Here is a 259,328-nt window from a genome sequence, read left to right as displayed (position 1 = left end):
CGACCCTAAGCGTCAAAAAAAAAAAAAAAAAGTTTGCACTCCATTAGGTCACAGCTGGCGAGTTCAACATTAACTATACAGCGAGGCAGCGGGTTAAAATGCAAGTTCGATATCTTCGTAGCAGAGGCATAAAGTTTGGGTACTCGAAATGTTTTCCGGCTGATGATACGCTGAACTATAACAAAGAGTACGTTTGCGTACCACAACCAACCGTCCCATACTTAAAATAAGTTTGGTTGTTGTTGTTTAAATAGGACGGAAGAGCGACACCAACACTCGTTCCAACATTAAGAAAAAAAAAAATTAAAACACGCGCACTCGCATATAACCGCCTAAATAAGACAGATTGTTCAAAGAAAAAAAAAATAGGAGCAGAATAATATCGCTCAAGCTCACTCGAAATCGACCCTAAGCGTCAAAAAAAAAAAAAAAGTTTGCACTCCATTAGGTCACAGCTGGCGAGTTCAACATTAACTATACAGCGAGGCAGCGGGTTAAAATGCAAGTTCGATATCTTCGTAGCAGAGGCATAAAGTTTGGGTACTCGAAATGTTTTCCGGCTGATGATACGCTGAACTATAACAAAGAGTACGTTTGCGTACCACAACCAACCGTCCCATACTTAAAATAAGTTTGGTTGTTGTTGTTTAAATAGGACGGAAGAGCGACACCAACACTCGTTCCAACATTAAGAAAAAAAAAAATTAAAACACGCGCACTCGCATATAACCGCCTAAATAAGACAGATTGTTCAAAGAAAAAAAAATAGGAGCAGAATAATATCGCTCAAGCTCACTCTAAATCGACCCTAAGCGTCAAAAAAAAAAAAAAAAAAGTTTACACTCCATTGGGTCACAGCTGGCGAGTTCAGCAATAACTATACAGCGAGGCAGCGGGTTAAAATGCAAGTTCGATATCTTCGTAGCAGAGGAATAAAGTTTGGGTACTCGAAAAGTTTTCCGGCTGATGATACGCTGAACTATAACAAAGAGTATGTGTGCGTACCACAACCAACCGTCCCATACTTAAAATAAGTTTTGTTGTTGTTGTTTAAATAGGACGGAAGAGCGACACCAACACTCGTTCCAACATTAAGGAAAAAAAATTAAAACACGCGCACTCGCATATAACCGCCTAAATAAGACAGATTGTTCGAAGAAAAAAAAAAATAGGAGCAGAAGAATATCGCTCAAGCTCACTCGAAATCGACCCTAAGCGTCAAAAAAAAAAAAAAAAAAGTTTACACTCCATTGGGTCACAGCTGGCGAGTTCAGCAATAACTATACAGCGAGGCAGCGGGTTAAAATGCAAGTTCGATATCTTCGTAGCAGAGGCATAAAGTTTGGGTACTCGAAAAGTTTTCCGGCTGATGATACGCTGAACTATAACAAAGAGTACGTTTGCGTACCACAACCAACCGTCCCATTCTTAAAATAAGTTTTGTTGTTGTTGTTTAAATAGGACGGAAGAGCGACACCAACACTCGTTCCAACATTAAGAAAAAAAAATTAAAACACGCGCACTCGCATATAACCGCCTAAATAAGACAGATTGTTCGAAGAAAAAAAAAAATAGGAGCAGAAGAATATCGCTCAAGCTCACTCTAAATCGACCCTAAGCGTCAAAAAAAAAAAAAAAAAGTTTACACTCCATTGGGTCACAGCTGGCGAGTTCAGCAATAACTATACAGCGAGGCAGCGGGTTAAAATGCAAGTTCGATATCTTCGTAGCAGAGGCATAAAGTTTGGGTACTCGAAAAGTTTTCCGGCTGATGATACGCTGAACTATAACAAAGAGTATGTGTGCGTACCACAACCAACCGTCCCATACTTAAAATAAGTTTTGTTGTTGTTGTTTAAATAGGACGGAAGAGCGACACCAACACTCGTTCCAACATTAAGGAAAAAAAATTAAAACACGCGCACTCGCATATAACCGCCTAAATAAGACAGATTGTTCGAAGAAAAAAAAAAATAGGAGCAGAAGAATATCGCTCAAGCTCACTCTAAATCGACCCTAAGCGTCAAAAAAAAAAAAAAAAAAGTTTACACTCCATTGGGTCACAGCTGGCGAGTTCAGCAATAACTATACAGCGAGGCAGCGGGTTAAAATGCAAGTTCGATATCTTCGTAGCAGAGGCATAAAGTTTGGGTACTCGAAAAGTTTTCCGGCTGATGATACGCTGAACTATAACAAAGAGTACGTTTGCGTACCACAACCAACCGTCCCATTCTTAAAATAAGTTTTGTTGTTGTTGTTTAAATAGGACGGAAGAGCGACACCAACACTCGTTCCAACATTAAGAAAAAAAAATTAAAACACGCGCACTCGCATATAACCGCCTAAATAAGACAGATTGTTCGAAGAAAAAAAAAAATAGGAGCAGAAGAATATCGCTCAAGCTCACTCTAAATCGACCCTAAGCGTCAAAAAAAAAAAAAAAAAGTTTACACTCCATTGGGTCACAGCTGGCGAGTTCAGCAATAACTATACAGCGAGGCAGCGGGTTAAAATGCAAGTTCGATATCTTCGTAGCAGAGGAATAAAGTTTGGGTACTCGAAAAGTTTTCCGGCTGATGATACGCTGAACTATAACAAAGAGTACGTTTGCGTACCACAACCAACCGTCCCATACTTAAAATAAGTTTTGTTGTTGTTGTTTAAATAGGACGGAAGAGCGACACCAACACTCGTTCCAACATTAAGAAAAAAAAATTAAAACACGCGCACTCGCATATAACCGCCTAAATAAGACAGATTGTTCGAAGAAAAAAAAAAATAGGAGCAGAAGAATATCGCTCAAGCTCACTCTAAATCGACCCTAAGCGTCAAAAAAAAAAAAAAAAAAGTTTACACTCCATTGGGTCACAGCTGGCGAGTTCAACATTAACTATACAGCGAGGCAGCGGGTTAAAATGCAAGTTCGATATCTTCGTAGCAGAGGCATAAAGTTTGGGTACTCGAAAAGTTTTCCGGCTGATGATACGCTGAACTATAACAAAGAGTACGTTTGCGTACCACAACCAACCGTCCCATACTTAAAATAAGTTTTGTTGTTGTTGTTTAAATAGGACGGAAGAGCGACACCAACACTCGTTCCAACATTAAGAAAAAAAAATTAAAACACGCGCACTCGCATATAACCGCCTAAATAAGACAGATTGTTCGAAGAAAAAAAAAAATAGGAGCAGAAGAATATCGCTCAAGCTCACTCTAAATCGACCCTAAGCGTCAAAAAAAAAAAAAAAAAGTTTACACTCCATTGGGTCACAGCTGGCGAGTTCAACATTAACTATACAGCGAGGCAGCGGGTTAAAATGCAAGTTCGATATCTTCGTAGCAGAGGCATAAAGTTTGGGTACTCGAAAAGTTTTCCGGCTGATGATACGCTGAACTATAACAAAGAGTACGTTTGCGTACCACAACCAACCGTCCCATACTTAAAATAAGTTTTGTTGTTGTTGTTTAAATAGGACGGAAGAGCGACACCAACACTCGTTCCAACATTAAGAAAAAAAAATTAAAACACGCGCACTCGCATATAACCGCCTAAATAAGACAGATTGTTCGAAGAAAAAAAAAATAGGAGCAGAAGAATATCGCTCAAGCTCACTCTAAATCGACCCTAAGCGTCAAAAAAAAAAAAAAAAAGTTTACACTCCATTGGGTCACAGCTGGCGAGTTCAACATTAACTATACAGCGAGGCAGCGGGTTAAAATGCAAGTTCGATATCTTCGTAGCAGAGGCATAAAGTTTGGGTACTCGAAAAGTTTTCCGGCTGATGATACGCTGAACTATAACAAAGAGTATGTGTGCGTACCACAACCAACCGTCCCATACTTAAAATAAGTTTTGTTGTTGTTGTTTAAATAGGACGGAAGAGCGACACCAACACTCGTTCCAACATTAAGGAAAAAAAAATTATAACACGCGCACTTATATATTACCGCCTAAATAAGACAGATCGTTCGAAGAAAAAAAAAATAGGAGCAGAATAATATCGCTCAAGCTCACTCAACGTCGACGCCAAGCGCAAAAAAAAAAAAAAAGAAAAAAAAGGCAAACGTGTTTGTGTTAAACAGCGGTACCGTGTTCTCAAAGTTTCAACACCAACTCGCCCAATTATCACCAACACTCGTTCCAACATTAAGAAAAAAAAATTAAAACACGCGCACTTGCATATAACCGCCTAAATAAGACAGATTGTTCAAAGAAAAAAAAATAGGAGCAGAATAATATCGCTCAAGCTCACTCAACGTCGACGCTAAGTGTAAAAAAAAAAAAAAAAAAGGGGGGGGGGGGGGGGCAAACGTGTTTGTGTCAAACAGCGGTACCGTGTTCTCAAAGTTTCAACACCAACTCGCCCAACTATCAGCATGATAAACTACGTCTGCATTAAACGATACTAACAAAAAAAAAAAACGTTCTACGCGATTTTTTTTAATTGTTTGTTTATACGCTTTCCAGCGCTCAACACCCAGGCGGAAAATGCCGACTCACTAAGCTGCGACCCGTACGCGGCGTCTTGATATTTCGCAGACGAGAGTTGGCAGACGAGAGTTCGCAGACGAGAGCTGTTTCGACTCCGACGTTGCGGAGTTCAAAACCGGACAGTGCACGTAGCATACGAGAATCCGAACATCGAACAAACTTGCACGGCACGCGACAAAGACGGGAAACGCTTACCCAAAAACCGCTGGCGCGCCAAAAAGCACGTATAAAGTTAAGACTTCACTCACCTCCGGAAGTCACTGACAGCAGGTCATCAGCACGGAGGAACTGAGAAAAAAGAGCGCGATTCTGGAGAATTCCTTTTATAGTCCGGCGTTCGACCAATAGGAGTCATCACCTCGGGTGACGTGATAACCCTTTCTTATTAGCCTTTGACACTGAAACCGCGCCCCTGGTGGGCTATTGTTTTCGCTTCGGTTAGAGCGACCAGCGTTAATTAGTCTAAGTGGCTTCGGAATTTCCCAAATGCTCCACTTTTGTCCCTATTGCATCGTCCAAGTTAAGGCGCACTTACGAATGTAGCCCTCGTACTAATAATTAAATCATTCTGGGATATCATAAATGTAATCAGGAATACGAAGGTCACTAGTTCAAAGTGCTAAAAGTGCTATTTTAAACTGTGATTCGATTTCAAGTTCGGTCTTGGCGGGGACATCATGTCCCTAGGTCCACCTTGGCGAGTCTTTGCATCAACATCGAGTGACCACTACAGACATCGGTATTTTGTCGCAGCGGTATTTTGGTTATCCTTATAGTTATGATGCGACAGGCTAGAGGATCATGTCGGAAATGGACGTGGTGGCGTATACATGACCTCGTGAACGTTTTCGGAAGCGTCCCCCGTAAAGTTGTCTTCACCCGCGCCGAATGTCGGTTAGCCATTTGATCGTCTGCTAACAAAACGATGCGCACAGGGCGTTCTTTTGAGCGTTTCGCTCGCCTCCCGCTGGTCTGTTTCGAACAACAGATGTACAAAATCTTTGTCAAATATCATCAGCAAGCTCGCCACCTTCGCTGGTTCTTAAGGCTAGGTAAAAAGGCCAGCTGATATCATGAAAAGGTTGTCCCTAGGCGTGCGTACTCCGGCAACAAGAGCAGTGAGAGCACCCAAACAACCTAAACGCACGGACCTCGGTGCACCACGATCTCGATGTATTGGCAAGCACCAAGCAAATCATCAACAAGCTCGCCACCTTCGCTGGTTCTTAAGGCCAGGTAAAGAGGCCAGCTGATATCATGAAAAGGTTGTCCCTAGGCGCGCGTACTCCGGCAACAAGAGCAGTGGGAGCACCCAAACAAGCTACACGCACGGACCTCGGTGCACCACGATCTCGATGTAGTGGCAAGCACCAAGCAACTGAATCGGCCTGAATGGAAGCTAGCGTTTAGGGGATATACTTTTCAGGTACGATGGCAAGTCCCAAGTATAGAGTCGAATGTTGCACTCTTTTTTTTTTTTTAGTTCTGCACACCTGTCAACCCCCCCCCCCCCCCCCTACCCTTTTCTCGGAGGGCAATTTGACATGGGTCCGAAATAAAACCGACTACCGGCCTGCCAGGTGGTAGAAGGCCAGCTGCCCAAGGACGAGGGTTCAAAATAGGATAGGTCGCACCGTCGCACCCTAGCAGGCACACTTGTACTCTGAACTTGAAGGACCACTCCGTCGCTTCAACCGAGACTGAAGTCCGCGGCGGCGGTTTCAAAGCACGGCTTGGAGCCAATAAGTCAGCGCAGCGGCGCACATAAAGGGGCCGTCGGCGCAGTGTGGTTCTGCGGCGGCTAAAAAAAACACGCAACCGGAATCTTACAATCTAATGTAAGATTGCGGAAACGCAATCTTACATTAAATTTTCCCGCACCCCCCCCCCCTCAAAAAAAAAAAAAACAAAAAAAAAAAACGGAACTCTGGATCCGCCCCTGGCGGGGGCAGACTACTCTTTCCGATAAAAGGTTGCCAATTGGGACGAAATCGGGAAGAAAATTGCTCTTTACGTCAAGAAATATTTGATTCTCATCAAAGATCGCTTTAGAATGTTCCATTTCGCCAAAAATGCTGTCCCTAGAAAAAAAAGTGAAGAATGCAGGAGTCAGGCACGTAGCCAGGAGGGGGGGAGAGGCGCGGTACCCGGCCCCCCCCCCCCCCCCCCCCCGAAATCTTTCTTTTGTTGGGACCTCCTCTCCCCCCTCCCCCGCATACAGCGTTTTGTCATGGGCGCCATAGGCGTAGAATACGGGATGGGGGTGGGGGGGGGAGGGGGGGGGCCATCGGGGCTCGTGCCCCCCTTGTGGGATCCGGGGGTGGGGGCGGGCCATGATCCTTACCGAAACGCTGTTTACATGCCATGTAACGAGTTTCTAGTAGTAGCATGTAAACAAAATAATGCACAGGTTGCTTTTATTGACCAAATACATGGAAAATGGAATCCCAGCGTATTTCCATGGGGGGAAGGGGAGTTTTTCAGCGAACCCCCCCCGGAGAACTTCTCAGTTTGCCCCCCTGGAAAAAGGGAAAGTCTACGCCGCTAATGGACGCCCCCTGGCAGGAGTGGCAGTCGTCCCGGGAAAGCGTGTTCTTGTGAAGGAGCGGAAAACGTCTTTGGGCAAAGAAAACCCAGAAACGTACAAGCCTCAAGACAGTAGAAAAAGCCTGCAAGTGGCTTGTTCTCCCTCGTGTGAATACTCCTTATAGGGGTATTCACACGAGGGAGAAATCCCGAGGATTCCTCCCCGCTCATCACGAGACAAAAACGCGAGGCTTTTGCACATCGCAAAGGCTGACGTTTTTGTCGCGGGATGCGCGAGCTGCGAAGAAATCCCCGGGATTTCTCCCTCGTGTGAATACCCCTTATGTTTTACGTGTCAAAAAGGCTTCTACTATTTTTTTTTTTTTCTGGCTTGTGCGTTTTCGGCTTTCTTTGCCAAAGAAAGTCATCCTCCCTTTCCCTGCTGAACAAGAACGCGCTTTCACAGGACGATTGATGTCGCACCCTTCCCCCCCCCCCCAACCCACCCCCTTTCACAAACACACATACATTTTTCACTTTTTCTAGGGACACCATTTTTGACGAAATAAAATGCTTTGTCGAGAATCAGGTCTTTCTTGGCGTATAGGGAACAATTTTATCCTCGCAATCTCTAACACAATCATTTTCTCCCGCAAAACATTCAATGACGCCCTTCATAGTACCTTATCTATATTCACTGAACACTCTGAGCTCGCACACGTTTGTTGGCCACTTCAGAAAAATATAGATACGGACCCGCGGATATCAAATCCGCAATCCGCCAAATCTGGTGCAGTTATATTTGTATCCGGCAGTTGACTGCGGATATGCCCCCCCCCCCCGCCCCCCAATTCTGAGAGTGGGGAGGCAATGCATGTGTTTTGCCCCCCCCCCCCCCCCACATACACACACACACACCCACACACCTGAAACAGACGCCACTGGGCAGGGCAAACTGGCCGGCGGCGCCTAAGGGATACCAAGGGCACCACCCCCCGGCTCTGGAAGGGGGGGGGGGGTCTGGTTTGCCCCCCCCCCCCCCGACTCAAAAACAAGGTCGTACGCTACTCGGCAGGGCTCTCTCTACTCGTATTCCCAAGAATTATTAAATAATGTTGATCAAAAGAAACGTCCTGGTGCTGATTCCATTCACAATGAGTTTTTGGAACGTTACGCAGAGTGGATTTCGAACAATCTATTCATAATATTTAAGGTGTCTTTGTGTTACGGGCTACTCCTAAATCGATGGAAATTTGAAAAAAAAAATATTCCTATTTACAAATCAGGAGATAGAAACAACCCATCAAGCTATAGGCCTGCATCTTCAACTAGTACGCGTCGCAAACTTCTTGAACACATAATGTTTTCACAAATGATTCAATATCTCCATGATCATAATATTCTTACTCCATTCCAGCACGATTTTAGAAGATCCTTATCAACGGGTACTCAGTTGATCGAACTAATTCACGAGCTTTTAAATTTCATAAATGATTGGAGTCAGACAGACCTCCCTTTTCCTGACCTTTCAAAGGCGTTCGATCACGTATCGCATCCTAAACTTCTCCTGAAGCGTTCTGCTATCTTTAAAAATGATAAATTAGTTACTTGGGTGGTGGCCTATTATCTGCAATAGAACGAAACATGTATATCTTAATGACAAGACTTCCTCACAACTTCCAGTAACATCGGGGATACCACGGGGTTCAGTGCTGGGGCCAATTTTATTTTTAATTTACATCACTGATATCGTTAAGAACATTTATGTTTCCGTCACATTATTCGCATATGACTGTGTTATTTACTTTCATATAAAATCACCCCAAGATAAGGTAATAAATAAGGAGGCATTAACGAAAATTAAGAAATGGCCAGACAAATGACAAATGAAAAAAAAAAAAAAAAAAAACTGCGATGAAACCGCTGCAATGTCAGTAACCCGGAAAAAGAATTCTTTGAAATATAGCTATTCAACTAAGGCGAACCCCATCAAATTTGTTGACCACTGCAAGGAAATACCTTGGAGTGACAATAACTAGTAAACTACTTTGGAGACAGCATATAGATGACATAGCTAATAAGGCCAGGGCAAAATTGTATACACTTAGACGCAACTTAAAATTCGCGGATAGCGAAACAAGAAAGGCTGCATCACTCGAACGACCTATATACTGGAATACGCTCACACAGTTTGGTACCCGCACACACCTGATGGGATTAAGAAACTTAAACGCGTGCAGAAACTGGCTGGGAGATTTATATTTAATAACTTCAGATATAGCTGTGTCTGCGTCAAGTTTACTGGAACAAGTCAACATCCAGCCATTGGAGGTTAGAGCGAAAATAAACAGATTGAGAAATCTCTATTCTTTTATGAATGGAATCTTTCATGTCTGTGCTAGATACATTGAATTTTCAACAAGAGGTTCGGCTAGACTAAATCATATTAGGACTATTAAACAGTATAAAACTAAGCACGATATTTTCAAATAACATTTTTCCCTCGGGCAATTAACGAATGGAATTCTTACGTACTCCTTACTTTTTTTTTTATAGTGTAACGGGCGTACTTACGTAACTTATTTCAAGTAATGTGTAACATAGTTACGTCACTACTACTTCCAAAATACTTAACAAAACTTAGTCTTCAATGTTTTCGTGTTTTTAGGCACCAAGCCATGTAAATGTTTGGTCGAGGGTTTCTGTGCATTTTTTTTTTCTCGTATTTAGGTGAAACCGTAAAGAAGAAAAAGTAATTATGTTCAGTTTCTGCATGAACATAATGTTGCTTGAAAATTGGCGCTTATGCATACTTGTTGCGTCAAAACAATGACACCCGTTAGATCATAATTAAAAAAAAAAATAGTAACGCAATGCAACGTGTTACTTTTTATCGTTAACGGTACCGCGTTCCTTTTATTTTGAGGTAACGTAGGTCAGTAATGAGTTTCTTTTATTTGCAAGTAACGAGTAACGTACTTCGTTCCTTTTTTGCGGTAACGCCTTCAACACTGCCTTCCGTCACTTGACATTCCGGTCTAGGCAGTCGCTTCTGCCACTAGAAAGTGCTCGTAAACACATCACAACAAATTACTTAAAATCCTTACTTAAAATTTCTGAAATGTCTGGTTGACTACAAAATTTCTGAAATGTCTAGCTGTTCGGAGCAAGTGAAAAGGTCTCATCGCTTTAAATTTCACAAATGACAAAATAAGCGTATACTGCATATGAGAACGAACTCAAGGTCGTTCATTGCTATATATCATTTAGATGCTGGCTGTTTTTCTATTTTACAGGTCTGTTGGAGACCGCTTTGGACTCTCCAAGTCTACAGTGTGCAGGGTAGTGCACCGACTTGGTCTAGCTGTTTTGACCCATAGCCCAAACTTCGGGTCATGGCCGACGGAGGAAAAGGCACTGCATATTCTATCCGGCTTCAAGGTGAAAGCACACTCTTTAAAAAAAGGAGTCCAAAGGGAGTCACTGCTTCTATGACTCTCTTTGACACTTCACGACTCTCTTAGAGAGTCACTGATTCATGTGACACTGATTCATGTGACTCTGTTTTGACTCTTCCCCTTCTCAACGGGAGTCACAGGTCAGCAGCATTTGCCCTACCGAAAAAAAAACAGTATGAATGCTGCTTCGCGGCGTCCAGCCGGCAACCCAAGCCCCGCCGTTTCCCTATCCACCTCTAGAAAGGGAGTCCGATAACATTTAGTTCAAAGCTTTGTCGACAACATTTTTTTTTCCAATAATAATTGTGAAAAAAAAAATTAAAAAGGAAAGGAAAAAAATGTGCACAAAGTTTCGTCGACATTCATTTTTCTAAAAAATAATTGTAAAAAAAAAAAAAAAAATGTATGTTTATTTTTTGCATCGAACCTTGGTTCGCTCCGTATAAAGCGGGCGTCTTTCCACATAGCTACACCTGCGAGTGCTCGTTTTGAGAATTCGTTTTATGCAAGATTCAACAAGTTTCGCGTCGTGCATATTATTCGAAAACGAATCCTGCGTCTGCATTTTACATATTTCTAGAACAGTCGTGGGGTGCGTCTCTGGGAGTGAGTGAAGGTGCAGCAGCTTATTCAAGACTATACTCCGTTTCATACGTAGCATGCAACGCAGTCAAAGCTATAGCGCACCGGTTTGCATCGCCGACTCTGTCTGTTCACCCCATAAAATAGTGCGTCCCCTGCAGAAACACTTATAAAAAAAGTCGAAAAATGTGCTTCCTTGGAGCTAGTAACTGATAGTGGTGTTATGATTTCGACGGAGCACAATTCTTTTTTTTTTTTTTTTTTTTAATAAAAAGGAAAAGATAATGTAAACTACTTTAAATTGTTTTTGTTTTCGTCCGTGCGGCAACCGCTGCGGGTTTCCGGGTTGTGTGGCACTGCCTGGTTTTGAGTAGATGGCGCCTTACGCAACAAGCTCAAGTACCTCTCCTTCTCGAATATTTTTGAAGATTCGTTGTGCGCAGACCTTGAAAGAGTGCAAGCAGGTGATCGCCAACGTGTACGCGAGTACAAGAACGCGTTTCCCGGAGAAGTCGGTCGTGAAATCCCGTACTGTCGCGAAGTACAAGGCGCAATGTCTATCTGGCAAGGTGGCGTCCCCGAAGTGAAGACCTCGCCATGTAGAAGTTTCGAGCACGGGGACTGTCAAGCATGCCGAATTCACACACAATGCAATTCGCCTGAAGGTGCATCGCAAGTACCCCGAGAGGGGGATTCCTACCCTTGACAGCTATTTCAAAATAAACTGTTCAGGCCACAACTATTGTCAATTAACGTCCTATTATAAATTTTGGGGCAAGGCTGCTATTAGTAAGATTCCTCATTCCACGCTGCACGAAAGAAAAATATAACTCGGTGCTGGAGGCAAATAACACTTGCAAAGAGGCAGAGCAGATGGTAGAAATGTGGCCTCTCGGCGACTTATAAATAAAAAGCAAGAAGAAAGGAGGAATTGAAATATGCAGTTCGGGAATGCGCACAATCTTGCACAAAAAATATGTCTAAAAAAGAAGAATTAAAAACAAAAAAAACTGTGCGTCTAGTGGGTTCGAACCATTATAATAACTCTATGGTTCGAACCACTGCCGCCGAGACGTCGGCATCGCCAGAGCAGCCCTACCACTCGTCCACGAAACGCGCGCAGGAACACATTTTTTTTCTGTATTTTCATGAGCACCACTTCAGTACCTTTGACAGCTTTGCACGCTATGTATGAAAATGAGTATAATTGCCCATTTTGAGAACCACAGCATTACACTGCGAGTTGAAGCAACGCCGAAGGATCACGTCTCGCAGCGCCGCCTGTTGAATAACCATTCGAAGAGTTTGCACACTGTGAAGGTAAGAGCGTTCACACCGAAGAGCTCTCTTTACAACGCCTACACACAGACAGAGCTCACAATTGAAGGGGAGCAATCGACGGAAGTCACATCGTTTGCAGGGGGCTTCAGGGCAAGGCTGCCCAGTCGTATACATCAACCGACATGGGTTGCCATCGGTGCTCCTTCAAGCTATCTGCGACCACGAGGCGAGGTTCCTTCACTGCAGCGCAGGAGATGCCGGGTCCGTGCACGACGCACGCATGTACAGGCGGTCCGAGCCAGCGACGATCTTGACTGCGGACAAGTTCCCCTTCGACAGTCACCTGCTCAGAGATGGCGCGTACCCGCTGCGGCAAAGTCTCCTTGTCCCATACAGGAACAACGGCTGACTGACTGAGCAGCACAGAGAGTATAACACAAACCACTCAACAACGCGAGTGGCCATAGAGCGGGCCTTTGGGATTCTCAAGGGGCGGTTCCGACGTCTCAAGTACGTTGAAGTCCGCCGCCCAGAACGCATCGTCACGGCGACTGTGGCAGCCTGCGTCATGCACAACGCGTGCATGCATGGAGTGGCGGGACGTCTACGACGGTCCCCTACATGCCGAGGACGACGGACCCGCAGGTGATGGAACGGGCAGCGACTCCAGCGAGTCGCGAAAAGGCCAGGGGCAAGGCAAAGACTTTATCATGCACAGCCTGTGAAGCCCCGGTATACGTGTACATAGTTCATGTTTATTCACAAGAATAGGAGACCAGCCTATTTTTTTATTCCTTGCATATTCATCAATTTATTGCTAATAATTAAAAACTAGTTGGAACTTTCACATTTCTTTGTGATCCCGTGGTAACGCGAACATGTTAACCATTGTGACCTATACTTCACACACTCACACAAAATAAATAACATTGTATACACGTTTGCAAGTCCGGTCTCAGGGCGCCGCCATCTTCCTCAGTGGGGTGCGCTCTCGGGAGCGGCCATAATCCGATTACGACGCCTTAGCAAGGCTTCGTAATCGAATTATGACTGGTCCAAGCGCACCCCAGACAGGCAAGATGGCAGCGCCCTGAAGCCGGACTTGCAAACGTGTATAGGTGCACTCATCTGCAGTTAAATTCAAGATTACGAAGTTTCAAACATCATGGCTCTTCTTCCGCTTTGGCTTTCTCTGCTTTCTTGAGTTCTAGAAAATCTTTAAAAAACAATTAAAGTCCTCGAGTACCTTGACTTTCCTTTCTTCTAAGGCCTATTTTTTGGAAAGCAATTCTTGTGCCTCCGAGAGTTTGGACTTTTTCTTGCATCCTCGGCTGCACTCCGCCTTCGGCTCCTCTCCGGTTTCCCTGACGCTCAGACCAGCTGAGGTGCTTGCAACAGCCAGAGGGATTACCTCCGGCCTTCGCCCGAAGATTTCATCCATTTCCTCGAGGAATGGCCAATCCTTCATGCGAGATTAATGCAGTGCTGCAAGATTTCATCAAAATCTATTTTAAGAAATATAAAAATGCAGACTTGAAATACGTACCTGTCGTTGCCGCTCTTGGCGTTGTGGCCCTTAACACCTTTATACGTTCTTTTCAAAATTTTCAATTTATTGTAATACTGGTCCTCAGTGACAGGGTACCCCATTTCATTGAGGGTATCGGCCACCCTGAAATAAATCACCACAAATATTTTAGTGTATTTAGTTTCTTGTGACCAGATTGTCGAAATGAACGCTCCCCGAAATAGTACTCAAAATCGATATTCTGCATTTTAATATTGAAAGCAAGCCCACCAAACCGGCGAGTTCCCTATGAGTGGCAAACATTTGGACTTTTGTGAACATCTCTCATCTTCGGACATGCTCGTGTGAAACGTTACGCGCTGTAGGTGTCTAGTCCCAGGTAAGCAAAGACATACCTCCCTTCTCTTCGTTAAAAACATAAATAAAATAAAAAAGCGTGCTACAAAAAAATAAAAAGAGGAAGTTGCCATTACAGAGTTGTGGCACAAGCATGAATTTCCTTCATTTCACAGCGATAATACAGAATAGCTGAAAATGTATCGTATTACCCTCTCCAGAACGTCCTGGAGACAGGGTTACTTTTTTATTTTTTTCTTCATCTTGGCACAGCGTTCGATTAAGGCCAGTACGGCTGGTCGTGTCCAATACACGCAATACACGTACACCTCCTTGCTTGGCGTCAATGTTTTTGGAGATGGCTCCACCGGCTCCACTTGGTCAGCTTCCTTTTGAACTGCATATTGAGTTCAATATGTTCTAAATAAAAAAAAAAATAAAAAAATCTCATTTCAGTTAGACATCCAACATTTGGTATTATTAGTTAGCGCGATCGCTGTAATTATACTCCAGGTGCCTCATACATATTACATATACGTTCCCCGCATCATAATTTGCATCGATTACGATTTGCGGAAATTTAAAATCTCCTTTCACACAGTGTAGCGGTACTCAGTGAAATATGTAGCTTAATTACCTTAGTTTTGGCGCTGAAAAACTAAAATATATCACAAAGAGAACTTAAAACTGAACGGCATTTTTTTAGGGTGGGAAAGGAGGGGGGAGGTGGGGCATGTTGACTGATCATTTACATGAAATAAAATACTCCCCCCTGACCTTGGGGAGTCACAAAACTGCCAGTTTCCACGCCTAGGGAAAGAACGTGCCTGCTGCTCATTGATAATTTAATCAATCGTGCTGGAGAAAAAAAATGTTGAACGAACAAAAGAAAGGTAGGAAATGGAATTTAAACAAAAACTGGAAGACACCGAAACGGCATAGACATGCCAAACGGCCGACGAAAATGTTGATCATTTAAATTTGAGAAAACCACCCGATGAAACGGACCAGGCTTTTGCCATGCGGGAGCCTGTGACGAAGCCTTGTATAATACACGACTTAAAATTGAGTATTTTGAAAATGGATGCACTGACAAAGCCCAGTCATCAACACAGTAGTGTACGGCGTCCTTGCCGGTAGCAAAAATGTCTTGGTCAGACGATGCCTCCGAGTACCGCTTGTCGTGCTTCCGGGCAATTAGGTCGTCCTCATCCACTGGTTCGCCGTTATCCAGGGGGTAACGGTGACCTGGAAAGAAAGGCACACCTGAGTAAAATAAACACGCGGTCCATAAATGCCGACGACGACAACAACAACATTTATGCGTTCCCCCATTATACACGGATATTTAACTGTGTAACCTAACCTAACCTAATTTAATCAACCAAGGAAGCTTTGATGACGCCGCGAGACCGGCAAAACTTGCTTTCGACGAGTTCTGCCTTTTTTCTGTGGCACTGCGCTTTCGTAAAAACCTCCACGTATTCTCAACGGCAACACTCAACGCTTACACAGGGTCTTAAAAAAATTTCTTCGGCGAATGACGACGAACGAGTAGAAAACTTGTTTTCAGCACGCTGCGGCCAGCCTCTGCAACGTTATGGAAACCGCAACTTGACTATTAGCAAGGTGGCAGTCCCGCTAGACGGCGCAAGCCGCCGCCTGATTCGATTAATTTATCTTTGGCAACATCTACGGAGCATCTACGGTCATTCAACATAAAAAACGATCGAATCCAATCCAAAGCTGCAGCCAGCTGCAGCCTCCAGTAAGCAGCGCATTTTCGCATTCGCGGGAGCGCGTGTGGCGCGTGCAGCTGGGATGACTGAAACGCTGAAATCGCAGTGCTCATCACTTGACTGGCCTCCACCGTCGACGCTACCATCCGCTGCCGTGATCGTTGCTCAAGACTCCGTTGGTTATCGCGTTCTAAAAAAGACGAGCGCACGCGCAGTACTTTTTTTTCGCGCATATTTACACTCTCTACGAGGATAAGCTGTAGGACAATCAAGGACGTCTGGTTTCACGTACGACGCGGCGGAAACTCTCGTCGACGGACCAACGCACGTTCGAGAACACCTCCCCGGCAGCACACAATGTGACCGCAAGCGGAACCTTCTTTTTTCTTCGGCGAGAGCGGAAACTGTTCCGCTCGTGACCGCCACACTAAAGGCATGTTGACGGTCGCCGCCTATTCGCTCCGACGACACCAGCGTCGACGCTGTCGCGAGGGCAGTGAAAACCAAACACGTGCGTGTTGCAGCCAACTCTGCCAGTCTTCCAGCCCCAGAATGAGGCTAGCGAAGGACTGCGTTGTTTCTACTTAGAAAGAAACGCTAGAACAGAGAAATCGAGTCGACGACTGTGATCATGTTGTTTATGCTGGGGAAACCGGTGTGCTGTATCGCTGGACGCGGTATGGCACTGCCCAGCTTGAAGTGGTGCAGCGCCACGGACATGGGGATGTCCGCTTGCAGACTGTTCGTCGTGTGTTCAGTGGGCGACAGGGTCAGCGAGAGATGGTCGGCAAAGACGTCGAATCACAGCTGCGTCGGCAGGTTCAAGTCGTCTTCCACGCGAAGGGATGCAGCGTACGGCGCGCGCAGCAACGCAGTCTCCCACCGCCGGACTTTGCCGGAGAGGTTGGTGCACTTGGCACCGACCACCTTGCAGCCTTACCTGCGGCTCATGCGGGCAGACAAACCCATCGGTGAGTACGATGCGCGTGGTGAATGGTTAAAAAGACGGAGTAAAAAAAGTGTGTGTTGTCCAGCATCACACCACGACCCGATTTATTTATTTATTTATTTAATTTCGTTATACTATCAGTCCCCCAATGGGGACTGTGATAAGAGTGAGTACAAAAAAAACTATACGACACCTAATACTCATAACAAATAGCCCTAAAGTACAACAAAAATAATGACATGAGGTCTATTGGTTACTTGGGAGACACTTAATTTACAAAATCCAAAACTGGTTTAGATTTAGCAACACTTTCAGGCAGTTTATTCCACTCCGTTATCGTCCAAAGGAAATACGAATTCTTGAAACATTCTTTTATTGAATCCGTACTCTGCGATTGTCCTATTATGCTCATTACATGTGATTGCAGATAGATCGGGTTTGACTAATCTGTGTTCATCAATCTGCAGTGTTCCATCTAAAATCACAAAAAGCATTTTTAAATGCCTATATTTTTCCCCTCTCTTCTAATAAGATGATACTTGCCTTAGAATACAGAATACAGCTCCGTCAATGAATCCTGTCTCCTGCACTTCGAAAAAATGAAACCTAGTGCCATTCTTTGAATTTTTTTAAATTTCAGTATTAAATCTTTTGTGTGCGAATCCCAAACTTCACTAGCATACTCCAATCTAGGCCTTATTAGCATTTTATAAGCAAGTGTCTAGTTTCAGTGGTTGCCATTTTTAATTATCTTATTGACCAGTGCATAGCTGTGGCTTTCTTGATTATATTATTGACATGTTTGTTCCAACCTAAATCACTGGTTATTGTTGCTCCTAAATACCTCAATTCATCTATCCTAGACAGTGGTTCACCCTTCAAGTAGTAGTTATACACTGAAGGACCTTTCCTACGTGAAATTTACATGCAAGCTGTTTTTGCAGTATTTGAAGACATTTGCCGGATCTCACACCTTTTGCTAAATTTCCGCAAACATTTCTTTAGTTCAACATGGTCGGAATCATTGTTTAAATAGGTGTACAATATACAGTCATCAGCAAAAAGTCGTACCTTTACTTAATATTGCAAAGATTGTCGTTGGTAAAAACCCAAAAACAACAGGGGCCCAAGTAAAGAACTCTGAGGGACTCCCAAGGCATGGAAATGTGTCCACCCATACTCACAAATCGCCTTCTACAAAACAAAAACATTTCTATTGATTGCGGAGGTTTTGAATTTTTTAGTAAATGCCTAAGCTTTAAAAGTAATTTATTATGGTTTACCTTATCAAAAGCTTTTTGAAAGTCTGAGAAAATTACATCAATTTGTTCTCTTTTGTCAAGAGTCAAAGAAAAATTGTGAATTTATTAATTGGGTTGTGGTAGACGGGCCTTTTCGAAATCCATGCTGTTTTTCATCAAGTAAAGAGTAGGTATCTAAAAACATCCTTATATGCTTCGAAACAACATGCTCAAGTATTTTACAAGTATATATTAATGATATGAATCTATAATTAGTGACCTTACTAGCATTTCCAGTCTTAAGAATAGGTATTATTTTGGCCAGTCTCCAGTCATTGGGAATGAACCCATCTGGAAGCGATTTAATAAAAATGACAGTAACATATTTTGAACACCACCCACTATAATGCCTCAAGAATTGATTATGAATCATATGTCATCTGGTCCGGCGGCTTTCTTTGGATCAATAAAAAATAGCTGTGAAAAACTTTCCTCCTCTGAGACCTTCACGTCTTCGATTGGGGGCACATTCTCAAACAGACAAAATGTTGGTAAAATGTTATTATCAGCGGAAAAAACACGGAAAAAATATTGGTTAAAACGATTTGCAATTTCAGTCTTGTCCTCAACCACCTCTTTTACTATCACTTTGGTAACTACTTTTTTACTTGGTTTCAATTGTCGCTAAAACCTCTGCCAAAACCCCTGCTGAAACTCATGCCTTTTGCGGGCTCCTGCTCTACAATAGTGGTTCTCAAATGGGGGTCCGCGGAGCCTTTCGGATTCGCGAAGGCATTCTAGGGGTCTGCAAAGCCCTGCCTCATCAGTCAAGCCCGGCAATAAAAGTTGTCTTCTTTCAAGTCGAGAAGAAATGTTTCAGTTTTAAAGCTAGTCGCGTGTATGTCAGTAAGAGGGGTCTACTTCACACTAGCCCTTAGTTATATCTATTTATTAAATCATTATTATATTTAACCCATACCTTTCCTCTGCTCTCGCCACAAATGGGGTACCCTCCATCATTTCCACCGATCCACAGGGGGTCCGCAAAACATTGATGAGTGAGAACCACTGCTCTACACCTTGATAATCGTCTTTTGTGGTGGATTATGTCTCTTATAATCCAACGACTGTTCAAGTTTTTCTTCCTTATTTCCACTAGGACAAACTTCTGAGTGCATTTAAGTGCCATTCCCTTAAAATATAGGCATAGGTCATCCACTTCTATCGACGGGTTGCCAGCTGGGTGCTCGAAGTTGTCATAGCTCAGGCTAAATTGATCAATAACTGACTGGTCATTGGCTCTTCAAAGTTTTTATACAAAGTAATTTCAGTTCTCCTGAGCTTAGCCTTTAAAGACAACGCAAAATGTACTGTGCTGTTGTCCTAAATTCCCAGTTCAGTCTTGCAATCATATGCCCAGTTTATAAGGTTCTCATTTATAAATATTAAATCCAAAAGAGTTTCTGATTGCCCTTGTTTTCTGATATGTCCCTTAACAATTTGAGTTAAATTATGTGGGAAGGCTATAGCTAAAAGTTCCTCAGCAGATGATACTTCGTGGTCCCCAGATCCAAACGTTACCCAGTCAATTTCACCGAGACTGAAATCACCCATTAAAACAACCTTCTTGGAACTTACTTTCAGTTTAAAGGGGAACTCACTTAGTTCTTGCAAATATCCACGAGGCATTTGCGGGGGGCGATACAGTACTCCTACAACTAACTCACTTTTTTCTATTTTGATGCTACACCATACATTTTCTATGCCTGGGGCTCTTTCGATTTAGGAAGAATTTAAGCAAGATTTGACTACTAGAGCAACCACCTCCTCCTCTACTTTCCCTGCCCTTTCGAAAGAGCACGTAATCGGGAGGTACTATTGTATCATCTGTCACAGACAAGTCTAACCAGGTTGGGGTCATGCTCTATTAAAATATGTTCTAGCTCGAGTGTTTTATTTGCAATATTTCTCACATTAAGGTTAATAAATAGGACATTTTTTGCCTCTGGTAAACCAGGTGCCCATCAATAACCATGCTCGTGTGAAGGTATTTCACTGGCTGAGTAAAGTTCAACTCCATTAATCTTCAGTTTATCATACGATAAGTATACCTTCTCTCCCCTTTTCCTGTTTTCTTTCGCACTCTCCCACAGCATCTTTCTTATCATTCTGGAATTTTTCGAAAAGTCCTCGTTAATAAATATGCGTGTTCCTTTTAATTTTTTAGCATTTCTAAGAACATTTTGTTTTTCATTGTAGTTTCTAAAGTGCAAGATTATTGGTCTCGGTTTACCCCTAACCACCCTTCCGAAACGGTGAATTCTTTTGACAGATTTAACTTCAACACTCATTTTACAGCGAAACTGTTAAGGGCCAGTTTCCCCAGGATCGTGTCCGCCCTCAAATGGCCTGATGACACAGAACTCTGAACAGCTACCGCCGTCCATGAGTGACGGCAGCAACCAGACAACCGGCTTGCCGGTTGTCTGCTTTTCGTTGTTGCTCATAGTTGGCGGCACATAGTACAGCTCCGCTGCTCTTCCTTCTTCACCAGAGTAAAAAGGCTGAAAGTTTTTTAATCAGGTGGTTGGTTACATAGCAGAGCAAGTGTTTTGCCTCCTCCACATTCTGGCTCGCAGTTTATCGCTTCCGCATGAAAGATGGATTGCTCTAATTTAACACGCAATTACGTACATGGGCTGTTTTAACAGCTGCGAAGGCAGCTGCAGGGTAAAAATGGTGTAAGGTTTCAGCCTTCCCCAGCTCATTGCGCAGATCGTACAGGTCTCTGTGGGAGAGTTTCGCACTCTCCCTCATAGACCTGAATATTATCTTAATCTGGGAAATTTCCCTCGAGTTGGCAGCCCTGCTTCCACCACTTTTTCCACAAAGTGTTGCTCCGTTTCTGTGTCAGATTCAGCTTTACTATGGTTGCTTCCAAATGCACTCGTTTTCCTTGTGTGTCATTTCCTTACTGAGATCTTTTATCTTAGAAGTAGCCACTTCAATAGCCTCTCATTTTTTTTCAAAGCTTTTTTGATGGATGGATGGATGGATGGTAATGGCTATACCCTTCGTAACGGGTGGCAGCTTGCGCCACCTAGCCCAACATTTCGTTACCCCTTATTTTTTTTTTATTTGTATAAATTGTTTTTCTTAACACAACCCTCCCTTTTTTTTAAAGTGTTTCCATTGCTTATTTTTATCTGTATTTTTACCCCTCCCCAGATCTTTTCACTAATATTCCAGTTTCCTCTTAGTTACCGCAACTCTTTCCATATCCATTTGTCCATCCATGTCTGCAAATCCCAGTGCCTCCTCTAAATCCATAGTCATCTACCCCAAGAGGGTGGGATGAAGCCCTGTGCACCTTAAAATTACATGCATATGTCGCATAGGGTGACTATTTACTGGAATTTAGCCCTATACGTTTTCGTTCTTAGCACCCCCGTTCTAGCTTCAAACAGCAATGAGCTCCCTGATGAATTATCATACGAACGTTCCTTCTTTATTCCTTGTTTTTGTGCCCTGTATATTGTTAAAGCTGATTTCCCCTGCATTCTCTCTTCTCACAATTTCCTCCCAGTTTCCTTTACTCCCTTTTCTACTGAAATGCTCTGATCAGCCCCATCTTGTTGAATGTATTTAGATCTCAGCTTGCAGGTTCGGTTTGTCCACTTAGTGTTTAGACTTTTCATATATAGATACTTGTACACTATCCCTGCCCACTGTGTATCCTCAATTTCAGCTAGTCTTTGTTCAAATTTTACTTTACTGATCGCTTCTCTACTCTCGAAAGATGCCCTACCCATATCCCCCTGACTGGCAACAGAAAGAATAAAACAAACACCGGACAAGGGACGACAAACATTTCTTCCCTCGTCCCTTGTCTTGTCCAGGGTTTGTTTCATTCTTTCTGTTGCCAGTCATTGTTACCAACACGCTCTTCAGTTAGTGTGAACATATCCCCCTGTACTCCTTCATTTGGTGTATTCCCATGTGCCCCCAATGCCAACCTACCCACACTCCTTTGCTGTATCTCTAAACCTGCCTTGATTTCTGATCTCATACACAGTACTGCATTCTCAGATGACAGTCCTGGCACCATGACTCCCTTCCATACACCCCTAACGACTTCATATCTATTATAGCTTAAGGGTGGCCTGTGTTTCATAATAGCTGAATCTCATTTTCCCTCCTTTATTACAATATCTACATGTACTATTAGATACTTTTTTCCCTCACCTAACCATACTCCCAGATATTTGTCCTTTTCTATATGTTCTATCACTGTGACATGTATCCCCGAGGGTTCCCCCTTCTCGTCGTTGAAAACTATTATACCTGACTTGTCCCTACTGAAGTGTAGGCCTAAACTGTCCCCTTCCCTGCTGCAAATTCTAATCAGTTCCTGTATTGTCTCACGACCTTCTGATACAAGTACTATGATCTCTGCATACATTAACCCTGGCAATACTTGATTTACTTTATGTCCTTCCTCCATGTAAGTCAGGTCAAAACCTAGGTTGCACTGCCCTAATCTTTTCTACATCTCACTGAGGTATATCATAAAGAGCAGGGGAAACAATGGGCAACCCTGTCTAAGTCCTGTACCAATGTCGGTATGTTAGCCGCCATCTCTTTCTGGCTTTCCAGTATTTCCCGCATTGTATCTGTACCTGGGCCAGAATTTTCTTCAACATGTCCTCCCCTTAAAAGCACGAATGCTCTCCTGACAATCACCAATTGCAACAAAGAGCAGTTTCACACACCTTGGGCAAGGCAACAGCAATAGACAGCGTTCATCTGAGCAGTACGAGTAATCATTGAATTTGCCACATACCTGCGTACAAGGAAACAAACATTTATGCGACATGTCAGGTTTGCTGTTGCCTTGCCATCTGATCGGTGATCTGTGCAGCTGCACTTTTATATCCCCAAAAACCGACGCGGAAGTGCCTCCCAGGATTTTGATTTGCCAATCAAACACGTGACTGCAGTCCTTGTCATTCTGCACATAGTGACGAGGTGATGCCTTAATCTAGGTGACGAGCACTTCAGTTGCCGGATAGTCCTGTTGGCTGATGGTCCCTACTTGATCGTGTCCGCACGTGTCCTCCGTTGCCGATAAACTGTGGTGCAACAGCAGTAGCAGCAGCCAAAACTGCGTACAAGGGAAAAACCATTCATGCGACATGTCCGGTTTGCTGTCGCCTTGCCCACTCATTGGGATGAACATGCAATTGAGTCGTAGATGCCAGCTGTTAAATTTGAAAATGCATCACTCACTGACTTTTTTAGCTGGCTTCTAGCATCCTGTGCGGTACATCGTAAGGAGATAAAGAGTATGATCTGTATTGATCAATGCGTGATGAGTGGTTAAGAGTGCGGAGTAAAATAGCGCATGTTATCCAGCATCAGACGACGACCCACTTGGATGATCGTGCAGTTGAGCCGTACTTGCCAGCTGCTGGATTCGAAAACGGCACTCACTGTCTTTCCCAGCACCAGCTATAGTGCACCCTACGTGTTTCCAGTATGAGTGCGTACTGGAAAGTTCCCTACGCTTCCAGTACGCACTCGTTGCCATTTGTCGTGCTCTCTGCATGTACGCTCGAAGCTCGCGAGACACCCAAGTTCTTTTGAAGGTAGGGCGAAGCTCAATCTCGAGCTTTTGAAGGCAGGACGAGAACGGCATCCCAGTCGTCCTCATCTTGTCAGTGGCGGCCTCTTAGGGTTCCCTCCGTGACGACACGACGGGGACTTAGCCTTACCATGACGTTGCAGATTGTGATCCTGGCTACTTCTCATCATTTACGAACAACAGGTTTGATGGTGTGCCTGAAAAGCACGGTGGAAGCTTGATGTCAGCGCATGCCCGAACCAGCAGCGCCAAAGTTGGCCGTGTGGCATTGCTCTTGTTTCCGTCGACGAAAACAGAATTACTTGCTACTAAAAACGTCGTAGTGAGTGTTTGCGACCACAGCGACGCTTTTGGTCACGCATGTCGCCCGTGGCCGTTGGCTTCGCTTTTGGTGCAGGAACATGGCTGCTGATGTGGCCTGGGGCTTGGAGCATCAGCCTGGCATCCCAAGCTGGTTGCCTTCCTGACCTGAAGCTCTTGGCGTTGTTTGGTGCCGGCGCCTTCCTCATGAGGGGTGCAGGCTGCACCATCAACGACATGTGGGATCGAAACATTGACAGCAAGGTCTGTTGACGCTTGGCATCAAGCGAAATGTCGAAAGCATACATGCTTATCTTTTTCATCACAATGCAGTTGGGGTCGATGTGACTATGTTTTCATTCACTGCGCCTATGGTCACCGTGGCATGCAGTTGCCAGTCAACTCAAACAAACGGGAGTTTTGACTAACGGCCTCAACGTGGGAGGCATGCAAAGTCGGCTATTTCTGTGCCACATATATGTTGACCTGACGTTTAGTCTCCTGTCGATCGTTCTTCTTTTAGCTAGGTGCTCTGGTACATCGACTCGAACAGGTGCAGTCAACTGGTACGGTGAGCTGTATGGGTTTGCATGTAAAGGAGGAGTTGTGTGCTGCGATAAATTAACTGCAAACTTGCTTTGGCATAATTGCGTCCATTAAGGCATGACAGTGGTGGCATACATTTCCAAGACAAATCCAAAAAGGGTAAGTGAATTTAATCGAGCTTAGAAAACATGCACAAGCAAGTAATGCTAAGTGCCCATTGAAAATGATAACTGTTACAAAGGTGGGGTTGTTCCTAGGTTTACATGTACTCGGTCTACCCTGGCAGATTTTGAGATTTTGAAAAAAAAAACTGAAGTTGGGCACCTGCATAACTGTGGGCACATGCTCATTATTTCATGATAGGTCTGGGGAGACAGTTTCTATGAGATTATTTCTTCCCGTCACGTGGAAGAACTCTAGTCTCACATACGCGATTCATTGGTCAAAAACGGAATCGGACTGAGGGGATGCCTAGGTGCTGGCACACAAGCAAAAAACACTTAAGGGGACACACCCCCTACGAGGGTCAACTTTTGAACCCTTAACATTAATCAAATTTGCAAGGTAGGCTGGTGGTCATGCTAGAGGGTTCATAACAAAATTTCATGTTTGTCGGTTAAGTGGGAAGGAAATTAGGGCAGCTTTTATCATCAACATGCCTACGTTGTTTAGTTAATCTATCGTCGGAAAACTATCACGATATTCAAGATTTTTATTCGCTAGATATGTAGCAGAATGCCTAGGAGGTGCGGCTATGGAAAGCTTTTTGTAAAAAGTCATTTATTTCTATCAATTTTCTTTTCTGCAAAATTGGTCAACTTTTTGGTCTGCCGTTTCTTTGACAAAACGTCAACATTTTTTATAAAAGACATCTGTAAAGTGACAAAAACGTTCCATAGCTGCATTCCTTATTAAATTTCAGTCAGGAAAAGTGAAGAATGAGCCTTCCCTGTATTATCATTATCAAACGATAGATTGACTAAAATGGAATTTATACCGAAAATTGAAACGGAGAAAAATGTGTTCTAAGGGCTCCAAACCCTACCTTTTCTTTAGCTTCGGTGGACAGAAAATAATTTATAAAAAATTGACTATGCAGTGTAAACTAGTGAAAATTTCTTAAAATACTCTCTAGATGTTGGTGGATGTAAATGTGTAATTCAAAATCGAAGTTTTTTGCAGAAATTTTTTTTCTGGGTTGTGTTCCCCCTTAAGGCTAGGCAAAAGATTCTAGTTTTGCCTCATGGAGAAAAAAAATCTTGAGCCCTGGCGAAGACAAGACGCGGTGAAATATATAAGTAAGTGCGGTAATGTTGCAGGTGGAGCGAACTAAGTACCGACCCTTGGCTGCTGACCAGCTGTCCATGTTTGATGCCCTGGTGTTCACCGGTGGTCAGCTTGGTCTGTCGACACTGATCCTACTCCAGCTCAACTGGTACAGGTGCGTGACATTTGCTGCTACCTGTGCGAGATATTCGGCACACGAAAGTGATGGTTCTCTTCATTTTTAATTGGTGGCCTTTGTGGCTGTAGGAGGGAACTTCCAAATGTCCAGAAAAACTTGAGGAGAAATTTGGAAACTTGTTTATGCTTGGAAGGCATCTTCTCTGCCTTTCAGAGATCAGAAAGTTGGCCATACTCATGTCAGTGGGGTGTCATAGTATGTGCATTAGGCAACCAGCCGTTAATCATGATTGTTTTAAATTAAGTTGCTTTCCAAAAGCCATTAGAGAATGGAACAAGCTTTTTAATAAAAGCATCGTTTTAACAAATGTTTGTGATTTTGGGAAAAATATAAAGTGCATAGCGCTTGACAAGCCATGAATTTATTATTTCTTATATTTGTATGTATTGATCCCTTTCAATTCTGTGCATAAATGTTTTCCTTTTTATAGTATATTACCACTCCTGTAATAGCCCTGCAAGGGCTGACAGTATCAATAAATAATATGTATAATAAGTTAGTACAGTAGACTTTCATTAATTCAAACTCCAGGAAGTCACAGATTTTAGTTTGAATTATCAGAAATTCATCTAAATACTATGATATTAGACAACATTATGATTTGTTACATGGATAGCTACACATACAAAGCAGATTTTTGCCAGTTTCCTCTACATAGGCCCAATTATAAGCAAATACAGGCGTAACACATTGGTGAAAGAACTGTGACGTTAAGTTTATTCATCCGGCAAGAAAGTTCTGGATTGTGGACTGTTTAGTCAGCACATGAGATCTCAAAACAAAATTTTCAATACCAGCCAACGCAAGTAGCTTTTTACGGGACTCTTCCTTTGCAGACAGAAACTTCTGAGCGATGTGCTTAAACGCCTCTGCGGCTGTGACAGTTGGTTGTGGGTCATCCCTTCCTTCATCGTCCGTCATCTTCACTCTCACTGCTGCACTGTGCTGCCATTACTTCCTGTACTATGTCCTCTAATGAGTCATCACGACAAACACACACATCGTCGTTAAGACTAGCGTATTCCGCCAGCTCGGCGTTCATATTATGTGCTTCAGGGCCAGAAAGCATGATGCCAGTGAGCTGCTCCTCATCCTCGATGTCGTCTTCGTCATCATTGCTAGTCTTTAAGCACATAATGTGAACACAGTTTGCCGCTGATGTGCGCCGGCTTGAGCCCCGTTGAGTGCGCTTCTTTCCGAGCATCGGTGCACTGCAGAGAAGCAGCACTCGCGAAAGCAAGCTCCGCGGGTATTGCTTCTCTGCGGTGCACCGGTGCTCGGAAAGAAGCGCACTCAACGGGGCCGCGAGAACAAAAGAGTATGAATTACGCGAAAACGCCGTTCGAATTAAGCGGCTTATAAATACATTAAAAACATAGCGGGACAACCAAAATTTTCAAATCTGTTTGAATTAACCGGAAGTACGAAATATCGGAGTTTGAATTATCGCGAGCCTACTGTAGTCGGGAGACTTGCGTTTGGGTGGTACATTGACTTTTGTCATTATTTGTTCGGACTTGTACATACTTTCAAGACTACAGTTTTGGTAACTGCGTTTTTCTTCCTGCGTGGCAGCAGCTAGAGATTTTTAAACCTGGTGTGAATCCGACGGCATATCGTCGTCATTGAAAGCCATGGCCGCTTCCATGGCCGCTTCCGCTTCCTTGGAAACAGCTGCCTGCTCACAAGCGTGGCAGTTGTCGCGAATCCTCCATCGGTTTTTCGGACTCGGATAGCAGCAGTGGGTCTGATGATGACGCCTCAGTTCCGATGACCTGTGCTTCACCACGTTGAGAAACTGCTTAGCCCAATGGGGTGGCAGCCATGAGGTTCAGCCATCTAATACCAAGAGCAAATCGGGTGAAAATATGGAGTGGGTTAACTTTCAATCTACAGTCGAGAAAAGTTGTAAAAATGCTATTTTTAGGTCATATGTCGCTTCCAAGGTTGTTGTCGTGGTGAGGGTCCTGAGCAAAGATGACTGTACTTCCCAGTTAGAAATGTTTGCTTATATCCTGCCATAGCTAACTAGCCGCATTTACACTGAGTCCATCGTTGATACAAACACTACCTTTACTAGGAGTGGGCTATCTTTTTTGTGTTTAAAAAGATATGGCAAATCAAGCCAAAAATAGAGGTGGGCTATCTTTCACGGGTGGGGAATCTCTCAGGATTTTACGGTATGTTTGCGAAGCTTAGATGGACGCTCTTGACGTGTGTCTTCCATCAGCCTCTAAAGAGAGTTTACCAACTACCGTACTTTCCGGGCTATTGTCCGCACCCAGTGTAAAGTCCGCAGGGGCAAATTTAAGGTAAAAAGTAAAACTTTTGCTTAGATAGTCTGCATTCGCTGCATTGTTTGCCTACCGTGCACTGTCCGCACCTGGTGCTTAATCGACTCGAAAATCTTCTCATACCTTGACAAATGTCTGCTTTCTGAGCTCACAAGGACGCTTGTATTACACACAGACCATCATTAACATACTCTTTCATTCATAAAATCTGTCACGTGTCCTCATAATGAACGATCTTAAAAAACAAAATCCTTGTATAGTCCGCACGCGTAGATAGTACGCAGAGCCGCAGTTTTCAACTTTTAAACATGTTAAGTCTGCGGATTATGGCCCGTAAAATACGGTATGTATCTGAGTAAACCTCTGCAGTGTATATACCATAGCTAAAGCTCTTTCTTTTTAATGCTATCAGCTGGTCAGCAGCCAGGGGTTGCTACTTGGTGCACTCCACCTGCAACATTACCGCAGCTACTTGAGCGTGTCTTGTCTTCGTAAGAGCTCAAGATTTTTTTTTTTTTTTCGATGTTTTATTGCAGAAATAAACTATGCATCGCCGAACGCTCAGTCTCCGCTCAGATGCAGCCGCTAGTGGTCTGAACCAGATGCTAAAGTTTCATAGATTGCCGTCATCCGATTCAAAAGCGTAATCGATTTTCGGTAAATTTTCAGTGGGAAAATTATGCGCTTGTTTTTTTCCTGGTTGACGTGCCAGAGGAAGTGCTTGTTCCGGAATCATTCTTCACTCGAAGCGAGCCTGAAAACGTAAATATTGTGATAAAACAAAATTCCAAGGAACTTTATTTTGTGTTGTACTACACGTCCTATCCAGTCTCTTACGAGTGCCGCGTTTCTTTCCCGTATGTCAAACACAAAGTCCACGCAGAAAAGGTGTAGCGCGCTTTATGAAGTATTTTTATTTATCGAAGACGCGCTGATCTATGGGCTCGAAGATAATCGATGTCTGCATGCTTCCGACCTAGGATATGTTTCTCAAATTATACTTTTCGAGACACAGTGCCCTGCAAAGCGGCACCTCGGCCTGAAACCCTGGGTTCGCTCTTTTCGAGTGGCCTTAACCAACATTTTTTTATTTGGAACAAACTTTTTAACATTTAGTTTGTTAATGAAGTTAGTTAATCGCTAATTTCTAGATGTCAGTTTTCGCCGTAAAGCACAAGGCTGAACGACACAGGTTCGCCTCTCTGGAACAATAAAAGCGCAAACCGAGACATACGTCCCCTGACCAAAACTTTCCGTGTGCCGCAACAGGCATTATTACGAGACAAAACATTGCTCTACACGTGAAAATGAAATCGACAGCCCAGTTAGGAGAGGGAGGGAGCAAATCAAAACCGAAACCTGTATGGGAGTGTGCCTGAGTACACTTGGGCGTGGCACTCTGAGGGTTAACAAAGAAAAGCTTTTTTGGGGATTTGTATGTTTGTGTAAAGGAAAATAAATGTTTCCAAGAATTCTGAGATTCCGACTGCTTTCCTCCCACCTTCTAGTATTGTCCTGGGAGCCAGCTCAGTGATTCTAGTCACCCTGTATCCAGCCATGAAGCGGATCACCTACTGGCCGCAGCTTACACTCGGTAAGAATGTGCTGGTCCTGTTTTTTTTGTTTTGTTTTCTGTGGGAAGTAATACCTTGATTTACTTGAACAAACTTCAGATTAACAAATTTTTGCAAAATTCCCCAGCAAAACCCCATCGTGTCCCATCCGTTCAATTGAGTGAACCATACGCCAGGGGAAAACTTTTTAAAAATTATTTGCAATAACTGAATGAAATTTTTACAGTTAATGGTGCTTGATCTCCGTTTCGTAAGTCAGGTGTTGGTTTTGATATATACCTTGTTCTTTTATGACCTGGATGCAGTGTACATGCCAAAAAAAAAGTTCTTGCATACATGTGGGGCATGTAACACCCTTAATAGAGCCAAGTAAAATAGGCTGATTTGCTCCTTTTAAATCACTGAGTGCAATAAATAACAAAAATAATGTGTATGAGAGCTCTTTTATTTTAATACAACTGAAAATTGAAAAAAAAAAACACCATTTTCAAAGGGCTAACAAAAATTTCTTAATGTTTTTATAAATATAAAAAAAAAAAAAAATTGACATTCTAATTATACCTAGATAGTTACACTCTATATATCCTAAAGCTTATGCATGCCAAATTTGATTGTGATAGGACAATATTAAGCTCAAAAATCTTTTTGTGCACAAACTGTGAGAATGTATTGAGTTACAAGAAGTGAAAAGCGTGTTCGAATTTAATCATGGATCTGTAGCGGCAATCCTTTGTGGTGCGAAAAATAATTTCTTGTTATCATTTTTTCTGAGATATTGAAGCTACAAGAAATTCCAATGGAAAGAAGATGGCTAGGCCTACTTTTCAAGATAATCGCAATGACAGGCGACATCACGATTCGAAGAACCGCGCACATAAATATGCCTCATATTCATGCCTTTCTGGGTCACCGGGAGGTCTTCAAATGCATATCTGACTAATTTCGCAACCATTTTTTTTATACATAAAAGATGAAGATTTAAAATCTGATACCACCTGCAAGTGTCGACTTTTAAACCAGTTGCTCAATATTGATTAAATTTAAGGGGGACTATTCATTTCCTTGACCAAAATGCACTATATGACGTTTCATCTCCGTAGGACAATTTTCCGTTAAACTACAGGGGGAGGATACAGCTATTGATGTAAGTCGCCTCACTTAGCAAGGAAATCTATCGTATAAAATTTCTGCCAAATGTTGAGCATTTCTAAGCTTCATACTTAACTAGAACATATGGGGGGTGCGGCTATTTATTTTCTTCCCTGTAACCTGTGCTTTTTCTGTGCAAAAATATCAATTTGAGAAGCATTCCACGTAATGCAGAATTTTCTCCTCATCAAAGCCCTACTTTTTGGCAATAAAAACTTAATTTAAATAAAGATAATTAATATCTAGCTGCATTCCTCATTAAATTTCGGTTCAGAACATCCACAGCGAAGAATAAATTCGGCGATTCATTGAAATGATAGATTTCCTAAAACAAAAGTTGCTGCAAAAAATTGAAACTGAGAAAAACCCATTTGAAATTTCCACACCACTACATTTGTTTTTACTGGTGGTGGTAGCAACTAAAAGGCACAAAGAGCATAATTGGTGGTTCCTTCTGCTTACAACCGATTTCCTGCATAGCTCTCCTGAGCGAGTCTAAGCTTCTAACGCTCTCTTTGAGTGTCATTTTGTTGTCGGCATGTGGACTTTGATTGTGAAACGAGCAAGGAATTGGACATGCTTGCGGACACTTGAACCAGCATCAAAAATTGTGGGAGGGGCAGGTATCGTCGAAAAACAAAGCAGACGAACCCACATGACTTTCTATAAGTGAATGTCGGTTTTAGGTTCAGTTTTCTGTTCAGTCATGGCGGGCTTTCCGATTCTTGTCCATGTGCATGGCCTCTTTTTATGTGAAAGCTGCACTTCTATGGTGTTCTTGCCCAAATAGTGTTTACTCTCGAACAAAGATGTTTAATGTACTGAAACTGTGAAGAAATTGTCTTTCCATTGAGAGTATGATCATCATTCTAGGCGTACCGGTGCAGAGCTACAGCAGTTATAAAACAGAAAATGTTTTAAGTTTCCCATCTGCAAAAAGTATGCTTCTGCATCGTCTGTTCACCGAAAAATGTTTAATTTCTCTCTATTTATTTAAGATAGTCCAATAAAACTTTGCAGGGGTGTGCAGTATTGAACTACAATACATAAAAATTAAAAAAAGATTTTTTTTTTCTAAAAAATTGCAATTTGGCAAAACACACTAAACCCCGAAATCACTTTTTTTTTTTCAAAGAATTTATGTTTTTCGACTTGCAATTCCCCTTAGGCAAAACTTGTTTTGAGATGCCTTGAAGTTTGTTCAAAGGATACATCACTCTAGAGCCCCCCCTCCCCTCCCCTCCGCTCTGTGCCACACCACATGTTTCTCAACCCGTAGCAAACAAGCTTTGTGCATTGCAATTGCTTTTCATGTTTGTGCAATTAATTGCCATATGACACGACGCGACACACCTGTGCGTGTACAGAGATAATGTGCTCGCATGAAACTGTCACGTCTACCATGACACTTCAAATGCTTGAAATCCAGCTTAGATAGAATTCTTAAAATCAAGCCTTTTCTGGGATTCACCGCTTGCTCGGCTGATTTCACGGATTGCAATGATTGGTTGTTTGCATGCTCTGCTGAAAACCTGCCAGCATAGTTCGTAAACAGAGCGACGCCAATTAGCGTGCATACAGTACGGGCTGTGTACTAAACTGCCTGTGAACTGACGCCAGCATTCCTCGTTTTTATATTGCACAGTTAATTATTTTCCCTCTTAAATTAGTTTGCTGGGCTTTGTGGATCTGTTCAAGGGGCATGCAAGTGCTCTAGACATTTCTCGCGAGTCCCTACTTTCTTGAGGTCTCACAAAATCATCCATGTTGCGCAGGACTCACCATAAACTGGGGAGCCCTGTTGGGCTGGGCGGCTGTCCACGGCGCGTGTGATTGGTCCGTCGTGCTTCCACTGTACGCTGCGTCTCTCTGCTGGACGCTCATCTACGACACCATCTACGCGCATCAGGCAAGTGCGAATCCGAAATCTGCTCGCACGTTTGCAATAGAAGTACCTAATAGCCTGCATTTAGAATACCGGCAACCTGTCCGTTTTCTTCAGGGCGCCGCCATTTTGATGCTTAATGCAAAGCTGGCGGAATGGGCGATCGCCACAATTTGGAAGTGGGACTTTCTAAGCTCTAGGTGCAGTGCCCAGATACTCGGGCGATATTGTTTTGCTCCGCCGAAGCCTTTCCTAATATTTCTGAAGGATGGAAAACCTTTTACTGCAATTTCAGATAAAGCTTTGGACGACCGACAACAATGATGTATAGCTCCAAGATGGCCGTAGTGGCGTTACTTTCAAGTGTAGCTAAGTCAGTGACTCTAGGTTGCGAAAGCCTTTGAGATTATCTTTTAGCCTTCGGCGTCTTTCAGTTGTAAATGTCAGGCTGATTTTAATTTCATACTTCAAGTGGTGAGGCCTCCAGGTTCGAGCTCTTTTGCATTTGCTGAGCTGCTGCGTAAATTACTTAATTCGAGTATTCCGGCTAGCAGATTAGTTGTCAGAGCAACAAAATATATTGGTTAAACGGATAGTGCTCAATCCATTTATCGTCTCTTCTTTACCCGGGTGAAACTTGACGCTCCTGCAAAAAATTCCCAGACTTTTAGACGCCATACTCGAACGTCTCCGTAGTAAATTCGGCTTTTTAAGAAAGCAATTTTACACGACGTCAGTATCTTCGTATTTGTGCCCGAAATACCGGAATATCTATACCAGTATTACTAGAGCCATACCTCAACTTTGTTTTTGCTTTATTCTTAGCTTTACTATACAAGTGGCACACGTCGGCACCTTGTGGCTCGCTATCGTGCACCGGCCCTTATATGTCAAAGTTGTGTCGGACCAAATGTTCATTATCGGTAATTCTCGTAGGGTGTAGCAGTTTTACAGACGAGTTTAGTATTCCCTTTACTTTATATACTCCATTCCACTCAAAGTCCGACCGCAGTCGACGATCCGATGGTGCCAATCGAGTAGCTCCAAAAGTGCGTAGTCATGGCACTTGTTGTCTTTGTGCCTTTGCTACGCACAGAGAGTGCCCCACAATCCTGTACTTTTTTCTGCGCGCAATCGGTCTAGCCTGTGTTAGCCAACGCGCAGAAAAGGCTGGTGCCTCAACGACGCACTTCTGGCGCCGCTTGATTGGCCATTTCGGACCTAATGCAAGATGGAGTATAGTACATCTTTGGCACTGACAAGAGCGCTTTTATTTTTGCTCGATTGGTGCCTGCACAGGCTCGTTACCTCGAAACATTCGAACGTTAGCGAAAGTCGTTTCTTTTCTTTGCTCTCTGTCTCAGGACAAGGTAGACGACGCCGTGATTGGGATGAAGTCGACCGCTCTCAAGTTTGGTCCTCGGACCAAGCGCTTCCTGAGCCTCTTTTCGACCGGTATGGTCGGCAATCTGGCGCTCTGCGGACTCGCCTCTGGTCAGTGCTGGCCGTACTACGCCGCCGTCGTAGCCACGGGGGCGCACCTCGCTAATCAGGTGGGCAGACTGGCCTCAGATTTGCGCTAACCCATTCGCTTCTGCCAGCCGTGTCATCTCTTTTTATCACTTGGTAGTTTGTGCCGCGCTTGAAGAATCCGATTACCGTAGTCGCCGGCAGGTTGAGAACAGCAGGAAGGAGCTTCGACTGTCCCGGCTTCAGCTTCTTACCTTTGAGAATGCTTTGGCGTCTCCAGAGCCCATGCGCAAGAGCCTAGGCGTTCGTAAGAGACGCCGTGCCGTTCTAACAATGTCAGCGACTACAATCGTGTCTCCCTCGCTTTGCATTGGCATATTTATATATGTGGAAAATAGATATCTTTGCTGCACCGTTCAAAAGAGCAAATGCCCAAACCTATAGAGTGTGGAAACCAACTAAGCGAATAGATGGAGAATAGTGGCAGCACCGTTTGTAATAGGCGGTAGCCCACGACACATAGCCTACGAGGGCAAAACCGGCCCGCAGCAATGCCGCGCCTATCGACACTGTCCGAAAACAATGGTTTTCCAGCAAGGCTGACAAATTGCCGGCGAGCGGGTTTGGAGGATGATCCTCGACTAGAAGGGCGTTCGGAAAGGGGTGCCCAAGGTGAGACCCCCGATGTACGATAGACCATGTCCGGCAGCACAATAAATCCAGACACGGTTAAAGGGACACTGACATCCCCCAAAATTTGTTTTAATGTTTTGCCAGGCGATCCATTATAGTGTCCGAAGACTGCCCAATTAATATTTTGCTACAGCGTCACATATATTTTTAATAAAGTCAAAATACGGAACTTTTTGAAACCGAAACTGGACTGGTGAGGAAGACGAAGTATAGAGGAGGAGAAAGTTACAAAAGTCACGTGGATGTGCAACTTTTCTTTTTCTTTCTTAATCAACATATTTGCAGCTTTTTAGGAGCCACAAAAAGTGGGTACAATATTTTTTGTCTATTTTTAGTATTGAGTGTATGCTTTCGATGACCCATGACTTTGATTATCTTTGGTAATTGTGTCTAAACCAAAGAAAACGGCACGAGACCACGAAGAAGAGAGCAAGTGCGACTCAAACCAGCCAGTTCTCGGGTGGAAAGAAAACAAACAAATTTTGAGCCATAAACTGTGTCCTGGGTAGTTGGGCTGTCATATGTCATGCACAAATAAAAACCTTCGCCACCGTACATACCCCGTCAGTGTCCCTTTAAAGTGCTTGATCCTCGAGATACCGAAGCGCAATCGTGGGGGATGTTAGGATAAATTGTCTACTTCTGGTTAGAGTGGCCTTCAATGTTTGTTGGGTGGATACCCTCCACTGGAAGCAGTATTGTTTTTACGGCGAGGTTTTGCAGCCAATCTCAAGGTGCGTTTTGTATAAGACGTGGCACGACGTCGCGGTGCATGTGACATTGTGACATCACATGACACTGACGTCGCGTGACTATTTGATGTCATGAGACATGTGACAGTGTAATATTAGGTCACACTACACCACACAATGTCATTGTTAGTGTTAGTGTATAGTGTGTACGCCTTGGCTGTTGTTGCAGTTTATTTGTAGAGCGCAATGAACCGGGAATTCGTTTTTTTTTTCTTTTCAGATTTACACGCTCAAGTTGAACGATCCTGCCGACTGTGCACGCAAGTTCGTCTCCAACCGACAGATTGGCTTCATCATGTTCCTAGGGATTCTGTCTAGCAGTCTTGTCAGGTGAAGTAGGAAAGATGCGGGAGGAACTTAGTCACTGTTATCCAGTCCGGTTTGTTATTGTTATTTTACTCTGCTCCTCGTTGATGCCCGAATAAAAGGTGTTTATGATAGGTTGAATGCGGGTCTGGTTTACATAATTTTAACGAAGAATATCCTTAAAGACCGACGACCAGTTCGCGCTTTCCACTTTTCCCCCGCTTCCTCCTCTTTCCCTTCTACCCTGTCCACCGTTGCCTGTTTCCTCCTCCCCCACGGTGAGCAGGATCTTCTGCCTTGCAGAATCAGGAGTATGGTCGTCGGCCTTTAAGGGTTAGGATCCCCGAAAAAGATGGCATGTGAAAATACGAAAATGTGCAACACAAATTTTGGAGAAAAAATTTGTACAAAAAAAAACCGGATAATTGAGAGGAACAAAATTTCGAATGTCCTCTAACAAGAATCAAACCTAGGAATCCGAGATAGTGAGCCATACATTCTGCCGCTGTGCCAAAGGGAGACTTGGAAACGGAGATTTCTTTGCTGTGCCGATGGTGGAAAGTATTGTTGAGGCTAGCACAAGCTCGTGCAAATGAGATGCGGTGTGTGGCTGCGGCTCTGTGGAAACTATGCTGGCCTTGACAACGTAGCACAAAAAGGTTGATGCCAAGCATATGTCATATGACCATACCACGTGTCATTAAATAAATGGTGAGCAGAGGGAGAATCGGGAATTGTATGGTCTAACGTGTGACCATATCAAATGATTTGACACAGTGAAAAGAATCAAATATGTGTGATTATGAATTTATGAGCTTGATTTACCTCGATTTTAAGGGTAAGGTCTGAACAACATATTTTGTGTATACCCACTATCTGCCGGTGCAGGTTTTTTTTTTGCAAACCCTTTAAGCAAGTTTTCTTTTTTATTACGTTAAAGGGATTATGAAATGAAACTTCGGTTGGGATAAATAGGGATATTTTACTAATCGCATGTCGTTTAGTGCACCAAAAAAAACTAGTGCATGAACGTTGTGGGTGTCCACTTTAGCCACCGTCCGATCAGGCCCCGCCTCGACTGCCCCGCAGGAGATCACACAACGCAAGGTCCGAAGGATCTACTGTTTCACAGTGGGACGATCTAGATGCAATGCCTTGTCCCCTCGCAAAATCGTGCCAACACACCATAAGCAATAGCTTTTTCAACCAGGCGGGACGCCCGAGATCGTCGGGCCACCCCAATCATTTTCTTCAGAAGGTAACCGAAACGGTTGTTTCTAAGATTAAGAGGAAAAAGAATGATGAAGAAGCACCCAGGTCCAGGAAAAAAGTGAGACCCGTCATCGTACCTAACATACACAAGGTTTCACACAGCCTAAAAAGGGTGGCGTCGCATTTTGATGTGTTGGTTGTGTTTTCGGCCCCAGGAAAGCTGTCTGGTCTCTGCCACAAAATCAACAACAAAAAAGATAAAGGTAACATGTGCAAAAGGAAACGCTCGAAGCAGTTCGTAGATTGTGCCTACTCCGTCGTATACGAAATTCCCATGATTTGCGACGAGGCGCCTAGGTCAAACGGGCAGGTGCGTCAATGGCGGGGCACGAGAGCACGCGGTGTCTGTAAGAAATGGCCGCTCGGGTGATCTGGCTATTCATTGCGATAGATGACCGTGTGCCCCTGAACTGGAAAAAACAAATTCTGGGGAAGTTAAGGGGGACATAAACCTAAATTTAAAAAATTTTTGAAAAAATTCGTTTTTTTTAATGTTGAGGTTTTCGGTTTCAGAAACCAATTATACACCCTCACACTAAATTTGATAACCGTATACGCCCAGTAGTTACCTTCATATAAAATACTTTCAACACATTGTGAGGCAGTAGCAAGGTAAAGGAGTTCAATGTTTGAATGCATTTTTTTCAGTTCCACTTTTTGCTGCGAATTTCATTTGAAGGAATCTTTTGTTTGAAAGTGAAAGTATTCCGATACCACAATCAACATCTTTCTGAACTGAAATTTACTGGGGAATCGAGCTATCTACTTGATTTTGTTTTAATTTGGAAGTCCTCAGTGATAAACTAAGTTCTCAAAAATTGACATAAGAGAGATATTCATCACTTATTTTGAGGTAATAACTCTTCCTGAAATATTTACATTTGTGTTATTAAAACTAGATAGCCTAAAAGTCCCATATCCCCCACTTTACATTCAAGCAGTCAAAATGGTGCTTAATAGCTTCATTTGCATATCAAAGATTTCTTAACAAAGACTGACACATCACCTTATGCAGGTATGTAAATTTGTCCCAGAGAGTTGAAAGCTTGCACAGTACACCTACATCTGAAGTTTAATCTCCCCTGCAAATTTATTTCCAATCATTTGAGTAGTTCCAAATAAGCAGTCGGTTGAAAGCAACACTTGTGCTGTGTCTCTTACTTAAAGGGGCACTGACACCCCAAAGGTCGTATTTTTTTTTATTGTCTAAAACGATGCAAGTTGCAGTCATAGACACGCAAAATAAAACCGCATCGCAAAAAAAAATATTCCCGCACGCGCGCGCGCCTTTTTATTTTTGGCGTTTGATTCTCCCGCCTCTCGCCTCCTCGCTTCTTTTGATTCGTGACGTCAAGAATCATGAAATTTAGAAGCTTTGTAGGTGACATCTCTATAACATTTAATAACGGCAATCCTAAAACATGTTTTTTAACGCAATTGCGAACACACTATGGCCCTTCTTTTTGAAATACCAAACATTGGGTGTTCGTTGTGGTGCCGTCTCCTGGATTTGTATCCTCCCACGGAAAACAGGCGACACCGCTCAAAACCGATCCACCGCAACGCCGGCGCTCGCTCCTTTCCTCCTTGCTTTGGGTCGCCATGGCAACAGCAGGGAGTCGTGAAAGGAAGTGGACTCTCAGGACTCCGCAATATTTGACGTCAACACACCGGCGCGGATCGCGCGGGAACTTCGAATTCGGCATTTGGAAATTGTTTTTTTACTTCACAAATACTGAATTCCCAAATTTCAAATTTTGAAAGTAATGTCCCGGCATCGTTTTCAATCGTTTCGGATAATAAAAAAAAATGATTTTGATGTGTCAGTGCCCCTTTAATGTCCTTGTCTTGTGCCGCTTTTGTCAAAAGGAGGGGGGCGGCCAACGCGCGAGAATACAGCATCTTTCCCGGCGGCTAAAATTCCTGCAGAAGGGGTTTTTGGGTCACCCGACTGGCTTTATGGGTACAAGGTACCTATAAAAGAAATCTCGGCTTCAAATATTTGTTGATACGTCGTCAAGGCTAGCGAAGCGTGTATCCATAGCATTGTAGATTCCAAAGTGCTGCAGCTAGCACTGCTGCGAGAGCACGTCCACACGTGCTCTCGTGCGAAGAAAACGCAAAACGGATCAAAGCGCTCGCACAAGTAGCTTCGACAGCGTTAGAGCACTGTGGAAGCTGCGCCAGACTTGACGATACAGCCCAAAATAGTTGGCACCGAGACAGGCAAATGGGTGCAGTTTTAGGTGTCAAAAGTTTGTCCTTGCTTCAATTATTCGAGTCTGTTTTGGCATGCAAAAGAAGGGTGAACAGGCTTGGAATGCAAGTGAAATGAACTGCACTTGTGTGCTCTAGGAGCTGCACATCCAGGAAAAAGTTGTGTTAAGCGAGAAATAAAATAAAGAAATGGGCAAGGTTTACGTCTCCTGAGCGGACTCAGTTCGAATGCTACGTGACCTGCCCTCCAAACAGGTCACGTGGCCTGAAAAATATCCCTCATACCTGCTGGGAGAAATAGCCGCATTCACTAACAAACCGTCCCTGGGGTGGCACATGCTGATCCCCATGTTTGTTGTTTTTCGCTCAACAAAGCTTTGCCATAATACAGTTAAGCACTTGCAAGTTCTTTAACCCCTTGCCTACTCATTATTCTTCTTTAAAGATCGCACAGAAAGCTTTATTTAAATCAAGCAATTTGCGTCAAAATAAAGAAAAACGTTTCCTTGGCTTTCAGGCGTAGTCTCGTGCTCTATACCAGGACTTCTGGTCGTCTCCTCTTCTTCAGTAGTTCTTCACAGTATGATAGAAATCGAGAGATTAGCAGAAACCTCACATAGGACATCGTTTTGCCGAAAATTGGGGTCTCCACTATGGACCTCTTGGACCAGTTCATTTTGACTGTGTGTTTTTTCACTTGCGTCATAATGATGCACAAGGCAAAGTATGCCTTCATCTCATCCGGAGTGGTGTCAAACCATTGCTCCTCATAGCATTTCTTGGGACGATCCTCGTCGCCCATCTCTTGTTCGGCCTAGCGATTTGTCTCAGCAGAGACAGACGCCCAAAAATCATGACTTGCAAACACGGAAAAGGTCGACAAGGCGCTTGTCTTCTCACCAAGACTGCGTTGAACCCTTGCTGACACACCTGGGGTTTCTACAAAGGTGAACTGAGCAGGCTGGTTGTCCCTCTTCTCCCAGTTCCACTGACGTGCAGATGCTGAAGTCGATGAAATGCTTCCAGGATTCGCATCGTTTTCAACACTTTTCTCACTGTCCGTTGAACTCTCATCGGATTCCGAGTAATCGGAAAGGCAGCAGGATTCGTCGTCAGAAATACTGGCGCATTCATCACTTTCAAAAAGAAGTCTTTGTATATCTTCGTCCGCCAAAGCAGACCTCCGCGCCGAAGACATGTTTTTGGCGCGCTTGCTTACAATAGCGCGCTTAATTTTGTTAATGGAGCGCCCTCTATCTGTCAAAAGGCAAAGCAAACAAGAAAAGAACCAAAGGTAAACAGGAGCAACAGGGGTAGTGCTGCCATCTGCCGCAGAGCTCACAAAACAAGCTCTGAAACCGAAACACGAGTCGCACTCGTGGTCGGGTTTTATGGTCCGTAAATGGCGGCACGAGTGACACTCGCTATTAGTAGGCAAGGGGTTAATGGTCTTATACTGGGCAAACGTAATGCGGCTGCAACCAGCAATTTGACACTGTCCATTGGTCATGGTGCGCAAATGAGAAGGAAGATGAGATTGGTAAGTTGCGGAACAATAATGATGACGATGTCCACATTTATTTGCAAAACGCTGAGAAAATTCTGAGCAGGTTGATTGCCATGCCAGGCCAGCCGGTGAAAAATACTCTTTCTTTGACAATGAGCATTCAGGACATAGCTGTAACATTTTAACAGTTCATCTTTCGGGACATATCGGAAGAATTGAAATATGATATAGCGACATATGATTTCTAAATCTACAAACTCCGTCTCGAATGTGTGAGCTTTTGACATTCTGAGAGGAACCTCCGTACGAATGCATTTTCCTTCCGTTACAAGTATTGTGTGTACGAGAACTCAGGGTAATGAAAGGTGGGTGCAACATCAAATTACTGTGGTAGATTCAGAAGGCAACATTCTTGTCTAGAAAATACAAGAGAAAGAACACATTCCAATAACAAATATTTAATGAAAACCAGACAAAATTACGTCGAGACATCCTCGTACGAACTCTTTCTTCAAGAAACTGAAAAAGATGCGGTATCTGCACATTTTGTTGACATCACTGTTTTGGTGAACATTTGGTTTCATGAAAGCAACACCAGAAAAAAGCATCCTGCAAACTATAAACAAATTTAGAAATCGCTGCCACTGTAAAACTGGCCTCTGAAAAAGACAGACGCTGCTTCAGATGCTTTTTAGATTGCACGAGAGATCTTCCCCAGAGGCGTTGCCTTGTTTCTTGCCATCACGGCCAAATGTAGCCTAGTTGAAAACGCTAGCTGTACATTTTTGTGTCGCGTCCCACATTGTCGTGCGTCACTTCGGCTGAATGCACTGGTACACAACGGTGCTCGAACCATTCAGCAAATACTCGAGGCAGCAACAGAACAAGAAAAACACTGGAGATCAAGCGAGTCGGCGCAATCACTATATGCCGCAATTCATAAATAACTCTTGTCGTCCTAAATAAATTAATGCATAACTGGCATAGGTGCCATGGAGTCGAGATGAGAAACCTTTGCGCGCAGTCCACTGCACGGAAGTATGTGCGCCAGCGAGGCCGCTTCTTTGCGACGCTTTAACCTTGCCAGCTAACGTGGTAGCACACCGCAAACTAAAGCCTCTGGCGTCCTTGCAATAACTTATGCAAATGGTGCATCCTGGGACTTTCTAACTCCAATACCTCGCCATGTTCAACGTGGCCTCTTTGCGCACAATACTCCCCGCATCCTCCATCCATGGCATCCGACAAGCTGGCACAAGGCCTCGAGTCGTGAGCATGCACATGCACCCGAAAACAAGTAAGAACAGGCTGTGCTACGAGCCAGTACTACTACTGCAATCGTTACAGCAAAACAACAACTAGGCACAAAGTATTCAACAGGGAATGGAACATCTCAACTGTGGACGTATATCACAAGGTTTATCCCGTCTACACACTGTGCTCAAGCGGCGAGTTCATGTTTTTTTTTAGAGCTTTTGGTCACGGAGCACTGGTTCTCACGAGCAGAATCGAATGGGAATAACAGGCGAAAGTGTTTTCTTTTGCTGATCTGTTAAGAACTATTAAGACAAAGCCGATAACGCAGAAAAGCCACAATGTAGACAAATCATAAAAATTTTGGCTAGCTTTCATAAATTTTGGCTTCAGACTTTTTGCCTCCTGCCTGCTCTTGCCAATGCAGCTAACGCACCTGTGAACGGACACCGGATAAGACAAACAAACTTTCACTTTATCGTCCTCTGCCTCTTTAAAACGTATGTCAAACCACAGAAGCTGCGTATGAAAACTCTCTTCCGTCACGAAATTACACATAAACTGGTCACTACAAATGCATCTGCACACCAAAAGAATGTCGCAAAAATAATTTTTGCTACCAGTATTCGTCTATATATACAGGAAACATCACACAATGCTTCATACTTGCATACCTTTGTTTTAATACCTAAACTGTCTCTTTGCTACCTTTACAAAAAGCACAGCAAAGAAACCTCGGCTCAAAATGATGTGGTTGCAAAACTACTATCTCGTCCAAATTCATCAATGTCTCGAAATGCTAAACATTATATAATAAATCTCTAAAATATGCTTAAAAAAATTATTTTATTAGTAGTCGGTAACTGAAATACTACCATATGTACAAAACTAACCCACTTCCAAAAGCACGAAACCTGTTGTCTCGAATGCATTTAACTTGTAGAAGCACATCTGATGCCATCATCCTTCCATCCCAAGCCACTGTCGACGTAACTTCCTACAAGATGGCTATACTGCAGCGCTTCGGTGCAATGCTCTAAAGCACTCGTCTTCCTGCACCTGAGGATTCAGGAACTGCTGAGCATTGCCAACAACACAGAACTGCACACTCCCAATCTCTCAACTTATCTTTTAAGCAAGAAACCCGCTACACTTGTAATCTGAGTCACAATTGGAGACGGTCACAGTCTTTGAGCTAAGAGGAACGTTCGCAACGTTCCGATGCAAGAACGGGTAAAGACACGCAATTCCAGAAACCTACCGTTCAATCACGTTTGAAAAGTGACGCTGTCCACAAAAAACGTGTTTGCGAGGCGACAGGGTAACTTCTACCTTCAAACCATGAGCAAAAGAGACTGAACCACAGTCTAGAACGTTTTGCTTGTCCTCATAAATTGGTCTGCAGCAGTTGCTCGAGTGGTCGCGCGTCTATTGTGTTTTTCAAAGTTGCTCCCGCGATACAAGGTGGCTCTGCTCCCCAAACAAACCCTATGTACACTAACTTTATACAGACTTGAGACCGAAAGACGACGTGGCCAGCTCTTAGCAAATTTCGTGAGCAATGCTAAGGTTCAACGAAAAACCCGTTGCTCGTGGCAGACGACCTGTAAGCTCTACTTTCTTTCAGCCAACAACGGCGCTACTTGACAACAAACAGTAACAGTAGGCCATTCGCGCCGCGGTATTACAGAGCGTCGCCTCCCGTGGGAAAAGCGTCCAGAGGCCATGTCCATTGAGAAGCGGACGACGACGGAGCCCGGCGGTCACGAGGAGAGTTGCTGGATGGCATGCTCTTGGCTGATGGCCGCCAACTCCTTGAGGAACTCTTCCAGAACCACCGCGCACAGCACCGCATTCTGCGTCTTGACCGATTCGAGCCGCACGTCCTCTTCGCTTGTCTCGCTCGTGGGGGGCCTCGGAAAAAACCTGCAACCAATCGCGTCGTCGACAACGGTCACGCGTCGCGTTCTTTGCTCCGCAGAGATTTCGTCAGACTTCCTACTTCCCAGAACAACTAACGGCAGCAGCACTCGTTGAGTTTTTAGAACTGAACGCCGTGCTGCTCCTGGTAACCCTCGTTGCAACTAGCCCCTGGCAAGATGAGCGTGGTTGGGAGGAGTTTCGCTCGACACAACTGAGCTCGAGACAGAAAAGGAAAACAATGATGCATAATCAGAGTGACAAACACAATGTCTTAAAAACGGTAATTGTTCTCCCTCTTTGAGAGCGGAGCTCTTAGGCGTCCGTTTCCGGCTTGAGCGGCGGCGCTATCACTGCACGTGGCGTTATGGGACGTTTCCCATAATGACGTCACGAGGGTCACGAGTGATGTCACAAAAGTTACTCGGGAAGGTCACGACCTTCACTCGTGAAGGTCTCAACCTTCACGAGTGACGTCACGAAGGAGGGAGGGAGGGGGAGGAGGAGGAGAGGAATACCCTCCGCTCCATACCCTCCCCTCCTCCTCCTACTCAAGAGCTGCACTCTAATTTAGCATTACAGCAGATTGTAAATGTCTTTCATTTCTTTAACTGTCTCCTTTTTCCTTTCTCGTTTCGGGTTACATCGAGCATTCACCAACTCGCCTGCACGCTCGCCGTCCTTTCGAAGAAGTCGTTTCTCCCTCCTCCTCCCCCCCCCCCCCCCCCCCCCCCCCTCTGGCGTAAGCTTCCAGCCTCCGACAACGCTTCAACGTCTCGGGAGCCTCGGTGCGCGTGCCGAGCCAAGGCACAATGGAAGGCAACGGGTCCGTTTCCCGAGGACTGGGCATTCGAAAGCGATGCCCTGCCATTCTCATCTTGTCGGCGGTTATAGCAAAAGCTTTATGTTGGAACAGATCATTTACGAGTACGCCGATACCAGGCAGCCAAATGTTACCTGTAATGGTGCTGGTCGGTTTCTAGCAGCACGGGGCTCGGTGTGGCCTTGGGCGGCCCCAGCCGCCGGAACAGGCTGCCCAGGCTGCGCCTCTTCGGTTCTCCTGCGGACGGCACCACCGAAGTTACCACGAGGAATGACACTACGGCTCACTGGCTAAACGTAACGACCCGAATCATTCTTTGGGCACAGATGCTGAAAATTAATAGAAGCGTAACACCGCTGCCGTCGGATATAGCGTAATTTCACTAAAACAATTTGTGACACAAGAACGCACCCTATTCCCCAATTTTCTTGTTGCCGTTACCATTTTGGTGCCTAGTGCGGGGCAGGCAAGAGTGGCGATCGTTGCAATTAGAAAATGGGACCCTCCAAACTCGAGATACAGTGTCGGGAAGCACGGGCAATACGTTGTGCTCCGCCATTGACCGTCTCAACGTTTCTGGGGGCGGGGATGGAGCCGACCCCAATGGGCGTCCGGTGCTCCGCCATACGAAGGAATTTAGCCGGTGCAGAACTACCGCTACCCTGGGGTCTTTGACGTGCATCTCGCACTAGCAGTGTTCGAAATTTCTTTACTACGTTGTAGTTAAATTACTAGTTCGAGTAGGCTTAGAAAACTTGTAAATCACTCCAAGTATGGTACATTCTCCGAGTGTGTATTTGCACTTATTTTTTCTGGTAATTCCCGAGGAAAGTACAACTCCCGACTTCAAAGTACATTGCTTAAATTTGTCCTCGTTAAATTTGTATCACAAAATGATGCTTTCTCAACAAATAAGTGCCTTATAAGTTCAATCTGTTAAGTAGTTTGTCAGCGAGAGTAAAACAAATACAGTGCAATACACTTATAACGATAATGAGAAAACACGAAATTTCAATCGTCATAACCGATTATCGTTGTATCTGGACTAGAAACTGATTGTTTCTAGCCTAGAAACTCTAGAAACTGATCGCTATAGGCAGTACATCGTTACATGCGGTATCGTTATAAGTGGATTGCTCTGTGCTGTGTGGCCACTTGACTTTATCCAATATTCTCCGCCATTTCCGAAAATAACTGATGCACCCCTGATTACTCTCGGAGCGTGCGCACCAGTTAAAAAAAAACCCATAAGAGAATGAAAGAGCATCATGAAAGCTTGTGTTAAAAAGTGTTTGTACTTTGAAAGTACTTTACTTTACTTTAAATAAGTTGCTCCTAGAGTACTCTGTACTTACTACATCCCTTGAGGTACATAACCTCTCATTTACTTTGCACTTTCGGTAATTTTTAGATGTACTTTATCGAACACTGCAGTAATGACGCTCGACCACATGCCGGTACAATGCTTATCCAGATAGAAATGGGCAGGGGTGGGGATTGAAGTACCGTAAAATACAGAGCGTCTGCCCATTTCATAGTGAGCACCCACCTTTCAATTTTGTAACATCCAGAAAATAGTCGGAGATAATAGGGTATCTCTATATATTGTCGACCTAAGGGGTGCCCGTCCCCCCGTTTTACACGATTAGCTCAAAATTTTGGGTAGGCACTTGCTGGAGATTTTATGGTATACCACCTAAAAGACAAGGCCCCCAAACAGCGTTTCAAGCGGAACAGCGTTGCTTGCATCGGCATCGCCGCCAGAGCGTCTTGCTAGCCTCGAGCGGTTGTCGAACGCACTCACCCCTGTTGAGGTCCGGCCCAAAGCTGTGGCTGCGGTGCACGGGCTTGTCTCCGTAGAGCCTTGGCGGTGCGTCCGCGAGTAGCCTCTCCTCCCTCGTCGCGAAGAATAAGCGCGCCCTGGACAACAGCTCCTCGAAGTTTGGCAGTGTGTAGGACAGGCTATCCACCTTGTGCTTCAGTGAGCCCAGCACCTGCAGCCAGTGCAAACGTTTCGTCAGAATGCCCGTACGCCGGGCCAGGGGTTCTCAAACAGACTTAAGTACCGTTCGAACATCCACTGCGGCGGTAACTCAGTGCTACAATGAGTGTGACCCTGTCATTTTCTGCTTACACACCATGGAGTGCCAACTCAGTACAGTAAACTCTCACTAGAGTGAACTTCGAGGGACCCAAGGAAATAGTTCACTTAACTGAAAGTTCACTAAACTGAATATACTCACTAGAACAGTGGTTCTCAAATGGGAGTCCGCGAAGCCCTGCCTCATCAGTAAAGCCCGGCAATAAAAGTTGTATTTTTTCTGATCGGGGAGAAATTTTCCAGTTTTCGGGCTACTTCACACCAGCCCTTAGTGATATACATTTATTAAATCATTTCATTATTATATTGAACCTATACCTTTCCCCTCCCTTCGCCACGAACGGAGTCCTTCATCATTTCCGCCGAACCACAAGGGGTCCGCGAAACATAGATAGTTGACAACCACTGCACTAGAACATGGAACGACATAGGGCACAGCATACATCGAGTTATAAGTGTCAAATGCAATTTATGGAGTCATGTACATAGATTTATACAAAGTGCATAACAGTTATGTTGCTGCCTTTCTCATTTTGAAAAAAAACTAATTTTCATTGGCACCAGCCCTTTTAAAGCGCATGAAGTAACAAAGCTGTCCAGAGAGTCTATGTTTTTTTGCACGTCCTCTGGCACAGCTTGTTGCAGCTACGAAGCCATACCGCAACGGCATCGTCCACTGGCTCGAAATATCCCATGCAGAGTGTTTTCTGTTGGGATTGAACGCAGCTTCTCCTTCAAGCTTCGACTTTTGTTTCACTATCGTTGACAACGTCGACAGTACAATCCCATAGTCCTCTGTAACGTCCGCTTGCCCTAGACCGTTGTCCAGACGCTGAAGGATTTTGAGCTTGCCTGATAGAGACAGCCGCTTCCGTTTCGTCGCACTCATTACGAAAGTGGGCGCACAAACTGCCGTCCTGCCGTTGTTACCAAAGCTAAGAAGGCCGAAAAGAACCGATGACAAAGAAAAAACAGACACACCACGTGGATCGTTTTTGTCTACCGCACCGCTGCTTTGCCTCGGGGGTGCTACGAACGCCAGCAATGATACGCCGCCGCTGCAGAGGCGGTGGGGCGGCGGGCATCAGCTACACCAGTACTGCAGAGCACAAAACTCCGTTGAACTGATTGCAAAAATAATCCTGGGTCCACTGATCAAGTTCGTTGAACTAGAATATTCGCTATTCCGACGTTCGCTCAAGTGAAAGTTTACTGCACTGAGCTAGTACCGACAGTAGAGCTGATGCAGCACCGATTCTGCATTCTCAGTGCTGCAATGCGTGTGTGAACCGGCCTTGAAAGTAAGCTGCATTGCTTATAATTAGCGTTTTAACGAAGCAGCACGAAACTCGTAAGCCACACAAACCTGGAAGAGGGACCGCACACTCGGCTGGAACACGAGGGAGTGACTCAGCAGAAACGAGCGCAGCAGCGGCTGTGGGTACAGCGCTAGCCGCCCAATGAGCGCCGTCAACTGCAGGTTCGTGTAGACGTCGTTCTGCGGCATCATCTCCAGTCGGGCCAGTAGCACGCCCAGGAACGGACCGATGTTGGGGCTTCCAAACGCGTCGAAGCCTCCCTTTCCGCCCGCCGCCGCCGTCGACCACTCCCGCGTCACGAAGATCCCGGAGTCCCCTGCCGAGACCGAACAGTCCTCCGCCAATGCTTCGTCCGTCTTTGCGTCGTCTGCTTTCGCATCGTCTGCTTTCGCCTCGACCCTCGTCGTCGCAGAAGCAACGCCATTTAGATCTGAAGCGCCGTCGTACGACGAAGACCAGTTCAAGCAGGCGCGTCGCGTCGAACGAACACCACTGCGCGCATCTGCGAGGTAGAGGTGGTAGCCCGTGTAGCCCTTTGGCGCTGAAGACGGCACCGATGTTCCGTTGAGCGCCATCATCGTCTGCGACAATGGGAGTCCGCGCGGAGCATCTCCCGCCTCGTAGCTGCCCAGGACTCCGGAGAAGGAGCGGCGGGGTCGGCGGCTGCGAACTTGGAGACTTCCTCCGCGCGTCACTTTCTCGACGGACAGGAGGGAGGACAGCGGTGTCGGCGCGTCTTCTGCGCATGAGCAGCAGGCCGGCACCAGGGAGAGGAACTTCTCCGCAGCGCAGCTGTAGAGGTCCACGTCGCAGACGCGGCTGCGCTGGCTCACCATCACGTGCGAGCAGGGAACCAGGTACCTGCAGTGCGGGAGGTTGTAAAGAATGGCAGTGCACATAACCTTCTCTTTCAAACCAACATAACAAAATATTGTAGAGCCCTTCCACTTCACAAGAAGATGGAGAACCAGCGAAGCTCTTATTTTTACGATGTCTAGGACGATGCCTAGAGGACGACGTCTAGGACAACCTCAAGGACAACTTCTAGGACGACATCGAAAATGACCTCGACGGGACGCCTATACTTCGTTTCAGCTTCCGTCCGAGCGCGGCAGATGTTACAAGCAAAAGGGCCAATCAAACAGCGTAAAGAGTGCAACGTCATGGCGCGCGCTCTGCGCTTGATAGGACTAGCCGGCGAAGGAGCACGCACAGAGAGCACGCTGGTCCTATCAACTGCAGAGGGCACGCCATGACGTTGTGCCTCTTTCGCTGTTTGATTGGCCCTTCGGCTCATAACATCGGCCGCGCTCGGACCGAAGCTGAAACGAAGTATAGAAGACAACGTATAGGACGACCTCAAGAACGACCTCGAGGACGCCGCCTAGAGGAAGACATCTAGGACAACCTCAAGGACGACTTCTAGGACATCTAGGACGACCTCTAGGACGTCACCTATAACGACCTCTCGAACGACTTCTAAGACAACCTCAAGGATGTCTAGGACGGCCTCTAAGACGACGCCTAAAACAATCTCTCAGATGACATCTAGGACAAACTCGAAAACGACTTCTAGGATGACTTCTAGGACGATGTCTACGACGACCTCAAGGACGGTGCCTTGAGAACGACCTTTCAGACGACCTCGAGGACGACGCCTAGGATGATCTTTCGGACGACCTTAAGGACGACTTCTAGGACAACCTCGAGGACGATGCCTAGACGTGATAGCAAGGGATCAGGACCTCACTATCTAAGGCCAAGGAATGCTGACTCACGCTGGTTGTCCCATCTTTTTATTTTTATTTATTCCTACTTGCTACAACCAATGGAGAGTTTTCTGTCAACATCCGCGGACACATATTTTCCCAGATCCTAGTGCGTAACAGCTTTGCTGTAAAAAAATTGATGCCGAAATCACTGTGCAGAATGTCGTCGAAATGCAACAGCATTTCGGCGACATTTTGCAGGATTGACTTGTACTGCGTAATCGTTTCTTTACTGTAAATGACTTCATATGTGTTTTGCAAATTTTGCTAAGAGTGAAGGCTGAACTGCATGTAAGCAAGTGACGAGACGAGCGGCGGCAACAAGCAACAAAAGTCAGCGACGAGCGACAAAGATTTGTTACTGTCGCCCGTCGCATCGCTTGGTTCTAGATTTCTGGAACACGTCGTTCATTGCCCGGAGTGGCTGAAGCAACTAGCCAATAGCACGAAACGTTCCGTTTTATGTCACTATCGGTTTGCACAAGCGACAACTTTGCACACGCGACTGCGCGGCTGTTTTCGGTTACGCGTTATTGAGAAACTTCGTTTCATTACCGTTTGCGATGGGTAATAACCCCAACTACAATCACCGCTTCAGCGAACACCTCATTGATGAGGTGGAGCGAGAGAGGATTCTTTGGGACATGTCTCACTTCCACGCCAAGTATGAAGCACTGAATTCAAAAGCTCAATCAACACTGAAAAGTGGTCCCTTGCTCCCGTCACTTTCACGCGGTTTGCCTCGTCGTGCAACCGACTGAGCAACAATGGGCCCACGTTTGCGTCGCTTGTCTCGTTGCTCGCCAAATCGCTCACATACGGTTATACTTGATCTCTTGCTTTTCTGCCCTCAGGAATTATTCGCAGGCACTAATTATTTGCAATTGGGAGTGGTTTTGCTATGCATTCGTTACCATAGAGTAATATATCCATGAAATCTATTTTTCACAATATTATCCGAGTTGCGGAATTCACGAAAATTTGGTCTTCACAAGAATCAAGTCGTTTACGCGTGGGAACTGCTGTGGAAATTCTAGCAAAAGTTTTTGTCACCATTCACAAAGTCTTCAATCAAGTTTAAAACCAATTCGCACAATTATTTTATCTAACAGTCCTCTTCCTGCGGTCAACCAATGACTTGAGTAGTAGCATTGCTTCAATTAAAATGTTTCTCTTATTATGTGCGTATAAACACAATAAGACCTTTGGTAACTGTATTTGCAGTTCAGAAGCCAATATATTGTATCACATGCATTGGGTGCATTACCCCCTGTATGCATAATTGACGCAGTACCTGCTTCAATTATGCATACGGGGGGCAATGCACCCAACGTATTACCCCTGTGGGGCAATGCGTTGGGCAGATGGCACCAATCTGTTGCGTACCGCAACAGATTGGTGCCACCTGCTAGGTCGCTTACACACCGAAGGACTGATGCATAAGTGCGTAAGGTTTCCTCAGAAATGTGCATTTAAAGCGGATGTCTCTTCAACTTGGGGAAGGCACTCACTTGAGGACCAGCTCCAGCATGATGTCCTCGCAGTTGAAGTCGAGAAGGGTCCGAAACAACGCCATGGTCACCAGACACAGCTAGAAATAATATTAAAAAGAACTTCCATGTTTTTTTTATGAGCATACGAGCAAAGCATTCCTTTCCACATTGACAGTGAGATCCTGTTCCCAAAATTATGCAATTAACACTTTCATCGCTTAGTCTCCGGTGGACCTCTCGTAATCTCCCACTCATGGAGTAACAAAAAAGCTACCGATACGTCACAAAACGAAAGCGCGAAGCGATAAATTTAACATTGTAAAACATAATTGTATTAAAGCTGCATCATCTAGTATGCTTGTGCTAGTTGCATAAAATAATCCAAACTAAGAAACAAAAGAAGAGACTTGATTAATTTTTTTAGATCAATATTTTTTATATTCAGTAATTTGCGGCACTGCTTTGGTTCTACCCGAGAGAATTGTCATAGACAGAACATGTTTGAATCGGCAAATCTTAGCACGGTCGTTTATGTGCCGAGACTCGTACCTCTTATTCTGACGAGAACCAATGCAGAGAGCAAGTTGTCTGCTTCTTTTGCAGGAATTGCGATGACGTCAGAATGACGCCGAGTTTTGATTGGCATTGATGCAAAGGATAGTGTGCAGACCTCAGTGCTGGATGCCTTGAGGCCTACCCACTATTTTTCTCAATCAGCTAATAAGAGCTCAGCGTCCTCACATCATTGTAATCCCTGTTCCCTAAAGCGGACAAACTTGCGCTCCTGATTGTCGCCACGGTGGAAGAGGAGCGAGGTGTCTGAATGGAGGTCGAGGTTCGCTTAGATTTCCGACAAACGTCGTGAGATGGCGCAGCATGACAGGAGCACGAGGAACCGTCCTCATTTGCCCACACGTCTTCAAGGTAACGAGGTGTGCACCTGCACGCAGATCCTTAGCTCGATAATGCCCCTGCTGGGAGATCCGCGATGCCCCACCGGAATTTCGACGTCCTATCTGGACTCGTTCCGAAACTTCTCCCTTCTTCCTATGTGGTTGTTGCTACAGTCACATGACCTCTCGAGCCAGCCAATAGGAGCGAGGCGCCACCCACAAGGGAGTCCCGACACAACGGTGACATCGTACGACCGGTCTCTTTGGCGCAACGCTCTTGCGTCTTACGTTTCCACGAAGTTACCCTCACCAAGAATGTGTTCCACGCTAAAAAACAAGCATTGTGGTTCACCACTCACCCTCGAAAGTCCACCGATGCGACTGATCAAGGTTGTCAGGATCCTGTGACCTTCGTATCTTTCGGTCAGAAGGAACCGGAAGAACACCAAGAGTAGCTGTGGCTCCGTCACCGTCCGAAGGAACAGGTCCAGGTAGGAGGTGGCAGTCACAATCTCTTCCATGGTGTTCTGCAAGAAATGCGCAATCCAAAACATGACTGTACCCAGTATCGACAGAGCCACCATGCTTCAGCATGCTGCTTCATGTGTAGTCTCGTTTCATGCTTCGCCTTCAAAGCTTGGAGGCACATATTGCCGTCTCTTTACCGACGCTCCACGAAAAGCGTTCAACCCGATATGGTCGTTTTCATGCAAGACACGAGACGGGAGGTCAGTTTTGTGTCCTCGCGAGTCGGACACCAGGCAAATTCTTCCCTCGATGTCCGGGCCGGTTTGGTGGTGAATGCGGGAGTCTCCCCGGGGGTTGAAACAGCCACAAGGCGGATTTTGAGGTCACGTGACTGACCCCGTGAGTGCAGGAAGCTAAAGGTACCCAGCGCTTCAGGCAAGTCCTCGTTTCGATTATTCGAGTCAGATTTTGCGCGTAGAAAGAGGGTGAGCGAGTTGGAAATGGAGTAAAATAATTGCGTTTCCGTATTTTAGGAGTGGCATATAAATTTATTTCTGGGAAAGGTCTAAAGAAAATGTTGGGGGAGGCTTACATTTGCCGAGTGGAATTGGCTGGAACGTTAAGTACTTTCTTCCTCCCATGGAGCCGGCGACATGACTTCGAAATCCCTTTTGCAACTATTTTAACTGCCGGGTCGGTACACCCGCATTCACCAGCATACCGGCCCTGGTCAAATATACTTGTATTCACCCCAAAAACTGTAGTCAAAAAAAGTTTGGCTCTTTGCATAGAGTTACCTTACTAATCTCGAATTGAGATGTATGTAGATGCATCTTAGATTAGATTTATTATTTTATTGAGGCTTGCTCGTTCGTTTGTCAAAGTGTCAAGTGTTTCCTTTGACAACCAAATTTTGTAAGAACTACTTCATACAGCATCTGAATAATGTGCAAAACTTCCTTTCCCCTTGATGTGACAGTGAGTATAGTATGTGACGCAGTGAATGGGTTAGTTTAAAAAATACGTAGAACAGAAAACAGATTCCGCTTGTCGCAACGAGGCGACAATTCTTTTGAATGTGTACATAGTTTTCGTTGCCCCAGTGTTGTGCAGCCAACAGAACAGAGGTTAGTATAGACGGCGGGCCGCCAGACAAAAATGGACACCACAAACTGTCCCATGCTAGAAATGTATTTCACCGCAAGTAAGCAGACTTTGTATCGCACGCAACTTTCTCTTTCAATTGGGAAAAAAAAACTGCTCAAACATAAACCTTCGATTAAATCTTTTCTGTAACTAGACAAAGTTGGGTGACAAGGAAAAAAACAATGATACCTACGTTGTACACTGTTCTGCCTTTATAAAATAAAGCAAAAATTAAAAACAGTCTTCTACTCCCAATAAAAAGTATGAAAAAAAAGCAGCCTATAAATAATGGTGACAACTGAAGGAGCTCTACCTATTCCCTCGTCGACGCAGCAGCAAACACGTGCAGCGACGTACGGGCGAAGGCGAGCAAAAGCGGGCAAAAACTAGGAGAAATAAAGCGGGTGCACAAAATGCCGGGCAAAAGGCCCCAAGCAGTGTTACGACTTAACTACGGCCTTCCTTCTACCCACTACTCTAGCAAATGGCGTTAGTGTCAGTGGTTAGACGTGCAGCTATACAAGCATGCAAGCCAAAAAAGGCGGGGGTGCAAACGTAAATTCCCAACTGAAGGGGGTGGGGTACTGACCGCAAAAAGGTTGCAGCTCTCGAGTGTCTCAATGTCTATATCCGCAGTGTCCTGAGAATACACCACCCGGCCGTGCCAATTTTATGACGGATGGAGAGAGAGAGAGACAGGGGGAAAGAGAGAAAGAAAAGTGGAAAGAAGGGACCAGAATTAACACTGCAACCTCCTTCCCCACACCAACACACGCGTGCATACTGTCTGCGCCAGCTTTTGGCTCTAGTCAGGCGGGACAATGCTACATTAACTAGGTGTGATGTGCCAGGCGTGTAGCTTGACACATGAAATAGAAAAACAAACCGAGTTTTGGCACTGTTTTTCTTTTCACGATTAAAGCTAAGTCTTACGTAAACTTCATTATTATCGCTGCAAACACACGGTATTCGAGAGAAGCTCCTAAATAACTACAAAACAGCTTCTCAAAATTTTCTGCATGCTTTCCTAAATGAAAAGGCTTAGGATGCTTAATGGAGGACATAAAACAAAACGTTACGAAAATTGGCGCAATTTCAATATCCTAAGGGTAAGCCGCAACGCTATCATACGCCGGTCAATCACTGATCCAATATACCCAAAACCAAGGACCACCTCTCGTAACATTAACGTTTTGGACAAGGGGTTCAAAATGCCAACTACCTGACGATGTCAAGAACGAAAAGATAATAAAAAGAAAAAAAACAAACAAGAGCTTTACGAACCTAGCCTGAAAACAGTTTGCAACTGAAACAAATGTGCAACTTAGAAGGAGACAAAAGAAGGCACGGCGCACAAACAAACAGGAAGTTGTAGCCTTCTGGACAACCACCGACGTACGCACCTGATGCAATGCAGGCCCCACCACGGGTATCAAAAACCCCTGGTAGATGTACTCCAACAGCTGCTCTTGAACCATCGGATCTGAAACCTACAAGGCAAGAACGGAAGCAACTCGAGAGACCCGACTCTGAGCAACGGTCGAGCTAGATAGGTAGTTTCTCTCTCCCATCGCAACTCAGTAGGGTTGCTGCGACCTCGACTTTTCCTACAGTGCTTTAACTCGTTCTGAGGAGGCAGCCCAATGTCACTGTCTTCTCCTCTTCACTTCGGGGCCGAATCTTGAGGAATTTACGAACTACCATAAAATCTCGAGCAAACGCCCACTCAAAATTTGGGGATCATCGTGGAAACCTGGGGGATGGGCGCTCATTTAGTCAACAACATATATAAAGATATGTTCCTCGTATATTTTTCGAACGCTACGAAATTGAGAGGTGGGCGCTTATTGTAGAATGGGCGAATCCTCGGTATTTCATGGTAGTTAGATTTACATGCCTTGAGGCCATCTGCCTGCAGGGACTTAGGCGGGACACTTCTTCATCTTCTCAAAAAACAATTTTCCATAGGCAAGCATTTAATTATTGTAAACCAAAAGTATTTCAATCTCCAGTTGTTTGGTACGAGTGCACTGGTGCAGAGTTTCAATCATGCAGGTCGGAACAGTTGTTCAGGGTGGTTCAACCGGTATTCGGAAAGGTGGCATTGTCGCGCCCCCCCACGCGGTCTAAAACCTCTAGGCATGCGCAAACAGCAAATTTTGAGTTCGAAGCGACTTCAAAGCAAAATAGTGGTTTTGGCCGAATATTTTCATTAGAATATCGAATAGTTTTTTAAAGTCTTTCACTACCTGGCACCATGCTTGAATGAAAATTCAGCTGAACTCACAAAGGTTGTTTCCAACCTTCCATTTGTCTACTTTTGAGCTCGGTTAATTTTAATATAAATCTATAAAATGTGGCATGTAAATGACAGATTTGTCGCAGCTATCCTAATCGAGGGGATTTATAAATCTCCTCGCTATATGCAAATATCCTTTCCTCTATTTCCAATTCGACTAAAAAACAACCGCGAGTGACGAACATGGGCTGTCGAGACATTGCTGCCTAGCATATTTTTGTAAGTGTTGATTGCGGCAGGTTAGTCTCATGAGTGCGCTTCCCAACTAGCACCTCCGCGTTGCCAGGAAACAATACCCGAGGAGTTTGTGAGCTCCGCGGCTATGGCTTTCCCGCAGTGTACTGTTACTTGGTGAGAAACACACTCAACAGAGCTAACCCGCCGCGATCAACACTTCAAAGAGTCTGAATATTGCAGTTCTCCTCAAAGCGAATATTGAATAGCGTATTATTCTAAATTTTGAATACTCGCGTAACACTAAAGCTTCTACTGCTTTTAAGCGAGAGCAAAGGCTGTAAGGCCTGCCGCTGTCTAGCTCAGTCATGTCCGAGTGTTGCAAGAGACGATAACGGGGGGGGGGGGGAGACAGACAGGCGACTCACTTGGATGACGGCATTGCAGAACTCGAGAGAGTTGAGGAACATGGCCAGTTCGGGTATCTCCTGAATGTCCTCGTGCGTCAGTCGGTACCAGTCGTCCGCCACAATTGTCAGCTTGCGTGGAAGTACCGAGTACAGGCCACTCAAGCCGGTTGCCAGCACCTAAAGACGGACCAAACATTTCAATAAAACAGCCACAAAAAAAAGAAGACAGCATTCTTTATTAATCAAAATTATTATGAATAGTTAACAGAGAGAAATTGAAGCTACAGAAGACTGCAATGGAGAGGAGACGGCTAGGCCCACTTGTCAACGTTAATGTGATGGCGAGCGACGCCAGAACTTGAAGGGCCGTCGGAGAAAAATGGCTCCAATTCATGCCGTTCTGGGTTGCCTGGAGGTCTTCAAATGCATATTTGACTAATTTTGCGATCATAACCGGCACTAATTATTTTGATACATCAAATATAGAGATTCAAAAATAATAAAATACCATAAAACCCCAAATTAAAGATTTTGCAAAATACTGCCATTTTTCGACCCACATTAAAGGAGGGAGCTGTGCAACGATTTTAACGTTAAAAGAATTGGTATATTCTACTTTTGACATTGTTCATCTTGTCACAAAGGACAGAAAACACACCTCCTTCCTTCGAAATGTTGCGGTTCCGCCGCAAAAATCGCGAGGCAAAAATTAGAATATTCCCCGACCTGCAGTCGCAAGCGGCTGCCACGAGAAACACGCGGCATGACGTCAATGGGGGTCTTGTAGAAAGATAGCAAGTTGTGCAAATACCTGCTCGATAAAAGTTAACTTTTCTATAAATCTTGTCGTTAAAACATATATATAAATGCGTCGAAAACCTGGTATCGTCGACAAAACTTTTATTATACGAAGTTCTAGTAGCGCCATCTATTCTAGGTCCACAAAACCGTCAGCTCTATCTGCTACCGCGAACCGCCCGAAGCCGGAGGGGGGGCGGGACGGAGCCAGACGGGTATGGCCGGACTCGGATGAGACTTTTCTCCTTTCACCATACTGTTCGCGCTGCGCCACCAGCACGTGGTCACGCGGTCGCAAGCGGTTGAGTTCTTGCTGCTCACTGATGGTTCTTCACCGGAACCCCACACGACCCCCATTGACGACACAGCGCACGTGACTTGGAAGATGGTGAAGGAGTTGAGAGGTGCCGAAAACCTCAAATCTTTTTCCATTTTTCAAAATAAAAACTAGGACATGCAGGCAAAAGAGTTTTTTTGTTCTTTACTTCAGAAAGGTTGAGACACCAACTCCCAAATTAGTTAAGCAAAGCACTGAAACTGTTGCACAGCTCCTTTAAGCCTTACAACAATAAAGATCCAAGCTCTATATTTAATAGTAAGGGAGACCCCAAGAAAAAAAAAAAGTGTTTTTGGCCCGGGTAAGTAAACTATGCATCGCAGAAAGCTCAAACTCCATGAGAATGCGACGCTGGCGGTTGGGATTTAATGTGAAATTTTGAGAACAAAGTAACGTTGCCTGGGTCAAAGAATGATTAAGAAAAATGAAATTTCTCATGAGCTGACGTCACCTAAGCGTAATATCGTCAAAGAAAAAGAAGTAACATTGTGGGTGCCTGTAACCTCTATCTAGTTGAGAAAAACTTGACAGCGAAAAAGAAAACAATATTTCCTTTCTCGCTGACATGTGGTTTTCATCGATATACATCCCACAAGCATCCACAATGTCAGTTCTTGTTTCAACAATATTAGGTTTAGGCGGACGTCATCTTACAAAAAAATTTCTTCTTTCTGAATTATCCTTCGATCCAGGTACTGTCATGTTCTCAAACGTCCGCATTCTATCCCAATCGCTAGCACCATATTCTCAAGGAAGTTTAGAGCTCTTCGCAATGCATAGTTTGTTTCCCCGGGCCAAAAAGCGCGGTTCTTTTTTCTCTGGAGCACACCGCACTTTGGTCGTGGAAGACCTCCAGTCTCGGTACAGTGCCTGGAGCATGCCTCCGACCGACACATTTAGCTCTGCACAGTTTACAGGCCCCCATTTGCAATACGAACCGCGAGAAGGTGACGAAAGCACCAATCGTTTGCAAACGCCTCCACCCAAACGAGGCGAATGTGGCAGACGCTCATTCTACCGTAAGCTGCTCCGCAGCCAGACGGTCGACGGAAACCAAAGCGGACGTGAGACAGGACGCCACGACGATGGCGACCCCTACGTCCACTTTCCTTCTTTCAACTGAGCGCCAGGATAGCGACGTCCGAGAGCGCACCATGCCGGCTCCCGCGACGCAATTTATCGCCACTTTGGCACCGGCCGCAGACACGTTCCAGGCACCGAGGTCCCATTGCAAAATGACCGGCTATGACAAGTTTCCGGTGCATCAAGGGCACGGCATGGCATGCGCAACTCACGGGGCAGAAGTTTGAGTGCTCCGCGATGTAGCGGCCGATGCCCTGGTTTTTGCGCGAGAGCGACATGCACAGGAGCAGGGCATCCCTGGCCTGCTGACCGATGGCGCCCTCTCGGTGCACAAAGGGGATGAGCAGCGAGAAGATCAGGAACCTGCGTGCGCAACGCGTGCTCGTCTCTCTTTCTCCATTTCCATCGGCGACAACGGTCACAAATGCTATGCTCCGTTCGCCCCCTAAGCCCGACGCTGGACCACGCATTTACGTTTGACCGTGCCCGAGCACACTGCGTTCTTTCGCAACTGCTTACGAGGAAACACCGACGTGCCTAGACTGCGGCGCGTTTCTAACTGCTCAATAGGGGTCGCATAGTTTGCGGGCCTGCGTTTGCGGTACGAGCTGTGAGAAGGTGACGAAAGCTTGCTCTCCTTCTCCAGGGATTATTATCGTTAATTTTGTCCAGTTCGCTTGCATCTTTCATTAATTGCATTATCATCCTATTTTATAATAAACTGTTAAAGTTTGGGTGTAATTGGATAAGAAGTTTTTTTAGTAAAGGTTCATCAAAGCTCAGAAAATTGCAAAAAAAGTCAGTGTGAGAAAAACAATTTTATGCCTACTCATTGGTCACAAAGGTTTGAATGCTACAGTAGAATACATGTCTCTTCTTTTTGTACTTCCCAAAGTATTTCATCATGTTCCTCTTTCTTCTGCATCATTTCTTATTTTCTGTGGAGCTTCGGAAGAACACGCTCCCCATCAAACCAGTTGAGAGCGATCTCACAAAATACAGCTCGTGCAATATTAAGTGCATTCAAAACACCATTATGTGCCAAATTCACTGTGTCAGCACCAATTGTACAACATTAAAGAAACAACAACTAGGCTGCAATATGCTACAAACACCCCTATCAAGAAAATTTTGAGCGATTAGTGAGAAACACACGATAAACTGATTATGATTTACATGTCAAAGCATAATATTCATAAAAGAAAACAAAAATTTGCCGTCAATTGTAAGACGTATAATGTCCTATGGTGGGGCCTCCAAAGTATATAACTAAATAAATAAATACAAAAGACACGCGCCTGCCTTTTTTAAGCACCAGGGAGTACGGATTTCGGCTCCATATTTGAATGGCCTGAAGTGCTCGTTTGCGCTCGCCACTTCCTAATTTTGTTCTTCAGACTGCGCATTATTTTCTAGCACTAAAATTTCAAAATTGATTTTTTGGTCGGTTCATTTCATTATGCTCCCTTACGAGGAAATGCAACGTACTTGGCCAGAGTCAAAGGCGAATGTGTGAACCAGCCTTGACAGTGCGACGGAAGCTACATGCCCGTTGGACCATTCATACATCTATCTTTCCCCGTGTGATCGTGCTTCCGCCCATTCCCATGCGCAGAGAGCAGGGTCAAGTGATCAAAGGGAGGCGCTTGATTGGCTGAGCAAGCGCGTAGCTCCCACCACACCGTCAGCTTAGGGGTGAACAGAGCATGGTCCAAATTCAAGCCCACAAGAGACGTTTCAATGAAACAACCAGAATGACATGAAAGAGAAGGCGAAAAAGTAAGGCAAAAATGAAAGGTGAAGAGGAGGCAGATGAAGCAATTGAAGCATCTTCAACGGTATTAAATATGGCTGTCTATTTTAAACTAGCATTAAAGCTAGCTACTTTTTTTTTTTTTCTGCATGTACCATATTTACACACATAATGAACACACTTTTTTCCTCCAAATATTGACACATATGTGGGAGGTGCACTGATTACGCCCCCACATTTTGGCATTTACACACTTCGCACAAATGTCATTTTAGGTGCCAATATGACACGGCAGAGCCCATCTCCACTAACGGAGGCGCACTCACAACTGGTCGTGAGAGCGCCACAGTAACGTAACCATGCACTATAAATTGCGAACCCTTTCTGGGGCGGTTTTGGCATGCCTTTTGCCGAAGGAAAAGTGCCCTACGAAGCTCACTCTGCACAAAGACCAACGCGACCGTTTTTAGGCCTAGCCATAGAGTTATTATAATGTATAGGGTGGTTCAAGTCACCAGGCTGTATCTAAAATGGACCGTAAAAATCGACGCCTGCACATAGCAATCTAAACTTTTCGTCCAAAGGTGTATTTCACAGGTCGGCTTTTTCTTGTAAAATTACAAAGCGTAGCTCTGTTTCTTTAAAAAATAAGGCCAAGAAACTTGCCAGGGTCTACGGCGGGCAGCAACGCAGACGACAGGGGTCCAGTAGTGGGGTGTGTTTGGCGTTCATATTGATAGATGGCGCTACCTCCTAATCGCAATGGCTCGCGACCATCGCGGTTTATTAAAATGAATATAACCTTTTTGAAATGTACATTCGGTTAAAAAACGAATGCGAACAAAAAAAGCAAATCTTAAAGTAAAAAAACGCTTCTGCATAACGGCGCCGCTTTTGCTGCCAACGGATTTCGTCTGCGTGTCGCCTGCTATCTTTCGCTGGTCGGCTGCACCTTCAGACGCCGCTCCCAACGCCATCTATCAATACCAACAGCAAACACAGCCCGCTACTGGACTTGCAGTGATGTGATTGGCCTAAGCCGTTTTGGAGCAGCTTTTGGAGCAGCAAAAACGGCGTTTTGGAGCAGCAAAAGTGGCCTTTGGAGCAGGCAAAGCAGTGTTTTGGAGCAGCAAAAGTTGCTTATGAAGCAGCCAAAACAGTGTTTCGGAGCAGCAAAAGTGGCTTTTGGAGCAGATATTCTTTGAAAAATAAACATATTCTTTTTAAGTGTTGAACGAACGAAGGCCACTTCGCTCGCCGCAATAAACAAATTATGGTCAAGTTCGACCACCTAGGAGTCTTTCGACATGCAACTGAAATGCCAATGACATGACACATTTTGCAATGCTTCAGTTAAATTATACATATATATGTACCCGCTGTAGATAAAAAAGAACCAAACTGCCAAATTAAAATTTATTTAAAAATTACCAGCTTATTAGTAAATATCACAGCATTAGGTTGACTACATAGTTATACAATATAATAAATGGAAGCTGTCTCCGACTGATGAAACATGTAACTACTGCAGTGCAATACGAAATTTATACAAGACAAAAATGCATTAAAACTAGCGGGTGCTTTTCTTTTTGCTTTTCAAAACTTTCTACAGGGCTGCTGCAAGCCTCGCTTTTCCTTTGGCTAGTAATGAATTCCCACTTTCAATGTCTCCAAAGAGACATTGGGACATCTCACAAGTGAACAGTGCTGTGGGCGTCGCCGAGCAATTCAGAAAAACCGCTTGCCACCGTTTTACTGGTTCCCGACTTGCCGGATTTTCGTCAAAAGTAAGCAAACGTAAAACAATGGGTTGCAAGCGTCCCGGCTGGTGCCTCTGTCGTGCAGTCATGTCCGCATGCACATGAGGGCAACTTCGGCAGGCTTGCATTTGCACGCGCTTCGTCGCGCGAGCGGAGATGACTGTTGGATCGAAACAGACACCATGCCACTCCGCTCCGTCGCCAACTGGTTCCCAAAATTGTATGCGAAATACGACAAAAAACAGTCCAGCGCAGGGCCGTACCCAGAAAAAAATTTCGGGGGGGGGGGGGGGGGGGGGGGGGGGGGGGGTTTCGGGGACAACGGCGGCCATTTTGAAAGTGTCTATAGTCTTATTTTCGCCTATGAATCATGCCCATCGGTGGCATATAATGGAGAGTTACAGCAAACGGGAGAACCGGTCCCGGTTTGGTACCCGGTAGCCGACCGGCGCCACTGCGCGTGCGCAGAGGTGGAGATTAAAATCGGCTGGCTGCAAGTGCACCGACCAGGGCCGTACCCAGAAAAAATTTTCGGGGGGGGGGGGGGGGGGGGGTCAGAACCCCCTAACCCCCCCCCCCCCCCCCCTGGTTACGGCCCTGGTCCAGCGGCACGTGCTTGCCAGGCCGGCAGGCGAGGTACAAGCTAAACACACAAAAAAAGAACCTGAGCGAGTCAAGTCAAAACAAGACATCGCGAGTCAGGGTCAAATGGTACTTGGAGCGCTTTGTACAACGACTGAAGTACTGAAGCGTCAACACACGCCCGCGTCTACCGTTGAAATTTGTTTTAAAAAGACGCGAGACGAGACACATGAACGACGAGAGCGTGTAACGAGATGTGGCGGGAAAAACTATGCAAAACCAGATGGGCGATTGATACAGGGTACTTTTTGTTGGGCGGCCGCTTGCGCTACCTAAATAATGCATGCTCAATTACGGTTCTCAGTTTAGTTTCGGTATTGAAAGACGACCAAAATTGGTCCTTTGGCGCAGGCTTGGCGCAGATTACCCATATTTCCGCAAAATGTAGCAGGATGTAGCAGGGTTAGCCCCTTGGCGCAGTTTGGCGCAATTGGCGCAGCAATCACATCACTGGACTTGGTCGTCTGGGTCACTGCCCGCCGTAGACCCTGGCAAGTTTCTTGGCCCTATTTTTTACTAAAAGAGAACTACGATCTGTAATTTTACAAGAAAAAAATCGACCTGTAGAATACACCTTTACGAAAAGTTTAGATGGCTACGTGCAGGCGTCGATTTTTACGGTCCATTTTAGATCGAGCCTGGTGACTTGAACCACCCTATATTCTAGAGGTTCAAATGGCGCTAGTGTGCTGTTGCAGATTGAGGCAGACAGTAACCAGTCAGAAAGTAACTTCCAAGTGCATTTTCTCCCTGTTCTCGATTATAAAAGCAAATATCACAAATAATATGCACATACTATAGGTAGATTGAAGCATTTCTCAGTCACGCAGACGAAATAAATAGTCAGTTATGGCGTTTTTATTTCAAAATCATGGCATTAGAAACGGTGTTAAAACGGCTTTGTATATGTATTTATGTGCACTCTCGGACACTGTTAGCGTAAACACGACGTCGGCGTTTTCAAGCATGGGGGATATATGTGCCAAACGAACATAGGACATGTGGAAAACCAAGAGAGACGGCAAGAACTATGCAGTAACACTCAGTCAGTAACTCCCTGTGCATGCAGATGATCAAAACAAATTGAAGGCCACGTAATATAGTCCGATATGAAATAAACAAGTCCTGCTTTATTCTTTCTGCTCATGAATATGTGCAAAGATGCTTATTCTGACTTCAAAACATCACCTGCATGCTCAAAATCTTTGAAAATAGGAAAACGCCAAAGAACAAGTGCCTGATAAAAGCTGCTCGGCATAGGAAATAATAAAAAGACACACCTTTCAAAGCCCACATACTTTATTCTTTATGTTTTGAATGTTTTTAACCGCTCGCAAAGATGCAAGGAGGGGTCATTTTTATATAGCGACAGGACGGGCATATTCGCAATTTATAAGCATCACCGGAATGCTGGCAGACCTTGACCGAAGTTTGTTATACAGTCATGTCTCGTTAATATGGACCCCGTTAATATGGATACCTCGCTGTATAAACACCATTTTTGGGGACAAACTGGGAAAATACATGTATTTTTGTCTTGTTAGTATGAACAACTCATATTATGGACAATTTGTTTGGAGCACAGAGGCGTCCATGTTAACAAGACATCACTGTATACGCAGATGACACTAACTTATTTTTTTCGGGTCATAAAGCTAACAATGTTATAGACATGGCAAATAATACTTTATCAAAGCTGTCTGAATGGGCTGTCAATAACATTTTGAAAGTTAATTTTACAGAAACAAAAGCTGTTTTCTTTCGCCCCAAAAGTAAACTAACACAAACCACAAAACGGCTGTTATACAATTAATGTGTTATTGATATTACAAAATATTTTAAAACTCTAGGAGTGATATTTTCGAAGCATATGACTTGGAACCATCAAGTAGATAATATTGCGTCAAAATTAGCTTAGACTGTTGGACTAGTACGTCATAGTTTAATGCTTCCAGTCAAGGTTAAACTATTCCTATATATAACTCCCTATTTTACTCACACCTCAGTTACTGCCATCTTTATGGGGCGTGCAATGGCTACAAACCTAGAATCATTGCATATACTCCAAAAGAAAATTGTATGCTGCATTTGTAGTGCTCGCCGTAATTCCCATATTTTGCCCTTATTTCAGCGATTTGCTATTATATCAGAATTTTCTATATCTATACTTATAGGCTGAGCCGCAGGTTTTTATCGGAACCGAGATTAAACATTAGGAATTTAACATCCCTGTCCTTATTAACCAGAGATGATCCTTCTCACATAACCTATCATACTGAATACTGGAAGGTGAATATATGCAGAACAAATAATGGATTCCAAATGCTCAAATACACACTGCCAAAAGCTCTAAATGACCATATTGCGAACAATGGTGATTTGTTTTGTACTACTTTTCGAGACCTGAGGTCTTAAATATGCCCATTGATGAATGTCCATATTTTCTGTTTGTGCAGTCTGGCCCACCTACAGACTGCACACTGTGGGTGGGCCAGGGGTTTGTCAAGCTGCCTGTAGGCAGCTTTTTTCCTTGGTCCCCCCCCATCTTGTGATGGAAATAAATGGATTATTATTATTTTTAATATTATAACACACACTACATTCCTTTCAATTGTTACGTTGCTTACAATCATCGCTCGTTTTTACATGCCTGCTATGGAACAGAGATTTGGGCCTGAAATGTAACGAAGTTTAACATCATGCACTGGTAAAGAAAAATGTTGTAACCAAAGCAATTACTCTTTTACAATGTTAATATAAAGGTACATACTATTCGGTACGACCCAAATAACAAAAGTGTTTCATGTTATTTTACGGCAAAGAGACAAAATACATGCACATTTTTCCATAGGAATGCACAGGAGCACTGCAAAAGCAGACTGGTTGCTGTCTGCTTCAATTTGCCTTCCAGAAGGGGCATAGGCACTAGCACAAGTTGAACCTCTAGCATACATTATAATAACTCTATGGGAATGATCACTTTCACGATTTCACTGTCCGAAAGCAGACCACAGACGGTGGCGTGTTTTTTGACATCAATGCATCCGGGGCTGGGCAATTCCTCGAACCCAGCTCGTTAGGTGTGCGCCCGACTCGGTTTCACCGTTGATCACTTCCGCAACTACATACTTTCAGCCATTAAGAGAGTGTGTATCGCTATGCTTGGCTTGACTTGACTTGGCCTGGCCGCTTGGCGGCGAAAGAAAATTGGCTCAGTGGGCTTGGTGGCCAGCTGAGTTGGATGCAATTTGAGACATGCAGAGCCGAAAATTGGAGGTGCACTCATTATGTGAGGGGAAAAAAAAGTCAAAATATTTATGCCCGCTGTGGGGGGTGCGTTCATTATGCGAGTAAATACGGTAGTTAGATTACTCTCAGCGTCAAGTAGTAACAATTACTTTACAATCGCATTACTGCACCGTCATGCCCGATGTACATGCAACTTTTTTTGCCCATCCTGACTGGACCCTTTCTGTCTGCAGAATGAAATAAATAAAAAATAAATGGCTGTCCATGATGATGATTAGGCAAAAAAGGCTTTCATATAATACTAGGTCAAAATAAAGACAGAAAGCAAACAAAACGCTCTCAACCTAGGAAAAAAGAGATGAAGAATGCAAAGGCTCAGCCATGTAAACCAGCCTTTCTTGTAACCACTTTAGCATAGGGCTGTGCTGCTGCTCCAGTCAAACCCGTGATAGTCACACTGGAAGCCGCTCAGACAGACGCAAAAACCACAAGGCTTGCAAAGCAGACAACACAGTCATTTCCCACCAGCGCCCGACATCACGGTGACCACAGCCAACTCCAAGCAAGCGCCAAAGTGTTTGTCCGATCAGCCACCGTCTCGTCCACGGCTATTTTCAGGCCTGGTTTGTACTCCATGTTTGCCCGGCGTTTGCTCGGCATGTCAGCAGCTTCACCCAGCAGCCCAGCCTGAGCATGACGTTCACGAGAAGCGACGTAGGACGCCAGCAACGAGGCCACAGTGCGTCAACGCGTGTAACCTTACCCCCCTGAAGGAGTTCCCCCTCCCATTGGAGAAGGCAAGTTCTCGAAACAGTCTGCGGCCGTGCAAAAGTGGAACCTCACTGTCGAACTGCAATGTCGGAGAGAGAAATCAAAGGCACCTGCTGAAACTGCCTGGCATTGCAGGACTACATGTGACAACCAAATCTGGCATTCCAGGACCTGGATCTGACAACCAAATCTCCAGGCGTGCCAAGACACTCTGGGTGATCTACGCGTCAATGGCCAATCACGGGTGTTTTTTCTCGGAGTTGATATTTTTCGAGGGTAATGTTCACAACTTGGCGAGCTTTGCTGAGATAAAAATGCAACCACATTCGCATTATTTTATTGCGCACGTTTCCTTTGATGTTTGCTGCAGACAGGTAGCTAAGGTAGTATGTCGACAGAAAAACATACAAGGCAGTACTTTGATCATACCTGACAAAATTGCCATACAGAGAATACATTTTTGGGTCGGTAAATATCACTGCAGTCGTATACTGCCACGCACATTGCTGAGCAAGCGCGTGGGTGGCCGAGTGATTACCGTGCTTGGCTTTTGTGCGGAAGCCCCGGGTTTGATTCCTGGGAGCGGTGCGTCTTTTGTTTATTTTTTCAATATAGCGTTCTCGTAAGTTCAAGAACCTTGTTGTCTGATCGAGGTATGAATGTTCTACGCGTCAAACTTGCTACACCGAATGTTCCAAAAACCCACGTGGGTACATAAAGGACTCCGCATGGCGAGCCGGAGTAAGTCTTGCCCAGCGCTTGATCCTGCTGTCACACCGCCATCGACCCCTCTGACGCGAGCATTTCTCTATTTTGTTTTGGGCCCAAGCTTGCCCCATTAAATGTCTAGTTTGCTTCAGTTTTTGTCGCCTCATCAATTTTGATTTGTGACAATATGTACTAGGACTTGTACTGTGACCTTAGACGCCAATCACGTCATTACTACTGTCTTATCACTTTATTCACTTGCGCCTCAAGTTTTCACCGAGTTACCTGCCCCAAAACTGAACTCTACAATAAAAATAGAATAGTCTCACACCACAGTTTACATACTAGTCGTTAGGCTCGATGCTCGGGCTTGCACAAAAATATTCCAAGTGGGCACGGAGACAGTTTAATCGTATAGATGGCGCGATGTTGGTTCTGTGAGGTTGCATCAAAGAGGCAACGAACATAGTTTAACAAGACTGCCTCTAATTAAAAGTGCCACGTGACTGGCCTCCTGCTCACAGGCAACCGCCATTATCACATCCATAAAATCGTTGCATTTGGAAAGCACGGCAGATTTTGAAGAAAGCAGATGACAATTCTAGACACTCACAATGTATTCCTCATTAAAAATAACTGCCCCTGAACAGCTTACAAGTTTAAATAAATAAGTACCCTGCAATCAACCAGTACCCGGTACGAAGACTGTCAGCATGGGCGTTCCTGCAAGAGTTGAACGCCGGCCTCGTGTTCAGAACGCCATAGTCACCGATAAGAACGTCAGGGACGTTCTTCAGTTGTCCCACTTTCGAGAATGCTTCAGCGTCTCCCGAGCGTGCACGCACAACCAAAGCATGGCGGAAGAGAGCAAGTGCGTGCTGGAGGCTGGGCGTTCGAAAAAGACACCGTGTCATTCTCAACCTGTCAGAGGGTGGCTGTAGACCATTCTATTAGGGTTGGAGGAGAGATGGAAATAAGTCTCCATGTTTGGCTGGTTTCTGCGGTACAGCGCGTCAAAACTGCCCTCACAATGATAATGGCCTGTGCCCTTTCCCTCTCCTGCCCCACCGAATTGGTTGAAATGCCCGCGGAGGACGGCCGATTTGTCGTCTGCCATCGGGATCGAATGTGTGCCCTTTTCCTCTTTTACCCCGACGATTTCGTTGAAACGCCCGAACGTATGTAGACAGCGCTGCAGTCAAACAAAATGGCAGCACCCAAACAGCCCTTAAAAAAAAGAAAAAAAAAGATTTTGAGCAGTTTGGTTGGGACACGCACGTCAAAAAACCAATTTTACGGAAAAAACTTGTAGAGCAGTATTGACGGTGCGAGATTTATTTTAGTTGGGTCTGAACTCTGCGCAAAATCCATAATGTCACGGAATGCTCATACACTTTTTCCACCTCAACGAGATGGTCATACACTCTCTCTCCACCTCAACGTGATGGCCAAGCCGATCCACCTGTCCTCCACGCGCCCGAAATGCCGAGGGAAAACAACTAAATCACGTCTCGCGCTGTCAATATTGCTCTAAAAAAATTGTTTGCGTGTCAAATTAATTTTTTGGCACATCTGCCTCAACCAACTTCTTTAAAAAAAAACAAAAAAAACATTTCTTTTCAGTGGCCCTTTAAGCATGGAACACACGAGCAGTGAAAGTGGGCGCTGTGTGGCGCTCGCTGCTCGCCGCTAGACGTACCAAAGGTGCGCTGCGCGGCTTTATCTGTATCGACCAGATCCGAGCAACGTACCGCCGTGCGGAAGCGACGTAGGGACGCCAGCACCAATTGCTATGGATACTGGGCCGCGCTGCCGCACAGCGTCCGTTTTCATCGACCATGTGTTCCCTGCTTTAGTGGCATTGTCTATAACTCGGAAGAGCGTAGAGCGGGAGCCCGGGGTTCGGGGAAACTCACCTGGCGGGGCCCTGGTCCGAGCTGGCGCTGAAGAAGACCTCGAGTAGTTGCGGATGCTGGGAGAGGCAGACGCACAGCGTGTTCAACAGCACGACGAGCCGCTTTTCCACTTCCAGCGGAGCACAGTCGGCACAGGAGGCGAGGAGGTGAAGGAGGGGGCGAAGGAATGGCTGCTGCAGCAGCAGCTCGTGATTCGAATGGCTGACGAGCACCTGAAAAGAAAACAAGGAGAGGGAAGCCCCAAAAGTCAAATCGGTTGTATTGTCACAGACAAAAACAGCAGATGAACTCGGAACTAAAAATAAATGTTTAATGAGGAGAACTTGTGCCTTCAACTAAAACCAAAAATACACCGCGCATTCTGCGCAGGCAAAGGAAGGGCGTTGCCGAAGAAGTGCGTTGCCGCTGCTTTTATACACGTGGTGGATGAATCTTCTGGACCAGAACACACTATGACAGCCGAGAATGGGCTGGAGCCTTCCATAAGATTAAAGATAGAGAAAAGGAACAACCAGGCATATCAGAATTCAAACCCCGTTTCTCCACGTGTCAACCGCGTGAGCTGCCAAATCCATCACGCACGCGCCATATATGCCGACCCTGTGGATGGTTTCACCCCGTTGCATTGCAGATACAAACTCCAGTGAAACTTCTGAACAGAAATCAATCATCAAGTTGGCATCCCTCATACCAATTGTTCTATAGTTCAAGCTGAACTTTTCTACAAGTATGTACCAAGGAGCTCAACTCTTAAACATTACCAAGTCCAATGCGTTTTATAAACCTTTGGACTACTCATCTCCCAGCCTTTATTGTGCCGATTGCCAATTGTAATCTTTTCAGGAAAGGGTTTGTTCACCCATTTTCTCTTATTCTTTTTTTTGTTGTTTGATTTTTTCGAGTGAGCTTATATGCCAACCCCTGTTTTCCTACCCTCCCCCTCAAATGCTACATGCCTCAAGGGTAAATGAATAAAAGGAAAGGGAGTGCAGCTCAGTTGGCAGGTCGCCTGACTGATAATCAAGAAGCCGTGGCCCCGCTGCCAGTCATTTATTTTTTGGTTTTGTTAACTTGCACATCAGAATCATACTCTAAAAAATCCCACTAAAATTTCAAAAAAATAAAGATGGGCTTGTGTATGGCTGGTGCAACTTGGGCCCCGCCTCTTCCGACCCTCACCTCGTAGATCCTGAGCTGCTCCAGCTTGAGGTTGTTGAGGAACTCGCCCGTGTAGAGGGACCACTGGAAGAGCCTGTCTAGGACTCCCTCCATGAGCATGTAGTCCAGGATGGGTCCGGCAGAGGAGGGGCACATGCCCCCCTGCGGTGGATTGGGCCCATCCCTCGCCTCCTCCACCAGGAAGTTCACCATCTGATCCAGGTGGTTCAGCACACCCGTGATGTCGTCCGACGTCGGCTTCAGGGCCGAACTACTGCGGGCAACATCGGGCCGACGCAAATACGTTTGGCGTCTTTTTTGTTTTATCTCGAGGCCCGCTTGCACAGTACCGTTTGCTTACTTCGCATTATATTTGTATTTATTTGGTCCGGCAAGCCCAGGCCGGCAGGGCGGAAGAGGAAACCTGCATTTCTGAATGACCAGTCCTCTCCGCCCGTCCCAGTTCAGGAATTGTAACCAAAAACCAAATGATAACAGTGCCTACAATCGAAAAATAACAGATATGCAAGACGTACAAAATGGAACATACTTAAGCAATAGTTTAAGATAAATATTCTATTAGTGTTGAAAACAGGACGAGTGAATAGTAAATAATAAACAACTCAACGGTAAAAAGAAATATGTTGACAAAAGGAGACTTTTACAAACAAATTATGTCTCAATAATATATATTTTTAGCGCTGTAGACACTACAACCGTCAACACACTTTTGTGTCTTTCTAGCACATGAAATAAGCATAATATGAGCGCAGCACTTATTATAAAACTGAAGCACTAGTAGTCGCATATCGCAGTCGACACTTTAACCCGATGGAGACAGTCAAGCAGCGCCAAAAGTGCATTGCCACGGAGCTCACTATCCTCGTCGGTATGCTGACATCGGCTAAACAGACAGACAAAAGTGCAGGACGTGACGCATTCACTGTGCGTGATTGGTCCAGTCGGTGATGACAAACGAGCAAAGATGATGAGTGCTACGACGGTGCACTTGTGACGCTGCTTGACTGGCTCCATCGGGCCAAGGCGTCAGCTGCGGTCAAACTTAAAGTGAAACGGAGTATGCGGCTTGTGTTCTTACGTAGAAAGTCACTAGACATCCATGCTTCGTACGAACCGTGTCGATCAATTCGAAGAGTAGCCATTTTCTTAAAACACCCAGGGCTAGACGGAGAAACTGGGAAACGGGGAAGAAACACGGCGTACAAATTTCTTCTACTTTCACAGTTTCTTTACCTAGTCTCGGATATTTCGAGGAATGGTAAACTTACACTAGCTCATCCGCGCCATCACTGTATTATCAAGGAGTAGCTTCGTGGGCAACACCTGAAGTGCCGATATCTCAATGACTCGTAACGCAAAGTAAAAAAGCGTACGCAAATGCTCCTGCATAAACGGGCTTCTCAAGAGCTTCATTGTAACCTGTATGGTTGCCGAAACGATGAGAATGGCAGGGTGCCTTGTTTTAATGCCCGGCCTCCAGCATACGCTTGTTGCCTGTCGTCGTGCTTTGGCCGTGCATGCACGCTCGAAACTACCACAACGCCGAAGTGGTAGTGAAAGTAAAAAGCTCTCCCTGGAGGCGGGACAACTAAATGACCTCCCTGCCGTTTTTATCCGTCAGTGATTACGGGTCCGTTTAAACTCGTCACGCCCCATTCGTGATAGGTGCCGGCATATAGTACAGGTTTTGCTCGATGGAACTGACTCTAGGCCCATTCAACTAGGAGCATGTCGCGAGCAAAGACTGTTCCCTGAACTGGTTGCCACGCCCCATACGAAGCACAGATGTCCCAGTAATTCTCGATGTAAGCAGATGTAAGCTTCCGTAACGCAAAGCAACGTAGCCAGATAGGCGAAGCGTGAACTGGCCTTTTCACATTAGAGGGTCTAGTGTATGAAACCTTTTATGTAAACAATGTACAAACCACCTTAAAACTTGCAGCCCTACTGCAATAAACCAGCACCGTGACAAGCGCCAAAAACATGTGTCGCAGTTTGAATGGAGCTAGCCCCATGTAAAGATCCCTCCACATAATATATCTTTAAGTGCAAGAAAATATTACATCCGGCGCTGAATTTTTTTTATAACCCTACGGCTTTGTCTGGAACAGGTTCCCTCCGTAAACGACAACAACAACCATGAAGACTGATCAACCAGCAGCCAGATTACGGGTCTTTTCCTCTATTTACCCTGCAAGGCATTTGCTCTCCAATCCTTGTATTCCCTGACCCCTCGAAGATATGCAGCCGACTGTTGGCCGTCGGCCTATCACAACCTAGATATGTCGCACTCCTGCCTCGCTGATATTGTGCTGTTGCCCATACCGCACATTCCGCCGGACAAAGACCCGGGAGAAATGTTGGCCTTGTGGCTTTCACGCACATGCATTTTGCATGTTCCAACTTGAGCCAGATCCTCAGAAGGGTGCTACTGCCCACTGCTTTTTCTTCTCTAATTTAGTGCATGCATTCTCGTTGCAGTCAATAGAACAGTTTTACAGCAAATTGTCATCCTTACCAAATGCAACCAAATGTTTCATTGCTCAAACAAAGTGTGCGTATCTTTGGTGTAGTTAATGCAACTGCTTTACATCACCAGAGGTGTGGCTAGTCATTGGCACAGAGCACGATGTGGCCATAAGCTGAGCAAAACCTCAGAAGTTCCGTACAAAAAGCTTAAAAATAACATTCTTTAATTGTGAATTCCGTTGGGCATACAAAACTAAAATAACCTCCCTCGGATTGTTAAACAAAACCACTGATTTAGTTATTGTAGGTGAGAGTTAAGAGTTAAATTATCACACCTGTCAATGTGCCTTATGTACTACATGCAGCTAGGTAGGCACATCGTTTTAGAAGCTCAATGAAAGCAATAAACCTATCGAGCCTCAGATAAGAAAAAGGGGAAGGTAAAGCAGAAAACGTAAATTATCAGTTACATTTGCTATTTTTTTTTCTCGCCACTTTCCTTGTATACAACAGAAGCCAACCAACTGAAAAGCGGCACAACAGTACGAACAATAGGTAAAGCTACACCTCGCCAAATTCTGGAACTCAAAGCGAGCGTCTACACCAAAGAAATTGAACCTGTGGCATTTGACAGCGAGCATTACATCGACTCACTTGGACTTGTCGATGACTTGCAGTGCCCGAAGCCAATGCATCCTGAAGGCTTCGAGTACGGTCTCTGGCTCCACATTACGCAGGATCGGCAGTCTGCTGCGCCGCAGGCTCGCCCTAAGCCAGCTCATTGCGACGTCGAGCCCTTCTTCGCAGGGCAAAGACGACCAAACGGTGCCCTTCAGCCGCACATCGCACGGCTTCACAACTGCGGCCGGGCTGCGGCGCCGACTCCGACGATCCTCCGCCCAACACCGTGCTTTCGGAGGATTCTATTCATGTTTTTCATTAGTAGTTTCCTCGAAGGTGGCGATCTCAGGCTAACAGCAACCGACCGTTCGGCCGGAGGTTTATCTTTGGCGATCTGCGCTACGGGCTGGGGAAGGCTGAAACCTTACACCACTTTCACCCTGTAGCCGCTGTCGCAGCCGTTCAAAGAGCCCGTGTATTACGTCGTCATTGCGTGTTGAATTAGAGCAATCCGTCAAATACAGGCGGAAGCGAGGAACCGCGAGCCAGATTGTGGAGGAGGCGAAACACCTGCGTGGTATGTAACCAACCACCTGATTAAAAATCACAGCGTTCACAACACGACACTCACCGTCACAATGGAACTGATTTCAGCACAGATCCATTTGGACTTTCGCACTTACTTCTTCCTCGCGTCGCGTACTACATAAGTCCGAGCGAAATACCTTCAGTAGATATTCTACAGCCCATATTTCGGTGACATCCAGTGCGGAAACAACAGTCGCCCAGCACCTCGGTGCGCCATATTGGATAAGGCCGGAAATCCGAGGGCTACCCTCGGCATCGATGCATCACATCCGCTTTGATAGAGAAAGTGTCGTAAAATCTTCATTCACTCGGTGGCAAAAAAAGAAATGTGCGATTGTGACATCTGCCTCCAACATGTGATCGAAACCACCGGCAGTCACGCCGTCTTTCCCAGAGAGGCAGAAATTCTACGCACAGTAATAAGCAGTAACCGTTGCTTTTGGGAGAGAAGGAGTGTTGCCGTGTGTGCGTGCGTGTGTGCGTGCGGCGTGCGGTCATGGTGTGGTGTGTGAGCCGTGTGAGTGGGCTCCTCGCAATGGTTCCACGGTTTCAGCTTGTTGCTGCGTTATTCCATCCTTTTAAACGCTTGTGAACCTCCTGGGAAGTAATGTAGCCGATGCTCCGAAACGCCCGATACAAAAAGAGCAACGATTTTTGTGCTTCCGACCCTGGTCCGTGCTCCAGACACGAACTGAAGAAGGATGGAGATACGGGCAGTGCTACGGATTTACATGCGTGCGTGTAAAGGTGAGCAACAACATTACGGGTCGCGAGCCTTCTTTTTTTTACGGAAAACGCCGCTGTCGTCTTTCGACGTTGCTTCTCGCCGTTCGCCTTCCGTCGCCGATTGTCTCCGATCAGCCACTTTTGTTGCTTGTATTGATCGCACCTGCGGGTCTAGCGATAGGCCTACCGTTTATTTGTAGTTGGAAGTCGCTGTCAAACATTCTTGTTTTGCTTTTATTTTTTTCTCTCTCTCTAGGTCATGTAACTTACACCCAGCACGGTTTAGATCGAAACAACGAAGCAAACCAACTACAGTTTCCGGGGCTTTAGCAACGGAGCGTCAAAACGGCGACGGTACTGCAACGACCTCGCGAAAGAATGCGGCCAATTATGCAAATTTGGGGCGGTACATCGGCCTTTACGACGAGAGACGCGATTTTAATTCGTTTCTGGCTTGACATTGAGTGACATAATCGTGCGTCCCCGTCCAAATTCCAATCTCAAGACCAGAAATTATCTGTGACGACTGTGGCTGACAAACCATCACTTCCATTCATTACAGAGCATAGTCAGCGCAGTGACGTGCGCTGACAGCAGCGAATTAGACCGTAAAGTTTCTCCGCATCCTTTGTGTCCGCGTGCGTCCGCCGATTAGTGTATCTGCTTCGTCTTGAAGTCTGGTCACGGCAAGAGCTACGAAAGGGAGTTTGCCTTTCGTAGGTGTAGTTTTGCTGGCGCGTCGAAATGACAGTAAATGGCACAAGCGCGATGCCGCAGTTTTGAAAAGTCGTAGCATTCGCTTGGTTGATCAGTAAAAGACTTAGGCTACGGTCGTACCCTAAACGTTTTAGTAACCATAATCGTCTTAATGCAGGTTATGGTAGCATGTATGCACCACTTGATGCTACAGCTGACCTCATGTCACTCCTCCCAGGTGACCTCTTGTTCCTTTGATTCACCTCTGAGAATGGTCAGCCCAGTTGACTCGCGATTGGTCCCAGCTGACCTCTCAGCTAGTCTCCATTGATTCCCAGTTGGAACCAAGTGAATCCCTACTGGTCCCCATTGATTTCCAGTAGTAACTAGTTGAACCCTATTGGTCCCTTTTGATTTCCAGTTGGGACCAGTTTGTTCCAGATGAGAGCAGTTGAAGGACAGTGCAACAACTTGTGTACCCTCAGTAAATACTGATGGAAATTAATCCTTGATATTGATTTCCTATAAAAACATGCATAAGTCCTTCCCACACAATGGCAGTCCCCCAAAAAATATTGAGAAAAATTAGAGCGAAGCACAGGGCATGTGCTGCATTTTCAACGTTTTTAGGGTTCGGCTATTCTTGTCATTGCAGCAACTGGACACGAGCCACTACCCATATACTCTTTGGCGCATTGATTGATGCAAACTCAAATTGAGTGCTCACTCCGTGCTCATGTCCTACTTATAAGCGGAATTTGAATAGCATCACCGTAAGTAATCCCTGTGGCTATGTCAATGCTGCGATCAGGGATGGGCAGTATTTCAAATATAAGTATTTGAATTTTAAATACTTTGTGTATTTTGCATTTGTATTTAATTACAAATTGGATAATGCATTTGACGTCTGTATTTAAATACTAAAATGTGGGTATTTCAAATACAATGTAATTAAATACAATTTTGTGGGCGAAAGTACATCCCTCAAATTTATTGTCACTGTCAAGAGCAGGAAGAAAACTATGTTCTGTACCGAATGCAGTGTCTCTCAATCAAGCACAAGCGTTTAGTGACTTTGTGATTAACGGTGCTAGTCCAGGGCAAGAATAGTGACGAAATCGACGTTCACAGGCAGACTGGCTAAATAAGTGCCTGTGACAACTTGTGATGCTTTCCAGCCTGATTTCCATCCATATTTTTGCCCGGAACATTCTAAATGTGCGGGTTGTCCAGATTTTCGTAACAGGTGCGAGTTGCAACAATAAAATATTCTCTAGCTAGTGCTGCGCGTCTTGGTCGTCTCGGTTCTTTGCTGGTCTATACCAATATGTAATCGAAAAAAAAGCTGCTTGAAGCTCTGTACTTTTTTCACCTATTACGTCCAAGTTGATTACATTTTTTTTTGTGATTATATTTCTATTACGTTACTAGAGCCATGGCACACTAACTCTCGAGTGTGCGAGGCAAAATTAAAATGAGATACCCAGAAACCCGTTGCAGGTGCCCTAAGTCGCTGACGCAAATTTTGAGGAATGTATTTGGAAAAGTATTTAGAGGAGACCAAATACATTTGGTTGTATTTGTATCTTGTATTTAAATGCTTTTTTTCGAAATGTAATTAGATTTGTAATTAAATACCTTTTTGACGAAGTATTTTGTAATTGTATTTTGATACATATTTGCCTGTATTTTGCCCATCCCTGGCTGCGATCCTTGTGAGTATAGCCCCAAAGCAGACGTCTAGGGTGCGCAGCAGTCGGGCGATAGTCAGCGCCTCTACCGGCAAAGAAGCTGAACAATAGGCAGTCTTCTGCTTCTTCCGCCCCCTTCCTCGTTGTTAACTTCCAAATGCGGTGCTGGCCTGTTTGACTGCATACGCCCCCCATCTATTGAGAACGTAGTGACCAGGGTGTAAGACAGGTGGGGAAATGGCCCATAGAAGCCTACCGCAGCGCCGTGACCGGATTGTGTACTCGTCTGCTTGTGGGTACCCCCGATTTGCGACAGATGGCGCTCAGCGAGAGGAAAAAAATTGGAATCAGATTTGCATGGAACTCTATGGGAGAGTACGCAAAATAAACCGAGAGCACGACAGTCCTCCATTGAAAATCCACGAGAAATCATCTCCGTCAGTTTAGCCGGCCGCCACCGGTCGCCCACCCGGAGTGAGAGTTTGCGGTGCTCAACATAGATGGCGCCACAGAAGAAGAGAAAACCGAGGGGGACACAATCCGATCGCTCATTTGGCTCTCATTTCCCCACCTGTCTATCTTACACCCTGGTAGTGACTGACCTGTCTTAAGTAGAACTGAGCTATGCTTTTGGTATTGTGGACATAATGCTCCTGGCATATCCTGGATAATCAATTGAATGCACTCTGACGCAGAAGGCGCTCACGCAAAAAGGTATCAGGTTGACTTCCATCTTGGTGTGTTAGTCATTGTGATTAGCATTCACTAGATCATGTCTGCCCTTAGTTTATTTTTTCTCGGCAACTCGGAAATGTGTTTGAGGTAAGATAATTTTATTTGTGTTATTTTTTTATTGTTGGTGAACATTTGCAAGAAGCTTGTTTTATTTTTAGTTTATCTTCTATCTGACTAATTTATTTGCATGACCAACCTTTTTTAGATTGTTTACGATTCGGAAGGCTTAAGTCACCTTGATATATGGCTTGGTGGTTTCAAATATGTAATTGCTGATTTGTTTTGATAGAAGTAGAAGTTAGAGTATTATTATTGACTGCCAAGTTGGCGCATCGCAGCGTGACCACAAAATGAAAGACATTATTACGAGAAAAATAAGATGTTGAGAAACCTGTTGCCCGCAGACCAGAAGTTAGCGGTGTATTAAAAAGCATGTTATTAATGTTTCAAGATATACGCATATGTATTATTTTTAGCAGAAGTGTTTAGATGTATGGTGGTACTTGAACTATGTATTTTACGCACCACTTAGATAAGTATGCATATTACAATCTCACAATGTCTTGGCTTCAAATAAGGCTATGTAAGGCAGTGTTGCGGAATGGGCACCCCCATTCCATTCCAATTCCATTCCGGGGAATTAGAGTTTTCGATAATTCAATTCCTTTCAATTCCTAGGAATGGAGACACTGAGCCCATTCCCACTCCTGGAATGGCTGAATCGTTCCATTCCATTCCTTTAATTCCTAAACGTAAAAATTGGCACTTGACAGCTACATTTTGTTGCCGGCATAAGCACCATAAAGCTGACATTATAAAATGCAGAAACAATTGCAAAAAAAGAAAAAAAAAGCTAGATTCCTCAAAAAAGCACTGATTTTTACTAAGCGGACCGCTGGTGGAAGAAAGTGTTTATTTACAATGTACTGCAAACATCGAGAAAGCCCCTTGATATGTCAATGCTTGTTTAAGACATCGGTCTTGCGACCACGTCGCTCGCAACAAACAACAAAACTTAAAACCACTCATTTCCTTTTCTTTTTTTAACTTTTTTTGCATTTGACTTTTAAGACATACGCGGCCAGCGTGTTTGTTTGATAAGACCATAAAAATATCCAGTTCGTGCGTGGCACAGGAATAAGCTATATTACTGTATTCTTCAAATACAGCAACACGGCTAGTACACTGCTGGAAGCGACTCCATGCACAGCGGCAGAACACATCCTCTGACAAAATGAAACCTCTGCGGCGCAGCACGAGGGACCGTATAGACCATGTCACGAAACCTGTTTTAAAACGCATAAGTTCACGCTTGCTTTACGAATCTCGATATTTCTTATCATATTCAATTGAATTTTTGGCTGGTTCGCCTGCCCTTTTCCACCCTTCGCATACTCATTCTCGTGTTTCGTCTTCAGACGGCGAATAAAGTTCGATAATAAACGCCGACTGCATTGTGTATAGTTTCGTTGCACAACTTTCAGCGTGCAGCTTGTTTATTTTCTTCGCGACTAATGTAGAAAAATGTCTTCTACGATGCCATGACTCAAATGTGTATTTATCTTGTCTTCTCGTCCGAATTGTGATGTTCCTCTTCGCACTGATCGAGTGGCGGGTTCAGGCAGCAGACGGTACCAACCGATTCATTCTTCTACCTCGGTGTCGGTTGTTCGCGTAGTGGCGACGGGTAGGGAAGTCAGCGTTGACAAAGCTCTTCACATCAAGATACAATTAACGGAGTAATACCGCACCGTTCGAATTGACATTCCCCGTGTTTCCTCAACAACACCGTCCAACTGACTTCTCACCGCCTCAAATAGGGTCCAGGACAAGGAGCACGAATGCAGACCGGACAGCCGAGACGCGCGGAAGCCAAAACCTCAGTGGCAGCTAGCACCCAGCTCTCCTTCTCAGTTGCCCTCACAGCAACGGTCGCACCTCGCCTGGCGCGGGACGGTCTTTCTGCAGGTCTAGTCAGTTCGGTCACACCAAGAGCGGCGACGATAGTCTACTTCACCTTACGATGGACCTCAACAGACAGCACGAGAGCCATCGAAACCAATCCAGGGCTTTCTGAGTGCTGCGTCACCCTGCAGTCCCGCTTACGGTACTGGATTGCCTAGGGTGAGTCGTAGCGTCCGCAGCAGTCCATCGCAAGGTGAAACAAAGTATGCAGAGACTAAAGTCAAGGGAAACAAGCGAGAATCCGTTAGCTTGCTTGTAACCTCAACCGACTAAAACATAAAACACAGAAAACAAGCATCGGAACAAAGACCAAGTAATGGGCGGACATACAATACAAATTGAGTACAAAAAAAAAAAAAAAAAAAATCAAGCCTCGGAGCAAAGCGCAAGAGGAGAAGAGGGTAGTGAATCTAGCTTTGGTTTTAATGCCAAAGCAAACCCACATTTCGCACTTCAAGGGAGTGCGCACGAATGAACGTGGAAGGCAGCAGGGTTGGCTGCCTGCTAAACAACGCGCCTCGAACTCTGTGTGTGTGTTTTCTTTTTTTTATTAATTACTCCTGTGTCATGCGGCAAGTGAGTTATTTAATTTCGCTGTTAACACATATTTTCCTCAGCTGATTCTTTTATCTGGCACGTACCTGGAATGGGAGTCACCGATGTTTCTTTTATCGTATTCTGGGGCTTGCTTTAGATTGAGTGTGTTTTCCTGTGGGCTTGCGTTATTTCTTGTTTTTTGGTACATATGCACGTGTGTATTTCTACCCTCACAACTATGTACCCCCCTCCCTGCAATAATACCTTCGGGCGCTGCGGGGTAACCCGAAAAAAATAAATAAATAAACTATAAGAAAACAATACTTGATCATCTTTCGACGGGGCCCAAGTCAACGATTTATCAGAGCTCTGCGAGTTATGAGTCGCTTCCGCTCCCAGATCTCAGTCTGTGCGTGCGCGTGCATTCTACAGACCGTCGCAACAAAAAAAGCATGACAAGAAGGACGATGAGGAGTTGTGCATGGCGGTTTCTTTCTTTGCCGCTCCCTTTTCTTTTGCTTGGTGCGTGGTTTCTTGTTTCGCTCTCGTGTAACGCCGTCGAAGCCCGACGCCTGCGCTTCCGTGAAAGGCGCCACGTTACCCCCCTTTCCCCCTTTGCTCTTTGCTTTGACGCTTGTTTTTCTGTATTGCATTTTGTTGGCGTATAAGTCTGTTAGGGCTCCTCGCGGGCTAGCAGTTTCCCGCTCATTTTATTTCTGAGCAACTGACTCACTGACTGGCTCGGTTTAGCTGACCGTAAACATTAAAAAAAAAAGAAGAACCGTGCCCATTCCATTCCCATTCCATTCCGGGCAAAAGGCACCTAATTCCATTCCCATTCCATTCCCTTCAACGTTGCCGCCATTCCATTCCCATTCCATTCCGGGGTCGTGAAAATGCGGAATGATTCCGGAATCATTCCAACTCCGGAGTGGCAACTCCGCAGCACTGATGTAAGGCACCTCGAATTGTTTAACAAATTAATAGTCAACATTGGTCAAACAACAAATAGCAACTCGGCAAATTTCTGAATAAAACCGTGGAACTCTGCGCCAAATAACAATATTGAACGCCAGAAAGACAGCTGAGTCAGTACGCTATTTGGCCGTCTCAAATAAATGAAAGGAAAAGATGTACCCAGCACCTTACTCATTTCTTCTGCCGGCTGCACGCCAGAACCTTATGGTGTGCGGTTGGGGCTTTAGCTCTCTCATTAAAAAAACACAGCCACAAATTCAGTTTTGATGGTTTTTACTGATTGCTACAACAAAACAAATTAATTGCCAAACACACTATCAATTAAGTGATCGCTAGAGCTCAGGAAATAGATCAAATAGGCAAAAGAATGCAGCATTTTAACTTCAAACATCATTGTTACCACGTGCCCCACATGTACGAAAAGCAGAGAACTCGCACTTGTTGTCTTCGCTGTTTTACATGTTAGGATGACATACAATATAGTTTTATGTGCAGACTATAAAAAAAAAAAAGAAAAAAAGGTGGTTGTATGTCTGTGTGGTTGTGCACTATGCCAATGAAAGTACAGCATCTTCAACGGCACAAATGACGAACTGGACTTCCCATCGTGGTTGAAGTTGCACACCAGATGGCGCGACCTGTAACGGCAAACTCCATTGCACGGTTTTCATGTCATTGAGTTTTGCGAAGGAGACTGAAAGAAGACATCCACTTTTATCCTTGAAATTATGGTGCGGGAAAGAAAATTCTTGGTTAGTGAGGTTACATTCTTGGGTACCACTCTTGCCAGTAAGCTCGTGTAAAGTGAGAAACACTCCAACCCACCGTAATATCCTGAGAAATAGCACAGCTACAATCGAAAGCAAATCGGGAGGAAATAAAAAGTAAACTAACTCTTGCGATAAAAAAAAGAGAAAAAATAAAAGCTAGTGTTAGATATTGTGACCTGCGAAACTTGCGATCAAAGGGAGGGGCAATGAACCAAAGACGACTGTCCTTTTCAGTCAACAATGTTCGCTGATCTGCCTCCGTGGCTAAGTAACACCATTTCTGCCGAAGTCACCGTTAGACAAGGCCCTACAATGACTAGAAGTGGGCCGTCTTTCGGCATTATTGAGAAAATAGAAAATCCCGCCAGAAACAGGGGCAGGTTATCTTTCGGGGGTGGTGCGCACCTCAGGATATTAGGGTAATATCGTTGAACAGCCCCTTTAAGATTTCAGCTGGTCTCAGGCAGAAGTTTTCACTCGGGGTTGCTCGTTGCAGCGTGTCTAAACACGCACCCTGCATCCTTTTTTTTGCAGGGCCGATGTGCTGAAGCGCCGGCATGGACGAGGCGTTCTTGACGGACCTGCTCGAGTGCTCGGTCTGCCTGGAGCAGCTGGACAGCACGAGCAAGGTGCTGCCCTGCCAGCACACCTTCTGCAAGAGATGCCTCGACGAGATCGTCCACTCCCACAAGGAACTGCGCTGTCCCGAATGCAGGATCCTGGTGAGTTGAGCGCGGATGTTTAAAAACGCATCCCGCAGTCAGACTGTTCGCATAATGTCGAGACATGTATGACATCTGCGGTCACGCATGCTTGAAGCATGTCTCCTTCGAACATGTCTGCATGCAGTTTTTGTACGACCAATGTAGCAGGACTGTCGCACAAGGATGAAGCATGCCTCAGACACTTTCTACAGACAATCTTTTGTATGATGCAATCCCGCTCAACCTTAGGAGATGTGCAAGGATAAAAAAAAGAAATTGGCATTTGCAATTGGGTAGCATCCTTCATTCTGTTCCAAAGCGTTAAAAAAAAATAAAGTTATACTTTGTTTTAGCTGCAAAGATAAGCTGCACGTCGCTGAGTGCTCAGTATCCGCCCAAATGTGGAGTTAAAGACCAGATGCCAAAGTATCCGAGTAAGAACTTGGGAAGCAATTTAGCGTAAAAGCTCAGATTTAGCTCTTTTTATTTGCTATCGGATCAATATTGTATCATAAAGAAGGGGAGTGGTGCATGCATTAGAACAAGCTACTTCCAAAATCTTGCAAATAAATCATAAATAAAAAAATATATATTTATATTGTTTTTTTAATTTTTCACTTCTAGGTTTTTAGGAGGACATAATACTAAGAAATGTAACATTTTGTTTGTCCTATTAAAGCTTGAATCTTGTCATACGTGTGCCTTGAATGTCAGGATTACAGATTGGTTCTAAAGATACACCCACCTAAAGATTGTTACTATAATACTTTTATTATATGCTTTGTACATTAAGTATTTGTTCAGTGCTCGTTATAGGTAGTCTAAACTGCATTAAGAAATGATCCTGACCAACAGGGCACTTATGTTATAATGCACGCAAGTGTACATTTGAGGATATTCAACCTTTAATATGGGTAATAGAAATATTATATTACACTTCTGTAAATATTTACAGATACACCATTATACTTTAAACCATTAGCTGTACATTAAAGGTCTCACAAATAGAAATGATTTTTTTTATAGAAAATTTTTTGCACACAAGACTTTCAGAATGATTGTTTCTTAAGTTTGCTTATAACCTCACTAGAAAGAGCTTATTTCTAGCCTTGAATATTTTGCTCACAGGGACATGGCCTTTCCCTCTCTCTTGAGATGTACATGACTTGGCGAGAGGGGGCAAGTGGGGGCCATCGTACATATCTGTACCTAGTATATGGTCAGCTACATTTTTGCCGCGCCCCCCTGCCTATATTACTGCCGCAACCCCCCCTCCCCCCTTCCCCCTTTTCTTTTTATCCTACTTGGCCTCGCTGAAGGGTTCTTTTTCGGGATTCTATAATAGCCAAAAAAATAGAATGATTAGATTGGATGGGGCTATGGTGACTGAACCCTTTGTATCGGGCAATTACAATCTAAGAACTGAATCTAGCCCACAAAACAAAACAAGGAAGATATCAGAAATCACCTTAAGCACTATTGCCGTGACATTCGTCTTTACAGTTTTTACCCACCAGTCCTCTGGTCTATATTTTGTGAGTTTACTGCCTCGAGGGCACAGGCAGTATCACAATGTCCATCAGTCATCTGTGCAGTTGGCGCATTGCCACAGCGCATCATTGTGGCAAATGTTACTAGATCAAAATCAGTCGACAAGCTCCGCAGGATGCCTGGCGCCTTTTTGTGGTGCATCCGCTCGGTAGCGCTTGCTACGCCATCGGCCCGCCCTATAGTTAGAACCGGTAGAATATTGGGCGCAAATTAGAGCACTGCATGGGCCGGAATTCCTAGGCCCAGCCCTACCCGGCTTGGTAGAGACACGGCCCGGCCCAACACAATTTTTTATTTCTTGGCCTGGTTCGACCCGGCCCGGTAGAGATACGGTCCGGACCCAACTCATGGCCGATAAAATTTTATTGGGCACAGGCGTCTATTTTTTATTGGATGGTTGGTAACACGACAGGACATAGGTCGATTATATTCGCCATTTTGAACCCGGAAAGATTCTAAAAGAAAAGAAGAGACTCACAATCTCGCTAGTGCATCTTCAAAAGGCTGCATAAACAAAAAAGTTATCTAGGGTATGTTGGCTTATCTTTGGTGGCATAGTAAGGCCCCCGCAGAAAGTACAAAGTTGAAGTCACATTTTTTCTTCTTTTCTTAGTTTGAAAAGCAAAGGAAAAAGACAAACATGTGCCCTGCAAACGGGAGTGCCCTCACTTTCTTGCCCGCACTCTTCCACTATGCTGGTGGAGTCGATATGTCTTTTTTTATCCGCTTGAAGGCTTTCTAACTGCAAGAGTCCTTTTTGTTATTAATTTAACGACACTATGGTGACTTTTTACTTTGCTTTTTTTGTTTTGAATGAACCTAAAAGATTAATGAGCAAACTTTATATATATCGACAATTTAGAATTTATGACACAAGACTGACTGCCCAAGCACGGCCCGGGCCGGTGTGGCCCGACAACTTTTTTGTTCGAGCCCGAGCCCACCCCGGGCCCGAGAAAATATGTGCTACCAAGCCCGGCTCGCGGGCCGGGCCGGGTTGGGCTGGGACTTTGGGGCTGGCCTGGGCTTGTGCAGTGCTCTAGCGCACATTGCCTCGTTGGAAAGTGATTCTATCGCGATTTCTATAGTGAAATTTTCACGAAAGTTTGCTCAAAAAGGGCGTCGTTCGAAAACTGTCTTTTTCTGTCGCTCGTGGGAGTGGTGCTGCCGGCATTGCTAGAATTGCCATTCGCCCATTTCTTGCTTGCATGCGGGCGTCGACGCTCTTCCGTGGAGCTCGTCGACCAATAGATCCAAGAAGTCTTGGCCGAGTGACCAACCCAGAGTCGCCCAACGCAGGTGGAGGCTCGAGTGGAGGACCTACCCCTCAACATCCTGCTCGTTCGTCTGCTCGAGGGCATCAAGAACAACCCGCGGCTGGGCAGCAGGTGTCCCCCTGGGAATGTGTCCATGCTGGGGAGCACCCTGATTGGCCGAGAAGCCAGGCCCTCCCCCCAGGCCCCGCCCCCTTCCTCCAACCAGCCCTCTTCGGCAGGACCCGTCAGCCGGGGAGGGGAGGTCACCCTGGGAGTGCGCACGCTCGTCAAGCAACTGGTTCCTCAGATGCCCTGCGCCAAGGCGCTCTACGCATACGACGCCAAGGACCCAGGGTCGGTGCTTTTCTTGCCATTCTTCCAGACTGTAGTTACATGGTGCAGACTGTCTACAGGTCTGGACTATATGAGGATTTGTTTTTCTTCAAGATGGTTCAATATGACAGGGTGTGATGGAGTTTGTCAAGGTCAGATTGTGGTAGTGGTGAATTCTCTATGACACAAGCTTCTTTGCACCCTAACAGAGCATGTATCTTTTTAGGGTGCACTGCGCATTAAGCATTTTATGTGCAGAATGTGCACCAAGTGCGAACTATAAAAAAAAAAAACATCTTTTTTCCTGCCAAAATTTTTCTCTGCGGATTATACACCGTGTGCGGACTGTAGTTCGGAAATTACGGTAGCTTAATATGGGAACCTTCTGCGGACCTATCTTGCTCGTGTTTGTCTGGCCGCCTGATGTCACAGTGTTGTGCGACGTCAATTGCTCCGCTAAATTTAGCGTGGAAATCATTGTGGTGTCACGGACATTGTGGTTGTATGTACCATATATATGTACCATATGTGCCCTAAAGCATTAGCTTCCCTGGACCCGTCGCAGGGACCTGAGCTTCCGCAAGGGGGACCTGATAGTGCTGCACAAGCGAGTGGACCAGCACTGGCTCCACGGGGAGCTCCAGGGCAAGCAGGGCTTCGTGCCGGCCAGCTACGTGCAGGTGGTGGTGCCACTGCCCTCCCACCTGCCGCAGTGCAAGGCACTGTACGACTTCCGCATGGCGGACTCCGACGAGAAGGACTGCCTCGCCTTCCTCAAGGTCTCTCTCGACTGGAGTCGCTGAATGTCTCCGGGGTTCCTCGTTTCCTGGTGTCCGTCGGGGAAGGGAGCGAAGTTTACCGGTTCAGGCATGCAGTAACTAGAGACTGTTTTTGTGCAGAGCTGTTGAAAACTGGGCCGGTTGGCACTGATTCATAAACAGAATGCATGACAAACGGGGACAAAAGACAGCAGCCGTCTGTTGTGCATGTTTATTTATTTTATACACGGGGCACAAGCATTACAGAGGAGGAAGTGGGTACACATATATTGAAACATTATTTAACATATCGGAGAACATAGTAAGTATCGGATAGATAATGAGACCATCTAAGGTGCTTTTAAAAACAATGTGTCCTGTGGTGTAGACCTGTGGTTCTCAAATGGGGGTCCGCGAAGGTATTCTAGGGTTCCGCGACGTCCTGCCTCATCAATCAAGCCCAAGCAATAGAAGTTTTATTCCATATAGATTGAGACGAAACGTTCCAATGTTTGGTTGAGTTGTCTCGTGTGTATGTCAGTAAGAAAAGTCCACTTCACACTAGCCCTTAGTTATATACATTTATTGAATCATTATCATAATTAACCTATCCCTTTTCCTCGCCACGGACGGGGCACCACCTCCGCCGATTTACAAAAGGTCCGCGAAACATCAATGGTCGAGAACCACTGGTGAAGACTTTGAGAGCAGGAAGGTCTTCCTTTCTTGTCTTCTTTTTATCCTTGTTTTTGTATGCTTTATTATTTTTTTCATTATGACTGATTTTGTGGTCATGTGATATTGCACTATATTTATTAATTAAAACTTTTTATGTGTTTTTTTTTTTTTTGTACTGCTGAGCAATGTGCAGCTGTGGTGGTGCCTCGTCTAGTAATGATTTTTTGTACTGCTGAGCAATGTGCAGCTGTGATGGGGCCTCGTCTTGTAAAATCTGTATGCCTTTTGTACCCCCACCTGTGGCTCAAGGAGTCCAAATACAGTCATCATCGTCAATATTATCATCATCAAATAGCTGCACCCAGTTCTGACGTGTTTCGCCGTATCATCTCGCACCTTACCTAAGTAAGCTAACCAGGCTGCTCCAAGTTTGGTGCTTAGGCATACGGCTAGGAAAGGGGTTTCTTAGCAGCCTTCCGAGGTAGTTGGTGTGAAAGTTCTCGAGATAAAAAAGTTAGAGGCTCCCTGGCCCTCAGCCATCTTGGGTCCTGCAAATTCAGCAATCTAGACTCTCGATAAAGCTGCCCAGTCTGACAAAGGCTTACCGTGGTGCAGGCACCACGTTACCTAGATTGGCAACCCGCCCGGGGCTTTCAGGTTGCGACAGTGCAGGGCTGATCCGACACTCCCTCCTTTCAGGGCGACGTCATCACCGTAATCCGAAGGGTGGACGAAAACTGGGCAGAAGGAAAGCTGGGCGAGCGCATCGGCATCTTCCCCATCTCCTTCGTCGAAGTGAGGACGCATCTCTCTTCGTTGAAAACTGTCCGTTTTTTCTCGGGGCAATTGTGCTGACTTGTCTCGCATTCCTTCCAGATGAATGTGGCTGGGAAGGCACTGATGAAGCTCTCAAACAAGTGAGTGTCGAGTCATGGGAGTGGTCATTGTGTGGGCGTTGGTGTCGCACGGGCGGCTTTCCAACGCCCCTTTCTCGTCCGCAGCGTTCAAGTCGGTCCTTCGAGAATTGCGCCCCCCACGCCAAACTCGGAGGCTCCCAACCAGCCGGTGATCTCGGCCAGCGGCGCACCTTCGGGTAAGCGAGGCCGCTTTCCTTTACGGCCATAATTCTTGGGGGTATCTTAGAAGGCTGGATGAATTTTTAATGCAGAATGTGTTTTAGGAGTCGTTTTCTATGAGAAAATTGTCATGAACGAACGTTGTGAACTAGCGTCATGAAAGACCGACACGTACGAGCGACATTCTTTGAGCGTTGCACGACGTTAAAAGTCCGTCATTTTCTTTCGTAGTTTCCCAATTGGCCTGAATAAACACAGCATCACTGAAAGACTAACCCAAATATTGAGCCAAAATAAAAAAAAAATGTTTACAGTTATTGAATTTACATTTTTGGTCCTCACAGCGTTTTTCGAGGTGAAAGTCTCTTTTGGCAGCAATAAAAAAGTGACGTCTGGGGAAGGCAGGGGTTCACTTTTTGGCCTGTAGACTTTGTTCCCAACCAATTACAAGCAGTTTCATGGTGTCAAATGGATGCTTTGGAGGCTCGCTCCAGCAACCGAGCAGCAGCAGGAATGCTCGGCCTAGTCAAAGTTTAGGCTGCCTGCTCGACCTGCCAGCCTGCCTTCCACTGACGTTAGACACTGAAAAGCGTGATATATTTGAATGTTGGTTTTGGCATCATTTTCACTTGCCAGTTTCGCAATAACTATTTTGAATTTTGCTATACTAAATAGTGTACCGTGAAAAGGGAAGGCTGGTGATTCCGAAAATATAGTTAGTTGGGGTAACTAAAAAAATTGCCAAAGAGACCGGCGTAAAATTGACATAAGACACCCCAGTGGGGCTCAGACCTATGTCGGTGCGGTGATAGTACGAGCTGTGTAGCGCAGCTGCTCTGGATGAGTAAACGATTTCATTTCCAGGAAAAAGTGCTGGCAAGGGCAGCACAATTTGAAGGAAAGTAATACTGTGATGTCTCGTTAATATGAACATCTCCGTTCCCACAAAAAATCATCCATTGTGTGAGTTGCCCATAGTAATGAGAAAAAGAGTGATGTGTTTTCCCAGTTTCTCCGCAAAAATGGTGTCTGTATAGCAGGGTATTCATATTAACGAGACATGACTGTAACATAAAATAATAAATAAATAAAATGTGAATAACATAATAAAATTAATAAAAAAAGAAATAGATGATAGAAAGAATGAGAAATCTAGCAAAACAATGCACGGAGCATGGCTAGTGCGGAACATAGTCTACACTTGCTGGTCTTTGTCAGCATCATCAAGCCTGTAAAAGCTTTTGTTGTTACTGGAAGAATTCGTCTTTGCTTAAATTAATATTATTCAAAGTCACCAGCAGCGTTTAAAGAGACACTAACAAAATAATTATGCTCGCCGAGGTTAAAAAAAAAAAAGAAGAAATTTCACAATATTAACTTTGAAGCAGGGTGTCGAACCGGAACCGAACTGAACCGAAAACCGGAACCGAACCGGTATTTTTTCCGGAACTGAACCCGAACCCGAACCGTTACATTTTTATCGCGATGAACCCGAACCGGAACTGAACCGGAAAAAAAATAACGGTTACCGGCTCATGTCTAAACGGTTCGCCCACGCGCTGTTGACAATGATTGTGCTATCAATGCCATTTGTTTTTTAAGTGCTGTCAACTGACACACACCTCGCTTACATATTTTTCTTCTCCACCCAGTACGTCTTAGGAATATAAACGCTGCATCCATGAATCTTGACAAACGCTGCATCCATGAATCTTGACATAGGAACCAGTATTGCACTGGTCGCGGCTTGCACGGAACAAAAAGAATAGGAAGGCTGTGCAAAAAAAAAAATTGCGTCACGGGATTTCATTTTCCTACAATCTCGTAAATCCTAAATGCTGCTGTGTGCTCATTTCATAACACGTTTCTAGAACGCACGAGTTCTTGAAGCTTGCTTCCATCGGAATGAGAAAAGAAAAGGCTGTGGAGTTTGATAATAATGCATCCGGTTTCGTATAGGCACTTAGAAGCTAACATAATTGTGAGACAGCGAACTCTTCTATTTGAATATTTATCCTATTACGTCCTTCTGGCGTTGCGTTCAGTGAAGTGTTTTTCATATTCCGTATCTTGCTTAATGAAAACTTCTTTAAGGGTCTAATTTGAGTTACCGAAGGCTAGTTCAAATAAAGAAAGCTGTATTTTCTCCCCACTGTTCCTTCAATTGCTTACACGCCGAGGTGGCGGGATGGTTAACGAGTTCTACTTGTAAGTGGGTTTGTAAGGAGGTCGCGGATTTTACAGCTACTGCGTCGGACCCAATTAGATGAAGTCCGAATGCGTAAACGTTGGTGAAGTAACCTTTGAGTGCACATAAAGAAACCATTCCTGGTAGAAATCCCTGAGCCTTACACTACGATGTATCCCGTTTCGTATGTGCTGATTTCAGATGTTTTATTTGTAATTTATTTTGATGTTGCAATTTGTCATTTATAATTTCCGAACCGGTTCGCGAACCGGTTCGTGGATCGAATTAATCGAACCGGAACTGAACTGGAACAAAATTAATTTACCTGAACCTGAACTGTAGCCGAACCCATATTTTTTTCGGTTCGACACACTGCTTTGAAGACGTAAATATTGCGCTAAAAATATTAATTTTTTTGTGGAAAGTTTTATTTATGGCATATGTGCCCCATAGAGGCACATTAAAAACATATTTTCGCCAGAGTTCAGTGTCTTCTTAACACGATAGTGTAGACTGTGCGCAGAAACATTTTTTTCCCTCCGTGGCGCTGCAGCTGGAGAGTCGCAATCGAGCACGACGTCTCCCGCGTCGTCCTCGCCAAGCCCCGGCACGCCGCCGTCGTCTTCGCCACCCGCACCGGCAAGCCAGCTGGCCGGGAGGGAGAAGCGCCACTCGCTCTCGGCACTGGGCTCCTCCTCGTGTGGCGGGGGCCGCTCCCCTCCCGCGCCCCACCGCCACTCCATGGAAGTGCTCAGCTCCGGCTCAGAGCCCGAACCCCACGGGGCCAATGGGAACCCCCAGGGGTCGGCATCGTCGCCCAGTCGGATACCCACACCCTCCGCCAAGGTAGGCACTCTAAAAGATTTCCGTAAAAACTTGCCTATTACGCGAGCCCGCACATAATACAAGATGTAATTTGAGAGTCACGAGAAAAAGGTGCGTAGCAAATTGCGGGGCAATGTGTAACTGGTGAAAAATGGGGCGTCTAAACTCTGGGCACGCTTCGTGAGTTAGTGTGGCATGTACACTCAATTCCTGGAATGGAGATACCGGCAATAAACCGAGTTTTAAGAACGTGCAACAGGGTGCCAAGTTGCCGTCTACCGGACGCAGAGCGGATGCCTTGCAGGGCTTTCCTGCCAGATGTCACCTCGACTCACGGTGTTGTGTCGTGACATGCCGGAAAGACGCTCGCTTAATAGCCTAAATGGTCTGGGTTCGACCACAACAAAACCCTCCCCCCCACTCAAAAGCAATCAGCGTCGAGCATCACGACCACGCTTTTATCTGGGCTTAACGAAATGCCGAACACCTATTGGAAGAGTGTTTTGCGTCAGAATTGTTCGATCCACGTGTAATGTGACCCAGGAACACGCGAGTCCACGGCGTTTGCCTGCAGCTGCTCACTGTTTACGGCGAAGTGTAGAACACACTGTTCCTTCACGAACTGAGTTGGGTCCAGTTCGATTTTGGCAACCTTTTTGGTCCTTGGCCCCCGGAAAAGATTTCTTGTGCCCCTGCACGCAATTGGGGCATCTCTTGGTCTCTTTCGTTCATGAATGCAGCCTTCGTTCACCGTAAACTTTCATCCCGCTGCACAGTTGCCGACGCTCTCGGCCACTGATAAAACCTTTCGTTTAAATGCGGTTGAATACTGCTTCCGTGATGATGGCATCACGCAGCTTGGCGGGATGTGTGGGAAGAGCTGGAGACGTCGGTATGCAGGACACAAAGAAACGAAAACGTTTCGGTGACTGCGTCAGGTGGAAGCGCAACTTGCCGACAATGATGGCTGGAGACCGAAACTGTTCAAATCCTCATTTGCGTGTTCCCCACAGAAGCTTAGAATCATTTGTTTCTGCACATAATACAAGCAAACATTTTACAGGCAGAAGTTGCGAAAACATTTTATATCATGTGCGGGTCTTTACGGAGCTTACTTGGGCTAGTTGGTAATCTATTGTAGAGGATAAAAGCTCTAAGAAAGACGGACAAGTAGAACGATGATGAGCACCGCTGAGCACTCTGCGGTGTCTGTCATTATTCTGCTCCTCCGTTGTTTTAGCGCTTTTGTCCTCTACCGTCGCGGCACCAATTCCTGCTCGGTGAAGCTTGGCCGGTCCTGCACCGTTCCCTGATTCGTGTTCCAACCGTGGGCTCCTCGAAGTTGCTTTACTTTGTAGGCATTCAAATGGATGCGAGAAAAGATGCATTTTCTTGGTTGGTTTTAACGAAGAATTTGTGTTTGAGGGGGATCTCGAAAAGACATAACATCGCAGACAGACGTAACATCACGGACAAATGTCGCGCTACGAATAGACGTATGCTACGGACAGACGTCATATCACCGACAGATGTACGTAACATCACAGACAGAGGGTCCATCCTTTTCCCGCTAAATTTTAGCGAGCAGCCTTTCCCGCCGAGCAATCACCAAGCGAGGCTCTAACAAAAACATAACTCGTGTCAGAGTCGTTTAACTTCAAAACTGGAAGGAGACACGGGAGTTTGGCTCATTGTAGAGCTACGTAGGCAAGGTACTTGTAGCGGCATTACTACAGTGCCTGGAGTCCGTCTTCAGCTGGCGTGTTTACCCTCGTGTCCCACCCATGCAACGTTGCAGTCAGTGCACTATTTGAAGACGCGCTCCAGGCTTCGTGCAACTGCTTACGTCCACGTGCCTTAAAATCTACGACGACGAGAGGGCATGCTGGCACTGTCGGTTGGATAGCCGTAGAGGCACTTCCGCACTCTTTCTATTTTATTCCCGCACTGTTTCTTTATTTTTTTCGCTTTAAAAATTTACGACAATGTTATAAATCGCCGTTTCTCACAGTTAGTGCATACATTTGATCTTGCGAATGCTGCAAAACTCTCGCTCTAGTGAAATGCAGTTCCACGGCCACCTCGTAGACGGCAGCAGCGTGTTCGCTCGTCGTAAGAGATTGCGAGAGTTCGGTCTTAAGCGAACCCGAATGTGCAAACGGGCCTTCACGTTACGAGCCCCGCGCATTTCGTCGAGATGCAAGCGCCGGCGTTTGAGGAGTGCGTGGCACGTGCAGGTTCCGGTGGAAGTGCCGGGGCGGGTGGTGCGACGCCACAGCGGGCGGCGTGAGCGCGAGCACGCGTCTTCGGCCGGACATTCGGCGACCGAGCAGTGTTCGGCCTTGCTGGTCGCTGGCACCACCCAACAGCCGCAGCAGCAACCGCAGCAGCAGCAGCAACAACAGCAACAGCAACAACCGACCCCACAGGCAGCCATCTCCTCCTTGTGAGCCTTTGCTTGTTGTCTCTCATACTGTGCTCTTTTGTCTTGGGACGGCGGCCTTCGAACCTTTGGCGGTTGTCGCCGTACCTCTGTGGCGACGATTGCACATTTGAAGTTTGTGCCTAAAAACCACGTGCCCATCGGGGGGGTTTCTGCTATTTGTTACGTCTTTGGCAAACTAGGGTATAAGTGTTATATTTGTACCTTGTTTCGCTTTGCAGTTGCTATTCATGGTTTTGAAAGTGGACGCTCTGCGCACAGGACACGTACGCGCAAAAATGGATGTTCGCTTCACTTGTGGGCTGCTTTAGAGGTAGTGGCAATCGGAGCACGGGGTCTTTTTATTTGGGATTTTTAACGCTTCTCAGAATTTATTTAGTGGATGAGAGCTTCTCACGTGACAGAAAAGCTCTTTAGATTGGCTTTTTGTGACGGCCGCCATGTTGAATTCTGATGTAGCTGAGTTGGGGCAAAATAGCATATCACTTTCTTTGCCATTTGGAAGGTGCTAGAATTCAAGGGGTTTGTGCCAATAGTTCTACTTTTTCCTTGGTCCTACTTTTTTTATTGTAGTTATGCTTAAACTATTTACTTTATTCTTTGTCGCCCAACCCAACTACGTCCTATTTCAAAGTGGCAACCGTCGCTCGAAAATGGTCTACAGACTACCTTCGGCTCGGAATCTGAGACTGCCGGAATATTGCAGGAATGGATGCGGCAAAATAAGACCGAGTGGAAGAAAGGCGACAACATTGCACCTTTAATATTCTCATTCAATGCTTGCCGACCTGAACAGCTTGCAAGCACTGAACCTGCTCCCCTCAGATAATAATTTAAATAAAAACTGCACGTTGATCTCTTTTTGTTTTTACCATCCACTAAAAAAAAACCTTAAAAAAAAAACAAAAAAAAAGTGAAAGCCGTTTACAACTCCCTGTAACGCCGAATTAGAGCGCAGCTCTTGAGGAGGAGGAGGGAAGGGTACTGAGGATCACGTGTTCGGGGGGGGGGGGGGGGGGGGGGGGGCACATGGGGGGTCATGTGACCCCCCAGAGAAATTTTTCCGCTGATTTAGCAGGGAAATTTTTCCACTAGATTTAGCGGGGAAACTTTTCCACTAAATCTAGTAAGGAAATTTTTCCTCTAAATTTAGCGGGCAATTTACCCATAATGCACCGCACGGTTACGCCGACAGCGACGGTGACGCCGCTCAGGCTGGAAACGGGCACCTAAGAGCTGCACTCTAAAAACTTCAACCATGTTCAGGTGCAGGGTGCCAAGCCAGGCTGCCGGGTAACAGGGCATGTGTGCACCTTCCTTTGCAGCTATGTGGCCCTGTACAACTACAAGCCGCAGAAGGAGGATGAGCTGGAGCTGCGCAAGAACGAACTCTACTCTGTCACGGAGAAGTGCCAGGACGGCTGGTTCAAGGGCACCTCGCTCAGGACGGGCCTCTCGGGGGTCTTCCCGGGCAACTACGTCCAGCCCGCCAAGTGCGTCCCACACGGCCTGCCTTACCATTTTGAGACCCCCTCTTAAGGGCACTAACTCAGTCTGTCCACCCTACACCCTCAACTGTCTCGGGCATATCTCTCTCGGCGCTTCTCCGCTAAGTGCTCTAGAATTAGAATTTCTATTGAACAACAACAACAAACACTGCAATGTTCTCCGGAAATATTTTTTATGACAGTCATAAAATTTCAATAAGCAGTAATTAAACTTTTGGTCGCGTGTACAGTCGCCGACCGATTTTTCGGACGCGAAAAATCTATATCGGCCAAATTATCAAATTTCCGCTCATGTTCCGCTGCGTATTGGCCACCTTCCACTTGCTTGATGTCATTTTTAACTTGTCGTGCAACTTCTGCTTTATATTGCTCACTTTTCACTTTTTTTGTTATCTGTTTGATCACGGTGCTGTGCTTTGTCGGCAGCCTTGTTGGCACAAACAGCGAAGTTGAAGTTGGCACCATTCGGCACTATTTGGAGGCAACAATTACAGTCTAAGCTCGTTATAACAGACCTTGATTTTGACCAAGATTTTGGTCTGTTGTAAGAGGAGTATGTTGAATGCAGATATGAAGTTGAGTCAACGGTATATAGAGGAAAACCAACCGAACTTCACAAACCGGTATGTTATATCCAAATGTCTGTTGTACAGTGTAGATAGCATATAACGTATGTCGCGGGAGTCGCGAAAACCCACACTATAAGCAGTACCGCGCTATAACCAAAACATAAATTTTTCAGGCCAAAATACATGCCATGAGACAACTTACCTTTGTAAAACAATTTATATTAGATGAAAAATAAAGCTTAGTTTGAGGAAAGTCTTTATTTCACCAGACTAGTACACTTCTGTCTCAAGTGTGTCACACATTTTGAAAGAAATGAGTGACTTTTGCCTGGCGCAGCCTTTTAACGGCGTCGCGGGTTGTGGACGGACGTTGCGAGCGTTCAGGATTGCTAACCCTAATCACCTTTGTCAGGTGATGAAAACGCGTGAAAATTCGCATCCTTTATACGGTACGCGCCAGTAATACCTTCAACTTGAGCACACGCATGCAATGCTCCAAATAAGAAATCCGTGCGATGTTTGAAAATACAAATGCTTAGAAAGCACCACTGTAGTTGAAGTAAACAAACACGACGACACGGGCGTTTCTGCCGTCTTGAGAGTGCCGCCACGACATTGCCGCACGAGTAGGTGGATCTTCCCTTCTAGTACATGCTGGGTTATCATAGCGACACACAACGAAAATTCACAGTCAAGGATAGTGCTTTTGCACGGAACGATGAGCTTCCACAATGCCGTCTACGTCGACGATCACCACCGACGCATGTTTGCGGATAGAAGAAGCCGACGTGCAACCGGCATGCAATGCGAGCGAACAGTTCTCCTCGACCTGCAATTGGTCTGTCGTTGCGGTTGTTTCCAACGCAGCGGGGGAAAGTTGGGCTGGTTGAGCTCGCTCCAGCGCCTTGCGCCGTGGATGACACGTGCGTGCGTCCCTCCGTCGCTATGTCTACTGAAGCCTCTCTCTTTGCTTCTCCCCGCTTCTTCGAGCAACCTCCTTGCCATCCTTGCCCCCGCGAGTACCGCTTGCGGCTAGCGCCGTTATCTAGTGTCGCTTGAGTGTCGCACAGGGAAGCGTGCTCGCTGCGCCGGTTGGTCGGCGCGGTCGGCGCGCTGTTCCAGAAACCGCACTATAGCCGGTATCTCCCTTTGCGCGCCTGCATTTTAAGCGGTATGTAATTACATGGAGTTCTATGGGATCGCCTCCGGTGGTTTAAAAAAGCCGCATTATACCCGGCCCTGCACTATAAGCGGTTATGTTGTAAGTGGTCTATACTGTAACCAACTCTGTTATAATGAGCTTATACTCGACCAAGCTCACTTCAATACTAAGCCTGTCGGCAAAAAACCTTCGCGCTCAAAGACCACAAGAACGGCAAACAGCCGCTGTTCTCGCAGTCGCACCCAAAAAGCGCGGACCACGAGAACAACTGTAAGAACCATAAGAATGGGCAGACGGCGGCCAGGTTGGCTGTAGCAGAACAGAAAAACCCGGCTATACACGAACTCATCTCTGTTACGTCACGGCGCGGTGGTGGCGCGTCGGTCGCACTTCCGGTCTGGAGCTGTGGGCAGAAGTCCCCATGCTAGACGTGTATTCCTGCGTTGTTTTGAAAGGAAAGAGACAAAAACTTGCCTTCTCGTCAAAACGCCGCGACTGGGGCCGTGCCAGAGGTGTCGAGAAAGGTTTGAAGGTCAGTTTTCACGTGCTCGGTTCGTCCGAGAATATGGATATGTGCAGTGAAAAGGGAAAAACAGACGCCGTCGGACAACGATTGCTTGGGCGGGAAGCACTTTGGGTTGAATTCACGGATACTGGTGGTCATCAGATTTATTTGTTTTGTTCCAACATGAACGCCAGAAGACCGCCAAGTTGTGCTGACCACATTCAGTGCGTCTTCAAGTTTAAACGGCCACCTGATCGTTCGAATTGTCGTCTGCTTGTCGTCTGCTTGTCGTCTGCTCTCTTAGACAACGCCGGCCCGTAGACCATATCTTGGCCCGGTACTTGCGATAAGAAGTAAGTGCACGCCTCAAAAGTCTTAAATTTGAAGGTTGGTAAGCAGGCTCGATGTAAACAGGAGATACAAGGAGATGTTGATCATTGTTACCAGTGACCATCACCGACTTGCTAGGCCTGATTCGCATGGTCCGATTTTGCTTTAGATTTTCAATATCGATGTCGACCATCTCAGCTGCGGTTCACGCTTTTGCAGTCCGAGCGACGTTGCGACTGAAAATTGCGAGCGAAATCTCATCTTGCGAATGAGGCTTTAGCGTACATTCTGCGGAGTCCACGCGGATTGAATCGCAGCATGTCACATTATTGACGCGAAGTTTTGTGGTGTAACGAGCCTCGTTAATTTCGCTGACGCTGCTCAAGTAGTCAGACATCGTTAGGAGGATGTAGAATCAACAATTCCAACGCGAAAAAGAGCGCGGGGACTCACACCGGCGCCGACAACATCGCATTTCAATGGTTTGTTTATGGGCGACGGCGAGCTTTTTGCCCACACCCCCATCGCGCATGCGCGGCGCCGGTGGCTTCCGCTAGGGGCGCTCCGGGCGCTCCGGTTTGTTTGTAAACATGAGCTGGTGTATAGCCTAGTTTATTGCGTAAGACCAAAATGGCGGCAACTAAGCTTGCAGTGCTATCGCGGCAGCTGTTTTGTGGCTAAAAACTGAGGGCGTATCACGCAAATTAAGTCCGAAATACCGAGCAACATGCTTTATGGCGTCCGAAATTTCGGTCCATGTTATACATTAACTCTATGGGGTGAGTGGCGGTTCAGCGAAAACGTCCGAACAATTGAACGTGTCCTAAAAATCGGTCAGCGACTGTAGCTTTTCTTTCTACAGAAACTTAAGAGTAACACTAAAAGTTTGTGACGCTAGAGCACTTTACGTATGCAACACAAGTGCCTAGCAGTTCGCCATAAATTCTGCTGGGACACGGGTAATGGCGTCATCTCCCGACCGCGCAGATCGAACGCCACCGGCTTCCACGTCGGCTTGGTGGGCCTTCAGCAACAGCAGCCAGCGACACGCATCCCTGCACCGACCTCCCCCCGGCCGCGCTGCGGCATGGTGGCCCAGCCCGTGGTGGCGCCCGTGCCCTTCCCGACGGTGGCGGTGGGACAGCAGCAGGGGCAGGCACCGCCACTCGGCGAGTGGGCACTGGCCACGCCGTCTCCGCAGAGGATGCCGCCGTCCACGACGCCCAGCCCCATGGGACACAAACCTCCCGTAAGTGCGCGTTTGAGAGTCGTGCCCGGAACCCACCTAGGAAACGAGGCCCACGGTGCCTTCTTGCCTGAAACGTCGTCATTATGCTCCGTACACCCTTAAGCCGATGCTAGAAGCTTCGCCTTCGGCGCGTGCTTTCTGCCCTCGCTAATGCAAGTGGGAACGCACGGGCACACGCAACCAAAGCACCGCTAACGCCAGCGAGCTCTTAGCTTGAAGGTGAACGGGCTACAGTCAGACCTGTTAATACCGAACTCGCAAAAAAAGTCTACTATTCGATATAGGTTTTAATTAATTTGACAACAAACAAGTACGCCACATTTAGAAAACTTGTTTACTCTCAAAAAGTCACTTATTGGGGATATATTACACAACCTTGCGGCTATTCATTGGCCGCTTCTTTTTTTAAGGTCTCACCGGTTCACCCTCTCCCCGTCCATCCACAAAATAATTTCTTTTTTTTTTTTTCCGGGCGGTTGACACGGTTTTTTGGAGGAAAGAAAGCCGGCTTGCAGATCAAAACGGCGCTCTTGGGAGTTCAATCTATTGGGAGCACTAGAGTGGCTTTTGAGATTGCCTTTTTGGAGTGCAAACTGTAACCCCTTAAAGGACACATGCAAAGGAAAAAAACATTTTTTTTAGACGGCTTAGATGGAAAAAGGATGTCATAAAACGATTTTACAACGAAGAAAAAAATTTTTAGAGCTATATTTACGGCGCTATACGAATTTGTAGTTGGCGCTCGCGGGAGCCGCTGCTGGTCACGTGGTAGGCCCGCGCGCCGCCGCGCTGCGTTGCCGCCGCACACTGAGCGTTGTGCGAACGCCGCTTCAAAGCGTTTCTCTACGCCGCCGTCGTCGCCGCCGCAGCACAAGTTCGTCTGCTTCGGGGCGCCGCCGCCGTCGTCTGACCGGCGCACAGGTCTATCACGTCTGCTTGCGCTTTTTCAGGAGTTTCCTTTGGGCTCTAAAAGTTACTTATTCATCTTAGTTTTTTTGTTATACTTCAAACAAAGATGAATAAGTTACTTTTAGAGGCCATAGGAAGCTTCCGAAAGAACGCAAGCACCACGTGATAAATAAGGACCAGTCACGTGATAAATACGGACCACTTTTCCGCGGTGCCCGCGGGCGCCAACCACAAATTCGTTTTGCACCGTAAATATAGCTCTAAAATTTTTTTTTCTTTGTTGTAAAATCGTTTTATGGTGTCCTTTTTCCATCTAAGCCGTATAAAAAAAATGTTTTTTTCCTTTGCATGTGTCCTTTAAAGGGATACTGACACCCCCCAAAAATTTTTTTTCATTTTTTGCCAGGCGTTTTATTATGGTGTCGGAGGACTACCCAATTAATATTTTGCAACAGAGTAGCATATTTTTTTAATAAAGCCAAAAGACGCAACTGCTCAAAACCGAAACCGAAACCCGACGGAGATCGGAGAAGTGGAGAGAAGGGAGTGAGTGGCGGAAGTCACATAGCTACACCCGACCGTGCGTTTTTTTTTTTTTTTTGTTTTTTTTTTCTCCTCCTTTTTGTAGAAGACGACACGACATGCGGCGTATGGGAACTGTTCGCCGTGCGATTCTTTTGCAGTCATGTTTGTTCCGCTCGTTGTTCTGTACTCCAATATGAGTTGTTTTGTACATTGAGGAGTTGGAGATGAGTAGTGGGTGTCCGTGGTGAATTTCCATGATTGGCTCCGAAAAGAATACACCCAAGATGTTGCGTGAAGAGCTGGCTCACATGTCCTGCGTCCGAAAAAAAAAAAAAAGGGGGCATTGTGGGACAGAGTTTCCGAAAGATCAACGGGATCGGTACCAATGGCTGGCTGCAATTCCTGTAGAACATATACGGGCACCTCGGAAAGCGGACGCTACCTGATTTATATGCTCCTTGTATTTTGTGAAAAGTGATTACATTGAGTTCGCAGGTGTCAAAAAGGAAATCCCATACCATTTAATTCAGCGAAGTGTCGTCCACAACATTTGTTTGTTATTTTTTTGTTTCTTTCTTCAGCAATAATTGTAAAAAAAAAAAAAAGATATGTAAACATCGGAAAATGTTTAAAAAAGAAAAAAAAAAATTCCACGGGGTATCGAACCCGGTCCTATCGCGTAGGAAGCGGACGTCTTTCCCACTGAGCTACTGGAGGATCTCTTCACTGGCGGATCTTTTTCCCTAGTAATAATTCAGCCGGTAAACTAAGTTGGAAAGTTTCCTGCCAATTTTCCTCTAGCAAAAGCACTCCCGGGTCGAAGCCGGAAAGCACCACGCATTGGCGACATCCACACCTAGTAAAGAAATCTTACGCGTGCATATTCAACTCGAAGTAGACACGTCGTGCTTGACGTTTGCGCGAGCGATGTCTTCAGCAACGAGAAGGGAGCAACGGCTCGGCGACGTCTTCGTCCAAATCGGCTTGGGGGTCGGGCGTGTCGTACGGGATGAATACCAATTCTTTTGATCAGTCCCAAATTTCTTTTTTTAAAAGTAGACAGAATTCGCCGGTACAGCGAACGACAGTTCTGAAATAGAGGTTCTACGCCCGTCGTCCGCTGCCATCGCCGTCCCAGCGAGTCCCACGATACGCGAAACGACAAACGCACAGAATGCTTCCGGTTGTCTGTGGAACTTTTTTTTTCAATCAACGTATTTGCAGCTTTTTAGAAGCCACAAAAAAATGGGTTTCATATTTTTTTCTATTTTTAATATTGAGTGTGTGCCTTCAGTGACCTACGACTTATATTAAATTTGGTGATCGCATCGATACCTTAGAAAACGGCCCGTGACTGCGGAAAAGAGAGTGAGCGAGACTCGAACCGGCCAGTTTTTGATCGGCGGTTTTCGGGCGGAAAGAAACCGAATTTCGAGTCGCAAATTCTGTTCTGGGTAGTTGAGCTCTCATATGTCACGTACAACTAAAAACCTCGGCGAGCATAAATACCCTGTCAGTGTCCCTTTAAAGGGGTACTTCACCGATTTTTTGAGCTACCTCAACTAACTATATTTTCTCATTCCCCGGCCCTTAGCCTTTCCGGTATGCTATTTAGCATCGCGAAATTCATAATAGGTATTGTGAAATCGGCAAATGAAAATGGTGCAAAAACCAATATTCAAATATTTGCGCACTTTTCAGTGCCGTGACGTCAGTGGCAGGCAGGCTTCTCAGTCGAGCGAGTAGTCTAAAAATAGAATATGCCAATCATTTGTTCCGTGCAGGAGCGCGGATACGGGAGCGAGCTTCCAAAGCACTCATTTGACACCAAGAAACTGCTTCAAATCCGTTGGGAACAACTTCTGTAGTCCAAAAAGTTAACCCCTGCCTTCCACTGACGTCCCTTTGTTGTTGTTCCCAGTAGAGACTTTCAGTTTGAAAAACATGGTGAAGACCAAAACTGTAAATTCAATAACTTCGCGAAAAAACAATATTTTGATCTAATATTTGGGATACTATTTTAGCAATGTTTGTTGGTTAGTTTAGCAAAATTTCAAGCAAATCGGAGATAATGAAAAAACCGGTGGAGTACCCCTTTAAGCACTGTAGAAAACGCGAGATTATAATCGTGCAAAAAAAAAAGAAAAAGAAAATGCGGCCAAATGTTGCGACATTTTTTTATAATAGGACTAAAAAATAAATCCACACATGATTGTAGTTTGGGGTTTTCGCTTCAGCCGCAATCACGCTGCTAATACGCCGTACAAAAGACGGTCTGCTGTTGTCTCTGGCGTGCTTTCTACTCGTAGGACGGTCCTGGCGCGTTGGTCGTACAGAAACTGTCTGCAGCCACGTTGGAAGCATACATACGTAGAAAGCAAACATGCTCCGATCGTGTGGGAGGCGTGTCTGCAGATATAGTTCCGTCATTGTGTCTGTGACGAACACTGTGTCTTTTGCACGACGTACGAGCAGTGTGACCGCAGCATTGGATCACGTAAACCGAGTTTTGGCCATAAAAAGGCCAACTCGAAATCTGCTTTAGTGCCCCTTTAACTACTCGCGCGAGTGTGGATCATCGAAACGAGACGACGTTTCGGACGCAGATGCAGCAACTGGGCGTGGCCAAGGCAGTCCCCGTGACGACCTCGACCGCCGGCCCGCCGGGCCCGCACGTCCCGTCCCAGCGGGGAGGGGCGGGGCCCTGGCTCCTGGCCTGGCCCCCGCAGGGCGGCCCTTACGGGGGCCACGCCCCCTGGGTGCCGTCCTCCGCCTGCGCCGCCACTCCCACCCGGTCCCCTCCCCGCCAGGCCACGCCCCCGACTGCCGCGACCCCTTCGTCCGGGGCCGCGCCCCCCGGCGGTGGCGTGACGGTCGCAGGCAGCCAGGGGGGCGTGTCTCCGGGATGCTCCTCCTCCACCCCGACTGCCCTGCCTTCGTCTGCAGCCATGCTGCACATGGAGAAGGTGGGTGGAGCTCCTCTCTTTGCAGAGTTCTGTAGTCGCTGAGCTTCACTTGTCCCGCCTCCAGCGCGAGTTCCCTTGCTTCGATAATGCTTTGGCGTCTCGTAAGCCCCGAGCGCACACGCACGACCAAAGTATGTGTGAAAGCAACGAGCGCATGCTGGGGCTTCGGAAAAGGACAGCCTGTAATGTATAACATGGATTCTATACTTGAAAGCAGTTCTAGCAAAGGAAGTTTGCATTCACCAGTTTTTGCGTACTGAACAGACTGACCTTAAAGGCCGACGTCCAACCTCAGTTTTCTGCAAGGAAGATGGCAGGGGTGGAAGCACTGCACCATTGTGCGCCAGTCCACTTTCACTGCCCCATCCTGGTCCAAGCGTAAATGTTGCGCCTAAACTAGCAAAAGAAAAAGAAAATGTTTTTAATGTTTTTAATGCAGAGTTACTTTTGTTTGATAAAAACAGGTGTCAAGTGCTAATTTCCATCAATAGAGAATGACTACAATTTATTTCGGACCAGGTAAATAGACATAGTGTTTCGTTTCATGTTCTCATGCTGATTAGCTGTCAAGTGCCAACAGCACAAAGGAGAACCGCGCGAGTTGGTTGTCTGTCGTCCGTTTTGAACTCCAGGAAAAGTAAATGCTTGTATTGTTCAGGAATATACCGTATTTGGTCGAACATGAACTACCGTAAAATACCGAGCATGCGCCCGCACTTGAGCAAGCGCCCTCCCCACATCTTCCGGTTGTAAGGGTGTACGTCGGCCTTTAAGCGATTCACACTTACGCCAATCGAAGCGTGTGGTGAAGAGTCGTGGGAACCGCCTCGAATTTTTACCGCCATTTGCCTCGTGTCTGGTCGTATCTCTAACTGGAAGAGCTTCACATTATATGGCGACACTCTTTCCCAAGTCTCAAATCCTTAAGGGGGGACATGGGCCTAAATTTTAAATTTCTTTGAAAAAATTCATTTTTTAATTTTGACGTTTTCAGTTTTAGAAACTAATTATACACCCTTACACCAAATTTGATAACCATACGCCAAATAGTTACGTTGATATAAAATATTTTCAACACATTGTGAGGCAGTAACAAAGTATAGGAGTTTAATGTTTGAATGCATTTTTCTCAGTTCCACTTTTTGCTGCAAATTTCATACGAAGGAATCTTTTGTTCGAAGGTGAAAGTATTCTGATACCACAATCAAGATGTTTCTGAACTGAAATTTACTCAGGAATCAGGCTATCTATTTTATATTGTTTTAGGTTGAAGTCCTCAGTGATAAAAAACTAAGTTTTCAAAAATTGACAGAGGACAGATATGCATCTCATAGTTTCAGGTAATAACTCTTCCTGAAATATTTACATTTAAGTTATTAAAACTAGATAGCCCGAGGTCCCATATCCCCCACTTTACATTCAAGCAGTGAAAATGATGCTCAATAGCTTGATTTGCATATCATAGATTTCTTAATGAAAAGTGACACATCGTCTTACGCAGGTATGTAAATTTGTCTTAGAGAGCTGAAAGTTTGCACAGTACACCTACATCTGAAGCTAAATCTCCCCTGCAAATTTCATTCCGATCACTTGAGTAGTTCGAAAGTTTGACCTCTAGCCAGTGTCCCCCCTTAAGGTTGCACGTTCCACGTCGACGACACCGAGCGTAAGGTGTCCACATGATTGTCTTCCGCTCCTTCATTGAAACTAAAGGCTACGTCCCCTGTAGACTCATGCTGGAACCCTTCCTTCGAGAACCTAGTTTTTGAAAATTGTAAATTTTGGGAGGAGGGCTCATAAATGGTTCGCACATTTAAGAAGTTGGAAAGGTAGCTGCGATTCACGAGCGTCGGGGGCTATCCATTGGAGGCAGAGCGTTTTAAGCGAGCAGAGAGTGCTGAGCAGACCCGCGCGTGTTCAGCAGAAGGAGCGCAGGGAGAAAGACAAGATGAGCCTGATGAAGCGCCTGACGAGCAAGCGACGCTCCCGGTCCCCGCCTCCCCCCAACTTCTCCTGCGACAACCCGAGCTTCGTGGACAGCTCCTCGGCCGCCGGTTCAGGGCCGTCTCAGCAGCCTTCCAACGCCGCTGCTGCGACCATGCCCGTCGTGCACATCAGGTGAGGGGCACTCGCGACCCTTCCCCGCTTTCGTACGGAGACTCATACAGCTTTGATATTTTGTAAAATATGGGAGACAAACATTTGCTTCTTTTTAAAATTTTATGACTTAAAAATGATGAAATTTTTAATCGTTTTAGCTAGGATTTCACCCTGTTCTTCCCTCTTTCTTATATTAAACTATAGCCATTTCGTTCCCTATAAGTATGATCTACAAATCAAGATCTTTGTTTCAGGTCTAAGGCTATCAATGATTGTTCTCCCCCAAACCAGAATGCTCCTGCTAGTTACATTTGTCTGTGGAATGGTACTGCGGTGAATTTCGTATATTGACGAAACATTAAAAAGGAAGTTCCGAAGGCCCTCCAAAGCTACGGGTAGAAATCGGGTATAAAGTGTGCTAATATCGTTTAACAGCCAGCCGCGCGCACGTTTCGACACCTGCGCTTTTGAGAGCGCGGGTCTAAAGCGCGGGACTGGTGCACGTTCTGGGGCACGGCACTGTTGTTTGAGGTGCCATTAAAAAGACCATCCAGACGCTTCTCTCTGCTCAGCTCTCGAGGCCCTGCCTGCAATACATAACAAAGGGGTACTGCAGCGAAATTCTAGCACCTATTTTATTGTCTAAATGTCAACCACGTTCCGGTTACACCAGAGAGGCAGCAATTTTCTGTTTGAAAAGCCACTATGGCATTATTGAAAACGAATAAACCGATGACTAGATTGCACCTGGTGGATGTTCTGAATATCATTTCATAAACTTCCCATAAAAGCAGCACCACTTCGCGGAAGTACGGCACCAAGCTTCAATCGCACATAGGCGGTCAAACTCGCGCAAACGGATTCCTCTTCTCGACCCCGCCTATTCAACTCCTGCGGGGAATGGGGAGAGGGCATCTCAAACATCCAGGTAGTAACGCGTTGACGCTACCAAGTGAGCCGCCTCGGTGGCTCCTAGGCGAGAGCGCTGGCCTACGGATCCCCATGTGGCGGGTTCGAATCCCGGCCGAGGTGCCCGCAATCTGACGGAGGCTTATTGCGGAGAAGGCGCCGTGTAATCGAGCTTTCGGTCGCACGTCAAAAGATCCCCAGGTGGTCCAAATTAATCCTCAGTCCTCTGCTGGGGCGTGCCAGATGCCCGTCGTTGGTTTGGCACGTAAAACCCCCAAATTTGACTTGACGCTACCAAGTGGCGAAGCTCAATGTTCATGCCAGCCTCGTCATAGCCTTGCCTATGCAGTTAAACGTGACGTCACAAACACTCTAGAGGCGTCGCATCCCCCAAGACACGTCGCGCTCTTCGATGGCAGCTCTTCGAGCGTTCGCTGGAATTGGCTGTTTGCAATGAAATTAGTACAAATGTATGATTGTCGTTAGCAGATTTTGTTCATCATGTTTAACTTACTTCTGAATGTGGGAGGTATATTTAAATTTTCATTTCAGTATCCAATATTTACGTAACATATTCGGGAGAGCATATTCCCTTGTCGTGCTCTAGATCCAAGCACGTTACTTGGACCGGTACATACACTTTAGATTCAGCGTATGTCACGCAGTTGCCCGATTCCTTCTTGGTATGCTTTGTAGGACGTTACACCCTTTCAATTGTGACCAACCTTACGCTGTATAAATCACTAAAACGTCCAATTTGACTTATGACTTTGAATTGGCTTTCTGCCAGGCAGGAGACGATTCTTTAGATCATCCATTAAAGGGGTACTTTGGCTGTTTATTGAGCTACTGAAACAAATTGCATTTTCTGAATACCCAGACAATTAGTCTTCACGATATTATTATTATTATTACTTATTATTTATTATTACTACTGTCTCCTATTTCAGGAGACATGGTAGGAGTGGTTTACAACATATGTGTACACAAAAACAATAATAAAAAAAACAGCAGGTAACAAGCACAAGGATATTCGTTCTAGCTGATCCAAAAACGCAAACAGCGTTATACAAAGACCATTCATCGCAAAAAAAAAAAAAAATTTAATAAATGAGCATTAGATACAAGAATCACAAAAATCTCGGAGTTTATTAAAAAAGGAGGACTCTGGTGATGCTGTTATTATATCGCCTGGCAGGGAGTTCCAGTCGTGAACAGTCCTTGGGAAAAGAGAGTACTTAAATGCATTAATCCGACAGTTGAATTCTTTGAATTCTTTTTATCGTCTCGAAATTAAAGATGGCTATTGAGAAAACCATAAATGAAGATGTTGCTGAAACCAACATTCAAATTTCCGCACGCTGTACAGTGGTGTGACGTCGCAAATGGTACAGACTTTCAGGTTGTGCAGGTAGTTTTCAAAATTGGGGTGTGGATATGTTTATAGGGCCTGAACTTAGTCTGCCTCAATGGGTGACTTGTCTCTCAGCCGTAGATGAGAAATTTAGCCTGTGTGGTACGACCACTAGGCTGGGGTCTTTAACGGGCAGCATGCCAGTATGATGCTCATCCAGATCAAAACTGGCAGGGGTGGGGATTGAACCCAGGATCCCTGGGTTCTGCAGCGCGAGCTTTCGCTTCATGTGTTCGAGCTGGTGTGCGCTAGCCCACTTGGTTACCGCACCCCAAGTAGTGTTAAACAGAGTATGTTTGTAGACAGGTACCGAAAAACACAAAACGAGAAGAGACGTAAACGTCCCTTCTTGTCTACGATCATGTACCAATTGTCTACGAGTCTGAGATCATGCACCAACTGGCCCAAATTGCCATAGCAATGCAGAGTATGTTGAGCATTTTTTTCATGCTTCTCAATGAATAAGCTTCCAAGCATTCTTTTCACACCATCAAACGTCTTGCAACCATTTGGGAACGGGGTTTACCGCCCACCTTGTACCATTTCTGTTGTCACACTTCAGTGTTGCCAATAAGGGCTCTCGGTTTAAGGAACAGGATGAGTACGAAATATTGAAAATTCAGGAACTTTGCAAAATGTTTTTATCTTCATACGATACTTGGGGTATTGGTACAGCCGTGTCTATCGGTGGTGTAAAGCCAATTTGAGGGAGAATTGGCGACCATAAAACAAATTGCTGGAGTACCCCTTTAATGTGTTGAACCATGGTTAAAAGCATTGAAAAGACGAACACTAGAGAAAAGACAAACACGGGCACTACTCACTACCGTATTTGAAGGAAGAAGGTAGAAGTACATATATATATATATATATGTTGATACGCCTAGCGTCACCTGGGCTAAATCTGCGCCGGGATACACACTCTACAACCTCTTTACATAAATTTATCAAAAAAAACGCATCTCTGCAATTTACGATGCAATCGACATGTCGCTGACGCACTGGGGCCCTCTCTTCCTGATGAAGTACGCCTCTTGCACTTCGAGTGCTCTTTGATTCTTGCTTTTATCGAGAATCCTGGTGTCACCGAAGGGTGGCTCACACGATAGGTCTATCAACATATATATCTCTACTTCTATCTTCTTTTTTCAAATACAATTGCGAGCAGTGCCCGTGTTTATCTCTCTTTTTTTCGTCTTTTTAGCGCTTTTAACCATGGTTCAAAACAGTCAGCACCAACTAGCTCAACAACAAGTACTTTTACCCCTTTGATGTGCAACTATGGGCAATGGACCTTTTTCCGGTAAGGAGTGCCCCATGACGGTTTTGCCGCCTACTACAAATGGAGGGCAACCGGACTCGCCTTCTCCCATAGGAACAGATTAGTGCCGCAAGAAAACAGTGCCCCCCAAAAATGGCGAAAGGGTGGTCAAGGTCAAGTGGAAAGGGTGTGCGCGTGCGCAGACGCTTACTGGAAAAAGGTCCATTATGTGCCATCAACCGATGGAGGGGCTTCTGGGCCATCAGTCAAACGGACTTTCCTCAAGAGTGAAAAATTTGAGAACTCCCTGGTCACGAGGGAGGGTTTGTGAACGGTTGTCCGCTTCCGCTTGCAGGTCCGGTTCGTGCCCTAGCGAGGCGCTCGGGACTCAGCAAGCGCTGCACAAGAAGACGAGTTCCCTGGACGGCAGCGACAGCCTCAAGACTAGGCCCAAGCAGCCCGCGCCCCTCGTCAGGGAACGGTGAGGCTGCCACCTGCCGCCTTTCGTAGCGCCCCCGTCGGACTACGCCACATCTTTCGGATTAGAGCTTGCACTTCGGAGATAGTCTGCGGGAGCCGATTTCGGACGAAAAAATATGTTTTTCCTCGGGTAATTCGTATTCGGTGCATAGTCTGCGCCTAGGGCCTAGTCTGCACGTAACAATTCTCGTATGCATCGCACCTTGTCAAGGGCCCGCTTTGTTAGCTCGCGAATGATCTTGTATTACGCCAAAGTCACCACTAACTAACTCCGTTATTCACGAAATCTGTCGTGCCTTGTCGTCATGAACGATGTAAAAAATAAAAATAAAAGAAGCCTCGTATGGTTTGTCCCTGTAGCTAGCCTACACCGCGTAAATGTCCAACTTTTAAACGTGTAGGGTCCACGGGCCATAGTCTGGAAAATATGGTACTTAGTTGCGTGCCACGGATGAACGCGATATCTGACATAGCCATAGAAACCGAGGATCGGGGGGAACAAAGGGGGACGGAAAACCCCTCCTTTTTTCCCCACTCCCGGGTGTGTCTATTTTAAACCGGCTTGTCCGCACTCGCTTTAGTTTGGAGAAATGTGAGTTACTGGCGTCCGTCCGCATTAATGGCGGGAAGTTGGTCTGCTTGGAAGCGTAGCGCTTTGCCGAACTGACCTCCGGTCCGATGTGCATCGCAGATTCCGCTGCATCGTGCCTTATCCGCCCAACAGCGAGTACGAACTGGAGCTGAAGCAGGGCGACGTGGTGTACGTCCACAAGAAGCGGGAGGACGGCTGGTTCAAGGGGACCCTGCAGCGCACGGGCAAGACGGGCCTCTTCCCCGGCAGCTTCGTCCAGGGCTTCTGAAGCGCCCTGAAACGCTTTTCTTGCCTGTTGGCGGGAATCCGAACGGCGCCAGCAATGCAGATGACCACTCCAGTCCGCGAACAAAGTGGCACGTACGCCTCAATCAAGGACGTACGCCCCAATCGAGGCGTACGTCGAAGGTGTTGGTTACGAAACCGAAAAGCTCCATTGCATCGAGAAATATCCGAAATCAGTTTGTCCATTCGTCTGCCATTAAGCACTCAATCTACCGTAAATTACTTTATTTTTGCGGGCTCAATATTTTGTGAGTTTAGCCTAGTGGGTTTTGGAAATATTTCTCAAACACAAAATTTCTCAGTTTGGAGTGATATTCCTTACCACTGGGTCATTTATTTGCGCCATCAGTTTTTCGCGATCATCTTTAGGTCGCAAAATTCGCCAAAATTAAATCGTTTACAGTATTTATTTTTGCCGGCTGCTTCAACTCTTCATCTTTAGAGACTGGAATTTGAGGAGAGGCAGTTATCAGAGATTTTGGGAAGAGAAACACAAATGTGGTCACAATTTTACTACTTGCTCAAAGGGGTGGTGTACCTACCGTGGCATTTCAAGGTGTTGACAAGATACATAGGCCAGCTTTACACTATTGCAGACAGTCTTGGAAGACCACTAAGGTGGCAGTGGGACGACGGTGCCACTTGCACGCATAAAGACAGGCAAAGGTTGTTGTTTGCACCTTTCGAAAATGTAATTCCAGTCGAAGCAAATGTTGGAGCAAAATGCGGTAGTAATGCGAGATATAATTAATCCGATAACCGACTGCCGTAAGGCCTAACTAACCGCCATTAGGCTCATTTGATTTCCCCAACGTTCCAACGTAGTTCAGTCGGAACTCAGAAAGAAGACCGCAGGAGTCGTAGTGCAACGAAGCAAGGCCAGTTTCTGAGCTGCGCAGATTCAAATTTCTTGACCAAGGAAAATGGAATCTGGAGGTTACCTGCTTTTCTTGTTCTGTCGATGACCACAGTGTCGTCAACATACAGCCTACCAAGCTGTAGTAGAGGAACCTTTCCTCACCTTGACGTACGAAGACAAAGTAGTCTACCGATTGGTTCCCCTTTTTTTTTTTTCTTCTTTTATCGGAGTGGTCTTTGCATTGCATCACCTTTGGAATTGCCGTGGCCTCGCGTTCTTTCCGGGGACGATTGTTAGGAGAGCGGTTTTCTGCTGCTTCCCGCGTTGTTTCGAGTCGTCCCGCCGTTTCGAGTGGACCTCGACGTTCACCGGAAATCGGTGCCGGCCCGACTCGTCTGAAACGTCTGGTTCTCCCCTCGGGCTGATGTAGAGGAAGAGCAATACGGGGGTCGCAAAAGATGGGGCACGCCCGAACCAGGCCTCGTGTAACATAGTTTCCCCTGTACATAGCAGTCCCTTCCCCCAATCTGTCGACGAATCTCGGAGCAGTTTTCGGACGCATAATTTATGAACTCGCGAAACATCTTTACAATGTCTGTTTTCTCGTCTCTCGTTTTTCGTTCTCGGGGCGTCCCTTCCGCGTTGCGTTCCCCCCGTTCCTGCAAGACCAAACTCTGGTGCTCGTAAGACGTTTTTTTCCCTGTAAATAGCGACTTCTTCGAATCTCGGTGTTTTTAACGAATTAGGGCGACGACGACGTTGGCGGCTGTGTTTTTTCGGAGACGCTCTACGTTTCGGTCGCGTTAACGCAATGCTCACGTTCCCTTTCGGGCCACTCCGTTGGGAACCGGACTTTTCCGTTCCCACGTTAAACTCGTTTACGTGGACAGAGTTTGAATCTGGAATGGTTGTTTACACTTCTGTTCATCTTACCTACTTTCGTTTACAAATCATGCTTTCACGTGTCACAATTGTACGACGCTCCTGCAGTTTTGGTTTCCGGGTTGTAATTCAGCATTTATGCTTACGTGATTGGTTTACCGCGGGCTCTAGAAGCTGCAGGGTTGTTCCAATCTTTCATTTTCACGATTTGACGGTAAAGTTTCTCAGCGTGATTAGAGACTGCAGGAACCTTGTCACCAAACTCGTGCGAAGAGGAGAGCATGTGGGAAGCTTGCGCATTCGTCGTGTTTCCCACAATCACTGCTGGAAGCATTTAGAAGAATCTTAGAAATCCTCGAAAAGATAACATTCAGAAATCAGGTTCATCAACATTCGAATCAATATGAGACCCTGCGTTTATTTCATGCTTTGCTGTCGGAGGTGAAGACGGAACTTTAATTTTACCCGATGAAGCGCCTGTCCGCGGTCGGGGTGCGACTTCGAATATAGTCGACTTTATGAATGCTAGTGAGTGCTACCTAGTTCTGAAATTTGAGGGGAAGATGGTTGGGTGCTTTTGTTGGCACTAGTGTTTGCTCGGTATTTTTGCGATATAGATAAGAAGTTTCAAGGGTAAATTATACGTTCAGTTGGTTGTTGGCTTCTAGCCTCAAGTCGTTGGGTTACGAGAATTGGATCTGGCAATGGCGGTTCCTCACTTTCTGTTGACATTCTTTGTCGCGAATCATCCCTAGCCTGGTTATTTTGTCGCAAACAGGACATACTACGAGGGTTCGGTGTTTGTTCATAATCAAGTTCACCATTTTTGGTTCCATAATAATGTTTTCTACCCAAAGAATCAAATGTCTCTTGTTTTTCCAAGTGCAACAAGCTTTGTTGAAATTGCTCATTGCAGTGCAGGCATTTAAAAGAACTTTAGGGTGTTGATAATCACGTGACAAGTCACCCCCTGAACGACTCAAACTCTCTAGACTTTGGAGTAGCCTTCTCTCAGTTTTGAGGACTTTTTAAGGTAGCAATGGCCACAATGAGTCTGTACTTGGATTGTTCAGGTATCAAAACTCTTCATCTGAACAGTAAAAGGTACAGGCTGCGAATAGTGAATGACATGACTGTGGCACAGTGCTGCAGGTTACAGGTATGGAAAATTGGAGTGTGACAGAGAGGTAGAATCTGACATTTGTGAAAGCAATCTCGGCTGCTTTGAAAAGAAAAGTTTTGTTCTGATCGAAAGTTGACTACCCTAGTATTTTTTGCGGAGCATCGTTTGTCACTCTGCTGTCAAATATTCTAATCTATTTTATTGGATACTCTTTGTATCAAACATAAACTTGTCTCTGCACATTTTTTTTTTTTTTTTTGGTATTTATTGTAGGAACAGTTTTTGTGTCACTATTTTCACTTATTTATGTTTTTTCCCCACTTCCACTGACTATGTTGATTGTTGTTGGAACCTTGCGTTATCCTGTCTGTAATATTTGAAGAAGCCACATGAACTGTGGGGATTCAGATTTTTGCAGAAGGTAAGATATACAAGGGGATTGCAGCTAAAAACGGCCTTGTTTTCTTTGACTTTTTTTTTTTTTTTTTTTGTTTTATGTTAGGTTATACTTCCTGCATCAGTTTCACTTGACTGACATTGACATTGAACACATTTGTTTATACCTTAGGTTCTGTCTCGTCATGCTAGCTTGAACTGGCTCGGTTGTAATATATGTAACGCTGCTTAAGACTGAAGCTAATATAATACTCTGGATTTTGCTGCATCATCACCCAGATTGTGCGCACACGCTCACGCACACACCTCGACATGTACATAAAGGTTTGGTGAATGCGAACGGCAGGAGTGTGCGCCGAGGTGCCAGCGCACTGAGATGTGCCAAAAGTGGAACCGCCGTGTCAGCACACATTTATTTTTTTTCGCACGCCACTCAAACTTTGCATTCCATTGCGGCATCTCGTTTCCAAGATGGCGCCCCCGGGGGGGTCTTCCATTGCGGGCTCCATGACGATGAGGTGGGTCATGCACGCACCTTAACGCAACACTCACTGAAACGATGAAGATGTATGGCTGGAATTGTTTTGTTTCACTCGAGTCACACACGCCACACGGTTGTGATCAGACTGGCAATGCCAAGTCACCCCTTCCCCCCCCCTCCCCCCCTCCCATCCCCCCCTTGACAGGCATTCGTCGGTTTGACGACTGACTGCCAGTGTGTGTTTTACAAATCATTTGTGTTGAAATAAAACTGTTGATATGTATACAGTGTGGTGTTCTAAATGTGAAGCTGCCAAATTACAGCTTCAAGGTGTTCAACTCCATAATGATAAACCCGACACTGGGAACAATCATTGATTTTAAACTGCGCTGCCAGGAGGACAAAAGCAAAACTGAGACAAGGGAATAATGACACAAACACTAAAGTGTAAACTAACAACTGTTTACTTCCTTCCATCCCACAGGAGAGGAAAACACTTGCAAAGATAAAAAATAAAAGAAGCGGAGAAACCTTGTCTTAGTTTTGTTGTCCTCCTGGCAGCGCATCGCAAACTTTGTTGAACTGGGAACAAACAAGAAAATGAACAGTCATGCTCACCGTCTCGAAACACAGCTACTGAATTTATTTCACATTGTCACATTTATGCAGTCGTCCTCCATTTCCAAAACGTTGCCAATCTCTGGTTTATCTTTATGGAGTTAGTTCACCAGCTTGCCTGCGTTTTTTCACTTTCATTGTTCAAGGTGTTAGGATACAAAACCATTATTGATACAGTCATCTGCTTGTAGGTAAGTCTTGATGGTCATAGTTTCTAGGGTGTTCTCCAAAATACTATTTTCAAATTTTTTTTTTTTTGTACAAGAATTTTTAATATTGTAAATTGAAATGTGTACGGTACTTGGTTAACTGCACACCTGTCGCATGTCATGACATCTACACATGCAAGAGTAGTTCTTCAGCAGTCCATTACTTATCTCTTAGCAAAGAATTCAGCACTGCAACAAGGGGGACAAAGGACAAACACAAATCTCCAAACACAGCCAGGTGACTGGTGCACGACCGAAAAAATCCGCCTGGTCCTGAAGAGGTGCCTGGTATCGAGGCAGGCACCTCCATTTCCAGTGGAGTGCCTTTGTTCCCCTTGTTTCCCTTCTCCAAGGATTATTTTGTTTAGCTCGCTTGCACCTTTGCATTTAATTGCATTATCATCATTACCTTAAAAATGCAGATCATTCACTCTTGGTTGACTGGTGGCAGCTGATCAAACCCGTTTGCCCTACTGATGTTTAACTCCTAATTAGCTCGGTAGAGCGCTCCACTGGAAATGGAGAGGTCCCTGGTTCGATACCAGGACCAGGCAGATTTTTTCGGTCGTGCACCAGTCACCTAGCTGTGGTTGGAGATTGGTGTTTGTCCTTTGTTTCCCTTGTTCCCCTTCTCCAGGGATTATTTTCGTCATTCTTATTCAGGTCGCTTGCACCTTTGCATTTAATTGCATTACCAACTAGAGCTAAGGAAATGTGGAGGCCAAAAGCTCTGTTTTTTTTTTTTTTTTTTTTAGAATATTTTCAGAATAACAGAACGAGAATGCGCGTCGGATCTCCTGCATGAACAACGGTCGTTTCCCGCAACGCTTGGATTACCAACGAGGACGTGCCAGCGACCTCCGCGCTTCCCCGTTGTTCGGCTGCGCCATGAGTTGCAGAGTCAATCTACAGTATGAAATGCGGGACATTTTGAAGATTCAGGAATTTCTTGCGGGACGCGGGACACTTGCCCTTAATACGGGAGGGTGGGACAGTCCCGCGAGTCGCGGGACTGGTGGTCACCCATGCTGGACTGGTACTGGTCTGAACCGTATTCTGACCAGTACCAGTCTACTACTCAGTAGCACGAAAAACCTTTTGCATCAGGGCGGTCGCTCCCAAAAAAAGCGTCGCTGGCGCGTTTAAAAAAAAAAAAAAAAAAAAAACTGTTGTAAATAAAATGAAGTATAGATGGCGCAAATCGCCGCCCAATTTAAAAGGTTCAACAGTATGCATGCATCCAGTTGAGAAATGAGCATCCAGCGTTTTTCTCTAGCCTACTGTAGCGATTAGTTTCATCGGTTTCATTTCCAAAGTTTCAGCCGGTATGATCGTTTTGAGAAAAGACTGCTGTACTGTTTTTCGTAAGTGTTATATGTACTCATTGTATTGGCCAGTAACTGTAGCTCTTACCGCATTTCAAACGTGGTACTTTCGAAATATGGCCTCATTAAACTAATCAATGTAATGGTTCAAGCGGGGTGCTACGCCGCTACGTTTGTTGTTGCATGTGCTTTAGTTAGGTAAATGAGGTAAGTTTTTTTTCCATTTTATTCGACTTGCGTACTTTATATATTCATATTCCGTCCCCTGGTTAGGGTGCGGAATGTGACGCTCGAAAGGCACAAAGAGGCGAACTGCGTTTACCCGTCCTAGGCATTTGCGTGGTGCTTTCTTTCGTGGGTATACCTACCACATTAGCTAGATACTGTGGATAGCTGACGTGCGTGGCACAAACCCCCTCTTTTTTTCAGGTTGACACGAGTAATGGCCCTCTCTGAGAAGGAATTGGCGGTCCTGCTCAGGTAAATGCCGGATTCACAACCGACGCTGACAGAACAAAACTCGCAGGGCGTCTCTTTCGGATGTCCTCAAGCGCCCGCTTGTTGCCTGCAGTCGGCCTTCACGACACACGTGTTGAAGGTCTCGCATTGGACCTCCTTGCCGTCATCGCGTCGCCGACCGTACCTTCGACGACACTTTGAGCAACTTGTGCCTTCTGGACACTGGGCACCCAAAAGACGCCCCGCACTTCTTGTTCTATCAGTCACTATCGCATGCTGGTGGTCATTTCTGCCCGTCCTTGCCGACAACGACGCTAGACAGCGTGACTCTGTCTAGCGTCGTTGGCCGCGCCAGGGCCCAACACAATGATTTCCCTTTGGATTGCAAAATCACATATTATTCCTGTTGCCTTCTAGTTTGCTGCAGGATGAGCAGTTGGAGAAGCTGACGTTTGAGTCCCTGGGGCAAACCCTTCAACACAACTTTGCCAAGCAAGATCACTTTCGTGTCAGCTGTGCTCTCGTATGTTCCTTTTTGATCATTCTGTAAACCGGCAGTCTTGACTTCAAAACCAGCTTAAATTATGCGGATTGCAAGATTTATGTTGACCATCAGCAACCAAACAAGGGTTAGAAAAATGCCAGGGGCCAAAAAGGGATTGTCATTGGCTACTGTATCAGCACAGTCCTTATATCTCCTGCTTTGGAAACTGCCATTTTCTGCTACACGTGTCGCTGATTGCAGTATGGGAAGACAATGCTTTCAAAAATCCTGAAGTCTTAACATGATAATACAATTAATGCTAAGGTGCCAGCAAGCTGGACAAGAATGACAATAATATTCCCTGGAGAAGGGAAGCAAGTGTGACAAAGGACAAACACAGAACTCCAAACACAGCTAGATAACTAATGCGCAACCGAAAAAATCTGCCTGGTCCTGGTTTTGAACCAGAGACCTCTCCATTTTTAGTGGAGCGCTCGACCAACTGAGCTAACCGGGAGTTGGACCTCAGTAGAGGAAACTGTTTTGTAGATTTGTTTGTCCTTTGTCCCACTTGTTCCCCTTCTCCAGGGAATATTATCGTCCCAGCTAGTTTTATTAAAGAGACCCCAAAAGATTTTTCTTTAACACAGAAAGTGTATGTACAGTGATGCATGTCCAGAGAAACGTGAGAGTGGAAGTTCATTCAGTTCCTCACTGCCAGCGTTCGTTTTATGGTCTGTTAAAGGGCAACTCTGCCAAAAATTTCGGGATGAGGAGTGATTTAAAAACAAAAAGCATGATTAAGAGGTACTATGTTATTTGCTTCACGAAAAATGGGATATATATTGTTAAGTTATACTTTAAACATGAGCAGAAACCGAAAATTTGGCTCCTTGCGGCAACATTGACCTTGGGCTGTCAAAAACATGGCTATCATGTGGTACGAGATGTCACATAATCCTCCACGCAACAACGAGTAGGAGTGGGGCGGCCCAGAGCCGTGTATAGAGAGTGTTTGGTCAATGAGGGGAGCAGGCAGAGCCAGGGCATGCACCAGACGCAGATAGAGAGCTTGGCATGCTCTCTTGGCCAATCGGAAGCCGAAAAGAATCCCCTAGCGGTGGTAGCAAGAAACAGTATTAATAAGAACATAAGGGTAGTAACTCTTCATGGTTGAAAATATGGTGCGCGTGACGTAAAAAATGAATGTGCCAATCAAACTCTGTTTTGCTCGGATATAGTGTGACCGCTCAGACGGCAGATTCTTGGCGCCTGGCGTACGGATTATGTCGATCGTTCCCGTAGTTGCACTCTTACATTCGGATTTTGGATGACCGTGATTGAAACATCATGTGCACTTTATTTTCAGTCACCGAGAGTTACTCCGACGCATTTATTAATTTTGTTTCTCGCAACCACCGCCAGGGTATTATTCTCAGCTTCTGGTTGGGCACATTAAAATTTGTGAAAACGCCCTGGAACACGCCGAGCCTGCTTTCGGCCAATGGCGCCTCCTCATTTTCCTTCTATACTTTCCAATGAATGGCCAAACTCTTTCTATATATGGCTCTGGGGCCGGCATGTGCAAGGCGCAAGTGTTGTCTGCACCGCTCTCTTTACCACATTTTGGTGCCTACAACATTCGACGATGTTTGCACAACTGTGGCATCAGTCAGTGCAGGTAGGGTAAACGAAACTCCAAGAGGCAATAATCACAAACGGTAAGATGACAACGGCAGTTGTGACTGATGGTGGGACGACCGGACGGCTTCCAAGAAGCGCGCTGATTGAGAGAAAACATTGCTGACGTTACCCGTTAAGCTTGCTCGGAAAAGTAAATACAAACAAAAAGGGGCAATGGTGATGATGTTTAGCTCAATGTTGGCTAGGCCAACACCGTAGCCTAGACTGCGCTGTTGGTTGCGCCTCAATTTGCCCACTAGAGTCTGCAGACTTTGGCAATTTGGCACATTGCAAAGTTTGCCTGACCATTTAAAACATTTAGACATAACTAGCTTGTAGTATTTGACATGTGGTCTTCGTAGGTGATACCGAAAAGAACTACATTGATTTTTCAATAACAAAAATGAAGTGGAGTTGTCCTTGAATGGAGACGGTAAAAATTGGTTACTAATAACTACATGAAGAAGGCAGTGTGGTTCAGTTACCCTTCCTGTGGTTCTTGTCCCTTTTCAATGCTGTTTGCTTCATTATGCAAATTGTAAAAACAATTATGATTACTGGCCTGCACTGGGCCTTTTTTGATAACAGGATTTGTATGCAGGTGATGCTCATTCAACAGTCTGACCTGATCAGCGGTCCATGCCAGCGAATTGTGGCTTTGTACTTCCTCTATGAGATGTACCGGACGGAGTCAATTCACATGAATCCTTTTATCTCCGTCTTTGTTCACTTACTGGTGAGTCTTGAGCTGATGATCAGAGCGGACAAAGTCTTGTTGCTGGAAGCAGAAGGGTTGAGCAAGCTCCTCTGGGGCATTGGATTAGGATCATTGTTTTTGCTCTTTGCCGCAATATACCACTAAATGTATACCAAATTATATTTTGGCCTATAGCTGTGAGGCAATATAGCACATCTGTATGCCCTGCTGGAAATAGGAATACTACTCGTACTGAGAAACATGGTCAGGCTGCAAACAAGCTGAACCTGGGGAAAGGGGCAGTTTTTAGTGCAGGTGAAACCAGGTTTAGAGAGGTCTCAAGCAATCTTAAACTTTGAGAAGAAAAGAAAAAAACCATCCGCATTATGGCAATTCGTGCCAATAATGTGCACATTAGGCTTTTTCCAGAAAGCCAGATTTTATTGTTTCAGAAGCACATAGCCTAGTTTTGCAGGACCTAGAAGTGTTGTGGCATTAGGTCTTGCCATTGGGGAACGTGGAGGTTAGGCAACAGCTGCGCTGCTTTGTCGTTCTGCCAGAATCCTGTGGAGGAGACGGCTGGGAAGAAGCCTGAATTTGCGCACGTGATCCCCAAGCTGACGGTGCAAGAGAAGTACTTCCTCTCGCAGTTACTGACTGTGCCAGCCAAAGATGTAAGCTGCGTTTTCTTTGCTTTCAGAGAATGTGCTGCCTTTTTAAAGCAAAGAACTTTTGCCTTCTTTTTTTCTTCTTTTTTTTAGCTAGGTATGGATATCAGTGCACATGTATTTATTACTTGTGGCATCAATCAACTCGGGACATTAGGAGCCACGTTCGTAGGAGCCGGTTATGCCCTGTGGGGCGGCAGAGATTGATCTGTGCGTGAAAGTAGCACGGCGTATTTGAACTGCAAAATTGAACTTGGTTTCATCCGTTGCAAGTAGACTAAGCAACTTGGCTGCTTGAGCATTTTGGTCCAATTAGGAATGCTAACAAGTTTGATCATAGCTGCATGGTTATTAATTAAGACATGGCTAGGGAGGAATGGTGCCCAAAGAACAGAAAATGCCGTGGTTTGAAAGTATTATCCTGGCTGTACATGTATGCACTTCATTTCTTGGGCAGCAAATAATGACATGGTATCTTGGACAAAAAAAAAAAAAAAAAGGTTGTTGCTTTGTGGATCTTTACGTTGGGTTGTTTTTATGTGGCGATGGCTAAGGGTAAGATTTTGTGAACAAATTAAATGTAGGTAGTATCTGGATAACCCCGAACGCAGCCAGGCCAAAGAGAAAACATTTCGTGACAAGGTTGGCTTCTTTTACGTACGTCCAAAATGTGAGAGTGCCATCTTCGACTTTGGAAATGGAGGAAAATAGCTGCGTTTATTGCTGTTTGTTATCGCTAAATCCTTCCTTTCTTTCTTGGTTTACTCTGTTCCTTATAAACTGTGCTCTTCTGCTTGTTCTAGCATATATTTAATTTTTTTTACAAACATTTTTTCTTTCTGTTATTGGCTCCTCAACATTGTAACTCCCTTCACACGATGCCTTAAACTACTTGCAGCTTTTCAAAAAGACACCGTGGCAAGTGGTCAGTTTGGATGAAAGCAACCTTCAGGTTGGTACATGCAACTCCTCGATGTGTTGCTTTGGGGCATTTGCATCCTACATTCAGAATCTCACAACACCGGCCATGTCTCAGTGTGCTCATGCACGGAGCTCAGTAGAGTCTAGCGTTGGAGTGCAGTACTGGTGACCCCTCGTGTCTTCATGCATTGCCTTTGGAAGTTTTTGTACGACTTTCAGAATCCCATGACACTGGCCATGTTTTGGTGCGCAAGTAGCAAGTGCATGCTGGACGTTCTTTGCAGATGGGCGACACCGGAGGAATCCAGGTGTCCTTTGCGGAGCGCCAATCGGAAATGCCGCAGTCGAGCAGGTCCGGAATCCCGCTGGTTGTAGCGGATCCAGACCCCAAGCCCCTTCTGTGAGCTGCACAACTGCCCTATTGCTGATTTGTTTTGAGGGCTGTATATTTGCTCGAGGAAGTTTCATTTATTGTAGTCTACTCGTTTGTTTTTTTTCCCAACTGGTGAATTGCTGGCATCGATGAACGTTGAGCCTTTTGTATGTGTGCGGATTTCTGCTGGTTGTCCGGCCCTACACATAAGCGGGATCTGCTTTTGTGGGCCAGCACTATTTGTACCTATCAATTCATGTGAACAAACTCTTCTATTCCATTGTCGCAATGTGGCAGTTTGTTCGTAGAACGAACTACAATGTTTGTAGAACGTTCGTAGCAGCAGCTTCCGCCGCTAGCAGCGATTAGGAGCATCCTTTCAGAGTCAGTTTGCCGACCGGCGGTGTCTGCTAAAGTTCTAGCAGCACGTTCTAAATTTTTACCCCAAGTGCTTCAAAATAATTTTTTATTTTTTTGCAGTTCTGGTTCAAAGGACCTGTCATATCCACAAAACATTTTTCTTTCAGAACTTCTTTCATACGGGCTAACGGAAAAAGTAGCACGGGGCGAGGTCCGGTGAATGGGGGAGGTGGAAAAGCAGTGTCGTACCGTTTCTTTTTGTTTGAAAATGGTTGCACTGACAGGGCAATATGTGCTAGGGCATTGTCGGAATGGAACCACCGCTCCTTCCTTTCCCATAAATCGGGGCATTTTTGCCACACTGAGTTGCGTAAGCGTTGCAAAACGCCCGATTAACAGTTTCACCAGGAGGAACAACAATGCCCGAATTTTCTCTATGTTTTCGCCAGTTGAGGAGGTTGAGGGTCACCCTGAACTAGGTTGTCGTCGATCGATATCACCGGCCTTAAAGCGAGAAAACCACTCGTAGACCTGCGATTTCTTCATAGCATCTTCTTTGTAAGCTGTCTGAGGCGTTACAAGAGTTTCCGCCGCCGTTTTCCCTAAAATGAAACAGATTTCACAGCCGCACATTGTTCTTTCAAATCGGACATTGCAAAAAACGAGAATTGATTTTGCAGCGCTTGGGGAAAAAGTTTGCAACATGCCACTAGAACTTTAGGAGATGACACGGGTCGGCAAACCGATTCAGAAACTTTGGGTCCCCCATTACACTTTCACACTGCGATCGAGTGGGATGTAAGTTTAATTATCTGGCTGTGGTCACTGGGGCAATGAAGTGCTGCTTAAGATCCTCACTTTATTGTCATAACTCAATCTACGAGCTTTGCCGTTCATCTACGTGGGAGCCCATCGCTCAAGAGTGGCTGACAAGCGCCATCCATCGTTCGACCATATTCAGTGAGGTTCCGTAGCGCCATCTGTCGTTCTGCACTAAGTGTAAGCGTCGGGTTCTTTGATCACTTTTATAATATGCCAATCGGCCAGCGTGAATGTAATTCCAGTTTTTTTAGGATGCTTAGAGCTTGTAGATTGAGTTATTACCATAAAATCAGAATGTCAAAAAGCACTTCACTGCCCCTTTAACGTACCTGTGATGATTTGTATTATAAAGGTGACTGCAAAAATTTAAAGGAATATTTCCGGGCTCAGAGATGTTTGTTTCTTCAGTTTTGGCGGCGAAGCCCCGAGTCCTGCAAAGGCGATGCAGCAGTTGCTGGCTGTGGACAAGCCGCCGGTGGAGTTAGTCTTCCAGCCAGAGTTCTTGCGACTTGTGCCTCCTCTTCACGACGCCGAAGGAGAGGTGAGATTCCTGCTGCTTTTCTTTAACCTGCCTTGCTTGTACTTCAATGCATTTAGCGACATTAACCGTTCCTGCTATTCATTTTCCTGCTACTTCAGTTGTGCTTCACTAACATGGTCAACTCCGTTCCCCTAAAAAGTCGGTCATAATTAGAGCCCTGCATATCCCCAGATTACTCTCAAATCATCCGCGGATATCCGCAGTAAACTGGCGGATGCCGATAAAAATGAATCAGATTTGGCGAATTGCGGATCGGATGTCCGCGGGTTTGGATCTACATTTTTGCCGAGGCGGCTCATAAACGTGTGCGACTGCACAGCGTGGAGTGAATAAGTGAGTGATACTATGAAGTGCATCTCTGAATGTATTGCAGGAGCAAACTATTCTCTTAGATACGAGGTGTTAATAGGGGAAAAATTTGTTCTTTACGTCAAGAAAGATTTGACACTCACCAAAGATCGCCTTAGAACGTTCTATCGTGCCAAAATTGCTGTTCCTAGAAAATATAAAGAATGCAGGAGCATCAGTCGTCCCGAGAAAGCGTGTTCTTGTTTGGCAGGAAAAGAGTGGGAAAAGTTCTTTGAGCTTAGAAAACTCAAAATGTACAAACCACAAGAAAGTAGAAGAAGCCTGCAACTGGCTTCTTTGCAGTAGATCGAGGAGACTGAATTCGGTCCTCTGGACTGGTGGAACTTGCGCCAGTGCGAGTTTCCGCAGCTTGTTCTTGTAGCGCAGTTCGTGTATGCCATCCCAGCATAACTGCACCGATGGAGAGAAACTTTTTATTAGCGGGTATTAATTTTAGAGGCGAACCAGTTCGAATCCGTCCATGTTGACAATGTTCTGTTTCCTCTACACAGAAACCTCGACAGGTAAAACGTGGCATATATGTGTTTTTTTCTTTTTCTCGACAGTTAGCACCGAGTCGTTTTTAAGTATGTGATTCCGAGCATGCAGTTGAAGGTTTGTGTTTAGAACTGAATTTATGGAGGTGTTGACACTATTGAATATTGTCGAATCTTCTCAGTAATGTACTCGCACCTTACCATATATACACAAGTACTTTGCTGCGTGCTGCGGTGAGCGAGCGCCTATCCTCTCCCACTTTTTTTTATTGTTTGGCCTAAATAAAATGACACAATGTTATTAGTCTGTCCTTTGTTCATTTTCATGTCTATAAAATGTGTCTGCTTGAAGGTGGTTTTACAAAGAAAAAATAAAATAAATATTAAAATTTCCTTTCTTCGAGTGCATCTTCTGGACAGTGTCAGTGTCACAGACTCTCAAGACGATCTCATAACTGCGATCATCTTTCTAGCGATGCAAAGTGTCTCTGAAGGATGATTGCTTTTTTATGAATACAATAAAATAGAGTACGATAAAATCGCTTTCAGTGTATTCTGATGCGGTAAGTTCTTTGTACAAAAGTAAACAGACGGCCTATAGGATGCTATCCAGATTTTTTATTTTTTTTTTATTTTTTTATTCATGCTTGTTTATGATATAAAATGAATTCACAAATTAAGGGTTGGATGTGGATACAAAGTATACGATGCGGATGCAAAGTGTACGATGCGGATTGAATACAATTATTTAGGAACATTGCAGATGCAGATAAAACATCTGCGGATACAAAGTCTGCGCATGCGGCTGATCAAACTGTTATCTGCACCGGGCTCTAGCCGTAATCTTAGTCGTCCGTAATGAGACAACAATGCGTGTGTTTAGACAGTTCGTCCCAGAAAACGTCATCGACGTAGCTATATTACCGGGGTTCTCATTAACGAGACAGGACTGTACTACACTGTCCTTTGTTTAATGCCCCATTCTGCAATGCCACTTCGCAACAAAGTAACCATTTTGACTTTTTAAGGAGGTTGTAAAGAGAAAATCGATTTCCTAGATTTTATTTCAGTGGTTTCTTTAACCTCTAAGCATACCGTAGAATGCCGTGCAACCGCCCATACCACACTAAGCGCCCATACCCAAATTTGAAAGATCTAAGAAAATATGCACGGTACATTGATATGTAAAATTGATGACCGGACAACCGCCCATCCCCCATTTTTTCGCGATTATCTTTAAATCTTGAGTGGGCGCTTGCCCGGTATTTTACGGTACTATTTTCTCGTCTTTGTGTGTGGTGCATACTTTTTATGCTTTACCAGCACGAAAGTTATGCTAGGACGCCGTCACCTTACCGCCAATCATAAAAGTTTTTTTTTTCCCTTTTTTTTTGTCTACATAGAATTACATATTTTGCAAGCTGAAAATATACCGACCGTACATGAAAGTTTTTTGCGTTTTCGTTCCCCAGAAAACCACTCTCGGCATAAAGATGACGAGTCGCAAAGTAAGGCCTCAAGCTTCGAAATTTGCACTTTGGAAATAAATTTTGGGAATAGTTTCACTACCCCTTCAACGGGACCTTCAAATCTGGTTGCAATTTTGTTATCTACCGAGCACAGTTGAGAACAGCCCCCTGCCGTCTTTTCATGGAGTGCCTTTCTTTCTCGGCACGTTTGGAAGGTGCTGTGGCTGACACCGGTGAACCAGGAGGAGCACACGGTGTTGTGGGACCCCTCGGTGTGCCTCAGCGACACGGCCGGCGCCGAGGCCAAAAGGCTCATGGCCAGGGCCTTCAAGAGCACCCTGACCCAAGCGCAGCAGCAACAGCTCTTGGAGGAACTTGCAGCCGACCCCAAGCTCGTGTACCACATTGGCCTCACACCCGCCAAGGTGAGGCTCTCCGGCGTCGCTTTCGAAGCCGCGCGTGTGGTATAGCCACACTGCCTGGAACGCGTCTTCCTGCGGGTGTGTCTGGCACCCCATCCCGCCCATGCATCCGTAGTGGCCCCAAAAGTGGCAGCCAATGACATCGCGGAAGTCGGAGTGACGCGCTGTCGGATGTCGTGAACCCAGCATTTGGCGCTGGAAGTCCCGGTGAAAAGTATGGGCGAATGCGAGCGCTGCAGTCGTCGCGGTGTTTCGGCCCCTGGCTGTCGAAGCTTCCTTCGATCGTCAGTAGAACGGGTGCCTGTCGCATCTATTACTGTTGCCGTGGGAGGTAGCATAGCCGTGGGAGGCTGCTCGACTTGAAACATCCCAGGTCCCTTTGTTTGCGGCTCTTGTTGTCCTGTTGTGCACTGCGCGACTCTGTTGGCGCAAATAAAAAATTTCCAGTTTTTCCCGTTTTTTTTTTTTTTTTTTTTTGGAATCTAAAGAAAACTACTGGTGGGGTGGAAAGTGCTCATTTGGGTCACCAACCGAAGACGCAAAAAAGCATCAATGTTGGGTTTGTGCTAAAGTCGTTGTGCAAGGTGCAGTGAAATCTCAATAATTCAAACTCTATTAATTCACTACTTGCGGATAATCCAAACTAACATGCAGGTCCTGTCCTATGTGTTTCTAGGAAAGAAACTCCCGATAATTCAAACTTTGCATTGAAACAAAGTTTTGGTCCCCCTCGAATTCAAATGAACGAGATTCGACTGTACCTACTGTGGGAGTTTTTTTTGTTGTCTCTTGAAATTGATTTTTCAGTTTGCCTGTACCTAGCAGCCCCCCAAACAACCTAGTTTAACCAAACCTAACCAATTCTAACATATCCAAACTTTACCTAACCTAACCAAACATAGCCTAACTTAGTCCCCTAACGTAGTCTACCTCTAACCAAACCTACCCTAATCGTACCTTGGTGGAAATTAAAATACCAGACCAAATGAAGACTTTTCATGTTGGGAATATTAGGGGAAAAGGTGACAAAGCTCAATGGCCAGGCGGACAAAAAGTGACCGTACCCTTGAAATGTTTTTCAGCTGCCGGAATTGGTGGAAAATAACCCGCTGGTGGCGATCGAAGTTTTGTTGAAGCTGATGCAATCGAGTCAAATCACGGAGTAAGCTCATTGTACCTCACCTCTCCCCCTGTAATCGGCACTTGCCGCGCTGCATGCACCGACATAACACAGCGAATGCATTTTCACGTTTTTCTTTCCGTTTTTTTCTTCAGGTATTTTTCGGTCCTTGTCAATATGGAGATGTCGCTGCACTCGATGGAGGTCGTCAACAGGCTGACTACCGTAAGTCAAACCTCGGTGGCATGATTGGGAGCCACCTTGGCCTAAGCATTTTTTGTTGACATTGATCTTATACACTGCCACTCGCAGATTAAGAAACATAGGGTGTGGCTTATTATCTTCACAATTCTTGCTTCGTTCTTGGTCGCTCTTGCAGGTTAACGTTGCAATATCGTTACTTGCAAGTGACAGTAAGATGCCCGGGACCCCCTGCGTTTAATTTGTTTTTCTTTACTGCGTCCGCCACCGGGGTTGCAGGCTGTGGAGCTTCCAACCGAGTTTGTGCACCTGTACATATCCAACTGCATCTCTACCTGCGAAACCATCAAGGACCGCTACATGCAGAACAGACTGGTTCGGCTGGTGTGCGTGTTCCTGCAGTCCCTCATACGCAACAAAATCATCAACGTGCAGGCAAGTTCGAGACGTTGGCGCCCGTGTCGGGTGCACCCAATGTTTCCACTGTTTGAGAGCGACCTCCTTTGTTCGGTCATTTGTTTCTTTTCTACGCTGAGCTGATGTCTTGGGAATGATGCACAATGAGATTACAAATTAGCCAGAAACAACTTAATGGACACCTATGCCCCCCTCCCCCATTTTTTTGTTTTTGGCAGGCAATTTATTATGCTGTCAGATGACTACCCAATCAGTATTTTACTACAGTGTCGCCCATATTCATAATAAAAGAAAAAAAAAAAATGCAACTGCTCGAAACCAAAACTGAACTAGGGAGGAAGAAGAAATATAGAGGAGGAAAAAGTTACTGGAATTAGTATTGAGTGTGTGCCTTCAATGACCCACAACTTTGATTATCTTTGGTGGTTGTGTCTAACACACAGAAATGGCACATAACCACAAAGAGGAGAGTGAGCGCGATTCAAACCGGCCGGTTCTCGATCAATGGTTTTCGGGTGGAAAGAAAACGAATTTCGAGCCGCGAATTGTGTTGTGGGTAGTTGGGCTCTCATATGTCATGTACAATCAAAAACCTTGGCGAGCATACATACCCTGTCAATGTCTTTTTAAGTGGTAAAAATTTGGGATAGAAACGTCAGTGTCCACTCCACCGCGGGTGCTATACAAGTGTTGTGTGCAGGTCATGGGGCTAATTGAGATGATTCGATTAACGAAGAAAGTGGGAGGAACTCGCAAAACTCGCCTTGGAGCAAGAACATGATTAGATGACGGGAGATCAGGGCAATGGATTAATCCAGGATGTCCTTTACGCAAAAATATAAAATCTCGCTAAAGTTAGCAAGTGCATTGTTCCAAAAGTGTCTTAAATTCATAATAAACTGCGCGACCATAAAACAGTCGTAAAAAAAATTCAAAAGAAGCGCTTTTGAACACTTCCTGTTGTTACTCAACTCATTTGCCCAACACAGTCCCAGGCAACGGAAGAAAACACCAGCTTGGACTGCATTAAGGAAAAGTACAATCGTAGCATGCAAGTTGAAGTGGAAAACTCGCGTGTGATTCTATTCGTGACCTTGCGGATGACACAAGCTTTTTTTTTGCAGGACTTGTTCATTGAAGTGCAGGCCTTTTGTATCGAGTTCAGCCGAATCAGGGAAGCGGCCGCCTTGTTCCGACTCTTGAAGCAGTTGGACAGCGCGGAGCAGGGTCCGTCATCGCCGTCTCAAACAAGTGCCAAGCAGTAAAGAAGAATGTGCGCGTTTGAATCTCGAGTTGCACCTCGTTTGGACCTTTTAATAATGCGTGCGTTGGTCCGCGACAGTCCAGTGCCCAAGTGTGCGAGCAGTATGTTCTCTGGTGTAAGTGTGGGAATGCCAGAGCTTGCAGAAATTCCCTGTCGGTTTCCGAGCGTCGGGATGACCGGGGAAAATTGACCCGTTCAGTCAGTTTTAAGTAGGTCTCGTCTGCTTTCAGTGGGGGTTCCATACGGGAACTAAAACCGAAAACGATGGTTCGGTTACGGGTTGCCGATACCGCTATAGTGATAAAATTGTCTTTGTTTCGAATTTTTTAAGTTTGCGTTTCCGGATCTCGGTTACCGGTTTAAAGTTTCTCGAAAGGCCGGCTTATTTTGGTTTTGAATAAAAATGTGAAAATAGGCCTTTAGGAAGTTGCTTGTTAGAAATTAAATATTAGAACTGGATTTTGTTTCTTCACATGTCTCCCTTTGTGGAGTAGAATGCACTCTTCGTCGATGCTGTGGAAGCTGAATGGATCAGATGCGCTTGAAATACCTTAGTCTCAAATTTCTTTCAACATGCAACCAGTGCAATTATTTTGTGAAAATGTCAAAGGTAAAATTTAAAAGAAAAACAAATGTTGTGCCATTGTGAATCTAAATTTTATAGTCAATTTGCTGTTCAGGGACCTAATTTTTATGCTTTTCCAAAATCTCGGACACGATTTTGAAACTTTAGAAACAGAAGCTGAAGCATATGCCACACCGATACAGTGCTCTTCGGCCAAGGTGAAATTGCCCCTTAATGTGATATGTATGAGCTCTCCCTCATTCGGATATATTCCTGACGAGCGTGGTGACATACTTGGTAAGAAAATTAAGTCTACGCATAAAGAGGATGATATACATGTCATCCCCTTTGTTTTTCGTTAGTGCTTCGTTGCACGGATTTGTACAAAACACGTTTGTCATTTGAATACTGCGCCTCAGGGTTCCTTTTTGGTAAGGAAATAAGATTTGTTTGATTTTATTCACTGTCTCAAGATGTCTTTCTGTAAACATTTCTCTTTGGACGAATCATTGGGTCCTTACCGTTTCGTCGAAACTCGTTTTGTGGAATTACGTTTCATGGACTTTTCATGGACACGTTTAATTGACTCAAAGGTTTCGTTCACACTCGTTACGCAAACTGCACGCTGTAGGGGCATTTCGTCTTGCATGTATCAGGGGGTGCGCGTTAACTGACATTACTGGATTACCTCAGTTGTGGAACTCCTGCAGAAGGGGGTACCTTCCCTCACTCGACTTAGTCTGTCTCCCGTCGTTTGAAGTGCCATCTAGATTTTCGTTTCATAACTGTGTTCTATAAAGCAGACCTTGAATGCCATCTAGACGCTGTGCTTTGAAACATGTATTCCCCCCCCCCCCCCTGGCCTGCATTAACGCTGTTAGCTCGCGCCGCATCGCGGTGACAGTCTGCAGCGGCTCATTACAGAAATGTTGACCCACCTGACCGACCTATACACGTCGCTTCACGGCGACAGTCTCGTTTATTTTAGTGCAGAAAAAAACTAATCGGCTGTCTCTGTAACAATCTGTCTATGAAACGTCATTCGATGGCTGCTTTGGTTAAACTGCAGCGTATCCTATGAGATCTGTATGTTTCGAAGTGCAGTGTCTAGATGGCGTTTGATCATACTCCATGGAACACACAGTTTGTAAGTGAAAATCTAGATGGCGCTTCAAACGACTGGAGGCGGACGTAAGTAAGCGAGTGAAGGGGGATACCCCCTTCCGCGGGAGTTCCACAACTGAGGTAATCGGTTACGTTGGCTGAAACCCAAAGGAAGTCTTGAAAACAATTTCATGGCTGCAGTGGCTGCACCAACGGATGACCATAATTGCAAGACAACGGATGCTGCAAGCAAAAGGAACATTTTCCCATCCTCCCCCGCCAAAACATGGTCCGAGTTAATTTTTTTTTTTTTTTTTTAATCGGTTATGTGTTTAGAAAGCGTTGCCTTGGTTTGGAGGGAAACCACGAGGAAAAGTGAGCTTTTATTATTGGCAACTTTCAGCGATTGTGTGAGAATCGCGCTCCCTAGCTCCTGGATGATCGGCGTCACAATAAAGGTGCTTGCCTACACTTTCCTAGCGTGAAAAGGAAAAAAAAAAAAAAAAAAAAAGTATCGCAGACCCCGTATTGCTGTCCTACGACGACCATCCAGCCATTTTTGTAGGCGCCAGGTGGCGTAGGATATCGCCCATTACAAAGAATAAGCGTTATTTATTCAGCAATCCACTTTTGAGAGTAGCGACTTCCACTCTCGTTCTCAAGTCGTTTTTCAGGCACATGGCGGCGAAATCATGAAGCCAAAGCGCAAGAGCGGCAAGTCTTTCAGCAAAGCGTCGGCAAAAGTAAACGGTAAGGCACCCGAGAGGACCAACCCTTTCGAAGTCAAAGTTAACAAACAAAGACACGATGTGCTCGGTCGAAAGTCTAAAAACGATCGCGGTCTACCCGGTGTGTCGAGAAGCAAAGCCATCAAGAAGCGCAATGAAACTCTCCTTCAAGAATACGTGCTGCGCAACAAATCTAGCGCGTTCGTCGACAAACGAATCGGCGAATTCGATTCCGAAATGAACCCAGATGACAAGATGGCAGCCCGACTTGCACAGGAGCGCAAGATCTCGCAAAAGAAGAGCGTCTTCAGCCTGAACGAAGAGGAGGAGCTCACCCATCTTGGCAAGTCCATCAACGACATGGAAAGGCACGACGACCCCAGAAGCGACGACGAAGACCTGTACGACAAACTGGGCCGCGACTTTGCGGACAAGACCAACTTTGGCGGCTTCCTGACCAAGGCCGATCCCAGCAGTGACTCCGCCAAGTCGAGGAAAGAAGCCATCGACCAACTCATCGCGGAATCGAAGAAACTCAAATACGAGCGTCAAGTACAGAAAGACGAGAATTTCGAACTCACCGAAAGGCTGGACAACGACTGGAAACAGTTTCAGGGTCTTCTGGCTAGCTCGAGGCTCAAAAAGAAGCCGACCGAAGCCGAAAAAGAATCCACGGATGACTACGACGTTCTGGTGAAGCAGCTGCGGTTCGCGCCCCGTGCTGGGACGGCCACAGAGAGGGTTAAGACCGCAGATGAAGTTGCAAAGGAAGAACGGAAGCAACTTGAGAAGCTGGAGTTGGAGCGGAAACTGCGGGCCAAGGGAATCACTGAAAGGGACAGCAAGAAGCAATGGTACTTCATGTCTGCAGATGACCTGGATTACAACTTTTACAAGCAGGAGCCAGTGACGGAGGATGCGGACATGAGTGGTGACGAAGAGGAAGACGCTGAGGAGGAGGGTTCTGGTGGTGACGATGAAGCAGAAGACAAATCGGCGTCAGAAGGCGATGATGAAAGCGGAGCAGAGAGTGTGGAGGAGATTGAACAAGATGTATCTGGAAAGGAGCAGGCAGCTAGACAGGAAGACAAATCTGATGATGATGATGATGATGATGATGGCTACTCTGATTTGGAGTCTAATGACGACGGCAGTCTGCAAAAAGAAACTCCACCGGTTGCTAAAGGTAAAGCTAAGGAGGCCCCAAAAACGTCTGTCATCAAGACGTGCAAAAAGTTGCAGAGCAAGGCTGCCTCCGAGAAAGAGGGGGGCAAGCCTGTAAGCAAGGCTGTCCCTGAGAAAAAGGAGAGTAGGCCTACCTGCATTTTCACTATTCCCGAGTCGGAGGAAGAATTCTCTAAGCTCATGGCCGACAACACCGCGGACGAGAAAGCTCGTTTTGTCGGCGACATGATTAAGGCGAACCAGGGTGGTGAGAAGAAACTCAAGAAGCTGGAGATGCTCTTTGTGTTCCTTCTTCAGCATCTGAATGACGTTGCAGACGAAGATCTCGAACTTGTAGACAAACTGTGTCCGCACATCTATGCACTCGTCCAAATTTCGCCAACGACGTGCGGACGTTTCCTCTTGGACGTCATCTCGGAGAAAGAAGAGGATCTTCAGAAGGCGACTGAACGTAGGGCACGGTTTGGCATCTCTTTTCCTAGCTTCAGCACTCTCGTGTTCCTTAAAATAGTGGGACAGTGTTACTCTGCCTCAGACTTCTCCCACATTGTCGCGACTCCGGCGATGCTTTCCGCCAGCCACATGCTCACCTGCTGCGGTCTCAACGGAGCCGCGGATTTCCTCCGCGGACTCTTCGTCACGAACGTGTTCCTAGAGTACATTGCATATTCAAGACGGTTCTCCCCCGAGGTATTCGTATTCCTGGAAAGATTACTCAGCCATCGAGAGTTGAAACTCAAAAAGAGAGCAGACGCCTCCGGACTTTTGCACGAGAAACTCAAGCTTCGGCTTTTGGGGGAGGAAGACGTCGAAATGACAGACCAGCTGAGGGTCGAGATAATCTATGCCGGAGTCAAACTCGTCGAGAAATGTGCGGAGCTCTCGGAAGGTTTGCCGTCCTTCCGCGAACTCGTAGATCCCCTCTTGAAGACATTGCGAAAGCTGGAAGTCTCGGCGTATCCACCCACTGTGCAGTCGGAAGTCGAAAAGGTGATTTCGCGACTTGATCGGAAGGTTGAACGTAAGCCACTGCGTCCAGAAAAAAGACCGCCACCCATGAAGCAGCTTTTGGAGCCGCGGTTCAGCATGAAGTTCGACGGCCGGAAGCATTTTGAAGGGGGTCAGAAGAAGGCGGAGCTGAAGCGACTGACCTACAAGCACAAGAAGGAGATGAAGGGGGCCATGAGGGAGGTCAGGAGGGACAACCAGTTTCTGGCGAGGCACATCCTCAAGGACAGGATAGAGAGGGACGCAGAGAGGAAGGAAAAGGTCAAGCAGATCTACAGAGAGCTGGCATCCCAGGAAGGCGAATACAAGGCGCTCAAGCGGAAGAAGAAATGAACGCCTTTCGACACCTTGTAAATATGAGAATAAAATATTTGGTACCACTGGGTTCTGCAACCATAGCAAAGCAACAGTAGTAAATCTAAGATAGTAGCAGCAACTTCAGCCCCTTCCTACATCATTTCATGATTGTTTCTTTGTTTACTCTTTCCACTTATGCTCCCTTCTGATATTGTTTTCGTCTTTCATGCTTCCTTCTCCAGGTAGAGGTTGTTTGGAGCTGTCTCCTTGTCTGCAAGTGCTCGTTTTGCAAAAAGTGCATACAGCTCAAATTTTCCCTTGCAAACAGGATGTGGCATGTTCAGTGCCATTGTGAAAGGCTACCAACAAAAAAAAGATTACCGTAATATCCTGAGACATAGCCTACATAACGTCAAGAGCAAATCGGGTGAAAATATGGAGTGGGCTAACTTTCTGTGCACAGTCAAGGAAAGTTAAAGAATTGCTATTTTTAGGTTGTGTCCCTTCCAAGCTTGTTATGGTGGCGAGGAGCAACGAAGCAAAGATGACTGTACTTCCCCGTGAGCAACGTTTTCTTATATCCCGCAACTAGCCGCACTTACGGCGAGGCTATCATTGATCCCAATACTACTATTACTAGGAGTGGGCTATCTTTTTGTGTTTAAAAAAAGTAAAGCAAATCAAGCCACGAATAGGGGTGGGCTATCTTTCGGAGGTAGGGCATCTCGGGATTTTACGGTACCCATCGGTAATGAATACACAGGGCATGTCAGCTAACTTGTGCCAAGACTTGAAAAAAGCTGGTGCACGCTACGAGTGTCGAAGCTCAACATTTGATACTCTGGCATGATGGGATGTTTCTTAACAAGCTCTACAACTTCTGTGTTGTAGGATTTGTGCACAAATTAACAATTAAAAAGTTAGCTAATCAATCTCCATTAACTAGCTACATTGGCCAATCCGAGAAAATACCTAGACTTGCTCAATAGGACAATACTGCATTGGTTCAACACACTGAAACACCCCGTATGTCTAGTAGGCTGTGTTCCAAATCTTGCCCAAGTGGATCGGAGTTAATCCGGGAGTCGTGTCACGTGACAACACAGATTGAAAAAACGCTGGACGCGGTCAGGTTTTAGAATGCCAAGGTACAAAGCCCTTACCCTGGGGGTTGGAACACAGCCTTAGTCGTGACTGGAAGAGGAAACAAGCATTGGGCATGTTGCCAAATAACTGACAATGTCGGCGACAACTTTTTTGTTGGAGGAACACCACTCCCTTCTGGCCAGATTCTGTATCATGACCTCTTTTATTTGATAAACCAGCTAAACATAACTTAATGTTCAAATAATATACAAAAAAAAATCGCAAAAAAAAAACAAAAAAAAAACAATATCTTGAAGTTATTTATTACTACTGAAGGTAGTAGAGCTGCAGGGTCAGCAGATATCAATCTTGGCTATTTTATTTTTGGCAATGGCCGAATCAAACCTACAAATGTTCAGCTCGTGCGTCTGAATAAAATGTCGAAGACAAGAGACACAGTATTGACTGCAATTTTATTCAGGCATAAAAACTTTCACTCTTTCAAAAAAGTCTAAAAACATTTGACCATCAGGTGCTGTCTGTTCAATAAAAAAAAAAAGAAGAAAAAAGTTTGCCTTAACACATTAACTTTTTTTTTTCCTCTCTACATGGTTGAGCAAGAAAAGATGCCTAAAACAATGACAATTTTTTTCTTTGTGTTGAAGTGCGAGACTAGTGCCACTGCATAAGAATGGACACCCTTCAGAAATTCCTTTTGAAGGTTTCCAAAGTAAAACTTCAATTTAGTTGCGTGCCTAAAAAACTTAAATGCAGAGCACTCGATTGTGTGTCTGAACACGACACCAACAGGCTTTTCAAATCTCGCCTATATCATTCTTTCCGTTTTTCGGCGTACATTAAGGTGCGAGGTTACCTTCCAATAAAATGTCTTCGTATTTTAGCGAAGTATTCCAAGAAGAGCACAGTCAAGTAACCCAGTTCTTGCCAACCTCTTTACATGATGTCACATGCACAGTGTGGTATAAATAGAAATTGGCGGACAAATGAGCTGGAAAAACTGGTGTCTGCATGTGGAGAGCCAAATTTTTTCATCACAAGACTACTTTACTTGTAAATCACACCTTGTGAAATGTCCAAAATCAAACCAAGTTTTCGTTTTTCATTTCTGTGATGCATGCAGACATATATTTCGTTAGCATAAGAGATATCTTCTGTATTTTTATTGAAAATGTGTCCACATCCAAAATGAAAAGAAACTAGAAGTGCACTAAATCTGAAATTCTGCAGTATGAAAGGTAGCCTGGCACCTTAAGTTCAGGCAACAAATCGCACGGCTGCAAGCTCAAGCTCCAACCGACGCACAAATACTTCGAAACGGCACATGCTTGCTCGCAGTCTTTCCATGTTTAAACTGGACGTTTAAAATGCACACACGAATGTTCATGGTGCGCTCGGCATTCTGCACCCCCTGGCACATCCACATCCACTTCTTAACTAAGCAGATGCGAAACATATGCATGACCCCATGTACATGGCATTTATATGTTTCACGCATATAAACACGCTTTGTTTTTCTGTGTTGCACACAATTGAAAAGCGGCAGCCTGCATTTGTCTAGAGAACGAATAAATACACTGGAAGCTAAAAGATCAAACAGCGTCCTCCAAAGAACAATGCCACATACTTGCAATATATATGTATATATATATATATATATTATATTTATAATTCCACAATGAGATAAGCTAAGCCTACTCGTGTGTACATGTTATGTATAAGCCAATCGCGGCATTGTATAGTAAGAAACATGTTTTTCGCTCGCGGTGTAAGCACCGCAGTCCCAGGCCCTTCAGAGCCCTCTGCGGCTAAATTGCCAGTTCCGATAATCGTTACTCTTAAACAAAGAGCCTAAAGATAAGCCTCATATCTTGCATCTTGCGTAACATTTATTACATGTTTGAGACGTCCGTACAAAATTCTCAAGGTCTCTGTCACCTTCCAAAACGCGGAACAAGGCCTCCTAAAACTGTACACTGCACGTTTCTCGCCATGCCATTTTCAAAGACCGTGCCGGACTTCACACAGCAGAACTCGTGGACGCACGTCAAACGTAAATCTAGCCACGGCTCCTTAAAACTGTACACCCAATTAAAAACAAAAAAAATACAGGCGTATGTCACAATTGATCGAGCAACCACAAATCAAATGATGGCTCCTTTACACAACTTAAATTTCTCTTCCATCGTGGCGGCAGTCAGGCGCAGTCCAGTCAAGACGAGAAAATTAAGAAATAAAGCGCGACGAATCTAGAATTTCTCTTGAGTCGCACTGCCAGCGTCGTTCACTCGTTCAGAGCTACTTCCCAGACGATGAGGTGACTCCGTTCGCCCTTTGCGACGCCCTGGTGAAGTTTCTTCTCGGCTGTGGTGACTGCTCCCGCCGACGCAGGAGCCTGAATGCTCTCGCCGGACTCTTCTTCATCTCCGTCACCTGGTGGCAAAACTGTGCATATCACGTGGTGTCCCGATGACACGTCGACTAAATTGGCAATGCGCACGACCTGACGTTACTAGATTAGCTCAGTTACGGAACGGCCCATAGGCGCTGCTTGCACGAGCAGTACCCCCCCTTCACCCTCTATGGCTATGGTAATTGCGGTGCATTCTATGGAATGCATATGTTTTGACGCACTGGCTTTTCACCGTACTTTATGGCAGTGGTTCTCAAGCATAGATGTGTCAGGGACCCTCTGAGGACCCGCCAAAGTGATGGGGTACCCTATGTTAGCGGGGGAGGGCGTATAAAATATGACTACTAATAGACCTTACTCATATTTTTGGCGCCATCTATCAAAAATGTCGAAAACATTGTTTAAACTGCCTCAAAGATGGTGGCCCGCCATACTTGTTTTGGGACGCAATAGGGGACAACTCGAAGTGAGATGAATCTAGATCGCAGTGACGCATCAACTTATTCAATGCGTTCCTCGTTAATCTGAGCGGCTCTGATGCATCACTCGCATTCGGATTCTATAATTTCCTGACTTGCACAAATCTTTTTAAAGAATCCCCTTCTTTGGGGCTCTTTTCTTGATATGAAATGTTTCCCAATGTTGCCAGGCTTATGTAAGTTCTGACCCCTGCAATTCTGCCAAACACTAGTGCCTTGTAAAGTGAAATCGTTAAGCTGCGCGTTGATATAATGAACTCCGAAATTTGTGGAATGCGTCTTTTTAGTTCCTTTTTTGTTTACAAGATACTTTTTGCTAGTTTGGAAATAAGAGATACAACAAATTCTAAATCATTGTATATACTGTGATCAATAACAGACCTTGTCAAATATCAGCTTGCGAGAAATTTTTTTTTTTTTTTTTTTAACCGCAATTTTGAATTTTTTTGTCCAGAATTGGGTCGAAACGCAGAAAGAGGGGCCACCATCTTTGAGGCTTGAAGCCCGGCATTTTTAACGATCTGCCGATAGGCGGCGCCAAAAATGCATAGCATATATAGCAGTGTGAAAAGGGCATCCTTTACTGTTATAGACAGGCAAAGTGAGGAGCAACAAGTAAAAGTATAAATGGACAGCTAGATGGTAATCGCTCTATTATTTACAACGGGCGGTAGCTTGCGCCACCCAATTAAAAATAACAACAAAAAATATTTTTGTTTTTAAGAAAAGAGGGGAAAGGCGAGGGCTTTACAGACCACATATGGATTGCTGGAGAGGAGAGGGGGAAAATCCCGCTCGCTCCAGCATTCTGCCTGCTTCCCCCTCATCAGCCTTCCTTTCCCTTGCCCTGAACTCTTAACCTGTCACTGATTATAGATGGCGCTTAGAACGACGGAAGGTGGATTGAAGTGAATGAGGTGGGTATCCCCTTCTGCGGGAGTTCCACAACTGACTTAATCCAATAACGCTAGCACAACCCAAAAGCACCGCTGTGGTCGGCTTTCCACAAGAGTGCCTCAGTGTTGCTAGGCTGGCGGCCCTCCCAGTGTAGGCGACAACTCTGTCGTCTGCTAGGGGGGGGCCGCCATCTTGCCTACCACTCTATGCAGCTATTAAGAGCTGTCTGCGAGTTCTTTGAGCATCACCACTTTTGAAATAAGGCGGGGTATCTTTTAGAACATGCAACGCCGTGCATTAAGTATTCAAATGTCTTCGACATCGGTCAGGAGGCAAAGGGCGAATTGGTGGCTACGGCCAGGAAAGGGTGGCACTTGCCCTCCCAAGGGATGTCGCCACTCTAGAAAGATGCACTTGGCAAGCCGTCTTAAGTGGAATTAATCCCGCTTTCATCAATGAAAATAACAGCACTGTCACACTGTCAACTTTGACAGTGTTGGTTTAAACAGGCACTAAAGTGCTTTTTGAGATCATCATTTTATTGTCATAACATACAACCTCTAATCATGCTAAAAAGAAAGAAATTACATTCATGCGTGGCCAATTTGTGTATCAAAGCATTTATAAAAGTTCCGCTCGTTCATGCAGCCACCAATCGCTCACGAGTGGCTGACGCGCGCCGTCCGTCGTTTGACCATATTCAGCAAGGTGCGTTGGTGACATCTGTCGTTTTGTGCCGACGGCAAGTGTCGGGAACTTTGATAACTTTTTTGATATGCAAATTGGCAGCGCATGAATGTAACTTCGGGCTTTTTAGAATACTTCTCCTAGATTGAGTTATGACCATAGAATGAAGATCTCAGAAAGCACTTTAGCACACCTTTAAGGATCCGATTAATTCCGAGCTTCTGCCATGCTTTTTACGTACGCCATCAAACTTGTCGTTTGCAACTGATGATGAGTCGCCAGAATCACAACTTGTGACATCACTAAGAGGATGTCACCGAAAGAGGGCGTCATCAAAACCTCTCGGATGCTAACAGGTAGTCACATGACTTCCCGGTCACATGGCTCGATTTTCAGGAACTGACCTCCCAATTACAGACCTTCAACCCCATGGCGCTCAAGTGCAAGAGTTCCCAGCATAACATGAAAGCCCCTTTGCACAACAGTGTCGTGCAACCCACAATTGGGCGGCTCCTTTTACGGCTACGCAATTGCAATGAATGACATTTTGGTCTTAGAACTAGAGGTATGCCGTAGACATTCCAGTGTTTATTTGTAAAAAAAGAATTGGCGGATGTTTTCATTGTTTATTCATTTTGAACTCCTTATCTGGGGACTTCCTTGAGCAAAAAATATTGACAAAGTGGGAACCTTTTTTTCCTCATTTTGCCAATATTTTTTGGAACCACACATACCTTGTCAAACTTTCTTTTGTGCCGCCATCTATGCATTGGTTTCTAAAGCAAAATTATTTCCGATGTTTGGGAATAGATGGCGCTTCCTCCCGTGCAATAAAAAGGGAAAGTGATTAAAGACGCGGCCCTCAAGCTGCAGTCAAAATTGCCATGCGTCTAAAGGCGTGTTCACCAGTAAGGCGTTAAGGTATTGGTGCATTTCGGTGACCTCCTTGACCGAACGCTAACTAAGATGATTATCGGTGAAAAAAAAAATAGTGCAAAGTTACCGTAGGCACTTCAAGAGGGGAGGGTTTCAACAAAAATAGCCCAACTGTAGCAAAAATTTGTTAAAGTTGGTGTCTTTTAATTTGAACCGATTTTGCATTTTTGACACAGACGCTTATCAATGTTAAAAGATTTGTTTTTTTACTTCTTGACAAAGACAGGTGTTTATCGACGTTTGTCGGTCCCAACCGGAAAGTCTACGGCCTACCCATAGGTCCCTTCACTTCATAGTCATGCAGTGAATCATTACGAGCACCTCCTCAGGCAGCGGCTTCCAACAACGCAGACAACGGAGCCCAAGCTCACCGATCCGGAAGTCGATGTAGCCTTCGCCCCCCGAGAGGACGAGCATGCACTTGGGTCCGGATCCGTCTGCTCCCAGAGAGACGTCTGGCTTCTTTTCCGGGCTGCCCTTCAGGCCGGAAGAGATGATGCCACCTGTGCCTGCAATTGACACTCCAAAGATTGAGTGCTGTTCCAGGCCTCCCACGTATGGTGCCAACTGTGTGTGCTGGTAGGCATAGCGCTACTATCACAGGTGCTATCGATGAGAACATGAGCTGAAACAGTCTTTCACGCTTCCTTGGCGCACCTGCCAGTTTCTGAGAGAGGTGTGGTCCGAATTAGGAATGAAAAGCGAAGTTGAGGTCCCAACCTTTGAAACTGTTCGACAAACTGAGAGAAAATAAAGTTTGCTGGGATCGCAGACGCAAAAATAAAGGCCGGATCTGGTGTTTGGGCTCACACTGTCGCAGGGATACCTAATTACTACGCCTCCAATAACCTTAGCCAAAAGAGAAGTCCCTGCATAATGGCAAAAAATACATTAGAGTAAAAACTTTCAGCATTTCCACTCTGGGGAAGAAGGAAGACCAGCGAAGCTGTACTATGGTGGGAATGAAATAATGGCCGGCTGCAAGTGGGCAAGGCAGAGTGGAAACGCTCGAAAGGTTGCCGCCATCACTCATAGATGGCGGTAGCTGTCCAGAGTTTAGCGTTATCATTTGTTTGTTGACGGACACGATACTGGGGAAACTAGCCCTTAACAGCTCCGCTGTAGTTCGTGGGATACGTTTCGTTTTGATATGTTTACGATACGAACTGCAGCTACCACCTCCCAAAAAGACTCCACACTTTTGGATACAAAACACGAAACGAGCAGGAGACACGACCAACAACTGCGTACGAAATTCCCACAAAGTCCCCCTTGCGCAAAACCCTCACCAGGAACGGCAACAAAGAACTTGACGGCGTCTCGGTGTCCGTGAAAGGAGAGCTGCGCCTGCGCCATGGAGCAGTAGGGCACGAAGCTGCCAGTGGTGATGTTCTCCCTGCTGTCGCTGTACACCCTCACCACGCCGCCGGGCATTTTGATGCCGCCACCCACGCCGCCGGTGCTCGTGGAAGCGGAAGACGCCGCCATGGTCTGCTTGTTGCCTGCTGTAACACGCACGAGACACAAAACCCAAAAGACTCGCAAACCTTCCCTGGAGTCCCATTTTGGTCACCGCGAGAGCATGAGCAAGATCTAATTCGCCTCTTGCGGAGCGTATAAATTGAGCTACAAGAAATATCTTCAAAATACAATTATGAGATCGAAGCGTCGACAGAGAAACAACAGATTGCACACTTAGCCTAAACGAGCGATACTTTACTTCTGCTGCAACTAAGCTGCGGCTTCATAGCAATTTTCCTGGCTAGCATGCTCAGTGCTCTTTCTTACTGAATAATCCAGATAAGTATTACTTACACGATATGTAAGCTAGGTTGGGCATTAAATGATGCCCAATATTTCGGGAATGTTTAATATTCTGGCCAAATGAAAGGACTCACTTTCTGAGAGGGGCACGGAGATGATGACTCCATTCCCGGTTCCCATCCAGAGTCGGTTGCAAGAGATGAGCAGTGCCGTGATGCGCACAAATGAGAAACCTAGCTTCCCGGCACCTGAAATGCATTGAAAAGAGATTTGCAACATTTTCTCATCTACCTCAGTGTCGACCATACACTACCGAGTCGCTGCTTCGTGGGTTGTCCCAAACGGTCCAGAAAACTTCTCTAACATTTTATTTTAATGAGAAGAGCTGCCTAGAACCATGACATTTGTACTACTGACAAAAATAGTTCCTCCGGATATCTTATAGTTAATTCTCCGGGTACCAAAACATGCCGGTTTGCAGCCTAAGCCATCTTATGACAACATAACAAGGTGCAAAAAGTAAAGGAGGCAATGAGATTTTCTAAAAAGCTGCAAGTGGCAGAGATAGCATGTTTTTCTAGCTTCCTTCCAGGTTGTAAAGATTTGAATACTACAATTATTGCACTCCAACTGAAATCGAATGCAAAGTAATCTCTTGCCCAGTATATTTAATGTCAACTACGTATTTTGAGCTGCATTGTTAAGGCTAGTGTTGCTTTTCCAGTATTTCAACCCTGTCAAAACCAGTAGTGCTCTGGGATGCGACAGAAAATAGTTGACATTGAATATATAGTACTCCATTTGGCGCATTCCCCTAGTCTAGCAGTCCCATAGAAGACTGTTCAACTTGATCGGCACTCACCCAACATCTTGGAGACGTAGGGCTCTATGTCGATGTCCTGGAGGTGCTGGTAGGTGTGGACGTTGTACAGCCGTAGCGTGCTGTCCAGCCGTATCGTCACCCAGACGCCGTCGCCCACCCACGCCATCTGGCGGATCTGGCTCTCCTTCCGGGGGTGGGCGTCAAACGAATGCTGTTGCCCCCCGAAAGAATAAGACCATCTGCACCCCTCAAAATGTTCTTTCAGTCTTCAAGCCCTAGCCAAAAAGACCTATAACTAGTCTGATTCGAAACCATAAAGGCCCGTTCACACTCTTGCGACCGAGTACGACTGAGAGAGACGAGATCTCTTACAACTTCTTAAATGTTTTTAGAATGAGGGAACATACTGACATTGTGGCGCCATCTATGCGGTGACCCTGGAACTGCATTTCACAAGAGCGAAGGTTTTGCGGGATTTTCGAGGTCAAATGTGCGTAATACCCATAGAAAGGCTCGTTTATAACATTGTCAAAGGTTTTTCGAGCCAAGAAAGAAAGGATAATTCTCGAGAAATAAAAAAAATATGCCGGACCGCCGAGTTTACACTGCTTCCCAATAGATGGTGCCAGTGTGTTTTCTGGTTTAACAAGTTTTAAGGAACCCAGGTTTAAGAGGTCGCAAGAGTGTGAACGGGCCTTAATTAGATACAGGACATACTGAGGTTCTGAAAGGTCTTAGAAATGAGTGCCACTCTTTGACGAATTGAGAAATGATAAAGCTCGTAGAGACCACAGACGCAGAAAAAGTCCGGACAGGGGGTACTTTCACAGGGTTACTGACCTCAACGGTAAGGGTCTTTGGGTTCACGACGTGAATCCGGTTCCGGTACCCGCACCAGACCTTGGTGTGCGCCACGGTCAGGCACCGGATCGAGTGGTGTGGCTTTCCAAGGTCCAGCAGATGGTAATTCTTTAGGTCCCACTGGCCGTCTGAACATGGTGACATCCACAACCAAGTTGTACGGCAGCCATGCAACGGGCTCAATGAAAAAACTTAAATGTTGAAGCTTTGGTTTGCGCCACAGATTTGGGGCATCGAGCACATGTGCATTGTCACGGCGCTCGTCGGTTTTGTGCGTTTGCCATCACCGGCTAAACCAATGTCACGCGGGAAAAAGTGTGGGATCACGCCGCATTCACTGCGCCAGATTGGTTTAGCAGGTGATAGCAAATGCACTAAGGTGACGAGCACTGCGACGACGCACTTTTGGCGCTGCTTGACCTCCTCCGTTCGATTGCAGCGTTGGCTGCGGTCGAACTGTGAAGCAAAGTATAGTTTGGTTCAGCACCTAAACCGTTCCTAAATAATGCGGATACAATATATTATAAAAAATATGTGGCAACATAAACTTTTCCACCTCGAAAAGCAAACGAGCATTTTTCCAAGCTGGACGATAACTAGGTCGCGTGCTTTCCACGTATTGAAAAAAATTGGTTTGCTTTCTATGTTTATACAGCCCTGATGGAGATGCGCCTCAACGGGTAATCAGTCTCTTAGCTGTAAATGAGAAAATTAGCCAGTGCAGTACAACCGCTAACCTAGGGTTTTTAACATGCATCACGCAGTAGTGATCACATGAACGCGTGCCGGTACGCAACTTATCCAGATCAAAACGGGCGGGGGCGACGGGGATCAAACCCAGGAGGTTCCCAGCACAAGCTTTCGCTTCACGCTCCGAGCTGAGACGCATTAGCCCACTCGGCCACTTCCTCCCCATCCACGTATTGAAGCAATTTTTCACAAATTATTTCGTAGAAAAACAAAAAAAAAAAGCATACATGCAAAGTTTGGAGTACCAACTTGCCCATTAATTTCCCTATCACCTTAATATACTGGACATTCAACGCTTTCAACGCTTGAGCGACCATTTCATTCAACACCAATTAATTTTGTCTATCTATACCTCAGAAGCGTCCCAAAGGGCATACACAATTTGTTCTTAATTAAAGTTGCAGTTTCATCATACAATATATTCTGAGCAAAAGTGATTCAACTAATTTAGACTTGCCTTGTTTTCGATGAAAGATTGCGACTGTCCCATCAGCTAGAGCAGCAAACACGCGCCCCTTGACGTGGCTGCAACAAATCAACCGTCGAAATACACTTTCAATGCAATGTTTAAGTAGATTTCCATCCCACTTTTGAAAGAAAGCAATGCACCATTTGCAGAACAAAAATCTTAAAGCTTTAATAAAATATACTCTTTGTGATGCAGTTCTTTGCTAAGTCGCTTAGTCAACCACCGTGACTTTCTTTTTTTCATCGACAGCTATTTTTTTAAATCTTTATGAACAATGAAGCCCAATAGCCGCCCCAGCTTATTTTGCAAAATATAATATCTAAGGCCCGCTTCAGACGGGGCAACTTTTCCAGCAATTTCGGGGTTGCTGGCGGGTTGTTCCCTAGCTTTCCCTAGATCGACATGAATTGCTGAGATCGGGTCTGGCTCGAACGAGCGAGCAACTCGGAGCAATTCAAAGACGTTTGAAATGGCTGCAGCCAATCAGGGACGCAATATTTTCACGTGACACCCCTGTGGTGGTGATGATGACAGCTATAAACTTGGTTCTGGTTTGAAATGGATTGTTTTTGGAAATAAACCTTTTCAGAAAGATGAGTTAGTATTCTCACAACCATTCAAAGACATAAAAACACCTTTTTAGTGCGTAGCTGTGCGTCTAAATAGTGTAAGAAAACTGAAATTTCATGATGATGATAGCAAGTCGGAGCAATTCGGTTGCTGCGTGTGAACGCGGGCGGCCCGTGTTGCTGGAGTTGCTACGTCAAGTTGCTGGGCGAAATCGCCCAGTCTGAAGCGGGCCTAACAGGCTTCGATGTATCAATAAACAGCGATACTTGTTGGAACTATTCAACAAAACTGGACTGCCAGTATTGTGTGGCAAGTGTGAAAAGAATAATTAAAAGAAATCACCATTCAGGGCGCAACTACCTCAAGAAATACGACCCTTCATTTTTAAAACTTGCTTTTCTTTCTTCTACTGTAGTTCCACAAGTCCCAATTGTTTCTTTTGCTGTTTGTGAACAAGAGTTGTTAGTGCTTAGACCACTCACACTATACTGAGGACTGAGTCACAGAGCGTCACAAAGTCGATGCACACTCTCCACTGGGCCACCGAAGAATGCATGTAGATCCTGCAAAAAAGAAAGCATGCAAATAAAAATACCCTCAAGTGACAAACAATGCCAAATACTAATACTAACATTACAGTTCATAAAAGATATATCGTAAAAACCTCTGTTTCTTGCAAGCTCCCAATTTTCACGAATTGTATAGATTATGAAATTTACGATATCTCAGGAATCAAAATAAATATGCCATAACAAGAAAAATTTTATGTTAACCAATACTCACACACTTCAAAGGGGTAGGGAAACGAAATGACGTGACCGCGAGCTCTCTACCTCTTGCTTTAAAGTCGGCCAGCGAAAAGCGCAATCCATATCGCACTCGTGACGTCAATAGTTCCTGCACTGCCAAGGGTATTGTAGTTGCGAGTGTTGCCGCTTGGTGGCGTTAATGCGTGACAATCTCGCCTAGCAGTAAAATCCGAAGACTGTGCGCCCTAGCTTGCCTGTAATGTCGTTTGCGGCCATGCCGGTATTTTATGTGCCACGAGCGTTTGGTTCAACGTGTTGGTTTCAGACCGCAGCAGTAGCTCGAGGGGTCCACTATGTAGAAATGACCTTTAGTACCCAGCAATTGTGACACCCGCAAGCTGTGGGAGCCATATTTGAGAGCGCTACGGGGGGGGGGGGGGGAGTGCTATGATTGGTTTGGCAGAGGTACCCGCATCCTCAGATCAAGCCCCTACCTAACGTCTGCAAAGAACGGCGATCTTGATGGTGTGGAATGCACGTTGCAGAAGCACTATAGGGAGTGTTCACTGGCGGCCATAGCTGTGTGCGCGATTGCTGAGCGCGTGCTGACGGAGAGTTTCCACAGTTCTTTTGCAACGTGCATTCCGCACCATCAAGAGTGCCGGTCTTAGCAGCCTATTGATGTGAGCTCGTTCTGAGCATGCGCTCTAAACAGCGCCCACAAATATGCCGTCCAGTGAATACTCCCTATACAACGCAGTAAACACGTTAGCGTTCTCTGCTATGTCACATTCAGGACTAAGTAGCTCCACGAGCGACCCATAATGTCGCAAAGTGGTGCTGCTCCTAAGGAACTCATGATGCGACAGCCTTCCAACGGAGCTTCACAGACCGCCACGAGACGCAATTTTGAAATCTGTTAACATGTTTTAAGATTAGTTTTCTTGACTTTCCTGCCGGCAGCCCAGAAACACTAGTCTAGGCTAGTGTTTCTAGGCTGCCAGCACATATACTAGACCACTTCTAAACAAAGAAATAAGTGCAAAAGTTTTGTTTCTGTACCCCTTTAAAGGTTGTAGGTATGTCAAACACACTCGATTCACAAAAATAAAACATGCTTACTGCCAGACGTCAGGGATCAGATGTAACAACTGGAAATCAACACTTATCTGGCTATCACTGTATTGTGTTCTGCTGTGACATATCACAGTACATAATTTGTCATTTTCATGAGCATCTTTTCCAAACACCGTTTCCTGTCCACTGCAGCCAATCAACGTGCAGAGTTTACTCGTCCTCGTTCTTGCACACGGACATTCAACCCCCTATTCCCCAAGTACACTGCCCAACACTGTTAGTGCAAACACGACATCGACACATTTTTTGTGTTTTACTCGAACAGAGTATTGAGGGGCACTGAACTTTACTGCTTAGGTTACTGCCCTGAGTGAGGGCTTTCCATCACACTAGTAGCTTTTATGGCAGCCATTAAATTTTAGGAGAAAATGATAAAAATCCAGCTATCTTTTGTTTGCACTAACAGGGCTGTGCTGCGACCATGCTTCATTTCGAAGGTACTAATGAGAATAGCGAAGAGAAGACACTGACGTTCCGTTCTGTGATCCCAGCCACATGGTTGGCAACACGCTGGACATCTTCTCCAGCTGGTCGTAGGCTAGATGGTTGTCGGTTGGCAACTCCGAGATGCCGTCCTTGACAATGTCTGGCGGTGCCCCTTCTTTGAGCAGCACCCACGGCCTCCGAATCGGCTCCTTCTTTTCCCGCGCTGGGCCTCCCTCGTTGGCACCATTGCCCTCCAGCTCTTCAATGGCTGCCAACGGTTACAGAAAGTGATTGGCTACACGGAACTCGGCTCACAGGGTGGGCTATATGTTGAGTTGCCACTTTGACGGGACCACACAGACCAGTCCCCTAATGTATTGCGCTAGGATTCACTGTGGAGGTGCCCGTGAATGGTGCAGTTGTTGTTCGAAATGATGAAACTATAATGCCACACAAATAAACAAACAAAAAAACTTTTTTTTTTTTTTTTATTGTGAATGAATGTTCAGCTACTAAGTCTTTTTTTGCAAAATCATCTAATAGCATTGTTTTGTGGGCCATTGTAACACTTATTATGACAGAGAGACAAATAAAAGACAAAGAAAATCAAATTGGCTTCCATTTTATCTCCTTCATTTTGCAAAAATAAATGCCACAGTAACCCAGCATGTCACTCGATGGTTTCCACTTTCAAGCAAGCTAAACTAAAAATAAAAATTGTGACCAAGTGAGCTTGTGAATTGTGACCAAGCTCACTTGGTCACAATTCACAAGCTGGTGTAAATTGAACGTAACAAAAACTCCGAGACTGCAGGTAAACAATGACACATCATGACCACGTAATGTGACCTCAGGCCACACAACACCAAATTCCAATAAAAAACCACATCAAGTGCTGTTGCACTCTCACAGCATTTCATGCAATGCCTGAGCCCGGTGACTGTTAAGGGACACCCTGGCGACATCAAACAGAGGTATTTCAGACTAGCCCCACAGAGACAGCATGACAGAATCCATTCTCCTCACCTTCAACCGCTTCCGCAATCGCAGCAGCCGGGCCTTCGCCTCCTGAAGCGAGAAAAGTCTTCTCCTTATGTCACCACTCGAAAACGGGCCTCTAAACTATAATTCCACTTCTGGAGGTTCAAAAAGAGCATAAAACAAAATTCTGGAGTTTCATTAAATAGACGGTTAGAATGGAACCCCAATGTTCTAAACAATACAATGCAACTGATCTATGACAAACTTCAAAAGCTTAGCAAGCTTTTTCTATTACATAAACAGTTTAACGAGACTAGACCAACATTTATAATTTATACAACGCGAGACTTCCCCGAATTTCGATGCCATCTCTGCACACAATTGCTATAATAGTGGTTGGAGTGAAGTGGGGTCGTTACAAGTGGGCTGAGCTCTTCGCAGAACATGCGTTAACAAAAAAAGTGTAAACTTTATGGTAAATTGCTAGGCAATTGTCTCGCACACATGAAATGTTCTAGCATCGCCAACGTTTAGTGGTACTACGAGTTTCCAGATGCCAAACGCCTACGTTCACGGCGCTCTTCATCAGATAGTTTAACACGCACCATGTGCACATTTGATAGTTGCTCCTAGAATGGAGCGATACTACTGCTAATCGGGCTGATAAAGCTAGCGATCGTCCAGAGCCTTCCATACTTTCTAGCTCCTTTCCCTCAGTGTGCACAGGTGATCGTGTTAACCAATCAGCGTCGAGCATCTCACTCCTCTCCCACCCGTCAACCAATCAGTGTCGAGCCTCGCAGCCACGCTTTCATCTGGGCTTCACGAACTACCGAACACCTAGCCAAAGAATGTTTCACATTAAAAAAACAAAACAACTAAAGCACAAAAAAGAGACAGACAACCCAGTACATTTATGTTCTCCCTCTGCTGAGGTAATGAAAGCACCGGAGCAAAAGAAGTGGCACATGCAAGGGGAAAAACGAGAAAACGGCTCACGCTCGTCTGGAGGTGATGAGGGTCCGCTCCCTACGGCGCACTTGACAAAGGTGAGCTTTCCGACCCCGAGGTTTGCGTCCTGGTCTTTGGCATCGCTTGACTGAGCGTCCGCGTCCTTCGAGGACGATTTCTCCCGCTGGGCGGGGGGTTGCTTGGGCTTCTGCGTGACCTCTTCGCCCGTCCCGAGCCTGCTGAACTCTTCATCAACCGGATAGTCCGTCTCTTTCGCACCTGCATCAACGTTCAGCTCGTAGTCAGCAGTGGTCATGTGTTGCGGCGATGGAAGGCACGCCTCAGTAGGCGATATACATAATTTTCTGCAGAGATACTGTAACTGTAAACACCTTGTTTTTACAGGCTCGACACTTAGCTAATTTTGTGAAATGCAGCTTTCGGGAATATTATGCGAGCACAAAATTTCCCGATGAAAGCAGTATGCTCTATTAAATCGGTAGCCTGGGGTGATACTACACTCGCATGACAAGTTTTTCGCAATCATTTTCGGGTTGTGCGATTCGCGAAAATCAAGGTTCGCACAAAAATGAGGCGGTTTACAGTTTTTGAGAGAATTTCAACTGGCTGTTATGACCAAAGTTTTGAAGCTCCTGCGATAGTCACCTGAATATATTTTTACTACAACTTGTTTCTTACACGGGAGATCTTTTAATCAACGAAAGGCTCCGAGACACTGTCATCTTATTCTTCTGGGGAAGATATTAAACGTGTCACCCCTGCTCGATGAAATCATGTTCACGGAGCAGTACTAAAATAGGGGCCAGGCTTTCCTCGAAACCACCAAACCTTTTATTCTACAAACTGGCTCGGAAGGACTTGCCTGGTACGGAGGCGATACAGAGCAGGTGGGACGGGCAGACGTGGAAGGAGTCGAGGATGTCCGCCGGATTGTTGGCATCCACCACGGACACCTCGCTGCTCGTGTGCGTCGAGGTGCAGATCCAGACCAGGGAAGAGAGGTGCTGGGCCATCTCCTCTTGTTCCCTACGATGGGCCTCTTGCTCCTGCAAAGTGATTAGCGTCGCAGCAACGCCATGCAAACGCCCCAGTTACCGTATTCTCTGAACCAGGGATTCTTAAACTTTGTCAAACTGGATTATGATCAATAAACAGCACGAAGGACAGGCAAGGACAGGAACAGAAAGACTGGACTTGACAGAATTAATCATTTGGAAAGTTGGTATGTATTCATCTTGAAACCGCACAACCAGACACTGACGAAGTGAGAACAAACAAAACGAATGCCGGCTATCAGGCGGTTGATAGTCGGCATTCGTTTTGTCCAGTCTCTCACATCGTCCCGAGGCTAGTCGTGCTGTTTCAAGACCGAGACTGGAATAGCGCTACTCCCACTCCTTCCATCTCTTCTCTCGTAAGTGCGCTGAAACGCCAGTTGTGAGTTAGCGCTGGTATCTCATCTCCATGTTCTTGTCCCCGTCTGTCCTTCGTGCTTTTTGTCACAATGCGTATCCAGTTAGCCCACCTTAATCTTTCAATCCTGTTCTCAAACTGGGCTCCTAGGAACCCAGGGCTTCCCCAAAGTACCCTCGTGGGTTCCTTGAACTTCAAAATCTTCATGGCCGTTCCGGCCTCTTAGCCGTATTGTCCCATCCTGGCCCCTTGGCCGTTCTGGCTCTTTAGCAGATTTGAGCCACCCATTGGTGCGTAACTATGGGCCAAACACTTCCACTAACCTACATTATTGTTTAAAGTGCACGTAAGCTTCTGCATCGCTCTACCGCATCGTTTGTTGCGACTTTAAGACCACTCTGGCCGTACCGGTGGGCTAGGACGCTGACACGCCAGGGGGAGGCGCGTTTGAGGCACCCAACAGAAGCGTTCTCCAAACCCTGGGTGGCAGAGCGTCCCCTCACCTTGAGCTCGCGGTCGAGCCGGTCGATGTCGTTGGAGGGAGACGGCAGGTTGGGATCGGGACCCTGCTCCTTGTAGAAGATGCTGGCCCCCACAATGGTGCCTCCGTCCCTGGTCCGGCCCCCCGTCAGGTTCACCCCGGCCGCACACCACACCTGAGATCCCCCGCAGAGCCCGGGTCAGAAGCGGGTGGAGAACAACGCAACGTGCCATATTTTCTGGACAGTAGTCAGCTAACTATGCATGTTTAAAAGTTAAAATTTTACGCTGTGCAGACTGTCTACAGGTGCAGGCTACGCAACCATTTGGTTCCTTTTTCGAGCTCGTTCGTTGTGACGTGACGGATTTTGTGAATTACAGGTTTCATATTACTGATTGTAAAAGCTTGGTCGGCTGGGCAAGTTGGTAATTGACATTCCTATTAAAAATAGTGCAAAAAAGACGGGACAAAAAATGAAGCACACAAGACAAGCTCTAACTGGCAACTAAAGTTTATTGAATGCTTCCAACTTTGCTATTGCCGTGCACGCACGCAATCTCGTCTAAACAAAAACACGGCATACCGCCAAATCAACAAGGCGTACTGCCAGTTAGCGCTTGTCCTGTGTACTTCTTTGTTTTTTGTCCCGTTGTTTTTGCGCTATTTTTATATCAATATATTAATGATTATTTCTGATCACACAAGCTTCTCTGTATACTAATACTAAAGAGCATTTGTTTCGAGGTGCGATGGGTCAGATAATTTTTTTATGTGCAGAATAGGTATAGACTATGCACCGGTTGTAGATTATCTAAAGAAAAAAAAAAAAAAAAAAAACATTTCTAGCGGAATTTTGCTTTTGCGGCCCATTTATTTATGTTGTTTATTTATTCATTTCGGTACCCTCGAGGACCTGAAGGCATTATGAAGGGGAGGGGAAAAAACCAAAACAAATATGAGACATCAACAAGTCTAGTACAAAAATGCAGTAAAAACATGGGCGGTCAAGGACTAACAAAAATGAATGGTTATCGCAATTTTAAATGAATCGACTGATGATATAGACACTAAAGATGCGGGAAGGCAGTTTCATTCAGATAACATTTTAGGAATGAACACTAAGTGTGGACGAGTGGTGATTTTTAATTTTCTTTTTTCGGCTTCGTCTTTATATCCGATTTGCTCACAAAGACCGGCGAGCGAACCTGCCGCCACAGTTTTCAGTTCCAGCCACTAGGTGTCGTCAATTTCGCCGGAGTCGCCAACAGTCCCTAAATTATGCTTCTACCCAACTCGAAGTCGGGTGAGCATAGCGAGGTCGGGAGAGCATAGCGAAGTTGAATGCGCCTCACCTTCATGGGTGACCGGCTGTCCTGAAGTGGCCTGCAGAAGACGGGGACTGGAACAGGCACGTGCGAAGGCGCCCCTCGTGGGCCCACCCCAAGCTGACTGCCACCGCCGCTGCCGCTGGGAGGCAGGTCCAGCTTCACGGGGGTGGTCTTGGTTGGAAGACTCCAGCCGTAGGCCTGGACCCTCCCGTCGTCTTTGCGCACGTGCGCCCGCACCTGCTTGTACTGCTCGCGGCGCTCGCGGGCCCGTTGGGCTTGTAGTCGCTCCGACGCGCTGCAAGGAACGTGCACCCGAAAGGGCGAGGACGTCTTCTTCCAACGGGTTCCAGCAACGATGTGTAGTGGAACGATGAGGTGAAACGATAGTGTCGAAGAGCAAGAGCAGTAACCTACCCCTAAATACAGCAGTGACCTGCCTGGAACCCCAGATCTTAGATGCTAACGCGACAGCACACCCACATTCACTGGTTCCCTAACCACTTTTGGCACTCCTCCCGCTACAGAAAGAAGCTGGCATGCTGGCTTCGTTAATAAAAAAAACATTGCATAAGAGTAAACGAAGCGAGAGAATGAAGCAACAAAAGGAAGGACACGCAAGTAAAAGATTAGGACACAACCCTAGCTGAACTTATTACTTTAGCAAAAGTTGTAAAATGAAGCAGCCTATGCGGAGCGCAAGTTCATCTGCTACTTGCACAGGGGTTGCGATGATGCCACAACGTCAAGCTTTCATTGGCTGATTGAAACAAATAGTGGCATCTAGCATTGAGGTCTACCCACTATCCTTCCAATCAAAGCCAATCAGATCTCGACGTTGTTCCGACGTCACCGCAACCCCTGCACAAGAAGCAGATGACTTGCTCTCCACATAAACGTGCAGTCGACCGAGTCATACTAAGCCAGGCATCTTAAGATCCATCAAAGAGCCGCGGAAAATCCAAGCCGAGACAAGACGGTGCAGCCCCGGAACTCACAGGTCGCTGTCCAGGAAGTCAAACCCCCGGTGCTTTTCCCCGAGCCTTTTCTTGCGCATGGATTCTAGGGCCGGGCTAAGCCTTGTTGAGGGGGCGCTGTAACGCACATTGACTGTAGAGATGGGCTTCTGCTGCGGCTTGTCTGCCGTGCTGAACAGGTTGCTGAAGCTGGAGAAACGGCAGGTTGTGCGTTAGTTGTGCTCTAGAGGTGTGATAACGACGATAGTGCAATCCCGATAAAATGAATGAAATGGGAGTCCGAAATATGCCCACAATATTTATGAATGAACTAAGAGTCAGAAATGTGAATGTGACATGAATAAACTAAGAGTCAGAAATGTGACTGTAGCATTTATGAATAAACTAAGAGTTAAAAATGGGACTGTGGCACAAATTAAATGATTCAGAATGGTGACTGCAATTTTTATGAATGAACTAAAGAGTCAGAAATGTGACTGTGACATTTGAATGAACTGAGAGTCAGAAACATGACTGTGATGTTTCTCTGACATAAACTACATTGAAACTGCTTAATGTCACTGCGCCGAACAAAATATCCCCGAACTGCAGACTTGCACTGAGCTACGCCGTTGTCCACAACAAGAAAATGAAACGCAGCTTGCACGTCTAAGCCTTCAAAAAACCAAGTTTGTTGCAGCCACCATTAACTCCTAAAGAGTAGCCAATAAGTGTACTAGGTTCAAACGTTTACTGTGCAACAATTGCCACAAACCGTCAGTTGGAAAACACAACTTTTGCCTAACTGCACTGTTAGTGATATGCAGAACGGGCATTTTGCAACAGTGACTCATTAGCTAGATTACAATAGACTGATCCTTAGAACACTGCAAAAGCCTACGCTAAGGTTGGGAACAGTTTCAAGCAAGCGATTCATAAGAAATATAGATGACGTCATAAATAATGCATAGGTTGCACATAGTCATGCAAACACTAAAATTTCATTTTAAACCTGTAACAAATGCCTTTTCCAAATTTACAAAATACTGTTCAGTTTTTTGTTTTCTGAGGCACAATTAAATCGGTCAGCAAACAAGTAATTGGTAGTGAGGCATGCAAAAACCACAAAATTCCAAAGCTGGTAGGCGATAGCGGTGCAGAAAAACACAAAACACATAACCAGGAAAGCATGCTTCCTCAATATTGGTGTCCTTAGCTATTTTATTTTGATTTACGCTAGGCAGTACTCACTTTGTGCTTCAAGTGTGCGAATGCGTGAGAAAGGAGAGAAAAACAAAATCTAGATGCCAAGACTCGTTGGAATAAAAGCATGGGACTCCCTGCAATGTTTTCTTTTCCCCCAACCCTATGCTAACAATATGTGCTTAAAAAACACTGTAGCAGAAGCATGCCATAAACACGCCTGCTGCTGACAAACATACTGCTCATTAGGCATACCATGCAAGTTTGAATACATAACTTTTTTTGTTGTTGTAATTCATTCTTAAACAAGTAGAACACCCGGACTAATCTAGAAACACTTGAGCTAGCTTGTAACACCCCAGCAACATCTAGGCAGTCTGCAAATTACCCAAACAACATACCTGTTACAAACAGTTTGCAAAAATTTTTATTTTCCTTCACTGCAAAAATGAACTATGCAGCAATGAACGCCCAGCCGCTGCCCAAAGGTAGTGCTACTGGCACAAACAAGATGCCAATGTTTTGGAGCTTGCCGTTATCTCGTTCTAAAGCTATAAGCAATTTTCTCAATTTTCAATGGGAAACTGAGGCCTGTTTTTGGTAGCCGACGTCATTCACCCCCATGGATTTGTGAACTTAGCCAGCTGTCATTTTCTCAGCGAAAGTTCCGGAAAAATGCTCGTAACTTTCGAATCAGATAACAGTAAGCTCCGAAACTCTGGGATCTGGTATGGACCGCTAGCGCGACATTTGGATAGAGACTGGGCATTCGGCGACAAGTTTAATTTTGCCATTAAAAAACACCATACTTTTTTTTTTTTTCGCGAACACTTTACATTTTTAATTAAGTTTCCAGATTTTAAGCGAACTAGATCCACCGAACTAGACTGGTTCATTGCTCTGTTCTTGGCAGGCTTGCACAAGAAGTTAACATAAGGTGCCCCAATGCGATGGAAGAAAGAAACAGAACAGAAAGGAAGCGGGGCAAGTCAAGAGTGCAGAATCACTGGCAGAGCCAAAAGAGAAAACCTTTTTCCAAAAGCTCACATTTTCCAGATGGAGGAACGGTTCTTCTTGGAATCCATGGTGGGGTCGGTCCGCGATGCCTTGATCATGCCAGTCCACCGGATCGCCTCCTGCAGCTCCATGTAGCGCTCCTTGTACTGGTTACGCTCCATCAGTACACGAGCCATCTCGACGCGGGTGAACCGCTTGCGCTGGGCCATCGGAACGTCTTCCTGCTGGAAGGCGAAAAACAAATGCAAGATGAGAGCTATGTAAACGAGTTTGCAGAAGAAAAAAATGATTTAGTTCAAACTCGACTTGAAACGTATGATGACAACAGAGAATGGCGTTTTCGTCAAGCAAAAAGACGAACCTCAACAGTGGCCAGGCGCCTGAACCTTGGGTGAATGGCATAAATCAACTCGCTTACTTTTTGCCCTTCAATAACAAAGTATCTGCCACATCGTCAAATGCTGCCCAATCTATACTGTGGTAGTTTTATTGCCAAATCACATTCCTGTGGAAGCAAACTGGAATTTCGGGGCGTCACGTTGAGAGTGACGCGTGCCACAGCAACGTCTGATGCATTTCTCATAATACGCAAACCAGCAATGACGGTTTGATCGATTCATTGATATAGAGCTGCTAATTTTTGGAAGCAGAACATACTTTCAGGTCATTGCAGGACAGGAATACAGTCAAATGTGCATGTGATCTTCCTTGACCAATAATAAGTTACCAATACATAATTTCAAATACTTCCAAATGCTTACCAACTTCAGAATGTATATCTAGAGAAAAAAGTTGCAGCATATTACATGAAGGAGAGCAGTCAGCGTGCCGAAACGTGCCAAGTCGTAACGCGTCGAGCCGGAACGCGTCGTGTCAAAACATGTCGGGCTGAAACGCACAGGCCTGAAATGCGTCAATCTGAAACACGCCAAGTCGAAACACATAGAGCTGAAATGCATCAGGTCGAAACGGGTTGGGCCGAAACGTATTGCTCTGAAGCACGCCGGGCTGAGACACGTCGAGCTAAAATGCATCAAGCTGAAACCTATCAGGCCAAAACGTGTTGTGCCAAGACATGCTGGGCCGAAACGCGCTAACCCATTTTGCGTCGGACCGGAACGCATTGTGTCAAAACATGTCGGGCTGAAACGCATCGGCCTGAAACGCGTCAATCTGAAACACGCCGAGCCAAAACACATAGAGCTGCAACGCGTTGGGCCAAAACGTGTTGCTCTGAAGCACGCTGGGCTGAGACACGTCGAGCCGAAATGCAACAGGCTGAAACCTATCAGGCCAAAATGCGTCATGCCCAGACATGCTGGGTCGAAACGTGTTAAGCCGAAATGCGTTGGGCCGACACACGTCGGACCGTTACCTCATCATCCGACTTGGCAGCCTTCATCTTCTCCAGCTCCTCCCTGACCTTCTTCATCTCCTCCTCCATCTCGTGGATCTTCTGCTTTTGGGCGTCCCTGATGTGCTCCAGCGCCTTCAGCTCCCCCTGTAGAATCTCCTTCTCACTGCGCAGCGAGAAACGAAGAGAGGAGGATAGCCTCACGGACACCTCAGCTTCCCGCACACGTGCCTTTTGGAAGGACACAAACTCCAGATGCGACGGTTACGACGGTAGTACAAGAATCAGGGCCGGTTCACACATTTGCGCCGCAGTGCAACCGACCGCGCTACAACACTTTGCACTCCGCAGCGACAAGTTGTGCAGAGTTGAAATGAAGTGGTGCCGGTTCACAAACAGCACTTGAACACTCAGGTCCTAAACTAAAAAAAGGTGTGGCAGCGCCTGCAGCATCTAATCTATACACAAAATACGAGAAATGGTCACCAATTTATAACGGTCAAGAAATTATTTCAAGCTCATGATTAAAAATGATACGTAATAAAATTAGGAAATACGCTCAGAACGGAAGTAGGCCAATGCGCCTTGACAGATGGCATCATTTCGTCATGAGTGGTCGTAAAAGATTAGGTCACACTCAAAACGCCAATGTGCGAGCCAGCCTTCTAAGTGAGAGGATTCAACAATCTGTCACAAGGGAGTCCGCATGAGAGTCAACATTTTTTTGTAAAACCTCCGCGACGGTACCGCAGCTCAACTAAACATTCAACGAAGAAAAAAACAAAAAATAGTTTATGCTTGATTTGTTTACTCAGACGGGAGTATGACCCAGAAATATAATGAAGTTTGTGAAAATTATGCAACGTGTATACCGTAAGACCCCGAGCAAGCGCCCACTAAAAATTTGAAGATAATCACGTAAAACTGGGGGATGGGTGCTCATTGTGGAATGGGCAGGCGCTCAATATTTTACGGCAGTCATTGATAGAGAGAGAGCATGGCAGGGCGTGTCCTTCAAACGACTGGCCCCCAGCACGCGCTCCATGCTTCCTGCCATGCTTCGGCTGCATACACAAGCTCGAGGTGCACGAGACGTTGAAGCATTGTCAAAGGCAGAAAGCTTGCACAGGAGGCGGGACAACCGGAGCGTCTTCCTGCCATCCTCACCTTGCCAGTTACTACAGCACGCAGAAACTTATTTACTATGTAACCCATTTAGGATCCCTTACAGACTATGCGTCAGATGATGGGTATTGGCACACTTTAGGCACTGCAACATGCAACCCAAAACCATGCATATTCCTAGCCATAAACACAACTTTCCAACAGCCCACAAAGTGCGGTGGTGCAAAACACATTGTAGCGTAGACCAACGGTCAAACATAGTGTAGCAGGGCCTTTCCTCTTGTGACCCCGGAAAAAAGGTTAAGGAACGGAATGATCGATGCCGTACCGTCCAAATTTGTATTTTGCAAAAAGAGAATCCGCTTCTAGGCACAACCTTTTCGAGCAAAAGCGGGATTGCCCGAAAGATGCTACGGTAAAATATGAAGCAAGTGCTCACTCAGAAGTCTGAGATAATCACGAAAAAATAGGAACGGGGCTTGAGAGAAGAAACGCAGAAGGCGCACATAATAGGATATGCCCTTGTTTGATCCAACAGAAGGGTACGTGAGCAGTAAAAGGGTCTGGTGGAATCGCTTATCTACAAAACACCCGCGCCGCCCTCGTCAGGCATGTTTCGCGGCGGTGCTCTTGCGTCAAGCTTTGCCACTTTGCAACGAAGCATGCGCATCAAGCTTCATCGCTTCGCATAAACGCATGTGCATAAAGCTTTACAGTAATGCACCAGCTTCTTGGAGAAGCAGCTGACATGAAGGAGGAGCACCTCGTTAGCTCAGAAGTTTGTTGGGGCAGACACTTGATATGTCCTTAACCTACAACTTCAAATGTTTCAAAAGTAGGTGCGGAGATGCTTATTGCGACATGAGCACATGCTCAATATTTTACAGTAGGTAGTGCCGCTGCAGCACCAATCCCTATGTAGACTTGTGGTTGGTACAAGTCCCGTCCGCTTGCGGAAGAAATGGAGGAAGTTTCTGCGATGCGACAGTGGATGAAGCGCCGAAGGCCAGTGCCCATGAATTCCCCACGCATGCAGGCGACAGTGGCACGCGGGAGGCAAGCCACCAATGAGACCAGGGGAGGAGGAGGCTACTCACCTGGTGAGGAGGTCAACCCTGGCGATTAGGTCATCTTTAACAATGTTTAGCGCATTCCTAGAAGCAGAAACAATTAGGTGGTGTTAAAAATGAGGCAGGCTTCACCCCAAGGTCAGCAAGCGTGAGGGGGAAAGGTCAAAAAGGGGAATGGTTAGTCGGTCCGGAAGACGGCGTCCTGTAGGCTGCTGCAATTGGTCGCTTCCACCTCGGGGAAACAAGGGCCACACCGTCCCATTCCTTCCAATTTGTGCACTTTCGCGCTTACTTTTACGTGCGCAGCATTTTTGGGGATAGCTCTCAGGGCCTGTGTGTCCGTGGCACGCAGCCTCGATGGTGAACGTCGTGGCATCAGTGTGGCATCGTCGGTGTTTTATAAAGATTCACCGTGATGTCGCATCACATGGTCATTTGATGTAAGGTCATGTGCCACACGCTCCCCTGATGATCACATGATGTCATGTGACATTATTCCATCACATGACACTGATATTATGGTGTCATGTGCTCACGTAAGACCGTGAGGTAACAGAGGATCTGTAACTCCCACGCATTTAAAACTTCTCTCACGACAAATACTGCCCGCCAGCTCGGGGTACCCCCATAACAGAAGCGTCCCTTCTGCACGTAGACACACTATTTAACAGGAAAACCGACGAGTAGTATTAAATTCACTGACTCGTGGGTAGCGCACTCATCATTAAAAGGCAATTAATTTTTTTTTTTTTTTGCAAGCTGTTGCACATTGTAGTTCTTGAGGTGAAAACGACCGTAGCTATGCTCCAACAAGTAATCCCGCAGAGCATACTTCAAACCGATCGCTGCATTTGAAGAAAGGAGACTAGTATAAATGATAAAAATAAAGAGTATTCTTTTGCCTTGAAACATTGTTTTCTGTGAGACGTGTACAGCTCTCCACTTTTTTAATAGTATCACGGGAGCTTTTATCAGTGGGTTAGTCAGCGCCGTATGAAGGAGCAATGTTGTGATATGAGCGAGAATAGGCGTGTGGACACAAAGAACGTTCATGCGAGCGTCGTCCGCTAGGCTCTGCTGCTGGCTGCACACTGCTCCAGCGGCGGTTAGCTCTACCAACAGATACAGAGCAGGGGTTGTGTGCAAATAGCAGAAGAGCCTAGAAGATGACACTCACACAAAACATTTTTGCACGCACACACTTATTCTTGCTCATATCACCACAGTGAGACGGGATATCATTAAGAAGTTGTAGAGCTGTACACACAAGAAACATAATGTTCAGTGCCTTCACAGGGCGGATCACATTTTTGCACCAGAAAAGTTTACGAAAGTTCCATCATTTGGTATGATCCTTCCGTGTGTATGGAACGATTGCTCGACGTGTGCTTCGAAGAGAAGTACACTGTGCAGGCGCCTTCGTTAGAGCGTAGCTATCGACATCCCTCTACAAAAACTCCTATGCCATAAACCGTGCATGCCAGCCTTGCCACCAAGCAGATGATGACAAAAACATGATTTAAGAGAAGCTTACTTTGTGGCAAGCAGTTCGATGTTCTCCATGATAATGTTCTCCACTTCTTTGCCCATGCCTGCAATGCAACGTGCAAATTGTAATTATCACTTCGGTCAGCCATGTTTAGAGGAAATGTGACAATATTTGGATGGCAAAGCGAAATAAGCCAAGGAGAGCAAAGCAGAAAGCCCAAGCTAAATAGAAAAAGGCTGTTGATTTTTTTGTGCTAGAGGAGTTACGTAGGAAAGCCTCGAAGCATTGCGTACAGCTAGGCAATGCTCGTCATGAGGCGCATGCTTGCCTGAGCACTTTCACCAATTCAATTCGGTGGAACCTATACTTACAGTTGCCCATCTTTCACAACAAAAACCGGTTTTACAAGCCATGAAATTTTTAAATTGTCTTACTGAACTATTATGCAACTTCCCCAACTGGTCATGCGATAAACAAATTTTGCAAAACAGGTGTTTGTTACATATATGAATTCAAATGACAACATATGTTTTGTTGCCACTCAAAAGCAAAATATATTTCTGGTCCCAACAAAGAAAAATATATAGATACATATCAGCTAGAATAAAATAAATAAATATTCTATGCAAAGCAATCAGCTTTGCTTATGCCAAGCACGTTGAGAAAATATTTGAAATAAATCTGTCAAATCATCCTGAAACCAAACAGGCGACATAAGCAGAATTGTCTCAAAATTAACTAATTAAATTAAGATGGTTACCAATTGTCATTTGTAAAATAAATTTCTAGAGGGCTATTTTCAAAGCTTCTTTGCAACTGTGTTTTTTCTCGAGAAGCCCGTCTTGTTAGAAGAACGCCATTCAATTAAAAGGCATGCTGATAATTAGCACACACCAGAAAGCCTCACGACCGTTAGTAAAGCCGTCAAAAAAGACTGGTCATGCTTACCGAAAATGTTGTCAGTAACTGTGAGTAACGACGTGTAAAACAGAGGGAAGAAGTTTGTTATTTGTTGTTACTTCACTGACTGACATTGTAACAAGACTTGACTGAATACTAATTTAGCAAACACATCTCAGCATTAACTACCTGTCCCCAGCCTCCCGATTCAAACGAAAAGCTTCTTTCAAACCCTTCGACAAAACAAAATTTTATAAAAGGAATGTTAATTCGCAATAAGTGCGGTAATTTACAACTCCAAGCCTTAACCAATGTAATATGTATGCTGCCAAGTTACGTGTACGCATACATTCTCTTATGTCAACCTACCTGCTCAAAATAAAAATACCTTGTAAAGAACACGAATGTTACCAAAATCTAAGATAAATTCTATGCATCTATATGACTACCTCGCTCTGAGACAATATACAGATCCCACGGTAAATGCAAATGTCATGAAATGCTTCAAGAAAACTTTCTACGCATTTTTTCCTTTAAAGACAAGGACTGAACTTTACTCAAAATGTGGAACTAGTAAATACTCTTCTCCCTCATTCTCGCCTTGAAATTGTAACGAGGGAGTTTATGATGAGAAATAGAATGAATAACAAGTTTTTATGAAGTCAGAGCTAAATCCCTGAACATTTTATGTCACCCTTCTTCTATATATACCCTAAAAGTCTCGTTTCTGCAAGAGCATGCTCAACAGTTTCCAAGCGTTAAAAACAGGTTGATACACAGTTCATAAATTATGTGTGCTATGAGTTATGTTCAGTTAACTTGAATCACCAAATCTCACATTAAATTAATTAGTAATAATAACACTAGGGTAGCAGAACAACCAACGCACAAGAACGACAAACGAACGACACTGACAAAAGACGGTAACAAAGTAACGACGACACAACTCGAGCAATGAACTCAAAAATGCCACAGAGGCCTACCGTTTTTGCCAGCATGATTATCGGCCTCATTCTCACTGTCGCTCTCTGAGGAAACAAGAAAGAAAAAGAAAAAAAAGAGGAAAAGAAACAAGCAAGCCAAGCCGTTCATGCAGCCGTATCAGTGAATGAAACAAGCAATGAAACGTTCAAGAAATGTTTCTAAAGGCCGGCGGAAAGTGTCAATGTTCAGAACGAAACATTTCAGGCTAATTTAAGTCACCCTTTAAAACGAAACTTTTAGCTACTCTGAGACAAAAAAAGAAGTTTTTGCAAACACTATCATAAACTCAATGTTCATACTGGAACTGAAATTGAATAACCCTGCTGGTACAAGTGCTCATGTTCAAACCTTGCTTTACTGCATTTGATCCTATTAACTAGCACATAAATTTACTTTGGCTCTTTATTAACATTAGCATTTCAAGCTGGGAATCACACTATCGAAAATTGCTTTGCCTTGCTGCTTCAGTAACAAATATAAATGGTAACATCTGAATTAGAGTTCCCTACCCTTAAAGTTAATTTATGGAAGCTAGATGTAATTTTTCTGGTTTATGTGCCAACCAATGAAGGGCACCTGACATGAGGATTACCTAATTTGCACCACACAAAGCTCTCGATCACACAACCAAATTTCAGTTTCACAGTGCTTACACTGCGTCAAGCAACGAGACTTCATCCGTTCTGTGTTCTCCCCTCCCTGGTCCCTATCCCATCTCGGGTTTACAACTATGCTCAGATTACACCAGCTAGCATGCACCCTCACCACTGCTTCATTTAGGCTTCGTTGCCCCACGTATTTCATATAGTATTTCGAACAGCAGCAGTAAAGAGTGACTTAAGGTAAATAAAGATACGTAAAAGCATAAAAACAGCGCATTCTCTCTCATGCGTTGCAGTTGCATGAAACAGCCCAAAGCCACATAAAACATGATGCATAGACCACCAATAAATTGCTCCCAATTGAACAACTGACCTGAAGAAGCATATTCTCCAGGATGAACATAGTTTCCTTTGAGCAGCATTTAAGGAAACGCCACAAGGAGCATAATTTGCAACTCTGACACAGTAAACCAAGCTAGTTGCTAGACACGTCCCAACCCTAGTCAAGCATTTCAGTTAAAAACCACGCCATCGACAATTGAAAAGCAACGTAACTATATCGCGCAAAATTAAAAAAAAATTACTTAGTTTAGTAGTTAAATCAATTCGATCGAGATGCACGCCTTTTAACATAGACAGCAAGCACACCTGAGAGTGTGAGCAGGTTAAATTTAATTGATCCCCTCAAACCCGAGAGATTAAACACCCCAAGGTAACAAGTGTTACTTCCAGGGAACGATTGTTGCTTGTAAGTAATGATCGTCGCTTTCTCTAAACTCTAAAACACTGACTACGCCCCCTGAACAAGGCTCAGTCTCCTAGCAAACGTCATGGGTTAAGATGTCCAGCATCGCCTACTTTGACCTCTACTTTTTCGGAGGCTGAAATATGTAAACAAAAAAGGAAAGAGTAACAGAACACGACGGGGGCATACCTGTGACGTCAGAACCGTCTTCACCCTCGCCCAAATTTTCGTCGTGGAAACTCAACTCCTGGTAGAGAGTGTTTGGCCTTCGTTGCTCTCTGCCGAAACAAGGCAAGACACAAACTTTGTTTTCATGTGTTCTTCAATCTCAGGATAGATTTTCAGGATGAACAACTGCCAGCTTCTTATCTAAGGATTGTGTAGTGTGTATGTTTATACAGCTGGAATTTAGTAAGTAACAATGGGCATCCAGTGTCTCAGCTGTAGATTGGAAATTTAGTCAGTGTAGTACCAGTGCAAGCCTGAGCTGTTTTATGTGCATCACACAGTTACACAACCACTCAATGCTCACCCAGGTCAAGACAGGCAGGGGTGGGGATTGAACCCAGGATCCCTGGGTTCTTGGGTCTTAATGTACGTTCATAATTATTTCCATGTCGTAAATTCAACAGCATGATTAATTGGGGTCGTAGTAACAAAGTCCAATTTTTTACTCTACATAATTTTAAATTACTTGATTTTTGCTAGAACCCAATTTTTGTGAATTTTGATATTTAAGAAAAAAGAATGGCAAAAACTAAGTTATGCGAATATAATAACCAATGGCAATGAATACACAGATAGCACACCACTCCCAACGGCGCAATTTTGTGCCCATGAAATATTCCCAAAACCCACCTCCACTGTGCAAAATTTGAGAAATATAGCAGTTGCAAACATGCCTTTGGTGCACATTTTTTCGATAATAATCATGACCACTGTCCGTCTCGGTTTCCGTAAAATCGAAACCTCCCCTCCTCACAAACAGGCCTCTTGGATATCGGGCTAACATAGAATAAATAATGAAAAAACTAATTTTCGAAAACCTACTTCTTGAAGCAAACTCCTCAATTATCAGGCTTCTACACCATTTGAAGAGCGGGAACAAAACACAGACAGATACGAGAATGACAACGAAGGACGACAGGCCGACCTGGCGAGATAAAGAGAGCTCCGCAAACGAACCTGTGAACTGTTGTCTTGTCGATGCCCACTTCGCTGTCCATAGCAATCTCCTCAATGTCTTCGACCTCGGGGGTCAGCGACGTCGTCTCGGACATAGACATGTCTGTGCTGAATCCATCCACCCATCCGCTCTCTGAGCCAAGCCAGAAACAAGCCAAGTTGAGTCGTTCCGTAGCTGAGTACAGTGATGTCTCGTTAATATGGACACCTTCATTTCCCCCAAAAAGCGTCCATAACGCAAGTTGCTCGTAATAATGAGACAAAAATGTGCGTATTTACCCAGTTCGTCTCCAAAAAATATTGTCCACATAGCAGGGTATTTGTGTCAATAGGACAAGAATTAAATGAGACATGACTTTAAAACTCAGTAGCAGAAAAGGTAAGCACAGTTAAGTGGTGAAATGTCAGCTTGAACTTACAGAAACAAACAAAGAAAGGAGAGAACAGGACAAAACGACTGACTAACAACTTTGCTCTTTGTTTGCAAAATCGTCTTCTTCATCATATGTCATTCACACGTACATAAGATAACCGTTAGTTACAAAGATCGATGTACTAAAGCGAATCTGTCAGTTAGCTGTTTTGTACAGTTCTGTCCGTCCTTTGTTAGTTTCTGTAAGTTCAAGCTCACCCTCCACCAATATGTGCCAACTAGTTCAACCAAACTAAAGCTTGTAGCACAGTTGAAGGGGCACTAAGATGGACTTTGAGATATCTCAGAAAAAGGGCTGTGTCGCGGTGCACTCCAACGTTTTTAAGTGCAAAAAATGTCAAGCGTGATTGTGATCTTGGATTTTAAAGGATGCTTATGGCATGTAGATTGAGTTTGTGCCATAAAAGATGGTCTCAAAATTCACGTTAGCTCCCCTTCAAGATTCAAGCTCTAATGCAATAAGCCAGCTAGCAGTTTCAGAACAAATAATGGTGTACCTTCTGTCATCTTGAGATAATCACAAAAGAATATAGCATTTTATCCTACCTTCAGCTGACCGATATCAATAATAAAAATCTCCTCTATGTTAAAGCATTTCACAAGATTCAGTCTGAAATAGGACACACTCAGCAATAAATGCAGAACACTGCACTTTAAGAGTGGATACATGAGTAACATGCATGTTTCTTCCCCAAATGACTACAATGAGGCAATGTTGATACTGCCTTGGAACCAAACGGTCAGTGAAACGAGTAGTCAGGTGGCAGTCAATAAATAATGGCAAGTGCATTGTTCAACTACCAACAACTGGGCAATGCATAAAGTATTGTCCTCTGGGTGATTAAGTGATGGCAAATAAAGTAAAAGTGACAAGAATGAGAGCAGCTTACTCTGTACTTGGCCAACTTTAGAAGGTTGCTCCGTCGCTGGTTGTGGTGCCACAGTTGTTGCTGATGCCACTCCCACTTTAACTTCCTGAGACAAAAAAAGAAATGTGTTGATTGAGTTCAATTGAATTCTGTCAATCTACTGACAGGTTAGCCGCAAAGGGCGACAAATTTCTCAGTTGTCGCGCCAGTGAGTAGCAAGATACGACGAAGTCGCACAATAAACATAGTCTTTTATTACTTATTGATGTCGGCAGGGAGAAAAGACACTCAAAACGCAATCTCCCGACTGCTAATCAAGACGATTTTGGGAAAACAAAATTTAGCATGCGTTTTTCTGCATAACTATTGTGCAGCTTGGATTCCGAAGGGTTAAACTATAAACGAAGAAAATATCTATTATCCTGTTTCCACGCACAGCGAGAAAAGATAATGTTCAGCACTTCATCGGCAGAGAAGACCTTGTCTCGCGAGGATATTTTTACCTCGATAAGAAAGCCACTGTCTGTCATACTTACCGCACCTAACCCAGATCTGTGTGTGGCCCTTCTCAACCAGAAAATCAAAAAGAACTTCCTGTCAGAGTAAAATGATTTCTAGAAACTGAAAACCCAAAAAGTTTCAGAATATTCTAAAGGGTAGGAAATTCAACTTTATTCCTGACAAACGGCACCTCTGCAAGCAAAACGAAACAAATGTATAAAGTCTGAACTGTTAAAAAACTAAATCTTCCTGACCTCCTAGGAAAAGTGGCTTTCCCATGTAGCTGACATTAGACAGTTTTAGCATAGCCTTGCTGGTGTTCACATACGCAATCTCTAAAGGTTATATTTGCAGAATGTTTCACTTTGCTGAGGTTATTTATAGTATTGAAATCATAGGCTCCGCGCACGTGAGGTACAGCGCACATGTTGGCCGCTCTGGCTGTAGTGGCGATTGGAGTGCTGGCTCTTCCGATTCAGACTTTAAACTAGGGCTCGGTGTCGATTAAGAGTTGTAATCTGATTAATCACCACCTCTTAATTTATTAATTAACGTTATTCATTTCTACGCACTTTTTTTATAAAAAGTCAAAATTATATCTTTCTCACTTTAAACGGCGCAATATACAATTCTGATCATAAATCAACCTTGATGCGTAGTTGAGAACAGTTCAAAGGCCCTCACAAATTATTACTTCAGCTGCACGAGGCAAAAAGGGTCATTGATATTCTCCGGCAACAGCGACCTCCTTCAACTGCTCGCAATTGTCTCTGCTGCGCTATTAATGGACGCTCGCGCGGCGTTGAGGTGGCCAGGACACGCGTAACCTTCTGCGCTTGTCTGGAGTTACAAATCTCGCCCCTACATTTTACTTTAGGTTAAAATTTCACCTAGAGTTTACACTTCCACAGGCGTACCCGTCTACGTCTGCATAGGAAAAACGTTTAATTTTTACTTTTTTGGTTTGTCAAAAATTTTATTGATAAACCGGTTAAAAAAATCTATTGCTATCGAGTCAATAATTGAATAATCGGGAGGTTAATCTATCAATTGCCCAGACCGACTTTTAACGCTACTCGGAATTGAATTCAGAAAATGAGAGCTAACTGTCCGGCGGGGAAACTCCGTAAAAGTATCTCCAGTTTGGATCTCCAAGCTGCCGGAACGTCGCGGAAGCGGACTGAACAGAGGAGAGGTGACAACTTTTGCCTTCGATACATCTCTTCGATGCTTTTAAACCTGAACAGCTTGCAAGCACCGTACGTGCTCCCGCTGGATTAATAAAAGCATCAACCTGCACATCGATCGTGTCTTTCTGCTATTCTCTTGGAAACAAATCCCCAAGCACTGGAAAACGTCTTTAGGGAAGGAAACTTGGCCGTCAAAGGGTCAGGCAGTAAGATGGCCAAAGTGTCGTTAGCCCGAAGCGTAGCTTGTTCGGAGGCTCCGGTCACCTGTATCTCGCTCTTGAGGTTGGTGCTGGCGTCGGGACTCTTGGTGGGAGAGATCAGGTCGGGGTAGTCGGGTAGGCTCGCGACACTCCTGGCCGGCGTCGTTTCGCCCGACAGCGCTAGCGACGACGGACCTCCGGGCGACTTGCTCGGGGCAAAGTGGAGCCCCAGCCTGCTGCTCGGCCAAATGCGGGAAGGAGAGAGGAAAGGAGATAAGAGAGCACGAACGTTCATCGGGGCAACGAAGGGGCGGTCGAGAAACACGGCAAGTCTAGGACGAAGACGCGCATCTATATTCTAGCTTGTGACGCGCATTAAACCGTATTCTCCGGTATATGTGGAGGGTAAGTTCGTCCGCTTCTTGAGCAGGGGTTGCACTGCCGTCGGAACCCCGAGCTCCGATTGGCTCCGATTGGAAGGATAGTGGGTAGACCTCGAGGCAGCTTGCCTTGAGGCCTACCCACCATCCTTTAATTAGAGCCAATCAAATCTCGGCGTTCCGACGTCACCACAGCCCCTGCAAAAGGAGCGGACCAACTTGCGCTTCGCGTAACTCGCATTTGCTTTTCCCAAAATTTTTGTTGGTGCTTCTTACGCAGCAGTGTGACTCTTGTGAATATATATATATTTTTTTTTTATATAGGAATTTAAATTACACAAATCTGTGTAGTGTTCATATTTCCTAATCGATTAATTGGCAAGGATATTAAAAGTGGCTCCCCCTCCTACATATTGCAACCACAATGCATGTGTGCGGGGTTACCAGCTTCCGCGCCGACTGTGCCAATACATGAGCATGACAATTATCCTAACGTGTCACTTTTATACTAACTTTCTTGTGAAAACGGTTGTTTATAGGGTGGTGCGACTTGTACAACTGTGTGACTTACAGACCGGGAGATATAATTTATAAAATTATGCGAAAAAGGGAGGTGGGATTTTCGCCTTCTTTGTTTTCTCTGTAGGCTACAAATAAATAAAGAGACTATCTTTTTTCATTGTATTTGATTTACACTCTAGGTAGGAGGGAGCATCTTTTGGAATGTTACAATATACGGCTTTCGCCGCACCCGCTTCCTATTTCATTTCATTTCATTTGTATTACCTTAAGGGCCTCTTGAGGGAGGCATTACATAAGGAGAATACCATATTCAAGACTCAAAAAAAAAAAAAAAAAAGTTTGAATGCTGACGTGGATTAAGTGTTGCTTACTTTCCCTTGGAACCCGTCATCTCCATTCGATCGGAGCCAAACAGTATCTTTGTCCTTTCGATGTAGTCCATGTGTGTTTTGAACAACTAAAAAAAGAAGAGTAGAAAATTACAAAACTACAGGCACACACTTCAAAGGGCACGTAAGCAAAAGACGACGAAAGTAATGTTTGCACTTACCTCAGTGTATCGTTCGTGTAGCTTAGAGAATTCTTTCTTCATTTCCGATTCTTTTTCTTCTAGCCTGTTTGCTGGAGACATTCATTCGCATCCAGGAAGAAAAACATGGTTCAGTGAGAAAGGGTCCCACTCCACTGTGGACGCTCCCATCACACCAAGTGATTCTTTCCGTGCGAGGCTTACCGTGATCCGAAGTGTTCTTAGATTTGAGCTCCAGCATCCGAATGACGGATTCAAGGCCCTCAACCTTGCCTTCGAGGTCTCGACGGTCATCGTCGACCGTGTATTCGACTTCTAAAAGTTTCTGCGAAGAAACATTTTAAGAAATAATGGCAGTCAAATGACAACTGAGCCACTTCTTTCAAAAGAGAGCTGAATTTCTTTTCATGGCAATTTGAGTACTCAGTTGTAAGTGACAGGTATAAGAATGACTTTAGTGCAGCTTTGCCTTTTCTGTCTTTCAAGTGATTAGTAAAATTAGTAAGTGAATTTTTTTAGGTGATTAGCACAAAAGATGATTGTAACACCAGTTAATTCCTTTGGGAATCAGCGACGAGGGATTCTTGTAATGCTTACTCATGCCTTTCGATGAAGCAGCTCTGATCTTATATGCCATTGAACACACACCTCAAAACTATATTTTCTGAGAAACCAGCTAAGAACATTTGACAAAGGTCTATCCCTCGTAGAAACGCTGCCGAACGAAGCTTCATACTGGAAATACGCTAACAAATGAAGTCTGAATATACCCACCAGCCAATGGATGCACACAAAAATCAAGAGCCCCACTGCACACAGATGCAAAATAAAGCAAGGGTGACAGCACTCCAGAAAAAAATAGAATGGCATTGAATGCAGGACCGACAATACAATCCTGTTAGCGTCGATGGCGAGGCAGTCCCACGCTTCAAGAAACACCCTAGCAAAAGACGTGTAGGCAGCAACGACCTTGCACGTACGCGCGCGAAGCAACTATGTTTACATTCGTCTTTTTTTTTTTTTTTTTTTTTGTGCGCGTACGCACAGAGGCAAAAGTTCATTCAAAAGCACGTAGCCGTTTGAAAGCCACGGCTACACGGCCAAAGTGTTTAATCCTGTCAGTTTGACGCCACAAACGAAACCAACGCACGCTTCCGCAAAAAGGGAACGGATGATTTCATTACTCGATTGTCAAAATGCAGTCAAGAAAGTGGTGAACTTGCGACTATTCTTTTTTTTTATTATTATTTATAATTTACGGCCTGAGGATTGCTAAAGAAAAGTAGGTCAGGAACAGCTGAGATATCGGAGAGTTCGAATCACAGCTGATCGAAACTATCCAGAAGAAAACAAAAAGTTATCCAACGTTAAGCTGCTCTTCTGCTTGAACTCTCAGGAACACTGCCGCCAAGCTACAGCACTACCACTCAAAAATTCCTTACGCAAACATATCAGACGCGATCTCTTCACTTCCGTGATAAGATTCAGCATCCCGAAGTGCTAGGACGGCGTAAAACTGTAGAAGAAGGAACCACATGAGCCACATACATTAAAAAAATAAAATAAAAAAGCGTTCAACAGGATATGTTCTTTTGCCAATCCTTTATTGACGCACAGCAGTCACCCGATTTCTCAATGTAAGCCGAGTCGCGAGAGCGGATGCTGGCATAAGTTGGCCCTGACGTCGCAAAAGCGTGAAAGCTCGACCTAGAAACTCAGACGGGCATCGCATAACACGCTCCGAATACCGTGAACAACGCGGTCGCTATATTTAACAGGACTTCATTGTTGCTACCTAAATTCTAGCTTACATAATGGTCAATCTATGTTCCAGTATTCTTTAAAGAGAAGAAAGGAAAGCTAGCATATTGTAACGCTTGCTGCCCCGCGATGCTCTCCAAAGATGTCCACGGTTGAACGACATCAGTCGATAAATGCCCTCGCAGCACAAAAGCCAGCGTCCGCAAAGTGGCAAACAAACGGGCGATTCATTTTAGACGGATGAATGCACTGACTTACCTGTTCGGACGCTTTCCTCAGCTGTTTTTCGCGCTCGTATTGAGTCACCAACTGTTCGTTGTCCTCCCGGAGTAGTTCCAGCTCGACCTCATGCTCCTGGTTTTCCATGCACGCCAGGTCTAGGCTCTCGAGTACGTTCACCACGAGCGGCATCAGGTCTTTCACGACATCTTCGTCGTACTTCTCGATCATTCGCTGGAACTCCTGGTAGATGTTCCCAGCCAGGGTCTGGACTTTCTCGGACATCACGTCGTGCGTCTCCTCGTTGCCCGTCCCGTAGACTGTCTCCTGCATCGGCGATTCGGTCTCCATCTTTGTGATCTGGGTCGCGCTCGGTGCGGCGGAGTTTCCTGGGTCGTTCACTCGGTGATGATTTTGGTGTCTGGGGCGTGGAGATGGAGATTTCCTAGGCCTATGGCCCAGACACCCATAACGATAGGAGATCCCGATGCGAAGTTGCGAACTGCCAACAACCGTCCCGAGCGCATGCGTGCGGAGATGGGAGAGGAGAGCACGGTCAACTATGTGCGTTTAGGTTGGCTGCGTTGGCTGTGCCCTGCTCTTTGTGGGGTTAACCGGTTCGGCAGATTTACAGCAATTACAGTACAATCGCAGCAATCGCAGAGTGGCCAGCGTGGCTCAAGACTAATCTGAAAACAAATAAGCGACTGCCGTGACGTGTTTCGTTTCCCGTGTAATGAATACGTGATTAGCTTTATGCGTATGCTCGGTCTGTCTTTTGTATAGGTGGCAAAAAGCGAAAGCGTCCATGAATCCTCGCACTGCCCAAATTGAAAATAACGATGATAATGCGACTCATAATGAAAACAGATAACGAGAAAAAAGCTAAAATTCAACTTAAAAAAAAAAAGCTTCTTTCTTATGTCGTTGAAGAACAACGTATGCGTCCTATAATCGAAACTTTCGTTGCCATTATTTCTCAAAGCTTTGACTTTGAACTTTAAAAGGGCTGGCTCCCCATGCATGCAAGGATGTGGAGCATGCGCGTGAAAGTAACTTTGAAAAACGTATAATAGCACGTGTTTGCTTACATGCTCACACGATTGGAGACATGGCGGTGACCAAATGCCCTTCTTCCCGCTCGTTGGCTTTCATGACAACGAAGATTACACCAAACCTCCTTGGACTGTACGCACGAGAACGTAAAGCCCCTCTATCCTGGGAAAAGTGGCGCCATTAATTGTTGGGGAAATGCTCGAGACACTTGCCACGCGCCACTTCTGGGAAGAGCATGGCGTCTGAAATCTAGCTCAGTGCTGCGCTGTGCCGCCATGATCTTCCCAAGGGCTGCACGTTGCACGTGCCTCGTGCATCGACACACCTTGCGCTACTTTTAGAACATGAAGGGGCTTTACGAGAACACAGCTTTGTAAGACCCTTTCGCGAAACGAGCACTCGAGCCAGAAATACACGTTGATCTGTTCGTGTTTCTCTTACAAGTGGCGACAAACACGCGCCAATTCACGGGACGAAGTCCGTGCCACGTGCCACCCTTGGAAGCAAATGGCAGCAGAGCAGCTCATGACAGGTGCATCGCGTATTTGCATAAAAATAAACAGGCTGTCAAAAACTTTAAAAAAAAAAGTAGTAATTTTCGCTTAGTGCGAAGAAAGGAAAACGATAGTTGTAGCACGGTCGCGCATGCGGGTGGAATGGTGCCGTTACGTACCATGAGGACGGAAGTGACGTGTTTCATTCTCATAGCCGTCGTGGTTGACGTCGTGGATGCCACTCACGACTGCCACCAGTGATCCGTGAAGTAAGTGGGCAAGCGCGGTGGAAGATTCTAAAATCATCCAACATTACGCGTAGCAACTAGATACTGCTAAATGGGATTTCGCATTGCTCGAGTAATGTTTGAAAACAAGTCCTTCAAGCAGACGACACGATGATTCTCCCTTCGTCGCTTCCCATCCCCGCGCTGCGCGGCCAACGGGAAAACCCGATTTCCCTGGTCTCGCGGCAAAAGTGGAGAGCAGGGTTTTTCTGTAGTGGCAACGACAAGAGACGATGTCGAAATGTCTGCAAAGTGTCGCCCGTAAAGCTATAACTTTAATATCGCTTCAGAATCCCCAATGTTAGAAGTTCGTTTTCAATATTGTTTAGGATCATTTCTTTTTGCTGGAGAAGGGCTAGTTCAGTGGAGCGTCCTTTTCGGAAGTCATACTGAGAATCAGTCAGTATCGCTTTTCTTTTTTTCTTTTTCACAAAAATTGTTAAGTTTTACATGTATAACTTTCTCTAAACCTTCAAAAAAAAAAAAGACAAAAAAAAAAAGAAAAAAAAAACATTGTATATGTCCTAGAGGCCCTTTGCGGCCCACTACATGTGCTTGTCCGCATTGCGCGACCGTGCTGCAGCTATCGATTTCGTTTATTCGCGCACTGTGAGCGAAATATATATTTGTGCCCGGTGCTCGAGGTGATCCGTTAAGTAGGTAAGCGCGGTGTAAGTTTCTAAAACCATCCAACATGACGCGTAGCAACATGGATACTGCCAAATTTGGATTTCGCATAATGCGAGTAATGTTTGCAAACAAGTGTTTCAAACCGGAGTCATTGGCGACGACAGGAGACGAGGTCGAAACCTCTGCAAAGTGTCGCCCGTAAAACTATCGTTTTAACGAAATACTACAACAAAATTTCGGCGCCTATTTTTTTTTTTTTTTTTTATTTGTGTTCAAGGAAGCATTATCACATGAGACGCACCAATCTCTTGTAGAAAAAGACGCGAAAACGAATTTTAAAGCCAATTAAGCGACTAACAAACAGCATTTGGTGGATGTCGCTAACGCCCCGTTTGTAATGCCCGTCTAAAAACCTTGACCTCCCCTCTCCCCGAGACTTCCTTTTGTGTTTCCCAGACGTCGCTATTGTCCCTCTACAAGATTATATAAGATTAACCCGTCACTTCAAAATTAGTACAAAAGCAGCTTTGGGGTTAGTTGTGGTTGCCCGATCGCTGGCGTGCTTCGGTCACTTCGGTGGCTGGAACGGCTAGGCCATCCTCTCGACGTCAGCCTCGCCGCAGCTATGCTCGTTCCGAGACAATCTACGTCACGATTGAGGTGGATGTCACGTGCTCTCCGCTGGCTGCTCTCCGATCGTTTGCCAGAGCGGGCCGTTTATAATGAAAAATACAGCCATCGGGCTCGAAATGCAAACGTGCGATTGTCAATTATGGATATTGTGGATCATATTCAGCCTATTTCTGAACACGAAGGGTATATTTCGAATTTCGTTGACGTATTCCTTTAATATCGCTTTAAAAAAAAAAAAAATTTCAGTTGCACTTGTACTTTGAACGGATGGCTACAGTGGCGTAGCCAGGAATTATTTTCGGGGGGGGGGGGAGACTTTGTCTCATTTTCCCGCGTAGTAATCGACGTACATGGCTGGTTCGGTAGTCACGCACATATTGTCTTCCTTTACATAAAAAAAAAAAAAAAAATCATGAGCCATTCCATTCTGTGATTTAGATGACCAGCGAAAATGTTTAGCACACGACTCAGATGTGACACAGAATTTTGAACAAAGGTACGAACACATTTATTAGAGAGTTTTAGTAGATCGTTCCGATACCTCCGATAGCCCCGATAACGATACTATGCATGCGCAAGGGAGGCGGTGGCGGGGTATCGGGATATCGTTATCGGAGTCATGGGAACGATCTACTAAAACTCTCTAATGTCTTGATCGGTGGTCATCGCGACATTCGCGACATTCGTCGTCTTATCTGGTTTGCTTCATGCGCTGAGCGTTCAGTGCACGATCTTCATCGGTGGTGTTTGACGCCCGCCGTCGCCGCCGCTGACATTCTCGTTGCCGTCCCCGCCGTTGCTCTTCGTAGGCGCGTTACTCTTCGGGAGTCCGGACTATACGCGGTCTCCCCATCACGACGAGAGAAGTGAAATTGAAAATGGAGAACGGCAACTTGTCTTTCTGGCTTTTTATATACATTCGCATGGAATCATGAGCGATTCCATTTATAACCATTCGCGTGGAATCATGAGCCTGAGGGAACTAGACACGCGCGACCGGGTGGCGCGTGTCGCGCGTCACCCGGTCGCGCGAATTTCGGGACCTGAGTTTTTGTTGACGCACATGAAAAATTCACGAAACCCTAGCCATAAACAGCTTTGCTATAAAAATGTTTTGGAGAAAAGGGGGGGGGGGGGGGGGGGGGTTGATCCCCCAAACCACCCCTCTGCTTACGCCACCGGATGGCTATATTTTTCGTTCCAAAGGACCGATCTTAGCTATTTCCAACGAGCGCTCGGAGAGCCATAAACAGCTTTGCTATAAAAATGTTTTGGAGAAAAGGGGGGGGGGGGGGGGTTGATCCCCCAAACCACCCCTCTGCTTACGCCACCGGATGGCTATATTTTTCGTTCCAAAGGACCGATCTTAGCTATTTCCAACGAGCGCTCGGAGAGCCATAAACAGCTTTGCTATAAAAATGTTTTGGAGAAAAAGGGGGGGGGGGGGGGGGGGGGTTGATCCCCCAAACCACCCCTCTGCTTACGCCACCGGATGGCTATATATTTCGTTCCAAAGGACCGATCTTAGCTATTTCCAACGAGCGCTCGGAGATCATCCATCGCAGAGCGCGATGCATCCCGGGAGACGTGACGTCACGGGCAAAACTGTTTTGGGGGCTGGTGTAAAGTGACCTTAGGGTGGTGTGGTCATGAAGTCCGCCACTTTGCGTCGAACGTAAACACAACCTAACCGTTTTAGACGCTCCTCGGACGTCGGATGCATCCGCGGATGTTGACAGAAAACTCCCCATTGGTCGTGGCAAGTATGAATTAATAAAAATCAAAAAAAAAAAAAGAGGGAGCAACCAGCGTGAGTCAGCCTTCCTTGGCATTATTAGATGGCGAGGTCCTGATCCCTTGTTATCATCTCTAGGCGTCGTTCTCGAGGTCGTCCTAGAAGTCGTCCTAGACGTCCTCCTCCTAATTTTTGAGCGCATCGAAAAGTACGTTCAAACTCACCGACTTTTTTTATTTTTTGGGTGATTTTAACTGTTTTTGTGCAGGGCATGACAGAGCGAATGGCGCGCAATGAAAATACACTATTTATTTATTTTTTAATAATACGGTCGAACGCAGTGAGTCCGAGGATGTACTTAGCAAGTCAAGTGGACGAGGTGGACAGTACGCGCATTTTCAAGGAGCAAGGTGCACACGCTCTGCTAGTGCGTACGTTTCTTTCAAACTTGTCAATATGCAAGCACTACGGTCCCCGGGGGGGGGGGGGGGGGGGGAGAGGGGGGGGGTGGTTTTGACATGAAACCCCCCAAACTATCCCCTGTCTGCGCCACTGCTCACGCCAGTGCAAGCAGTGTGAGGTTGGTCGCGTGTCCTTTAGTGTGATCATGCTCCTGTATCATTTACGCCTTGTTCCCTTAAAGGGGCACTGACACATCAAAATCATATTTTTTTTTATTATCCGAAACGGTTGAAAACGATGCCGGAACATTACCCTCAAAATTTGAAATTTTGGAATTCAGTACTTGTGAAGTAAAAAAACAATTTCCAAATGCCGAATTCGAAGTTCCCGCGCGATCGGCGCCGGTGCCTTGACGTCAAAAATTGCGGAGACCTGAGAGTCCCCCTTTCTTTCACCACTCCCTGCTGTTGCCATGGCGACCCGAAGCGAGGAGGAAAGGAGCGATTGCCGGCGTTGCGGCGGACCGGTTTTGAGCGGTGTCGCCTGTTTTCCGTTGGAGGATACAAATCCAGGAGACGGCACCACAACGAACTCCCGATTTTTGGTATTTCCAAAAGAAGGGCCGTAGTGCGTTCGCAATTGCGTTAAAAAACATGTTTTAGGATTGCCGTAATTAAATGTTATAGAGATGTCGCCTACAAAGCTTCTAAATTTCCTGATTTTTGACGTCACCGATCAAAAGAAGCGAGGAGGCGAGAGGCGGGAAAATCAAACGCCAAAAATAAAAAGGCGCGCGCGCGCGCAGGAAATTTTTTTTTTTTTTGCGATGCGGTTTTTTTTGCGTGTCTATGACTGCAACTTGCATCGTTTTAGACAATAAAAATAAATACGACCTTTGGGGTGTCAGTGCCCCTTTAAAGAAAAGCTGAAGAAGTTTGGAATTTAGGGAAATTTAATGCGACGCTTCTAAATAAATAATGTTTTGTAAACAGGGTTCGCCCACATCTCGAAGATTCGGCAAGAGCTAATACGGAAGAGCTCGGACAGGAAACCAAGATGATAGCTCTTGAACGCTTCAGTTTTTTGTTTTTTTTAAACAGGAGTAAAAGAAAGAAGGGAACGGTGTAAACTGTAAACGCATTACTTCACAAGCCGATGAGGGTGGAATGCACTATTCTCGGTTCGTTTTCTGACAAAACAATCTGTATAAAAAATAAAAAAAACGCCGTGGGGTTCTTGATACTGGAAGCGGTTATCGCTCGGAGAGATACCTACAAAAAGGGCGAAAGGGCAGAAAAAAAAAAAAAAATACGCGAGTAAGAATGAAGTAAGAGATTGTGTATCACTGGTCGCCCGATATAGGAATCATCGAACGCACTTTCGAAGGATATTATAAAGAACATTTCAGTTACTATGCGCCCAAAAAAGGTGGTTTCTAGAGGTTTTATTTGCGTTTACTGCCGAGATTTTTAGTGGATTTAAGCGAAACGTTAGAACAGCCCATCACGTTACCGGAATTTGAAAAGGCGATTCACAATTTGAAGCATGGAAAAGCTCCAGGACCATGCGGTCTGAGCGCTCAGTTTTGTAAAACGTTTAGGAGCGAATTTGCTCCTTTTTTACACTGCGTATTCAGTGAAGCATACAGATTGAAAGTCTTACCCCCGTCGTTTTTGTGCAAGATTTTATACGCAAAAGTGAGGACCCCCCAGCACTTTGTTGTGTGTTATAAACATTATCGTCGGCCCACACCAGACGTGTGGAATTGAAAGAGAGGAGCATCACAACCCATGTGCATGTTGCCCGGAGCGCTCTGGTGTGTTGTGACTCTTTTCTAGTAACTGCCATGTTACAAACCGACCTAAAAAAAAAATGTTTGATTGCGTGTCACACGAAATTCTTTTTTTCTAAAATAGAACATGTTAACCTGGGGTCTGTCTTAGGCGACGGTTCACGCATGGCGTACAAAAAGTGCGCCCCTTGTTGTAAACAAGTGTGTAAACGACCGTATTCGCCTTTTCTTTTTTTTTTTTCTTTTTTTTTTTTCGGTGCGACAATGCTGTTAACTTCCGCCTTTTCTTTTTTTTTTTTTTTTTTTGTATTTTTCCTAAGTTGCTTTGCCTAAGTATTATTCAGAGTAGTTTCATTCGTGCATTTAAGCTGGAAGCTACAGAAGTGCGTATTTTAGCATACGCGGATGATCTGACGATTTCCGCGTAGACTCCAAGAGTGTCCAAAAACCCGTTGAGCTCACAAAAATATTTTGCGAAAATACCCCGTCATCTGGGACAAGTGTTTGGCCGTCAACTGGGACAAGTGTTTGGCCGTCAACCGGAATAAGTGTTTGGGTCTTTGGCACGGCGATTTGGGGGCCTTCAACGCCGGGTGATTTTAAACGTGGGAACGAATCGCCGCCCCGTTATTCTGAAGTTCCCCTGGAACACTACCACAACAATGACGACTATTGGTGCGATAAGGGAGAAGTTTTGCGCTCAAAAACGACCAAGTTGGGAGGTTATGGGATGTCTACTTTAGCACGCGGGCATCGATCGGCTTGCAATGCGTGTCTTAGCGCAAATGTGTGGTATGTTTTGAAGGCGCTTCATTGCTCATGAATTAACGTACAACAACGTATGCACTGTGTTTTTGCTGTTTTTATTTACAAACCTGTTTCGTAGAGTGAAGGCCCCGGGGAGGGGGGGGGGGGGGGGGGGATGTTAATCTCTTTGTGATGCAACTTGCCAATACAGATTTATTTTTCTCGGAGACCAGAAAGAAACATTTTTACAAACCCTTATTTAAGTGAGATCGCATGATGCGCTTCAAGGGTATATTGTTTCCAATCTGTGTATGCGGGTGTATGAAAGATGTTGGTGCTTAATGGTTTTTCGTCACGCGTTTCTCACTGAAATACTTGTCTTGTGTGTGGAGTAAGCGACCAATGAAGGATTTAATTGATTTGCCCTTTTTAACTTCTCTGTATCGTTTTTTGTACAGTGCAGTCCCAGAGTGGGATATCTTAAAGTGAGTCAAGCGAATGATGGTACCCCCTAACGCGAATACTTTTTTTCTTTTCAAGTTTCATATAGTCAAACACAGGTAAAACCTGGTTAGCTTGAAAAGGCATCCCAGTAGCTTGGTCTGACAACTGCATACTGTGCAGAAAGCAGGAAACTGTTGATCACGTTTTCCTAGATTGTTGGAACGGATACCTCTTTTAAGACGTCCTGCAAGGGACCCTCAAAAAGGGCTTCCATTAGTGCCCCATGACATACTTTCTTGAGCGATAGAAGGAAAAATGACGTTCCCTACGACACGATCCTACTGCTGGGCCAGCACAGCATGTGGAGTGCCGCATGGCTGTGCGCCACGCGGATATCGATGTTCGCCACCTGCGTAAGTATTTTGTTGAGCACATGTGTTTTCTGAGGGAATTCTCAAAGGACCAGCAACCTGCAACTGAGTGGCTGCCACTTTTCGATGTGTTGTGTGCCCTCAAAGACTTTTGGCATATTCGACATGAGCCAAGATGGCTGGTGTCTTTTAGTGTTTCATCGCGATTGTTTGTCACTGTCTTGTGTCATCGTCCAAATCCGAAAAAGAAGAAAAAAAAAAAAAAAGAAAAGAAAAGCCGCATGCGTGGTGGATTTGGCTACGCATGCGGTTCACGCAGAGGAATGGGGTTCAAATCCCGCTCGTCCCGGACCCTTATTTTATTCATTGTGTACTCTTCCAAGAAATAAACTGTAGTAAGAGCCGGGCGAGTTGATGATGAAAAAATAGCGCTTGTCTTTCTTGTGTGTTTGGTTCCTGTCCCTGCCTTCGTCTTTTCTTGCGCTATTTTTTTCATCGTGTTCTGAGAAATCCCTGCCCATTCACGGCTGTCATCCAGTGTTCTTGTTCAGAACAATCCTGAACGTTCCGAGTGTATGAAAGTAGCGGTAACGCGCTGCCTCTGGTCATTCATCTTCCGTCGCCGACACAAGATGCGTGGCACCTTTTTCTTTATGTTTGTAGGTGCAAGTTCACCTCATTAAACGTTTATTTTCCGTTCTAAATTCATGTGACTTTCCTTGTTGGTGACAACACTGCACCAGGCGGAAACAGGGGCAGATCCAAGGGGGGGGGGGGGGGGGGGGGGGGGGCGACGGGGGCGCCCCACCTCCCCCCTTCTCGGAGGGCAATTTGACATGGGTGGACCCCCCCGGTGCACACGAAAGAATGGCCCTCCCCCCTCCCCCAAAACGGAGCTCCGGATCCGCCCCTGGGCGGAAAGTGGAAATAAATCAACGTGGAAAGAATTATGTGCCCGGAATAGCCGGCAATCTATCCTTATAGATACGTCTTGAACGGAATCAGCCACTAATAATAACATTACGTGTTATGCTTCTACTCACTGACAACACAGTTATATCTGAAGGTACCTAAGTATATCGCACTCCCAGGTCAACCCTAAAATTTCTGCGAAATTGTTTAGGAAGTTCCGAAGTTCTTCCTTTGATCGCAGTGTCCTCATGAAATGGTGACGGAGAATGATAAAGTTATCAATATGTTGCGATCGCCAAGCACTCGTTATCTCATCCTTTTTTTTTTTATCTTTGAATTTTGGTTTTGTTTTTTCACTCGGCACACATCCAGATTTGTCGGAAATTAGCACAGGGCATAAGAGTAAAAGGTAAATACGCCACGTGGAGCCAGATAAGTTAATTAGAAGCGTCTGTCACAAATCTCTGGCCATGGCATGGTGGAAGAACAAACTACTGATATACGGGGTAGTGTTGGGACCGGAGTGGTGAAGATCGCGATAGGTTTCGACATCGGCGCATAGGCAGTAGGGTCAGTATGGTGGTGGTTGTGCGCGTGCACCGCGTGCACGCGCACGTGCCGCGGCACGTGCGAATTGCAGCGACTTTCTGCTGCCCTGCCTGCAGCGCCGCGATTGTTGTCTACACGCGCAGCCTCACAAGCTCCCATTAACTGAAATCATTACGCTCTGAAACCAACACTGCCAACACTGTCAAAATTAAAGTTCTTACATTACTCTTATTTTTGTCAATGAGAAATCCTTTGCTGACGTCATAGTCAACATTCAGCCAATCGTGGAAGGCCGACCACAGCGACGCTTTCGATCGCGCACGTCGCCATACTTGTAATAAACGTATTGCTAAATTGCCCAAGTATCAAGGAGAATGCTGGGAATGTATGCTATGTACACGCTCCACACGCGCTCACATTCCCCGTATACGGTATTCGAAGTAAATAACCAAAATGAAGCGTTGACGAACACGCGTGCAAGATGCCTGTTGTATTAGTCATTTGCTTTAGAACAGTTACTGTTGCAGACGCCAGCACGTGAAGCGCGTGTAACTACACTCGCAGCATGCTCCTTGGTGCTTGGGTAATTTAGCAAAAGGTCTATTGCATGCAGTTGCCTGCACTTGTTACAGGCAAGTGCATGCAATCTTGCAGGCAAGTACGTGCAACTTGCTTGCAATCGTCTATAACAATTGCAAGCAAGTGGCCCTGTAGTCTATGGGCGATTGCAAGCAGGGCATCTGGCCGTCGCCATGTCTCTGCTCGGGAGGACAAGCCTGCCAAAGGTTCACGCGCAAGTTCCACGTGGTTGCACTCCTGAGGCACCAGTCGGGCGCCATGTTTCAGTAGTAAATTCTGATGCCCGCCAGTACCCTTTCGAAGTTAGGGTGCCTGAATGTCCTTTTTTTTAGGGTGATTCCATAATTTGCACACATCCGTATATTGAGAGTTGGGCCGCTTATTGTGGAGGCGCCATAGGCCGAAAATGAGGCGGCGCCATAGGCCGAAAGCGTGCTGGGCGTGTTCCAGGGTGTCTCCACAAATTCGAATGTGGCCAGCCAGAAGTCGCGAACAATGCCCTGGCGGTGGTCGCGAGAAACAAAAGTAATAAGTACGTCAAAGTAACTCTAGGTGACTGAAAATATGGTGCACGTGATTTTTCGATCACGGCCATGCAAAATCACATTCCAGGACAACGATCGACGTGATTCGCACGCCAGGTGCTGAGGACCGGGAAAATGCCGTCCGAGCGGTCAAGCTCCGACCGAGCAAAAGAGGGTTCGAGCGGCACATTCGATGCTTACATCTTTTTGCATGATCATAATCGAAACATCACGTGCACTATATTTTCCACCATGAAAAGTTACTTCATTTAATTCTTACGCACTTATTAAAATGTTTCGCGCTACCACCACTAGGTGATTATTTCCGGCTTCTGTTTGGCCAAGAGAGCACGTCACGCATTCTATCTCCGTCTCGTGCACGCCCTGGCTCTGCCCGCTCCTCCCATTGTCCAAACTCTTTCTATATACGGCTCTGCAACTTTTCTTGGCAATGCAGTGGAAGGTACAGGCACGCGTTTCCTCTCTCATTTTGAGCGAAGTAAAGCTGTGCACGGGGTCTCCTCCTCTCTCCATTTCCGGGGAGAGGAGGAGAACCCGCGCGCACTCATAATGGAAGAGGGAACGCAGGCCTGTACCTTTCACTGCATTGCCAAGAAAAGTTGTCGCGGAGTATAGTAGTAGTAGTACCCGATGCCGACAGTGCGCGCACAGAGCAAACCCAAAGAAATCGTCGAAAACAAAATGTCGCCGTAGCACAGTCAGCGCCACGAGCACGTGTAGGGACACGCTTTTTTCAGGGATTTCAAAAAAAGAAAAAAAAAAAAAAAAAAAACGTTCGGAACAAAATGACCACATCACCCTAAGCAAAGCGCACATGAAGGCACCCATTCGAAATAAAGTGAGAAAAAGCGCCGACGTCATATTCGCGCTTGTTGTGCAGCTCACCTCTTACCATACTTGTGCCTGTTGCGTGAAAAATGTAATGGATTACAAAAAGGAGTTTTAGCAGACCGCGTTTTCCCTTCCGCTAAGCCCACCGCAACGAAGAAGCCACTACTGCGCCTGCGCGCCGATGGCCTTGACTGTAGAGTTCCGGGTACCGTGGCAGATTGCGGAGAGCGTTGCGGGACGGCGAAAACTATCTACAAAAACTCTCTAATAACAAATTACCGAGCCTCAAACGTAATGAATTACCGTTACAAATTAGTTTCACTGAAAAGTACCGGATTACTTTACTGGTTACGTTACAAATTACTTTACCGTTCTTACTTTTCCCGTACACTTATCGAGAAAACAATAAAAAACAATTTTGATGTTTAAAAAATGTTTTGCCACACTATTTCCCATTCCTCATACGCCCGCAAATATAAAATATTGTATTTAAGAGAAAGAATGTATAGGTGCACTCCGTTTACCTGCAAGCTGGCAAGGTAGCGAAAGCTGCAACCACACCCGCCATCCCGCTAGCTTACGACCTCCGGAAATTTTCCCTGGAATTCTGCAGACAACGCTAGCGGTGCGCATGCTCAGTAGCAGCATCTACCTCCGCTAGAAGATTCGGAGGTGAGGAATCGATCTATAGGAAAGCTCCCTTTTGAAACGGACCTTTCAAGGATGAGTACAACGTCTCGAAGCTCCGGTCTCGTGCCTGTAGCTTTGACGCACTGTCAGCTTATGCATGAACATTTGCATGCATTTGCACATTTGCATGCAGTACTTAAAAATGCATGCGCTGCATGCGTTGTCTTCTTAACCTTTTTTTGTGTGTGCATTTTTGTATATGTATTGCACCTTTTCCTAGTGGTTCAAGTGACCGGTCATACAAAAAATCGTGTTTTCTTTTCGGTTAATTATTCTCCTTTTCACGATGCTTTCTATTTTGCTGAACTTGCTATCTTTATGTTGCTGAATTGCCTGCCCATATTGCTCGAGCTTCTGTATTACGTTCTAATTTTTAAGAAATAACGAGTAATTATAGTAATCAATCAAATTTGGGGGTTTTACGTGCCAAACCTACGACGGGCATCTGGCACGCCCCAGCGGAGGACTGAGGATTAATTTCGACCACCTGGGGATCTTTTGACGTGCAAATGAAAGCTCGCGGTTACACGGCGCCTTTTCCGCAATAAGCCTCCGTCATATTGCGGGCACCTCGGTCGGGATTCGAACCCGCCACCTGGGGATCCGTAAGCCGGCGCTCTCGCCTCGGAGCCACCGAGGCGGCAGTAATTATAGTAATCCGTTACCAATAATAGTAACGAAATTACATTGCAAATTACTGCCGCAAAAAGTAACGCGGCAGTTCTTAAAAAAGTAACGAATTACAAGTAATCCGTTCCTTGTAACGGATTACTTCTCAAGTTTGCCTCTTACCTTCAAAGCTGGCTTCACTGCGCAGGCTCGCAGGCGCTAGCTCGCGATCACAGCGCTCGCTCCAATCAAATACAGGCAGGAAAACGAAATATAGGTGAGAATATTGGGTACTAAATAACATTGGTCATTACTGTCGTGTCGTGATCATACTGCTTACGTGTTATTTCTCAAAATAATGGCGGAGCGAGGGAGGGAAACCCGTTAATGGAAAACCGTTAATGTTCCGCGTGACCCTCATTGGGAAACGGCGCCAAGTAGGCAAGAAAGTTCGAAGACGCACGCAGAAAATATAGATAAGATACGGGCATAGACAATTGACTCGTGGAAGGGGGGAAAAGATATGAACCCTCTTCAGTAAACCACCATATAGACCAAGACTGCCGCTCACGCATACTATATTCACGCTCCGATACAAAATAGCCCCCGCAAGCACAACATTAGGTAAGTCATCCCTATCGGTGCGTGTATCCCCAAAAATACAATTCGATGAAACGTTTGCGCGGTGCTCGGCTAATTGCAGCGGAGCAAGCGAACTGAAGGACGGTGAAGCGGATAGCAGGATGGACTCTCAAGGCTTGTCTTCCGTTATCGTGATTGTGTTTTCGGAACTGGGAGACAAGACGTTCTTCATCGCCGCCTTGATGGCCATGCAGCATGCCAAGTCATCCGTCATCGTCGGGGCCTTCTCCGCAAATGTTGTGATGACTGTTTTATCGGGTGAGCTTCGACGGTTCCTTTACAATTCGGTTAAAGAGAGAAAGAATTAAGGCAAACTATGGTCATTGACAAAAGGAGAGTGAAGGGCAGGGCGCGTCTTTGAACGCCCGAGTCGCTGAAGCGTTGTCGAAGGCATTTGGAGCGCAAGTTCGTCTGCTTCTTTTGCAGGGGTTGTGGTGACGTCAGAAAGACTCCAAGCTCCGATTGGCTCCGATTGAGAGATAGTGGGTATACATAAAAGCAAGCTGCCTTGAGGTCTACCCACTATACTTCAATCAGAGCCAATAAGAGTTCGGTGTCTTTCTGACGTCACCACAACCCCTGCAAAAGTAGCAGACGAACTTCAAGGTCCGCATATGGTCCTCGCGCTGCAGGATAAGTGAAGCTCCTTTGCCGCGTTTGCTATCCCCGGCTAAACCAATGGCTTACGAAGAAAAGCTCCCGTGGCCGTACTCACTGTGCGCGATTGTTTTAGTCGATGATTTAGGCGATTGGAAAGACGACGAATGCATGACGATGTGTTTTTGCCGCTGCTTGGTTGGCTCCATGAGACCGCGTCTGCTGGGGTCGGACCTAATGTGAAACTGCGCCCCTTAGAGCTTTCTGTTGATTCTGTCGGTTTGCTTCTCTCGTAGCGATGGTGGGGTCAATGGCCTCTGTGTTGCAGAAATCGCACACGCATTACCTTTCCGTCTTCTTGCTGCTCCTCTTCGGTGCGAGGATGATCGCGGAAGGTGAGTCCAGCGGATCCCTCTTAGTGAACATAATATCTTTAACACGTATGTGCGCGTATCGTTCTCCAGGCTACACAATGAACGAAGCGGACGAAAAAAGTATCATCAAAGACGCCGAAACAGAGGTACACACTGATTTCTACGCCCGTCGTGCCTCACTACGGGTAAACAAATCTTATCCGCGATTGCCGAGTGCAGAGTATGGATACAATGTAAAACATTTCTGATACGTTTACACCAAAGTTGTACAGACTGATGTTCTCGTTCTGAAATATTCGTACCTATAAGAATACTTGGCTGTAATGCCGTGCTGATCCGACCAAGGATACCTAAAAGACTTCAAAGTATATTGTAAAATGGAGGGAATATTAAGGGATGTGCATCATCCATGCTTGCGATATGATTGCCATATAGCTGCATAGGAGGCTAATACCAAAAAAACAAATAAAAAAGAAAGAAAAAATAAAGTCTTAAGATATATCAGATCCAGCTAAGCCCTTTTGCGAGAAACAATAAAATATCATTGTAAGTCAATGTGTAAATACAAATATATATGTACGTATATATAGTTTTCTTATTTGTTTCTTCTTAAACAATATTTGCCACAGTGGTTCACTCTGCCGTTTGTTGGTTTTGCTTGAGCTAGGCTTATTCTGGAAAAGGGGGGGGGGGGGGGGGGAAGGATTTTTTAACCTTTTTCACTCAGATGTAGCACCTCGCTGTACGTCAGGAGTTTCCCCAGGGATTTAAATTAGGGCGGGGGGGGGGGGGGGGGGCGGGAGGGGAAGGGGGAAGGGGGCACTAAAGAGAGAGTCGTTGCGAATAAAGAGGGTGCCTTCAGAAAAACAAGGGGGGGGGGGGGGGGGGTTTGCTTCCCCTAGGTGGTGTGCAGGGAAATCATTGCTGTACATGTTCGGGCGCGACACTGGCCATTAATCAGTTTCCTTTTGCAGACGACCCAGTCCAGTTCGTATTTGGTGAAATTGGCGGGAAACTCGGGTCTGGCGCAAACGTTCTTCCTGATCTTTGTCGGAGAGTGGGGCGACAGGTCCCAGATAACCACCATTGCAATGGCGGCCAACGAGGTACGCGATCCGACGTTGCGGATAATCGCTTATCGCAAACAAGTTTTCCATTGTTTGTTCAGGGAATCGCTAGGGTGCTCATCGGCGCTATCTTGGGACACGGGCTGTGCGTCTGTGTTGCAGTTTACGGAGGCCAGTTGGTTGCCCACAAGTTGTCCATTCGTTCAGGTAGCAATCATTTGTGGACTTACCTATACGTTGCACCCCGTTTCACTGCAACTGGCAAAGGGCGAACGCTACGGCCCCCTCGAACCAATCAGAGCGACGGAGGCGGAGCACGTGACAGCCCTTACTAAAGAGAGGCCAGAGCGTAACCCAATCACTTGGAGAAGATGGGAAGGAGGAACTCCTCTTTTACCCAGACCCTCTCTTCTGTGACACAGACGTCGCTTTTGTCCCCCTCGGAGATTAGCCTGTTGCTCAAAATTCGCTCAGAAGCAGTGTTTCTCTCCCACCCGTGGCATCGGCAGCGCTGTTCGCAGCTCAAGAAATTTATACAAATTAAAAAAGAAAAGTTATGGTAGTGGCGCAAGCTGTCGCCCATTACAAAGGTATAGCCATTACCATCCATTCATCCATCTGGAAAGAAGGACATTTTGCGCACTGTTCATACGCCGCGCGAAGTTGTTCTTACGAGCTTTGGTTGTCCGAGGAAGAAGCGATGCTTTTGGCGTTTGAAACGTGGCCTTTTGATAAGATAAGTTATACACAATCCAAAATGCACCTAAATATACCTTAGCTCTCTACTTAAAGGGGGAAATTAGTAATGTTCCGCGAGGAGCCGGATTTTTTTTACTACCGTTCTTGAGGAGAAAACACCGGTCTTGAACAGAAAACGAGTATTGAGACAGAGCATAGTCACATGTCCGACACGCTGATTGGCTCGCTGGAACCGTAGCCTTCGCTGTTTGCCAAGTTACGGTGAATCTGTAACGGAGCATAGCTGTGCTGCAACCTGTTCATTCGCCTTACTTTCTCTTTTCAGTTACATTTTTGGGAGGCTTCGTTTTCTTGTTGTTCGCGATCTCCAGTGTCCTTATGGGCCCCTGACATTTGAGTTCAAGATCACGAAGAAAACTTGATTGTTTCATTTCACCGTATAGGTTTGTTCGAATAAACTAACGCATTTCTGCTTATGTGATACCTTAACACTTTGAACTTAAAGTATATATGTGACGATGGTTTCTAATAAAATCAGTTGAGAGTTAGAGCCTGTCTTGTCGTCTTTGTGTATTTATTGCACTCGTTTTGTTCGCGCTTTTGACCTTTTCAATTCAATATAGAAAATCTGCGGTGAAGGAGGAGCTCAGAAAAATCGGCTTAGGTAGATAAATTTAATCTTACACTAAATTACTGAAGAATGTACGGGACGTACATTCTTCCGTATACAGGTTTACAAAACTTCATAGCTATGAAGAAAAAAAAGTTTTTCTTTTACCGCAAAAAAAAAAAAAAAAAAAAAAGTAACTACACATCACCGAACGTTTTTTCCCCCCAAATTATTTTACTTAATTTATTTATTTATACATACTGCGACCTGATATGAGGTCATTGCAGGAGCGGAAAACAGAGATACATAAAATACGGATACATGTAGCGATAACGGTCCGATTAGGTGCCAAAGTATCGGAAAGAACCGCCATCTTATTAAAATGTTATAAGTGACCTGAAATTTTCAATGGCAAATGGCAGCCGATGACTCCCTCGAATACATGGAGCTTTGAAGCCAGGGCCGGATTTATGGTTTAGGCTTGGGAAGCCAGGGGGGGGGGGGGGGCACATTAGGTATGTGGAGGGAGCAGTTTTATATGAAATTGCTTTTTATTACACATATATCAGTTGCATTTTAAAGTAAAGACCGGCTCATGTTTCTACTGATTTTCTCTGCTGGTTTGCTTCCTGTTCAAGTTTCCCATTCATGCCCCTCTTCGTGATTTATGCTGTTGTTTCTCCTCATTTTTTTTAAATCGGATTGTGGATTTTCGGTTTTCTTTCCCATTGATGTGTTATTAAATTATCCATAGATGCATATGAGAAATGTGCATAAAAATAAATGACCATGTAGCCATGGAGCGACATAATAACATTTCAGTATGTCTTTTTTCTTCTTTGCAGGTTGTGAGCTTTAAAAAGAAAGCGCTTGAACGAACATATTGATGACAAAGCAACAAATCAGTGACAGTGTACTAATTATATTTTGACCGCCCTGCTGCAATTTCCTGACCACATGTCCCGCGTACAGAGAGGACGGTTCCCTTATTTTCGAGTGAACAAAAATGACAACATAGTTTCTTCCATCACGGAGGAATCAGACTCTCTTCGGTGTAGTTTCAAAAACAGTGCGAAGTATGACTTCTCGAACCAAGTAGGGTGTCACGAAGGAGCTATATAGTGCTCTAATTGTTGTAACATACGCCTGTTGACAGTGAATGCGCGGGAACTCGCTTTTCAAATAGCGAAGCGCGGTCACAAAAGAAAATTTACACGATATTTTTTACCGCAAAAATAATCTAGGCATCGCTGAACGCTCATTCTCCGCCCAAAGGTAGCGCTAGAGGTCACAACCAGATGCCAAAGTTTCAGCCCGATTCGATAACTTAATCAAAAGTTATAAGCGATTTTCTGAAAATTTCAATGGGAAAATGGCGGCCGACGGAGTTTCCGAACACATGGGGTTCTATGGCACCAGAAACCGAAAACGGGCAAAAACAGGCTCCATTTTCCCATTGAAATTTTCAGAAAATCACTTATAACTTTTGATTAAGTTATCGGATCGGGCTGAATCTTTGGCATCTGGTTGTGACCTCTAGCTCTACCTTTGGGCGGAGAATGAGCGTTCGGCGATGCCTAGTTCATTTTTGCGGTAAAAAAGACCGTGTAAATTTTCTTTTGTGACCGCGCTTCGCTATTTGAAAAGCGAGTTCCCGCGCATTCACTGTCAACAGGCGTATGTTACAACAATTAGAGCACTATATAGCTCCTTCGGAGCAGAGTAGCGCAATCTAGAACGCCGCCTCTCGGCGACTAGCGGTGAACGCCCGGAGGTTCCAACTGCGGTCAGAAATGCATGGAGAACGTGAGACAGTCGCTGTTTCTTCAGTATTGTGGGGGTGTACGGAGTGGCAATTGTTTTTGACATAATAATGGAACATTTTAGAATAATTTGCGCTAAGTTTTGTGCCCCGCAAGGGCCTGAATTTTTTTAAAAAATTGCTTGAGCGGCATCATGCAGCAGACGACACGGCGACGTCACACCATTCACGTGACCCGCTCCGGCCAACCCGAAAAGCCCATCTCCGCTGCGAGCAAAATCGTCTGCTTCAAACGCCATTGCCTTGGAAATTGCCTTCTCAAAATTTGCACACGCATCCGATATTATTAAAACTTTGATAAAGTGTTTAGTGCTTTACTAACTTCACGGCAGACTAGTTTTGAAAAGTGTGAACTCGCCGTTCATTTTTTAATCAGCCGTGTTGTATCGATCTCCATGTATTCTCCCATAGGGCGGGCCGCCTCCTGGAAACCTGAGTACCACGTGAGTCGCGCCGAGCCGCTCTGTCGGCCATGTTGTCGGCAAAACACGGGGTTCAAAGGATTGCGCTACTCTGCTCCGTAGGAGCTAACAACAATCAGTTAGGTTGCCTATTTCAGTGACTCTAGGTTGCCGAGGTTGTTCCTGCAAATGAGACAGTACAGAAGCTCACATTTGCTTACACTACGAATACAAAGCATTGGAGCGCTTTGTGTATGTTCTTATTTCCCTTGTCCAGGATGTTTTTCGTCAGGTCAAGGCGCGCCAACACAACACTAGCGCCGCCACCACAGCTACTTCAGTGGGAGAACAAAATACCCGGTCAAGTCTAGCATAAAACGTAGGGTGCACGGAAAATTGTGACGTCACAGGTTTAGTCTCTGTGTCCAGTGTGTTGCTGGGGTGCTATGTTGCGCTTTTTGCACTCCCAGGAGACTTGGAAGAGGGAAGTGACGTCAACGACACAGCAAATGCAGATTGGATGTTGACAGAAGAAAACGAAATCAACATCCAATCTGCATTTGCTGTGTCGTTGACGTCACTTCCCTCTCCCTAGTCTCCTGGGAGTGCAAAAAGCGCAACATAGCCTCCCTGGTGTTGCCGTGTCGGCCGTGTCTTGTGGTGGTGGGTTTTTGCAAGGATCATCATCTCAGAATGTAATCTAGCGCCTTACGTCTCGTTCCCGCTGCATCTCCAGCTCCACGAAAATGCGGCTAGCACATCGACTAAAAATCTACGAGAGTTTAAAGGCTTAGTGCGGCGTAGTTCAAAGCCGACTCGAATTTTGCGGTCGATCGCATTGAATGACGCGATACGTTCATCAGCCGAATGCCATCAGTCCGTTCGGCCCTCGACTATCTTTAGTTTACTTGTCTAGTCAGCTCACCGCCCTGTGCACAGTACACATTCCGTTATGATCCCCCATATCATTTACATCCTGTTTTTTGTAACCGGGATTCACGCGTCGGCGATCGAGGAGCTCCAGGGTGCCGTACCGAATGCAGACCTCAGAAGCGTCCTCGAAGATGGCAAGGTATGCTGGTCGTTTTTTTTTCTACTTGAATATCTAGAACGACTTACGTGGAGTTTTTCGTATTCGCGGAACGCGGTGATAGCAGCAACAGTGCTGTACTATCACGTCACTGTAGCCGCCATCGTAAGTGCGTTTACACGGAGCGGTTGCACGACGCTTTCCGTGCGTTGAATTTGTGCTTCTTCGTGTCTTTTTGTTGTTAACAGTCATGCTACTTCCGTTCTGCCTTCATCGTGCCTCACAAAACAAAGAAATGAAAGGACTAAATTGCCTCGTAGATAATTTTGTATATTTTTTTTTTTAATGAAGCAGCGTATCTTTATCTTGTTTGTCCCTTTTTACTACCTCAGCCAACTGTTGACACGTGCTTCGTTCTTGTCGAAAAAGAGTTCGGTTTGAGCCGCGGTGTGAGATAGGGTCTCACCATGGCCTGAGCTGATCGGGCTACGATAGTGTATTGCTAGAAAACGCACCAGTGTTTGAAGAAGTAAAATGTTGGAGCGGCAGCCATCAATTCGGGATGCACCCGTTCGCCCGAGTGAGTTTAGCGCACCCGATGAAATTCGACGGGAGACAACTTTTGAGATTTAATTTATTAAAATTAGAGCGAGGTTAGCAAAGAAGGCGTAGAAACTGAAGACGAGCTGGTGAATCGTTCTCATAACGACCTGACACTAGAAAGTAAAATAGATTGAAAGGAACGTGGTCAATAAGTAACAATGTATATTCATTACTCAGGCTAGGTGGCACTAGCTACTGCTCAATACAAGGCATCCAGCCAGTACCATCTATCCATTTTTCCGTTGGAGCTGTTTTACGGGGTGGTCATTAAATTTTTCTTTGCTCGGCATAGACTATTTTGTTTCGTTGTTCAGGCTAGTGTAGGTTCCGCAGTGCTCCAATTCCGTCAAAGCTCAAATAATTTTGTGACAGTGCTTATTCAGTTTATAGAAAAAACGGCTTCAGGTGATAAGAATCCCCAATCAAAGCCTTATTTCCTGTTTTTTCTTTTTTTACAAAATGATAGGCGGGAAGTTGCCTTGTCAACAACGGCTTTTAATTTAAACGATTTGGGCAGAGGGATTGAGAACTGATGTTCTCTTTTATATGTCTTCCTGCTTTCCGAATTCTCGTTGCCCCTTGGTTGCGTCTACAGTAGGACGGACGCAAAGGGGGAATGGGCAGGTTAGGGTCTGCTTAGGGCGATCCAATCCTAAGTTTACCGTTTGGCTATTAATTTCTTTAAGCAGCTGCTTCCAGATTGGCCATGTGCTGGCCGAAAGTCGCATGTGGGCTTTTGGACAGTCTTACTAGAAATGTTGGAAGCTACACCTTATACCCTGTTTCACTATACAACGGACCACAGCGAGCCTTTCCAACCAATCCAGCGCCTGAACGTATCATGTGCCTACATGCCCCGCGTGTCATTGTGCCTCTCCCAAACCTCACGTGACACTCGCATGGCTTTGGATTAGCTCCGATGGCTTGTAGCGTCCGCTGCGGTTCATTTTAAAATAAAATATTGGAACTGGAACTTTGACTTTTAAAACGTTTCAGAAGGTGACTGCGCACTATTTCTAGCAGTAGGTCTATTTGAGGGGAGCTGACTCAGTGTCATTGTGTTTGGGGGCTAGAGTCGCAAGGTAGCCCAGCTCCAGATATTTCTGACTTGTGACTGAGGAATTGCGGTGACCACGCGTGCAACTAGAGATATGTGTGGTATTGTGTTACCTAATAGGCGGAATTCATTCAAACTCGAGTATGGCAAAAATGCCCTCTGGAAAGCGCATAAAAGTTTGGTTGAGGGAGGTTCAAATAAAGCATAAAGAAATGGGTCAGTACATAAAAGAGCCCATATTTGTTATTTGAATCTAGTAACTCAGATTTGGACTTTGTTACAGGTCGAAACATACAAGTTACTGCTTACTGTTCAATACATCACTGGAGCTCACTGGAAAATTAAACTTTCGCCCAGACTGATCAAAAGGAAGGGAACCACGAAGCGATCAGAGACGAGGGCTTCTGGGGGAGGTGCATCTATTAATTAGTCAAGAAAGAAAGTAGTGCAAACTTACCATTCTTGTCGACACCTTATTGCAAGCCCGACTAAGCTCTCGCTGTCTACAAACATCAATGCAGTTGATTTGATTTTGCGCTTGCTTGTAGGGCTTACGTCTCGTTTCACAAAGAAAGGTGTTTGCTAAATATTTTTTTTTTTCTTAAGAGCAGAGTTATTTTTTGTGGTTATACTTTAAGGGCACCAGGGTAAGCCTTATACTCCGCAAGCATTTTGGGCCATGTTGAGGAGCATTTTTTTCGGTAATTATTACAAGTATTGCTGTCATATAGCATATTTTCCTGACTATAGTCGTCAAGGGCAAATTTTAGGTCAAAAATAAAAGTGTTTGCTTAAATGTCGATTAAAAGGTTAAAAGGCACAAACAAACAGGACGAAAAAAGAGACACGTACGACATGGACAGGCGCCAACTTCCAAATGATTTATTGAAACACGAATCATCGTCCAACTCAATCCCAATCGCCTAAACATATGCAACTGATAAAAATCCTTATCGCTCATTACACACATCCTTCAAGAAACAGAATTTCTTTGGTTAACAGATAAAGAGATGGCATACTTACGCACTTGTCAGCCGCTTTGTGTATACAGAAAGCCTCGATTATTTCTCTTTCCATTTTTTCATTCCCTTTCTTGAAAGAGCTGCGCAATAGTTTCCAGACAAGTTTTAAGATGTAGCTCATTCCAGACATGCTTTTAGATCTAGTGTTGAATTTTTTTTGTTAGAAAATTTATTGATAAACAAGGAGCATATCCCAAAAGGGGCATGGTCACCCGCTTCTTGCTTTTGAAAAAAGTGTTTTTCAGCGTGAAATATGCTTTTCTAAGAACCACATAATAATAAAAAAATATGCAAAAAAAAACAAGAAACCTTGTAAATTAAAAAAGATTGAAATTGATTAAAAAAAACTTTTCCTACCCAGTGCCTTTAATCAGTTTAACAATTATCATCGCAAAAGATTGGACTAAAAATTAAAAAAAGAATGGCCAGCCAAATCTTCTTTGAGATTTTAAAAAGGGGTGGTCCAAAGCTTAGCAGTTCCAAACCTGCAGCCAATGCTTTACTCTAAAAAAAAAACAACAAAAAAACATACTCACTCATGTGTTGATGCTTGTATTTCGTGCTTGCTCTCAAGGTTAAGATGGCTAACAGCGTCAGACAGTAAGTGTTTCAAAAGTGGTCTTGCTCCATGTACAAACAGGTTCTTTCTGCATGCATAAAAATCATAAGTTACCAAAAGAGTTTTGCAAAGTATCTGAGTAGCATATGCATCTTCAAGGTGAACTGGCCCAGAATTCATTAAGAGAACTCTCCTTTTTATATTTTGACTGGGGTGTACTCGGATGCCTGTTTGTATTGTGCCATATGATTGATGTATCACACTTGTAGCTTTTGCTTCATTGCCAATACAAGGTCATGTTGCTACAACATCCGATGTAACAAAGTTGTGCACATAACTGTGTTACAGGCAAAACTGCGTTACGTGGAAAACCACTTTACGTAGAAAACTACATGACATTTGATGTTATTGGCATTTGTGCATCACATGAAAAACGGGTTTACACCTCGTGTATTTTCGAGCATCTGTGCGTTACATGTGAAACTGCATTGCATTCAATGTCGTTTTGAGCATTTGCAGTTTACATGTGAAACAATGTTGCACGTAACTGTGACTTCAGATTTACATGTGCAAAACTGCATTACATCTGATGCCAGAGTTTTCATACCTTGCATCTGATGTCTTCTTGAGCATTTGTGCATTACTTGGAAACTGCATTGCACATAACTACGACATTGTATGTATTGACGAGGAGATGGAACTATGGGTGCGCAGTTTTATTATCATCATCATTACCACACGCAATTGCTGTGTGGCAAACAAATCCGGCACCAGCACTCGCCTAGCGTACGTTGCGTTGCTTCCATGGTCGCTGCATACTTGTTTGCAATATGGTGTGCACTTGCTGCATACTGCAGTGTTCGAAACATGCTTTTGAACCAGGTGTATGCAGCGCGGAGGACTGCAGCGCGGCAGACGCTGTTCGCCGTCGTTTCTGGTGCAACGCTGCACTCGATGACAGGATCGCAGTTGAGCTTTCCTTCAATGAGACGCTGCTTGCTTTCGCCTATGTCGTCCATGATTGTCGCAAGAGACAGGGTAACTGAAAAGAGACGTACATGTTTTGTGAATCTATCACAAAAACAAGGACAGCGCAGCTGTCCCGGCAAGGCTGCGCACGCAGGTAATTCCACACCGGGGGGGGGTTCTGCGTATCATATGTTCGAGAGCCTCTCTCATCCCCTCCGTTCCCCCCCTCTGAATCTGCCACTACCACACATGCGCTTGTTTTGTCTTCCAAGAGGACTTTGATGACATTTAACGCCAGAGGGGACTAGGTTACTTTTATCTAGATGCGTTTAGGAGAAAAGAATAGTGTTGCTACCTCTCACTAGCCTTGCGTCGTCGTCTTCTATGGCAGCGAATGCACTAACGACTGCGGTTGGAGGGTTCGTTTGCCACGCAGCAATAGTTCCCGAGGTGGCCGCTAGGCAGTGTCGCTCCTCAATCTCCTCCCCAATACGGGCAAAAGTGCGTGACACATGACGTTGTTCCGAGCACTTTCGTAAAAATGCGTAACTCCAGACCAGAGTCACGGCATCCCCGCCGAATGAGGCCCAGCAGGCTGCGAACACCGAGTTCTGGCACGGCTTTTTCGGCGCGGTGTCCGTCATCGTGGTGTCGGAGCTGGGAGACAAGACGTTCTTCATCGCTGCCATCTTGGCCATGCGCCACTCTCGGCTCGCCGTCTTTGGTGGTGCCATCGCAGCCCTTGCCATCATGACGGTGCTCTCCGGTGAGCCCTCATTGCCATCATGGCCAATATTCTTAGACCTACCAGTTGACAAGCTCTACGGAAGAGCGTTGCTCAAAAATGGTCCTTCCCCATTGCACGCACGCTAGCGGATACGGGCAGATTGCATTCCTAGCTCCCCCACTCCCTTGGGCAGTGGAGAAGCACCGTTTTTGAACAGCGCTTATTTGACGTAACTGTTTGTGGAATGTGTTCACCATAAAAACTACAGTAGAATCACTTTCACTGCCGTCAACAATGTATCCAACATTCCACCGGTTCCGTCGCTTCTTTCTATTTGGGCTGGGCTGATAGTGTAGCGAACGTCACGGAGCGGACGTGCCACGAAGAGGCGCCGGGTATTTTAGGAAGCTCGTGAATTGACTTTGATCTAGTAATATTGCATGTGGCCTCTTGTACAACAGTTATGTTTTCACTTCTACTATAGTTCCTATCTTACATACTGTGTAATGCCGTCAAAGCCACGCGCTTGCAACCAGTAGCTTCGACGGTGTTGTAGGCTGTGTACGAAACGGGGCATGTAATTGTAATTGAAATGACTATGTGCATCTGGATTTTAACTGGGAAGATGGCGATAGACAGGTAGCATCCCTCTTTGTTGCACATTTTCTGCACCTGCTTCTGCAGTGTGGCTCATACAGTCAGTAGGTTGGGAAGGAATGTGAACATACCTTAAATCATTAAAAGTGGCAAACTTCCCGACAAGTTTTCTTTCTGTATCTTGAGGGCTGAATATCATTCCCAGGCACTTCTCCGATGTGTTCCCTTTTTGAAATCGACAGATGTGCTTGGAAGTGCACGAATGGCGACATCCTGGCAGTGGTGCCTGGCCTCTTAAGGCTTAATGATTGCTCGCACCAAGTTTTTATTTCGGTATTGCTCGTCACTTTATATTTAAAGAAATATATAGAGAACAGAATTGTAACCGAAAGTATAGTTCCTGGACTATCCACAAGAGGTGCTAAATGTTAGGAAGCTTCAGAGATTTCTCTTATGACGTGGAAATCATGGATCCTAATTGTCACGAATAAACGAAAGTAGACTAGTTTGAATGCTGAAAATAAACCAGTGGGTCATCTGATGCTTCGTCATCAGACGAGAAAGTATGTAATGAAGGCGTAACCTGTTGCTCTCTTTTCCCATGTTTCTGTAGCTCTCCTAGGCTTCGCAACCACCGTCATTCCGCGTGTGTACACACACTATCTCTCCATCGCCCTGTTTGTCTTCTTCGGCATCCGCATGATCAGAGAGGGTAAGTTGCCCACTAATATGCACCACCTTAAAGTGATGGATTTACATGGGAACCCTCCAAGGGTCTTTCTTGTTCTCGTTGGTCCGATCGCATAATATCGCATGATGTCGTGGCGTCACGTGACTTTAATTTGCCTTCTAAATTTAGCGGGGAAGTTGACGTCACTTTTCAGTTCGGGGTGTCAACTGATATAATGATGTTATCTCACATCAATTCCCCCTATAAAATTAGTGGTAACATTTTGCATCCCACGTTCTGAGCAGGGTTTGCATGGGCCCTTGAAGGCCCTTGAATCTGGAAATTCCACGTTCAAGTCCTTGAAAACCCTTGAACCTTGTCATTATAGTCGCCGGCACTGCCCTCTACGATAATGAAGCCTAATTTTCTTACATTCCTATAAAAATAACAAACTTTTAAATTTCAGACGAGCCGGTTTTACTTTGTGGTATCGCAATTAAGACGTTTAGCGGATATTTGTTTAGCGCTTTGCCCCATAAGTACTAGTTTCGGTTTTTTCTGTTCGACTACCTTCTGGTCTTGCTTTGGTTTTCCTTGATGGTTCGCGGTCATTGCACTTCCCCAGCCTGTTTGTTAGCTGCGCTTGATTGGCTCAGTCCGCATACGCCTCAGATGGCGCATGGAGCACGTGGACGCACCTGAGGTTGCGTGCGACGCCCAGGAAGCGCGGCTTGCAATGGTCGTGCCCAACGTAGAGGGAAGACGTTCAATATCTCATTTGTGGGAGAGTCAATGATGAAAAAAAGTGACATCAGTTGTGTGAAACACGGAGACAACAACAACGATAGCTCCCACCAGTCACTGCACGCCATGCGTAAGTGGACTGTCAGCTGACCAGCAGGTGTTAAACCTGAACAACGCGGTTGAGATTCACGAGTTGGTAATGAAAGCATTCGCAGTGCATTAAAGAAGTATTGCTATTATAAAATTACCAGGTACAACACTACGCTTTAAAAAGAAGTTTCTTTGCAGGGCCTTGTAGGTCCTTGAAAACCCTCAAATTGTTTTCTCTTCAAAACTTGTACGAACCTTGCCGAAGTCACAAAACATGAGATCACAGTGTCACGTGACCTGACATCAGATGATGTTACGGCACGTGGCATAAACTTCCCCACTAGTGAAAAAATCGTTATGGTGTTGGGTGATGTCACATTCTCCCCGCTAAATTTATTGAAGAAATGCATCCACAAAATTCCGATAGAAAGTGCTGCTTGTCAAAAACCCAGTCAGACGCCATCGCGTCTCCAATGTGTTTGACAGCGGCACGTCTATGCCAAGCGAGTTCTTTTGTCGGCTGTCTCGTAGAGGCCGGAGGCGTCTGTCGCAGTCCGACCTGCTTCAAACCATGCGACTAATGCCCGAAAATTAATTTCCAGCATATTACATGGATCCCAATGAGGGCTTGGAAGAGTACGAAGAAGTCCAGAAAACGCTGAGCAAAAAGGAGCTCGACGTAAGTCTGCCATCCAGCTTGCTACCGTGCCTGTTGTACCTCTCGAGCGATGTGGGGATAGATTCCTCAGATCGGCTTTTTGCATGCTTTGTGTGCCCTTTTCAGGAATCCCTGAGCGCTTTTAAAAGATATGTGGACAAGTGTGGGATTGGGTGTAGCACGTGCTGCCAAAGTTACTGGGGTTTCTGGACGAATAGATACGAGTTTACACCGACACTCGCTGCATGGCAAAAAAAACGGGGACTTTTGCAGTTAAAACGCGTCGCACAGCGTCGGGAACCGGTCGGATTCGACAGACTGGCTCAAAGACTGGCGATTTTATAGTCATTGTCGAGATGAGGAGGGCAGGGCGCCCCTTTCCAAGATGGTGAGTAGTGTCTCTACTCGCCATCTCCTTAAAACCAGAGTGAAAGAAAGTGTCTGCCGCTCGCACAGGGTTCGACGTTTGGCATTGGACCGCCAGACCCTGCGCAAGATGCAGATGGCGCTGTTGTTCGCACCAATTGGAGGGAGGCAGAGGGCTGAGGCAAAGGCAGCTAGCCCTTGCATCTACTCACTAATCCTTCCAATCGGAGCTCGGCGCCCTGATGTTACCGCACGCCCTCATCCCCTCCTCCTTCAGTTTCTCCGTCTATAGTTACTGACAAGGTGTGAACGGCGGGGCATCCCGTTCAAACTCCCGGCCCCAGCACGCACTCGTTGCCTTTCAGTGTGCTTTCACCCCAATACCGGAGGTTGGAAGCTCACTCTGGAGGTGGGACAACTGAAACTGCTCCCTGCTGTTCTCATTTTTTTCAGTGACCATAGACCATTGCACTAAGGGCTCTCTGGGCGGCGCGATTCTGTTAGACTGCAGCGCCAACCACATACATCTGGGCATTTCGGTGGATTTGTCGGGCTATAAGAGGGAAGTGGCACATGCCCGACCCCGACGACAGGCGGCAGTCCGGCCGTCCTCCGTGGTTATTTCAATTGATTCAGCGGGGTAGAAGAGGAAAATGGCACGCACCGTTTTCATCGTTTGGGTGGTTGCGGTGGGTTGCACCGTCGAAACTGCCCGAACAAGCAGGCTCGTTTCCCTCTCTCCTCTCACCCTAGTGAAACGGTCTTTAGCCGAGCGGTGGTTCCGTCCCCCTGTTGCAGGACTCGATGCAGGCGTCGCGGGATGCCCTGGACGTGGAGAGTGGCGTGGTGTTCCGGGTGCACCGGCGCTTGTGGGGGTTCTTCTCGAGGGTCTTCTTCCAGGCACTCACACTCACCTTCCTGGCCGAGTGGGGGGACCGGTCTCAGATCGCCACCATCATCCTCGCAGCACGAGAGGTGGCGTTTCGCTCTGTTGTAGATTTCATATTTTGTTTTTTTAATCTTGCTCGCTTACTTATTTTCTTTTTCTTGCGTGTTGAATGCAAATTTTGGTCTTAGTAGTGCTGTAGCATGTCCGTGGAGAATATTTATTTATAAAAGACACACTATTTGATGGGCAAAATGTTAATCAATGTCTGCATGCTTCCAACCTATAGCATTTCTCTTATTGTACTCTTGACACACGACACTGTGCAGTGGCGCGTTGATTTCGCGCCGGGAGGTCAGTCTTTTGGGCTGCCTTACTCTGCCTTTGTTTGTTCAGAACTGTAACTTTCTTGTTTTTACGGTATTCGAAATAGTCGAATACCGAGTTTATTAGTAATTTCTGGATACCGGCTCGAGGTCGAGCGACATGGATTCGTCGTTCTGTTACAACGAAGGAGCGTGCCAAAATGGAAGTTGCCTAAACAAAAGATTAAGTGCCATCAAAAAGTGACACCACAAAATGAAACATTGTTTTTGTCGCTTTCTCACATTTGCTGCTACATCTGAAAAGATGTGACAGGCCAGTTGGGAGGGGCAGCGAGCAAGCCAAACTGAAACCACACGACAGCGTACACGATTATACTCGGACATGGCACTCCAACGATTTTCGCACATTCGGTACATTCGGCTTGGATTTGATCCTCAACGTTTATAGCTTACGAAACAAGCAGTGTTCACCCCCTCTACGCGCCACTGCAAAAAACCGCCAGATGATCTGGTGCCGATTGCATGACGCCAATGTTTGCCATAGCCACATGCCGGGGTTGGCAAAGTGCAGGGTAGGCACCAACTTGTAGATATTGTTAAGCTTCAGCTGTTCCCGTCACTGCAGCGATTAACACGAGCCACTACCCGGATGCTCGTTAAGGCATTGATTGTCTCGAGCCCAGATCAAGTGCTCAAGCAGAGGTCGCATCCAGTCTATGAGCAGCTTGTTACTACCATCACCAGGAGTGCCCCATGGAAACAGTGCAACTGCATGACTAGGTCATCAACTTTTGCAAAGGAGAGAAAAAAGCCTGCTTTTATCCTTGAAATTACACCGCAACAATGACTTTTCTCAGTCAGTGGTGTTGCGTATGATTCTAGTTGAGTACCACTGGCGTGAGTAAGACAATGCAAAATGGGAAACACTACAACCCAATATAGTTGCACGGCTTCTTTAACCACTTTTGCACATGATGGGTCGGCAAATACCAGTAAAGGATATATGAAATATTGCTGTGATGGTTTGTGCTCAAACTGCATGCGGATCCAAATATTGCACGTACCGTAGTTCCCGCTTCCAGTGCCGGGCAAAAAGCTCCAACTGTCCTCTGTGTTTCCGTGTGGCAGCTGCATCATTTATTTTTTTGAGTTTGCCATTCTTGTGGGCTTTTTTTGTTGTACTCCATTGAAAAAAATGAAAAGGTTCTGCTTCCATAACTTACACCATTAATTTGGAAGCTGTTTGTCCTCGTTTTAAAATGTCCCAGGCATGGAACGTGTAAATTTTTATGGCACATTTTGTTTACAACATGCTGGTTCTAGTATATGTGGCGGAAGTGGTAAAATATTGCAATTGTGGTTACAATCGGTCAAAGTACACTGCAGCGACCTCAGGGGCTTAGACCCTCTTGACGGCATATTGGGGCTTTGTAGAATCCAGCTTCTGTATATGTATTGTCTTTGTCCTCTAATGGTGGGAGGAGCTGAAAACATAATGCACATTTTGTGGGGGAGGGGGTTGGGGGTCGGTCGGGTCTGTGGGGGGGGGTGGTCAGTGGTGGCGAGTGAGTGACTGACTCCAAACCTCCCCCCCTAAGCCTCCCAAGGGCGACTTGTTTTTAATGAATAAGGCGACACACGCCAGGTCTTTTTTTTAGTATGAAATTGCAATTATTAGGTCAACAAAATGACATCAAATCTCCCTGCTGACCCCCTCCCCACCTCGGTCGAATTCCCACTGCCCCCTACCCTGAGCCTCACCCACAAATCTGGCCCCGTGTGCCTGCCAACCGTATCCGTAGGATTAAGATGCGTTTAGACTTCTTTCTGACGTCTTCTCGATTATTTTGGTTACCCCTTTATAAAGACTTGGTTTGGTTTCGTTCCTGTCTGCTCCCACGCCCTCCACCCGGCAGTTCAAATCTCGACGGAGTAGCAGACTTTCACTCGTTTTACGTCTTTTTCCACCAGGATCCGGTGGCGGTGTCACTGGGGGCCGTCCTAGGCCACAGTGCGTGCACCCTCCTCGCCGTCCTGGGAGGCAGGATCGTGTCGCAGAGGATATCGGTGCGATCTGGTACGTCGCTCGTCTTTCCCGCGCCGCGTCGGTGTCGTACCGCGCCGATTTCCGTCTGGGGAAGACGAACGGCAGTCCGCCCGCCGGACTGGCTGGGAGCCATCGAAGGTTTCAGCTTGTCTTAGGGGTTCGAAACACGCACCCACGTCATGGTGCTCGAAACACGTCTCCGACTGGTCCGTTTGCCGCGTCCTCTTCCACCCGACGACGTCACACGAGCGTCACGGTGTTGCCAGCTGCGATTCTGGCAGCGTCGCAGCAGCGGTGGTAGACGTGGTAGATGCACGTTCCGCTGCAGGTTGCTCCCCAACTTGGCAGCCCACAAAAGCTTCAGCAGCCAGAAGTTGGGACGCCGCGACGACAGCGGCACTCTTGTTTGCTCATACTTTCTCCCAGAAGCTCTATGCCCAACCACCAGGATCGCGACATCCGACACCGCGACACTCCGGCTTTTGTGACATCCATTGTTGCCACTTCAGGTCCGCTTTAGTTGCACGGGCGGAATGGGACGCTAAGCACACTGGCCGGAGATGCGCTCCAGGCACTGCCACCATGTTGAGCAAAGCTCGAGACTGGGGTGGGGATGACAGTGGACAAAAGCGAAACGTGCGGTGCTGTTTGAGTTTGCCTCCCGTGTCTCCGGTCTCTTACCTTGTCTATGGGATAAATAGACTGGTACCCGACGAAGATAAAGGCTCGTGATATAGGGCACGTTTTAATGACATTTATAATGACAATATGACCTTCATTCGATCGCTGACCGAGGCTCCCAGGTGGACTGCACTTTTCTTGACTTTGCCAAAGCATTTAGTAATGTGTGTTGCAGACTTTTTTGAGAATTGACCTGCTATTTTGAGACTAGTGTTTATTATGAAAACTAGTGGTTTAATGTTTTCTTCCAAGTCATCTGCACTTAGGTAGTGGCCACGGCATAAACTGATTTTCTCGAGTCTTTTTTTATTGTAAATTGGTCTAGCACATCTTGCATGCAGTTGTTTTTTTCTTTAGGTAGTGTTTTTCTGCGGAGCTCTCTAGTACCAGCTTGTGTAGCTGTATGATTTCCTTAGTGTCATTTAAAAGAACCTCAATGGCTGTTTCATTTTCCTTTTCTCGCAGTGACATTTATAGGAGGAATTGTGTTCCTGTGCTTTGCTGTGTCATCAGTATGCCTCGGCAGTGGAGAAGATTCTCTGAAGAGCCTCTGAGGGGTTGTGGAATGTGGCATTGGGACATGCTCTTTTTTCGAATTTCTTTTGGACCTGAACTGGGTGACTAGGCATTCTACATCTGTCGTAGGCTCGAAGCCGTGTGAGCGACCGTGCCTTTGTGAGAAAGTCGCTGTGGGATGACGACCACATCAGTCTGCATTTTGAAGAACCAAATGGGGAACGTGGAAGTAAGGTGACCGCATTCCCAGCAGTAGACCTTATGCGAAATAGCTTAGTGGTCTGACAACACTGAGAGCGTCGGCATTTTAATGTTGGCAAGCGTCGTTGGTACGGAAGCACGGTGGAGGCATCGGAGACAGTCGTGTGCGATGGCGTGACAGCTGCGTTTTTCACCTTACGACCTTGTAATGTGGACGAACAGTTTAAACAACTTGCCGCACCTGTCTGACAAAACTCTCGGCGGCCTCGTTGACGCAGCGGAGCAAATCCTGGAAGCTTACACTGTGCCTTCTTCGGTGCAGACGAACATCAGCGATTCAAGGTAGGTATGTAAACTGTGGCCTCTTTGTTTAACATCGTAAATAGGCTCGCTGCTTTATAGTTGGTAATCGCATGGGTGCAGGTGTATTGTATGTGCGTTGGTTGAGCACTCTGCGTGCATTTTGTAGCGCGCTCAGACAAGTTGTTGGCTCAGGGGGGCCTTTGAGAGTTTCGTCAGACAGTTGCAATAGGTCGTTTAAACTGTTTGTCCACATTCCATGGTCGTAAGGCGGAAAACACAGCCGCCGCGCCATCGCACACTGTCCATACGGTTGTCACTGATGCCTCCACCTTGCTTCAGTAGCGGCGACGCTTGCCAACATTAAAATGGCGATGCTCTCGGTGTTGTCAAACCACCAAGCAATTTCGCCTAAGGTCAATTCTTTTTCGTTGTATGGCTGCAATGCTTTCATGTTGTTTTTTCATCTTTACGCTGTTGTTTCCCTCATGAGCTTCAAATCAGCTTGGAAGCGAGACATTTATGTAGGTCTCTCGTAAGAATGTAATTAATTTTATGGAGCTTTGCTACAGTTTGCTCAGAAAAGTGCAGTTGGGCACAGGGATATTAATTTTTGTTTCAAGCGACTTCAGCTTGGTCTGTGTTTGAAAAAGAAACTTTTGGAAGACTACCAACAGAAAAGCATATTGTTTTTCTTCTCTTACATTTGTATTCTGTGCTTTCCTGCGAGTTTGTTTGAATTACCGATTTTGCAATTTAGTGCTTTGGCATACCATACTGATCTTTATTACCGTTGCGACACATGTGTTGGGGTTACTGTTCTGATTGGTGCTCCAAACTTGGAATGCCTGTCATTGGGCACCTCTTTGTCTTTGCAGGAAAGTTTAGTTATCTTATAGGGCTAAAAGTGGATGTAATATTTATAGCATTCTGTTAGTCGCAATTACAGTGAGTCAGAAAAAGGCTTAGTTGTGAACCCACAAAGAACATGTTTGTCATTTGTCACCTTATTCGTTACCGACTATTGTACCTTCGAGCCACCTTGCGTACATAGATAGTGATCAACTTCTAGCAGTGTCTTTCGAGGTATCAATAGTGGTTATAAAAATTCTATCCTACTGTTGTAATCCCCAAACTTTTTTGAAGGAATTTGTTTCAGTATGCTTAAGAGGATACTATATGTTTCACTCTATATTCCTTGATGCCCATTTTTTTTTTCTGATTTTTTTAGTTTTTTTTTTTTCAAGGTATGCACTTTCCAAGAATGTCTCCTTCCCTGCTCGTGTCAATTTGTTGCATAAAAATGTTCAGAAAATTTTTTTGCATCAAGATTTTATTTTGTTTCAAGTCTAGTTCTGTACCATAGGTTGCTAATAAGAAAACTGAAAAAAGATTCTAAAAGGTGCGAGGAAAACGGTCATCTTAGGATCACACGGATGAGGGCCTTCCATCTTGAAATGTGCATCGGTGGAAGGCTGGCAATTGGCACTCATTTAGCGAAGAATGGCCGAGTTCATTTAGTGAAGAATGGCATTGCTCAAGTGCTTTATTCGTTGTATATGACATTGCACATTATGTAGTATATAATTTTGAAAATTGAACTTTTGCATAGTTTAATATTTTTGTTAATGATTTCTTGTATAAAAAAAGCAAAAACATGAAATTTGACTTTCATAAAGGGTGTATTCATGCGCGACTAGTGAGCGGTGACAGCATTCAATGCCGTTTGTTTTGGCGCTATCTAGCGACTGAAGCAAGAAATGCATTGGGTATGCCTAGAAGTGGCGGCTCAGACGTGAGTTTTGTTGGCGTCGCCTAGCCTGGTGCCCGAAGCAAGGAATGCTGGGTAGGCCAGAAAGCCCTAGGTGTAAAACATGCCGGTGGAAGCCCCTGCGGTCCAGTCGGAACAATGGAGTAAAGCATGTGACTGCCAAAGTGCACTTTTACTGCGAACTAGAGCACCATATAGGCTCCTTGCACTGACGTCACATCGCACACTTTTGAACACCAAGTGAGAGGAGGAGAGGGAAGCTGCTTTTGTAAGAATTTTGAGTGACAGGTTAATCTTCTATAATCTTCTGGGGGGAGAATAGCGACGCCTGTACAAATCCGGGAGGTACAAAGAAGGGTCCTGGTAAGAGGGGAGCTCCTTCTTCCCCTCTTCTTTGGAGGGCAACGGAAATGACGTCCTGTGCAAGGAGCATAGGCTCCTTGCACAGGACGTCATTTCCGTTGCCCTCCAAAGAAGAGGGGAAGAAGGAGCTCCCCTCTTATCAGGACCCTCCTTTGTACCTCCCGGACAAAATTCTTACAAAGGCAGCTTCCCTCTCCTCCTCTTACTTGGTGTTCAAAAGTGTGCGATGTGACGTCGGTGCAAGGAGCCTGTAGCTCCTTCGGAGCAGAGTAGCGCAATCTAGAACGCCATCTCTCGGCGACTAGCGGCGAACGCCCGAAGGTTTCAACTCCGGTCAGAAATGCATGGGGAACGTGAGAAAATCGTTGTTAGTTCAGTATTGTGAGGATGTACGGAACAACAATAGTTTCTGACAATAATAAAACATTTAGAATAATTTGCGCTAAGTTGTGCGTCACGTAAGGATGTAATTAAAAAAAAAAAAAAAAATTGCCTGAGAGGCATTATGCAGCAGACGCGGGAACATCACGGCGACGTCACACCGTTCACGTGACCCGCTCCGGCCAACCCGAAAAGCCCATTTCCGCTGCGTAGGCTGCGTACAATAACCGTTTGCTTCAAACGCCATTGCCTTGGAAATTGCTTTCTCAAAAATTTCACACGCATTATATATTATGAAAACTTTGATAAAGTGTTTAGTGCTTTAGCAACTTCCCGACATACTGGTTTCGAAAAGTGTGAATTCGGTGTTTATCTTTTAGTCGGCCGTGTTGCGTCGATCTCCATGTGTTCTCCCATAGGGCGGGCCGCCTCCTGGAACCCTGAGCAGCACGTGACTCGCGCCGAGCTGTCATGTTGTTGGCAAGACACGTGGATCAAAGGATTGTGCTACTCTGCTCCGTGGGAGCTATACTATAGTGCTCTGCTGGGAACAAGTGTAAAGGTCCATACGCACATTTGTATTTGAGCGCGGTGCGTAGCGAAGAGCGCTTGCGCCAAGCTTGTACACACAGTTGCATTGACATGCAGTCGACCGCAGTCAAGAGCCAATAAGAATGCGCTACTGTCGCTAAAATTTGCGACAAGGTGGCGGCGACAGCATCGAGCTGGTCGATCTAGGCCAACACCACCTAGACAGAAGGCCTCCGCATGGTTTTCTCTTCTATGAAACGTCATCACAGTCGGATCGCGCTCGGTCGGCTATTGGACCCGAGCCCGACCTTCGACGCGCTGATTGGCCACGAGCCGCAGCTGAACACTGACGCAGCACTCGTGCCCAATCTCTCGCCTCGATCGATCTGACTATGATGACGCGTGTGGAGGCCTTTCTATATTTATAGGCACGATCCCGTTGGCTTCTCCCACAAAGCTTGAGCCATCGCAGCCTTGGAAAAAACAGTCGCCACTGCTCCTCAAAACAAGGCGAGGGGTGCGAGCAAGCACGTGACCCTCCTTTCCTTTCTCGGCTTCTGATTGGTCAACCGGAAACCGCTGCCGGTACTGCTAACGTTATTAGAACCAACTCAGTTCTGGAACTCCGCACCTTTGCGTGGCGCCTGTTAGAGCGCGCGCGCTCCGCATTAATACTCGCTATCATCATCATTGACGGCGCGTTTGTGGCCGTTGCCGTTGCATCTGGCCAACGTTATTCATCTGGCCTACTGAGCTTACGGATGTTCGTGGCGCTTTTTCTGACAGTAGCAGACGACTTTCAAATTGTTTCTGCTGCAGTTGGTAGTCATTGGCACATCTACTAATACAGTATGTACAAACTCGCCCTGATTGTAGCCACCGGATTGTGGCGCCGACGAATTTGGGTTGTTCGAAACGCTTCGCGCTGTGAGCACAGCTAAAGCAGCAGCATTTTAAAATAATGCAAAGCGTATGCCAAAACGGTCGTAGCGCTTTTCATGCTCAAATTGTAATTTTTACAGGCGAAATGGGCAAAAATTAACCAAAAAACCATGCTGAACCTCGAAAGGAGTCGGGACTCGCAAGCAGCCGCGGAGCAGTAGCAGACGAAAACGCGTAGAATAATGCGCCGGCAGCGCCACCTAGTTGCAAAAAAATCGGACACGGTTTCGGACCCCCTCCAATGTACAGCGGCTATGGGAAGTTCCATAACTGAATTGATCTAGTAACGGTGGGTACTGCTGCATCCAAAGTTGAGCCCACTAATCTTTGTGCCAATTTACTGGATTGCACATTCCTGCTTGGTCGCTGCAGCAGCGTGATGCATGCAAGAGGGTCGTCCTTTGGACGACCATCTTGCATGCGGCGAAATCTTGTTTTTGGAGCATTGCAGAGGCTGGCGGCAGCATGCTGGAGACACATTTTTTACTCACTCGTCGTCATTCGCCGAAGAAGTTTCTTAAGACCCATGTGAAAACGGTGAGACTTGCCTTTGAGAACACGTGGACATTTTTACGAAAGCGCAGCGCCTCAGGAAAAAAAAGCAAAACTCGCCAAGAGCAAGTTTCGCCGGTCTCGCGGCGTGATCAAAGCTTCCCTGGCACGCCGAATTGCTGCGTCTCCGCGCCTTCGAAGTTCGCACGCTTGCAGACCGATCAAGAATCGACGCCGTGTGGATGTGTTTTGCGAGTGCAATGTGTGTGAAGCCGTATGTGCCTCTGGAGCAGCATTTCACTTTACTTGATGACTGTACACGATGTCACAAAAAAAAAAAAAAAAAATACAGCTTTTTTTATTGCAAAAATAAACTAGGCATCACAGAACGCTCATTGACCCCGTAAGTGCATGATGACGTCACAACATGGTGTTTGGGCCCAAACAAACCGTTGCTAGGGACGTTGCTATGGGCTAATGCATGGAGACTCCACACGAGGCTAGATTTTAGCTTACAAGTAAATAATTTTTTGTAAGCAACCTAACTTCTTGATATCTAATTATTAAGATCTTGTCATCTCAGCGTCGCATCGCAACGATGAAAGCCATTTCTCAAGTATTCCACTCCGCTTTGCTTTGGTAGCAGACGACACTATAGGTTTGTTGGCCTCTGTTGCAGTGGGCGTCTTCATTGAATTGCGTCGGTAAACGAGCAACACAAGCGAGTGCATCACCATGGCCCGTAGAGGCCTCCTAAATGTGCGTTTTTTTTCTGTGAAGAACCCAGCTTAGTTCAGAAGGGTGAAAATTCCATAAAATCAAACCACGTCATGCAGATCAGTTACGACGGCGACCTGAAATGCATTACCAGCGTAGTGCAGGCCAGCGTAAGAAACAAATCGTACGCCGTCAAGGTTTGTCGTTTGTTGTTATTATTGAGGTTATTAAATAATTGCATGTGTATCGCAATTTCACTTTTTTTTTTTTTTTTTTTTTTTTGCATACATTAAATTTAGTGGATGTGCTCTTTCGGTGACGATCTCCATCGAACACGCGATGAGTATGTACAATTTGTAATAAACTCACCTTTTGTTTTTGATCCAGTTCTTTCGCGTTTTGGGGTTGCGGAAATCTGAAGAAACTGCGGGAATCTTTCTCCACGCGATGGTTACAACCAGGTACGAAGCACCCTCCCATAACGCGAGTCCGCGAACAAAATTTGGGATCTCTACCGATCGCCTGAAGTGCTTTCCTCACGGGTGCACTGCGGTCTTTTAGCCGACGATCACCTCGATCGACGCCCGGACTTTCGATAAACCATATTTTGCATCGCACCCCACTATGAATTCTTATGTGTCTGAAACTCATTTTATTTCAAACAAATGCAATATCAGAATATCATCTTTATTCACCCGATTCAGACGCCGGCGCCTGCTTGGCCGGCGGGCGTGTGCCAGACGGCATTCTTGCATTCGTCGTCTGCTGCAGGCATCTTGAGGACCGGAAGTTGCAGTCGTAAATATTTCGGAAACAAGCGATTACTGGCACACTTCTGCCGAAACATATATGACATTCAAGCTTTCTATATCTGTGATTTTTAGAAGTTTAAATCCTACCCCGATTTTTGAACGGTCGGGTTTTCGTAGCGAAACGTAGCCACATGTATTTGTCCATAACAACGACCATAGCAACGGTTTGTTTGGACCCATGACGTCACACTTACGGAGTCAATTCTCCGCCCAAAGTTAGTGCTTAGTGCTAGACGTCACAACCACGATTTCAGTTAAAGCTTCAGATAAATGGCCAAGGTATTCGCTGCTACAGATTACATTCTTCGCTCCATCAGACAGGGGAGTTTAGGTGCTGTTTGGCGCGGCCTCAAAAGCTGATAACGCCGGTTCGCTCCGTGAGACAGTTAAAAAGATGCTAAACCGAAATCTGGATTCCACAAAACACGGCGGCAAAAGCGTGCAACAGGATGCTACAAACACCAAAACATGACTCGTACAGCGATATCTCGAACGGATGACCGTATTTTTCAACAAAAAAAGAGGCGCATTCGGCAGATATGTTTCCGTCTTGTTTCTCCGACAAGGAGAGGGAACGGCCTCGCGTCTCCTCTGCCTCGCCGCCTTGAGGGGGCGAAGCGAAGAGAGGAGGAAACGAGATATCTTCACGTCACGAGTCTCGTCGGCCTCGTTCAATCTCGACCCCTGTTTCCATACATACGGCCGTCCATTCGAGATATCGCCTTACGAGTAGTGTTGTAGGGATTGTACAGTCCCGCCTACAACTCCTGCATTGTTTTCTGAAATCCAAATTTCGGTTCACCATCCCTTTAATGCTTTTGCATAAATATTCTGAGGACACCTAAACACTTCTTAAGAGTTGTGAATGCGAAAGCATAAATGTCGTTCTTCCGCTTCCGTAGTTCGTCTGAGGTGTACTGGCGTGGACGGCCGCGTTTCCCGCTCCATTGGACAGTTAAAGGGATACTACAACGAAATTTCGGCGCTCATTTTTTGGTCTCTATGTGTTCAGAAGAGCAGTATCACATCGAACATACCAATATCTTGTTAATAAAGTCTCGAAAAGGAATTATAAAACGAATTAAACGATTAGCAAAGAGCACCTGGTGGATGTCGCTAACGCCTTGCTTGTAATACCCGTCTAGGAGCCTTGACGCTAGTGACGGTGAGTGTCTCGCCTCCGGCCACGACGAGAGAAGAGGGGAAGGAGGAACTCCCCTCTTCAAGAGAATGCCTTTTGTGTGTCGCAGAAGTCGCTATTGTCCCCCTACAAGGTTATAGAGGATTGACCCGTCACTCAAAATTCGTACAAAAGCAGCCGCTTCGGTGGCTGGAACGACTAGGCCATCCCCTCGACGTCAGCCTCGCCGCAGCTTTACTCGTCCCGAGACGACCTACGTCACGATTGCGTTGGATGTCGCGAAGTCTCCGCTGGGCCTTCTCCGAGCGCTTGCCAGAGATGGGCGTTTATAACGAAAAATACAGCCACCAGGCTCAAAATACAAACGTGCGATTGCCATTTAATGATATTGTGGATCATATTCAACCTATTTTTGAACACGACGGGAATATTTCAAATTTCGTTGAAGTATCCCTTTAAGAAGTCGCAAGTGTGTGAAGGGGCCTTTACGAAGCCTCTTCCAACAGCAGCGCGCTTACTTGGGGCGAATATGCGGCATTGGAACGGTGAAACACGACAGGTCGACTTGGCGAGGCAAATTGGAGCGGTGGCGCTTGACGCTCTCATTCGACGGGAGATGGCGCAGTCAGTCCGTGGTCGCTCCAGAGCCGGGCTCCGGGCCGTCTCTAGGTCGCTCTCCATTGACCACACGATCTGACGTGGCGGAGCCCATTGGGTCCTGCTTCTTTGCGGTGTGTAAGCTTCTTTTTTTTTTTTTTTAATTTTGTAATGTTCACAAGAATCTCGAAGGGTGGGTCATGTGGTTCGGGTTTGTTGCGTCGTCGTTCGTGCTTCAGCGTCCGACCAAAGCCTCGGGCTTAAAGGAGCTGTGCAACAATATTTAATTGGAATGTTTTTCTCTCTAAACGAGCTTACTGGCACACCTGGGACTCAAGGATACTCACACGCAACGCCATTGGCCAAGAAACTTCTTTGTTGCGGTGTAATTTCAGGGACAAAAGCGATCATTTTCAGTCAATCTCTCCTTTGCAAAATTTGATGACGTAACGTGGGGATCGCAGTACACCCAAGTGACGATATTTGAATGCGGTTCATAGATTGGACCCGAGCATTGCGTGGGCACTCGACTTGGGCTCGTGACAGTTGCTAGCTCGAGAAGCATTCGGGTTGTGACCCGTGTCCAATCGCTGCAACCACGACAACAGCCGAGCCATAACAATGTGTGGAACTCAGCGCGTGTCCTGCGCTTTGCCAACCCCAGCGCGTGGCTACGATCAACACTGGCGGCATATAATCGGCTCCAGATCACGTGGCCGCTTGCTCTGGCTGCGAGTTGAGGGGGTGAACGCTGCTCGTTTTTCTTTAATTTTTTTTCTGGGACTTCTATTGCGTTAGGTGAAAAACGAACGCGTGTTTCATTGGTCATTAACATTAGGGATCCGTTTTAAGCGATATTTGTGCACAGTACAAAAATTGTTGCATCGCTCCTTTAACTGGCTGTTGAGGGAAGGATCGTGGACCGAGTTTTATATCGCTCTACACGCTGAAAAGAAACCAGTCGATGAGTGAGTTTTAGTATTGCGTATACGAGCGAACGCCAGCAGTTTGCGTTAGCGTTCCGTTTTCTACACTGCGCGTGCTCGGAGTCCTGAATGCGTCTGAGATTGGCGCATGGCGACGGCGCGCGTGCGCAGCGAGGAGCACGCTACGCTAATCGCAGACGCACGGCGCTTGGTATGCTCAAGCTCTCTATTAATGAACATTATATAATCCGCGAATGAGCGCAAGAATGTGCGTTGTCAAGCTTGTGAAACGATGTAAAACGTAGTGCGAACACGCGTTTTCATTTTGTCGGGGCCAGGTCGGCAGGGTTGCACTCTTGTAAATAAAAGTCATTTGTCAAAAAAAGAAAAAGAAAGGAAAAAAAGATCGGTGGCTGAGTGTGTTAGCGCATCGCAGCTCTGACCACGTGCAGCGATAGCTCGCACTGCAGACCCCGGGGATCCTGGGCTCAATAGACCTATTGCTAACTTATCCAAACATCAAGGAGAATGCAGGAATAGACCCTTTCCGAAATTCAGTGCCATCTGGGGGTTCGTAAAGCAGTTTAGGCTTTGCCATATCAATGGCGGAAATGAACTTGTATCGGCACCGTCACTTTCGGAAGTCAACGGCACGCGAGGAATCGTTCAGTGGGAGTTTTTTCTCGATCACTTTCAGTTGGATGGTGACCAAGAACCTGCATTCAGAACAAAGCTCCAACCCACTCAGATGCCCCGAGAAAATCTTATACACCAAAGTGCTTTAAAGCCAATTGTGTGCCGCCCACAGAATGAGTGAATCTGAGTTATTAGAAATAAACGCTTACGTAGCTCTTCTGCTCTATTCCTACGTCGCGTCGAACTGACCCCCCGAATGTGCAGGCCTCGCAAGATCCGCTCAGGAGCATCTTCTTCGTCTTCCTTTATCATCACTAGAAGTCTTCCTTTATCATAACTGAATTTCGGAAAGGGTCTATTAGACCCTTTCCGAAATTCAGTCTGGCCACATTGATCACTATCATCATCTGTGGAACGGCATCTGTGCCATACCAATGGCGGCCTCCCTTTCCGAAATTCAGTCTGGCCACATTGATCACTATCATCATCTGTGGAACGGCATCTGTGCCATACCAATGGCGGCCTCCCTTTCCGAAATTCAGTCTGGCCACATTGATCACTATCATCATCTGTGGAACGGCATCTGTGCCATACCAATGGCGGCCTCCCTTTCCGAAATTCAGTCTGGCCACATTGATCACTATCATCATCTGTGGAACGGCATCTGTGCCATACCAATGGCGGCCTCCCTTTCCGAAATTCAGTCTGGCCACATTGATCACTATCATCATCTGTGGAACGGCATCTGTGCCATACCAATGGCGGCCTCCCTTTCCGAAATTCAGTCTGGCCACATTGATCACTATCATCATCTTTTGTTGCACGTTGGTTCCTGACCGGCGAATTTGATTGTGTACAATTGTAACTCGCGAAATGGCGAAAAAGCGAAACGGCGAAATGGCGAATAACAAACAGCCAGTGGAAAACCAGCAGAGCCCACGGCTATGGCGCAGTGGGGAATCTGGCGACGAAGTGCGCATAAAGTGCGACGGATGCAGGAGGTGGGCCTTTCTGGAAGAAAGCCGTTACAAGGATGTCTCGGAGGCGGAGGAAGACACAGACCCGTTCATTTGCAACATATGCACGAGGCTGACAGAGCTGGAAAACATGCATGGGATGCGGACAGAGGAGCTGACAGCGCTGGTGAGCTCCCTGACTGAGCAGATCCGACGGTTAGAGGACCAGGTGGCGAGTACGGCCAGTGCGGCTACCCCAGAGCTGACACACTCCGGCAGTGTACGGTCGGTTTTGTGTCAACCAGTGCGATCCGATGGCAATCGTGACGGTGGGGACATGGACTCCCACCGAGGCAATGCCGGAGAAAAGGACCTAGAAGTCCAGCGGAGCAACAGAGAAGAAACGAAGGCACCTGGTGAAACCAGCACTCAACAAGTCAACACAGCGGCAAATGTGGAGCAAGAGAAAGCTGCAGAAAGGACGACAGATGCGGGACAACAGAGCCTAGAGAGTACGCTGCCCTCGAGGAGTTCGGACGGAGCGCGAACCGACAAACGGAAACACGTGGACGGAGCAGAAGAGAAGGGTGATGCAACAACTGGCTTCCAGCGACCACCCCAGGGTGTGACGCGAGAGGCGATTGTAGTCGGAGACGACAACGTACCCCTTTTCGCACGCGTGCTCGACAGGGAAGTAGGCGATAGCCGACGGCTGGAGGTGCTGTACAACAGGGAGGCAACAGCAGAGGTGGCCGAGAAACTAATTGAAGATTATGAGAGTCAGGCACGAAAGGTACGCCGACTATATGTGCTCCATGTTGGCATCAAGGATTTGCTGCAAGGAAGGAGGCCAGAAGAGATTGTGGACCATCTCAGGAACACATGGTCGAAACGAAGTGACGTCCTAGCCATCTGTGCAGTGCCTGAGGTTGCAACTAGGGGAAAGGCGTTTCAGGCTGCAGCCATGTCACTGAATGTGAAGTTGGGAGACCTCTGCCAAGAGCTGAGGGCAACATACATCAACCTCAGCAAGGACTTGTACCATGAGGACATGACCAGAGATGGACTGCACTATAGTCAGGAAGGAGGAAGGAAGGTAGCAGACCGCCTAGCCCGGGTGATAAGTCGTTTTTTAGGTACGCGCAGACGAGGCAGAAGTGTGAAACAAACACAGCGGACCAGTCAACAGAGTCAAGGGAGCAAGCACCAGGAGACAACAACACGAGGCAGGGAGATACCGAACCAGACGTTTCACTCCAGCTGGGTACGAACTGCAAAACCGGTACGTCCACAGCGGTGCGGCCCAGGCGACCAAGAACAGCGGCAAAACGAGGCAATGTCACAGACGGAGAAAACGTGGCCCACCCACCGCCCACAACACCCAGCAGAGCTTTCCACAGGCCAACCCCTTCGTAGGGCTCCCGCCTCCACCTCTACTGGAACCCACACACCCCCAGCAATGGGGGCCCCAGCCACCAGTGCTAGTGCAACGGAGACCCGAGGTAGCTCCTATCCCCCACCTGTTTTCAATGGTGGCACACATGGTAAACTGCCAACTGGGGCATGTCCTGGGACGCCAGCCAGCATAGGGTTTCCCCTCGACACAGCGAGAAAGGGTGATCGGCAAATGAAGAGGTCACAGGAGCGAAGACGAAGACGCCGAAACAGAAAGGTGGCGAGAAAAGGAACGAAGGTGGCTTTCCTAAATATGCAGGGAGGACGGGGAGAAGGAAAGTGGAACGAGGTTGCAGCCATGATGGACAAATAAGAAATCTCTATCTTTGGGCTGGCGGAGACTCATCTACGAGGAAAAGAATGCCCACCCATTTTCCCAGGTCTGGTTTGGGAGGGCTGTAACAGGCAAGGTGAAATGAGGAAAGGAGGTGGAGTTGGAGTCCTCTTCCGAGACAATGAACAATGGTCCAGAACAAAAGTGGAGTGCTGTGAACATATGTGGATGAGGGGCACAGTGAAGGGAACACCGCTGGCAGTTGCAGTGGTGTACTGGTGGACAGGGAAAGGATCGAAGGAGAAGAACAAAGAAATGGCCAAGTGCTTGAATGAAGACGTCCAGGAGATGAGGAACCATGGAGATGACATAATTCTCCTGGGGGACTTTAACGCACATATTGAGGAATTGGACGGTAGGAGGGATGGAAACGGGCAGTACCTACTTGACTTGATAGAGACCAATGACTTGGTACTTGGAAACACACTGAGCACATGTGAGGGAAAGTACACCTGGGTATCCGGAGACCGAAAGTCATGCATCGACTACATCCTCATGTCTCCGATGATAAGTAGGAAACTGGTCAGGGTTACCATCGACGAGGAGGGTGCGGTCAGTGTTGGCAGCGACCACAACAGAATCTTGGCTATCTTCGGAGGACCGAGGACCACAGGCGCTACACGTAACTTGCCAAGGGAGCGAGCTCTACGAGAGAACGAGATTGAAGAGATTGCCCGTAAGCTAGAAAAGGTGGCAAACAGAGACATGACCTATGAGAGCATTGTGAATTGCATTAGCATGGAAATTAAGAAGATGAAGAAAGGCAAGGGCATGTCAACGAGGAGGGAATTAAAAAGCTGGTGGCACCCGGAAATCAGACAAGCCATCAACATTCGCCAAGAGGCCTGCAGGTGTCATCGGGCAGCGAGAGAAAGGAAAGTGAAAGAGGAACTTTGGGAGAAGTACAGAGAAGCCAAGCTAAAGTGCAAACAAGTGGTCCAAAGGAGAAGAAGGGCAGTGGGGAGGCATACACTGCAGGACTTAAAGCGAAGCGGAAGAGCACCACCCAGGAAATTCTGGAGGCATATGAAACGCCTAGGAAGGCCAACAACAGCATTACAACACCTGAAGAGTCCACTGACCCTGGAAATCGTCAAGGACGAGGAGTGTCTCAGCTTGGTGTCACAGACTGTGGCCAAACTGCTCCAAGAGGAGGCACACCCAGGGGACCCACGATATGAAATTACACCTAGCACAGGAGGGTCAGCACAAAGGCAGAGCAACAACACGTGGGAAGAGACCCCGGAAGACTCTGACTTGCTGGAAGAACCATCGAAAGTGGAAATGCACAGAGTCCTTCAGAACATGCAAGCGGGCACAGCCATGGGGCCGGACAGGGTGCCGATGTGCGTCTTGAAGAAAATGGGACCCAAGATGAAGGAAGCCCTACAAGGTGCACTTGGAGATGTCCTACACGGCAGAGACGTACCTGAAGATTGGAGGCACGGGAGAGTGAAGCTCATATATAAGGGAATGGGAGAGAAGACAGACCTGACAAACTACCGGCCCATTACTGTAACCTCCACTATGTACAGGGTAGGCATGCAAGTCATAAGACGCAGACTGCAAGGCTGGGCAGAGCAGAAACATGTACTGGGCGAACTCCAGAACGGCTTCAGGAGTGGCCGACAGCTCGAGGACAACCTGTATGTGCTGACCCAAGCAATTGAGATTGTACAACAGGAGGGGAGACACCTATGGGCGGCTTTCTTGGACATTGAAAAGGCCTATGATTCAATCTCCCACTCAAGGCTCTGGTGGGAACTGACACAGATTGGAGTGCCAGGTTCAGTGCTTGAGCTCCTCCAGGAGCTGTACAGGGACACAACGGTTGTGGTGGAATGGGAGGGCATGAACACTCAACCAATCCCAGTGACAAGAGGCTTGCGACAAGGATGCCCCCTTTCCCCTCTCCTGTTCATGTTATATATGTCTAGATGGGAGACAGAACTGGAGGAGTGTGGGAGAGGCCTCAACCTGTCTTACATGGAAAATGGGCAAATGGTGAGACAACATCTTCCAGGACTATTTTATGCGGATGATCTGGTGCTGACAGCGGGCACCTGTGAAGAGATGCAACAGCTGCTGGACATATGCACAAAACAAGGGGACAGACTGGGCCTAAAGTTCAGCTCCCGTAAGTGCAAAGTGCTGAAGTGGGGGCCTACAGAGAATGTAGAGGGGGCTTTGGACACACCGCTTGTACTGCAGGGGGAGACTGTGCAGTGTGTCACGGACTACAAGTACTTGGGTGTACACCTGTCCACGGGTAGGAACTACATCCAAGCACATGAATCGGCTGTCCGAGCAAAGGCCATGAGGGGAAAGGGAGTGCTGGCAGCAACGTCCATGTGGGCTTTCGACCGCTACGAGGTTGCTCGTAGCCTGTGGAAGATGGTGATGGTGCCCGGACTGACTTTTGCGAATCGGGTACTGTGCACGTCGTCTCAGACTCGGGAGTTCCTAGAGGTTAGACAGCGGGAGGCGGGACGGATGGCACTCGGGGCACACAGGGGGACTCCAAACGAAGGGGTGCAGGGGGACCTCGGATGGTCTGCTTTTGAGTCGAGGGAAGCGGTGGCTAAGCTGTCGTACGAGAGGCGTCTTTGCGGCCTCGGAGAGGAGCGATGGGCCAGGAGGGTGTTTAAGTACCTCGTGTACAGGAGTGTAAACACGCTCCTGACCAAACGGGTGGCCAGGCTCGCGGGGAAGTATGAGGTACCACCGACCCTGCTGGACGGCCGGCCGCTCCGAGATGGAGTTGCGGACCTCAAGAAGCACGGGCGGCAGGTCGAGACGCGAAGGTGGACGGAGTCGGCCACACGAAAACCATCAATGACTGTGTATGCGGCCTCGAAGCGGGCGATCGAGCGGGAGCAGCTGTATGATGACTCCAGGGGCAGCGGCTTGCTTTTCGAGGCGCGAACGGGGACCCTCAAGACCAGGCTGTGGAGATCGCGATATGACGCTGGGGCCCCAATCGCCTGCGTCGCCTGCGGAGCAGCAGAAGAGACAACCGAACATCTGGTGCTGCAGTGCAAGGCCCTCAGCCCGTGCCCCCAGGTGGACCACCTGCCGGACGCGCTGGGCTTCCGGACGGCGGAGCGGGGGGATGACGGCGAGGAACACGTCGAGACCACCAAGCGCCGACTAGAGCAGTGGTGGGAGATTTCCTGGCGGCTGTGGAAGAGGGAGAGGCGAGCTGGGCCGGACGTGCAAGCGCAAGCCGGACAACCGATGTTTTCCGCCCAAGTCGACCTGCCCCACACCGAGGACCCGACCGAAGCTCCACCACAACAAGAACTCGGCTAGACTTGGCTAGAAACCAGACCAAGCAAGCCTTTTTTTCTTTTTTTTTTTTTGGCAGGCCATCGCCGGAACTTCCGGCGAGCGGCCACCCGTTACAAAGGGACGCCACTAAATCCAAATCCAAATCCAAATGTGGAACGGCATCTGTGCCATACCAATGGCGGCCTCCCTTTCCGAAATTCAGTCTGGCCACATTGATCACTATCATCATCTGTGGAACGGCATCTGTGCCATACCAATGGCGGCCTCCCTTTCCGAAATTCAGTCTGGCCACATTGATCACTATCATCATCTGTGGAACGGCATCTGTGCCATACCAATGGCGGCCTCCCTTTCCGAAATTCAGTCTGGCCACATTGATCACTATCATCATCTGTGGAACGGCATCTGTGCCATACCAATGGCGGCCTTCTAGTGATGATAAAGGAAGACGTTGAAGATGCTCCTAAGCGGATCTTGCGAGGCCTGTTCCACGCACCGCACGTGCTTGCCTCAGCAGTAGTAAATTTTCTAAAGCAAATGCCTAAAGTAAATGGGATCCTACACGCGCGTTCGTCAACGCCTTATTGTGGTTATTTACTTCGAATCTTTTATACGGGCAAAGCGTGCCCTTGTGGCGCGTGAAACACCAATCTTTGCATTCTCCTTGACGCTTGGGTAATTTAGCAATAGGCCTAATCCTACCCTTGCCCGTTTCGATTTGAACGTGTGAACGCACGTTCACACGCAAGTGTGAACGTGCAGGCACGTGCAACCAAAGCACTGCGAAAGCCAGCGAGCTCGCGATGAAGGCGGAGCTTCTAGTCTCAGTTTAAGGGTGAACGGAGTCACCAGTGCGTGATGCACGTTAAAGACCCCCAGGTTAGTGCTTGTACTGCACTGACTAAATTTTTCCTCTGCAGTGGGTAACACTGTTGCAGTTCTCTTGCAGTCTAAATAAACTCCTGCCGTCTAAACAACTAACAACTATTTTTTATTTGTTGGCTGCGGATCCATAATGGGATGCTCGAAACTCATCGCCGCCTGTGCTTCTTAAGTTGTCTGCGATTATAAAAGTAAATAAAATAAGCTTACGTAAAAAAAAAAAAAAAAAAACACCACACACACACATCAACAACAAAACACGACGTCTGTAGAATAAAATAAATTATAGCCAAGATATGTAAAAAAAAAAAAAAAGGCAATTTAGTTCGAAATGCATTTATAGTTGTAACACGGCGTGGGAAGTTAAAAACAAGCACGAGAAAAGTTTCGCCGGAATTTCTCACTTCTTGTAGCGGCAACCGTTCATTTCTGTGATGGCGGAAAGAGAGAGAGAGAGAGAGAAAAAAAGATATGGTAAAAAAAGGAAGAGCAGAGCGCGGAATTTCGGCTGTTGCTTCGTATGAATAACTCGCGGCAGTTTAGTATCCAGTGAACGGGAAAGGGAAGGAATCGTTTCCGAGGGGCCATCTCGATTCCCAAGTTGCCAGTTAGCGTGGCTGTAACGTACGGCGCCACCCTCTTTCGACCACTTGGAAAATCTTTATGGGGCGTTTTCTGCTTCTTGCATCGATATATTTTTAAATCTAACAGCTTCTCCACTAAAGAATAACCGGCATTACGATATGTTTCCAGTGCTGGCCACAGTTCATTTTCTTAATTTCCGTTTTCCAGTGGGATAAACGAATAACCGAAGATCGAATGAGGATACTTGAGGGCTGATCCTAAAACTCCAAAGCCCTGTTGCCATTTTACTATTGCCTTTTTAGCACCAATAGTTGTGGGACGGCAGCGTAGCCCCATATTTTAAATTTTGGTGTCTTTATTTTTGGTGTTTTTAAAATTTTTTTTTTGTATCCTATTTTTAGCTCTCTGTTGACCGCCTTCCTCCGTTTCCTGTCTTTCTTTAATTTTCTGCTCTTCTCTCGTCAGACGCTCTTTTCCGTAATTCGGTCGGACATATTTATTTCGTATAACTAATGGCAGGATAATATGACTTGTCTCATTGCGTATGCTTGTATTGCGTATTAAAAAAAAATATAGAAACGAGGTTGGCGGCTTTGAATAAGCTATTAAAAAAGAACACGTCTGCGAGTTTTTACATTTTATATGTTTATTAGCACAGGGGTAAGAGAGTAACCTCCCCCACCAACGCGTTATCCAATTATTTCAGCCCCTATTTCTTTTTTCTTAATCGAGAGGATCTCTACGTCTCTTGAATCTTCCGAACATAGTTCCATATTCGTCTCGCCCACCTATAAATTTCCGTGCCGTTAAAAGTGTTGATTTGCACTGTCAAAATTAAAAACAAAAAACAAAAAACATAATAAATTTTGCGAGACCCCTTTCAACCCTCGTGGACTTTAATGAAATTTGTGAGTCCGCAGAACCCGGTAACCCGCAATAATATTACTGTTTCCTCCTGCATGTAGCTGTATGTCCTCCTTATTTATTTATTTGTTTTTACTTATGCAGCGTTTAGATTTTGATATTCTTATTGAAGACGCAGTCCAAGCAATCTCTCTTTAAAGTTATACTCAGGCTTTTTTTTTTTTTTTTTGGAAACGCGCGTTTGATCGTTTCCGGGAAAACTGCGCATCGCACAAAAAAAAAAAAAAAAAAAAAAATGATGCCGTGTGGTTTGTGGCAAAGAGCCCATTAAGGAAAATTCTTAGCGTTCAGTTGAATGAAGTAAATAACGTTTCAGCAATTCAATTTTAAATGATTCACTTTAAATGTACGGTTTCGATTAAAAACTTGACGCAAATCATCCCAAACTACTAAATCCACCCATATTACGATAATATAAGTCACGCGCAGAATTTTACCACGTTCCGAAAAATTGCCCGATTTGAAGGCGTTTCGGTTTTTTATCGCAGCCTATCTCCGTTTTAGCAATCCCGCAGCGCGTGGCCAAAACGCGCAACGTGCGTGCGCCGCCACGGATTGCACGTGAAGGAGTGCCTTCACTGGTGGCACCGACGTCAAAGAGCGAAATCTCATGTGGCATTCCGAGGGCTTTCTTAGCTAGCATCTTCCACGTGCGATGCGTGGCGGAAACCTCGGAATAATAACAGTAACCAAACCATAAAGTTAAGCGCAAGAGGAACAATTTCTCCCGAGGTTTTACTGTGATTCTGTCTCCCCCCCCCCCCCCCCCCCCCTTCCCGCCCAAGGTATGACGTCACTATCCAAAGCAATCAAACTATTCAGAGAACCGTATTCAAACCAAAACATTCGACTGCTTCCCCCCCCCCCCCCCCCACACACACACACACACACACACAGGCACACACACACAAAAAGAAAAAAGGAAGAAAGAAAAGAATTTAAGCGCGTGACACGTAAGTTCGCCCAAGGCGCCTTCCCCACAAGGACTTCGCGCTCCGTCAATTTCACTCGACTCACGCCCGGGGCCCGAACGCTGTCTAAACAAACGGCGCCGCCAAGGAGTCCGTCTTCCTCCGATACCACCTGGAAGACGAGGCCTGCTCATGACGTCATCGTTGGTGGACCCCGACCCGCTACCGACCGGGCCGATGCTGGACGAGAGATGGCTCAAGGACGCGTCCGTCTCGGCGTCGCCGCGTGCTCAGAGCGTCGTTGTGTGACGAACCGCACGACGCGCTGGCAGCGATGCTGACGCCAGCTAGGCGGCAGTGCGTGGAGCCACTGGTGATGACGTTTAAGGGAGAAAGGCCTCGTCCTCTAGCCCCCTCCCTCTCTTCGTACCATTGTCCGCTGCCATAGCCGCGGTCTTCCAAACAGTCTCCTCGAGGGACAGGCGCATTGATCGCGGAGACGACTGGTCTGACCAGCGGGGCGAGCCCTCTTTGCCCGCTGCTCTCTCGTTGGCAGCTGGGCCCGAGGCTGCACTCCGCTTCGCCTTACCATGGACCGCTGAGGACGCTACGGGCTGCCTAAGCCTAAAGCCCCTCCATGGAGAGAGGGGCTTTACCTAAGCCGATCAGTGCCTTGCGCCTGTGTCACGTGACATTTAGGGGAAGAGCAAAGACGCGCCTGGTCACGTGATAAGCTGGCGGTACTGGATTGGCTGGGATAAAGCCCCTTCATGTTTTACAAGTAGCGCAAGGTGCGTCGATGCACGAGGCACGTACTACAACGTGCAGCCCTTGGGAAGATCATGGCGGCACAGCGCAGCACTGAGCTACAGTGTTACTGAGCTAGATTTCAGACGCCATGTTCTTCCCAAAAGTATCGAGCATTTCCACAACAATGAATGGCGCCACTTTTCCCAGGATAGAGGGGCTTTAGGCTGGGATGCCTCGTAGCGGCTTCTGGTGCCCAAAAGGTAACAGGAAGCATAGCTGCCGTCAAGTTCGCCCGACGCCCTAAGTACAAAGTGTTCCCTCGGAATAGTAGTGTTGTTGTTGTAATGTTAGAAGTAAACCACGCATCGTCGAATGTTCACTTTCCACCCAAATGTAGCGCTAGCGACCCGCACCATACGCCGAAGTTGGAGGCCGAAGTTTTATCTTATTCAAAAGCTGTAAGCTAGTGGAAAACGGTGTCCGTCGGGCTCGATGGCGCGAACTCGAGGGAACGGGCCTAGTTTAGTTTTGCGATAAAAGAAGAAAAGAAAGGGGACACACTGAGATTTTTGAGGGGATACGCTGTGCAATTGCTCTAGCGTTGCTGCGGAGTGAAGCGCCCCTTATATCGTGACGTCACCGCCTTGAAAGCCTAATATTTGAAAGAAAAACACAAATTTCTGCATGAGCTCACCTTCCCCTAAGCCCAATATTCATCAGATCAAAATATCATATATTAAGCACCTGTGGCGTTTATTTAAATAATAATAAAAAAAAAACTTGTCAGCAAGAAAGAAATCATTATATTCTTCCGTACTGACGAGTGTTTTCACCGAAATAAATGCCGCAGTCGCCCAGAGTCTCTGATTTCGTTTTGACGCATATCAGTTTTAGGTGGAGGTCAGCTGATAAAGACATTTTGTTCTCCTGTATCTTTTGATTTAGATAACGTAATGAGCTCAAACTTCCACATTGTATCCCCTCCGTCAGCGTCACCTCGTCACGGAGCTTCGGCTTTCTGAAATTCATAAATTATTTGTAAAGGCCCCCCCAAAAAAAAAACAAAAAAAAAAACGGTTTTTATTATTTTGATTGATCTCTGCAGGTTTTTTATCCAAGAACTACAAACGTGACCACCAGCACAATGCGATGACGTCACGTGCAAGCCATGTATTGACAGGAGAAGCGTAGATGGCCAGGGTGAAAATAACGGAGAGCGAGGGAAACACACGCCCAGGGATCAGCTTCAGCGTTTGGTTACGTCGAGAATTGAGATGGACGTACCGCGTAAACACGCCGTTGTTACGTGCTTAGGGGGCGATTAGCGACAGAAAACTTTCGGCGACAAACATTCCTTGAAAGTCCGCTACGCAACCGAGTTTCTGTCCGTTTTATCTTGACAGCAAACCCACGAGCTAGTTTGCGAACGGGAGCATCGGCAGTCTGTTTCGAGGACGCGTGCCCACGGCCAGCACTTCCTAGCAAAATGTTTAAATATATTACTATTAAATTAAACAAGAGCAGGTATGAGGTTGTTGCATAAACAACAATGAGTTTGGAAGAATCCGTACCAATCCCTTAATGTGTGCAAGTTCGTATGTTTCATCAAAAGGTACTCGAGGGAGTTATTAGGTAGGTTTACGTTATTAGGAGGTTAATATAGCTAGGTGTAACATTTTAAAACGATGACTCGTCGTTTTTAAAATCTGCTACATAATTTTTCGCTGGCAAGAGAAACAAATTTTGCATTCTTCGATCCTACATAGTTTCACCGATGTCCCGCCAGATGCCGTTACTTTTCTGAAGTATGGGCTGATAACCCGGCCATTTTCTTTAAGTCTTCAAGGTTCATACCTCAGCCTTGGAGTTTTATAATATTCCGAATATGAGGGTTCGTAAGAGTTTTTTTTTACATTTCTCGCGAAAAACCCGGACGATAGGATTATCATCCGCGTTTTTCGCACAGCCAGCCTTGCGCCTGTTGAACGAGTGGTAAATTTAGCGCAACTCCGCGCTTCTCACGTGCTTTGAGTCTTCTTAAATTTAGTGATTTAGTGGTCTTCGATGTCGCTCTGCAAGTTTCTAATTGAAACCACGTGGTTATTGTTTACTAATTAAAAGACAATTTATGCATCTTAGTTAACTCTTTCACTTATCGTGAGTATCATTTCCCTATATTTTGTTCTCCTGGACATATAACTCACGTGCAAAGATGCATTACTTATTTATTTATTTTATTTTATTTTTAGAGCCGAAGTCACTACAAAAATAGTGTATTTTTAGACATAAACATAGGAAACATACAAAGGTTTGCAACAATAGGAACACAATATTCATTAGCTAAAAGTGAAAGCAAATAAACTGTAGTTAAGCTAATGAAAATCCACGGTTGAAAAAAGAGCAGAATCGACAATTGATGCTTGAAAATCCACAGTTGAAAAATTACACCATCTTCCCGAGGGGAACCATGGTGTGATGCGGAGCATCGCGGAGTTTCCAACAACGTTCACGCGATGTGTGGTAACCAACGCAAGTTAACAACGTTACTAACAACGTTACTAACAACGTTACTAACAACGTTACTAACACCTGCGCGTGCTGCTTGGCTCGCGCCGGCGCTTTCGCTGCGCGCTCGCGGTCGCGTGCAGCATCGGGAGCAGCCTCTCGTTGTTGGCGTTTACACGCGGCTTCCCGTTCTCGAAGGTCGGGTTCCGCCGCTCGCTTCGCACGTTTACGTTGAACATCACGGTCCCGAACCTCAGGTTCTGCTGCTCGACGTTCTCGAACCGCCGCTGCTTCACGTTGTCGTAGTTCAGCATCCGTCGCTTGACGTTGACGAATGGATGCCGCTCCTCGTTGCCGTAGTTCAGGGTCTGCCGCTCGCTTCAAGCGTTTGCGCTCAGCGTCGCGTGCCCTTCGCTGCGCAGCTTTGTCTTCAGTGGACGTAGCGTAGCTGTTAGTTTGTGGGGTGGCGCTGACGCTTGCTTGCGCCAACCCGGGTCCATATCATAAGAGCGAATGACATTTTAGCGAACGACGACGTTTGAGCGAATGGTCGTTTTAGCGAATAACGGGGGCGCGCGTTAACCCATCCGTCGCGCTGCGCTTTACGCCGCTTCGCGGCGACAGTCTGCGGCAACTCATTACAAAAATATGAACTCACTTGGCCCACCCGAAAACGCCGCTTCGCGGCGTCGGACTATTCGCTAAAGTGTCGTTCGATGAAACGTGGGCGTTCGCTAAAACGTCATTCGATCAAGTGAGTGCCTCCCGCGGTGAACTGAACGCGCGCAGCGCGCTACCGCTGCTTATATTCACACTTGAAGGAGAGGAGACTAGAGGAGGAGAGTTGCGCATGCGCGCGCGGTGTGAGTAGAAGCGAACGCACGCGAAGTGCACGCAGCTGGTAGAGAGAGCGGAGAGAGTAACGCGCAGCTGTTGGAGAGAGGGAAGGAGGAGAGTTCCGCATGCGTAGTGTGAGTGCGGACTACGACGCCGCGGGACATGGACCCGAGCAAGAGATGCTCCGCATCTAAAAACGTATAAATGCCATTGCCAGGGGAAATTATACTGTGAGACTGATATAGCTGCCTTAAAGCGGAACAGGCAAGAATGACCTGTCATCATCATCAAGCTCGCACTTGTTTGATTCCGCGTGGAGACCTCAATGACGACACCTGCAATACGAGCTTGTTTGTAGAAAGATATCTTGAAACACTGGAGGCGCGCGCCACAAACATTGCACATACATCGTACATATAATGCTGTGCTCGGCTACAAAAGTGCGCACGGGTGCCCGGTGTCGCTCAAGCCAGAGGAAAGAACATGCAGATTTAAAGAAAACGCAGGAAAGCAGGAATATACACGGGGCTGTGCCTATATATTTCGCTTCATCACACGTCGGAGCGCTGTCGAAGGCAAGAACAAATACCATCACAAAACACGCATACTAAAAGGACGTCGCTGGGCTATAGCGGGCCACCATTTTACCATAGAAGAGTTCCGCGATGACTTACAATTTTTTTCATAAGATAGTGCTTCGCTCTGAAACCTTGACATCTGGTTCATAGCACTATCCTTACCCTTGGGCCAAAGTTGAGGGTTCGACGATGCGTGGTTCATTCGTTGCGACTAAACAAACACTAATCTTTTAGAACACATCGTAGAAAAAGAAAGGAAAAAAATCGGGGGAAACAGGAGTCCGTCAGCCGTCCTCACCTTCCCACATCTCGCTGGCGATCAACTGACGACTAAAGGCTGGTTAACACACTTGTGTCCGCTTAGGAGCGTGTGCCTTAAAACTTCTTAAAAGCTTTTAGGATCAGCAAATACACTGGCACCATCTGTCAAGTAGCTGTGGAACATATAGCTTCCTCGTATATTTACTACATTTTTCACGCATTTCTGTTTTACGGGGGGGGGGGGGGGGGGGGGGGGGCGCCTTGAAAATGTTTTGTTAATGTTCCAAACGGCTATTCCTAGTAGATAGTACGTACATTTGATTTCGCAAATCCCACAAAACCTCCGCTCTAGTGAAATGCAGTTTCAAGATCACCTCACAGATGATGCCAGCGTGCCAGTCTGTTCTCGCGTCGTGAAAGATTTTCAGAGATTTTAAGGCAGGCGGTCCTAAACAGTCGCAAGTGCATGAACGGAGCTTAATCCTTTTCTTTTCCCCTGGCCGGCGTCCGACTCACGTGCAGGGCATACGGGCGACGAGCGTGTTACTCCGCGTTGGCCATTTTGCGGCCCGAGCCATTTACACCTTTATCTCCATGTTGCGATAAATCAGCGTCGGGCAAACGGCAGGGCGTTTTCGTTTCTCTGCTCGTTTGCCCAGGAAACTGGGTTGCAAATCCTTACCTCCTGTGTTTCCTCTTTCATTATTTCCTCCTTCGTTTCCTTTTTTCGTTAGACTTCTTTTTTACTCGGCACTATTTCTTTTCCCCGACAGCTCCCAGTCTAAGGCATTCGGTTTGTTCTTATGGACTAAAAATAAAGAAGTCGGTATAGACTGCCGAACGTGACTGGACACACTGAATTGGCGCCGAACGTGGAGTTGTTTTTGTTTAGGTTATTTGTTTTTTTATTTATATATATATTTGTTCCTTCCTTTGTGCCCTTTATTTCTTGTGCCGAGTCAATCGATGTAGCTTGCTTCTGTTCTGCGTTCCCTATTAGCGCCTTCGATTACTTTTTTCTTCCTCCGCTGCATTGTTGGCAGTTAGAAGGAACGCAGTGAGTTCTTTTGTGGATAGATGGATAGATGCATGGCGGCTGTTTCCTTTGAATCGGGTGGTGACTTGCGCCTACTAGTAACACCCGACGTCGCTCTCTAGTGAAGTAGTTGACTTCCTGCATGGCCTTCGAGTAGGCCATGCTTCTTGATGTTCACTCCAACTGAAAAGTTGTGTTTAGAACTATATGCCGTTTACGCTAATTAAAAAAAAAAAGTTTCGAAGGGAGCGGAATGTTAGTGTCTCGCTGTTCGGTAATTTTGTTGGATGTTCCTTAAACTTCGCGGTTATGCTGAGACTCGCGGCACATGCATCTGTCTATAAAATATCTTTGAGTTCACTTCCCTGCAGAACACAGAAACAGCCAACTACGACGAGTTATAAAAGGATCCGATCAAATGACGAAGCTCAATATTCGGTAAGATATGAGAAAAAAAAAAAAAAAGGTGATCTGCGCCGGGTCATTGCGCAAGTGAAACGTTATACTCGTTGCCCCTGCGATCATAGCATTTTTTATTTATTCATTTCTTGAGCTCCGTGATTCACTGGAATCATTCTATTGTTCGCTGTAATTGGCTGTCTTTGTGTTTTGCGTGAAAATGATCTCAAATACATCTCGTGAAGTTAAGCCTTCTCAATTTCGACGTTTTTTTTTACATCTTATGGCGCCATTTTTTGATAAGCGCAGTGAGCATACGACACACTCTGTCGTCAGCTCGCCGTGAATAGCGGGAGATGGCGCCACAAGTAAGTAGCGTCGCTAACTTGGTCGTCTGGGAACACGGCCAACGTTGACGTTGGCAAGTTTTGTTTGCTCTAAATTTTTTACCGGAAGAAAACGGCGCCTTGAAATTCCACACGGCAAAACTGTCCTCACATTGGGCGAAAGTGTAAGCTTTCTGCGTGCAGCTGCCAGTTTTTTCCTCCTCGTTTGACGGCGGAAGGTCCGCTTGGGACACCCTGTACGCAGTCACTGACAGCTTTAGAAACGCAGGGTATGGCTTATTACGTCGACGCTTCCTGATTGCTTCTTGGGCGTTCTTAAATCTTATAGGCCGCTAAGTGGAAATATTGATGCTCGGAGTACGGCCTGCGTTCCTTAAGCTGACCGTAGTCCCGCGTATGGAATCGGCGAACGATATCTTGGCAGCGGCAGAAGAGGACGATTATGGCGCGCTACACCCGAAGAAGGAACCCAACGAACCAGGTCCGACGTTTTATTTATCTATTTATTTCTACGTATTCTCTCGCAGATGAATGCGAGAGGAAACTCAGTAGGACACGAGAAAGGACGTCGGAACACCGAGCTCTGTCTCTACTCACTCATCGAAAGCGCTCGAACGCCGAATGCCAATCGCTCGTGTCCGGCGTTCGGAGCTCGCGTTCGAATGCATTCGAACACTGCATAGTGACAAATGCGTCTTACAATCTAATCATTTCATTCAAAGCTCGGCGCTGTAGCGTCCCCAGTTTCCCCCCGCATTGAAGAGACTTTGGTCGCTTCAACTTGAAGGGCTACGGAAAGGAAATGACGTGAGCGCGATCTCTCCACCCCTCGCTTCAAAGTCGTCAATGGTTCACGCACGGTCAAGGGTACTGTAGTTGCGAGCCTTGCCGCTTGGTGGCGTCAACGCGTGACAATCTCGCCTAGTAGTAATATTTGAGGGATGTACATCATTTGCGGCTATGCCGGTATTTTATGGGCCCCGCGAGCGTTCGCTTCACCTTGTTAGTTTCACACCTCCGAAGTAGTGGCTCGAGGGAACCAGTAAATAGAAATATTTATCAGTACTCAGCAATGGCGTATGTTTGGCCCGACAGAGGTCCCCACATCCTCAGCTCAAGCCCCTACCTAACGTCTGTAAAGAACGGCGATCTCGATAGGGTGGAATGGACGTTGCAGAAGCACTGTGGAGCTGAGACTGTAGCCTGTGCCACAACCATTAGAGCTCGAGGTCGCTGCTTTGAAGCGCTGTACCGTAGGACGATCGGGCGCTCGTGCTAGACATGCATGTCTCAAAGCCAGGAGCGCGGGCTAGCTTGTGTGTGTAGCTTTGGCTGCAGTATCAGCTTACGAGCGTTCTCTGCCAAGTCACACTGAGGACTAAGTAACTCCACGAGAGCGCCATATTGCCGTGAACTGGCGCTGCGTTTTAGGAACTGATGACAAGGCGGCATTCCAACGGAGCCTTTACAGACCTCCCCGAGACGCAATTTTGAAATTTGTTTATTCGTGTTAAAGTTACTCTTCTCGACTTCTCTGCCTTCAGCCCAGAAACACTACTCTAGGCTAGTGTTTCTGGGCGACCGGCACGACATGGACCACATCTAAACAAAGAAATACAAGAGCGAACGTTTTGTTTTCATACCCCTTTAAAGAAACAGTCATAAGCATTTTTTTATCGTCACCTTAAATGCCGACGTACAACCTCGGTTTTTTGCAAGGAAGATAATCCTCTTAGCGTCCCCCATCCTAAGCGGCGAGGGTATCCAAGTTGGGGCAAGCTAAAAGTGGAAAGGGTATTGGAAAGGAGTAGGTGGGCAAAAGTGGAAAGCGCGAAGTGTACGTCGGGGCCTTTAAACTTTCGATGCGATTGTCCTGTAAAGCGTGCTTCTCCACAAGAAAAGTTATAAAAAGGGGAAGCCGAACCAAGGAGGATAAGCTGGCAGGACAGCTGGTCAATAGTTGACATAACGTAGCCTGAGAGAGGTTGTGTGTTGCCCATTTGAAGCCTCTTTGAAGTGGTTAACACAGCACTGTTCTCTAACGTTTTCTTACGTTACGTGTTAGTCAACGAAACATTCCTGTCTCGAATATCGCGTGACAGTCTATCTCCTTGAAGCAGGTGTACCCACGCTTAATGCGAAGCACATATGTCCCTGTGACTCGTGCTGTAAGCAGACGAAAGCTTTTTTTAATGTGATGTAATATAAGGAAACGTGAATCTGCGAACTAAGGTATCTACATCTTGGAAAATCAGTGCCAAGTTCCCTTATGGTCTCCATTTTGGCTCATGAAAAGAGCAATTTCTCCTTGACCTATCCACTCTTGTCGAGACGATCCGAATTCGCTGGTGACGGGTAGCTTTATAGCGAAGTTTCATGTATATCGAGATTGTTTTATCTCCACACTGGCGAAACAAGCGTACATCTTCGTAAAATCACCACAGGCGGTGTCGGTGCTTGGAGGCATCGAGAAATAATTTTACTGTTTCAAAATACGCAAGAAGAACAATATAATTAAAAGAGGTACGTGGAGATGGGCATGATCGATGAGTTGATTGCATACACAGTGCCAATGACACTTACATTGGCAAGGAGAGCTTCCAGTACGATGATGCTTCAGGGTGATTTTGGCGCGACTGGATTGGAGCGACCCTCTTGACACTTCGAAGATTTGAAGGGGCCGAAATGGCGATTGCCATAGCAACGGAGACCGATTAGCCAGTCGCCTTGCGAGGCTTGTTGCCTGTATCTTGGAATTTGTTTGTACCCGGATAGCAGGCAGGGAAGGCGATGGTGTTAATTTCCCAGGATCCAGTGATTTTAGTGTGAACCAACCTGCCTGTCTCAAGTTAAGTCAACATTTCACCAAATCTCATGCGCGCTCGCACTTCAGAGTTCGGCTTCCCCTCTTTTAAACACTACTTGTGGAGAAGCACGTTTTACTGGCCACTTGCGTTCGAACGTTAAGCCGGGCTATTGCAAATACCGATGGCTAGCTTGTTGAAGGGGTACGGAAAACAAATTTCCAAGCTGATATGTTTGCTTGAACATGAAGCGAATTAAAGTAGAACCTGACCAATAACAATATTTCATAAAAAAAAAACGCATTTTCAACTGAATAAAATGATAACAAAAAAACAACTGGTAGATGTCTGTGAAGCTTGGATGAAATGTGTCGGCATGAGGTCCGTAAGAGCAGCTCCACAACGGGAAGTGCGCTCGCTCATAGATATTACTTAGGCCTGACCGCTATACCGCGGCGATTTGGTAGAGGAAGTCAAAGCAAAGTTGGCCACCATTGATTTGATTTTCAAGGGGCCTTTCCTGCAACGCTTGTTTTGGGGAGGTTTGGGGCACTATCGTGGTTTGGGGATTGTGCCCCTGCGGTGTAATGTCGACGCTAGAAAATGTGGATTTAAACGGGTCCAAATTCCCACCTCTGCCGATGACGGGATAACTGCTTTGGTTGACTGCTACGCACACTCGATTGCTACGAAGTCAACACACCCACCATTGTTGCTAAAAGGAGACGGCCCGCACGGCTCTGCAAAGCGGCACGTGGAAACAAATTGCCGCGGCGTTTTTGTGGCCCCGGGGATTCGGGAGGGAGCCGACGTCCGAAAAGATACGTTTGAACTACAAGAGTGTCAGTAAGAGCAACGTGAATACCGGTTCACCCTGGGAGCGGAACCGCTCTGGCACAGCGCTGTTAGACTGCGTCTTGGTAACCGTTTCGGGAATGACCTTTTACAACCGATTATATGAACCGATGGGCCTCTAGACAATCGCAACTCGATGCTGACATAACGCTCGGCAGCGGAAGATTGGACCGTCATTGAGTTGCTTTTAAAAGCTTCTATAACTGTTGGCGTACCGTTATGTCGGAGTAAATAAGACATAAAAAAAAGTATATATAAACACTTTCACTTGTTGCGTAGGCAATACATACGACGTATATTTAAGGTATATAATACACAAAGGAGATAGAATCGATGAGGGTGTCCCTCTTTGATTAGAACGTTTGCCACCGCTGCACCTGAAAGCAAGGGAACTCGAGGGGAACAGACTGGCCTTCTTACCCGAAAACAGAGGTCAGGGTTTTAACCATTCATACGGGAAGGGTCCACAAAGGTCGCGGGGGCACATTCCATTCAGCAAGCCAGCCGGTCGTGGGCTTTTTTTTAGGTATCTGTGGTTCCAGCGGTTTTGTCCGCGGCGTCCAGTTTCAAGGGCTCTATTCTTTTATCTTGTTGCTTGAAGTCGGTGCGCGCGTGGAGGGCACGTAGAAATGCCCGTTGGTGGTCCCGGTGACGTAAGCGAGCGATGTTGTCGGGCACGTGAATGAGATCGTAAAAAGGGCGTGTAAGGTTTTTATTGTAAAAAAGCGCTTATTCGACTTATTTTTTAATGTTCTCTGCGTATTTTGATTTTCGAATCGGTATACTTTCAAGTTGAAGAGACCGATAGTCTTTTCAATGCGGGTGGGACCTAAGGGCGGTTGGTTCGTGGGAGTCACCTGATAATTGTGATAAGTGACCTTCTACATATCTGGGGACAGGTGCCTCGCAATGGAGGTCGTAAGCGAAGGGGCTCTTCAGTCGCGAAGAAGTACGAAACGCCACCAGAAGACGGCGCGCAAGTCAGCAAAGAAAGGTCACTGTTGCCGGGAGAACAAAGTACAGGCATCATGGGAAATAACAACCTTATGGATATAAAGGAAAAAACTTATCCCGGAAAATGTATTGAGAGGAAGTGGGGGATATACAGACAGGCCAATAAGATGACGCTATAGGTTTTTTACAGGTTTTTTTTTTAGGCTTCATATATTTGTTTAAAAAGAGCCGCGAAAACTTCACTTATGCGGTTTGTGCAGGTGAGTTATACGGCCAGGGGGGACATAATCGTAACGATCATTTGGATAATTAAGTATAATTTGTTAACTAACGTTTTAATTATTGCAAATAGACACATGTTTTAGAGCGCAGCTCTTAGGGGCCCGTTCCCGGCTTGAGCGGCGTCGCCGTCGCCGTCGCCGTCGGCGTAACCAAGGTCATCCCAAGGTCACGTGACCCCTCCAGGTCACGTGACCCCTCCCAAGGTCATCTCAAGGTCACGTGACCCCACGTGACTCCCAAGGTCACGTGACCCCTCGAGGTCACGTGACCCCTCCCAAGGTCATCTCAAGGTCACGTGACCCCGACCCCACGTGACCCTTTGAAGGTCACGTGACCCCCAAGTCACGTGACCCCCGAGGTCACGTGGTCTCCTCCCCAAGGTCACGTGACCCCTCCCAAGGTCATCTCAAGGTCACGTGACCCCAAGGTGACCCCCACGTGACCCCCAGGTCACGTGACCCCTCTGAGGTCACGTGACCCCCCGAGGTCACGTGACCCCCCTCCCCGAAGTCACGTGACAACCCCCCCCCCCCGAGGTCACGTGACCGCCCCCCGGAGCATATTAAAGAATGAGGGGAGGAGGAGGGCTCTACCCTCCCCTCAGTACCCTTCACTCCTCCTCCTCAAGAGCTGCGCTCCAATTCGGCGTTACAGGGATTTGTAAACGGCTTTCACTTTTTTTTTAATTCGAAATTTGGTGAGCGTCATCAAAAAGCACGAAATCAACTAATTTTAGGAAGATATGAGGCAGGGGCAACATTTTAATGGCGTTCTGAAAAAACTTAGTTTGGACACGTTTCTAGGTTTCGGTTTCTTATCGGAGCGCATCTTTGCGCCCGTGGTCCCGCTCCCTGGTGGTCGCGGCGCGAAGCCGCCCCCTTACCTCCCTCGTAGGATGGAGGGAAGTATGGCGCGCGTGTGCTGCGCGTCTCGGCCACTGGGGGGCAGGACCGTGGGCGCAAAGATGCGCTCCGATAAGAAACCAAAACCTAGAAACGCGTCCAAACTGAGTTTTTTCAGAACGCCGTAAATTGTTGCCCCTGTCTCATATCTTTATAAAAAAAAGTTGATTTCGTGGTTTTTGATTACGCCTGGCGAGTTTCTAATTGGAACGATATGTTTATTTTCACCAACTAAAAAGTTAAATAAAAATAAAATGAAATAGCCAACTGGTCTTTACGATTAGTCTCGTATATTATGTCCCCCTGGTCGTATAACTCACCTGCACTAACCGCACAAGTGTAGGTTTCACGGACTTTTTAAAACAAATCTTTAAGGCTTAAAGAAAAACAAAAACACCCTGTATATAGACATGATTTGAAGGAAATACCTGCCCTCCAGAAACCAGCAGAAACCTCACTTACTGCTATAGGAATGGGACTCAACAAGCAAAAACAGAAAAAAAAAGAAAGAAAGAAAGACGGAAAGAAAAAAAAGGAGGAAGAAAAAGAGAGAAAAAGATAGTTAAGGCGTAAAAAATGGAGCTCATGAAGAACAGTTTCCTGATTTCGACACCCCACCCACAGATTGGCGTTGGTGTTCTTCTATTTACAGAGCTCACACTGCAAAAGGAAAGTAGCAAAGCAAGCATGTAGACACGCACACAAATTGGAAGAGAGGACGCCAAAAGTAAAGTTGAATGAAGGTCAATTCCGGTGATACGTTGTTCCACGCGGAGGCATCTCCCATACGGCTGTTCTTTACGATTTCTGGTCGTTTAACCCCACAGGCACCGCAGTGTCGATGTTTGCCGTTGTCTTGCCGTGCCTTCGGTGTAGTTCGGCGGGGTGTTTTTGTTCGTACTTTTTCCGTTGCTTCTCCGCTGCGGGGCAAAGTTGGCGTCGGCTTTAACGGCACCTCAGGCGAATGTCCGAGATACTTGAGGATCCCGGGGTCTTTGTTGGACGGGATTGAGCGTTGAGACGGGCGGGGCATCGATTCCCGTGGGCTGGATGAAGAGGGTGAAGGGAAGGAAAGAGGGAGGGGTCGTTTGCGGGGTGATTGTTGAGGGTGCCCCCTCGATGGCCTGCCCGGTCGTTATCCGAGCTTAGTTGCCAAGTTTCCGAGAGGCCCGGATATACGCGATCGCGCGCATCTGTGGTTTTCTTCGAATACAAAAATTGTGAGTTCATAAGACATGAAGGTACCTCCAACCTGGTGAGTATTTTAACGTGAAACGTTCTTTGGCTAGGCGCTTAGAATTGCGTAAAACCTGATAAGCGTGGTCGCGAAGCTCGATGCTGATTGGTTAACGCACGAAGTCACGTGACCAGAGGGGTAGGGGAGGAGGAGTTCGACCACCAGTGTGCACTGAGGGAAAGGAGCTCGAGAGTGTGGAAGGCTCTGGAAGATGGCCAGGTTTATCAGCCCCGCATACGTGAAACTCAGAGTATCGCGAAACATTTGGGATGCCGGAACATTTCACGTATGCGATACAGTTGCCTTGCAATTTGCCATACATTTTTGAGTACAAACTTTCCGGCCTGATTGAATGTATGTGTTTAGGAGATATACAACTTAAAGGGAAGCTACGGAGCTTCTTAGAAAAAATGAGTTAGAAGTGAATTCTAGTGTATTTTTACCCTGTGAACCCGAATACCCAAACCGTTTGCTGCGTAAGTATTGTTAAACGCGAGAAAAACGCGAAAGACAGTCGCTGTCCGTGACGTCATCGACGGCTCTTTTGGCTGCCCAAGGCTAGGGGGGCGGGGCTTCAGCCCTATTTTGAAATTGCTCTTGTGGCTCTCCGGCGCGTCGCATTGAAATATAATTTTGATATCTGTTATTCTAAAGGCCAAATGAACGCAATTCATGCGTTTTTTCTCAAATGTAGAAGTGCCCCATCTTCCCTTTAAAATAATCCCGCAAAAACATTCTTTTTGTAGTATTTGGTCGCGTGTACGCAGACGTGACCTAAATTATCCTTTGTCGAGTCTCTCAAACTCACAGAGGAAATAACGTGGGAGGCTGAAGAACATTTTGAGCCAGAAATACGACACAGGCTCGGAGCAGGATGTTCGGCGTGCTCAGTGTTCCACTCCTTTGAATCACCAGCTTCCGTGTCTGCTTTTCGAGTGCGAAGGCGTGTCAACACCGCTGATACACAAGACATCAACTTGCCAGTCGGCCAGCACTTGTGAAGCACGGTAAGAAATGCAACATTGCGCGCATAGACGTGCAAACAATGAAAACAGAGAACGGGGAACTAAACAGGACAAGTGTTGACCATACACTAATTGAGAGCCTCCTGTTTCGTTTAGTTCATTATTTTTTTTCCTTCTTTCTGCTCTGCTTTGCATTTCGGACGACGAACCAATTGGTTCGCGTTGCTGACTTGAGTCAAAGTACGGGTGAACCGTTAGAACGCAATCTATGTAACTAAAAGTTTCTCCATGAATTAAACATTTATTCGCAGTCTTAAGCCTTTCTCAAACAGCGGAGCTGAGAAATTTGTCACGTTCAATGCTAAAAAACACAATCGCCGCAAAAAAAAAAAAAAAAAAGAAGCAGAAGTGTGATAACTGAAACGCCCTTTTCAGTTTCCTAATATTATTCTAAGCTCGCTCGCAATACATCCCTGCTTGCCATCTGAGTACCGACGTAAGAATGAAAAGAAAGCGTCTGGTTGTGAAATGAGAAGTTTAATTTATTTGCCGCACCGCTGGTGGAAGGGCCGAAACTGCGACAGTTATCTTTGAAATTTAATCCCGCCTTTTTTGTTTCTGCTTACTCAATTTTTTGTTTCTTTTGTTTTATGTCTTCGTGCTTTCCTCAAAGTTTGGAGTTTTGACCAGCGTAGTTGGTCCGCCTTTCTCGGGTGTTCGCCTGCGTCATCTGGTTTGGCAATGAAACTACCTTTTTTTTATTGCTTAGCTTGTCCCGTACTCTGTGCTGAATTTCGTAACATTAGAGAGCTTTAGTATTGCGTGTAGGAGCAAACGAGATCGCCGTGCGTTTGCGTTAGCGTTGCGTGCTCCCCACTGCGCATGCGTGTCGTCGTCGTGCGCCATTCCAAGACGCTAGAGGAAACGCAGAGTGCTTGCGTTTGTTCTTTGTTCGTGTACGCAATACTAAAACTTTATTTTTACGCAGATGGACACGGACGCACAACGGGCTGTTTTTAATGCTTCGAGGCAAGAATTATGTCTTGGTATGCGCACGTGTCTGACGTGTTTTTGTGCATCCCTTGTCTCCTTTTGCGTTCGCATACCAAGATGATTAACCAACACGCTCTCACGATTCTATGTAGAATGATGTGTTTTTTTTAGTGTATATTTGTTTTCGGGAGATTAGAGATGAATCCGCTGAAAAAGGCGTCATTTCGAGCCGGTACGATGAGATGCTTTATTACGTGCTGTAGTTTCTAAACTAATAACAATTAAAAAAATCAACGAAATTTAATTGCGTACATATGTGTAATATGTGTACCTTTAAAATACACATGTACGAAAAAACAACAAAAAACAACAGCAACATCCCTCATGTATGCAGGGTGTTTTAATTGGTCTAATATAAAAAGGAGAACTCGGCGTCGGAACTGTTTTTAGCCTCGGGGCAATGTTAGCGAAGATGGCGGCCACTAGTAAAAGGAGGAAATGTGCTAATTAGTTAGCCAACTCACAAGATTATATAATTACTATTTATGGGGCATACTGGAAGTTTTATTTACGGAATGGGGAGAGTATGTGGCTACGAATGTGGTACTGCTGTCGGCATGAGTGGCAGTCCCACCGCTCGCACATGATACAAAATGCACAATGTTTCGGTCGTGCTTGACAGGCGTCAAGCACGACCGAAGCATTTCTGCATACATGCTTGGAATACGTACCTTTTTCGAATGACCAACAGGACCGTTGTACACGCCTCCGACGGTAGAGAGTTTTAGGGAACCTTTTGTGCACACTCATCACGGTTCGTTGGAGGTACGAACTGCACCATATGCTACCGTAGAAGACTTGCACATGCGCAATTCGTGCCTCCATTGTACAGTATTGGATGTGCAAGAACGGCTCCCGAAAACTCTTTAGTGTCTGCGGAGTGTGTTTTTTTTTGTTGGTATGTATGAACAGTATGACCGGGACATGACGGATGATACTCGACTCTGTAGGCTGAATGGTGGGATCATAGCTTGGCAAAACGAGCGATCGTCACAGCACCTCCCTTTTCAACCCACTTACAGTACACTGGACCCAGCGGGGCGCTCAAGTGAGAATTCAGGGTTAGATTGCCTAGTGTTAAAGGTGTGGTGGGACGATATTCAATTGGAATGTTCTTCACTTTACACGAGCTTACTGGCAGTAGTGGAACTCAAGGATGCTCGCACGCAACGCCACTGGCCAAGAAACTCCTTTGTTGCGGTGTAATTTCAAGGACAAAAGCGAGCGTTTTTCTTCAATCTCTCCCTCGCATGGCCGCCTCGGTGGCTCCGAGGCGAGAGCGTCGGCCTACGGATCCTCATGTGGCGGGTTCGAATCCCGACCGAGGTGCCCGCAATCTGACGGAGGCTTATTGCGGAGAAGACGCCGTGTAACCGAGCTTTCGGTTGCACGTCAAAAGATCCCCGGGTGGTCGAAATTAATCCTCAGTCCTCCGCTGGGGCGTGCCAGATGCCTGTCGTTGGTTTGGCACGTAAAACCCCCAAATTTGAGTTTTACTAGAGAGTTTTAGTAGATCGTTCCGATACCTCCGATAGCCCCGATAACGATACTATGCATGCGCAAGGGAGGCGGTGGCGGAGTATCGGGTATCGTTATCGGAGTCATGGGAACGATCTACTAAAACTCTCTAATCTCTCCTTCGCGAAACGTGATGACGTAGCTGGGTGGTCGCAGTACCGCCCAGTGGCGATATTTGAATGCGGCATTGCGTGGCCAGTCAATTTGGACCTGTGATAATGGATAGCTCGAGAAGCATTCGGGTAATGGCCCGTGTCCAATCGCTGCAATGACGACAGTAGACGATCCCTGACAATGACTGAAACTCAGCGCGTGTCCTGTGCTTTGCTAGCGTCAGCGCGTGGCTAGGATCAACATTAGCGGCAAATAATCGGCTCCGGATCATGGGGCCGCTTATTCCGGCTTCGATGGCGTGTGGTGAAAAGCGAACGGGCGTTTCACAGGTCATTAACGCCAGGGATCCGCTGTAAGCGGCATTTGCACAAAGTACAAAAATCGTTGCATCGCCCCTTTGAGAGAGAGAGAGCCTCTCAAACCGCGGGGAGCGTTTGCAATATAAGGGCGGAATCCTGGTGTTCCGATTATTCGCAAGTGCGCGTGCGTTTCATTGTCACGTACCGAGAAGGAAAAACGAGCAGAAAAACGGAGACGCTTCTAGACGATTAACGTTTTCCACCATCTCCTCGCAGCTTGCATGGCAAACGCGGCTCACAAACTACGTGACCTCGATCGAACAGTTGGAAGCACTGCGTAATTTATGCACACTAGGTAGGGTTTTCAATATTTGCCGGTAAATTATGAAGCAGCTGTATAACGGAGAAAAATTGCTTCGGCCTCACGTCGGCGTGTGCCTTCCCACGCCACGTTCATGGCCGCCGCTTGTTTACTGGTTGTGCTGCCGTCATCGTCGTTTGCTTTGCTTGCCGCTTGTTGGCGCTGTCGCAGAAGGATGCGAATGAAGAGAAGGAGGGAATATTTGATAACTCTATAGTCCGTCGCAACCCAAGAAGGTAGGGGGAGGGAAAGGAACGCCTGGGAGGAGGAAGCAGACGGAACGCTAAAGAGAGGAGGAGGTTTCCTTCTCTCTTCTCTAGCGTTCCGTCTGCTTCCTCCTTCCCGGCCTTGCTTTCCGTCGCCCTACTTTCTTGAGTTGCAGCGGACTAAAGGGGAAGTGCATTATTGCTTGAAGGTATACACTCCGTGCGACGCGACTGGCGCGCCGCCTCGCGGCCGGTACCGGAGGTAGGCAGTGAGCACCCCAGAGAAAACGAAACCAAAACCACGCCGCGTACGTTGGTATGCGTTGAATTCGGAGTGGTGCTGTTGCGCTGGGTTCACAGCATGAAGTGCTGCCTGTGCTGCGTCTGTAAGTGCTTCAATAGTTATGCTTCGTATCTCGTGGGGACAAAAAAAAGTTTCACAGTTTTTCACCTCGCCGATGTTTTGTGGGACAGCGACAACGATGGAGCCGTGCCGTATGACGCGACAAATTTGGTCACCCGATCATGTCTGCCACTGTGTCGGCATGGCTGACATATTGTACACTGCCGCTTTGCGCTCTGCGTTTGTTTTCGTAGCACTAACGCCTACATGTGTTAGCGCCGATGGGACGAACTGAAATGCCATCCCACACTCGCGGGTATGCAGTGCCGATTTCGTTGGAGGAATGCCCTCCAAGGAAGTTTCGTCCCCATCGTACGTGTCGATGATATTTCCGGACAAGTATGGCACGCAATCTGTACTTCATGAAGAAAGATTTAAACGGTAAAAAAAGTGACAAATCTAAATCTAAAGAAAACAACCATGAAACTCGGCATCACTGGAGAATCGGCGTTTGAGTATGGAAGTTTATGTGGTGTGCTTCCTTTCTTGATCAGCCTCCTTTTGGATGTGGAAACACTGACACCCCGAGTTCTGTAGACAACAATTTTTTTTTTTCGGATTAGAGCCACCTATCGCAAAGCGGTTCGAACTGGAAGTACCGTCCACTGGTCCCTTGCTAGCTGTAAAGTGTGCACCTCCCACGATGAGTGGTATTTTCTGACAGCCTTTGACGGTCAAAGCCAGTTCCCATTTAGTTACGCCGCCCCAACTAAATTTTCACCTGGTTCCGCTATGCCAACTATTTTTGTTATAATAAGTGTTGTGCCAAGTGACGGTCATGTCAAAGTACCTGCGGGCCGAAAATCAGCACCTCGCAACAGGTTATTACACAACAGCTGACCGCAAAAGCCCATGGCGGCCAAACCGTGTGTTGGCCGACAACTTTGTTTTCTCGGATTTGGAACCACCTTTCGTAAAGTTGTTTCAAATGGAAGTACAGCCCACTAGTCCCTTCCTCCCTCTAAAGTCTCCACCTCCCCCGACCAGTGGTATTCTCTTGACAGCCTTTTCATGGTCAAAACCGGTGCCCCTTGAGTTACGCCGCCCAAACCAAATTTTCACCTGGTTTCCCTATGCCACCTTTTATTTTTGTATAAGGGCTGTGTCATGTTACTGTCAAGTCCGAGCACCTGTGTGCCCCAATCTGCACTTTGCACAGCCCGCTATAACACAACATTTTGGGTCCAATATTAGATATACCGTACAGCTTTATTTCTTCATTCGTTAGAAACAACTTTCACACCTGCTGTCTTAATGAAACTTGGCACACTTCGTGCAGAAACTTAGTGGAGCTCTCACTCGCCTCCAATATCATCGTTCCAGCAGTCCTACGTTTACAGCGACGACCGAAATAAATTTCCCACTCAAAGCAATTATGGTGGCGGCCGTCTTGTTTTTTCGGAAAATTGCTCCAAGTCCTTTTTTGGCCGCAACTAGAGAAATTTCCCCGAATAACGACTAAAACTCAATATATAAGAAGAGGAGAACAGCTAAATGCCCTTCTTAGGTCTGCCCCAGCATTCATGCAACGTCACCCTCAACGTAACGGCTCAAAAAGCAAAAGTTTCGTCAGTGCGCGCTTCCGCCGCCACAGCTTGGCATGCGAAAAGGCGCCGCAGGCTGCTGAACGCGCCTCACGGTCGAACGCCAGCTCCTCCGCTAGCGGCGCTGCGCGCGTTTTTCAAAGCGCCCCCTATAGTTCCCGCACGGAGTGTATAGGACAGGAGTCTTGGCAACTAGGACGTACGTGGTCGGATACCAAGGTAATGGGTACAACGTACATTATATGTGGGGATGGAACCGAAATGCCAGAGCTTGTGTTGCTGGGCCGGCTTGCTAGAACAGCGTCTGAGCTGGGACTGGGTAAAAGAAAGCACTGCAAAGGCTGGGGCGCGCGAGCGGCTTGAGACGCAACTTGAGTCCCGCGCGGGTCGTGCGCTGGCTTTGGCAGTGCTTTCTTTTACCCAGTCTCAGCTGAGACGCTGTTTTTTAGCAAGCCGGCCCTGGTGGTGTATACCATGTTTATAGTGTGATATTCACTCCTGCTTCGACTCTAACATGAGTCTGCAGTATTTATAGATAATAATAATAAAGGAATCGCCAGCCCAAGGACATCACGAGAAGAGGTTGACTTCTTTGCGGTACTGGGATTTGATAAGAATGGTGAAACAGAACGCTTTGGTGAGGTACAGCTCAGTGAAAGAAGATTAGAGGAATTGTGGCTAAGATCAAAGAACGGATAGAGGTTACATCTTACCAAATATGCTTAAACGTTACATAATAATAATAATAATAATCAATCGATCAATCACAATCAGTCAATCAATCAATCATTATTTTATTTGGTGCCCAGGAACAACCATAAGCTCTTGGTGCTGGCACACCGACATATTCAAACACCTACTAAAATGTAACACGCATATGTTGCACATACACACATTAAGACGCGTAAACCATAAAAAAAATTAGAACTAGACAAGAACACATAAGCAATACATCTCATCACGCATAAAAAGAAAAAAGATAATAGAAGATAAAAAAAAAAAAAAAAAACATTTGGCTGGGTGGCGCAAGTCACCATCCGATTCACAGGGAACAGCCGCCGTGCATGCATGCATGCATCCATCAATTCAGCGCTATCGGAAGAGGAGGCTCTCCGCGACGCTTTCCGGCACGCCAGTGTGAACGGTAGCTCAGGAAATTGATGACTCTGAAGGCTGGGTTCTCTCTGGTACGGGGTGTTGGGGATAATACCTTATCGCGCTTTGGGATCGGGAGGAGTCGGGGACGGGAGCTGAAGATGGGAAAAAGGATGGTCGTCTTTTTTACGCATTCGTAGATTTTGTTGAAGGCGTTTTCTTGAGGTAGAACTACGTCTTTCTCCGCGCTTGGAAGTGGCTGAAAAGTTGGGATCCCGATGTAACAAAAACTTGGACACGGAAGTGACGTCATACAGATGCCGCCTCTTTCCGAGAACCGCTGAGTGCGCTCGCGCGTCCTTTCTTAGCTGCTGGCTTGCTCGTTTGTTCGCTTCCACACGGCACGCTCCTGTCCGATTAAAGCGCCAGCACTTTAATTGGAGCGGCGATAGATGCCGCTCCGCCAACCGTGGTTCCACAGTCTTCGCTCGTCGCTCTGGAGAGCGGCCGAGCGGCCGAGCTCGCGTGCTTTGCGGCACGGCCAGTTCACGGGTCTCTCTCACGCGACTCGCGAAGCGTTAAAAACAATCGCACGCAATTCCGCTTACGCGCCTCGGAGAGGGCGGCGCGGGGTCTTCACATTTGCCTCTACCGGACTCTGAGCCACGGACATTCGCTTCTTGCGGACCCGACATCGTCATGCGGCAGGAACCCGAGGACGTTTGTTTAGCTGCCGGCCGTAGTTCTACGGAATTCTTTTTCTTCTTCTTCAAATGCATGAATTGTTTTTTTCGTTTTTCGTTTACTTTGTTTGTGATCAGGCTTGTTGACTTACTTAGAGAAATGGAAAGAATTTGCGTTGAAACGATTGTGCAAAAGCAATAAATGTTCAAACGGGAACCCAAACGTGCGAAAAAACTATTCCGCACTAGTGCTTCTAAAATAATGTGTACTTAGTGAACGTAAATTGAAAATATGGTTCTGCGAACTTGAGAACGCTTTAACTTGGAAGAGAGAAAATATTTCCCCCTTCACGAGGTTCTTGAGCTTTTTATAAAAAGAAAGCGCAAAATAATTAAAGAAAAAAAAGGGGGGCGGGGGTTAAAGGACATTGAAAATAATCTAACCACTTGCGTATGGGAGGAAAATTCTGCAGAAAAGACGAAAATATTACCTTGCATCTGGTTCAGAAAAAAGAAAGAAGCGCGGATGTTTTTTTTGTTTGGTTTCTTCACAGTTTGCTGTTTGTGGCAGAAAGAAAAGCTGAAACGAAGAGAAGGAAATGTAACCTGAAGGGGAAACCCACTTCCATTCAAAAAGATAGTCGACAGAAAAAGACAAAATAATTTTTGCACTGCTTTTGATATATGTGGATAGGTGGTAAGTAAGAGGTGTCTGAACAAGGCCAGGAAGGGGGGTGTAAAATTTGGACTTCGCGCGTTTCCCGGCCAGGGCACTGTCGGTATAGACGCTTTACACACGCGCCAATTTCAGCCGCCATTGCTGACCTTCTCTTGTCTTACCGAGATGCCGAGCAACTGGAACGGTAGTTGACGATTCTCTATAAAGGCCGATGCTTCAGAAAAGGATACAGTTGAATCTAATATGGCAGTAACCTGGCCTGCTATGGTAATGATGAAGTGAAATAAACGAAATAAGAGGAAACAAAAACTGAAGGTCAGTTATGGCGGCGTCCATGCACAGCTGCTGCAAAGCGTCTATAGGGCTCCCACGCAGGCGTGGCCTTGAAAACGAGTGCGCGAATAAGGACGGTTCCTCAAGGCCCTTGTCACGCTGCGCCATCTCACGGCGTTTGCCAGTCACAAGAGCGAATCTTCGACACACTCGCTCTTCCACAGAGAAGCGGCGCCGTTCAGACACGAATTTTTTCTTCCACCGTGGGCATGACGAGAGCGAAGCAGTAGGGTAGGAATTATTGGGAAAATGCGGCAAGTAGAAGTTTTTTTTATTTTCTCAGCGGGCCATTGAAAGTGAGAAAACGAACTTTTTGTCGGGGTACGCCTTCTCAGTCCCGTGGACAAACCGAACCAAGTCGCAATATCAGAAGGGAATTTTTGGGGGAAAGAGGGAAGAGAACCGGGTCAAGGAGGCGTTTTCTTCCCTTTTCCTTACACCGCTTCAAACTCCTCATAAAAAAAAAGAAAGAAAGAAGATATCAGAAATGTGAAGTGGGTACGAGAAAGTTTTCTTTTGAACTTTTTAGATGCGTGTTGGGTGATTGTTAAAAGATGAAAATGTAAGTAGTTTTAGGGGAAAAAAAAAGAAAGATGGAAGAGGACAATAAAGAATCCGCAAAGAACGAGGGAGCGTTCTCGTGGCTTCTTTTCAGCGACATGTACGTCGGCGACGGTTCCCGAATTTCATGACTCGGGACAGGCGCCTTTTGGGGACTGCGTCGTGGTACGCGTGCGCTATTATCGAGCAACGCTCGGCGGTAGCGTTGTCGGGTAGGAAAATTAGAGAGCCTAGATTCCAGAGGGCGATCAACTCAAACCACGGAGGGCGTCTGCAATTTATTGGCGGATGGCTCATGCGGAGACTGGTCGCAAGTGCGCGTGCGTTGCGTTCTGGCGTGGCGAAGAGGAAAGTGGCCGGAGTGGTGGAAACGCTTACAGACGATCAACGATTTCGCCACTTCTTGGCAGTTTGCATTGCAAACGCGGCCCATAAAACACGTGAGTCCATTACAGCAGTTTGAAACACTCTGAATTCGAACATCACTAAAGAAAATCGCAAAAAAAAGAAGAGCCTCGGCGTGTTTTGTTTTTACTTTTGGGGTTTAAGAAAGGAAGCAGGTGGCGGGCGGGAAGACGGTAAAAAAAAATCAGAGGAATTTTTGATGTTACGCGATGTTCGGCTTGCTGCGAACCGATTTTTTTTGTGACAGGGTTTTCTCCATTTGGTGGTTTTGTCAACATGATTAGTCACGATTCGCTGGCTTCAGTAGAGGACGCACGACGACTCGTAGAGATAGGCCTTTCGGAAGATACGACTTGTGTTTAATGGGAATTAAGTAATAAAGAAATGAGAGGACACGAACCGTGCAGCCAAGAAGTGTTACGATCGAGATGGATGAAAGTGTTCACGTTGGCCGCTTGCGATTGTGTGTAACTTCCGTTGCCATCTGTTACCATTAACGTGCAACTCTTCTAAGGTACAGTATTTATTTATCCCACATCCCAGATACTGTCTTCGCAACGCATGACAGGGACCTGCGGATTAGATGGAGATTCACCGCGGCGCTGCACAGAACGGCTCGTGCGGTTGAACCGAAATTAGCTCTCTCATTTCGCGCGGGGCTAAACTCGCCTTTCTCGGTGGACTCGAGAGGACATAGAATTTTAGAATAGAGAATAGAGGAATAGAAAGACGGATCGCCAAAAAACAGGTTTATTTGTTGACTGGCAAACGCATGAACACGGTTAAAAAAAGTCTCGAAACAGACCATGGCTTCTCGGTCTGACTCGCGCCTTGGTGGCGTTGGTGTCTCACGTCGACTGCGTCTTCTCTCGTCGACCGTTTCACCCTGACATCGCTACTCGCGATCCCGTTCCGATATCTCCCGTACCCCCGATAACGATACCCGATAACGATGCGGCGCATGCGCACAGGCGGTGGCGGAGTATCCGACTATCGCTATCGGAGTCATCGGAAGAATCTACTCTTTAGAGAGTCTTAGAACCGTTTTTGCATATCCGAGACGGTACGATGGGCTTTCTGGTATGAACTGGGCATGTGCGAATGTTCTGCGGTAGCGCACATGCGGTTCGTACCAAAATGCCCATCGTACAATATCAGATGTGCGAAAACGGTTCCCTAAAACTCACTATTATTGACATCCTCCGTGGCCATCGGCGCGAAGAGTGTTTTGCGGTCACCCACTTTGCTGATAGTGGTGACGGTGACGGACGGCCGTGACCATTCTTCCAAAGCAACCGGTGAAGGAGCCTACGGTCGTGACGCAGCGCTCGGTTTCGTAAAGGCCCCACATACTCTCTATTGTATAAACGGTTTGTAGTGGCGTGACTGAGCCAAGCTGCCAGCATCAATCAATACGACGTCGTGCTGCTGGCGTTATTGAGTTTGTACGCTGATTTTGTTTCGAAATAGCGGTTTTCGTTTCACTCTGCCTCCGTATTGTTAAAACAATTCTGTAATTGAGGGGAAAAACACCTTAATTGTTTTTATTTGGCCTCCGCTGTCACCGAAATCAAAGTTACGGTATATTCCATATTGATATGCGAAGTAGCCACAGCAGCACATTCATAATACAGTCAAAGGTTCTCCTTCCCGGCGCGTTCAGTGGGAGCAATAAATCGTGACGTAATATAGAGAAATTTCAACATTTCCGCGCTTTCCGCAAGCCTTATCCAAGCAGTGAAACACTCCGCGCTTTTACCCAGAAGCGTCATGCTCAAGGCAGTTGAAACCTCTATGTATGAAGTCACACTCAGCGGTTGGTTTTACGGGTTTTCTGGAGTTTATTGATACGTTAGGCTCAAATGCTCCTGATATTTGAATTCACGGGTCAAAAATACGCTAAAATTTACCACTAACGTTTTTTTTTCTTCCCAAGTACCTCTTCAGTTTCCCTTTAAATGCCCTTGCGTTTTGTGCACTATTTCTGCGTTTTTTTTGTGCAGTGTACGTGGAATTGCAGCGAAATAATATACGATTTGAAATGGTAATTTGTTTCAATGTTTTGTGATTCTACTTTAATCCATAATACGTGTTTATATATGAAACGATACATCAACAACATTTTTGAAAAACCGGAGACGACGGACGAAAAAGGGGACAACACACAAAACGCCTCAACAACTCACAAGTATTAAAAAGTTTGGATAAACTAACTGTTAAAATTGTTTCATCGCAAAAAAAAAAAAAAAAAGAACATGGCGTTTTACTGACAGTTTTACGTAACGCTGCCCAATAAGTGATCTAGTGGTTACTATAAACACGTAATCGCAAGGAATATATAGGTTGTGCTTTTCGAAAATAATACGCGGACGAGGAGGTATAAACGACGTTTCGGGCCTCGACCGGATATTGGGAGCCCCGGAGTTCAAACCCCGGCTCCGCCAAAGATTTAGTCTTTCGACGGCTTCGTAGAATTTGTTTCATTCGATCAAGTACGGTTCGATCATCCGCGCCTTTCTGATTATTTTTTTTTTTGGAGACCGTGTACGACAATGAAAGTGCCCACATATAAAACATACTTCTTCTTGGATAAAAAAAAAAATAAAGTCGTCTTCAAAATGACCGCAGGGGCGTTTTCTCAGCAAATGAAAAGAGGCTCTTCCTTGAAAAAAAAAAAGAAATACTGTTTACACTTTCCTCTAACCCCCCCCCCCCCCTTTTCTCTGTCCCTCTCTCTCTATCTCTCTCTCAAAAAAAAAAAAAAAAGAAAAGGCAAGAAGAAACAAAAGCAAAACATCAGGAGAGAATTCAAGCGCGAGAACATCGACGCCACGTGTCACGAGTCGGAACTGCTTCATCTCGAAAAAGCGGCCGGCGCTCTCTAAATACAGCGCATCTACCAGCGGGCCGCTCGTAAAAAGCCGGCTGCAACTGCATTCTGAAACCCCATCATCTGCACAAAGCTAGACGGCGAGCGCCCTCGCACTTTCACTGACGGAAGTGTAAGCACCAGGAAAAAAAAAACGAAAACAAAGAACAAAAAAAAAAAAAAACGCAATGGTGCTCATTGCAATCTAAATATACGTGCACAAAAAAAAAAAAAAAAAAAAAAACCGATTACAACCGAACGTTTTAGAAATGAATAAATAATAATAATAATATAATAATAAAAAAGAGTGCTTTTACAACGTTTAACGCCGCGAAACGCCCCAAGTTTGCCAAGGACTGCTCCGGGATGGCGCTGGGTTCCTTCCTTCAAGAAACTCAAGGCCATGGCAATCCTCCCGCTACTTGAAAACGTCGTCCTTTTGAAGGAGCCAGGCAGCGTGGAAGTTCCAATATGTATGTAAAGCGAGGAATGCACCGTTTTTTACTTCCAAGTAGTTCCGGCGCTCTCATAGTTTAGTTTATTTGGCCGTTTCTCCGCTTTCTTTATGGGCTCGCTTCGCAACGTTTATTCTATTCGTGTTTTATTTCGTTTGTCAGTTCGAGGTTGTTAGTTGTTTGATGTTGATCTATTTGCTGTAGCGGTACGGCCCTCGAAGTTGTTTTTTTTGCTTGTTTTCTCGTTTTCCTTCGAGATCGATCTTTTTATTGCGCGGGTAGAAAGAGTTTCCGGAGGGTTCCTTTTGGCCGAGCTTGAAGCGTTCAATCCTCGGGAAGACGCCGCCGCTACTGGAGGATGTCTGGCTCCAATCGAAAGCACAGCGCCTCACTGGAGGCTAGAGAGTCTCGGGTATTCAAAGTTTTCTCGCTCGCGTTGTCGCTTTCGCTGTGTTTGCGTCCCCGTTCATTTTATACACTCGGCGTGCTGTGTAGTATTGCATTTTGGTATATATGTTTTTGAGTTTGCGTACGTTGGCTTCACAGCGTAGAGAATTTGGCTGCGTGTACTTGGTTTCCCTCCGGGAATTGATGGATGCACACTGCGTCTTATATTTTGCCTTCCTTTTTCTAGAACCTTGGAATGACTTTGCAGTTTTTGTTCTTTGATCTTGGGGAAGTGCTCCGACGTGGTTCCAGTATCCTGTTTTTCCCTTTAAATAATAATGAGAGCGTCATTTCTTTTTATGTACACAAAGGTATTGGTGTCAATTGTTTTTCGTATAAATTTCGTTAGCGGTAACGATGCAAAAGCAGTAAAAAACCGGACAAAAGTTTTTTTCTTTTTAAGTTTATACTTGGTCCTGAACACCCGATAGAAAAGCTCGGGAAAGTAGTGTTATACTCGGTTTGGCTTTAGGTCCGACAAAGGCTACGCTATGATCCTTGGGAGGCAATGAAGCAGGGAAAAAGTGCATCGTCACGCTGCTCGACGTATTTGTACACCGGCAAAAGGCATAGCGAATGAGCCGTGATCCTGTTTTAGAGCGCATCTCTTAGGCGCCCGTTTCCGGTTTGAGCGGCGTCGGCGTCGGCGTCGGCGTAACCGCGTGGTGCATTATGGGTAAATTTTCCCGCTAAATTCAGCGGAAAAATTTCCCCGCTAAATTTAGCGGTAAAAACTCTCCGCCAAATGTAGCGGGAAATTTTCCCTTAAATAGAAGGCGAGCAGGAGAGGAGGAAAGGCATAGCCTCCTCTCCCTACCTTCCCCTCCTCCTGCTCAAGAGCTGCGCTCTGATTCGGCGTTACAGGAAGTTGTAAACGTCTTCCATTTTTTTTTATTGCGCGTCACTGGTTTAGCCAGGAACCGCAAACGCAGAAAGACGACGATCGCCTCGAGATTTCAATTTGGAGCTGCAGTGGTCGGACTCGGAGTCAAACAGAGTATGGCGCGAAACTTAAAGCCGGCGTTTTTTTTTTGATATAGATATCTAGAAGGAATCGCTTTTTGCGCCGCTATCGGCTCGGATGAAAATAAATTCGTACGAAAGCAAAAACACGAGCAGTCCGATGCGTTAGATTTGGTTTGCCGCTGATCGGGGCTTCGGGCAGCGAAGGGCTCCAAAGGGTTGCGGTCGTCGTTTGCGCGACGCGACAGGGTGAACAAATAAAACGAGACGGAAGAAGGCGGAATTTCTATTTCTAGAGCGCGTGACCAATGGCACGGAAAAAAAGGAGCTCCGATGGCACGAATGCCGTGGCAAATGGAGGACGTAAATTTGATTACCCATGCGAAGGCGGCCATTCGGATTTTCTCTATAGCTCGTTCAGTCCCGGCTTGGTCTTTTATGGGGCGCAGCCTAAGTCGAGGTGGCACTCTGCCGTAGCTTTTTTCGTGACGCTAGGAATACCGTGCTGAGGTATATGGTGCGCTCGGATTTGTATTGGCGGCGAGATATTTTTGGTAGCGCCCTCCTCCTGACGTCATCACCTTGTGAACAACAACTTCGATGGCGCTTGTAATGAGCGTGGTGGAAGCTTGAGATTATTGCGCTCTGAAAGCAACATTGCCAACAGCGTCAAAATGGAAGTTCTTTTCATTGTTTTTTTTTTCCGTCGATGAGACATCTCTTGCTGACGTCATAGTCCGCATTGGGACAATTGTGGGAGGCCGACCACTGCGACGCTTTCGATCGCTCACGTCTCCAATAGGCTGCAGGTGCACGCACTCACGTTTGGTTGCAGCCGAGCGCGTTTTGCGGTTTCGTGAGGATTACGTGCTTCCGGAATTTATTTCTCGTGGAATTAGGATGTTGCTTTTCGGAGTTTATTTCGCTTTGAAAATACGGGGTTATCGGAGTTTATTCTTGTTAAATTCTCAAATTCTTTTAAAATCAGAGATTTTTTTTTTTTTTTTTTTTTTTTTACTGTGTTACCATTTTTAAAAAGTTCAAAAACAAAATAATGTACGATGACTCGTTGTCCTGAAAGAACCTTGACGAGATAAATTGCAAACCCTCTTTGTTAGTAGCTCGAAATTTCAAAGGACACTCAAGTGACGTTTCCTCAGGACCACTGACTCTGCTCCTAAAAATTGGTATTTGTTAAATACCGTATTTTTTACTTTGCCATTGTAACCTCGAAATTTTGAGTTTCTTGGATGAACCCGCATTGTCGGAAAATTTACCGGCGTGTGTTGTTTGGATTTTGTTTTTTGGATTTATTCGAAAACATGAAATCCTACTTAAAACGGGTGGATGGATGATTATGGCTGAACCGTTTTTTATCGAACATCGCTAAATAAATAAATAAATAAGTAAATAATTAAATTTAAAAAAAAAACAACAACACTAAGGTTAAGCCTTTTAACAGAGTAATTCTAAATTCGGAATGAATGGAGCATGGTGAGGAATTTCATATCGCTGCTAAGCACAAGCGTGGTACGCTTCCGATATTCGTAAATTTCCCTTCTCTTCTCGATCGCGCAGAATTATTTCACTATTGTATTTAGAAATTCTTTTTACAAGGTTATAAAGGACCATTTGTCGGAAATGGTGCGTGCATTTTATCTCATAAATAATGCGGAATCTTCACATTAATGAAATATAGAACCAGGACAACCTCAAAGATTGTGCCACCGTGCCAGTGTGTTTCCTCGTAAGAGAGCATAAAGCCTCGTTCACACCCTCGCGACTGCTGACCACCAAAAAGGCTTAAAAGCCGGTTTCAAGCCTATTGCGACTGGTTGCTTTTTTTTTTTTTGAAGCTAAAGTTTAAACTTGGACAAGTTGGTACGACATGACGCCGGTCGTAACCAGTTGACGTCAGGACCGCGGCCGGCGACATGACGCTTCAATGACGCCATCAGGCGGGGATCGAGGGAGCGTTTCTTAAATACTCCTGCTAAACGGGCACCCTTAAAGGGGCAATGACAGGGTGTTTATGCACCGCAAAGTTTTTATTACAGCGAAGCTGTTTTATGCTAGGATCTGGAGAAAAATGCGTCCATGGATGTTAACAAGAAAACTCCCGTTTAAACGGCGCTTCTTTTTTCCGATTGGTCGTGGCAAGTATAAATAAAACGAGGTGGCAACCCGCGTGAGTCAGCCTTCCTTGACATTATTAGATAGTGAGGTCCTGATCGCTTGTTATCATTTACAGTCACCGACTTACTTCAGCTAAGAGTGCGCTGTGACGAGGCTGAGGGCAGAACGCGCCGATCTAACCTTCTTTCGCTTCCGCGATGCTGATAAAGAGACTTGGACTTTTTATCAGCATCGCTGATAAAGAGCCCCCAAGTCGCTGTAAAACCTAAAACAGTCGTATACCAACACGTATACGTATACCAACGACCAACAGCAAAACGTGTATCGACCTCTCGTTTAGCAAGAACGTATCCGAAATCAAAATACAACCAATGGCGGCTTACCATACTGACCATGAGGCAATGATCACTTCTGTCACTAAGAATCAAATAAACAACGAAGTCGTGTACGTGTCTTCATTGCAATCATACGTAAATCGTACTGATGTCGTATAGTTGTCGTAAAGATAACAACTTCGCTGGTCCTCCATCTTCACGTGAAGTGGACGGGCTCTCCAATTTTTTTGTACATGATATGTGAGAGTCCGACTACCCAGAAAACAATTCGCGGCTCGAAATTCGCTTTCTTTCCGCCCGAAAACCGCCGATCGAGAACTGGCCGGTTTGAGTCGCACTCACTCTCTTCTCCGTGTTAAACACACCAGACGGAAACACGAAAACTATGGTGCCTGGAGTCCTTCTTCGACTGGTGTGTTTAGCGTCGAATGCAGCTCTCACACCAAAAACGGTCCCGAAGTGGAAACAAATGGCGTCACAGAAGGCGGAGTGTCATGCTGTCGGATGTCGCGATCCTGGCGGTTGGTCGTAGAGATGCTGGCAGAAAGCACGAGAGAACGCGGGTGTCGCTGTCGTCGCGGCGTAACAACTTCTGACTGCCGAGGCTTCCGTGGACTGCCACACTGGAGAGCGACCCGCAGGAGAACAGACGTCTTCTACATCCATTACCGCTGCTGGGACGCCGCCAGGATCGTGACCGGCGATGGCATGACACAATTCTATGATCGAGGGAGTACTTTTTGGACGCGTTAAACAGACCGGTCGGAGATGCGTTCCAAACACCACACCAAAACTACTCTTATGATGAATGGAAGGCTGAAAAAAATCATGAGCCATTCCACTCTGTGACGCTAGATGACCAGCGAAGCTCTTTAGCACACGATAAAGACGTAACACAAAATTTTGAGCAAAGGTACAAGCACATTTATTGTCTTGATCGTTGGTCATCGTGACAAAAGGTACGCATACACATTTATTGTTGTCTTGATCGATGGGTATTATTTCGCGTGGACGACTATCGCCGCCCCGAGGAGTTGGAGGAAACTAGACACGCGCGACAAATCCGCCACCCGGCGGAAAGTAGCCATGCGCGACGAGACTGCCACTCCGGGAGAGCGGAAGAAAAGGAAACTAGGCACGCAAGCGCTGGGGAACGACGAAAAAGAGAGGGCGGTGCGAGCCTAGACATGGCCGACGCGGGTCGCACAGCGACAAATCTTCGAGAAACCTCAGAGTCTACAAATCTTGAAAATGGTGCCTATTGATAACTAACCTACTGAATGAACCAATGGCTCAATTACCCAAGCATCAAGGAGAATGCAGGGAATGGTGTTCCACGCGTCGCATGCATGCCGGCGTCTGCAGCAGCATAGCCTCCTTTATACTCACAAAGCCTGCAGTTGGACGACGGAGACGTTAAGTGCCCGATCGCAGACTTGGAGCGCGAGGATCTGGTAGCACGGAGCATCAAATAGCCATTTCTCGGGGAACCTGGACGTCAGCGCACAGTTTTTGCAGCGGCGAGGACCCGAAACACACTTGTTCGCTCGGGAGAAATGTGTTTCGGCGTCTCGCCGCAGCGGGGCGCCAGTCACTTGACTCTCCTCTCATCCGGTGTCTGCCGTTCCACCTTTTTCGTTTCGGCGGCCGCTTCTCTGGGCGATCTGCCAGGCTTTGCCAGTATAGAGGAGGCTTTGACAGCAGGAACTGTTCTAAAGCAAAAGCCTAAAACAAATGACATCTTGCACGCTTCGTCAACGCTTTATTTTGGTTATTTACTTCGAATCTTTTATACGGGGAAGGCGTGCGCGCGCGGCGCGTGCGGCGCCTGCGAGCGTAGAGTTTTTGTTAACGAATATGAAAAATCCATGGAAACCCAGCCATAAACAGCGTCGCCGTAAAAGGACGTACATATGTTTTAGAGCGAAAAGAAAACAGTCGTAGTCTGTGATTAATTTTTTTTTTGTGGTAGATGTTTTAAAGTAGGATTTATAATAGGCGCGGCACGACTTACGAAACGCTAAGATGGCGCCACGGTACGCCCAATGTTATTTTATGTTGTTGGGCGTTCATAAACACAAGATAAAGACGCGCCACCGCGAGAAGAAAAATATTTACCTAAG

The 259,328-nt window shown here is 45.9% G+C and overlaps 8 protein-coding genes and 1 non-coding gene across 29 annotated transcripts; 6 read left to right on the top strand and 3 right to left on the bottom strand.

Annotated features, from left to right (window-relative positions):
* Positions 1–15,918: 15,918 nt before the first annotated feature.
* LOC115319149 (4-hydroxybenzoate polyprenyltransferase, mitochondrial) lies at positions 15,919–36,351 on the top strand. The gene is made up of 7 exons (XM_029978970.3): positions 15,919–16,913; positions 24,174–24,340; positions 25,942–26,063; positions 29,890–29,975; positions 32,880–33,013; positions 34,354–34,542; positions 36,125–36,351. Exons 1-7 carry the CDS (start codon positions 16,574–16,576, stop codon positions 36,236–36,238), a joined length of 1,152 nt encoding a protein of 383 aa, XP_029834830.2. The 5' UTR covers positions 15,919–16,573; the 3' UTR covers positions 36,239–36,351.
* Positions 36,352–41,648: 5,297 nt separating this feature from the next.
* On the bottom strand, positions 41,649–75,379 carry LOC8044066 (FHF complex subunit HOOK interacting protein 1B). Of its 5 annotated transcripts, XM_029978971.4 has the most exons (14): positions 74,595–75,353; positions 71,472–71,724; positions 70,293–70,504; positions 67,661–67,747; positions 59,706–59,856; positions 57,294–57,452; positions 55,796–55,882; positions 54,982–55,032; positions 53,138–53,305; positions 51,904–51,983; positions 48,671–49,484; positions 47,008–47,197; positions 45,338–45,440; positions 41,649–44,386 (listed from the first exon to the last, which is right to left on the bottom strand). In XM_029978971.4, exons 1-14 carry the CDS (start codon positions 74,720–74,722, stop codon positions 44,224–44,226), a joined length of 2,646 nt encoding a protein of 881 aa, XP_029834831.2. In that variant the 5' UTR covers positions 74,723–75,353; the 3' UTR covers positions 41,649–44,223. The 5 variants fall into 5 exon arrangements, with proteins under 5 accessions (XP_029834831.2, XP_029834832.2, XP_029834833.2 ...); XM_029978972.4 differs by lacking the exon at positions 54,982–55,032 and having other exon boundaries at positions 74,595–75,379; XM_029978973.4 differs by lacking the exon at positions 67,661–67,747 and having other exon boundaries at positions 74,595–75,376.
* A 72-nt stretch (positions 75,380–75,451) lies between these two features.
* Positions 75,452–115,921, top strand: LOC8044064 (E3 ubiquitin-protein ligase SH3RF3). 2 transcript variants are annotated; one of them, XM_029978975.3, is made up of 15 exons: positions 75,452–75,896; positions 83,782–83,969; positions 86,802–87,112; positions 87,657–87,870; positions 89,227–89,322; positions 89,404–89,444; positions 89,529–89,620; positions 92,345–92,637; positions 94,854–95,062; positions 96,385–96,552; positions 100,121–100,382; positions 104,423–104,782; positions 106,704–106,900; positions 110,822–110,947; positions 111,638–115,921. In XM_029978975.3, the coding sequence occupies exons 2-15, from the start codon at positions 83,805–83,807 to the stop codon at positions 111,804–111,806; spliced, it is 2,703 nt and encodes a 900-aa protein (XP_029834835.2). In that variant the 5' UTR covers positions 75,452–75,896; positions 83,782–83,804; the 3' UTR covers positions 111,807–115,921. The 2 variants fall into 2 exon arrangements, with proteins under 2 accessions (XP_029834835.2, XP_029834836.2); XM_029978976.4 differs by having other exon boundaries at positions 75,515–75,896; positions 106,707–106,900.
* A 1,734-nt stretch (positions 115,922–117,655) lies between these two features.
* LOC8044062 (CCR4-NOT transcription complex subunit 11) lies at positions 117,656–130,921 on the top strand. Of its 2 annotated transcripts, none has more exons than XM_029978989.4 (13): positions 117,656–117,755; positions 118,146–118,196; positions 118,593–118,698; positions 120,944–121,078; positions 121,600–121,713; positions 122,606–122,659; positions 122,913–123,028; positions 124,592–124,724; positions 127,254–127,463; positions 128,543–128,622; positions 128,736–128,805; positions 129,061–129,216; positions 130,323–130,921. In XM_029978989.4, exons 2-13 carry the CDS (start codon positions 118,159–118,161, stop codon positions 130,461–130,463), a joined length of 1,353 nt encoding a protein of 450 aa, XP_029834849.1. In that variant the 5' UTR covers positions 117,656–117,755; positions 118,146–118,158; the 3' UTR covers positions 130,464–130,921. The 2 variants fall into 2 exon arrangements, with proteins under 2 accessions (XP_029834849.1, XP_042145942.1); XM_042290008.1 differs by lacking the exon at positions 117,656–117,755 and adding an exon at positions 117,957–118,070.
* Positions 119,104–119,176, bottom strand: Trnaf-aaa. The gene has a single exon. It is a non-coding gene; the product is annotated as a tRNA-Phe (tRNA).
* Positions 130,922–132,758: 1,837 nt separating the features above from the next.
* On the top strand, positions 132,759–135,968 carry LOC8044065 (nucleolar protein 14). The gene has a single exon (XM_002416558.5). The coding sequence runs from the start codon at positions 132,824–132,826 to the stop codon at positions 135,383–135,385; it is 2,562 nt and encodes an 853-aa protein (XP_002416603.3). The 5' UTR covers positions 132,759–132,823; the 3' UTR covers positions 135,386–135,968.
* Positions 135,969–136,889: 921 nt separating this feature from the next.
* Positions 136,890–174,348, bottom strand: LOC8044067 (C-Jun-amino-terminal kinase-interacting protein 4). 13 transcript variants are annotated; one of them, XM_029978987.2, is made up of 29 exons: positions 173,860–174,348; positions 172,045–172,165; positions 171,862–171,932; positions 171,683–171,768; positions 170,474–170,645; positions 168,540–168,624; positions 167,217–167,391; positions 166,221–166,309; positions 164,684–164,728; positions 163,749–163,766; positions 162,846–162,903; positions 161,339–161,395; positions 159,138–159,282; positions 157,793–157,986; positions 155,585–155,752; positions 154,614–154,884; positions 153,284–153,436; positions 152,230–152,413; positions 151,395–151,625; positions 150,441–150,482; positions 149,460–149,682; positions 147,585–147,665; positions 146,521–146,588; positions 145,293–145,441; positions 144,492–144,663; positions 143,764–143,877; positions 143,155–143,370; positions 142,237–142,374; positions 136,890–138,898 (listed from the first exon to the last, which is right to left on the bottom strand). In XM_029978987.2, exons 1-29 carry the CDS (start codon positions 174,169–174,171, stop codon positions 138,738–138,740), a joined length of 3,999 nt encoding a protein of 1,332 aa, XP_029834847.2. In that variant the 5' UTR covers positions 174,172–174,348; the 3' UTR covers positions 136,890–138,737. The 13 variants fall into 13 exon arrangements, with proteins under 13 accessions (XP_029834847.2, XP_029834838.2, XP_029834837.2 ...); XM_029978978.4 differs by having other exon boundaries at positions 136,890–138,886; positions 173,860–174,316; XM_029978977.4 differs by having other exon boundaries at positions 143,155–143,367; positions 173,860–174,316.
* Positions 174,349–187,544: 13,196 nt separating this feature from the next.
* LOC115325350 (transmembrane protein 165) lies at positions 187,545–191,055 on the top strand. 3 transcript variants are annotated; one of them, XM_029986066.4, is made up of 7 exons: positions 187,569–187,750; positions 187,830–188,026; positions 188,662–188,760; positions 188,830–188,885; positions 189,714–189,845; positions 189,908–190,013; positions 190,831–191,055. In XM_029986066.4, the coding sequence occupies exons 2-7, from the start codon at positions 187,870–187,872 to the stop codon at positions 190,893–190,895; spliced, it is 615 nt and encodes a 204-aa protein (XP_029841926.2). In that variant the 5' UTR covers positions 187,569–187,750; positions 187,830–187,869; the 3' UTR covers positions 190,896–191,055. The 3 variants fall into 3 exon arrangements, with proteins under 3 accessions (XP_040359890.1, XP_029841926.2, XP_042145941.1); XM_042290007.1 differs by lacking the exon at positions 189,908–190,013 and having other exon boundaries at positions 187,573–187,750; positions 190,831–191,053; XM_040503956.2 differs by lacking the exon at positions 188,830–188,885 and having other exon boundaries at positions 187,545–187,750; positions 189,714–190,013; positions 190,831–191,053.
* A 2,914-nt stretch (positions 191,056–193,969) lies between these two features.
* Positions 193,970–208,706, top strand: LOC8026555 (transmembrane protein 165). Its single transcript, XM_029970654.4, has 7 exons — positions 193,970–194,410; positions 199,134–199,344; positions 200,516–200,614; positions 202,009–202,085; positions 203,229–203,405; positions 205,614–205,719; positions 206,836–208,706. Exons 1-7 carry the CDS (start codon positions 194,291–194,293, stop codon positions 206,922–206,924), a joined length of 879 nt encoding a protein of 292 aa, XP_029826514.2. The 5' UTR covers positions 193,970–194,290; the 3' UTR covers positions 206,925–208,706.
* Positions 208,707–259,328: the final 50,622 nt, after the last annotated feature.

Source organism: Ixodes scapularis, unplaced genomic scaffold (assembly GCF_016920785.2).
Source record: "Ixodes scapularis isolate PalLabHiFi unplaced genomic scaffold, ASM1692078v2 PGA_scaffold13__105_contigs__length_92229423, whole genome shotgun sequence".
Classification (NCBI taxonomy): domain Eukaryota; kingdom Metazoa; phylum Arthropoda; class Arachnida; order Ixodida; family Ixodidae; genus Ixodes; species Ixodes scapularis.
Note: the sequence above shows the minus strand (reverse complement) of the source record. Positions and strands in the feature narration are given on the sequence as shown.

Coding starts and splice junctions, on each gene's coding strand:
- LOC8044066 (XM_029978971.4), bottom strand. CDS start 74,722: ATGAGCTGGCTTAGGGCGAGCCTGCGGCGCAGCAGACTGCCGATCCTG. Junction 67,748..70,292: donor TCGGACCAGGGCCCCGCCAG/GTGAGTTTCCCC, acceptor CCGACATTGCAG/TTCGACAGTGAGGTTCCACT. Junction 57,453..59,705: donor AGCACTCAAACTTCTGCCCC/GTGAGTTGCGCA, acceptor GTCCGTCTTTAG/GTGCTGGCAACCGGCTTGAG.
- LOC8026555 (XM_029970654.4), top strand. CDS start 194,291: ATGATCCCCCATATCATTTACATCCTGTTTTTTGTAACCGGGATTCAC. Junction 202,086..203,228: donor TGAGCAAAAAGGAGCTCGAC/GTAAGTCTGCCA, acceptor CCCCTGTTGCAG/GACTCGATGCAGGCGTCGCG. Junction 203,406..205,613: donor TCATCCTCGCAGCACGAGAG/GTGGCGTTTCGC, acceptor TTTTTCCACCAG/GATCCGGTGGCGGTGTCACT.
- LOC8044062 (XM_029978989.4), top strand. CDS start 118,159: ATGGCCCTCTCTGAGAAGGAATTGGCGGTCCTGCTCAG. Junction 118,699..120,943: donor TTCGTGTCAGCTGTGCTCTC/GTATGTTCCTTT, acceptor ATTTGTATGCAG/GTGATGCTCATTCAACAGTC. Junction 127,464..128,542: donor TTGGCCTCACACCCGCCAAG/GTGAGGCTCTCC, acceptor AATGTTTTTCAG/CTGCCGGAATTGGTGGAAAA.
- LOC115325350 (XM_040503956.2), top strand. CDS start 187,870: ATGGACTCTCAAGGCTTGTCTTCCGTTATCGTGATTGTGTTTTCGGAA. Junction 188,027..188,661: donor TGTGATGACTGTTTTATCGG/GTGAGCTTCGAC, acceptor CTTCTCTCGTAG/CGATGGTGGGGTCAATGGCC. Junction 188,761..189,713: donor TGCGAGGATGATCGCGGAAG/GTGAGTCCAGCG, acceptor TTCCTTTTGCAG/ACGACCCAGTCCAGTTCGTA.
- LOC115319149 (XM_029978970.3), top strand. CDS start 16,574: ATGTTGTTTATGCTGGGGAAACCGGTGTGCTGTATCGCTGGACGCGGT. Junction 26,064..29,889: donor CTCCAGCTCAACTGGTACAG/GTGCGTGACATT, acceptor CCCACCTTCTAG/TATTGTCCTGGGAGCCAGCT. Junction 34,543..36,124: donor GGGCGCACCTCGCTAATCAG/GTGGGCAGACTG, acceptor TTTTCTTTTCAG/ATTTACACGCTCAAGTTGAA.
- LOC8044064 (XM_029978975.3), top strand. CDS start 83,805: ATGGACGAGGCGTTCTTGACGGACCTGCTCGAGTGCTCGGTCTGCCTG. Junction 95,063..96,384: donor CAGGCAGCCATCTCCTCCTT/GTGAGCCTTTGC, acceptor CTTCCTTTGCAG/CTATGTGGCCCTGTACAACT. Junction 100,383..104,422: donor CCATGGGACACAAACCTCCC/GTAAGTGCGCGT, acceptor TTTCGGACGCAG/ATGCAGCAACTGGGCGTGGC.
- LOC8044065 (XM_002416558.5), top strand. CDS start 132,824: ATGAAGCCAAAGCGCAAGAGCGGCAAGTCTTTCAGCAAAGCGTCGGCA.
- LOC8044067 (XM_029978987.2), bottom strand. CDS start 174,171: ATGGAGACCGAATCGCCGATGCAGGAGACAGTCTACGGGACGGGCAAC. Junction 171,933..172,044: donor TAAGAACACTTCGGATCACG/GTAAGCCTCGCA, acceptor GAATGTCTCCAG/CAAACAGGCTAGAAGAAAAA. Junction 154,885..155,584: donor GACTTCCTGGACAGCGACCT/GTGAGTTCCGGG, acceptor CGTTCCTTGCAG/CGCGTCGGAGCGACTACAAG.